At 41.0% G+C, this 288,358-nt stretch overlaps 3 protein-coding genes, 2 long non-coding RNA genes, 2 other non-coding genes and 2 pseudogenes across 8 annotated transcripts; 2 read left to right on the top strand and 7 right to left on the bottom strand.

Annotated features, from left to right (window-relative positions):
* Positions 1 to 68,595: 68,595 nt before the first annotated feature.
* Positions 68,596 to 70,510, bottom strand: LOC122648505 (F-box protein SKIP1). The gene is made up of 2 exons (XM_043841712.1): positions 70,113 to 70,510; positions 68,596 to 69,287 (listed from the first exon to the last, which is right to left on the bottom strand). The coding sequence occupies exons 1-2, from the start codon at positions 70,472 to 70,474 to the stop codon at positions 68,714 to 68,716; spliced, it is 936 nt and encodes a 311-aa protein (XP_043697647.1). The 5' UTR covers positions 70,475 to 70,510; the 3' UTR covers positions 68,596 to 68,713.
* Positions 70,511 to 73,636: 3,126 nt separating this feature from the next.
* Positions 73,637 to 74,054, bottom strand: LOC122650151. Its single transcript, XR_006331390.1, has 2 exons — positions 73,899 to 74,054; positions 73,637 to 73,748 (listed from the first exon to the last, which is right to left on the bottom strand). It is a non-coding gene; the product is annotated as an uncharacterized LOC122650151 (long non-coding RNA).
* An 8,177-nt stretch (positions 74,055 to 82,231) lies between these two features.
* LOC122648970 (protein decapping 5-like) lies at positions 82,232 to 149,229 on the bottom strand. Its single transcript, XM_043842300.1, has 8 exons — positions 149,003 to 149,229; positions 146,958 to 147,058; positions 144,520 to 144,591; positions 143,530 to 144,435; positions 111,036 to 111,101; positions 82,821 to 83,021; positions 82,613 to 82,723; positions 82,232 to 82,528 (listed from the first exon to the last, which is right to left on the bottom strand). The coding sequence occupies exons 1-8, from the start codon at positions 149,145 to 149,147 to the stop codon at positions 82,391 to 82,393; spliced, it is 1,740 nt and encodes a 579-aa protein (XP_043698235.1). The 5' UTR covers positions 149,148 to 149,229; the 3' UTR covers positions 82,232 to 82,390.
* A 1,191-nt stretch (positions 149,230 to 150,420) lies between these two features.
* LOC122651819 lies at positions 150,421 to 152,102 on the bottom strand (annotated as a pseudogene).
* A 2,348-nt stretch (positions 152,103 to 154,450) lies between these two features.
* TRNAS-GCU lies at positions 154,451 to 154,532 on the bottom strand. Its single transcript has one exon. It is a non-coding gene; the product is annotated as a tRNA-Ser (tRNA).
* A 3,077-nt stretch (positions 154,533 to 157,609) lies between these two features.
* On the top strand, positions 157,610 to 157,692 carry LOC122649293. The gene has a single exon (XR_006331257.1). It is a non-coding gene; the product is annotated as a small nucleolar RNA SNOR75 (small nucleolar RNA).
* A 62-nt stretch (positions 157,693 to 157,754) lies between these two features.
* LOC122648971 lies at positions 157,755 to 180,039 on the top strand. The gene is made up of 5 exons (XR_006331152.1): positions 157,755 to 157,766; positions 158,283 to 158,287; positions 159,150 to 159,160; positions 179,245 to 179,249; positions 179,823 to 180,039. It is a non-coding gene; the product is annotated as an uncharacterized LOC122648971 (long non-coding RNA).
* A 10,098-nt stretch (positions 180,040 to 190,137) lies between these two features.
* On the bottom strand, positions 190,138 to 198,386 carry LOC122639396 (annotated as a pseudogene).
* Positions 198,387 to 271,963: 73,577 nt separating this feature from the next.
* LOC122642679 lies at positions 271,964 to 277,938 on the bottom strand. 2 transcript variants are annotated; one of them, XM_043836231.1, is made up of 5 exons: positions 277,553 to 277,938; positions 274,540 to 274,633; positions 273,162 to 273,199; positions 272,930 to 273,065; positions 271,964 to 272,439 (listed from the first exon to the last, which is right to left on the bottom strand). In XM_043836231.1, the coding sequence occupies exons 1-5, from the start codon at positions 277,934 to 277,936 to the stop codon at positions 272,024 to 272,026; spliced, it is 1,068 nt and encodes a 355-aa protein (XP_043692166.1). In that variant the 5' UTR covers positions 277,937 to 277,938; the 3' UTR covers positions 271,964 to 272,023. The 2 variants fall into 2 exon arrangements, with proteins under 2 accessions (XP_043692166.1, XP_043692175.1); XM_043836240.1 differs by lacking the exons at positions 273,162 to 273,199; positions 274,540 to 274,633.
* Positions 277,939 to 288,358: the final 10,420 nt, after the last annotated feature.

Below are 288,358 nucleotides of genomic sequence, written 5' to 3' on the forward strand. Positions count from 1 at the left end.
CCCGAAAGATTCCATTTGGAAGGCTCTGGACAGTCCAACTTCAACTTTAGATATCTTGGGCTCCCCAACTCCGAATTGGACGAAATTTAGGTCTATTTTGGGTGATTTTTCGCAAGGAACACAACAGTGAGGCCTATATAAGCACCCTATGCTCCACATTTTCTGAAAGATAGAATGGGTATTTTATTTATTCTTGAAGGAATCCTGGTCATCACCCTTACTCTCTCTCTCGTCCAACTTCTCAAGGGCACTTCTGGAATTCTACTTGGGATAGATTTATATTTTCTCATCTATGGAAGGTTGAAAAATCAAAGATGCTTTGATTTTATTGCTTGGAGAAGATATCTACAAAGAAAATGAAGCACTTGTTAGAATTGGAAGTTTATTTTTCTAGAAATAGAAGGTCTATGTAAACAATCTTCTCTTCTTCTTCTTTCTATTTTTTTTCTTTTTTTCCTTAGGATTCAAGACATTGTAAAAGAGGAAAGAGAAGAGAATATTCTCTTTTCTTAGGGAATATTTCTCCTACACTTCCATCTTCTCTCTTCTCCTCTCTTCCACCTATAAATACCCCCTACCTCTCTTGTAAAAATTGCTCATTCACTTAGTGAAATTTCTTCTCTTCTTCTCCTTCTAATTTGTGTTTTTTGGCTTTTCTAAGTTCTACTTTGCTTTTATGATTTTTAGTTAATGGTTATAATAGGTTTAGTTTATGCTTTAATTTCAATTTAAGTCTTCAACCCAAGGTTGTAATTTCTTAATTCTAGTTTAGGTTTTAAGCCTTCTAGTCTAAGTTCTTAAGTTGATGACAAGACTTGAAGATTTAGAAGAGGAGGCCATGGTAAGTTTATGCAAGTATTCAAGCTTTTCAATTACATTCATGTAAGCACATCCAGGTTTTACTATCTAAACTCTCAATTTCATTCTCCATCTCCTCTATCTCTCTCTATCTTCTTCTTCTTTTTCCCCCTCTACTTCTTTTATTTTAATTTTATATGGTTGTGGTTTATGGATGCATTTTTATTCCCTTATTTCTTTTTATGTGGTTAGTATGTGTGGCTGCATTTTTATTCCTTTCAATTCACTTTAGTTTGATAGGTTAGATGCTCATGTGTTAGGATGCCGATTTAATCCCTTAATTTTGTTAGATGCTTATGAGTTAGGATGCATTGATTTTTGTTAGTTTAATTAGTTTAATTTAACACATTAATTCGGTTCACTTTGCATTACTTTTAAGTTAGTTAAATAGAGTGGCGTATATCTCCTCGTGTTCGACCCGTAGCTACGATTGACTCGTACGCTTGCGGTTTTATTTTAACTCAAACACTGACGATGTTTTCATTTTCATGAAAGGGTCTTTCAGGTACGTTCGGGCACTGCAACTTTTCCTTGGAGAAATATCAAAAATTTTCAGGGCAAAAAATCTACTTGGAAAAAAGCAAGCTTTTCTGTGGAGCCATTATCCCCTCTCGAAGATGGCAGATCTCTGATCTTTTTAAAGTTCCTCTTTGCAACCTTCCTACATCTTATCTGGGTGTGGAAATTTTCAAAGGAAGAGTGACTAAAGAAAAAGTGAAGCCTTTGGTTGACAAGTTTAAAAGGAGGTTATCTGGATAGAAAGGTAAGCTCCTTTCGATGGCGGGCAGGGTGGAATTGGTGCGCTCAGTTATGTTAAGCATTCCTATGCACAATTTTTCCATTTATTGGTGGCCAGCTTCTTGTGTGTCTCTGATGGAGAAATGGATCAGGAACTTCATATGGTCGGGTGATATTGAAACAAGGAAAGCGATCACTGTGAAGCGGGACCTGGTGTGTAAGCCGAGATCGGAAGGGGGCCTGGGTGTTCGCAGATTGAGAGATGTGAATAAGGCATTGTTATGCAAATTGACTTGGGATATTAAGCATGAGGAGTCGATGTTTAGTAAGTTCTTAAGAGCCAGATTCCTTGGGGGTGATGGGTTGCTGAGATGCCAGTCTATTTCTTCTTCCATTTGGCGGGCCTTAAAAAAGTTTGGCAGGTTATTGAGCAACAGGAAAGATGGGTTGTGGGAGATGGTTCCTTGATTACTTTTTAGAATGATTGCTGGTTGGGGAACGAATCTATTGCCTCTTTGTCTGAGTTGGGGCTGGATTTCTTTGTCGGTAAATCTGCCAAGGTTGTTGATTTTATCTCTAATTCAAAGTGGTCACTCTCTTAGGTTCAATCTAATTGTCTTGAAGGAATTTTCTAGGCTATCAGGAACATCCCTTTGTCTCCTTCTCCTGGTAAGGACCTCTGCTATTGGAGTTTTTTGACCTCTGGTATCTTTGATGTTCGTTCTACTTGGGACATCATTAGGAGTAAGAATCCTAAGGTCCCTTGGTTTGATGTGGTTTGGAATAAGTCTTTGCTTCCTAGGCATTCTCTCTTTGCTTGGCGTTTAATTTTAGAGAAGATCCCTACAGAGGATATGTTGAGATCGAAGGGTATCCATGTGGTGTCTCGGTGTGAGCTATGTAGTGTAGCCCTTGAGTCAGCTTCTCACCTTTTCCTGGATTGTGCCTTCTCTCGCCAAGTATGGAATGGTTTTCTGTCATTCTATGGGGAATTGTGGCCTGATCCAAGGTGTTTTGTTGATTTGGTATTATGGTGGAAAAGGAAAAGTAGACAAGTGCCTATGAAGGATGCGTGGATGGCTAGGGTGGTGTTGCTGCCTTTTGGCTTATGGGAGGAACAAAATCCAAGGAAATTTGACAATAGGTCAAGGTCGGTGCTTGGTTGCTTTCATACGATCTTGAGTTATCTCAAGGAGATTTTGGGCGTGTTTAAATACCCGATTTCTTCAGTCTCTGATTTGGTGCATGCCAGAAGGTTGGTCATCCCTTTGCTTCCTAATCCTCCCCATATTATCAGAGAGGTTCACTGGAGTAGGCCCTTCTTGGGTTGGGTGAAACTGAATGTGGACAGATGCTCCCTAGATAATTCGGGCAGAGCAGGAGTAGATGGGGTGCTTCGAAACGACCAGGCTATTCCCTTTGCAGCATTCAGTAGTTTCATTGGAACGTCCACTAATTATGTTGTTGAATTTTTTGCGATCTTCCAAGGTCTTTTAAGGGTAAAAGAGTTGGGGTTCACTCGTCTATGGATAGAATGCGACTCTACCTCGGTTGATCGGGCGGTCCAACTAAGGTCTTTTCTTTGGTTTGTGAAGCAACAGTGGATTGGCTTGCAACCATTCTTGCAAGATATCAATTGAAAAATTTTGCATTGTTACCGGGAAGCCAACCCGGTGGTTGACTACCTTGCAAAGTGTGCTGCCAAGAGTAACTCTTCTACCCCTGTTTTGTCGGTTTTCCCTTCAATGGTTAATACTCTCTTGCTTGAGGATGCTCTAGGGAGACCTAGATAAAGATTTGAGTAGGGTGGGGTGCTTTCCTCCCCCTTCAAGTGTAAGATTCTTTGCTAGTTCCTTTTGTTCTTGTATCCGTCCGGTTATGCCTGGACATTAAGTTCTGTATTTTTTCTCTTTTCTAATATATTCCTTGCTGATCTTTAGCAAAAAAAAAAATGTGGCTAATGTACATCCATAACAGCCCCCCTCAAGCTTAGTGGGGGTGAGCCAACAGTGAGCTTGCCTTTCAACCAAGTGAAGCGTATGCGGCGAAGACTCTTGGTGAGAACATTAGCAAATTGATCCACCATAGAGACGTAACGAACAACAAGATGTTGAGAAGCAACCATATAACGCACAAAGTGATAATCAATCTCAATGTGTTTCATCTGAGCATGAAACACCGGATTGGCGGAGAGATACGTGGCACCATTATTATCACACCACACCGTCGGCTGATGAGGAAGAAATAGACCAAGTTCCTGAAGCAATGATCGTAACCAAATCAACTCAGTTGCAGCTGAAGCAACTGCACGATACTCAACCTCGGTGGAAGACCGGGAGACTATTTTCTACTTCTTTGAGCTCCATGAGACAAGAGTAGAGCCAAAGAATATAGCATAACAAGAGGTAGACTTCTGATCATCAAGGTAACCCGCCCAATCGGCATCGGCATAAGCTTGTAGATCTTAGATGGAGCTTGGCCAAATAAGGAGACCCTCCGTATAAGTATGTTTTAGCTAATGGAGAACACGTTTGGCAACTGCCTAATGGACATCAATAGGCCGATGCATAAACTAAGCAAGGCGATTAACGATAAAACCGATGTCAGGTGTGTCATAAGAAAATACTAAAAAGCCCCTACCACATGGCAATATTCAGTACCATTTACTAAGGGTACCCCAACGTCTAAGAGCAACGATGATCCAATAGCCATAGGGGTAGTGACAGGCTTGGCATCCATCATCCTAGTAGTCTGTAATAAATCCAAGATATACTTCCGTTGCGAAAAGTGAAGACCAGAAGCAGAGCGTGACACCTCAAGGCCCAAAAAATAGTGCAAGTTTCCCAGGTCTTTAAGTGCAAAAGTCACAGAGAGAGTACTAATAAGGGACTGGACAGCAAGTGTAGTGGAGCCAGTAATGATAAGATCACCCACATATACAAGGCAATACAACGCAAGACCACCGTGGCGATAATAAAAAAGTGATGTGTCAGTTTTCGAAGCCGCAAAACCATAGGAAAGTAAAAAATCACTCAACCGGGTGTACCTGCATAGGGAGCCTATTTCAGGCCATACAAGGACTTGTGTAAATGAGACACGAAGTCTGGATGTATAGGATCCACAAAACCAAGGGGCTGGGCCATAAAAACATCCTCACTAAGCTGCCCATTTAAGAAAACATTATTGATGTCCAGTTGGCGAATAGTCCACTGTTGGGTAATAGCAATGGTCAAGATAAGCCGTATAGTGGCAGGCTTAGTGACCAGACTAAACGTGTTACACCCGCGCCCAAAATACACCCTAATTTCCCGGGTCAAATTGAAATTTTAACTGACAGGTGTCATGACGCTGCCAACGATCAACACCTGTGACCTTGGACCGTAACAATCAAAGGGAGAGCTCGAACACAAGGATGGGAGTCACACCTTGATGGCCAATTGGATGACACAATGGATAAGCTTTTAACCCTAAATGTTAGGTATGCATACCCTCCTTAAAGTCCTTGAAGTGCAAACCAAAGCCCAACAACCTTTGTCACTGTTTTCAGCCAGTTCAGCCGGAACGGATCCACTGCTGGTGAATCCGTTCGATAATCCTTTCATGATGTCTTATGCATTTTGTGTGTTTTCTTACGTGGGACCCACATTCACGTACTACGGACATCGTGGCTATGTCCCCAGACCTGGTGGACCCTTACCCCCAACCTCCTTGTATGATGTGGACCATGTTAATGGACCCATAAAGCTTAACTAGTTAAAATGTGTTTTATGATTTAAAGGCCATAGCCCACAAGGCCTGCTTGATCTTTAAATGAACCAAGGCCCAAACCATGTTTAAAATAAAGTTTAAAGCGCTTTGGACATTTGGGAAACTTATCCAAACAGGCCCTAAGGCCCAACTTGAGTTAAAATGGATTTTGGGGTTTAAGGACTTCGGCAAACGGACCCTAAGGTCCATTTTAATTATAAAAGGAGGAGCTTTTAAGCCCTTTGACATTTCTCCAAAAGCTAAATAGTGAAGAGGGGAAAGAGGAAAAAGAAGAAGGAGAAGAAGAAGAAGAAGAAGTAGAAGAAGAAGAAGACGGAGAAGAAGGAGACAAGGGGAAAGAGAAAACAACTCCCTCACTCACACTCTCTCCCTCCCCTCTTGCTGTCCAGACAAGGAAAGAAGAAAAGGAAGGGAAGAGGGAAGAAGGAGAAGAAAAAAAGGAAGGAAAAGAAGTGAAGGAGGAGAAGGAAAAAGTAAAGAGGGCTCACCTAGCCTTGTTCTTGCTGCCTTCAATGGTGGTAAGTAATCTTCCCAATTTTCCCTCTCTATTTCTCTATTTGGTAGTTTAGGGTTATGGTTTTTGGGATTGGGAATTGCTTGGGTTCCACTTGGGACTCAATGCCCTTGTGTGGGGGCATAGACTTAGTCCCTTTGGGTGCCATTGCATACCCTTACTCCTCCCATTGATGTACCATACAACCCAAGCCATGAAAACCTAGGGTTTTCACCCAAAAACCTAAGTTTGGGTTGAGTAATTGGGTATGGGCCATAGATGCTGTTGCGTCAAGAAATCTCTGGTAGGTCCTTTGGGTGCCGCAACCTGTAAAAGGACGTTAGGGACAAGGGAGAACCGGTGTGGTTCTGGCCTAGGACTCTCAGATGCCTAAGTTAGATCTCTCTTAGCAACAGATGAATTATTGGAACTCAAGATGGTTAATGGGGTAGAATACCTAAGTATTTATAGTTGAATGTAGTGGTGTGGAGAGTCCTGATGGGTGATGAGTGTGCTACATAGGGTAGATCATCACATAGTAGAGTTGTATTTGGAAGGGTTCCTTAGATGTAGAGTTCTAGTAGGGAAGAGGTTCCCTAAGCGTGTTCTTTATGTACTGAGTTTGGTTGGACTTATACCTCTTTGGGTTAATCCTCCCTTTGGTATATATCCATGCTATGACCTTCTAGTGATAGGATAACATACACCTGGGTGATGACTTCATGTTTGAACCCTGTTAGCTTGCATGGAAGACTTGGCCTTTGGATGACTTCATGGGTCTATTGCTCTTGGATTACCGAATGGGTTCTGTCTGTCATGGCCGAGCTTGGGCCAGCCTCTCCTTCGGGTCAGGACATGTGTCATCTCGGGACTAGCCCATGTATTTTTGGTTTATCACTTGCCCCTCACTCTCTTGGAATGGGGTGCTCAAGAGAGTAGTGTCTTTGTTGTCTTCAAGAGGGGCTTATTACAAATAAAGCTTCTAGTGAGGAGTTTTATGTAGATGGCTAGATTTTCCTTGTAGGTAGTTGGTAAGTGGGAGAGGTGAGTGGTTCAAATCTTCCCCACTACCTTTTTGCTTTCTTTTTCTTTTTCTACCTTTTCTTCACTTTTTCTCTTCATTGGAGCTTTGCCACTTTCACTTTTCACCATCCTTCACCAAGTGCATTTCCTCTCCCCACCTTTCATCATTCTTCACCAAGTGTATTTTTTCTTGCCCTCCAAGTGTGTGCTATTTTTCCTCTTTAACCAAATGCCTTTTCCTTGCCTCCCACGTGTTAAGTGCATTTTCCTTGCCTCCTAAGTGTTTGCTATTTTTTCTCTTTGAGAGAGATTTCTTCTCTCCCTGGGGTTGCCCCCGTGGTCTCGCTCTCGCCCGACCGTCGCCCCCGGTCTTCGCTCTCGGTCTCACCCTCGATCGCTCTCAATCTTCTCCCATGGCCTCTCCTGCGGCCTCACCCTCGGCCTTACCCATGGCCTCACCTGGTCTTGCCCTCGATTGCTTTCACCCGCGTCCCCCGCGGCCTCGCCCCCGGTCATGCCCTCGATTGCTCTAGTCCGCATTTCCTGCTACCTCTCCCTCGATTGCTTTTACTCGGCCTCGCCCACAGCCTTGCCAGTAGCCTCACCCGGTCTCGCCCTCGGCCTCACCCTCAATCTCGCCTGTGGGTTGTGTCTCGGCCTTGTGTCTTGGGCCTTCATCTTGCCTTCTCCTTCAGGTTCAGCAATCATCTCCTTCTTTTCTTCTTCTTTTTTCTTTTTTTTTTTGTTTAAAGACCCATGAAGATGCTGAGCTTCATGGTACGTTCCCTTCATTTGGTTTGTCATTAGCATCCTTTACGAATACCCTTATGTTTTAGTCTTTTGAAGTCTTTTCTTGGATGTTTTGTTTGTGCATGTTGCAGCTTGTTCTCAAGGCAACTTGGTGTTAGGGAGCTTTATCTAAGTAAGTCTTCTCTTCTCTTCTCATTGCTATGTCGAGTAGCTCTTCTCATGAGGGACATGACATCGATGGGGCTACATTAAGCCCGTCCTCGTCCGAGTCAGATGTGGACACCCTTTCCCCATTGCCTTCCCCTAGGCCTATACTTAGTGACGACGGGGAGGGAGCCACTAGCCTTGTCCATTCTGACGAGAGCCCAGATTCGGATGGTCATTTTGATGGAGACGATTCCGGGGTATCTGCCCCTGCTACGGATACTACCAGTGGGATTGGGCAGTACAATAGTTCTTTAACCTCTTCCAATTTGGCGACCTTACGTCAACTGTATCACATCCCCCCGGAGATCGTCCTCCACGTCCCTAGGGATGGTGATCTAGCCTTCTCCCACTGAGCCGATGAGATCTATCTATATGAGATTTCTCTCACCAACGGTCTTCACTTCCCTATTCTCAAGTTTGTCGAATTAGTACTAGACCACTAGCATCTCACTCCTGGGTAGTTATTACCCAATTCATGGAGGGTCATCTTGGGTTTCTTCGTGTTCTTTGCTTCGCTGGGTCACGCCGTTACTGTTCCCCTATTTTCATATTTTTATGCATTAAGGAGAGGAGATGGGTGGTGCCATTTTTACCGTCGTATCCATAAGGGCTCCTTTACTAGTTTTGACTTCTTTGAGAAGATGCCTAATTCAGTTAAATATTAGAGGGACCAATTTTTCTTCGCTTCCATCCCTTGATACCCATTACAGACCAATTGGGAGGTGATCGACTTGCAGAGTGTGAACCGCTCCCTTGATCTGAGCGACTTTCAGAGCGAGTCTCTCAGCTTGTGCCTAAAAGGCAATAGGTTTGATGTTTGACAATTGGAGTCGGAAGCCTTTCTATTCCTTTGGAAGTTGAGTCCTGGTAAGTTCCTGGTCTGGTCTTTTATTCACCTTGTCTAAACCTTATTTTTCCTTTTGTTTATCTTGATGCTGACTTATTTTTTTCTATGTCATATTGCTAGTGAATCTTCGACCCAACCTTGATTGCTTTTGCACTAATGCCGCGAAGAAGAAGGTTGTTCTGAAGGCGGCTCCCCAGGCTTCACATCCTTGCAAGGATGCCTCCTCTATTCCTGCTATGACGGGTCGTGGTGACATGGCTACCCTCCCGACCTCCATGCCTAGTGTGGTCCTAGCTATGGGTGCGAAGAGGAAGGGTGGTCCCAGCTCTCAGGGTGGAAAGAAGGGTTCCTTCATCTTCAAGCTTCCTCAGCCTGCTCCCGCTATCACTCCCCCTATTGCTATTTCTAGCGCTGCCTCTCTCTCTTCTTCTAGGGGCAAGGATGTTGTCTTTTCTGCCGGTATCGGTAAGGATCCGCCTCCCCCTCCCCCCCTTGGTCCTTTCATGGGATATTCGTTACGTGGATTCTATCATGGCGAGTCCAGACATTGCTCATGAGTGGGTGGACAAGGGTTAGTTTCCTTTTGATCGCGATCTCTTATAGGGTGTTTCTGACTCGGAGCTGCTGAAGCCTCTCTATGGAGATATGGCCTCTGTAGTCTGCATTTCATTATCTTTCCCTTATGTTCTCGTGTATATGGGGTTTGCTAACTTTATCTTGTGTGCAGGTTTTTTATCGCACCGTAGAAGCGGTGTTACACTGTAAGAGACATGCCTTTCAGAATGTTCTGCATACTCGGCATGTGTGGGGTCTAGAGAGGGTAGTGTTGGAGCGAAAAGCTGCTTGCAAGGTAGGTGCCACCCAGGAGAGGAAGATGGCCGAGGAGATTCGGGTGCTGACTTCTCAGAAGGCTGTCTTGGAGGCCGAGACTTCAGACTTATCTGCTAGGGTCCGAGCACTCGAGGATGAACTTCATGCCGTAAAGCAGAAACATGAGGTTGATATTCTCCATGTCTACGAGCAAGCGGTCGCTGAGTTCTGGGAATCTCAAGCTTGTGAGGATATGTTGTACGAATAAAATGACGAGGTTTACGCTATGGACGTGAATGACACTGTGAGTTTCATCCTTGAGAGAGATCCTGACTACAATTTTTCTGAGTTTCAGAGCTATGTTCCGCCTGCCACCTCGGGCATTGATGAGGTAGCAATAGCTGTTGTTCCTATAAAGGAGGGTGTCGAGGTGGCCCAATCTCCGAGTGCAGTTCCTCCTCAGTCTTCGAGAGCTCCCTCTCCTTCCTCCTCGAGGGTATCGTCTCTGGATTGTGACGTTGCCACTATTACTGTAGACACTAAGGTAGTTGCAACTGTCGAGGTGGCTCTATCTCTGAGCATAGTTCCTCCTTTGTCTTCAAGAGCTCCCCTTGAGCCTAGAGATTGACTTCTCTTCATCCTACCGCACTTACTTTTTTGCTTTGAGCTTTGTTTTAAACTTGATGCATGGACGTGTAGTTACTTTTAAAACTTCAGTGTTATCTTTGCCTTGAATCTTTGTGTTTGAGTCTTGCTTCTTTTCTTGTACATATTGTGATTTACTATTATTTGTTGTCTCGTGGCATGTTAGCCTTGGTGGCATGAACGCCTCGTGGCCAACGGGCCTTGGTGGCATTATGCCTTGTGGCTTACAGGCCTTGTTAGGCATAAGTGCCTCGTGGCCTACAGGTCTTGGTGGCATAAAGCCTCGTGGCCGATTGGCCTTGGTGGCATAGAGCCTCATAGCCTATAGACCTTGGTTGCCATGAACGCCTTGTGACCTACAGGTCTTGGTGGCATAGAGCCTCGTGGCTAATAGGCCTTACTGGCATAGAGCCTCGTGGCTGACAGGCCTTGGTGGCATAAAGCCTCGTGGCCTACAAACCTTGGTGGCATAGAGCCTTGTGCCCTACAGGCCTTGGTTGACACGAACGCCTTATGACCTATAGGTCTTGATGTCATAGAGCCTCGTGGCCGACAGGCCTTAGTGGCATAAAGCCTCGTGGCCTATAGGCCTTGGTGGTATAAAACCTCGTGGCCGACAGGTCTTGGTTGGCATAAAGCCTTGGTGCTTGTACGAACTTGATCGGCAATGGAAAAATGCAGCTAAGAACTTTTATTACTTCAAAATCTTCAATCTTTAAAAAACTTCAAAAATCTTTAAAGCATGGAAATAAACTAAACTAAACTCAAATGACTGTGGTTGATTATTCACTGGTAGAACTTCTTCAGATGCTCAGAGTTCCATGGTCGATCTATTACCCCCCAGAGTTTTCAAGCGATATGTCCCTGGTCGTATTTGCTTGGAAATTATGTAGGGCCCTTCCCAGTTTGCCGATAATTTTCCTTCCTTCCTTGGTTGTGACGCTCGAGCCTTTCTTAGAACTAGGTCTCCCTGGTGGAACCATCTCGAACCATCTCGATCTTTTCAAACTTCTCAAACTCTGCTACTAAATCTCCGCGGGACTTAAATCATCTCGAACTTCTCGAACTCTGCCACTTAACCTCAAGCTCGCGTCATGTATGACTCCATGCGTTCATCCTTTGCCTCATACTCCCCGTTTATTTGGTTTACCATGAGCTAGGAATCACTTTGTATGACTAGGTGGGTGACCCAGATGGCCCTTGCAACTCGTAGTCCGACAAGTAATGCCTCGTACTCTGCCTCATTATTAGATGCTTGGAATGTAAACCGGAGTGCATATTGAGTCTGGAAACCTTCAGGGCTGGTGATCATGAATCCATCCATGCTCCTTGCTGCATTACTCAATCCGTCCACGAACATCTGCCATGATCCCCCATCATGCTCCTCACTTGATCCGTCTATAAACATCTCCCATGATCCCCAATTATGCTCCTTACTCGATCCATCCACGAACATCTCCATATTACGCTTGATATGTGCCTTGAATATCTTGTTAACCATCCTCTGGTAAGTTACTCCTGCGTTCTTTAGTTTGAATGACATGACGCAGTAATAGTAGTTCTCCTGATCTGTCCTGAATGCAGTGTAGGTCTCATCCTCACTGAGCGGGGAAGGGACAAGATCTTCCACCGGTTTTCCCCTTCGTTCTGTCAGCTTACCTCTCTGGTGGCTAATGAGGTTCTCTATACATAGAGCCATCTCTCGAGTGTTGCCATTATTCTTCTTGACGAATAGTGCATAACATTCTCTGGATTTCTTCTAGTCACCCTTGATCTCGCCAATGCCATTCTCTGTTGGAAAATTCAACTTCAGATGTATTGGTGATATTATTCCCTTGAGAGCAGTTAGGGCTGGTCACCCCAAAATACCGTTAAAGGATACCACAGACCTTACCACTGTGAATTCACTTAGAGGGGGGGTGAATAGGTGAAGGTTTGAAGATTAAAAATAAATGCGAAAATTAACACAAAATACTAAACGTAAAGACAAGCAATAAAGATAAATATAAGAAGAGAGACACAAAGATTTATAGTGGTTCGGCCAATTTGTGCCTAAGTCCACTCCTCTCAACTTAGAGAGAATTTCACTATTAAAATCTTGAATATGAGTAAGAGGACTCATACAACTACTCTTGAGAACCGAGCAAGAGAACTCAACAACTCTTGAGATAATGAACAAGAGAACTCCACTACTCTTGATTTCGGGCAAGAGGACTCAATCCACTAATGCAAAGTGAAAATAAAAGCCCTAAGGAGTTTAGTGTTACCTTAAACCCTAGAGAGAGTGAATGCTACCTTTCAAACAATGCAGCTTGAATGCAAATGAAAAAGAAGGGAGCAATGTGAGATTGAACTTCCTTGAATTTATGTTTGTAATCTCACTTGGGAGTATCTTGATTTTGGAGGCTCTTGATTGTGATTCAATGACGTTAATTGATGTGTTTAGAGCCTTGATCAAGAGAGTATTTATAGCCAAAGAAGCTAGAATAAATTAGGAATCCAATTAAGGATCGGATTCCACAGTCTATAAATAATCTAGTATGCTGGATGGGAATCCGGTATGCCGGATTGCCTAACTTCCAAATATGAAAAGAGACCAACGGCTATATTATAACAGTTTAGTAGAGATCCGGTATGCCAGATGGGGATCCGGTATGCCGGATCAGGGCAAATTTGTAGCTTAGAGGGATCTGGTATGCTGGATCCTATCCAGCTTACTTAAATGGGCTGCTGTGGCTTATTTTCCTGAAATTCCCTATTGATCTGGTATGTTAGATTGAGAACCGGTATGCCAGATTGGGCAATTTCAGTGAAAATTTGGTCCAATTACATTAGGGTTTGTTTTGGGAATTTCAAACCCATTTGGTCACATGTTTAAAGGGTCAAATAACCTCCTAAGGTCATTCTAGATGGATGCATGCATGTGTGTGTGCAACACATCACATGTGACTAAAAAATTACATATAAATTACAAAGTCTTCAATCTTTAATCTTCAAGCTTCAAGCTTCAAGTCATCTTGTCTTTCAAGTTTTGACTTCCAAGCTTCAATCTTCTTGAGTAAGGTCTTTGTACACTTGTATACGCTCCCCCTCACTTGGTGCTATGCTTTAACTCTAAAACACATAGAACACAAGCATTAGTCCAAGGATGGTTTATTTGTTATCATCAAAACATGGAGGGTATAGGGCAATTTGTACTTTCCCTAACAATCTCCCCCTTTTTGATGATGACAAATAATCCATAAAAAATAAATAATGGAGAGCAAATAGCAAAAGATGTAATAGCACTTTTATTATTCATGTAAAGCATGTTTATTACAATAAGCATAAAAGGTTCCATCCATATATCTATTACAGTCTATTCCAAGCCCATAATACTTCTCCCCCTTTGACATTATCAAAAAGAGGGGAAAGACACTCTACGTAGGAGGATCAAAGGATGGAATAGGTGGAATATAACTTGAGGCACCGGGAAAAGGTGGTCGAACTCCTTGTGGAGTAGCTCCCGGTGTGTCAAGAGAGAGATGGCCAAGGTTGAAAGCTAGAGAATGAATTGCATTAAGAATCTTGTCTTGGCGCACATTCAAGTTGTCAAATCCAGACTTCACATCATTACGGAGGGATGCCACATCATCTTGAATCCGTTGTTGACCAAATTCAAGTTCCACGATATGAGTATTTGCTTCGTCCATGTACTCGTCGATGCTTGACACCCAATCTTGTAAGGAAGCCGGAATGCCTTCTTGATCTTGACGAGGAGGGGGCACAGTTGAAGCTAGATCTTCTTCTTCTTTAACATACACATCGGATGGAGGAGGAATAGCAATGGTGTGAAAGCTATTTTGGGTGATGTGTTGAAATTTCAAGGTTGATTCTTCTTCACGAGTGAGATCAATGTCAAAGACTAGGAAGAGACGAGTAAGAAGACGTCCATATGGAAGATAAGTGTGCTTTTGGGAGTGAGCATAAGATTCCATATACCGCATGATGAAGTATGGAAGACAAAGGGGTGTAGTGGTATACACACAATATATGACGTAGGCTTGGGGAGTGAGACACTTGTTTCAATCGCCGCCCCTAGGAATGAAATTGTATTGAATAATGTAGGAAATCACATGGGGAATGAGGCGAAGTCTACCAATTACAACGATGGCCGCTTGAGAATCATATTGCTTTAAAATAGATGAATAGACTTCTTCGTGGTTGATGAAATCTCTAAAGATGGTGCTCTTGGGGGTTTAAAAGATGCAAGGGCCATCGCACGAAATTCCAAGAAGATTAGCAAAGTTGGCAATAGATAGCTCTATGTGAACACTCTTCACATAAGAGTGAAGCTTCAAGGATTCATCCGCCCCACCGAAATACAAATTAGTGTAGAAATACTTGACAAGTTGAGGGTAGCAGGGGTCATCCATGTTGAGAAGAGGGTCCCAACCGATGTCTTTGAACATGCCCTCAAGTCAAATACTGTTGAAAGAGAAGATGTCAACTTCACGGCCTTCTTTAATTTTTCGGGCGAGATAAAGAGGCCAATTTGCACGGCATTCGAAAGAGCGAAAGAGACGATCTTCTCCAGGAGCATAAGGTTGTCTCGAGGAGCTTCCGATTCTACTCCTTTTGGATGGTTGTTTCCCTTCGGGCATAACATCCTTGCCTCTTCGACTCATTCTCAAGAGAAGTTTTGAGGAGAGAGAAATAAAAGTTTTGAGAATTTAGATGATTTGAGATAGGGTAGTGAGAGTAGAGTGAACAGTGAATCAGAAAGAGACAAAATGGGGTCTTTATATAGGCTTGAAAGACACTGTAACAGCTATAAAACGGGCAGATTTTAAAAAAAAAATCCGGTATACCGTTTTATGCAAAAATGGTTAAAAACTACTAAAGACAACTGATCCGGTATACCGTTTGAGGATCTGGTATACCGTTTCAGGCAAAACAGCAAGAAAACAGCATTTTTTCTTTTAAAAATATTTTTCAATTATTCAAAAGGGTCACACATGCCAAGGTCTCTTCTAAGAGAGCAGAATCTTTCTTTACTCAGGGGTTTTGTGAAGATGTCTACAAGTTGCTTTTCGGTCTCAATATAGTCGAGTCAGATTTCACCTCTTTAAGTTGTATCACGTAGAAAGTGATGACGAATGTCAATATGCTTAGCTTGAGATTGTAAAATCGGATTCTTACTAAGATTAATTGCACTTGTGTTATCGCATTGGATTGAGAAAGTGTCAAACTTAACTCCATAATCTTGGAGAGTTTGCCTCATCCATAGCACTTGTGCACTACATCGTCCTGCAGCAACGTATTCAGCTTCGGTGGTAGATAGAGCAACTGAATTTTGCTTCTTACTAAACCACGAAACCAAACATGATCCAAGAAAATGACAAGTACCACTTATACTTTTTCGATCAACATGACAACCGAAAAAATCGGCGTCAGAGAAGCTAATAAGGTCAAAGTCATTGTCCAAGGGGTACCATAGGCCAATGCTTGGAGTTCCTTTTAAGTACTTAAAGATTCTCTTCACGGTACTCAAATGGGATTGCATAGGTTTGGCTTGGAACCTAGCACAAGCACAGACACTGAACATTATGTCTGGTCTACTAGCTGTTAGATAGAGTAAACTACCTATCATACCTCTATATTTGGTCGGGTCAACTGGGATTCTATCTTCATCCTTGGACAGAGTGGCAGATGTACTCATTGGAGTGCTAGATGACTTCTGTCCATTGACGTCAAACTTCTTTAATAATTCCTTAAGATATTTAGTATGACTAATGAAAATCCCATTAGGGGTTTGTTTAATTTGTAGTCCTAAAAAGAAATTCAGTTCACCCATAAGACTCATCTCAAATTTGTTACTCATGCATTTACTAAAATCATTACAGAAGGATTCATTTGTAGATCCAAAGATAATATCATCAACATAAATTTGAACTATGATCACATCATTCTTATCATGCTTAACAGATAAAGTGGTATCTATCTTACCCATTGAAAAGCCAATATCAACTAGAAACTTACTCAATCTGTCATACCATACTCTTGGGGCTTATTTTAAACCATACAGGACCTTCTTTAGCTTGTATACATGGTTAGGGAATTTTGAGTCTTCAAAACCAGGCAGTTGAATGACATAGACTTCTTCATTGATGTAACCATTCAAAAATGCGCTTTTGACGTCTATTTGGTGCAACCTGAAATTCTTATGATAGGCAAAAGCAAGCAACATTCTAATTGACTCAAGTCTAGCTACAGGTGCATATGATTCATCAAAGTCAATATCTTCCTATTGGTTATATCCTTGAGCAACTAGCCTAGCTTTATTTCTAGTGATGTTACCATTTTCATCAAGTTTATTCCTAAATACCCATCTAGTTCCAATAATCTTGGAGTTAGAGGGTTTTGGTACTAAGTCCCAAAGTTGATTCCTTTCAAATTGGTTAAGTTCTTCTTGCATAGCGATTATCCAATCACTATCCAAAAGAGCTTCTTTAATGTTCTTGGGTTCAATGGTAGATATGAAAGCCACATTGGAGCAAACATTTTGGATTTTACTCCTAGTTTGTATACCTTTATCTAGGTTTCTAATGACAAGGTCAAGGGGATGGTCTTTGACAGTTCTAATCTCTTTAGGAAGTTGATATACTTGATCATTAGGTTCATCTAGAGTGATTTTTTCAACTCTTTTCCTAATTTCAAGTACTTCATCTTCATCATCTTCTTCAAGGTCTTTATACTTGTTTTTTGCCATAGATTCATCAAATCTAACATTCATAGACTCTTCCACAACTAGTGGTCTTTTATTAAACACTCTATATGCTCTACTATTTATGGAGTAGCCTAGGAATATACCATCATCTGCCTTTTCTTCAAATTTTCCTAAGTTATCTTTAGTATTAAGAATGAAACAGGCACAACCAAAAACTTTGAAATAATCAACTTTAGGTAGTTTGTTATGAAACAATTCATAGGGGGTCTTTAATAGGATAGGTCTTATTAAAACCCGGTTTAACACATAACAAGCCGTGTGAACAGCTTCAGCCCAAAAATACTTAGGCAAGGAATACTTATTGAGCATTGTCCTAGCCATTTCTTGAATGGTTCTATTCTTTCTTTCAACTACACCATTTGATTGTGGTGTTCTAGGGGCTGAGAAATTATGTGTTATACCTTGTTTCTGACAAAACTCACCAAAATCCTCAATATTATCAAATTCACCACCTTGGTCACTTTTTATGGAAGTGATCATGTAACCCTTTTGATTTTGTAATCTCTTACAAAGAGCTACAAACTCCTCGTATGCATCATTCTTGTGCTTGAGGAAAAGGGTCCAAGTGAATCAGGAGTAGTCATCTACAATAACGAAGTATATTTCTTTTCTCCCAAGCTACTGGTTTGTATAGGTCCAAATAAGTCTAAGTGAAGTAATTATAGTAGTCTTGAGGTGGCAACAGAATTAATGGCCTTATGAGAAGCTTTGGTAAGTTTACTTCTTTGACAAGCTCCACAGGTGTGTTGCTTATCAAAATTCAACTTAAGTAAGTTTCTCACAAGGTTCTTAGAAGAGAGGGATTTAATAATCTTAGGATTAATATGTCTCAATTTTCTATGCCACAAGGTTGCATCATCAAATTTAGATATGAGACAAGCATCATGAGAGTTCATATTAAATGTACAAATATAAACATTATTCTTCCTACAACCCTCAAGAATCATGTTATCATTAGAATTTTTAATCTCACACTTGGAGGCATTAAAGTTAACACAATAGTCATTATTGCATAGTTGACTCATACTAAGTAAATTGTACTTAAGATTATCAACTAGACTGACGTTAGAGATTACTGTACCTCCAAACTTTAACGATCCATTTCTAATGATTCTTCCTTTGCAAGTGTCTCCGAAAGACACCCATCCTCCTTTTTATTTCTTGAGTTCCGAAAATATCTTTGGATTGGATGTCATATGCTTTGAGCAGCCGCTATCAATATACCATTCCATGTTGCTTACCTACAAGACAAGAGTACTTAATAAAACTTTGGTCCCCATTGAGTGTTGGGTCCATCATTGTTAGTATTATACATTCCTCTTGGTCTCCACACCATTTGGTGATCATTTTCCTTTTGGTTTCCATACCAACTTGTGTATGGTTGAGGATTCCAAGGTCTTTGGTTTTGAAATTTTCTTTTTAATCCTTGGTTATTTGGTGATCTTTGTACCTTGGTTGGAGTTCTAGTTAGTGTTGGTGCCATTGGATGGCTCCTCCTATTTTGACCATTATAAGGTCTTCTATGATTGTGGAAAGGTTGATTCATATGATGACATTCCCAAACAGTATGCCCCTTTTTGTTACAATTATTGCATACAATAATTTGAGGATTGTTCGGAGCCTTTCTTTTGGGATTTGGTTTACTAGATTGAGAAGTTTTTTTTCTAGCATAACATTCTTCATTTGAATGTCCTTTCTTTTTACAATAATTACAGAATTTCTTCTTAGCTTTCTTACTTGTTATTTTACTTGAACTTGGCTCATTGATTTGATTTGAACTCTTGTTTACATCATAGCCTACTCCTTTCTTGTTGAAGGATGCTTTGGAGGTATTTTCAAGTAAGATATCAAGTGTCTTTTTATCATTTGTAATAGATTCTTAGGCTTTACACAACTTCTCTTTTTCTTCTTCCAAGATATTCACTTGAGAAGTTAGAGTTGTGTTTTGGTCTTTGAGGGTGTTTATCTCCTTTAGGAGATTTTTCTTAGTGGTAGCTAATTCCATGCTTCTTTGGTATAAGTCTTCAAAAGCTTCTTCCAATTCTAAGAAGTCCTCATCTTTATGAGAGGGAAAAGTGGAAGTTACCTCATCTTGGGTTTCTTCATCTTCAGTAGCCATTAAAGCAAGATTTAATTGTTCCTCTTCTTCTTGTGATTCTTCATTATCTTCTTCTTCATCACTTGAGTCGAAGGTGTGTTCAGTTTTGTAGGCCTTCTTATATTTCTTCATTTCAGGACAGTCTATTCTAAAATGTCCAGGTTTCCTACATTCATAACACACAATATCTTTTGAAGAAGAGTCAGTGTTATCCTTAGAGACATTCTTACCTTTTTTATTGTTGGAAAATCTTCTTCTGTTGAATGATGTTTTGTCCTTGTTCTTCAAAAATCTTGAAAATTTCTTAGACAAGTAAGCAATTTCATCATCCGAAAGTTCTTCATCATCGTCGCTGATGTCATAGGTTTTGAATGCAACAACCTTCTTCTTTGGTTCTTTAGGCTCATCCTCCTTGGTGTCTTGCTTTAGCTTCATCTCATGAGTTTGGAGTGATCCCAATAGCTCATCTAGGCTCAACTTATCAATGCCCTTTGATTCCCTTATGGCTGTAGTCTTAGGACTCCATTCTTTAGAGAGGGATCTTAGAATCTTTCGAACATTCTCACTATTGAAGTAAACTTTTCCTAAACCTTTCAACTTGTTCGTAATGTTAGTAAACCGAGTAAATATAGCATATATATCTTCATCATTTTTCATTTTAAAAAGCTCATACTCATTTACCAACATATCAATTTTAGATTGCTTAACTTCAGAGGTACCTTCATAGGTCACTACAAGCTTTTCAAACATCTCCTTAGCGGAGTCACACATGCATGTCCTATTATACTCCTTTTCTCCTAATGCACATTGAAGATAGCTTATAGCTATATAATTAAGTTGCATCTTAGCTTTTTCAACTGGGGTCCATTCTTCTTTGGGTTTGTCTATGGTATTTGGTCCATTTTCAATAACTTCCCATGCGTCAATGTTATTGGAGCACAAGAAGTTCTTGAAGCGATTCTTCCAATAGGAGAATCCTTCACCTTCAAATAAGGAAGGTCAGGTAATGTTATAACCTTCAAACTTACGATTAGCAGAGGTTCCCATAGTCTTAAAACTCTTAGTTGGATTAAAAAATCACGGTCTTGAGCCCCCACTCCGATACCAAAGGTGAATTCACCTAGAGGGGGGTGAATAGGTGAAGGTTTGAAGATTAAAAATAAATGATGAAATTAACACAAAATACTAAACGTAAAGACAAGTAATAAAGATAAATATAAGAAGAAAGACACAAAGATTTATAGTGGTTCGGCCAATTCGTGCCTATGTCCACTCCTCTCAACTTAGAGAAAATTTCACTATTAAAATCTTGAATATGAGCAAGAGGACTCGTACAACTACTCTTGAGAACCGAGCAAGAGAACTCAACTACTTTTGATTTCGAGCAAGAGGACTCAATCCACTAATGCAAAGTGAAAATAAAAGCACTAAGGGGTTTAGTGTTACCTTAAACCTTAGTGAGAGTGAATGCTACCTTTCAAACAATGCAGCTTGAATGCAAATGAAAAAGAAGGGAGCAATGTGAGATTGAACTTCCTTGAATTTATGTTTGTAATCTCACTTGGGAGTATCTTGATCTTGGAGGCTCTTGTTTGTGATTCGATGACGTTAATTGATGTGTTTAGAGCCTTGATCAAGAGAGTATTTATAGCCAAAGAAGCTAGAATAAATTAGGAATCCAATTAAGGATTGGATTCCACGGTCTATAAATAATCCGGTATGCTGGATGGGAATCCGGTATGCCGGATTACCTAACTTCTAAATATGAAAAGAGGCCAATGGCTATATTATAATAGTTTAGTAGAGATCCGGTATGCCGGATCAGGGCAAATTTGTAGCTTAGAGGGATCTAGTATGCTGGATCCTATCCAGCTTACTTAACTGGGCTGCCGTGGCTTATTTTCCTGAGATTCCCTATTGATCCGGTATGATGGATTGAGAACCGGTATGCCGGATTGGGCAATTTCAGTGGAAATTTGGTCCAATTACATTAGTGTTTGTTTTGGGAATTTCAAACCCATTTGGTCACATGTTTAAAGGGTCAAATAACCTCCTAAGGTCATTCTAGATGGATGCATGTGTGTGTGTGTGCAATACATCACATGTGACTCAAAAATTACATATAGATTACAAAGTCTTCAATCTTTAATCTTCAAGCTTCAAGTCTTCTTGTCTTTCAAGTTTTAACTTCCAAGCTTCAATCTTCTTGAGTAAGGTCTTTGTACACTTGTATACGCTCCCCCTCACTTGGTGGTATGCTTTAACTCTAAAACACTTAGAACACAAGTATTAGTCCAAGGATGGTTTATTTGTTATCATCAAAACATGGAGGGTATAGGGCAATTTATACTTTTCCTAACAACCTTTATGAAGGTAACCATAATCGTGGTTTGCTGAGGATGTTCTCCGATGGTGATCGATAATTCGATTGTTCCTCTGATGGAGGAGGAGGCGCCTGAAAATCCATGGAGATAGGTTACCTCGGGCTTGAGCTTGTCATCGCTGAACCCGAACTGTCTGTAGGCCTCTAATGAGATCATGTCTACGAACGCTCCGGTGTCAACCAGCATCCTGTGCATAACTCGATTAGCTATTTCTACCTGTACTATTAAGGCGTCCTCATGTGGTAAGCTTACTCCTTCTAGATCAGCATCCGAGAAGGAGATTACCATCTCTGTCTTGGCTACCTTACTTAGCATCTCTGTTACTCCTACAAACCTAGCATGGGCTTTTGCCTTTCTTGTAGACTCCTGCCCTGGCCCCCCTAAAATAGTACGGATTGGGGCTCCTCTGGAGTTGCCAGGTACCGAACCATCCTTTCTTTCCTCTGGGCGGTCTCTATCTCTATCGTGATCTGTTGTCCTCTCTTCGTGTCGTGGCTCCTCTCTTCCTCGATCATGTTCTCTGCCTCCTTAACCCGGTTGGTTGTCTTAGCCTCCCTTCATGTACCCACTCAGGCTCCCTGACCTTATAAGTTGTTTTATTTCCCTCTTCAGTTGGATGCAATCTTCAATGTCATGACCAATGTCTTTATGGAAGAGATAGAATTTGTTTGGATTTTGCTTCTTAGGTCCCGCGAGCATGGGTCGAGGCCAATTGAGCAAGCCACGATCTTGAATCTGCATGAGAATCTGCGACCTTGTAGTGTTCAAGGGAGTATAGTCAGGGCTTTCACCTCGATCAATCTTCTCTGGGCGACGCTCAATTTTTTCCGGTCGACGATCACCTTTCTCCTGTCGGCGCTCAGTTTTAGGTCATTTGCTTTCTCCATGATCATCCTACGCCAATCTTTTATTCTCCTGGGGCTTTGCTTTGATCACCTTCTTTTGGACTTGTAACACTTCGGCCATGTTGGCAAACTCATTGCACCGCTCCAATAATTCCTTTATTATCCTTGTCTCATGCCGTGCTAGGTCCTTGATAAGGTCTAGGTCCCTAATGCCCCCAGCTAGGGCTGCATACTGAGTTTAGTCATCCAGGTCTCTGACCTCTAAGAATTCCTTCGTAAATCTGATGACATACTCCCTGAGGGACTCCCCTGGATTCAGTATCATGTTCAATAGGTTGACCATGGTTTTCTTCTGTTTGACATTGCATTGGAAGCGGGCGATAAACTGCTCACAGAGTTCTACAAAAGTACTTATTGATCGAGGCTTAAGCCTTGAAAACCACGAAGTGGTTGCACCCTTAAGGGATGTTGGGAATGCTCGGCATGAGACAACGTCTGATCCCCCGTATAGGGTTATCATCCCGTTGAAGTAGTTGATGTGATCATTGGGGTCCGTGGTACTGCCATAAAGTTCAAAGGTAGGTAGCCTAAATCGGAGGGGAGAGATCCACTCATGATTTCTACCGAGAATGGGTGTTAACCTGGTATGGAGTGTGTTTCACCCTTTGTCTTCTTCTTCACGTGACCGTCCATCACGCCTGGTTGCGCGCTCACTATGAACCCGCTTTCAGACCCTTCTTGATGTTTCTTCCCATGGTGAGTTTTGACATGATGGTGACAGGTACGACGTGATGAGCCTTGATGAGAATGTGAGGGATTCTCTTCCCGACGCGTCCGACTTGGCCTTGGTGTACGACTTCCTCCTAATTGCCCCTAGAATATCGATCTTCTGATCGAACCATCCTGATTAGGTTCCATCGATCTATGCATCTGGGATGCCCCATGTTTCGATCGGATCGGCAGATCTGTAGTTCTCACAGGATGATGTGAAGGATTTCCTTGGGGATGGGCCAAACCTGTGCGTCTCGCGGGTCTCTCCGATCTTTCACCTCCAGGGAGTGACCTCCTAAGGTTTTGCTCCTGCCGAGGGATTGGTTCTGTCCTCAGCAGTGGCATCACCCTCCTGTGGGAGGTCGTCTACTGTCTCAGATAATCTCGAAAAAAGTTTTGATCTTAGAGAATCTATCTCTGCAAGTCATTAATCTGACCCACTGTTACTGGTGCGTTTGGATCAGCTATTGCTTCCCTGGGTAGAGGGAGCGGCCTTCTTACATGGTGCCATTGAGTACTTAAGGAAGCGAGCTAGTAGAAACGTTGGCTAGCATCGTTCCCACAGACGGCGCCAATCTGTTGCGTCAAGAAATCTCTAGTAGGTACTTCGGGTGCCACAACCTAGAAAAGGACGTCAGGGACAAGGGAGAACCGGTGTGGTTCCGGCGTAGGACTCTCCGATGCCTAAGTTAGATGTCTCTTAGCAACAGATGAATTACTGGTACTCAAGATGCTTAATGGGGTAGAATACCTGAGTATTTATAGTTGAATGTGGCGGTGTAGAGAGTCCTGATAGATGATGAGTGTGCTACGCAGGGTAGATCATCACGTAGTAGAGTTGTATTTGGAAGGGTTCCTTAGATGTAGAGTCCTAGTAGGGAAGAGGTTCCCTAAGCGTGTTCTTCACGTACTGAGTTTGGTTGGACTTATACCTCTTTGGGATAATCCTCCCATTGGTATATATCCATGCTGCAACCTTCTAGTGATAGGAACGTAGACCTTGGTGATGACATCATGGTTGAACCCCGTTAGCTTGCATGGAAGACTTGGTCTCTGGATGACTTCATGGGTCTATTCCTCTTAGATTACCGAAAGGGTTCTATCGTGGCCAGGCTTGAGCTAGCCTCTCCTTCAGGTCAGGACACGTGTCATCTTGGGACTGGCCCATGTATTTTTGGTTTATCAGATGCCTTGATTCCTTGTGCCATTAGGGTTAATAGGACCCTAATGAACTTTAGGAACCTCCCTTACAAACCCTTGAAGCCATTAATGGCCTTAGGAACCAATGTGGAGGGGATTCAGAGTTGAAAACTCGTTTCTACTGCGGATGGACTCAGGAACAGACTCACCATCGTGATTCCCTCCGTTAATCCATTTGCCTCTATTTCATTACATCTGAGAACGGAACCACAAATGGATGCACATAAGTGCCTCCGTCTGTAAATCAGTCCGTTACTGACTGCTAACTACTGCTCAGTAATTTGGCCATAACTTTGTTTATACATATCGTATTGACACAATTTAAGTTGGGTTGTAAAATAGAATTAGAGTGCTATGTTTCCTATGAAGGGACCTTGGGCCCAATCTGATTAAAAGACCCTAAAATTGGTACCAAACCCTAAGGTTGTGTTTTGACAACAACTTTAGAACATAACCTTAAGCCGGTGACCTCGCCCACGTCATGGGTGCTTGTGTAAGACTTGATAAATTTTTAGGTGGGATAATTACCACCTAAAGTGCCCCCCTAAGTATACTAATTAAATGACCGATTTTGGTGCCAAGGTCTACCTTTGATGCCCTTAAACCCCCCCCCCCCCCTTCCCCTTATTGGTTTTGGGTTGGGAATCTTGGAAATTTGATGTTGGATCTAAGGTTCCACTTGGGACCCAAGGTTGAGCTTAACCATGTAATAAGCTTCATTAATGGGTCCTATCTCCTACCAACAGCCCTTGTATGGTCTCCATTGCAGCCTCCTTGCGGTCCTAAGATACTTATGGCCTTGACCTAGAAATGGTAGAGACTTAAAATGGTTTCAAATCTTTGAATCCTTATGACTAAGGTTTAGGCTTGGCCATGGCAACCTTAATGGACCTTAAGTGATCATTTTGCGGTCCTATGGCCTCAATGTCTTCAATATTGAGGTCTGGAAGTGTGAAACTTAATAAATTCGTGTTCAAGCATTTGCGGATCCACGGACAGAACCAGGCTTCTGCCTCCACCCCTGTGTCCGTTCCTGCTGTGTTTTGTATTACTTAATAGTAACTCTTGGGGACTCCTCTTGGGTTCCCTCCTCGCACCTTCTAACACTTGTTCACACATCTTTAGGCTGCCTAGCTCGTACGAGACAGCATGTACCAAAGCGAACACTAATAGACACACTAAACCGTGCAAGAACTATTAGTGAGTGGGTTTTGGATGATCTCTTTGGGCTTGCTTATGATAATTGTATCTAATTATGTTATTTACATCATGATTTAATATCTATTGTATGCTTGCATATTATTCTTGAAATATGATTTTGATATGAGAACTATTGTGAAATGTATTCTTTCTTGAATCGGGTTACAGTGCTGGAACCCCAGATATATTTATGTTATCTTCTATTGCTTGCCGTATCGGTCTATATGAGCAGTGCCATGCTGGTACCTGGGTGATAGAAGGTATAGGAAGTTGATGCACCCGAAATACCTCTCGGGACGATAGGACTTGCAAGTAGTATATCTGCGGTTAGGATCTTTGTTCCCTTATGCTACGACCCTTACCAACAGGTGTTTAAGTGTTGGATAGCCAGGGCACCTACTGCCTGTGGAGTGTAAGAGAGGTCAGGCTAGGGGTAGTAATGGTTATCGGGGTCTGCCACTGGGTGGTATTGAGCCTTTGACTAGCATAGGCTCCCTTGAGATAACTGAGGTTTCACTGGGACGATAAATAAGTGACCCACAGTGTTTACCCGGATTATCATAGTAGCATATATCATTGACTTAGTTGTGTGCTAGGTGGGAAATGAATCTAACATGAACATGCATCATGGATTGTTTGTGATTGTGTGTTTGTGTGTTTGTACATTCCCCTTTGCTCTCTCACTAGCTTAGTGGAGCTAACCCCCGTGCGCACACTCTTTTAGATTTTGATGCAGGTAGTGGATACTTTGCTGGACTGAAGGTCCAATCTTCAAGTTTTGACGGTTTTGTTACTGTGGAGCCTGAGGCCGTGACAGAGGAACATAGTAATGGTTGTCTCTATGATGGTTGTGCCTACAGGCCCTACTAATACTTAGGATTCGATCCCGCTATGTTATTTTGTGGGCCTTGTGCTTTGTATAAACTTTATGTTATATCTTTTGTAGTTACTTGTTGGTTATGAAAATTCTGTAACTGCAATACTTATTACCATTAACCAAAAGTACACCTTATATCTATTTGATTTACACTTCCGCAAACCTTGATCTATGTTGGAATATAATATTTCCTTGTCTTTCGCTTTTTGATATTATTGTATTTAAGATTGGTTTAAGGCTATGGATTGGGACACTGTGTCTGTGATCCTGGTAGCGTTGTTGGATGGCGTGTGTTGTCCTACTCACCCTCCATTATTACAATATATTCCTTATTGGAATGGGGGCGTTGACAAAATGTATTGGTGTAATCAATCCTAGGGCACTGGTGAAAGCCCTTTGCAATAAGTTGCGCCTTGTAGCGCTCAAGCGTGCCATCAAAATGACGCTTAATGCGAAAAACCTACTTACAACCAACAAAATTTTGAGTGGGTGAAGGGGGAACCAAAGACCATGTTCCATTTTGTAAAAGGGCTGTGAATTCAGCATCCATGGCTCCACGGCAATCCGAAGATTTCAACGACTGGGTATGACAGGTGGGTTCAACCATACTCAGAGAAGACAGGTGTTTGGTAGCCATATGGTTCAGACGTGGCGTACGGTGAAGAGACCCAATCCGAGACCCAATCCAAGACCGAGTAGTCATAGGATGCTGCGAAACAACCACTGGGCCCAATAAGGTCGCTGAGGGCACTGGGCCTGACATGCTCACTAAGGGGACTGGGCCTAGCATAGAACCTAACGTCGCAGGTAAAGAATCTATAATGGGCCCAGCCCCAATAGGGCTTGTAGGTGGCAACGACGATGCAAGAGGCGTTAGTAATGGGCCCGCGGCCATTGATAAGGAATCTGTAACGGGCCCAGCCCCAATAGGGCATTGAAGATGCAGGAGGCGCTGGGAATGGGCCTGGGGCTGGTACTGGTGAGCCTGATGATGACACGGATGAGCCAGGGGCCGTGGGTAATAAACCTGCTGCTAGAGGAACCGATGAAGGGAATAACGGAGCGGAAGGTGAAAAGGAAGGAAGATAGCATGGACTTGGAATAGGGGAAGGAACAGAAATACAACTAGAACAGGGGACAACAACAGGGGGAGATATTGCACCAAGAATCCATAATAGCAGCATCATTAATAGGCCAAGAAGACGGTAAGGTTGCAAAAGGGAAATCAGATTCACAAAAAGAAACATGACGACAAACACAAAACCTATTCATGGAGGTGTCAAGACACTTGTAACCCTTGTGTGTGAAGGAATACCCCAAAAAGTGACAAGGTGTAGAATATGGCTCAAGCTTATTGTGGGAATATGGTAGTAGCCAAGGAAAACAGAGGCACCCAAAAGTCCTAAGAAAGTTGTAATCAGGTGGAGTTCCAAAAAGCTTACAAAAAGGGCTGATAGAGCCTATAACAGGAGAAGGAAGACGATTAATCAAATAAACCTCAGTAAGAAAAGCATAGGACCAGTAAGCAAATGGAAAATTGGAGTGAAATAGCAGACCAAGACCGGCCTCAACAACATGTCTGTGTTTACACTCTACTGTGCCATTCTATGCTTGAGTGTGAGAGCAAGAAATGTGTCGAGAAATACCATGGGTCCCCAAAAAAGAATCATGTTTCTGAAACTCCCCACCCCCATCAGTTTGGATACATTGAATAGTTGTGGAGAAAAAATTTTCCACCAAAGCCTTAAACCGAATGAACACAGGAAAAACATCAGATTTACGAACTATTGGAAACAACCAACTATATCTACTATAGTCATCAACAAACAATACATAATAGCGAAACATATCATGGGAAACCACGGGTGCAAGACCCCAAACATCACAGTGTATTAGAGCAAGAGGTGAAGTAGTAAATGAAGAAGAGGGAGAAAGAGGGAGTCTGACTCTTAGAACAATTACAAGCCTTACAGGAAGTAAAAATCTTTTGAGAAATAGGTAAATCAAAAGAACTGATGATGCTCTTCACAGTCTGAGGAGCTAGTTGCCCCAAGCAAGAATGCCAGTGATCCACAGAAACACGAACTGCCAAGTTGGTAACTTCAGAAGAGGACCTATGGGTGACCGGGAGAGAGAGTCCATATAGACCATTCTTACTCCGGCCTTGGTATAATAGCTGCCCTATCATCCGATCCTTATTAAAAAAATAATGGGAATGAAACTCAAAAACAGAGTTATTGTCAGCACAGAAATGTTGAACAGCCAATAGATTCCTATGAATACCAGGAACAAAAAGAACATTCGATAAAAGGAATTCATGAGTCGAAGCATGCAAAGATAAAAAACCAGAACCAGAGATGGACAAACCTTGACCATTCCCTACAACAATTTGTTCAAGACCACAGAAATTGGAACTAAGAGCAAGATTGCTCATATTTGCAGTTAGGTGATTATTAGAACTAGAATCAAGCAGCCAGGTGGAGTAAACAATAGGAACATTAACAGTAGGCAAGCAAGTATTACCCAATAAAGCATGATTGAAGTGTTGGGGCAATGAGAAGCCACATGCGCATAATGGCCATAGATTTGACACACAGAAGTATTCACACCAGCAGTCTATGTAGAGACCTTACCAGTAGAACTCACAGAAGAGTCACGATAACAAGAGGAGTTGGAAGAGCGACCAATCCCTGAGTCACGAGGCTGATAGTTTTGATCCTAATAGCGGAAGGACTCCTCTGTATTGCACGATGAGGAACGAGAAGATGAACGACCAAACCACAAAATTGAGAGAATTGATTATTGACATAACACTGATTGCTCTGGTAGAGAGCATTTTTTGCAGAATCAATTACAGAGGAAGGCGCAGAAGCCACATTGGCAGTTGCAATAGTAGCAGTGATATTATCAGAGACTAATTGAAGGTAACTCTCATGATAGAGAAATTTTTCCAGCTTAGAACTAAGTCGAATGGATGTCGCAAAATCCCTGAAGTCTGGGCCAAAACCACGAAGATTTGTGAGAACAAGATCTTCGTCACCGATCGGCTGATCGATCGCAACACTAGAGTCAGCAATAGAATGAAGCTTAAGAATGTATGCTGCAGCAGAGTCAGAGCCCTTCTGAAGGTAAGACAAGCCGTCCTTGAGATCAAGAATGTGTGCGCGAGATGAGGGCGCATAAATTTTGGCTAGGGTTTCAGTTACGGTTTGGCATATTTTTTATCCAAAACCTAACCTGGATCCGAATGTTGGTCCGGAACCCGAGGTCATAGCACCGTGTACGTTATGGAGTTTTGATTCGATATTCGAATGGATAGAAGATAAAGAAGGAATCCCGGTGGTAACTCGCTACTTGTCGTCAAAATGACTAATACCTTCCCCGTGCGATTGTGGGATCCACACACAGATGTACAACTCGTGGTAAGAGATCCTAACCCAGTATTAGGTGTTTTAGTATTATAACTATGTCCGTGTGGGTTCGCATACGGGACGCATCGACTTTTTGGGTGTTCTGACATGAAGAAAACAAAGACAGCAATCACAGGTTGATGTGCTAGTCAATTGCTGCATCGACTAGAGATTTTTGTCACCATAGTTTTGGCTCCTAGAGGCGCGAGACCCAGTGTTTTGAATCCGGGATCTCGCCGTCGCATCCCGAATAATGGATTGTAATGTTTTCCCCAATATTTTGGGACCTATGGGGCCCAAAAAATCTAAAACTTGTGCTAGGGTCGGCTTAAAACATAATCAAATAAAGCCCCACTAAATGACAAATTTTACAATTAGTGTTGGAGTCGATTTAGGTAAGATGTTAAGCTATTAAATAATTAAACCCTATCTAAACTAAAAAATCGACTTAAGTTGGAATTAATAAAAAATTAAAAACCTATCTAATCTATTCATCTACACTATTCCAAAATATAATCCAATATTCTACACTATTCCAATCGATTGAAACTAAAGCAATAAACCCACACCGACTCATGTTTAATTTAATAAAGAAATTGAAACCTATCTAATCCAATATCCTACATTATGTCAACCGATTGAAACTAGAGCAAAGGAGAAGAAGCAGGCCGATTGAAGGGCTGGTGTTTTGATCGCTCCCTGCTCTAAGGTAAGTTCATCAAGCTCTATCACCCTAAACCCCCCCCCCCCCTTTTATGTTTAATCCTTCCTTGAATTCATAAGTTCTTTTAATTTCTTTCTTGAGATGGAATTGAGTAAAACCATCTCTTAATTTCCCCACTTCAAGGTAAGTCCTTATTTTGGCTTTAGATGGTCTAATCAATGCCGAACTCCCACACTTACTGTTGAAATTCAAGCTAAGGAGAGGGATCTTGATTCAGCCATAAATGGTTGAATGCTAAATTGAAACAAGAACTGCAACCATCGCTGTACCCACTTTAAATTTCCCAAATTTGTCAGGTAATTGGGTCATAAAATGGGCCCAGCCCATAGGAATGATCGTGTGAATATTATTCTCCGAACAAATTTGGGGAAATCTGATCAAAACCCCATTAAAACCCTGTTTTTCAGTGATTTTGGACTGTTGTGCATCTCAGGTTGATAACCCGGTTGATTGCTGTATCAACCTGAGAATGCTATCTCAGTCTTTTAAACCATTGCCATGTCTGGTTGATGTCCCGGTTGATTACTGCATCAACCAGAGAATGTTGTCTCAGTTTTACACCTACTCCCATCTCAGGTTGATGTCCCGGTTGATTACTGCATCAACTTGAGATGCTGTTTCACTCGTGAACACGTCCTAGACTTTACCTAACCTCACTCCAAGGTAACCTTAGGACTCCATATGACCTTAGGCACTTTCTAACACATGTGTGTTGGTTTAATAATCATAGGACATAGTTTCTCGGTCTTCGAACCTATCGACAACCAACTCGAGAATCAATCTAGCTACGCGAACGCAAGTAATCAAGGTGAGTGGGAATATGCCGTACATGTAGGTGTAATACAGTTGTTGTGCTATAATATGGTAATTGATTACGTTATTTCTCATTCTTATTTCTTATTATTGTTATGAGAGTTAAATGGAAATTGTTGAAGTATGATATTATTGTTGGCATGCTTTGATATTATTGTTGGTATGCTTGCATGTGATTGTTAGAATATATGTCGTAGTCGGCTTGAAAATGAAAGGTATGGTATGCCGTAGTATGGGATGCAGGAGCACTGTACACTTTATACTATGTTCATGTAGAATGGCATGTGGCTAGGGATCAACATCACCCATACTACGAACCCTTGCCAATAGGGGTTAAGGTGTTGGATACCACAATTGTGTGAGGTTAATGTCCTGAAAGGGCATTGGTCGTTCAGTAGACTCATCGGGTCATTAGGACAGGTGGTGTCGATCGTTCCATCAGCCAATAGGGCTGGTGCTAGCACAGTGGTAACTTAGAGGGCTGGTCAGGCTGACCTTGGGAAGGGATGTTGGAGCCGACTGGTTTTCTCTGACAACTCAATGGGTGTATCATAGATGGGGTTAGAAACCCGCACCAGGGATACATGTATTAGGATTGTAGTAGTACCTTCTCACCTAGACTTAGTTTTGTTGTTAGGTGGATTAAATTATAAAAACTGAACCTCATGCATATAGGATCATGTTTGTGTTGCATCTCCATGCATGGTTTATTTTTCATTCACAGGGCTCGGTGGAGCTCACCCTCGTGGAATATTTTCTTTTAGATTATCTTGCAGGTGGATATGATAGTAGTAGGAAGCATTACTTCGAGGCGAAGGTTGGTGACTACAATGATCGTGCTGGTGCAGACCCAGAGGGTTGTGACCCCAATCATGCGAACGATTAGGGTGTCCTAGGAGAACAAGGACTGATGTTGTGGTATTATCTTTATGTTCTATTTTGCTAAATACCATCCTTTTTAGTGGATGAGTTTCCACTATTTATATTTTAGAATAGTTGTGTGTTGGCTCGATGGTTGTGAACTTGGGAATATCGAGCTATTGGAACTTTAATGTAAATAATATATATAGGACTTGTAAATATTTACTTTCCCTACACTCTGATCAATGTAACACTTGTTATCCCGATATTGTGTGGTGCTTGTGACGTGTATTTACTGCATCTGGATCCTGATGGTCTCTAAATACATCGGATATTCGGGTCAACCATCGAATCCTCCCAAGGGGGTTCGGGGTGTGACAGTTTCCTAGGCGTGACGAGAAATGGGAAAGCTTATAATCGAAGAAATCACAATCTCAGAGAGAGACGAGATGATCCAACTAAGGATAAACTGATCCTGACGATCCTAAAGTAAAGCAAGAGTGGAGGATAAGCTGATCGTGACGATCCCTTGTGGCCCCGTGGGTGGCCAGATCCAGATTTTTTCCTCTGTCGTGGCCCCGCCATGTGGCCATGCACATGTTCTGCGACGCCGCCCAACCCTAAATTTTCCTATAAAAAGGGGGGTTCCCCCCCTCATTTGAAAAATCGAAGTTTGTGGGAGAGGGGGTACCCCCAAAGCTCCAATTTTCCAGTTTTTCCTTGTTTCCTTGTTTCAGGGCTCTTCCCCAGCCTGATTCCAAGCCTTCGAGCCTCGTCATTCTGTCTGAAGTCCAGGCTATCTGATTTTGGCTTCCTCGACCCTTTTTGCCCAAATCTAGGAAACTTCCCATGGCATAGCCACTCTGTCTGACCTTTGAGCCCCTAGTTTCCAAAGCCTTGGAATGCCGTTATTCTATCCGAGGTCTTAAGATCCGACACTTGCAAGCCGTTACTCTATCTAACGAAGGGACAAAGCCAATCTTTTGCCTCCACCAGTGCTGGGGGATGCTGTCCATCTTGCATAATGCATTTGTTTAAAGCATACGGGTATACATTTCTTCCTTTAACTTTTAATTCCAGTACAATGTAGTCCTTTCAAATATTCTCATGTAGTGTATAGTAGTTACTATAACATAGTTTAATTTAATTAAACAATTTATGCATCATTATTTAGCCATATATGTGGGTATAGGACATTCATAAAGGGAGAATATTCGAAAACAAGCATCTAGTAGAAAGACAGTTTTATCCGGGCGAGGTGGGTGCCTAACACCTTCCTACTCTTATAACCTAACCACTTACCCCGAATCTCTGACTAGACCAACCGAAGTCTCTTTGCCCTTCTAGGGCTACACCAATGGGTCCTAGGCCCTAACCTTAGGTGGCAACTCCTTTTCATTTCATTGAATGACCCCCATCCCCCGAAAATCATGACCCTTGAGAAGACGCATTCCTTCTCTCCAACAGAGGAGACAATAACCAAACCAACCCCCCATGTCATTGAAAGAGCGTCGGACAGGGACCGGATCCTCACCGTGGCGACTTCGCTGGGGAATGATGGTCAAGCTTACAATACTAGATGCTACCATTGAACACTCTACATTTATTGATTGAAAGATGTTTGGCTAGCCCCTTTTGTTGTACTAACTGCATCATGCATCATGTTTGAAGTGAAATCAAATGATGAGGGTACTCCCTATTGTACCTCTATCCCCGGGGAGGTGGGGCACATCATACTAAATACTCTGAGATCGGATGATAACCGCTTCCTGCACCACTATCATGCACACACAACACTTCATCAGAACACACAGCCCCATGATTAGTCATTGAACCCCATGTGTAGTCATGGGTAATTTGCGGTTAATGCCACAGTCCTTGATATTTAATGTACGGGTCTAAAATCACCGATGAGGGTATTCACTAGTGTGTCGTGGGGTATTCCGCTACTCAAGAAGGGCACTAGTTTGATTACTCTGAGAGCACGTGATCTATTCCCCAGGTATATCAAAAGAACCACGTACCTGTAATTCGCTATCACGAGCGATAGGTATATTGGTCCTATCAAGGATGACCTTATTCTATCCTATCTGCCAACCTATTGCATGCATTATGTAGGAAATTAGACCATATATGACTAGGATATGCCACAAACTAACCTCGTAGCTTTTCGGGGCCGAAAGTGGAACGATCAGTAATATACCTTCTCTTAATGCATAATACCAATCAGGGAAAGAATTCTATTTGTCCCTCGATGCACGTTGCATATCCATTTAGATCAGTGTATCATAAAATGTAGGCTTGATTGTCCCTCAGAGAAAGATACACTGTCTAAATAATGTGACAATGATAGAATTCTAATGAGAGGTACTCTTTATTAGGAAAAGGTGGATCATTAAGAGGTCCTCGATTAGATCTCCTTATGATGATTCAAATTTGATCTCCGAGAACTATTAAACGATTAAGGATCTACGGCAAGCTTGCATCATATCACAAGATCATAAGGGTTATTCCCGAGCAGTCTTGAACGTAGATGCAAACTTTGCCATTGACTATCCGAGTAAAATGGAATCGAGAGACCAACCAACGAATTATCACTTTGTTTGTATACATACATGCGTGTATATATTTGCTTGTAAACACAAATTATAAAATATTAAGACAAAATAAAAAATGAATCTCCCCACTTGAGTCCTAAATTTGTCCCCTTTTACCTTTGCAAGGCACAATTCCGTGACAAAGAAGATCCTCGTTACCTGTGTGGAACCGACATGGCGGTCGATTGAATCGGGCCGACTTCCACCAGACTCCACCTTCTGATCTTGTTGAAAATTCTAGTTCACTTCCCTTGATTTCTAGTCCCCCAACACAAATTCCAACAAGGTCACCCCCTGTTATGAGCACCATGGATCCTCCAGAGGCCAATTCTTCAGAGGAAGCACTTAGTCCAGAAATGGTTCACATGCGAAGGGAAATAACAGAGATGAAATAGCTAGTTAAGCAGTTAGTCCAGTCAGTGTAAGGTCAATCTCAAGCAAACAATGCACAAACCCCGGGAGAGCCAAGGGTGACCCTAATGATGTCTAGGGCACAAGCCAGGATCATAATAGAAGAAGAGGATATAGCCATCAATGCTCCCCAAGACCCATCCGAAACAGAATAGGAGAAACAGATGAGGGAGAAATTTAAGAAGCTCAAAATGGCAACGAAAAGAAAGGTTATTGCAAAACCAGAAGAAGACATGGTCTACTTTGCTGGAGAAAGAATACCCAAAGATTTCAAATGGAAGCTCGACAAGTTCGATGGGATAGGAGATCCCCGAGATCACTTGAAGATTTTCATTATAGTGGCCAAGTCGTGGAATCTCACAGAAAATCAAATGGGACAAGCATTCCTTTACTCGTTAGAAAGATCAACTCTGAGGTGGCTAACCCAATTGGACAAAACTCAGACTCAAACTTGGTCAACAATTGTAAAGGCATTCACCAAACAGTACTCTTACAACACTGAAGGGGACATCACCCAGCGTGAGTTGGAAACCCCGAGGCAAGGAGCCAATGAGGTATTTTCTAACTTCATCATGAGGTTCTGTGAAAAGGCGTCCAAGATATGGGACCGCCCGAATGAATCAGAACAGGTTGAAATCATATTGGAGAACCATGGAGAGTACCATGATCGCCTCTACTATCAACACATCAAGACCTTCGAAGCACTCATAGCCACTGGGAAACGCATTGAGGACAAGCTCTTTAAAGGGAAATAGGCCCAGACTTTAACCAAAGAGGCTCCCAAATCTTATTCTGGCAAGAACAATAGAGGAGAAAGAGGGAAAGGCCCAGAAGTGAATGCAATTACTACCGTTCAGTACACCGAGAAGCAAATTTCACCAACAGTTGCTCCTTCTTGGGTAATCCAGGCTGAGCAATCAACCCCTCCCAGACAGTTTACCTTTGGTAGTATGACACCCACTCACCTTTTCTTCAAACTCAAGAGGGAATGGATGTTAGATGTTGTACCACCGTGACCAGTAAATACGGCCAATCCACCTCAAGGATATAAGCTAGAGTGGCACTATTATTACCACAATCAGAAGGGTCATCAGACAGACAGATGCATACACCTCAAACATGCAATCCAATACTTGATAGATGCGGGGAAAATTGAATTGAAGATAGGTCAACAGCCTAATATCACTACTAACCCTCTGCCAGATCATGGAGTGAACATGTTACAAGAGGATGTTCCCTTTAAGGACCCGACGATCCTGATTTAACCTGTGAAGCAAGAGCAATGGCTGATGGATGCTCAAATCTGTAGGGCTATCCTAGCAGCCCAAAGTAAGGAGAGTAAAAAGAAAAGAAAAGAATTGAAGGCGCTAGGACAAGAGCCGAATGAAGGATTCTCCGACTACGTTAGAAGGTTCTGTAAAGAAGCTGAAAGGATACAACCCCATCTAATGGAGGAAGAACAAGTGGGGATAATCCTAGAGAATCTACATGGAGTGTATCATGAATATCTTTACCCTCAGCGGCGTAAGATACTGAAAACATTCGCCACCCTGAATGGGTCGCTTGATGAAGGTGAACTTGACTCCCCAAGATCCTCCATGGGATCTGTGAATGCTTTGGAAGAAGGGACAACAGGTTTGGATCCGACCACTCTAATCTGCCCCATAAAAGCACCTTTGAGGGAATTGAAAATAGTATGGAGGGACAAAGAGCGCCCTCATGTGGCAAATGGATCTCCTAGCAGAAGCAAGAACCAATATCAGTAACTTCCTGAAGGAAATGTACAAAGAATAGATGATCAAAAGTCAGCCAATGCCATTTCGTTGTCGGAGCATGTACTCTCGAAAAAGGAGAGTGAGAAGACTGATGGTATGTGCTTACTGTGCGAGGACATACTACAATGGAAAGTTCAGAGGAGGCGGACAGCATTGTGACTGAGGAAAAGGCCTAGCCTCTGACCAATGGATGATGAAGCTTAATTTCTAAAGAATGGACTCGATAGCCTTGGACCCAATGCGCAACTGAGAACATTCGAGTTCACTGATTATGAGATCAGTTACATGGCATATGTGGAAAATTCGGAAGGTGAAGAAGACTTCATAGTTCACATTCAACCCATTAAGGAGGGGTCATCTAAAGACAGCATGAGAACCATTAATGTTAAACCCATGCCCAAAAATATGGGCTAGTTTGAATTTTTGGTTATGAGTCCAAAACCCGAGGTCAAAGCTACCAGTACCTTGTGGAGCATTGACCGAGTGGTCGAGATAAAGGACGTAAGCCCATTGGTGAAGACCTACATACCGTTAAGAATGCAAACACCAACTCCTTGCAACTATACAGTTCACCACCAACTGTACAGCCTAATGTAGGTGTCAACCCTTGATTTCAAAGGCCCTACCCGAATAAATGATACATTAGGTCTAAGAAGCATGTAGGTGAGTGGTCGCGCGAAGGCCTTGGCCTATGGTTGATCTGACACAAAACATCAGAGTGGTTTCAGCCTGTTTTGGGTTTGAGATCTGACTAGGTTTATGATTAAGTTCTAGTATAGGTTGATATTGGATCATACAAGCCCTCACATGTCATGATGAGAACTCAATTCCATACATGCATGTTAAATCCCAACTCGAAGGTCAAATTTGCTACTCTAGCAGATTGACCCATGTTTAATTAAAATGGTATAACTTCATCATCCAAACATCATTTGCTTTGATTCTAATTCTGATAGAAGTTAGATTCAGAGATCTTAATTTTATTAGTAGGAACCATTGTCCAATTCTGTCTCCAGGTGATCTGGAATTTCACTTCAAGTTGCTATCATGGATTGAATTCCTCTATTCTGGCAGATTGACCCCTGTTCGATTAAAATGCCATAACTCCACCATCTGAACCTCAATTGCCTTGATTCTTGATTTTGAAAAAACTAGACTCATAGGGATTCATTTTGTTAAAAGAAACCATTTTCCGACTCTCCCTCCAATTGAGCTTAAATTCAACTTCAAACCCAAACTTTCCTATTATTGCTGTCTCTGGTCGATCCACACTGGTCGATCCGAATCAACCAGTCCAATGAACCAGTGCTACTGTCATGTGTAAATTTCATTTCTGGTGTGTGGGGCCCAGTGTCTCGCACCCTAAATCATCTCCCCGTACTTCAATTAATCTGTGGGATTATTGTCCCGACAACGTGACCATGTGGGGCCCACCTATAAGCGTAGGTGTAATTAGAATAGACCTTAGAATGTGTTTTTAATCCAAGCGATCCCTAGCCAAACATGACCTAAGTCAGCTCCTATATAAAGCACATCCATTTCAGAATACACCCTATTCATTTCGTTGAGAGGAGAAGGAGAGAAAGAGAAGAGAAGAAGGGGAGCTTGGATCCATTCTCCAAGCTTAGAAACCTTAAGGTATCGATCTCCAGCTCTGTTTCCTTAACCTCTGTGTTGTTCTTAACTCCTACATATAGCCAACTTCATGGTCTTGATATGCACTCTTGATCCATCATGCCTATATATGAGTTTCTATGGATTTCTTGCTTAGATGCTAGGAGATTCTTACATGCATGTGAAGATCTGCCCCTCTACACCCCTTCTCTATTTTCTCTTGGGTCTAGATTTGTCATATTTATAATTCTAGCCTGGGAATGACAATCTCCATGCCCCATTGTAAGTTTAGATTGAAGTTTTATGATGTATGACATGTTTTCCTTGCATGCATGTTGAATCCATGGCCTAATACTTGTAACAGTGTTGTTATAGTGTAGTTCAAACCCTTCCATGTATGAATTCTACAAATCTTTAAGTAGGAAACCCATGCATGATGGCTATGTTGAGTCATGAACCCCAAGATCACCATGTATGTTCAATCTTCTCATTCAACCATGAAATCCAGCTCAAATATGACCTAGCTGTGTTTGCTGATCATGAATCCCCACTCACTTTGAGTTAAAACGAGCCAAATCCTCAGAACACATCAAATTTCTTGGGTTGTACAGTCACTAGTCGATTGCCACTGGTCGATTGGATGGACTAGTACCAATTGACCACTACCAGAAACCTTGACCAAATGCAACCCTGGTCAGCCCAGGGTCTAGCACATCTTGTGTGGAGTCTTTTTGTGTGAAACATGTTGTGGACCATGCCCTATGGCTGTCCTATGGGAATGAATTGACTCTCAGGAACAGTTTCGAGCAACCCATTTATGATTAGGAAGAAACCTTGACCAAAGCCCTGATGGAACCACTGAAGTATCACCTAGAAACCTTTTTGGGTGAAACCATGCCCTTTCCCCTAAGGCTCTCTTCAGTTTTGCTGCTATGACCCTACTAGTCGATTGCCACTGGTCCATTAGATAGATCAGTACCAATCAACCACTACAGGAATCTTGAACCTGTGATGCCTCTGACCTATCCCAAGGTTTGGAACACCTTACTAGAAGCCATTTTTGTGACCCAAGTTGTGAACCATGTCATTCCAGCCCTGTTATTGTATTTGAGCAATGGGTTGATTGCCACTGGCCCATTGGATAGACCAGTCCAATCAACCAGTATAGACCTTGATTGAAAAACCTGACCTTAGCATATGGGATTACTTAGAATAGTACCTAGGGACCCCCTTGGTGTGAAACCATGAACCCTTCCTAAATTTTTGCTATTGCAGCCCTACTGGTCCATTGCCACTAGTCCATTGGATGGACCAATACCAATCGACCACTACTGCTATTTTTCCAATTTTGGGTGTGGCCTTGGTTTGGAAACTAAACCAAGGATACCCCTAGTCTCTTTAAGTAATTTAATACATATTAATATGTAATCCTAATTTATTTACCTTAGGCTTTAACAACTTGCCCGGCGACATGTATCGAAGTGCTTTTGAGGACCGGCAATCCTTTGAGTAAGTGGAGCATAGCCAAGGTGAGTGGAATTACACCATATGTGTAAGTATAACATAGCTATGGATTTATGGAAAGAAGAATAACCTACTTTACTTTTCTCATTTAAATCCTTATGCCTTATTAGAATTACATGAAGGGTAATTTACATTGCTTTCTTTATAAATTCTTATTTCTTATTAGAATTATATTGAGAACTGTTGATGGATTACTTGTATAAAATTACTAGTCTAGATGTTGTAGCCGGCTTAGAAACAAGGCTGGTGGTGGCCCGTTGAATAGGATGCGGGGCACTACCTGACTCGTACTATATCAGATAGAATGCATATGGTTAGGGTATCATCCCCTATGCTACAAACCCTTGCCAACAGGGTTAACGTGTTGGTCAATATCCTGAAGGGGCATTGGTCGTTTAGGAGACTCATCGGATCATTAAGACAGGTGATGTCGATTGTTCCATCAGTCAATAGGGTTGGTGGTAGCACAGTGGTAACCTAGAGGGCTAGTCGGGCTTACCTTAGGAAGAGATGCTGGAGCCGATTAGTTTTCTCCGATAACTCAATGGGTGTATCGCGGGAAGGGGTTAGAAGCTCGCACCAGGGATACACGTATTGGGGATTGTAGTAGTATTTCACTTTCCTTAGTTTTGTTGTTAGGTGGAGTAATAAATATAAATGATTCTCTTGCATATAGACTCATGGTTGTGCTTACATGTGCATACATGGTATATATTTCATTCACGGGCTCAATGGAGCTCACACTCATACATATTTTCTTTTAGTTAATATCGTAGGTGGACATTTCGATGGCTAGGAAACTCATCACACTGCGGAGGATGATGGTGATTATGACCATTTGTGTCACACCCCAAACCACCCCCTAGGAGGATTGGGTAGGTGACCCGAATTGCATAATGGCAATTCGTCAAATCCCACGGATTTAGAAGCAGTGCTTACGATCATGGACCCACAACCATCTCTTTACCATAGGCAAGATCAGAGTGCAGTAGATAAACTACAGTTCAATAATAAAAGGAAGCATAGCGATACGGGGAAACAGTGATAATATATACATATAAAAGTTTTACATTTCCCATCAACCCACACACAAAGAAAGCAAAGAAACAAAGCTGATAAGTACAGTACTTCATACAAAAACATGTACAGGGCGAGCATACTCAACCCCAAAAAGAAAAAAGAAAGAAAAACTACAACAACCAAGTCAGAATAGGGATAACTCCAAATAACCCAAAAGGAGTCCCCAAGTCAAAAAGCTGTCACGAACACACTTCAATGGTCTTCATCAACAACCACAAAAAATGTGTGCAGGATCGGTATGACCTCCGTCGGGGTCTACACCAATATCATCGTAACAACCAAAAGTCTCCTCCTTGAAATGACCCTCCATGCCACAGCGGCATCCACCTACAAAATCATCTAAGAAAAACATTGCATAACAGAGTGTGAGCCCCACTGAGCTCATGAGCAAATAACGTCAATCATGCATGCACATGCAATCATAATTCACAATTCATATGGTCCTACATGATATGCAAGTCCAGTATAATTATTAGCCACCTAGCAATACAACTAAGTTGGGTCTGTGCTACTACAATCCCCAATACATATATCCCTGGTGCGGGCTTCTAACCCCTTCCCGCGATACACCCATTGAGTTGTCAGAGAGGACCAGTCAGCTCCCGCATTCGTTCACCAAGGTCAGCCCGACCAATCCTCTGTAATTAACCCATGGGACAATCCATTTCTTTTCTCTTTTCTTTTTTTTTCTGGCTTATAGCCCATATGCATTATTCCGGTGTTCTTTCATTCATGCACCATTCCGGTGTTCTATTCATTTCTTTTTCTCTTTTCTAATTTTCTAATGGTCACCCCCACAGGCATCCAACACCTTAACCCTGTTGGCAAGGGTGCGTAGCATGGGTGATGAAACTCTAGCCCCATGTCTATATGGCATCGTATGAGTCAGGTGGTGTCAACCGCATCCCATACTACGGGCTACCACGGGCCTCATTTCCAAGCCGACCACGGCATCTAATCTAACATTCACAATCATCATAGAAGAATTCACAGTGTTGATCAACAGAAAGTCATTATGCAGTGATTTGAGTAATTGAACAAAAGTAAATAACACAATAATTATATTCAATTCTTATTAGCCGGCATCAGATCATGATTACATTTACACATATGATAGAATTATTCACTCACCTGCACTTGGCTCTAGGTATTCAGTCACAATCTCAGTTCCAGCAGTTGTCTGGTCGTTGACCTCGAGCACAGAATCAGGTCCTAGATGTAAATCAAAAGTTGTTATGTTAAGTTATCAGTCTGTCACTAGAAGATTTGGAAAAAGAATTACAGAAAAATACTAACTTTGAGTGTCTCTAACTCCATTAGAATGGGGATGAGAGAGAGAGAGAGAAATACAAGTAAGAGAGAAGAGTTACAATGAATTTTCCATATTCATTATCCCTCAAAGGTTCTCTTTTATCACTTCTCAAATGCTCACCCACCAACTATACAAACAGAACTGTAACTAAATTCGAATTGTCACTTTAGTTCGTTATAAAATCCTTTAGAGTTGATGGTCGTTTCTTGTTTCCCATGCCCTTGTAGGAACCACATAAGTCTCTGATTTGGCCTCTGAACTTACTGTTGTATCTGTAAGATTTCCATAAGGTGGGCTAGCATAGTCCCACTTTATTTTAACAAAATCGATTTAGTTGTGTTGATGGGAGCTGCCTTAATGGTATGAGTCCAATTAATATGTGTGGACCTAAAGTATTGTGTTTCCTTAATGGGAAGGAAACCCTAGTTTCTATGCAGGGTTGGTCCCTACCCTCACCACTATAAATAGTTGTCACTGGCCCATTAAGTGACTAACCTTAGAAAACTTAAAATTATGTGGAAGAGGGTAGACCAGACCAACAGTTCGCATGCGATAGGGATCGTCAAAAATTCGGCTGCCACAACCACGAATCCAGGTACGCCAATCACAGCCTTGGATTTATTGTATGCTCATTAATCTCTATGAGTGTTCCGCATGTATTATTCTATCAATGGTATCAGAGACTGATTATGGTTGATCAATGTGGCTACAGTTATTAATTTTACTATTGTTATGCGTGAATGGAGCAATCGATCAAAAAAAAAACCTTGCGGCCATGGTGGCAACAGTTGACCGCAGAGAAAGTGGACTAACAGTAACCCATATTGGCCAGTTTTTCCCTTTATGAAACCTCTGAAATCTGCAAGTTTTTTTGCCTTTTTTGTGGTAGTGGTTGAGTTTTTCGACATCTGGGCCGAAGTTATGGTCGCCGGGTTGGGGGCCGTGTTCACTGGTAGCATCAAGGCCGTCGGCTGCCTCCTTGAACCGCCACAAGAGGTTGCAGATTTCTTCTAAAAAAAAAACCTTAAAGTTTTCTTTTTCCAAATCTCTGTCGCCGTTGGGTTTTTCATCGGCCATTGAAGGCGGCGTTATGATCGCCGGAGCACGGTGATTCTTTGCCTGGAGTTTCAGAGGCCACCAGCCCCTGGTTCGGCAACCGCCAACGACAGTGGTTCTTGCCCTTAAATCAAGAATCCAACTAGTCAGGAGCAGGGTTTGACGATTTGGGTTTGGACCCCGAGGGAGGTTATCCCTCTTGTGCGGGTGATCAGGGTGGCCCTTGAGGATGATCCTTGAGGGATGGGCAGCATACTAATCTAACCTTTTTGGGATTCTTTTTTTGGGTAGATAAGGTCTACTAAACCCCTCCTTTGTACAACTTATTTGGGATCTTAATGTTCTAGCCCTCTTTTGTATTTTGTAAAGCTATTGGTTAAAAAAGTATCGACTGCGTGATCAAGTGGTGAAATGGAATAGTTAACAATGTACGGTATATATATCTGAATATTTAATGATAAGATTTAGCTTTCGCAACACTCTGTATCTCTTTGATTATCCATTGTTATGGGGGTGTGTGTTTGTGAGTTATATTAACTGCTTCTGGATCCTGGGGATTTGGCAGATGTTGTTATACATTCTGGGTCACTTGGCCAATCCTCCTAGGGGGTGGTTTGGGGGTGTGACAATTGAAGAGGTCACACCAAGTCTAATCCAAGCTGTACCTGCACTAACCATTGGTGAAACTCTATCTGGAGACACTTTCCATATCCAAATAGGAGGAGGGACCGACGACAATGAAGAAGACTTTGAGCCACAATCTGAAGATGAGTTCTCCGTTGGAACCCTACAGTAGGTAAATAGCATTGGAGTTGATGATGATGAAGCAAATCCAACAAACCTCATTCAGCCCATCCCTCAAGAAGACAAAGGAAGAAGCGGCTACGAAGAAGTAGGGTCTCCAATAAATCAAAGAAGGGTGTGGTTCGTCAAAGAGGAAGACTTTGACAAATGGAATATGAGCATCTTCTACCAAGTGCAAGACATCCTTGAGCTAATGTTCATAACTCATGACATCTTATATAAGGCTACTTCCCACTTCCCAAACATGATGTACGAACACTTCACGGCACAATGCGAAAAGATAGAGTTGCCAACAGAAGAAGACTTTCTCCAAAGAACATTACATGAGTTAAGGAACATGACCTGGTTAAATCTCACTTTGGTGAAAGATTTCTTTGGGAATCCTCCTCAAGATCCCATGTTGTACTTAGATAACTGGCCATATTCTGGGCCCCCAAAGATGATGGAAGAATGGGAAACTTGGATCGGTAATATCAATATCGGAGATCCATACTTTGACCTAACTGAAGGAATCCACCCTATTGATAACAATGGAGAAGAAGGGGATGATTCAAGTGATGAGGCCTTCGATGGACATTCAGATGAAGAAGCATCCAGTGAAAGTCTGAACGACGAAGTAATGGAAGAAGACACTAGTGACAAACTACCCAGTGAAGTAGTTGAAATGGAGGTGGAGCCTCCTATCAACCGATATGAGAAAATTTATGGACCAAGAGCTTGGTCCCTTCCATTCAAAGCAAGAGGGATCCTCAGAATGGTCGACAAGATTCATCAAATACTTTTTAAAGTAGTGCCTTCGGACAAAAGGTACCAAGAAGAACTGCGGCGATAACAACCAGTAAATGAAAAGTGGCCACTAAATCAAGTCATGAAAGAGTTGGAAGATGTTGTCATCCTAGTATTTGATTTGGCAAAAGATTTATGTGGAAGTCCTCCAGCATCTGTAGACCGTGGAAGTGAGGAGTATCATGAATGAGCACAAGCACACGATAGGTTCTACCCTTATAACATCAATATAGAAGAGCCAATGAAAGATCCCACAGAAAACATTCACTCGGTCCTATCCAGTGATGAAGAGGGCTCATTAGAAGAGGGAGAACATTTTGGATATATATCTAAAGCTATGAGATTCCAAAAATCAGCCAGCGAGATCTTTGAAATAATCCAACAGATGATGTCAGTAGGACCGCGAAGGCCAAACCATGACCAGCTAATCAAGCACCTCTATGAAAAGCAAGAAGCCTAGTCCAAAATTCTGCAGGAGGCCCAAAAGACGATTGCTGCCTTGAAAGCAGAATGTGAAGTCACTAGCCCAAGAAGGAGGAGTCCAATGGTGGGAACCCTTGTGATAACTGAAAGTGACTTGGAAGATGAAGAGCTTTGCCCAGTCGAACTCATCATAAAAGGGAAGGAGCCTGAGGTTTCAAAGACCCAAAGTGGAAAGAACTTCAAAGATAAAGGATTGATTGTAGAAAAGCTCTATGTGCCTGCTCCTAATCAAGTCAAGTACGAGCCAGAAAATCAGGTGTTGAGCCAGCTGAAAAAAGTACAAGCTAACATCTCTATCTGGGGATTATTGATGGCCTCCCCGTTGCATTAGGAAGCAGTTCTGAAAGCACTCAACAAGGTTCAAGTACCAATAGAATGGGTTTGGAAGAACTCTCACACATTGTAGGGGCTACCTATGCCACCCAGTCTCTCTCCTTCTCAAAAAATGATCTTCCGCCTAGAGGAAAGGACCATAATCGAGCTCTACACATTATAATAGAGTGCAATGGGAACCAAGTCCCTTAAGTTCTGATTGACAACGGATCGGCTCTCAATGTCATACCTCTCAAGGCTACAAGTTGTATAGGGTTGGATCTAACCCAAATGAAGCCCTCTGCTCAAACAATCTGAGTGTATGATAATACAAAAAGGAAGGTTCCAAGTGTTTTAACCATAGACATCCGAGTCGGACCTACTCTGTTCACTATGGAATGTCAAGTGATTGACATCCAAGCATCATTCAACATGTTGTTGGGACGGCCTTGGCTGCATTCTATAGGAGTAATAGCCTTAAGCCTGCATCAGAAAATAAAATCTGTCTATGAAGGAAAAATGATCACTATCTTTGGCAATCCAGAGATTGTCCACACCTTGTCAAGCATCGAAGTAGGTGGGGAAGCCCCGGCAGATATTCAGTTGGGAGGATTTGAGATCGGGGCAATCACTGTAATGGCCTCAGAAATGAAGGAGATGATTCCATCCAGTTACCCATCCGCATGGAGCGAAACAATTATGAAGATGATGAACAACATGGGATATTTTATGGGACTTGGATTAGGAAGGAACCAATAAGGGATTCCACAATTCCCTGACTTTCCTAGCTATGGCAACCACTGCGAGCTAGGATACAAAGCACAAGAGAAGGGAAGTTATCCTGAGCGAATGAGCCTAGAATGCTAGAAGGCAAAGAAACCACTTCCATACTTCAAGACTTTAAATGGATATTTTGTCAAAGAAGGTGACAACTTCCCTTGCTGCGAAAATATTAAGCCTTGGTTCGATCGTGACAGTAGAAGTCTCCATCCAGGATTTGAAATCTTCTTTCAAGAGGACATCAACTAGATCGCCCTCGAAGAAGAACAGCTGAAACTGAAAGCTATTGAAGAAGAACTGAACATTGGAGGACTATTTGAAATAGCCACGCTCTCTGCAAGGGAGGAAGAAGGGCCAAAACCTTATCTATTAATTCACCCTGTCCAAGAGCCAATTGTGAACTGGATTAGTGTCTCTGAAAGGTTTAGTAAGATAGTCTTAAGGAGTGGTCAGCTCCGAGTTAGTCCTGTTTGTCGATGAGTTAGTTGTAATCAAGGAGGGTAGTGCCTTCCAGTTTGTCGAGTCTGCTTATATTCTTGCTCTTATCATGAATGAAATCAACCATTCCGAGTATGTCTCCTCTCCATCTGATTCCCCTTTTGATTCTTCTTCCGATGATGAGGATATCCTCGAACATCATTATTTAATAAAGTAATTAAAACAAAGAAAAACCCAACATGTCTAAGAGGACGTATGCCCCATAAATTTGGCAACTGAACAATGCCCACGAATGGTTAAGATTGGTGCCTCCCTCAGCAAGGAGGAAGTCGGTCAAATGGTAGCCCTGTTGAAGGAACTCCAAGAAGTGTTCGCTTGGTCCTACGAAGATATGCCCGGCATCGATCCAAAGATATTGCAACATCAACTGCCTACTTATCCAAATGCATGGCAGGTCAAGTAAAAACCCAGAAGGATGCAACCAGAATGGAGTGAGAAGATTAGGAAAGAAGTCATAAGGCAGTGGAATGCAGGATATCTACAAGTAACAGAGTACCCTCAGTGGTTGTCCAATATTGTCCTTATACCCAATAAAGACGGGAAGGTGAGAATGTGCATGGATTTCTGAGACCCCAACAAAGTCAGTCCCAAAGATAACTTTCCCTTGCCGCATATTGACATATTGGTCGACAACACAGCAAAACACGCCTTGTTATCATTCATGGACGGATTCTCTGGGTACAATCAAATCAGCATGTGTCCAAAGGACAAAGAAGAGATAGCCTTTACCACACCATGGGGAACTTACTATTACAAGTCGATGCCCTTTGGTTTGAAAAATGGTGGGGCAACATATCAAAGGGCGGCAATGGCTATTCTCTATAACATGATACACAAAGTAGTGAAGGTGTATGTGGATGACATGATTGTCAAGTTGGTCACTTGACAGGGGTATTTTACGACATTGAGGAAGTTCTTCGAACGAATAAGGAGTACAAGCTAAAGTTGAACCCTCAGAAGTGCGTGTTCGGAGCAACAGCAGGGAAACTCCTAGGATTTCTTGTCAGCAAGAGAGGGATAGAAGTGGATCCTGACAAGATAAAAATCATAACAGAAATGGCAACACAAAAAATAGAAAAAGAAATTCAAGGTTTCTTAGGACGAATTCAGTACATAAGTTGGTTTATAGCCCCGCTAACCAACGTATGTGAACCCATCTTCAAGCTCCTAAAGAAAGAAGAACCAAAGAAATGGAATGATAAGTGTCAAGAGGCGTTCGTAAGGATAAAAGAATACCCGATGAATCCACCCATCCTTGTTCCGTCAGTATTGGGCGAACTATTGCTATTATGCTTATCTGTCGGCAAAACATCAATGGGATCTGTGATGGTGCAACAAGATCAGAAGAGTAGGGAAGAACATGCAGTATACTACTTAAGCAAGAAACTATTGGAGTCCGAAACTCGTTATACCCCATTGGAAAAGACGTGCACTACATTGGTTTGGGCGACCAAGAGGCTGAGACATTTCATGATAACACATCAAATTCGGCTCATCTCAAGGATGGATCCGATTAAAATCTCTTCGAGAAACCAGTATTGACAGAAAGGATGGCCAGATGGTTGTTGATGTTGTCAGAATTTGACATAACATGTCAACTAAAAATCCATAAAAGGACAAGCAATCTCGGACTATCTAGCTGCATACCCAACTGGGGTAGATTCACAGCCGCTAGAAGACTCATTCCTAGATAAGGATTTGGCATATGTGGAGGAAGAAGACTGTGAAGATTGGTGGCAATTGTACTTTGAGGGTGCAGCCAATCAGAGAGATATGGGGTAGGAATATTGTTGATAACCCCAAATGATCTCTATCTTCCATCTGCAATCCGGCTAGAGTTCCCTTGCACCAATAACATTGCAAAATATGAAGCATGTGCAATCGAACTTGAAACCATCATGACATTAAAGATCAAGAAGCTGAAAGTCTATGGGGATTCATCGATCGTGATTTGTCAAACTCAAGGGAAGTGGAAGACAAAGCATGAGATGCTAAAATCTTACCAAGAACATTTGGAGAACTTGATCAAGAGCTTCAATGAAATCACCTTCGAATATTTGTCAAGGGACAATAACAAATTCGCCAACGCCCTAGCTACTTTGGCTTCAATGGTTGAATGCACTTTAGATACTCAAGTTCGCCCATTTTTGGTAGATAGAAGGCATGGACCAACATATGAAGAGTCAGTAAATGCTCTGAAAACTAATGGGAGGTCATGGTTTGCACCCATCATTGATTTCATCAGAGAAACAAATATCCTCCGAATTCCACAGCAAGTGAACAGAAGAGGTTGCGGAAGCACGCCATGCAGTTTGTACTTCAAGGCGACTTGCTATACGAGAGGTCCTACGATGGTATACAATTACTGTGCGTAGACGAGGAACAGACCCAAGTCATCATGGAAGAAATCCATCAGGGAATCTACGGGTCACACATGAATGTCAGGATGCTTGCCAAGAAAATCCTCAGAATGGGATATTATTAGGCAACCATGGAAGTTGATTGTGCATCATTCGTGCGGAGATGTCACAAATGCCAGATATTTTCTAATATCATTCACATTCCTCCAACAGAGCTCCATTGGTTAAATGCTCCCTGGCCATTTTCAACATGGGGCATTGATATAATTGGGAAAGTCACGCCAAAGGCATCCAATGGACATGAATTCATCCTTGTGGCCATAAACTATTTCACCAAATGGGTGGAGGCATAGTCTTATGCTGTCTTGATAGCTGCAAAGGTAGCAAAGTTCATAAAGAGAACATTATATGCAGATATGGAGTGCCACATGCCCTCATATCCGATCAAGGAGCACATTTTTGGGGAAAAATGGACAAGTTCTGCACCAAGTTTGGTATCCAAAGGCATCGGTCTACGACTTATAGACCACAGACTAATGGGGCAGTGGAAGCAACCAACAAGAATGTCAAAGTCATATCGTAGAAAATGGCTGATACCCATAAGGATTGGGCAGAAAAGCTCCCATATGCGTTATGGGCCTATCGAACCTCTATTGGGGCAACCCCTTTTTCCTTGGTCTATAGGATGGAGGCAGTATTACCCGTAGAAATCCAAATGTCGTCTCTCAGAGTATTGATGGAAAGCAAATTTTCTGAAGGAGAATGGATGTAAGCAAGACTTGATGAGCTCAACCTAATTGATGAAAAGAGGATGAAAGCTATAGATCACCTCAAGAAATACCAACTTAGGATGGCAAGGGCATTCAATAAAGGAGTTTGCCCATGCAACATCGAAGAAGGAGATTTGGTAATTCGAGAACAAAGAGCACCAGTTCATGACCCAAGGGGCAAGTTCAGGCCTAATTGGAGTGGACCTTACTATTGAAGAAAATCTTGCCTGGACAAGCAGTTCATCTTATTGACTTGGATGGAGAGGATCTAAAGGGCCTTGTCAATATGGACCAACTTAAAAAATATTTCATGTAGCCATTTGGTCTACATGAATTACGTTTGACCTGATTCCTATCCAAAGGATACTTAGGCAACTTGGCATGTTCACATGCAGTCTCAGCAGCCAGTCCCCACCAGGGACATTTCTCTAATTCTGCCACCCGGCATCTTTGTCATTCAAGAACCCCTTCCGCCGGATCAGCCACCTGGCACTTCTGTCTATTATGAAAAAAATCCGCCATTTGGCATTATTCCATGTATTTTTAATAAGAGTTGACTAATCCCTGAGTCTAAAAAAAAAAAAAAAAGGAAAGAGACCTATTCCAGTTTATTAAGGAAGTTCTTCGATTGAGTGCAGGTAACATGCGTCATCCATAAAAGGCAACCTCCCTCGACTAGATCTTACGAAAATGGACCCTTAACATGAATTTCGACTATCCAACCCTTCTGGAAGACGTCCGATTGCCAGTCCTAGGAAGGATCATGTGCCTAGAGATTCATCACGACATGCTCCAACAAGTACACCAATGGGATCCAAAACGGCATGTTTTCAGATTTGGAGAAGGATAACACCCACAATTGAAGAATTCCAAGCTTGCATGCTCTCACCACCACCAGGGAGACTCTTCCCCCCCCCCCCCCCCTTGCACAGCAACTACGAAGAAATTTTACAAGATTTCTTTGGATGGACTAAGAGGGAAGTCAAAGAAATCACGAATTATAGAAAGGTGGATATTGTAAAAGTAGTAGGGATATTCTCCAGGCAAAAAGGAGTCAAGCGAACCCAACAAAAGAACAGAAGGAGAGCATATCTCTTTTGCATGATCGAAAGATACTTGTTACAAACTCCAAAAAGGGGTGTTCCCCCTGTGGTTGTTGACCTCGTTTGGCAGCTCCTAGATGGGTGCGACATCGTCCCCACCATACTAGCAGAGACTTTCAAGAGTCTGGATGAAATGAGTGCTTCCTGGAGATATGGAATGGATAATTGCACAGGATCACCCATAATCTTGCAGATAGGGTTGATGGAGAGATTACGGTTGGTCAAACCTATAACTGATGCCAGATTTCAACCAAAGTATTTCCAAATTTGAAGAGAGATGGAGGAATTTTGTGCAATCAAGGACTAGAAGAAGTATTTGGAAGAGAGGACAGATGAGCAGGTTCAATGAAACTGCCATTGGTGGGACATGGAAACCCCAGTTCTCGAAACTCTAGGCTACAACGTTGTGAGCTTAATGGGTTTGACTCATACTACTTTCTACTTGCCTCATCTAGTACTAACATCGTATCAGTCGCCACCCAAGATGATGGAAGTGAAGATTCAGCCACAAGAAGAATTGACGCTGAAAATTGTAAATCTACTGGATAATCTATGGTGGAAATATGTAATTACAGGGTGACATTGTTGGTCTATGTGTCAATTCCCCTCCTTTTCTTTTCTTTTTTTCCTTACCCCTCTACCATTTCCATGCATGTAATGATCAAGGATTAAATGAAAATATCTGGAAATTTGGAAATTGTACGTTGCAAAGGAAAAAGCAAGTGTCTCAAATAGATTAATATATTGTTCCCATTCCATAAGCATAATAAAATAATAATAAAAAATTCGTCCAACCATCATCCAACATTCCCATATTTAAAACAAAAAATGTATGTAATAAAAAAGGAAGGAGATGAGACTAGTTCTCATCACTAGAGGATAAAATCTCGACATCCGACACCTCCTCATCATCACCACTCATCGTGCGGCATGAACGGGGCAAGGGTGAGTCCTGCAGATGCGAACTGTCTCCTGAGATGTCTTTTCTCCTTAGCTTGATTACGACTATAGTTCTCATGATAGTCCCAAGAATCCCTCATATCGCCAAGTTGGCCACTCTAGATTGGTTTCATTTTGAGAAGGTAATGTCTCAAGAAAAAAGAAGAAAAGAAAAGAGGAGGAAGAAAGTACCTACCAGTTGTTTGACATAACATGTCCACTCGAAAAGTACCGCATCCATGCTCGCCTGCATCCTGTGCATATCAGTGTATTGCTCGGTGATGAGCACATTTATGTGTGAAATCTTAGGACATAAAGCATATATTTTACCACATTGGGCAGAGTTACTCGGTGCTTTCTTGTGCTTTTCAGGTTTTAGGTGAATTCTTGTGAAAATGGAGGAGATGATGCTAAGAAAATGTTTTTAATCTGTTTAGAGGTGTTAATGGCTTGGATACGTAGCCCATCGAGTCAGCTTCGCAATGGTTCAAACGGCACATGATTCCGAATTGAAACGAAGAAGTTACGGTCGTTTCCGTAACGAAGTACGAAAATGGTTTATAGGGGTTTATTTGTAATTATTGACAGTCGGCCGGAGACAAAGTGAAGCAAAAGTTTTTTATTCCAGCGGCCTTAACACAATAACTAGAAGTTATATTTCCTGTACCCGAAAGATTCCATTTGGAGGGCTCTGGACAGTCCAACTTCAACTTGAGATATCTTGGGCTCCCGAACTCCAAATGGGACGAAATTTGGGTCTATTTTAGGTGATTTTTCGAAAAGAACACAATGGTGAGGCCTATATAAGTACCCCATGCTCCACGTTTTTTGAAGGACAGAATGGGTATTTTATTTATTCTTGAAGGAATCCTAGTCATCACCCTTACTCTCTCTCTCCTCCAACTTCTCAAGGGCACTTCTGAAATTCTACTTGGGATAGATTTATTTTGAAAGATATTTTCTCATCTATGGAAGGTTGAAAAATCAAAGCATCTTTGATTTTATTGCTTGGAGAAGATATCTACAAAGAAAAAGAAGCACTTGTTAGAATTGGAAGTTTACTTTTCTAGAAATAGAAGGTCTATGTAAACAATCTTCTCTTCTTCTTCTTTCTATTTTTTTTCCTTTTTTCTTAGGATTCAAGGCATTGTAAAAGAGGAAGGAGAAGAGAATATTCTCTTTTCTTAGGGAATATTTCTCCTACACTTCCCTCTTCTCTCTTCCCCTCTCTTCCCCCTATAAATACCCCTTGCCCTCTGGGTTGTAAGAAGTCAGTTTTTTTAGTTCAGTTTTTAGTTAGTTTCTAGTTCAATTTTAATTCAGTTTTTAGTGTAATTTTTAGTTCATTCACTTAGTAAAATTTCTTTTCTTCTTCTCCTTCTAAGTTGTGATTTTTTGCCATTCTAAGTTCTAGTTTGCTTTTTTATTTTCATTTAATGGTTGTAATAGGTTTAGTTTATGCTTTAATTTCAATTTAAGTCTTCAATTGGGTTGTAATTTCTTAATTCTAGTTTAGGTTTTAAGCCTTCTAGTCTAAGTTCTTAAGTTGATGACAAGACTTGAAGATTTAGAAGAGGAGGCCAAGGTAAGTTTATGAAGTATTCAAGCTTTTCAGTTACATTCATGCAAGCACATCCAGGTTTTACTATCTAAACTCTCAATCTCATTCTCCCTCTCCTCTATCTCTCTTTATCTTCTTCTTCGTCTCCCTCTATTTCTTTTATTTTTTTTATATGATTGTGGTATGTGGATGCACTTTTATTCCCTTATTTATTTTTATGTGATTATGAAGTGTGGCTGCGTTTTTGTTATTCCTTCCAATTTACGTTAGTTTGATAGGTTAGATGCTCATGTGTTAGGACACCAACTTAATCCCTTACTTTTGTTAGATGCTTATGAATTAGGATGCATTAATTTTCATTAGTTTCGTTAGTTTAATTTAACACTTTAATTTGGTTCACTTTGCATTACTTTTAAGTTAGTTAAATAGAGTGGCGTATATCTCCTCGTGTTCGACCCGTAGCTACGATTGACCTGTACGCTTGCTGTATAATTTTTAAACTCAAACACTCGGTGTAAGTACCGTGGTCCTCGAGACGAGGGTTCCTCAACCTTTTTGGCCACAAGGATTGTCTTCAATGAATAACGGCATATCGTTCCGATATATCATCATGGGGATTGGGATCATGCTTTATAAAGAAATGGAGTCGCCACCTAGGATTAGGGCCTAGGACCCACTGGGTGTAGCCCCATCCGGGGTTAGTGGAAAGGGCTACATGATTCCATATGGTATGGTCAGAGATTCAGGGTAAGTAGTCAGGTTACGAGGGTAGGAAGGTGTTAGGCACCCATCTCGCCCGGATAAATCGGTCTTTCTACTAGATGTTGGTTTTCGAATATTCTCCCTTACTAATATATCCTATACTAACATGTAAGGCTAAGTTATGATGCACTAATCATGACAAAGAAGGAAAAATCATTTACTATGTACACTAAAACGAGTTACTTTAATTGTCTACATTATGCCAAAAATCATAAGAAGGAAAGAGACAGATACCTGTCAAGAAACACATGAAATAAATGAAAGCGCACCGAGTGCGAAATATGTGATGTCCCACGGCTCAGGTGGAGATGGATGATTGGCTTATCTCTCTCTTGTCAGACAGAGTAAGGATTATATGAGATGGGTTTCGCTACTCAGACTTCGGGAAGAATAACGACTTTATAAGTGATTCTCGTTATCTGTATGCAGACAGAATAACGACTGTGAAGGGCATTTTCCATTATCCGTACACTGACAAGATAACGAAGTTGCGGGATAAGAACCTCTCTTTACTCGAGTGGGTAATCGAAGGATCTACCCATACCTTTGAAGTCTCGCTCCAACAGACGCTCGAGAGGGAGAGAATCGGGGGGAAAAGGGGTAAAAAAATTAGCTGAAAGGGTCTCTCTATCCGAAAAAACTCTAAAAAATAAGGGAGGGGGACCCTCCTATTTATAGGTGAGGGGGGACCCTCAGCCCTGGCCAGATAACACCTCCACGGTGCCGTGGAGGTTTCCACGGTGTCGTGGGTGACGCCAGTAGACTGATGTCACACCCCTTTGCAGCGCCGTGGAAAAAGTACACTGGTGTCGTGGTGGGCTCCCACGGTGCCGTGGAAGTGTCCACGGCGCCATGGAGAGCGCAGTGCCACTTTTCTTTATTTTGGGCCCTAAATGGGCTCATGGGCTTGGCCTTTTTGGGTTTTCTTCTCCTTTTTGACTCTTTAGAAAATTTTCTGTCGGGGGGCAGAGACCGTGCAGGGGGCTGCCTGCCCCCCTAGACCCCCCACGGCCTGCTAACCAGCTAGCGGGACCACCGTGGTGGGGGAGGGTGAGCAGTACCTCCTTCAACGTTTAGTAAAAGGGTCTAATAAGTCATTTTAGGGATGTTAGGGTGATTTGGTTCAGATGTAGGGACAAGAGTCCTTCTTGAGAGAGATATTGATGTCTGTCTGTGTCCTGTTGTCATCATCGTCGGGGGGTGACAAAATTCAGCGTCTACACTCAGCGTTAATCTGTTATGGCAAAAGACTAGAGTCAGCACCAAGGATGAGGAATTCAATGAAAGAGAAAAAAAGTGATGTACCCCATCAAAGGGAAGAGGAAGTCCCAGGTCATGGTCAGAAACTTTGTAGGTAGGAAGAACAGTTTGAAGACTAGTGTCAGAGAGAGAAAAGGTGGTCCATCCCCGGTACCCTGGGATGAGGTCGCTCATCCCGGCAATGCAAAGACCAGCGCTAGTACTCTGAGAGGGGCAGGAATCCACGCTGCAACTATATGAGGGAAGCATCCCATATGCACCAGAAATCAGGGGATGACTTGGATAAGGAAAAAATAAGAAAGCAAGATTGTCAAAACAAAGGTAAAAGAAGAACATAAAGTAAGGGCAAAATTTAGAAGAATACCACAGGGCCCTCTCGAGTCAGGCGAACGCAGACAGTCTCTCAGAAGAGAAATTCTTGATAGTTTCGATCAACCAAAGTCAACTCCATGGTAGGGATTCCAACCCTCAACTCTCCAATATCAAGAGATAGAAGAACAGAATGCATATGGGAAGGAGGAGGATGAGGTACTAGCTGGGCGGAATACCACTGAAGGGTGACCCTCTCTCCCAGATAAAGCTCAGCCCCAGCCGGTCCTTCAAATGAGCGCAAGGGCACAGTTGTACTCATCCTGATCGCCCTCATCATAAGGATGCCAATGGACCTGGCAGACATGATCAAAAAAGTCAGTCATCATGTTTAAAGCAATAACATGAGGAAAGTTTTGACATTACCCGGTTAACTGTCAAGTTGTTGAGCTGGTGCTTGCAACTCGTCAATGATGGTACACCTCGATGCCTCCCTACGTATCGCTCTAGGGATGTAGGGGACGGTCTCATTAGGAGAAGAGGGGACATGAATCCCCAAGATTTCATAGCACCACACCTGTTAATGATGGATAACATGAGGAAATGGCAGGAAAGAAGGAAAATGGAAAAGATAAGAAAATGAAGCATACCCAAAGGATGTAGGCGCAGCCAGTCAGACTAGGTGACCCCAATGGTAACCTATCCATCATTCCTAAGAAGTGGGCGTAAGCAGATGCGCCCCAGTCAAAAGTCCTGGCATCCTCAAAGTCTGTGAAGAAACAAGCAATGGAAGTGTACGCAACCTCATCCATCGCAGAAAAGGTCATTAGAGATCAAGTACATGAGGAAGCTCCTAGCAGCCTGATCTAGTAACTCATCAGAGGAAGAGTCATCTATCTTTTGGTTATCCCACTTCTTCTTCAAAGAGGGCACGAGCATGATGCACTCAGTCACCTCGAAACCGAGAAGATTACTAATCTCCCTCAGAGACCTCATCCGGTCTGATGGAGTCAATACAACAGGCCTCCTAGTGAAGGGAAGACCAGTAATCATAAAGAAATCCAAAGGAGTGATGGTTACCTCCCCTGCAAGCACATGAAAAGTGTGGGTCGATGGCCACCAGCGATCAGCTAGAGCTCAAACGACTGGAGTGTCGAGCTTTGGGGTGACTACTTGGGCCGTGCGACCAAGCCTAGTGCGATCCACCCTCTCCCTCACAGCAGGGTGAAGCTGTCAATACCACGTCCGAACATCGTCCATACGGCAGTATTTCTTGTAACGATGGGCATAGAGATCCTACAAAATGAATAGCTGAAATGAAAAACTGAATCAAGCATATGCTATGAAAGAGAAAGAAGGCAAGAGTCACTTACATCTATGAGACCTTGACCCCATATGATGCAGCATTTGTGATGGGCTGTGTCCATCACCGTGGAACCAGTGTACCACTCCGCTCACATGTCAGCCACTGACCCTAAGGAAAGGCTCCCAGGCTGAGCTTTCTTTGCAGACATGATGAAGAAGGAAAGCAAAAAACACAAGAAAGAAGAAGAGAGAAATGCAAAAGACAAAAAAAAAAAAAAAAAAAAAAAAAAAAGAGGAGAGTGGGCAGAGCTCCAAAGAGGGAAGCCCAAGAGAAGGAAGAGAAAAAAGTGAGGAATGAGGGAGCCCCCCCCCCCCCTTTTTATAGCCAAAAGGCACTGGGCTTGCCTAGCGGTGCCGCGCAGGTCCACGCAAAAAAAAAATATTTGGCCTTAGCCTTTTTTTATCAATTTCCTTGAGCCACGATGCCATTGCCTCTTCTTTCAAAAATTTTGGGTCGGGGGCCCATCTCATCGTTACAATTTCAAAATTCAGTCGCGATGCCGTCTTATCGTTACTTTTTTAAAATTTGGTCACGATGCTGTCTCATCGTTACACTTTCAAAATTCGGTTGCAATGCCGTCTCATCGTTGCTTTTCCCAAGTTCGGTCCGATGCCATCTCATCGTACGCTTTCAAAAGTTCGATCGCGATGCCATCTCATCATTACACTTTTTCAAAATTCAACTGCGATGCCGTCTCATCGTACGTTTTCAAAAGTTTGGTCGTAATGCTGTCTCATCGTTACACTTCCAAAATTCGGTCGTGATGCCATCTCATCGTTACACTCTTCAAAAATTCGATCGCAATGTCATCTCATTGTACATTATTATCACTCCGTCACGTCATGCTACCACATCATCAGAAATCCGTGCGAGCAACATCACCTCAAATTAGAATCCCAACAAGTAACGTTCGAACGCTAGGAGGAAATCTGGCCAAGCAATGCCCAAAGATCAGGTTCTCGCCAAGCAATGTTCGAATGCCAGGAAGAAATCCAGCCGAGTAGTATTCAAAGATCAGAATCCCAGCAAGCAATGTTCGAAAGCCAAGAGAAATCCAGCCAAGCAATGCTGCCCATCAGGTAAGAGCACACCCAGGTAATGCCATCTAAACCTCAAAGGATTTACTGAATGGTTTACCGAAACGTATTTTTTATCATTTAAAAATTCGTCACCCATGAGTACAGTGTCGGCAGTTTTCACTCACCGAATGGTTTTGCCGAAGCGCAGTTTTATCATTCAACTCTGCCACCATTGAGCAAAGTGGCGGTGATGCATGCTCCTGGTGACAAAATCAAGCAGTCTTTTGCCTCGCCCTTCAGCTGTTGGCACAGGCCTCAGGGGCAAACTGGAGACGCTGAATTTTGTCACCCTCCCCCAGCGATGATGACAATCGGACATGGGTGACTAGCAATGTCCCCAAAAATCAACTTTTCAAACACTATATAGCCTAAAAAAACATCCCCACTCACCCCGTAGGGCGTACATCGTACATACGACAACCCCACCAGATGACCCTGCATAGCCAGCACAACCCCACAAGGCAGCACCACAGCCGCGGCCCCTCAAGGCAGAGTCGCGCTCCAAGTGCGGCCCTGCAAGGTAGTGCCACACACACATGTACGGCCCTGCCGCACGATGTTGCATGCATCTGTGCGGCCCCGCGGGCGCCTAGATCCGGATTTTTTCCTCTGCCACGGCCCCGTGCATTTTTCGCGGCACCGCCGAACCCAAAATTTGCCTATAAAAAGGGGGTCCCCCCCCCCTCATTTGAAAAATCATAGTTTGTGGGAGAGGGGACACCCCAGAGCTCCAATTTTGCAGTTTTTCCTTGTTTCTTTTTTTCGGGGCTCTTCCTCGGCCTAATTTCGAGCCTTCAAGCCTCGTCATTCTGTTCAAAGTCCAGGCTATCTGAATCTGGCTTCCTCGACCCGTTTTGCCCAAATTTGGGAAACCTCCTGTGGCATAGCCACTCTATCTGGCCTTTGAGCCCCTAGTTTCCAAAGCCTTGGAACGCCGTTATTCTGTTTGAGATCTTATGGCCCGACACTCAAAAGGCGTTACTCTATACGACGAAGGGACAAAGCCAGTCATTTGCCTCCACCTGAGCTGGGGGACACTGTCCGTCTTGCATAATTGCATTTGTTTAAAGCATACAGGTATATATTTCTTTCGTTAACTTTTAATTCCAGTACAATGTAGTCCTTTCAAATATTCTCGTGTAGGATAAAGTAGTTAGTGTAACATAGTTTAATTTAATTAGATAGTCTGTGCATCATTATTTAGCCATACATGTGGGTATAGGACATTCATAAAGGGAGAATATTCGAAAACAAGCATCTAGTAGAAAGACTAGTTTATCCGGGCGAAGTGGGTGTCTAACACCTTCCCACTCTCATAACCTGACCACTTACCCCGAATCTCTGACCAAACTGACCGAAGTCTTGTAGCCCTTCTAGGGCTGCACCAATGGGTCCTAGGCCCTAACTCTAGGTGGCAACTCCATTTTATTTCATTATATGACCCCCATCCCCCAAAAATCATGACCCTATTGAGAAGTCGCATTCCTTCTCTCTCAAACAAAAGAGACAATAACCAAACTAACCCCCCGTGCCGCCGAAAGAGCGCCGGTTGGGAATCGGATCCTCACAGATGCGGCGAAGCATTAGGGCAACAACTAAACCAGAGGAGGTAAGAGCATCACAAACAGAACCAGGGGGTGAAGAAGACGAATTCACCATGAAAGCAAAGAAACCAAAAAGCCAAGACGAAGGCGATAAAGAGAAGTGTAACCGCCAAGAAAACCAAGAAACCAAGCAATAATGAGGCACGAAAACCAAGAAACACAGAGGAAACCAAAAAAAGCATGATCAACGCTCGTTAGAGCCAAAGAGAAAAAGTTGATACCATGTTATGAAATGAAGTATATTATTAATAATGAGGTTACATCTCTTTATATACAATTGATATACATAACCATAATGTTCTAGAATTCTTGTGGAATATCCACGTGGCTAATATACATCCGTAACAGGTGGGGGGGAATTTATTCTAGAGTCCATTTGTGAGGGCCAAAAGTTGGTTATAAGAGAACCATCTTGGAATTTCGAGTCTCCTCTTCAGACCATTCTGAAGAAAAAATTTGGAATGAAGAGGTGATCATCAACCGAACTATATATTCTCATCTGTGGATACAATGCAAAGAATGCATTTAACTCGGGGGGGTAAGTTCTTGATATGTGGGAACTGCCCCATAAGCCATGCCTTGGTTAGCCAGTTGGGTTTCTCTTTCAGAATTCAAACACCACTAAGAAAAGATGGTAGAAGGAGAGTAAGATTCACACAGTTTTCGGAAAGTTTAGGGAGCATGCTACTTGGTTTCAGTGGCTACTCTGGTGGTCTGATCAGATAACTTTACAAAGCAGCCAAAGAAACCCAGTCCCATTCAAAGTCCATAACTGAGCCAGATACTGGACCCTGGTCTGCGCGCAGTCCATCTGGCGAGCGCCAATATGCGTGTAACTTGTTTATGCAGTAACCTTTACATAACATCCATCAAATATAGGGGGAATTTATTGCTTATTAACTTGTTCTTGGATTATAAGATATGTGACTTGGTAGAGATCTGAGAATCAACCACCTAAAGAACAAAGAAGAGAAGAGAAAGAGAAGACAAAGAAGATGAGATGATGGAGAGAAGAAGGCTGAACCAGCGATAGATTCAGGGGGGACGAACTATCGCTGGTCAGTATCTTTATTTTATAATAAGATAAACACAGATACAATCAAATAAGGAAAGCCAAAACAGATAAACTAAAAGTATAAGTCCACCTAATCAGAAACTCTAGCTAAAACTATCCAAAATAGGACACTCACGATAGGGACACTACCCCCATCGTGAGCACTATACCACTATGATTACTGTAACACTATAGGGTCCAACAAGGGTCCACAACTCCTATAAGACCACACTTTAATACTCCCCTTCAAGCTGGAGTATACAAATCTCCCATGTCCAGTTTGAAACAACACTTATGGAAAGCTGGTCCAAAGACAAACTTGGTAAACAGATCAGCTAATTGGTTGGCGAAACGAACGAACAGAGTAACAATCAGCTTCTTTAAGACAGCATCCAATAAAAAATGGCAATCAACCTCAATATGTTTGGTCCTTTCATGTAATACCAGGTTATTGGAAATATAAATGGCAACTCGATTATCACACAACATATTCATGGGTTGAGTAATTGGAAAACTTAACTTCTGAAGAAAAGACCTCAACCACATCAACTCTGCAGTAGTATGGGTTATAGCTCTATACTCTGCCTCATCACTGGAATGAGCAACAACACTTTTCTTCTTGCTACGCCACGACACAAGGTTATCACCACTAAATGTACAGTAACCTGTGAGAGACTTATCGCCATCAGCACAGCCCAATTAGCATTAGAAAACCCTACCATATCAAAGTTCTGATTTGATCAATAAATAACTCCCTTCTCTGGAGCTCACCTAAAATACAACAAGTCGCCTCCCAGTGAACTTTCTTCGGCAATTGCATAAATTGGCTTATCATACCCACAACAAAGTAAATGTCAGGACGAGTAACAGTTAAATAAATAAGCTTCCCAACAAGTCTCCTGTACCGGTGCGGATTATCAAATACTGCACCATTATCTATTCCAAGTTTTTGATGAGGATCCATAGGTGTCTACTATTTTACATCCAAATATACCACTTTCAGATAAAATATCCAAGACGTATTGCCTTTGGGACAAACTAATCCCTTCTTGCTTTGTCAAAATTCAATACCAAGAAAATAGCTGAGAGAACCCAAGTCTTTCATCTGAAATTATTAATGTAGAAAGGATTTTATTTTTGCAATACTAGATGTATCATTACCCGATACAATTATGTCATCAACATACACTACTAATACAACCACCTTAGAATCTCGATGATGAACAAAGACTAAGGCAGCGTTTGGTATACATTCATGGAATGCATTCTAAGTCAATTTTGCATTCTCATATGATAAAAATAATAGTTCTATTGCTCAAGAATGCGAAACCGGCCTAGAATGCATTCCAAGAATGCCTACCAAACACAACTTGAGTAATGAGTAATCAGAGTAGCATTGTGAAAACTCACACTTACAAAAAATTAAGTTGAATTTGTCAAACCAGGCCCTAGGTGACTGTTTCAACCCGTAAATAGCCTTATGTAGCTTACATACTCTGTGAATTCTCCTCTAAGCAACATACCCGGGAGGTTGCTCCATCTACACCTCCTCCAGTAAATCACCATATAAGATTGCATCATTGATGTCTAGTTGGTAGAGTGGTCAGTCCAAGTTCACAGTTAAGGAGGTAATAACACGAACTAAATTGAAATGAGAAACCGGTGAGAAAGTCTCAAAGAAGTCCACACCATATGTCTGAGTGAAACCCTTCACAACCAAACGAGCCTTCAGTTGTTCAACTAAACCATCCGAATTATACTTAATGGTGTATATCCAACGACAACGTACAAGATCCTTACTAGGTAGTAGGTCAACCAGGGTCCATGTCTGTCAAGAGATTAAGGCATATCCATTTCTGTTTAAATTGCCACCTTCCACCTAGGATGAGATAAAGTTTTTTGATAAGTTTGATGACTGGAGTTAGTAGAAATGGATAAGGAAAGATTATGTGAAGGAGGAGGAAAGTGAGATATGGAAACATAATGTTCAATAGGATAAGCAATCATGGACTTCTGGGTACAAGAATGGATACCTTTATAAAGAGCCATAGGTAAATCAGATGGAGCTTCAGCTCAAGGAGCAGACGGAGTGGTGGGCAAAGCAGTAATAGATAGCACTGGAGCATCAATAGGTGGCACTAGTCTCTTACACCGCTCAAACACCTAAAATGGAACAAAATCAAATGGCATAAGCACGGTATCAAGGGCATAATTACCCATCAATAGGAAGGATAGAAATAGAAATCTGAGGAACAAAGTAAGGAGTACTTTGAAAGAAGGTAACATCAACGTTGACAAATTTCCTATGAGTAGTGGGATCATAATACCGATACCCTTTCTGGGTTCGAGAATACCAAAGAAAAATCACTTGACAGTTCTAGGAGACGACTTATTTACCTAAGGGTGTAAACTATGAGCAAAACAAACACAACCAAAAACCCGATGTAGAAGAGAAAACAAGGGTGTTTTGAGAGACACAACAGAAAAGGGGGAACAATTATTAAAGACAAAAGAAGGCATTCGATTAATCAAATAGCATGCAGTAAGAACGGTATCACACCAAAAATGCTTGGAAACATTCATGTGGATCATTAGAGACCGAGCGATCAACAAAAAGTGTTTGTTCATTCATTCAACAACCCCATTTTGTTGTGGGGTATATGAACAACTAGTTTGGTGAATCATACTAGAAGTAGAGCAAAAGGCTAAGATTTCACTTTGAATATACTTCAATGCATTATCACAACAAAAAACCTTAATGGAAACACCAAACTGGGTCTTTATTTCATTAGAAAAATCTTTAAACATAGAGAAAAACTGAGAACTCCTTTAACAAGTACACCCAAGTTAATTTAGAGTAATCATCCACAAAAATAATAAAGTATGAAAAGTCTTAACCTATTTTTAACACAACATGGATCTCAAATGTCCGAATGAACTAAGGAAAATAAGGACTGACTTCTTAAAACATTATGAGCAAAAATGACCGATGATGTGTTTCAAGTTCACAAGCTTCACACTCCAGATGAGTGACAAACTTGCAACTAGGAACCATGTGTTGAAATTTGGATAGACATAAATGTCTTGAATGAAGGTACTAATGAAGAGGGGAAACACTAGTAGTTGTAGTAGCAATAGTGGAGGGACCAGTGCCATGTAGATAGTAAAGTCTGGCCTGCTCAAGCCCGCCACCAATCCTTCTCCTTATCTGAAGGTCAAAAACACAATGTGAAAGAAAAAAAAGTGACATACCGATTAAGAGATTTGTTCAGTTGACTAACAAATAGCAAACTTAATAGTAACTAGGGAATATGAAGAATAGAGGACAAAGTCATAAATTCAGTAGGTGAAACTGTACCATGACCAGTTACATTGATAGAAGATCCATCAACAAGTATAATAGGGGAAGAGTTAGAAACCTTTGAGAAGGAAGAAAACAACTCGGCCTTCCGAGTCATATGAGTAGATGCACCAAAATCAATGATCAACGGAGTGGATGAGGTAGATGTGAAGAAAGTAGAAGTACCCACGTGGGCTAGTGTGGCAGTGGACGAAAAGCCATTAGTGGATGTCTAGAGATTTTGTATAGGCTAAAATAAATGATTATAGTTATCTCGAGACACAAACCTCAATGACGAAGTGCCAGATGAGGATGTAGTATTAGTGTCACCAGAAGACACCTTTGTAGTACTACCATAGGAACAACAGAATTAGCTGCAGGTGGAAGCCACTCTGGTCGACCATGTTCAGCCCAACATGTTTCAACAGTGGGCTGGGCTTGCCACAAAAAGTACACAACTGGAGGGGTCGATCATTCTACTGTTCCCATGAGCCACCTGTACCTCAACCACCACGTCCACGAGTACCCGATGAGCCACGCCCCCTCCCAGAGAGGTTAGATCCTCGACCATGGCCAGCAATAAAAGTAGAGCTCTCTATAGGAGAGGGAGTGATATCTGCCCGTGAAGTAGTAGTAATGCGTGGAAGACATGCAAAAGACTCATTAAGAAAGGGCACCTTTTCGCCGCTAAGTAGTTAACTCTTAACTTAGTGATAATATGGGTTCAACCCTGCCATAAACATTGCCACAAAGAACTCCTCCCATTGAAGTTGTAACTGTTCCAAATTGGTGGTAAGACATTGATGGATGTTGAGTTTCTCATGTATACCCACAAAAGAATTAAAATACTCATTCAATGACTTGTTTCTTAGCTCAAGTAAATAATTTATGGGAAAAAGAACTCTGCTCAGGAGTGTGCACCCTACGCTCAGACACAGAGGGGGCGAAATGACCGCCCTGCTCCCATGAGGCGAAAATGTCACCTAGACAAATGCTTTTGCACACGTTCCCGTTGACCCCCGAGCTGGCACAGGGGCCATGCTCCCGGACAGAGAACACCTTCCCATAATTTATCATATAAATCATAGAAACGGGAAATATTCTTCTCCATCATAGAAACAAGAAATAATCTTCTCTTGAGAGAAGGTTCTCTTCAAGTCATCCCACACTGTTTGCAGTGGGATAAAACGTGACATTTGCAACAATTGATTGATCCATGTTCCACAACCTTAAGAGGACATTATTATTCTCCCACATCCATTCTTCATAGGCCTTGATCTCAGATGGTTCCTTAGAATCAACAGAAGGGAGGGGGGGGTCTAACAATAGATACTTCAATTTACCCTTGCCATTAATATATACCTTAACAGCCTGAGCATATTAGATAATTCCCAACACCATTGAGTTTAATAGTGGTGATTTGAACATTCACAGTGTCTGACTGGTGCTTGGGATTAGCCATCATACACACTAACAATTCACAGCAGATGGGTAATATCCAAGAGCAAGGAACAAGCAATTCACTCCACAGAATTGAGTGAAACCAGTAATCAGCAATAACAGGAGAGAGAAAAGCCTCCAAAATCCAATTAATTCACCCCCAACAACAAGAGGACAAAGATCTATAACACCAATTAGGTCTGAAAACAATCCAATGTGGATTTAAACAAAAATAGGACGCAAAACTGGATTACCCCAAGAAGTAACTGGAGAAACTTCAAAAGCAAACATCAGATGGACTGATGGTCTTCAACCTGAGGTTGAGTAACCCTTCATAGGCAAGAACTAAAACGCCAAAACTTCAACACGATCAGCAGGCAACAAAAAGAATAATTGCAGATTTACAGATCTGGAAAAACTGCAGCAAAACAGAGTACTGCCATGGAAGTAATAGGATAGATCAGTCTGCAACCTATTCTGATGGGAAAAAATTATGAAACTGATGTCGAAGAGAGCCTGCAGTAGTGTGAATTAATCCTTCAATCCTTGAAATAATCCAGTTGAATGGTAGGTGGTAAAAACTTCCAAAAAGAAATCCAAGCTGAGCCGCAAGATTGAGGAGGAACAAAACCTTGATTAAAACTGCCTTCAACTGGCAAGGCATTCCATGATAAACAAGAAACAGATAACCAGGGACCCTAGTTATTATTAATTCATCATAAACTAGGGCCCAATCTTCAGACAAGGGAGCATAGGTTGCCGCAAACCTTAAAAACCAAAAAAGCTTTGTAGACTCTCAAAACTAGGATCAATGGATGGCTGATTAATACTCTGATACCATGCAACTTGGTTGAGAACTAAGAATCAACCACCCAAGAGCAAAGAAGAGAAGAGGAGACGACGGAGAGAAGAAGAAGGCTGAACCAGGGATAGATTCAGGGTAAATGAACTATCACTGGTCAGTAGATTTATTTTATAATAAGATAAACACAGTTAGAATCAATTAAGGAAAGCCAAACAGATAAGGAAAAGTATAAGAAGTCAACCTAATCAGAAACTCTAGCTAAAACTATCCAAAACAGGACTCTCTCACGACAGGGGCACCCCCCCTATCGTGAGCACTCTACCACTATGATTACCACAACACTAGAGGGTCCAACAAGGGTACACAAGCCCTATAGGACCACACTTTAACAAGATACAACTGGGAACAAATAAGATACAAATGGGAACAATACCCATGTGAAAGCTAAATATATAATTTTTTATTTAGAGTTTAATCAATAAGAGAATAAACAACCAAAGTTAAACTGTTCAATGAGTTATGATACCGCCCTCTGAGAATGGACAAATACCAATTATGACAAGGCTCTGAGTAACAGAATAAATGGAAGGTTACTAACAGCCATCGTGCAGAAAGAAGCAAAAATGTTGAAATACAATTTTACTGTTCTCAGCAAGAACAATACTTCCACCATGAATAGAGGTAGGGATGATTTTTTTTTTCTTTGGTAAATGAATAGAGGTAGGGAGGATGCACTTACAATTTTGGATCACAAAGAACCCAAGACATTTGTAACATGATTTCCAATGTTTTACTTGTTGCTATTGTACTTGCAAAGAGGTCCATATTGTGCAATGTCACAGTCATTCGCTAAATATTTTTTCAAGCTTTCCTTGAGATTAATGAAAGAAAAAAAAAAATCTACTAATAAGATTGCACTAGCAAAAAACTCCCTCAGATCATAAGATTATTAGTAAGATAGCTTCATAATAGTATGAAGTATAGACAATCTTGAAACCACGGTCTCTAATCAAGGTATTTGACGTCACAGAAGGAAGGAGGATGCTGTTCAACACAGTATTTAGCATTTATGGGAAGGATCACAGCTCACAATTATGGCCAATGGCGTGGAGATGCAAGATGTAGTACAGAGATCTTGGAAAATAACATTAGAAAAGACTAGACAGCTTCCACTTCAAGTGGGAGAAAGGTGACTAAATTTATTAATCTTCTTAGAAAACATGGCTTCTGTTTCATGGGTTCATGCGAGGAGCCCCTCCCTTCCTCAAATAAAAGACCTCCTTGCTACATATATGTGCAAATCGTTTGGTCTCAAACTTGGGTTTCATTGTTCGTTCACTCTAATGATGTGTCTATATTACTGTGATTCTTACAGCACAACTGGTTGCAAGCTGTGACATGATTATCTTTTATAGGACCACATGAGTTCTCTGACTTACTTCCCTTGTAAGGAGTTCATGTGCATGTATATTATTCTTAAAGCATATTCAACAGTTTCTCCTAAATTTGTGTCTCTGACAGACACCATTCAGGGGGAAAACAGTGCATGTCCTAATATAGCAAACTATTCTGAAGGTTCTTGAGGTAATTATACCTAATAGTAACCATGATAATTTGGAAATATGTAAGCAGAAAAATAACTGAAGAAAAGAAACCTTAGTCTCGAAGATATTCAACATTCAAACAGAGAGAAGACATGATACAGAAATAATGTATTTTAGTACCTGACCCCACGTCATGAGGTCAGTTCATCATGGTATGCAAGATGAGTTCCTCTTGGTTAGAGAAAGCATAAACAATTGTGTCTGGAGTCACCAGAGAATTTTCTCTCTCATTGACTAAATCCGAAAAATATCTGTTTGGAACCGCTCGTCATACAACCTCCAATGGCCATACCTCTCAGTGTGGAAGACTGACCTAGGAATGTAAAAATTGGGTTTCACAATCTTCTGCAAGTTCTTCAGGTTTGCCGATGCATTTGCCATATCCCGGCTAGTCAAGTTTGCACACCCGAACAGATCCAAGTATCCCAAGTTCAGGCAACCTTCAGAGATTGCACCAAGGCCACTGGCTGACAACTTTGAGAACCGGAGCTCAAGCTGTTCCAGAAGAGGCATGAACTTTCCAATTGCAGCAGCCTCTACATCCCCATCTTGAGGGCAAGCATTGAGATATTCATCCGGGACAACTCCACGGTGTTGGGAAGGGTCAATCCAATTCATCAGGTTCCGTTTAAAAACTCTGAGGTTTGGGCACTTCCTTCCAATCATCTCTAGCGATTCGTAAGAGACTTCATAGCAGTAGCTGATGTCAAGTTCCTTAAGCATTGGGCACCCAGATGCTATCTTGGAAAGAGACGTATTAGTAACATTTGGGCAGCTCTTGATTGAAAGAACTTCCAGGTTTGGGCACCTGCAAATGCAACAACAGAATTAGATATGAGTCATTCTTTATTGTTTCAGTTTGGATAGACATTGAAAATTCCAGTAAAGAGTCCATATTATTATAAAATTAATAAAAGAAACCGAAACGAGAACATTATGTGAAACCCATGATTAATCCCAGTTTCAGTGAAGATTCGACATATAGCAAATCAAGCTTAAAAGAGCTTGCATTAGTTTACCGAATTAAGAACTTTCATCCAAAATTTGGCACCTACTGGACTAGTTTCGTTTCCAAAATTGACACTATTATTTAGTTCCTCATGCACTGTTTCAGCAAGAATCCATTTGTTGAAAGATTACTGATTTCATGGCCTCACAAGTAGACTGTTGTCCTTTGGGTGACCGTGGTGTTCTGAAGAAATAACTTAGCAATCCAATTGATTGAAAGAATCCCGTCAAGCAACCATATCAAAAGCTTTATCCCCTTTCTGAAAAGAATATTGTCAACCAAGTTCCAATAACACAAAATTTATAAACCAAAATGATATTCAATTATAAACTTCTACTCAATGCTCATATCACAGAGGAATTCAGAAAATCGAACCACCACCCCTGGTCCCAAAGAGGGAATACAAAGAAAAATTACAGCTTTCAACTAAAACCATATAAAAACCAATTCGATAATTTTAACCCTATTCCGAGTCTACAAACAAGAGTAAATTCAAACGCAAACAAATTAATAAGTAAATCCACCATAGAATCATATCGAATCGTATAATTAGCAACTCGTTCGAAAACTAACCTTTCAAGCGAACCTCACAAAGAAAACCCCAGAGGGCCAAACGTCACGTACCTTTCGGCCACAAAAGCGAGAGAATAATCAGAACAGTGCCTGACACGAATCTCCTTGAGAGCTGCAGCGCTCCAATCAACAACAGAAAGGAGCATGGCGTCGATCTTCCTCTCGAATTCGGGAGACCACCAAAGAGGAGACTCGGTGACAGAAGATTCGAATTGGGATTCGAGGTCGAAGGCGGAGAAGAAACAAGGGTCTTTGCAGGCGTGGAGCCACGACTTGCAGACAAGCATGGTTCCTCTCCATCGGTCCTCGAAGCTCAACCTCGACAGTATGTTCGTTAAGCATTCGTGAGTCAACTCGGCCCAGTCCGAGTTGCTCTTTGTTTCGCACACACCGCCTCGTCCTCCTTCCTCCATCTAAGAAGTGAAGATGAAGTATGAAGAGGTTCTTCTGGATTCAGCTGTTAATTGCAGTTGAAAAACGGAATAGCAGGGATATTTTCGTCCAAATGTATTACTTGGTTATATGTTGTGTTTCAAAAAAAAAGGGGAAATTTTCAACGACCCCCCCCCCCCCCCCGGCCCCCTCAGTTGGACCGCGGAATTAATGTCACCCCATTAAGTGCCTATATATCAATTTGGACCCAAAAACAAACGGGATTAACTGTGTGTCATGGAAATGACTAAACTACCCTTTATACTAAAATATTAAAAAACAAATGATAAAATAGAAAAAAGGGTTGGGGTTTTCAAGGGTGTCTTTTGGACCATTGGATCTGAAGAAATAAATCTTAAGTGTTGATTTGGAATAAAATATAAATTTGGGAATCCACTCTTCCTCTCGAAAACCTATTCCCTCCCTGACCTGCATTTCGCTTCGGCAGCTTTCGTCCCCGACTCCATGCCTCTGTTGTATTTACCCTCCAATAAATCAGTAGCCATTTGTTTGTCTGGGTATAAATAAAAAAAAAAAAAATCTACGAAGGCAGTCATGGCTGCCATTAAGGGACAAGGAAACTGGCAATGGTGGCTGCCGGGGTGAGGTCGTCCTCCCTCTTGTGACCTGTGATCGCTTTAATAAAAAAAACCTGCAGAAACGGACAGCAGGGTGATTGGTTAAAGGGCAGCGACAGAGATGGTCGCCGAAGTGAATATCTCTCTCCAGTAACCTGTAACTGCTTGGATTTTAAAAAAAAAAAAAAAAAAAAAAAAAACTGGGCAGCCCCGTGATGCTCTCATGGGCCAGCCCCAGCCGGACTTCCCCTTTACCAGTTTTGTTGCGGTCGCCGGCCTCTCCGATAACCTGCAGATTTTAAAAAAAAAACACAAATTCTGCAAGTCACAAGGTGGGTTAGGTAACCGAATTTGAAAGAATGGGTATTTTTTTGGGTTGTTTTTCCAGCAAATGGACACCGACCGAAGTTTCATTGTTGTTTGCCGTGGTTTTTGAAAACCGGAGCACCGTCGGGTGAAGCCGCAGTTGGCGGCGATTTAACTCCAAAGTATCCAGGCACAAGTGTTGATTCCCATCTTTCCATTTCTTCCATGTTGAATCAAACCCTAAACGATTTTAAGATGAATGTTGGAAAAAAAAATTAGAGAAATCAGCAGAGAGCAGAGGGAAACCCTTCTTCTTGGTTCGATTCAATTTCTTCTTCCTTTCTATCAAAGGCGAGCATGAGTCCTTGGGAAGATCCATTTGAATTTTTTTTACCTAAATCTGAATCCATTTGCAGGTTTGGGAAGATGAGTTGCAGGTTTGGGGGAAACGATTTGAGGAAGATAGAGGGCATTTTGGTCAGATGACTTGATTCACTTGTTTTAAGGAGAAGGGCAAAATAGTCCTTTAAAAAAATCTAACCTGCTCACATCACTAATTAACAGTTCAAAGACCTTTTCCGTTAATTTTTGGGCCAATATTGATATATTGGGACTTAATGGGATGGCATTAATTCCACGGTCCAATGGAGGGGCTGTTGTGGAAAATTTTCCAAAAAAAATAAACAGTTTCAGAGGTAGAATATTTTATTTTTTTTAGTTAAAAGGGAGTTTTATAAGAATTATTCTTTTAATTTTTATTACATTTGAGTACTTCTCTAGGAAAGAACCGTGTTTAGGTTGTGTTTGGTAACATTCCAGAAGTGATTTTGTGCCCGCTTGATAACATTACTGTTATTTTTGTGCTAAAACTGTGCTAAGAAATAGCAGAACAAATTTTTCCATTTCTGTGCTGAGAAACCGCGTTTGACCAGCTTGGTAAACCTGTTCTAGAAACATTTCCAGAACATAATTGGAACATCAATGGTGTTTGATAAAATTTGATAACATATATGCAAGTAATTGGAACATATGGTTAATCAACAGGAAATTAGTGAATATCAATAACAAGAACTAATTCATTTCCTAATTTTCTAGTAGATAACACATGATCTCTAAATTCTAATAATGTATACAGACACATGGGTGATCCTTGGCTGCACCTACTACAAAAATTTGCTATTTGACCTTAAACAAAAAGGCTGAGAGTGGTCATTCTAAAATTGGCTAACTATACTTTGAACGGTTGAATAAAAGGGTCTTAGTGGATTTGAACCACTATCTCTGGGAACATACTTATGTTCCAAGTGCTCTACCAACTTGAGCTAAAGAACCATCAAATAAAGTTTGGAACTTCAAGTAACCCAACTGAAGGGTGCAATTAGAACATGATGGAAATCCCAGGGTAGTATTAGCCATAAAAATATCCCACCTATTTACAATTTCCTAAGGATAGTGTCAGCCACAAAACTATCCTACCACATATAGCCTTTCAATAAACATGTATGAAGTTGAACTCCAAAGAGATTCAGAACCTAAATATAATACCGATTCACCAACTCAAACAAGATGAACCAGTTTATTAGGAAAGGGACGAATACAACCTTATAAGGTCCAAGTATACAATGGCTGAACAGAAAATAGGTCAACTTCGATTAGTTTCAATTGTATGGCCATCTGCAAAACTGTCCTCACTCAAAACCTTAATAAAATCACTCTGCTTCTTCATGCATTGATCATGTAATAGATATACATAGATTGCATCAACTCTTTCATGGTCTTACATATGGAAAAAAAAAATTAACAAGTACCTCATGTAGTCACCATCAAGGCCTGCAAGAATTACTGTCTTCCCATCATCAGCATCTGCCTTACAACATAAATCATAAAGGTTTTCAAAAAATTGAGCTTCATCAATCCCTATCACATCCAGCTGCAACCATATGCATCCAATTAAGAATAAAAACAATGGAAACAATCAAATTAAGTGACCAATGTTTATATTCTCAAAAAAATTCCTTAGCCACCAATGTGGAATGTGGGTTGTGGGTTGGATCAGGATCCAAAACAGAGTAATAGAAGAGGAAATCAAACAAACTAAAGAAGAATAATGGATGGAATAGAATCAATAGATTCAGAGGTAGCAGGATTTCCATTAGGGTAATGGCAGAGTAAATTAATCAACAAAGTACAGTTAATGGAATAAAACCAAAAGGATCAAACTTCAAAATTTTCATAAGCTTGGATTCTAATTTTTTCTGCCAATGATGATAGATCAGCCAAGGTAAAACATGGAAGCTTCACCTCATCATGGGACACAGCAGAGTCCAATCCATATCTTGTATCCTTGTTCGATTTTATCACTGCTACATTTCTATAATTAAAATAAAAAAAAAAAAAAAAAAAAAAAACCAGACCTCATTAATAACCCATAAGACCATGAAGCTCAAAATTAATATCAAACACAGAAGAATCAATAGAACCCTAAATTCTACTAGAACCGGTAAAATTAATAGAAGCAAACCTTCCATTATTGCTTGCAGTCTGGATGTCACAGAGGAGAGCCGTGGTTTTTCCTATAAACATTGGGCCGATGATGACATGGATCTCTCCAGAAGATAATTGAGAAGGCTCCATGAAATTCAAGGATGAACTTGGAATTGAAGAGTCAAAGACAGAGAAGGGCTCTAAAAAATGGATTTTGTGTTTTTTTCTCAATCTACGGTTCAACGAAGAGGAAAACAGGGTTCTATGGTCTTCCATTGAAGAAGATCTTCCCAGAGCGAGAGATAAGAGAGATAGGAGAGAGGGTACCTAGATGAGAGATCAGAGAGGGTTCCATTAAAGAAGATCTTCCCAGATCAGAGCTTGCCGTTTTCCCCTTGCAAAGCTTGCTGGTTTTTCTCACTTGAGAACTTGTGTGAGAGCATCGATGGAGGTTGGAGGACACCAGGTTCCTTGAAGCTTTGTTTGTTTTTCACAGCGATGGAGGTTGGAGGACACTAGAGGTTCCTTGGAGCTTTGTTCGTGAGAGCAGCGATGGAGGTTGGAGGTGAGAGATGTGTATCATCATGAGCATAGTGAACACATATAGGAGTTTTTATCGGGCACACTTTTTTAATTTTCAGCCCAGAAACGACAAAACATGCTCATGATCTTCCCACCAACATAAATTTTGATTTATGCTCCCAAGAACATGTTCTACGAAACACCATTTACCAAGCGCTTTTTATGGTGTTTTTCCATTTCTCAGAACAAAAAAACACCAAAAACTGTTTCTCGTAAGGTCATCAAACGGGCTCTTCATTGCTTTCTTGCTCACCCAGAACAGATTGTGAGCAAAATTGTTTTTTGGCACTTTTTTTCTGCTCACAGAGAGTACTTCTTATTCAAAAAGTGCCTAGTTTAACACATTTGACATAGCAAAAAAATTTATGTTTTTGTCGTTTGTGAGCGCTTTTGTAAAAATGATCATGATCTTTCCCCCAACCTCGACTCTCTCGTCCCTCTCATTTCTCGCACTAACCCTTTCGACCCTGATGCCCCCTTGAGATTACAAAGATTTCTCTTACAAGGAGCTTAATTTAGTTACCAATATATTCAATAATTGTACCATTCGGGGAAGGCTGATGAGCACATTTATGTGTGAAATTATTTCATTTAATTCTGTATTTTTATCTGCTTAGAATGGAGCACCTTGGGAATTTTCTGTTATTTTCAAGTTTAGGTCATTTTATGCGATTTCATGCTATTCTCGACTATTGGGCATCGTATCTTCAGATTTACACATAAAGTGGTCTAGTTTCTTTTCATGGTTGCGAAGAAGGCTGAATTTTGAGCAAGATGGACGTGTTGCATTAAAAGTACGCATCAATTTTGAAGCCCATACATGTGATTATTCTTTTTGGATCAGAAAAAAATAATTGACCAAAAAATGAGTTAAAATGCAAGCTCGAGCCCAGAACCAAGGAAGGATTTGATGCAATCTAGGCATCAGTCTACCCATGGATCGACTCACATGTGATCAAGGGCGAGATGGGAAGATGTTTCACTAAAGACCCAAGGGCATAACTAAATTTTAAAAAATTAAGAAATTTTCAGAAGATATTCGATATTGGGTTCATATCGTCCGGAATATTAATTGAAGCGACTTTAATTCTCAAATTGGGTCCATCCAAGGTCAGGGAAAGATATTTTCAAAATGATAGTTTTGATAAAATTAGAGTTTAGGTTAAATTCTCCTCTCTTCTCTTCTCTCCCTTGCGTTTCTCTCTCCCTCACGTTTCTCTCTCCCTCTCTTTCCTTTATTTTTTTTTCTTCTCTTTCTTTTCTCTCCTCTTTTTTCAAAATTCTTCCTATTTTCTCTCCCTTTTTTCCAAATCTCTCATTCCATTCACATCTCTCTTAATTCCTCTTTAATTTATCTTCACAATCTCTTTTTTTTTGTTATTATTTTAGGGGCAAGACATCTCCCATCCATTTTTCTTTTTTCATTATTATTTTATTTTTCTCAAACCTTCCACGGTTTCTCTCTCCCCAATTCTTAAATCCCATCTCATCTCTAACTCTCTCTTTCACACGTTTGTCTTTCTCCCTCTCCCAATCTAGCTCTTTCTCTTCTTTTATAACCCGTCTCATCTCTCCTCTAACCGGGATGCTCTCTCTCTCTCACGACTCTCTCTCGTTTTTCTTCTTTGTTTCTTTGTTTCTTTGTTTTGGATCTTAGGTTCGGCAAGGGGAGGAGAGAGTGATTACCATTCCAGTAGCTTCATCACCATGGAAGATCGTCGTCACCATTGCTGCCCCCTATCTCTTAGCGCCATGATCGGCTAAGTTCTTTCTATCTTTAGGTGTAGATGAATTGATGGTATTTGTTATTTAAAATTCTGGTTTGCATTCTTAATTTCTTGATGTTGAGACCCCATCCCTATTTGGATGATTTTAATTGATATATTTAGTTGAGGAATTTTATTTCTGTGATTCATTATTTTTCATTCAAGCAATAATATTTTGTTCTTATGTGGTTGTACCGATGATGGATTATAGCTAAACGAACTAAACCTGCCAAGCCCTACAAGTGAAGGACGATAATACTCGTCAAGATAGTCCATACCTAGGAGAAACCCTACATTCTGTGGTATTATAAGGTTTGTGGTTATAATAAACCGAAACATGCAACCGAATTGAATAACAATTCCATTGGGGATTCGAACCCTAAAGATAGCCTCCATCTCATAACTTCACATCGTTGTTAGTTTAAATTTGTTTCTTTTGTTCTTAGTTTAAAAATCAGATTTATTACAATTTAAGTTTCATCACTTTCAACTTATCATTTTAGTAATTTAGCCTTCCAGTTTCCCGTAGATCGACCCCTTACTTGCTACTTGCTAGATTAATTTAAGATTTTATTTTTGACCGGTTAACGGCACGATCAAATTTTGGCGCCATTGCCAGGGAACCGAAGCACGATCACTAAGATTGATTGAGTTGTTTTGTGTTACTTTGTTTTAGTTTTAATTTTATAATTCCAAAATTTTTATTTTTATTTTTTAATCTCTTTATTAGGTTAATTTTAATGTTAGTATACCTAACGTTCTCTTTGTTTGTGCAGGAAGCCGAATAGATCGAGTAAGGACAAGTTGTCCGTTTGGTTTACTTTTAATTCCTAGACTTTATGTAATCAGGGTTATTTTCTGTAATTTTTCTATTTTTTTTAATTCCAACATTAGATTAGGTGTTTAGGTTTAATTTTAATTCCCCCAGCCCCTTAAGATCATATGTGTAACCGCTCATCGGGGGCAGCACGTGGAATTGCGTAATCACCAACACCAGGTAAGTGTTCATTAGTTTTAAATTAGTTAATTTTTTTTTTTTAACATTTTTAGTTCTGATTTTTATTTTTATTAATTGTTTTTTTATTAGTTAGCACGTTTTAATTTACTAGTCTTAATTTTTTTAGTTAGCACGTTCAACCTATGTTGTGTTTTATGCATGGTCGGCGTTCTTTGCACCCCAACCTGACTTCCCTTGACCTAGAAATAAAGCGATCTGTTGCTAGACCTAAAGATAAGGATAATAATAATAAAATGGGATACGAAAACCGGCCAAGAAGGCCGTTGAGTGAGCACTTCACTCCAACTGAAGATACCCCTGCGTCTTGTATTCAATTGTCTGCCATTCAGGCCGCTCAATATGAGATTAAGTCCAGCATCATACAGATGTTACCATCCTATTATGGACTTGCTAATGATGAGCCTTACAAGTATCTTGATGAGTTCTTAGAGGTGTGTTCTACAGTCAAAATCCAAAACCTCTCTGAAGATACCCTAAAGTTGCTTCTGTTCCCATTTTCCTTAATGGACAAAGCCAAACACTGGCTTCATTCCCTAGATTCGGTTAGGATTTCTACATGGGCGGGAATGCAATAGGAATTTCTGAAAAAATTCTTCCTGATTGGCCAGACTAATAGCCTTAGGCAAGCCATTACTAGTTTCTCCCAATTAGAGGGCGAACAATTTCATGAAGCATGGGAAAGACTTAAAGAATTACTTCGGAAGTGCCCCCACCACATTGTCCTGAAATGGTAGTTAGTCTAGTGCTTTTATGATGGCCTCCGTGACCGATATAGGCAGATGGTAGACTCCTCTTGTGATGGAACATTTATGCAAAAGAATGAGACGGAAGCATGGGATCTTTTTGAAACTCTTAGCAAGAATTTCCAACATCATGCTTCGGCCTCTCGGACTGAGATTCCACACACAGGGCAATCAAAGAAGGGTGGTCTCTATGAGATCAATCCAACTGTAGAGATAACTGCTAAGGTTGATATGCTGCCTAAGAAATTGGACTATCTGATGTCTGTAGGACAGCATTCTATGTCCCCTTTCCCAATGAGTTTTCCTCCACCCAGTCAGACTGAAGCTTGTGCCTTATCTGCTAGCCCTAGTCACTATGTGACGAACTGTCCTTCGACTGCACAATACCCTAAATTTGTTTAGGAACAGGTACAAGTGGCTCAAAGTTCCCTAAATCGGGTAATGATCCTTTTTCCAATACCTATAACCCGGGATGGCGAAACCACCCCAATTTTTCATGGAGAAACTCAGTACCTAATAATCCTCCAAACCCACCATATAGGCCACCATTTAATGTTCAATCTAATGCCCATAGGGTGGACAACCACCATATCCTCAACCCCTACAGAATCAATCCTTTGAGGAGAAGGTGCTAAAAGCATTCAGTGGGCTCGAGCAGAACACACAGCTGCTACACTCACATACTTAGTCCATTAATAAGATAGAGAACCAACTAGGTCAACTAGCTAATGATATAAGCAAGAGGGAGGCTGGCCAATTGCCAAGTCAGCCAATAAATAACCCAAACAATCAAATAGGTCCAAGGAAAGAACAGGTCCAATCGGTCAGTCCTAAGGAGCGGTAAAAGGGTGGAAAAACCTGATGCACCCTTAGCCACTAATGAGACGTTGCCTATTAAGTCTCAAAGCCAAGGAGAAGCTGAGTCAACCCTAGAGAATTCTGGTGGTGGTATAGAAACACATGATTCCGTTATTGAAACACCACCTGTGGAAATCACTCATCAGTTCCCAAGGAAGGGGCTGCACATTCTCATTGTGGAGGGACCATCATCTGACTCTTACATTCCAAATGTCTCTTTTCCCTAAGCCCTTCAGACATCAGCCCCAGACTATTTGGATAAAAAAGGTGCAAAGATGCAAGAGATGATAGACTTGTTCCAATAAGTTCGCATCAATCTCCCCCTTTTGGATGCTATCAAGTAAGTTCCTACTTACACTAAATTTTTGAAAGACCTCTGCACCCAAAAGCGTAAGTTGAGAACTCAAATCCCTAAGACCTTCCATTTGATTGAACAGGTGCGCTCTATAATTTCCAGCCACCTACCCCCTAAGCTTAAAGATCCAGGAGCGCCTCTTATTTCCTGCATCATTGGAGATCTCTCCATAGGTAGGGCACTACTTGATTTCGGGGCTAGTGTGAATATCTTGCCTAGTTCAGTCTATGACAAATTTGGATTTGGAGATTTGAAACCCACTAAGGTCATCCTTCAATTAGTTGATCGTTCAGTCAAGACACCTCGTGGTTTGTTAGAGGATGCTTTAGTGAAGGTGGAAACTCAAAATCCATCCCAAATTCAAACTTTTTATCTGGAAAGTTCTTACAGAGGGTATGTCAACACGGAACAAATTCAAGTGGGAACACATCTCATCCACCTCTTGTCCTATTTGTAATGATGGACTTGAAACACCTTGGCATATTTTCCTGTCTTGCCCATTGATCAAAAGAATCTGGGCTGCGGGACCACTGGGAATCCACACGGAGTTCTTACAAGGAAACAATATTTTGGATGTGTTTTCTACAGTAATCTCTGATCCAACGATAACAAAATCTGATGGAGATAGGCTTCTTAGTATTGCCAGCATCACTCTCTATTTCATCTGGCAAAGCAAGACCAGGATTATCTTCCAAGGCAAGAAATTCTGCCCCGATCATATCACGAAGAATATCTATAATTGGATTGTGGACAGCAAACCCCTTTTGGATGGGAACAACAATACTTCTGATTGTTGCAAGGAGGATCAAGTTCTTGTGGATATCAGCCCTGGCCTTGAATACTACCTAAACCAGTGCACAACGGACCATGTACTAATCATTTTTTATGGCAGCTTTGATACATCCACTAAAAAAGGAGGATGGGGATCTTTTATCTTTCACGATAATGAAATCTTTGCCTATTGTATGAACTTTGGATATGCAAGGACAGCTCAGGAAACGAAACTCAGAGGAGAGTCAAAGAAGGCATCGAAAGGGCCTTTACCGACGGAGTGTAAGAACTTAACAATATGGACTGACTCGGTGGAGGTGAAAGACTGTTGACAGATCAAGAAATGCATCCATGGCCTTGGGACTTTTTTTATTTACTTTTTTATATCAATTCTCTTCTTCTGTCTTTTTTGAATGTAACAATCAGTAAACAATCTAGAAATGTAATTTTACCTGCTCATAGAATAGCTACGCAGGCAAGACTCTCTAACCTTCATGTAGGTTGTATGTTGAACTATTTTTAGTAATTCTAAAGTTTTCCTTTCATCAAAAAAAAAAAAGAGATGGCTATCTGTTTCTTTCTCAAATGAACAGAAAATACAAGAGTTATTTAGCGATAAAAAAATGTTCCAAATTCTCATTTGTTGTGATATCAGTTTTCAAAAGTTTCCAAAGAAAAAGTTAAAACTTTGGGTTAAATTTTGTCTTCGATAATAACTGAAACACATCATTATACTCGGAAGCAACGACAAAAGAGTGACAAAAAATTTGCAACAATTTTGATGGACAAGGATCCATTTTGTGCCATTGACAAAACAAAAAACTCATGATGTGGTTCCAATGTTAGTTGGATCTTGAGTAAAAGATCCACTATCTCAGAAGAAGCAGTATGGTATGAGGCATGTGGATTAATAATGAAATCAAAGGTTATATTTTGCCATCTCGGGATCCAATGATCCCTCCATAAATCACTAAAATTTCCATTTCCCACTTTCCAACAAAGCATTCTCCTAAGAATAAGAATAGGGATAACTTTAGAGATACTATTTCAAACCTAAGAGCCTTTCTTGGAATGAAAATCTGAATGGAGGAGAATCTTTCTAGGAAAACACTTGGCTTTCAAAACTCTGGCCCAAAGGGATAGAGGATTAGATGACATGTCTAATATGTTTAGATCGGATAATTTGAATATTGTATCCTCGTTTCTGTTTTATTGTTTTATTTTCTTTTAGCTGCCAAAAAAATAACAATTATAATAATAATAGGGAGAGGGTTCATACACGGTCGCATGGGATAAGGAACCATTCTTTAAATAGGGGGGGGGGGGGGAGTGGTCATTTCGACCCCCTCCCCATTGACCCCATCCTACATTGTGTGGGACCGTGCATGGTGTACGGCTAAGCACACAGAACCTTCGGCCATAACAATAATAATAAAGGGGCAATTTCTGAGATAAAGAAAAAGAATTACAAAACATATAGATTAGAAGACAGTAAGTGTAAAACAAATCAAACCTACTTGTTTTATAATTAATTTTCTTATCTAGAAGATTTATGCAATAAAAAGAGCATACCCAGTGCACGAGGCTGCCACCACTGTGGACTCTGGAGACGATCATAATGTACACAGCCTTACCCCCACTGCTTTCGCAGAGAGGTTGTTTCAAGACTCGAACCCGTGACCACTTGATCATGATGGAGCAACCTTACCATTGCACCAAGGCCCACCCTCTCATAGATTTATGCAATTTTCCCTAATAATAACAACAATAATAACAATTATCTAAGAAGCTGTTTTTTTTTTTGGGGTAGTATGAGTCTACCTACTGTAATTAAAGAGAAACTTATACACAACCGAATCCGAAGTTCAAAGTTGTAGTTCACTTCAACAGTATTCAAGTTCATCATGACCCCCAACATTACACTCCTAAAACCATAGACACCTAGATCCAAACCACATCCGGCATAAGCCAAATTCGAACAACATATGGATCCCTTTTGGATCAGACAATCTGTATATGTATTTGGGATCTAAAATTGGGTCTCTGGGAGTACCTCAGGACCGACATGTTTGTGCCCTTAGGAAATCAGGAAAGTTGAAACAATAAACTTCAAGCTCTTAATCGGAAAGCAAACCATGGATCGTCCAACGACAGTAGTGACCAATTCTCCATTTCTGTAGAGTTAGTAACAATTAGAGAAAAAAATCAGCAATGTTCCACGAAAACCAAACCTGACATTAGCCAATATAAATGATATACACTGACCTTTTTAGATTTTGTAGAAATGCCTTAAGGTTTGTGGCCTTGCTTATTTCCAACACAATCACAAGGAACCACGCAAGTTACAAGAATAGCCCACCATCAGTTTTCATATTTCAGTGAACAGATACCAGGCATTAGATGCCACCCATGTCACTCACAAAATACTAAACCTACCTAGTTTGCACGACTCGAAACAGTCTGTCCACGGCCCCTCCCAACATAGCCATACCCCCTCCCATAATAAGAACCTCGGTAACGTCCACCACGACCTGAACCACGGCCACCGCGATGCCTTGGAAAATCTCCAAAAGTCTGCACAGTCATCAAGAGCAAACATTAATGGACCAAACTGCACAAATTTTGATGGTCAAGGACAAAACCAATTTGGTACATTACCTCGGTATCTATTTTCACTTGTTCAGAAAACCTGGTTCTTCCATTTCGTGATCCACGATCAAGTGCATTGCAAGATAGGGAATCAAAAAAGTTGTCCTTAACATAAACAGGCTGTAGAAAGTACATGAACTGTGTCAGACTGAAGTAAACGAGGAACTAACCAAGGAAGGAGCTCTTCATAACTATATTGCAATCACCAAAAATTCACCTTAGTCTCAAATTTCGACGATCCTGCACAATCTTCCTCTTGTGAATCATCTCCATCAGTCTCTTTCCCGTTTCCTTCATTATCCCTCATCTTCATCATGCTACTTTTACCAAGATGGCCCCATACTTCGTCCTTCTTAAATTTCTCATTCATTGCCATGAAATCAAAGTCCTCTGTGAATTTGGTCACAGGGTGTGAAACCTGGAAGACCAAAAGTCAGTGAACACTTCAAGTGCAATTGCAATATATTGCAGATCCAGTAGGACTCACTACCATACACTGCAACACCACCACATGTATAAAATTTGTTAAGAAAAACACTAATGGGGATACTTTCTACCCATCCAAATGTGTGTGTGTGTGTGTGTGTGTGTGTGTGTGCAAAGGCACGTGCACAAGCAAAACCTGCCCATGGGGATCCATCCAAGGACTGCACAGAACATACACTAACATGGGTTTGCATAAGGACTGCACCATAGTCTCTAATGCAAGAGAGAGAGAGAGAGAGAGAACCCTGCAATACCGCATTCAACAATTCCAGGCCATTTTGTCAACCAACCACTCAAAAGATAGCAGTTAAGAAGTAGAAGGATTTATTGATGATATCAGTGCATGTGTGTAATACTGAAACTTTGAAGAATGCTTAACACATCATGTGCCCTTCAAATATTAGGGAAGAAACGATGTATTCTATCTCAAAAGTGTATTGTTCGAGAACTTTAGCCACATTTTTCCATATTATTCAATTTTTTTTGCAAAAAAAAAAAGCTAGAGTATAAGCCTGAATTTTAATTTTTGTGGATGCTGAATTTAGTTTTTTATATTTTGCATAGGACAATACCAATATTCTGCATACATGTGCAATTTGTTCAAAGTATTTTTCAATCACCATACAAAACTATAACCAAATGAGTCCCAGAACTTGCTATAATTTAAGCAATAAACAGCCAAAAGATCTTTACGTCGCTGAATGTCCCAAGAGCATCTAAAAGTTGGAAACAAACATTTTAAAATCCCCAAAAGAAGAAACTAGCTTGATTTTGAAGGAACAACATTTTTCAATTTTCAAGAGTGCACAATAGTTGAATTTTAGATTAAGGTACTGTTTGACAACATTTTGTTTCTGTTGTTTCTGTGCTATTAATGTTTCAAAAACACAATTAGCACAGAAAACGCCTTTGAGAAATCTGTTTTGTTTCACTTGTTTTTTATAACAAAAATTGAAATTTATACCAATTTATGAACTTAAAAACATTTTTGTAATAACAACAATTTGTTGTTTTTACATTTGTTGGACCAATTACTCAAAACTGTTACCCGATATCTCTTTGCTATCTCCTTCTCTCGCTCACTCCAACCTACCTCTCTCTTTCGCTCATCTCTCTCTTTGGCACACGATCAACAAACCCTGGAAATCCCCAAGCTCCAACTCTCTCTCTCTCTCTCTCTCATCTCTCTCTTTGGCACACGCTGAAGCTCCACTGCTCGAGTTGGCACCTGAAGTCATCATCGTCCTCACCTCACGCTCGAGGAGCTCTGCTGCTGTCTCTCTCTCTCTCTCTCTGTGTCTCTCTCTTTCTCTGTCTCTCTCATTCATGGTGGAACGAATAGGTTTTCTCTACAAGAAAACCTGCTGCCATGAAACCCTAGATGTCAACAACAAGAATTTAAAACCTTGTACCGATTACAACACCCCCAGGGCAGAGACTCGACTGCTTCTATGAACCCTCGTTTGGGAGAACGATGGGTTAAAACATCTCTGTCTCCGCTATGAACCCTCGTTTGGGAGAACGATGGGTTACCTATTTTTTCATCTCTATCTCTGTTTCTCGCCTCTCTCTCTTGCTCTGTTTATCTTGTGCATTTTTGAAACTGTTTGAAAATCCTGCTTTGTTCTAGTTACTTCACGTAGTACAGATGGGTTAAAACATTCAACAAATCCTGCTTTGTTCACCTTTGTTCACCTTTAAACCCAGATGGGTTCAATAGTGAATGGGTATTAAATCTCTTATCTTGTTAATGGATCTCAATTTGCCCTAAAGATGGCAAGGCATGCTGTTCGGATCAAAATCTCTGAACAAATCCTTAAATGAGTGGAGAAAGCTAATGCTGTCTCTTTTTATTAAAGTTAGGAAGATGACCCTGTGCCATAACCTATTCATACAAAAATAGATAGTATCAGTGATCTTGTTGGCCCTGGACTGGATTGGAACATAGCATGCTCAAGTGTCACTCATGCTAAAACCTGAGAAACATTCCATTAGTAGTAATCCCTTGCCTTGCTGGATTACCAAAAGTGCTGGTTTACTACGATTATTTCGTCAAAAGAAATACTTTATTTTTGGTGCAGATTCTGAATTTATTAAGTAATTTGTTGCTATTATGATCTTTCATTATTAGGAGAAGAAGAACCAAGTGAAAGACCATGGTTTTTAGTCTAGAAGTGAGTAAATAGGTGTTGGTGATTGCAGGGTTTCAAGTGTTAGATGGTGAAGGCCAAGTGAGGAAAAGAGAGACAATGTGAGAGACAGAGAGAGAGTGTAGTGGGGTGAGAGGGGTGGCCAGCTGGCCTGGTAAACCCCCTGTGCATTTGTGTATGGTCCTAATGGGCTCCTAATGGGGGCTGCAATTTCAGACATGCTAGGTGAATTGATTTTTAGGGAAGGTGCTCATGGTGAATAGAGAATCCGAGACTGATCTTTCTAAATTACAAAATTCAATGTAAGCTTCTTCATGGCAAAAGTGGTTCATTGCATGTTCATAAACATGTTTGGCGTCTATGTCTGGTGTTCTATTTCTACTTGGAAATAGAGAGATTTTCTCTTTTTCTCTTCAAGATGCTACATAAAGAATGCATTCCTTGATCAATCTCTTGCCTGGTTACATGGGATTTAGCTAGTTAAGTAGTCAAATTTGTTGATTCTCTTCTATGTTGATAAGAATGCTGCTTAATTCTATTTCAGTTCATTAACTGAGGAGGCAGCTGCCCTCCCCTTAAACATTTATGCTCTTATTCTTACTTGATTTCGGATCTTGAAAGGTCATATAAGGGTCTATAGTCTGTAGAGTCAATTGAAAGTACAAGAGAATCTTACTTTACTGCACCTCAATCTTGTAGTCCCATTTGTGCTCTGTTTTCTAATTAAAATCTGCATTATATGTTAAAGGTGGAAAATTTTAAGTTACTGGTTCAGAGAGGGTTCACTGGTGAGGATAAAAGCTTTGACTCTATGGAGTTGGGTTTGATATTATACTTTCCTCGGTGGTTTGTTTCATTTACCCATATATAGCCACAAGCTCTGAACTTTACTCTAGATGGCTGATTTCTAGATTTCAGAAGATGCCAGCAAATAAATGAGCTAGGCACAAAGCACACTGGCCTCTGTCTACCCTTCACATTAAACTTTACTGCATTTTGTCCAATCATCAATACACCTGCCTATTCTCCAATCCTAGTGGCAAAGAAGACTTGAACCACACCATATCTGCAGTAGGGCATGTAACAGGTAGAAGGTGATAGACAGAAACTGCAGTCCATAAAAAATGAAGGATTTTAGGAGTTTCAACGGTGTTTTTGTTTCTGCCATTACAGTAACCAGAGGCAGAGGCAGAGAGAGACATAGAGAGTGGAAAGAAAAAGTAATGGATGGATTAAAAAGGAACGGAATGAGAGAAGGTGTGAGATGAGTGATTGTTCTGTATGGAATATGAAGTGGGAGAAGGAACTGCAGGAATGACGCCGAAAGAAAACAGGTGACAAAGGTTTATATATAGTTGTGAAAGTAGAGATGCTGGTCAAAACCAGAATACATAAATAAGAGAGGGGTGGGGGGAGGGGGAAAGTAAGAAAAAGATTAATAATTAAAAAGGAAAGAACTTGGAGATTTTTTTTAAGTCCAATGGGGATGAGGGTTACTGGGTTAGGAAAGGGAAGCACAGAGAGAGTTAACATGAAAGGCACATAGTGGAGCTGGGAAAACACAAGTAGGGCTATCTGTTTCCAAAGTCCATTTTGAGGTAGTGAGAGAGAGAGAGAAGGGTGGTGGGTGTTGTTTGTCAAGAATCATGAAACAAACCAAAACAATAGAGAGATTTTTTGCAAAAGAAACAAACACAGATCGTCTTTTCAGTTTACACTTCTTAGATAACTGTTCACCCTCTTGCATTGAAAGATTTCTTTCTTATTCTTCTCTGATGAAGATTCTAATAAAGCACCAGCATGTGTGGCTTTCCATGGTTTCCTTACTTGGAATTAGTGGGAATTGGGTTGTACTATGAGTTTTAAGGCAAATGATTTTCTTGTACATTTTGAGTAATTAATGGAAGGATCTCTACCAAATCAACTAATTTTAAACTAGTGAAGTATAAAGATTGCATGCATCAGTACAGATGACCTCACAGCTAGGTCTTAATTACCATAAATAGGAAATAAAGATAGAATTATCATCAGTCTGCTCTTCTGGGTATCTTTCCTGGTAGTGGTATTGGATTGAATATGTTGGAGTTGGAGCATCAAGGTTACTGTCATAAATTTTCTTGGGTTATTGAACTGGATAATGGTTTACATTATGATGAGGAAGTAGCGTGGAAGATATGCTATGGGATTTCAGTGGATGGTAGAGAAGGAGAGTTGGAACATCTTTGGCTCACTTCTGGAAGATATTGGTCATTGAGGACTAAAACCATTGGTTCATCGGGGGTAATTTGGGCTCAGTTGTTGAAGATATTAGTTATTCAGGACTCCAGTAATTGAATCATGGTGATGATGACTAGGTTTGCTTGGATTGGTGAATTCAGGAGCTGTGTGATGTTCAAAGAACCTCATTCAAAAGCACTTGGGATCAAATTGAAAATATGGAAAATGCAGGAAAAGGTGCGGATCACAGGTTATTTTAGGCCTAGACAGGTCAATTAGAATTTTGGAAAAAGTAGGAGTAGCAGCAGCTCATATAACTCCTATGAGTATTACAATACTTCATGTTTATCAAGTAGTGCTTGACCAACTAGATAAGGTGCTGGACAGGGTTAGATTAGCTGAGTTTTGGATGGTGTACTTGTTGCTCATCAGTGACTTGTTATCTAATGACGCAACAATTGATTTTGATCTTCCTCTTCAATAATTTTTTTCTTGTTTTGTCACATGATCTCTTGTTTTGTTCAATACATGTGAGAACATTAGGAAGGGTTGTGGCAACGCCCCCATTGGGTATTATCATTGAAGAATGGTTTGATGGTCTCATGGTTACTTGTAAATTTCAAACTTTACTTGTTGGGTCTTTAGCTCAAATTGGTAGAGCACTTGGAACATGAGGATGTCTCAAGCATGTTCCAAGGGGATGGTGATTCGAATCCACCAAGACCCTTTTGAACACTATTTTTTATTAAAAATAATTTTTAATGTCCTACCATCCATGACTTTATATGTATTTTAGTAAAAATGGCAATTTTGTAATTTATATTAATCAATACAAAATTGTTATAGAAACAGGTTTTATCAAACACCTTTCAGTATTAATAGTGTTCTGGATACATTTCTGGAACAGGTTTATCAAACACCTTTCAGGAAGCCAGTAACGTTATTGTGGTAACAGTAACACCAAAATACGTTTTTGGTCAGAAATAGCACAGAAACACTGGTAACGTTGTCAAACGGTACCTAAGTTGTAAGTTGTAACTGAAAGAACAAATCTGAAAAAGAGCCCACACTGGAAATTTAAAAAGAGGAACCCAATGCAAGAGGCTCCTGCTACTGCAGGGTCTGGGAGGGGCAAATGTACACAGCCTTAACCCCCTACTTCGCAAGAGAGGCTGTTTCCAAGTTTTGAACCCGCAACCAACAGGTTGCAATAGCACAAATGTACGTAGACTGGAAGTCTAAAGCTTATTTCATATAATTTTTTTTGGGTACAAGCTTATTTCATTATAATTAAAGTGACCATTAATGTATTAATTCTAATCCTAGCACAAGTTCCAAAGAGACTAAAAATTCTTAAAAACACAACAGGGAGTTGGGGACTAATTAGAAACTTTTGAATTTCTAAATAAAATAGGAAAAAGCCTAAATCCTACTCGCTTAAGGAAACTATATTGAAGTTTTTAAACTCCACTAAGCCTTTCCCTAACTGTATGGAGTCGGTGACCTGAATTGTGTTCCACTATTCAACTCCATTTAAGGTCATGTTAGTTGTCAAGACTAGGCTATTCATATCTTTTCTCGCTACTTCTTCCGGAGTCAATTAGGGTCTATCCCTTGACCAAAAATCCCATGCTACTCAGTACTTTGAAGTTACTGAAATCACTAAATGAGTAAATAAGACAAAAGTCCCAAACTAATCAACAGATGAGGGCATCTACAGATGGTGGGTATTCACACAAACAAAAGTTACATCCACAATGAAGGAAGGAGCTGAGAAAAGCATCACCACAACAATTATTGACAACAGAAAGAAAGGGCGTACCCAGTGCACAAGGCTCCCGCCACTGCAGGGTCTGGGGATGGTCAATATTGATAACAATTAGAAGTAAATATGAGCACGAACAAAATCACCTGTTTTAGGTGATTAAGCAACCCAAAGTGTTGGAGAGGGTCCAAAATCAAGGCGACACCAACTAAATGTCCAAGGCGCATGCCTAAGCGCCCAAGACTAGGCGACGCCTTGACAACTATGTTCAATGCCCATGTATTGCTATTTCCAATTCGGTTTCAATTACTTTGTTATTTTATCCCAAACACTCCCCCCAACCCCCCAACAAAAAACAAAAAAAGGCAAATGGTTTACTGTGCAAACCCTTAACTGAGCACTTACAGGATAATCAAAGCTGATTTTCTGGCAAAGTGATTACAGTAATATTATACTGCTTTCCTTATGAACAATGATGAATCTAAATGTGTACCAGTTTATGAACTGATAGGTAAATGCATATTCAACTCTGCATAATCTTAATGCAAAGGAAAGAAAATGATGTAGATGATGTAGATCACAGGTCCATGTGTAGCCACAGAAAAAAGCCCCAAAACTAGCCCAGTATCATTGTGGGATTCAACTGCTGTGGGAAACAGCCTGGTCTGCTGATATGGCAATTTTTTCTCGGTTCAATGGAGCATCTCACAAGGCAGCCCAGTCCAGATTGCATGCAGATTAAAAGGAATATTACGTTCCAGGTTTATTATTAGCTATTGACTTGCTATTTGTAGAGGATTTTAACAGATATCGAGGGGGCCTAGGAGGACAGCTATCTGTTAAATTTTAAAGTTTAACTTTTGGAATTATCTTTTTTTTTATTTTTGAGAGAAGTAGTGAGGAATTTATGTATTTTGTGTCTGGGCCTTGTTATTTGAGCTTGCTTGTACATTTTCCACATCATCCTCCACCAATCCACTTCCCAAGTCAAGACAGCTATCTGTTAAATTTTAAAGTTTAACTTTTGGAATTATCTTTTTTTTATTTTTGAGAGATGTAGTAAGGAATTTATGTATTTTGTGTGTGGGCCTCGTTATTTGAGCTTGCTTGTACATTTTCCACATCACCCTCCACCCATCCACTTCCCAAGTCAAGACCTCTTTCTTATGTCCCTATTTCCCAACGTAAACCTTCCTTTCCCATGTGAGCATTCATTCCCTTGAGTGACCCTTTCTCATTCTAACATCATTTCCAAGTTCCACCTTCTCCATTCATATCTCTCGGTTCACATAACTTCAATCTTGAAAGTTGGTCAATTGCCTTGATCTTCTTCTTTCACTTACCTAAAAACTAAACCCCATTTCTCCATCTTCATTCGTATCAATCAACCAACCTTATTACCTTGTGTACAAGCTTGTCTTCATTGCCCAACATTTTTGTATCTGAAAAAGTTTATCCTCTCTCATGTTATTGGAGTAATATTATTGTTCTTCTTCAACTTTTCGGTCGTGAGTCATGGGCTAGTGGAAATCTTATTTCACTATTTTTAGAAGCGGGTTTTGGTAACTGGAATTCGTCTTTCTTCACTTGGTATCAAAGCTACAAGAGTGGTAGCTTGGTGCCTTCAAGATTCTCTTAGTGAAGAAGCTCAATTGCTGCTCCAAAATGGATTCAGGTGGAAGGGTTGTTGGGCTTGGTATTGAATCTCTCAATCAATCCAATTACAAGGTATGGCGGTCATGCATGGAGTCTTACTGTTAGAAGAATCGTGGGTTAGAAAGAGAGAATGGAATAATAATGTTATACTTCATTGATAGGTAAGCAACTCTATTTATAATAGAGGGGAAAGTTACAAAGGACTGAACTAGGCGATGTGGGACTAAACCCACATAGCCAACTGTTGACATAATTACCCCTAACTAGCTAACTCTATAAGAGTAGCCATTTAAACCTAATAACATAGGAATAAAACTACCCCAAAAGGATCAGAATACCCCCACGGTATTCTGGATTACATATTCCAATACTCCCCCTCAAGCTGGATTATACAAATAAGAGAAGAAGGAAAATCCAGTTTGAACTAAATAAAAAAAAGAACTCCATAATAATGCTAACACTCCCCCTCAAGTTGGCGCATACAAGGTACTAATGGCCAACTTGAACAAAATGGAAAGAAACTAAGTTGCAGCAGAATCCAACTTGACATATGAATGCAGTTCCCAAATAAACCTTCAAGAATTTGAAATAATTAATCTCCAAAACTTGGGCAGCCTTTATCAACAAACTTTTACCAATCTTCAACAGTTGTTCAGTGATGAATCTCTAACTGATAATCTTGAAGATAAGCAATTAGGGCAGCAAGCAATGGAAACAAATAAATCAGGTAGCAGAAATGATCAACCCAACTGTAGAACCTCATATAGGCAGGCAATAACCAAACATCTTCAATACTTTAATACTTCAATCTCCCCCTTATGGCAAACTCAACCCAAGAACAAAGGAGATACCCAATGGCAATGGTGGAAACTTTGATCTTCTATGTTTTGCACCAAGTGTTCCTGCAAGTTCTGCTTCTACAATGTCTGCAGGTGTATTGTACATAAACTCCCCCTCACGTGTAGTAGTACACGTGGACAGAACAAAGATGATGAATGAAATAGTGCAAAAGGATAATATTCCAGAATATTCCAAGAGGTGGTAAGGGTAATGGAAAAGGAAGAAATGGCAAATTAGAGAAAGCCATTATCATCCAAAGTGGTTATGGGTATATGCCAAAGGTATGTTTTGGGAGGTAGTGAAGTGAAAACAGCAGTGGGATAATGAATTACGGAGTAAAACAATTCAACATATAAATTTTCAACCATCTTCAAACGATCAAACAAACACTTTTGATGGAAACTCCTGCAGGGGAGAAACTCCTAACTCCAATATTCATATCTGATAAGTATACAGATCTAATTTGAAGGAAAAGCTCCAATCTTCAAGGCTTGATCAATCTTCAAACAAAGAAGAACAAGTGTGCAAAACTCCAATGTATAAACTCCCACATGCGAAATAGGACTGACGAAGATATCTAGACAGCAATTGATGTAAGAAGCTTCAACACAAAAACTTGGATCAGATCTGAATTAGTGAACAATACTAGGATCAAGCTCCAAAGTAAGCCGGATATGGACCAAAAAACTTCACATAACTGAATAGGTTCGTAGTTGCAACCAATAACCATGGAACACACTGTTGTAATCCCAAATAAACTGATCTCCAGGGTAGTAGATTCGAGTCTTCAATAATGAAAGAAATTTGATCTCCAATAGTAGGATACTCAGTCTCAATAATAGGGCAGCAGTAATCCTGATAAAGGTAGCAGTAACATGTCAACCAGTCATGCTTACAAAAGGTAATCAATAGAACCAACAAGGTTTGTAGTAAAGCTCAATAAAACCAGCAAATATAAGATAAATAACCCGACAGATCCATAGGTATTTGAAGCAGCCAGCCACATAGGAACTAGAAAAAAATAGGTTGATAGTTGATGAAATCGAGCCATAAGAGTGAACATGAATTTTTTTCAAAATAAATTCATGAATGATGCTGAAACTTAGGTTGAGAACTTTGGTATGTATAAGACTCCCCTCAAAAAATTAGCTTGATAGGACAGCCCTAACCCTAAAATCGATTTTTGTCAAGGTTTTGGAAAACCCTGAAATTGAGATCGATTAGGGGAAGGGGACTTAAAAAATCTGGTGATGCTTGTCGAAGTGTGATGATTTCTTAGCATAGATGTTGTCCACAGCCATAGTTGTCAAGGCGTCGCCTAGGCGTCCAGGCGCCTTGGTCGACTTGGGCGCCTTGGTCGCCTTGTTCGCCTAGTTGGTGTCGCCTTAAACTTTGGCCCTCTCCACCGCCTTCGGTCTCCTAACCGCCATGACAACTATGTCCACAGCTGCTGGAATGGATCTCCAATACGAACACCCAATCTCTTGTAGGATTTGAGACTTGATCTTCAAGTGAGAGAAACACCAAAAAGTACAGAAAAAATAGGGCAGTAGCTATCTTAGGTAAAATACTTCTTTAAGCCATGAATAATTGAAATAGATCGCCTCTCTTGATGGTAGAAACACCTCTGAAAATTCCAGAAACAGCAAGTAACCCCAACCCAAAAAATCGATTAATGTCAGGGTTTTGGAAAACCCTGAAAAATAGAGATCAATTGGGGAGGGGTCTTCTAGAAAACTTTGATAGGTGCAATATTTAAGTCGAGTGGTCCTAGTAATGGAAGTAATCAGCCCTCTAAAAATCAGCAAAAGTAGAAACCTGTAACCCTAATTTCGATTGGAGTGAGGGTATTGTCAGGGTTTTTAGCAGGTAACCAAATTAGTAGGTTAAGAAAGTTTTTTGTTGTAGAAACAAATCCAGCCATCAGAAAGGGTCCAAACTTAGGTCAAGTAGGGTTTGTAGTAGTAGGGAATCACCCCCAAAAAATCAGTTGCATCTGAAAAGGTAAACCCTAAAATCGATTGGAATTAGGGTTTTGAAAAACCCTGACAAGTTGAGATCGATTAGGGTAGGGGCTAGAAAGGTTAATGAATGATGGAGAAATAGAAAAAAAGGGAAGGAGGTCATTTAAATAGGGTAGGAAGGTGCTAGAAAAGAGAGTAAAGGGAGCTCCAATGGTGGAAGGTCAACCTTCAATAGTGATAGGAAGTTGATCTCCAAAAAACTCTGGAAAGCTCCAATTCGCAAAGATGGTTCCAGCAGAATTTTAATTGAAAAAAGAGATTGAATGGAGGAGGGCAGCAACTAAATCATTGGTTAAGGTTTTTACCTTATTAGTGCTGCCCCCTTAGAAGGATGAGAAGAAGAAAACCAGAAGAAGAAGCCGAGAAAGAGAGAAGAAGGGAGAAGTTGATTGAAGAGAGGAAGGTTGGTTTTTCCTTTCTTTCTAACCTAGATCAAACCTGCTTTGATACCATGTTAGAAGAATTGTGGGTTAGAAAGAGAGAATGAGAGAATGGAATAATAATGTTATATTTCATTGATAGGTAAGATCCTCTATTTATAATAGAGGGGAAAGTTACAAAGGATTGAACTAGGCGATCTGGGACTAAACCCACATAGCCAACTATAGACATAATTACCCCTAACTTGCTGACTCTATAAGAGCAGCCACTTAAACCTAATAACATAGGAATAAAACTACCCCAAAAGGACCAAAATACCCCCACGGTATTCTGGATTACATATTCCAACACTTACCTTCTTGGTGAAGACTTGGGGGAGGTTGTTGGTGGTGATGCTAGAGTGGCACCAGAAGCCACAGAAGCGAATGCCGATGCATTGAAGAAATGGAAGATTTCTAACGCAAAGGCAGAATTCATTTTGAAGAGGTCTATTGCTCATGATTTGTTTGATCATATCATTGGGTGTAGGACGGCATCCAATATATGAAACACCCTCAATGGGTTGTTCAATAAAAAGAATGTTGCTCGGTTGCAATTATTGGAGAATGAGTTGGCCAATAGTACTCGAGGTAATTTTTCCATCTCTCAATTTTTCTTAAAGATTAAGAACCTTTGTTCTGAAATTTCCTCTCTCGATCCGGAAGAACCAATTTCTGAATCACGAATGAAGCGCCATATCGTTCATGGTTTAAAGAAGGAATATATCCCGTTCATTACATCTATTCAAGGGTGGGCTCAAGAGCCATCCGTGGTAGAGTTAGAGAATCTTCTTTCATCTCAAGAGTCTCTAGCTCAACAAATGGCGGGTTGTTCAATTTCTAGTCGAGAAGGTGATGCATTATTCTCGGGAAGTAAGAAAAATTTTAAGAATGTAAAAGAGAAGAAAAAAGATGGAGATGATGGAGAATCCTCAAGTAAAGGGAATTCAAACAAAAAAAATTTCAAGTGTTAACGGTATGGTAAGCTTGGACATATAAAGAAGAATTGCAGAGTGAAATTAAAGGGTGGCCATGTAGCTGAAAAAAATGACAAATTTGAAGAAGATTGGGGTAGTTGCTTTGTAGCAGAAACTACCTCAATTGATGCTTGTGCTACTATCAATTACTAGACTGATTGGATCGTGGACTCCGATTGTGGTCATCATCTAACACGCGACGACTCCAACTTCTCTAGCCTTCAACACTATGAAGGTAATGATGTTGTTGTCAGTTGTCACTGCGGATAACACCGTTCATCCAGTGGAGAAATAAGGCACTATCATCTTCAAAGGTGTTGATCATGATGCAATCACTGAAGAGTGTGTACCATGTACCAAGGATGAAAAAGAATCTGTTCTTGGTGACTAATGCAGTGGATTTCAGCCACTATGTCTTGTTCGGGCCTAAAGACGTAAAGTTTCTTCAGAATATCTCCCAACTTGAGGCAGACGTTGTTCATACCGGTAAGAGAGTAAAAGATTTATTTGTTCTATCGGCCTCTCCTGCTTATGTTGATAAGATGAGCACAAATGATAATACTTCACTTTGGCATGCTAGATTGGGGCATCTAAGTATGGATAAATTAAAAGTCATGGTGAATAAAAATTTAGTTAATGGATTACCTCACCTTACCACATTCGATAATGGAGTAGTTTGTGAGGGATGTCAATTTGGTAAGGCACATCGCCTCCCTTTTGATAGGTCTCTCACTAGATATAAATCACCATTGGATCTAATTCATAGTGACTTGATGGCTCCTTCACGCACACCTACTTTTTCGGGCTTCCACTATATGTTAATTTTTGTTGATGAATTTACCCGGTTCACATGGGTATACTTTGTCAAGGAAAAATCAGATGTTTTCTCCAGGTTCAAGGAGTTCAAAGAAAAAGTTGAAGGTGAGCTTGATGGAAAAATCAAGCGATTGAGGACTGATAATGGGGGAGAGTTTACCTTTGATGAGTTTGATCTCTTATGTAGTAGACATGGTATCCAAAGGCAATTCACATGTGCCAACACATCTCAGCAAAATGGCGTGGCTGAGAGGAAGATTCGGCACATTTTGGGGACATGCAAGAGTTGGCTATATGGCAAAAATTTACCCAAAGCCTTATGGGCGGAAGGTATGGCATGTGCAGCTTATGTTATCAATCAGGTTCCTCTTAGCCCGATTAAGATGAAGTCTCCATCTGAGATGATGTATAAGGAAAAGCCTAATGTGAAAGACTTTAAGGTCTTTGGTTCGATTTGTTATATTCACATTCCGGATCAACAAAGGTATAAATTGGATACGAAGGCGAAAAAATGTATCTTCATCGGCTATGATGAAAGAAGAAAAGGGTGGAAATGCATGGATCCAGAAACTCACAAATCTAAAGTTTCTCGTGATGTAATCTATGATGAAATCTCTTCTTATTATAGCCTAGGTGGTGCTGCCCTTGGTAACTGTGGTGCTTTTGCAACAATGGAGAACAACCAAGAAATGGCAATTAGCTTGCCAGTCACTTCCTCGGGTCCTACAATGTCTAGTCAATCATCATCACCAGTGATGACTAGAAGTTCTTCTTCTTCAGCTCTAGGAGAGCATGAAGATAGGGGGAGTGAAAATAATTTTTATGATGCACAAGAAGAGGAGGATGCTACTATGGAGGTAGCAAATGCTCCAAAATTCACAAGGTCCGGAAGGCAAGATGTGAAGCCGATCAGATATCGGGATGGCAACTTGGTAAGTACTATTGAGTGTTTATTTGCTGGACCCATTTATGAAAATGAACCTTCTTCTTTTGATGAAGCAAAAGGTGTTCAAGAATGGGAGGTTGCAATGAATGAAGAAATGCAAGCTCTCATAAAAAATGAAACTTGGGACCTAGTACCAAAGCCCAAGGATGTGAAACTTGTTACTTGTAAATGGGTGTTCAAAATAAAAAGGAAGTCAGATGGAAGTGTTGATCGTTTTAAAGCAAGACTTGTTGCAAGGGGTTTGTCTCAAAAATATGGAGAAGATTATGAGGAAACCTTTAGTCCGGTAGCAAAGATGACTTTTGCTCGAGTTGTGATCTCCTTGGCGGCATCTCTTGGATGGAAGCTATGGCAACTTGATGTAAAAAATGCCTTCTTATATGGTGAAATTGATAAGGACATTTACATGGACCAGCCACCTAGGTATGTTTCCATTTCTCATCCTGATCATGTCTGCAAACTCAAGAAAGCTCTTTATGGGTTAAAGCAGGCTCCAAGGGTATGGTATGGAAAGATTGCTGAGTACTTACATTTTTGGGATATTTTGCCTCTAACTCAGATTCTAGTCTTTTTGTTAAGAAGCAAGAATCATTACACATGATTGTCTTATTATATGTGGATGATATGATTGTTACCAGCAATAATGAAGGGGGAGGTTGCAAAGCTTAGGGATGAACTCTCTATTCGGTTTGAAATGAAAGATTTGGGTGAGCTAAATCATTTCCTTGGCTTGGAATTTGAGAAGGTGAATGATGGCATTTTTCTATCTCAAAAGGGATATGCAAAAAAAGCTTATTGAAAGATTTGGGATTAAATCAAGCAAGTTGTGCTCTACTCCTCTTGATGCCAACATAAAGATTAGGCGTAAGGAAGGTAAGCTTCTTTTTGATCCCCGTCATTATCGCGCTCTTGTTGGTAGTCTCATCTACTAGACTATTACAAGACCGAATATTGCTTTTTCTGTTGGGTTGGTTAGTCGTTATATGCAAGAACCACGAAAACCATATTTGGATGCGGCAAAGCGAATTTTGAAGTATGTGAACACCACATGTGACATGGGATTCCTTTATAAAAAAGGAGCTGTTTTTTCTCTACTTGGGTTTACAGATGCTGATTTTGGTGGTGACTTAGATGATCGAAGATCTACTTCCGGGTATGTGTTCTCTTGCAGCCCAGGATGTGTTTCATGGTGTAGCAAAAACCAAGATTCAATTTCTCTTTCTAGTAAGGAAGCGGAGTACAAGGCATCCACACTTGCTGCTCAAGAATGTATTTGGCTTCGTCGGCTCATCAGAGATGTTTATGCACCCATTCACAAATCTACTGTTATTCTTGGTGACAATCAAAGCGCCATCAAACTTGCTACTAATCCAGTGTGCCACGCAAGAACCAAACATATTGAGATAGAGCATCATTTTATTCGCGAGAAGGTGCTTGATGGGTCCATTGATGTATTTGAGGTACAAAGCAAAGAAAATGTTGCGGATATCTTCACAAAGTTACTTTCAAAAGGACCGTTTGAAAATCTTTGAGACAAACTAGGACTTGTTTCCAAAAGTTCACTTTAAGGGGGAGTGTTAAATTTTAAAGTTTAACTTTTGGAATTATCTTTTTTTATTTTTGAGAGATGTAGTGAGGAATTTATGTATTTTGTGTGTGGGCCTTGTTATTTGAGCTTGCTTGTACATTTCCGATATCACCCTCCACCCATCCACTTCCCAAGTTAAGACCTCTTTCTTATGTCCCTATTTCCCAACGTAAACCTTCCTTTCCCATGTGAGCAGTCATTCCCTTGAGTGACCCTTTCTCATTCTAACATCATTTCCAAGTTCCACCTTCTCCATTCATATCTCTCGGTTCACAAAACTTCAATCTTGAAAGTTGGTCAATTGCCTTGATCTTCTCCTTTCAGTTACCTATAAACTAAACCCCATTTCTCCATCTTCATTCGTATCAATCAACCAACCTTATTACCTTGTGTACAAGCTTGTCTTCATTGCTCAACATTTTTGTATCTGAAAAAGTTTATCCTCTCATCTTATTGGAGTAATATTATTGTTCTTCTTCAACTTTTCGGTTGTGAGTCTTGGGCTAGTGGAAATCTTATTTCACTATTTTTAGAAGCGGGTTTCGGTAACTAGAATTCGTCTTTCTTCATTTGGTATCAGAGCTACAAGAGTGGTAGCTTGGTGCCTTCAAGATTCTCTTGGTGAAGAAGCTCAATTACTGCTCCAAAATGGATTCAAGTGGAAGGGTTGTTGGGCTTGGACCCCCCACCCTCATCTCAACCCTGACATCATCTCCCAGATTTGGGCAACCCTTCCCCCCCTGCAACCTTCCCCTCCCCACTCTGCCGACAAGGTTATCTGGCTTCCCTCTTCCAATGGTATTTTCACCGCTTCTTCTGCTTGGAATTTCTCCAGAGACCCTAGCCCCTCTGTCCCCTGGCACAAATTAGTCTGGTTCACTGGCCACATCCGGCGCCATAGCCTCACAGTTTGGAGAGCCCTCAGACTTTGCCTGCCTACCCAGGACTTCCTCATCCACCGCACCACCCCGCCCCTCCCTCCTGCATCCTATGCTGGTCAGGCCGAGAAGACACCCAACACCTCTTCTTTGACTATCCCTTCACCTTCTCCATCTGGAACAAGGCCATGTCATCCATCTGGCCGCGTAGTAGAAGGGCCCTGAGTTTTGATCGCGAATGGCTATGGTTGCTTAAAACTTTTCCAGGGAACTCCATTTGCGACACTATTGGGAACGGGAAGCTAGTCTTCAGCGCCGCGATTCACCATATCTGGCTGGAAAGGAACCTCAGGTGATGGACTTCCAACTCTAGATCTTTAGACGTGATTTGGAAAGCCATCTCCTTTGATGTGTCCACCATACTCAACAGCATCCGCCAGAGGCACTCCATGGATAACATTAAGAACAGGCACATTGTGATTTTTTGGGGCCTTGACACTACCCTGTTGAGGCCTTCCTCCTATGCGTAGGCTGGTTGGCCACCTCTTCCCCCTCCCCCCTTTTTTTTTGTTCACTCTTTCTTGCCCTCTTGTACTTTGTTTCTTTTTTTCCCTGCCCCCCCCCCTGGGGTTCGGTAATATATTCATTTACCAAAAAAAGAGTTGGAGAAAAGAATGAGCTTGGTTAAATCAATTAATGTCTGTGAGAGACAGGTACGGTGAGACACCGTGGGTGAGAGACTGGTACGGTGAGAGGCCGTGGGTGAGAGACCCATCCATATCCCCCTTCTACTATATATCCTTCTTCTCTATTTTCTGTTTTATTCTGTACTTTCTATTTTATTTTTCTCTGCAATTGAGTGATTGTGTGAGGCGTCGAACTACTGTGGAGGTGAATCTTAGCTGCTGAATGATTCTTATATATTCTGTGGTGTGCTGACAATTAGAAGACTACATCTACCCTGCCGCAACCCTGGTTCTTAACTTTCTGGACAGCCCCATCCATTGGTCTGCTTGAGTTATTAACTCTCTCATATTCTATCCAAGTATTCTGTTATTTGGTCACTACAATCCTGGACTACTGTAGCCTGTAGGTGTGTTAGTGTTGATCCTTTTCAGTCTAGCACTTCTACATTATTTGGTATCAGAGCCAAATTAGAACCCTGGTTCTTAACTTTCTGGACAGCCCTATCCATTGGTTTGCTTGAGTTATTAACTCTCATATTCTATCCAAGTATTCTGTTATTTGGCCTCTACGATCCTGGAGTACTGTAGGTGTGTTAGTGTTGATCCTTTTCAGTCTAGCACTTCTACATTATTTGGCATCAGATCCAAGTTAGACAATAGGCAGAGTTGTCAGTTGCTGAATTCAACATCCCAATTAAGGCAGATCAAGCAAGTCTGATTCGATAACTCCACTAAACTCGTGGACGAGTTTTGTTTTAAGATGGGGAGAGCTGATGTAGATCACAGGTCCATGTGTAGCCACAGAAACAAACCCCAAAACCAGCCTAGTATCATTGTGGATTCAACTGCTGTGGGATACTGCCTGGTCTCCTGATGTGGCAGGTTTTCGTGGGTTCAATGGAGCATCTCATAAGGCAGCCCAGACCAGATTGCATGGAGATTAAAGGGAATATTACTTTCCAGATATTAGCAATTGACTTGCTGATTTGTAGGGGATTTTAACAGATCTCGTGGGGGCCTAGGAGGCCAGCTATCAACCTTGCTTATTTGTTGAAAGATTTTTCCAAATTTCGAGTGGGCCCCATGGCCAATACATGGAGGAGGCTTGGATATCTTTTTCCAACTTGCAATGTCCTATATTTTAGGGAAGATATAGTCCTTTGCGTGGGGGGTTTATTCACAAAAGATTAGTTTCTATTTATTAGGTTGATTATTGAAAGGTTCTAAATCTCGGTTTTGAGGCCTGTTTTGACCGCTGGCCGAAACCGAGATTTCCCATGTTATTTTCTGGGCAAAACTCGACATTTCATGGGCTGTCAAAACTGATCAAAACTGGTCGAAACTTGTCGAAACTACCGAAACTAGGCAGGTCAAAATTGGTTGAACTTGGTACTTTTCGGTCAAAACTGGTCAAAACTACCAAAATGTGCGAAATATGGTCGAAACTGGTCAAAACTTGGTACGAGTCATTATTGACTCAAGTTTCATTCGGTTTCTTGTAAAACCGAGATATCTTGGTCGAAACTTGCAGTTTCAACCAAGATTTAGAACCACATTTTATTGTAATTAGTAGTTTCTTTTTCTAGACTCTTTAGTTTGTTAATTAAATTGAGATTGGAATACCTTGTAGTAGTCTCTATTTAGGATAAAGTTCAATTTGAGAGGGATTCCTTTCCACACAAGGAAGGCACCTTTTATGTAATCGATTTGAAGTTTATAAATAAAGAAGAAAAAAAAAGGCTGAAAACAGCCAAGTTGAGTTGGAGAAAAGAATGAGCTTCGTTAAAACCATTAATGGCTGTGAGAGGTCATGGGTGAGAGACCCATCCCTATCCCCCTTCTTCCTCTTCTGCTTCTCTATTTTTGGTTTTATTCAGTACTTTCTATTTTAGTTTTCTCTGCAATTGAGTGATTTTGTGAGGTATCGAACTACTGTGGAGGTTAATCTTAGCTGCTGAATGATTCTTATATATTCTGTGGTGTGCTGACGATTAGAAGAGACATCTACCCTGCCGCACCCTGGTTCTTAACTTTCTGGGCAGCCCCATCCATTGGTTTGTTCTTGCGTTATTAACTCTCCCATATTCTGTCCAAGTATTCTCTTATTTGGTCACTATGATCCTGGACAACTGTAGGTGTGTTAGTGTTTGTCCTTTTCAGCCTAGCACTTCTACATTAGAAAAAAGTGTTATTCTCTGCTGCAGATTTTTCTAGGGTGATCTGGAAGCATTTCCCAAAAATCAGAGTACAACAAGTCTATCTGACAAACAATGCCTAATCATATTCAAGGGTAATTGAAGCATCTGGGGCTATGACAATTTCACTGGAAAAGCAATTTCTTTTGCCTCTGGCTGGAACACCTAGAAGGAAATTATAGTGTTTCCTGTAAAAAATCGTCACAAGATGCATTGTCTGCAAATGGAGAGGTCATTCTTCCATGGGAGCAATTGGAGACAGGCCTTCCAATTTTGCATGTGGGCATCCACTTTCATCACCCTATCTTTAGGGAAACATTGTGCACGGTGTGAGGCCTTTCACCAAGATAATATAATTACCCTGATTAAGAAAAATTGGGAGTTGGTTGCAGCTATTGTTTTTAAACCAACACAATTCTCTATTTTACAATAGAGATTATTGATCAAGGAAAAGGAAGATTGAGAGGACCAGAGTGCCCAAAATACTTTATATTTTTCCCTAAGTTCAGGTGCTAGCATGGTTTACAGTATCGACCGATACGTATCAGTATCGGTCGATACCGATACGATACATACCGATACATATCTTTTTTTTAGAAAATAGTATGTCTCGATTGGTATCATATTGTATCTACCAATATGGATCGATATGATACGATACAGACTAATACGTACCGATACTTAAGATACGTACATTCAAGATTATGTGAGAGTATCGGTATGTATCGGCCGATACGGCTTGATACAGACCAATACATACCGACACAGCTTGATACATACCGATATGGTTGACACCAACCGATACACATTGATACAGCCATTAAAGGCCCCTGTTACAATCAAACTATGACTTTGTTTTTGAGATCAGAGATCGCTGGAGATATCATAAAAAAAAAAAAGGAGATTTCACAAAAAGGTAGGTTTCAAAAAAATTTGATATTTGTGTTTAAATCATGGTTTTTTATCTTTTTTTTTTTTTTTTGCTATAAATTGATAGATTTAGATAAAACTAAGTTTGTTGATGCATCAAACTCTATCATTTGCAAGGATTTGTACTCAAATCGATGAAAGTCTCATGTCTCGTTATACGTTGTTCTCCATTTTAGTGTTTATGCATTATACATGTTATATATTGCTTATTTATGTTGTTTTTTGCTCCAAAAGTGTATTTCCATGTGTATCTTGACCATTTCCATGTGTATCTGTAGCGTACGATACGATACGATATGTCTCTTAAAATCACCCTTCCGATACGATACCGATAATTTAAACCTTGGGTGCTAGACATGCTACGACTTCCAGTCCATCAAAATTTTCAGTAATTGAGAACTGTAGCAAGCTTTTAGTGCAACATCATAGTGTATCAGCAACCTATAGCATGGATCATGTCAACATTGTGACTGATTGGGATTTGAATGATCTAGTAACATCCCATCAGCTAGATGGCCCATAAGACTGATCAATGCCAAGTTGCCAACAATATAATCTGTGGATATAGCTTTACAATGAAATTCGGTGTTTTAAGAGAATCATGCAAAGAAGCAAATATCCAGAACTGTGAAGACCCACTAATGTAGTTCTAGATTGGTAGGACACCAACTAGAAGCCAATAAGCAGGATCTGCTATGAATAGAGTAGTTTGGCTAGGTCAAAATAGGTGAAAATTGTAAAATTCGGATTAGAGTTTGACGGTAGGGTTATGCTAAGTTGATGTAGGGAAGTCTTCCAGTGAAAGTTACGTTCAGTATTAATGGAGGGAAGTGTGCTGGACTGAATAGACAGCAAGGTGCAGGTTATGGTTTTGGGTTTTTAAAATAGGAAAAAATGGATTTTTAGGGCTTATGATGGTCAGATGAGGGTACCACTTGGATTGAGTTTAACTTAGTATGAGAGAAGAATTCGATCAAATTTTGTTGTTACAAAACCAGAACCTTATAATGACCAGAGTATTGAGAGAGAGAAGAAGAAGAGATGAGAAAGTGAAGCACGCAAATCCTCAGAAGGGAGAGGACCTGCGGACAGAATAGAATAATCTGACGCAGGTCTGCTCCATATTTATTTATAACCAAGTCTAAAGACTAAAAAAGGACAAATATGCCCTTACATAAACCGACATACCAAAGAACATAAATAAAACCAAGTATAAAGATCTCTCTGCCCCTATAACCACATATTTCAACACTCCCCCTCAAGTTGGAGCATATATATTACCCATGCTCAACTTGTTACAAGAAGACCAAAAACCAGGAGCAAATAAGGACTTTGTGAACACATCAGCAATCTGATCAGATGAAGAGACAAATGGTGTCTCAACCAGTTTCTTCAAGACGGCGCTACGAACAAAGTGACAATCCACCTCTATATGCTTAGTCCTCTCATGAAAGACCGGATTACTAGCAATATAGATGGTTGTCTAGTTATCACAAAACATCTTTATAGGAGTTGGAACTGAAAACCCCATCTTAAGTAGGAGAGACCTAATCCACATCAACTCTGCAGTGGTATGGGCCATGGCTCTATAAACTACTTCAACACTGGATCTGGCAACTGTAGTATGTTTCTTGCTTCGCCACGTAACTAGATTTCCTCCAACAAACGTACAATACCCTGTAGTAGATCGACGTTTACTAGCCGAACCTGCCCAATCCGCATCAGAGTAGACAACAAGTTCCATATGTTTATTTGGACGATAAATCAGCCCTTCCCAAGGGCTCCCTTCAAATCCCAAAGAACCCGAATGGCTGCATCCCAATGAGACTTACAAGGGGATTGCATGAATAGGCTGAAAACCCCAACAGCATAAGAAATATCTGGCCTAGTGACTGTCAAGTATAACAACTTTCCAATTAAGCTTTTGTAGGAGTGAACATCCTTAAAACCCTCACCATCGTCAGAGCCAAACTTATGATTAGGATCCATAGGAATATCTACTAGTTTTGCAACAAGCATACCAGTTTCGGTCAAGAGGTCTAATACATACTTTCTTTAGGACAGGTTGATTCCTTTTTTACTTCTGATAACCTCAATCCCAAGGAAGTAGTGAAGCTAGCCCAAATCTTTAGTCTGAAAATGATGTTGCAAGTAATTTTTCACCTCCTTGATCCCACTCTCATCATTTCCTGACACAATGATGTCATCAACATAAACAACAAGAACAACCAATTTCTCTCTTTGGCGGCGAACAAACCCAGAATGGTCTGAGAAGTACTGAGAAAAACCAAAACCTGTCACAATGGAACTAAACTTCTCGAAGCATGCTAGGGGAGACTGTTTCAGCCCATAAATGGCCTTGTGCAGCCTACACACCTGTCTACTATTCTCCTTCTAAGCAACAAACCCGGGAGGTTGCTCCATATAGACCTCTTCGAGTAAGTCACCATAAAGAAAAGCATTTTTTATGTCCAATTGGTACAAGGGCCAATCAAAATTCACAGCCATAGAAATAATGAGGCAAACAGAATTCAGCCTAACCACAGGAGAGGTGGTCTCAAAATAGTCAACACCATAGGTCTGGGTGTAACCCTTACCAACTAGGCGGACTAGCCGCTCAACAAATCCATCAGAATGATACTTAATAGTGTACACCTACTAACACTTGACCAGGTCTTTACCAGGAAGTAAATCTACCAACTCCCATGTAAGTCGAGTCAATAAGGCATCCATTTCCACATCCATGGCTTTCTTCCAAGCAGGGATAGTAAGAGTCTCAATGTGAGTGCAAGGAACGGTATAAGTAGACAAGGAAGTAGCAAAACTATGAGGTCATGATGGGAGATGTGATAAGGAAACAAATTGCTCAATAGGATAGGCAACTAAAGATTTTTTAGTACAGGAACGTTTACCTTTCAGAGTGGCAATGGGTAAGTTATCAGGATCTGGGTCAGCTGGTAAGTCAGGAAGAGCAGGTAAGCTTGGATCTCCACCAGAGGTTGAGGAAGGTACAAGAAGCGATGTAGAGGGCCCAGTCTGATCTGTATTGAGCTTCCCAATGTGCCTCTTGCACCAGTACACCTGTAGTGGAGCAATAGACATAGGAACAATGGCGAGAATGGGAGGAGGGTCAGATACAACTAACGGATCACTGGACACGGTGGGCTGATCAGAAAAATAGGCGTACCTTCGAAGAAGGTGACATCCGCACTCACAAACTGCCTTCTAGTTAGAGGGTCATAACACCTATATCCCTTCTGGGTCCTAGAGTAACCCAAGAAGATACACTTAGTTGACCGAGAGTCTAATTTATCACCATAGAGATGGAGATTTTGAACAAGACAAACACACCCAAAAACATGAGGAGGCATGTTGAAACTTGAGACACCGGGAAATAAAATAGAAAAAGGAGATTTGTCACCAAGGAGAGACAAGGCATTCAGTTAATCAAAAAACAAGCAGTAAGAACTACATCGCACCAAAAATGTTTGGGCACCTGCATATGCAACATGAGAGCCCGGGCAACTTCAAGTAAGTGCCTATTTTTCCGTTCCACTACCCCATTTTCTTGAGTATAGGAACAACTAGTTTGATGAATCATTCTGTTAGTGACACAAAAAGAAGATATCTCAGTTTGAACAAACTCCAAAGCATTATCAGACCGAAAAATTTTAATAGAAGCATTAAACTGGGTCTTTATTTCATTGCAAAAATTTTGAAATACATTTAAAAATTCTGATCAATCCTTTAAAAGGTACAGCCAAGTAGTCCTGGAATAATCATCCACACAAGTGTCAAAAAAACCGAAAACCATGTCTATTGCTTGCACAACAAGGACCCCACACATTTGAAAGTACTAAAGAAAATAAGGAAGTACTACGAGGCATAGGACGAGAGGAATAAGTAGCACAGTGATGCTTACCCAACTCGCAGCCCTCACACTCTAATTTATTTAAAACCTTAAACTGGGGAAATATAATCTTTAACCTAGACAAAGATAAATGTCCTAGCCTACAATAATACAGCCCATCTTTCTCACACCCTCCACCAATCGTCTTCCTCGTGTGAAGATCCTGAAAAATACAATAAGAAAGGAAGAAGGTCACAAAACAATTCAGATTTTTAGTAAGTTGACTAATGGAAAGAAGACTCAAGGGAAATTGGGGAACATGTAAGATAGGAGAAAGAGAAATATTAGAATTAAGACAAACAGTACCACGTCCAATAACAAGTGTAGAGGAACCATTGGCCACAATAACAAAAGGGGTGTGAGAGTGAGAGTTAGATGAAATAGAACTAAAAATGGATGACTTACCAATCATATGAGCGAAAGCCTCTGAATCAATGATCGAGGATGTGGAAGTGGTGGAAAAGAGAGCAGCAAGTGTACCTGCATGAGCCAATGTGGCAACGGAGGTGGATGCCCCAATAGTGGAAGTGGATGACTCTAGACTCTTTATACAACGCATAAGTTGTTGCATCTCATCACGGAGGTTGGTAGATGAATCTTCCATGGCTGAACTAGGCTCAGTATCAATAGGTGCAACAAAATCATAACCATCTTTAGGAGTTGCATGATTGGCCAAGTTTTGAGCCCATTCAGGTTTCCCATGCTTGGACCAGCATGTGTCAACAGTGTGATTAGTCTTCCCACAATAAGAACACAACCGGGCTGCTTTATCAATATGTTGTCCACCAGAATTACGATCACTAAATCCACGTCCTCCCCCTGATCCACGGCCTCTACCAGGACCTCTAGTAGTGGTAAAAGCTGAATTCTCCTTGGAGTTGGTTTCAGGCTTGGAACTAGGAGAGACAATCCGCTACAGTCTAGAAAAGGTATCATTCAAGGTAGGGACAGATTCACTAGCAAGTAGATGCCCTTTTACAGCTTTGAGACTAGGATTCAATCCAACCAGAAATTTGGAGACAAAAAATTCATTCCTTTGAGCCTTCAACTTCTCAATATCAATAGTAAGGGGCTGGAAAACATTTAATTCTTCAACTATGCCCTTAAAAGCACTGCAATACTCTCGGAGAGATTTGTCTGACTGCTGAAACTGAAACAACTTCTCATAGAGGTCGAAAATACGGGTCATACTCTTCTCTTGAGAGTATGTTTCCTTTAGGTCATCCCACACTCCCTTTGTCATGGTGTGGAACATGACATTGGCAGCAATATCCGGCTCCATGCTGTTCCATAACCAAATTAGGATAATGGCATTCTCCTTCATCTAGGTGTTGCAATCCTTAGAATCAGAATTAGTATATCTACTATGGAGGAGGAGAGGTAATGTAGCTAAGCTTGTCCTTAGCTATGATGTAAACACGGATAGCTTGTGCCCACAGTAATTAGTTGGAATTCCCCTTCAACTTTATGGAGGTAATCTGAACCTTGACATTGTCATGGGGGTCTTCGAGTCAGCCATAGTAGATATACTTCAATAATATAAGAACAAGCACCCAGGGCAGTATTTGATTCTGAAGTAAGGAAGAAGACAGCAGCAAACAAAACCAGCAATAACTGATAATAAAAATATATAATCTGCAGCAAGGAAAAGAAGCACCGAACAGCAGCAAGACCATACCCGAAGGAGCCAGCCAAGGAATACAAAAAAAAAAACGATATCAGGGTTTCTGGGAAGAAGAGGAAGGCCTTCGATTATGCAGCAAAACCAGTCAAACCAGGTTGAAATGACCCCCAAAAGCAGCAAAAATAATATGGAAAAAGACCTGAATCGCAGAACTTAAAAAAAAAACCTTCCCAGAGAAGAGCAATATTTGTTAGGGTTTTATCTTGACATTGATTCTAGTAGTCTTCGAGTGGTTGATGTAGAACTCCAATCAGCCATCAACAGTAGGTAGATAGTAACAAAAATCACTCCATTAATCTTCAAAATGAGTGGATTTAAGCCATAGAAAGGGTAGCTATATAGGTGGCTGAACACCACAAGAAGAAATCGAAGAAGGGAAATCATAAGAGAATCGTGGACAACACTCTAATCTGATTAAAAAAACTCTGATACCATGTTATAAAACCAGAACCTTATAATCAGACCAGAGTATTGAGAGAGCGAAGAAGAAGAGAGGAGAAAGTGAAGCACGCAAATCCTCAGAAGGAAGAGGACCTGCGGACAGAATAGAATAATCTGTCACAGGTCTGCTCCTTATTTATTTATAATCAAGTCTAAAGACTAAAAAAGGACAAATATGCCCTTACATAAACCGACATACCAAAGAACATAAATAAAACCAAGTATAAAGACCTCTCTGTCCCTATAACCACATATTTCAACAGGTGTGATGTAGCTGGCTGGTTTGGTCTGGGCAGGATTTGGACCTTGGAAAAATTGAAAACAAAAGGGGGAATCTTAAGGTTTGGGTGTATGGAAGGTTAAAAGAAGATCGGTAGGGGTTTGGGATGATTCAAACATACTTTAGTTGCAGGTCCTTGGCAGGAGCTTATTTGATAGTAGATTTTGAATAAAAATCAAAGCTTGAATTGAATTTGAAAATAGGGCTTCAAAAGAACAGAGAGAGCTTGAATGACCCACCCGGGCTTCACACCCGCAAGGTGTTGATTGGATCAAACACCAATCCCATCAGCCTTGATCAAACACAAGACAAAAATCTTTAGTGGAGAGGAGTGGCAAAAAGCTTTTCACTAATATCAAAATTCGTGTTCAATACTTGCCACCCCCCCCCCCTTACAACCTTACATAAAAAACTAAAAAATAGACTCCTACACTAAATAGGAAAGGCCTAACCCAATCCTTGACCAATTAAATAACCTAAACTGACTAGGAAACTGAAATATTAAGGAAATAAACTCCAAACATGACTGGACTTATAGAGTCCTAATCCAGCCCAATTAAACACTTAAAGAAAACTACTAAAATCACTTAAATTGAACCATTGGTTGAACCGGTTCAATTTATGAACAAAAACACCAAAAAAAAACTAAGTATGGAACTAAAACAACTAATCCCGTGTGCAACCTTATTACCCATACTTTAGGTCTATAAAAGTGACCTATTACATAGAAAACTCATGGGATCAAAGGCCCAACATGTATAGAACCAAACCCTAGACTTATTCCTAACAAAACAAGCTTATGTTTGGTGATGAATCTGCATCGTCCATACACCAGATGATATTCCAACCGACTAAGCATATAGAACAGCCTAAGATTCTCACCGACAAACCACAAAGGAAATAATAGAAATAAGCATAATATTCCCCAAACAAACCTCCAAGAAAAGCGGTAAAACAATAGTCATATAAATTGTATCTAAAGCATGTGGATTCTCCATATACATAATAAGAAAGAAACTGCAAATCAAGTACATTACAGCTATCCTTAGTAAGAAGTTAGCAATCCTATTATCCAAATTAAAGTTGTTCCCTGTGGAGGAGGCCTTTCAATATCCAGTGGAGTAGTCTTTATGAGATTCCTCCTGTTTGTGGGTAGTGATTACTAAGGCACAGAAAAGTTTTTCCCCTTTTTACCCTCAAATATTTTTTGTTGGATTATATGTCCTCGAAGGATAGTTGCTTTTGATAATTATACGAGATATATACTGTTATGGATTGAAAAAATAATAAATTGCTGCCATACATGATCTTCTTTATTTTGGGGCAGAAAAGGAGGGGAAGAAAGAAACAAAGAAATTAGTTGGAATATGTAGAGACCAAGAGCAAACAATAACTGTTTATCTTCATTGTTTGTGTCCATTACAAGCATAATGATAATGAGCCACCTCAAATTCATCAATTGGCCCACCCGACTTGCAAATTGTTCGGTTGGGTAAAATCTAGATAACCTAAAAAGACAAGGAATTAGGGAAAGCAACTCATACCCCATTTCCTCTTCCTCTTTCACGGCCCCTATGATTGTAACGAGTATGTAAAGGACCTCCATTCAGCTGGAAGGCAGAGAAAAGATAAAAGAACAACAAAAAGACATTGTTAGATTCATCATTGGAAAAACTACCGACCCCCATGTAGCTAAGAAAGATCAAGTATTCAAATTTATTAGGAGTATTCCCAAGATTGTGGAAATATGTAACATTCAAAGAATTTAGTATGCATATATGCCTGCATCTTAATAAATCACAGCCTCATAGCCACGAAGACAAATAGTACAGATCATCAAAATCAGCAAAAGTAGCCAAGCAGATCAGTCCTTTCTAATGAAGCTAATCCATATAAACAGTCATAATACACAACATTTAAATACAACAGATATAAGAGTAACCAAGATTAATTAGTGGAAAAGATGAAACGGTATATGAACTGGATGGACTATCACAAGCAAGGTACTAAAACTCGGGTCTCGGTACCAACTCGACTCTTGGAAAAACCGAGACGAGTCGAGATCTCGCCGTCACCGAGTTGGTGCATTTTTTTTTTTTTTCAACTCGAAACCTCAACTTTGGGTCAACCCGAGATCCGAGATCTCGCCGAGATATGTCAAGTTTTGTCCAGTTAGGTAAGGTATTTAAGTGGTAGGTGGGTTAAAATAATGGGTCGAAACCGAAATCCAAACCGAGATCCGAGATCTCGCAGAGATATTGCACTTTTGAGACTCACAGGCAGTCTCGTCTCAGCTTTTCCAAAAACCGAGAAACTCGGTGAGATCTCGTGAGTTCTCAAACTATGATATTCACAAGGCCAAATCCTAACACAGTAAGTTTCTTATAACTGCTTCACTATATGAACCCAATAGGCTGTTAGCATGCAATAGAAATTTGGAATTGATTGAAATGCCTTATCCATGTAGCAGTTCCACTTCGCCTTAGGAGTGAGGGAGACAGGAGATACATCTCATTAGCATGCAATAGAAATTTGGAATTGATTGAAAAGCCTTATCCATATAGCAGTTCCACTTCGCCATTGAAGGTTGTAAGGGGTGCAAATATTGAACACGAATTTTGATATTAATGAAAAGCTTTTGCTGCTCTTCTTCTCCATTGAAGATTTTAGTCTTGTGTTTGATCAAGGCTGGTGGGATTGGTGTGTGATCCGATTGACACCTTGCGGTGGGAAGCACAGGTGGTTCTCTTCAAGTTCTACTTTCTAGTTTCAGTCACAGATTCAATTATTATTCAAGTTCCTCCATCAACAAGCTGCTGCCAATAATTTTCTGCCATTACAAGTAAGTTGGAAGCATCCCCATCCTTCTTCTAATCCTCTAAACCACCAAACCCTAACATCCCCTCCATCACTGAACAACATTCCCATAACCTAAATTCTCCCCAGACCCAGCCAGCAAAATCCCTCCTTTTTTTAATCAAACTCTTCACCTCTACTCCTATAGCACTCGATCCAAACCCTAGCCCCATCCTCCCACTTTAAACCCTGGATTTCCCTATTTTACTCTTTTCAAAAACCCAAAACCCTAACCCTATATTGTTGTTAATTCAAATCAGCATACTTCCCTCCATTAAAACATCTCAAGACCTTTACTAATAGACTCCCCAACCTCAACTTGACATAACCCACACATCAAACCCTAACCCCAATTTCACCAAAAACCCTATTTTGACCTAGCCGATTCACCTGTTCATAACAAATCCTGGTTGATTGGCTCGTAGTTGGCCCTCTACCATACTTGTCACGACGTCAAGGCGACCCAAGGCGTTGGAGAGGGTCAAAAAGCGAGGTGACACCAATTAGGCGGCCAAGGCACCTAGACGCCTAGGCAACGCCTTGACAACTATGCCCTCTACCAATCTAGGACTACATTAGATAGGATAGGTGAGATGCCCAGGCTGAGATAGCCAACCCTTCCTTTCCCACTTCTTCTTCCCTACTCGCTCCCCATTCTTCTTCTTTTTTCTGTTTTGTTTTAAAACTTGCAACCAAGCCATCGGGTGTGTATTCTGGAGTTCGCATCAAGATTTTGAGATCCAAGAGTCATTCAACACCACTGGTTCAATTGTTGAGGTTTCTCTTTATTCAGGAGATTATTTATTCTTGGTTGCTGCTTCAACAGGTTACAAATTTATGAGTTTTTACTTGTTAATTCAACCAAGGAAATTGTTCCCTCATTTGATTTTTTATTTATTAAAGGGTTTTCTATTTGATCCAGCCTGGGATTAGACCTATTCACGTTCTAGCCTTACATTATTTGGTATCAGAGCTATGGGGACACCAAGTGCTAACCCTATAGGTGACCAAATTACTCTTCAACAACTAGCTGATATAGTCAAAGGTTTAGCTGATGAGATGAAGTCCATGAAGCAACAAATAAATATGATGTCCCAGCAGGGTAATGCAAAAAGATTCACTCTACAGTTAGATGATGGTCATTATGCAAAATTGTGCCCTCAAAGAGGGAAGGCAGACCAAGTGATCACAACCATCAAATCTATTCTGGAGATGTTGGTGTGCGAACCACAGCTTGGAGATGAATGGGCTGTTAATGCTGCCCTTGAAGGAGAAGAGTGTGAAGACACCCTGGATGATAACATTGACATCTATTTCCAATAATTCTATCGTCATGGAAGAGTCCTTGATGTTTCGAATGTCGAGGCGTACATTGAAGAGTTTGAAGCAGAGAAGGTTGAAGACACAACTGTAGAAGACCCCATGGACATGACTGTTGATTTCAAAGTTGAGCACATAGAGTTTGTCATGCCACCATAGTTCTTTGAAGAGAAAGTTCCATGCCATGAAGACTACATTCCTAACATCCATGAGCTGCCTGTGTACTATTAGGGTTTGAAGACAAATATTCACCACACAAAGTTGATTCCTCCATTTTGCAAAATTCGAGGACAAATTTTTTCAAGCATAGGAGAATTGATGTAGATAAGTCACTTGGAGCTTATTTTAGTGGAAATAAGCCTTGGGCAGGGTTATATATGTGTTGGTCTTTTGATCCCATGGGTTTACCTTGTAATTGGCCAATTTAATGACCCTAAAATAAGGGTAGAAAGTAGGAAAACGGGATTTGCTTCATTAGTTTAGTCAGAGTCCTATTTTGAGTCTGTTTTCTTTATTATTTCAATTTTTAGTCAATTTAGGTTACCTTATTAGTTAATGATAGGGTTAAGCCTTTCCCTTTTAGTGTCTAAGTTTATTTTGAGTCTTCTATATAAGTTTGTAAGTGTGAAATCCGCAAAAATTTAAACTTTTGGAACTTGTATGATTTCAGGTTCCAGTTCTGAGTCTATGGTGGCATCAATGCTATGGGTTGCATCGGTCGAGGATACAGACGAATCTCTCGACACTCCTATGGAGGATTCCAGGGATTCTTCCCAACTTGCCCTTTTGGAGTAAAATGACCCCTGTGGAACCCCGCACCGGAGTTACCTGTGTCGGACCTGCTGCCTGGAGGCTATGCAGAACCTCTCCCTTACTTAAACTCGATGTAAGTATAATTTAAATGTATTTTTATAATGCTATGTATGACCAATTAGAGTTATAGGGGTATTTTGGTCAAATTGCCTCTGTGGGACTCACATCCCCAGTGGGGAATCCTGTTCCTAACATTTACCCGTATTCAGATTACCCTTGATGTCATATGACATCATTCTATGGTCAGAATAGAATAATAAATACAAAATTCTGGTTAAAAACAATTTTAGGAATTAGTTTTAAAACTGATTTTTACTTAAATGGACCAAACGGCCCTTAATGATTAAAGCACTATAAATACAATTCCCATTTCACTATTCACTCATTCCTAAGCTAAGAGAACCGATTTCATACTTAGAATTTTGGAGAGAAAATAGAGAAAAGAGAAGGAAAGAAGGGAGAAGAGAACTTACCTTGGGAAATTCGATCCTGGCCTTGATTTGGAAGCTTGGAAACCTCCATTAGAGATCTTGGAGCAGAAATTCAAGGCTGCATCTTCTATCTCTGTTGCTGCACATATAGGTAAGCTTCAATCCTTGTTGCTCCCATCTATCTCTTCCCTAATCTCTTCTCTAAATTCACTCTAATTGCATCCTAAGCTGCTGGCTGCCATTAATGCTTGCAAACCAAGCTTGGATGGTCAATTTGGACCTAATTAATTACTGTTTTGAGCCAAACTATGGTTCAGCCAGGGCTGCAACCCATAGAGACCCCCAATTCCTAGCTGAATTGGTTAATTTAGAACCCAAATTTGATTAATTTGGGGTTAATTGTTCAAATCCCTAATTTAAATTAGACTTTGAATGTAAACCTTGAAATTAACAACCAAATTAGATTGACCCACCTTAGAATAGGTCCAAAAAGTGAAATTGGATGCTTGCATGTCAAGATCCATGAAGTACAAAGAAAAACCCCAATTCTGGAATTTGAATCGAATGCAGAACCAGGCCCTAAATTGGTCGACCGGTTCAGTCTGGGTCTGAATTCGGTTCACCCTTTTTATGCCCATTTTGCCCTCCAATGGTTGGATACTGACCTAGACCTATTCCAGACCTTAATGCTTGCTGTTTGTCTACTGTTTTAGGACTATCTCTGCTGTTTTTCTCTTGTTGTTGTCTGACCTGCTGGAATCTTGTTGCCTAGGCTAGCCTAACACTTCAGGTAAGGGAATTTGAGTTAATTTCTGCGTGTTTGTTATCTTAATTGCTAGTTGTTAAGTGTGTCATGTCATGCATCATCAATACTATATTGATCATGTAGTTTATTAGCTTTATTTTCTTTGCATTAGACTCCATGTGAAGTAGGCTGCATTGACATCTTGCATTGCATGATATTTACTATTATTGTGAATTTATTGATGGTGAAGTGCGTACTTTTTATAATTCAGCTATCCATACATGTGCCATCATGAACAGATTGCACTGGGCTAGGTTGTATATCATCACCCAATACTACATCCCTTACCAACAGGGGAAGAGGTGTTGGACAACCTGTGGTACAGCCGAAGGGTATGCCGGGGTAACATTCACTGCCCCATGTTAACGTGTGTACTCCGCTGTAGGAGTAAACAGTAGGGTTGGTCTTTGGGGGTCTGCTGGTTGGGCTGCCTGGTGACATGCCTGAACTGGTGGGTCCTCACCGTGGTAGAATGGTTTCGCTCGGGTGACCGATGTATGTGTTTCCGGGACCGAGGTTAGCATCTATCACAGTAGTACTATTACCTCATGAGACTTAGTATCCATGTTAGGAGCATGCTAGATTAGGACATTCATCATAAATTATTGTGTTGTGTTTTGCATACATTTCCTTACTGGGCTCAGTTGAGAGCTCACCCCTGTGGTATACCTTATTTTTCAGATGAGGCTACTCTCGGTGTTTCTGGTACTTCTGTGGGGACTCCTTCTGTTGAGGATCTTCCTACTGCTCATGGAGTTGATACTCCTCTACTGGTGGAGCACGAAGCTTCGTGCTCATGTGACCACTGCGCATTCTCCTGATCTTCCTGATTGATCAGGCTATCTCTTCCTCTTTTTGTTATAACACATTTGTAGTAGTTATTGTACATAGTCTTTTTGAGTTTTGAGTTACATCTTTTGTGAACAACCTTTGTAACTCAGTTGTAATCAAATATTCATATATGTATATATATATATATATATATTACTGTTTACTGCCTTATTTAATTGCTTCCGCTGCATTTAATTCTATTATTTATGAATAAGACTTGCGAATAGAGTACTGCACTTGCGATCCTGGTGGGTTGGTTGGGTGTCTGAGACATCCAGTCACACTTGGCCCTTATAAACCGGGCCGGGGTGTGACAGTAAGGGAGGCCAGCATTGTACATGAATTTGATTAATGAAAAAAAAAAAAAAATTTGGTGAATAAATATATTACCAAACCCCAGGAGGGGGCAGGGGGAAAAAAGGGGGGGATATACAAGGAGAAGGGGAGAGGGAAGAGAAGAGAGGGGGCGGGGGAGAAAAGACACAAAATCAAGCCATCCCAGAAAGGGGAGGAGGTTGTAGAAGACAGCTGTCTAAACCCCAGGTAACAACAATGTGCATGTTCCTTGGGGTGTCAATAAAGGATCTATGGGGGATAGTGTTGAGCTTAGAGAAGACATCGAAAGAGATGTCTTTTCAAATCAAGTCTAAGGATCTTGATTTGGAAGTCCATCTCCTAAGATTCCTCTCCATCCAAATCCGATGAACGGCGGAACCAAAAACAAGCTTTCCAACAATGTTACAGAGAGTGCTGCCTTTTAAAGGTCTTGATCATCTAGAGGCATTCTCTATCAAAGGGTAAATTTCTCCTGCAACGGGGCCAAATGGACAAAAGGGCTTTTTTCCAGATGGTAGATGTAAAGGGGCAAGCAAAGAAAAGGTGGGTAGTGTCCTCAAAATCATTCCAACAGTAGATGCAATAGGGGGGAACAGGGAGTCAGGGATGTTACGATGAAGGAGGAAGGCTTAGGTTGGGAGGCATAGGTTAAGCGATCTCCAGGCCGTAAGTCCATGGCAAGAGATGAGACCTTTGAACTAGACTAGGTTGTGCCAAGGGACAGGGGGGCTAGGGTTACGAACAAAATTTCAAGCCGAACTAAAGCAAAAACGGCCATTGGGGGAGGGGAGCCAAATAACCTTATCCACAAGAGCTAGGGGGGAGGGTGGACAAGATCTAAGAGAGGATGTTAATGAGGGGGGAGGGGGGACCAAGAACCAAGAGAGATGATGGAGGAGAGGGGGCAGATTTGGGGATGGCAGAGGAATAGACCGCTCTAGCTCCAAAGACATTGTAAAAAATTCCAAGGGGGTGCCAGCGATCGAGCCAAAGAGAGGTTGATGTTCCATCAACAATAGCCGTGGAGGTGGCTCTAAGGGCTAGAGGGCGAAGGAGGAGAATCTTTCGCCAGACCCAAGAGGAATTAGAGTGGATGGGAACAATCCAAATGGAATAATTTTTTAGGAGATGGGAGTAGACCCAATTGACCCAGATGGAGTCATGCTTGGAGGAGATTTTCTAGATAAACTTGAGAATTCCCATGGTATTTGAATCCCGAATGCGGCGAATGCCCAGACCCCCTTCAGCCTTTGGGAGGCAGATGGATTTCCAACTGATTGGATGCAGAAATTTGGAGGCTTCTTTCCCTTTCCAAAAGAAGGCATAGAAGAGGTTTTCCACAGCTTTAATAGTGGCTTTGGGGATACCAAAAATGCCACACCAGTAAGTGTAAGATGATTGGAAAACCAATCTAATGCATTCAAGCCTACCTGCATAGGAGAGGAGTTTGCCCTTCCAAAGCTGGAGAAGCTTACGGATATTGTCAAGCATGGGAGTGCAATGGTGGCTGGAAAACTTAGCAGGGATGAGTTGGAGGCCCAAGTATTTGACAGGGAGGGTTCCAATAGAGAAGCTAGTAAGACGCAGGAGGGTGTCTTTGTCAGAGTCAGGGATACCTGCAAGGAAAATTTTGGATTTGAGGAGGTTGATACGGAGGCCGAAGAGGTCCTCAAAGAGGTGGAGGGAAGACATGAGAAAATCATCAGATCATCAACAAAGGCCAGGTGGGTAAGGTTGAGGTGCTTACATTTGGGGATAGGGGAGATAAGGTGGAGATCCGTTTTGGATTAGAGACTCCTAGAAAGTACTTCCAATGCCAGGGAGAAGAGAAAGGGGGAGAGAGGGCAACCTTGGCGGATACCAACTTTGGAATGGAAGAACCCGGCGGGGGAGCCATTAACCAGAACAGAGTAGGAGAGGGAGGAGATGCAGGCGAAAATTCAACGGACAAAAGCAGGGGGAAACCCCATTTGGGTGAGCACACGCAGATGAAGTCCCAGTGGAGGGAATCAAAAGCTTTGTGAAGGTCGATCTTCATGAGGGCCGTGGGCGAATGAGATCAATGGGGCGCCCTCCAAATTTTTCGGATTGGAATTTGACAACATTGAAGTTGCCACCCACTCCCCAAGGCAGGGAATTCATCCCAGATTTAAGGAGAGAGAGGTCGTTCCAAAGGGCCATGCGGTCGAGATTGTAGGCATAGACCACAGAGAGGGAGAGGAAGAGGGACGTGGAGTTGGGGAAGGAAAGGTTAAGATGGAGGAGCTAGGATGAGGAATGGGAAATGGAAATGTGGATTTAGAGGGGTCCCAAAGGATCCAAATATGAAGAATTGTTGTAGTTGGAAAGAAAGAACCAAGAAGGAGCAATGGAGGCGACAATGCGACGTTCTCCTAGAGAACGCGAGTGAACACAGGTTTCCAGAAGAGCGCAAAAGGAGGAATGAGTGGAATTGATAAGAGTTCTAATGTCCTGGTGCTTAGCTAGGGAGTTGAGATCCCTAACATTCCAAATGAATCCGGCGGACATGAGGAGCTAAAGGGAAGTAGGCAAGGATGTCCTTGGGGGGGTCACTTCTGTATCTCCAATTAGAGTAGGCAATAGTCGGGTTTCGAAACAAAGGGTAGCCAAGGGGGAGACGGTCTAACAAGTCCCGGGGGAAAGGGAGCCAGCTTGGCGAATAAGGATGAAGACTCGGGTTGACTGGAGGGTGCAGGGAGGAGGTCCACAAGAGGGGAGAGGATGAGGGAGTCTAAGATGGAACGGGTTAGGGGAGGCCGGGAGGGGGGGTTGGGGAGATGGGCTTGGTAAAGACGGGCTAGGGGAGTAAAGATGGGGAGATTATAAGAGAAAAAGGATTTGTTGAGGATGGGGGGGTAGTTGGGTCGGGTTAGAAGATATGTGGGCTTGAAGGTTGGAGTGGGTGGGCTTAAGGGAAAGGTCATTAGATGAAGGTTTGTGGACTTGAGAGGAGGTAGGCCTGTTGGAGGCCAAAGGGGAGGTAAGCTTAAAACGAGGGTGTAGGGAAGTTCTGGAGGATGGTTTAAAAGGACACTTGGACAGTGATAGAAGAGTGGGGCCAAGTAAGATGGGGGAAGATGGATTTGGTAAAAGGGGAGGTAATTGGGAATAAGGAAAAGAGAGAAAAGGTGGACGACTACTAAAGGGGGAAAGGGGTTGGGGAGAGGGGAAGAAGTTACCAGACCGTCGCCCAGGAGAGGTTCGCCTATCAAGAAAATAGCCACAGGAGGTAGTGCACACCAGAGCTTCAACAGCATCAATGACAAAGGAAGCTTGAAGGGGCAAGGCGTGGTTCTTCGAGACTTCGATGGAGGCAAGAGATTTTGGAGATCTTCCACACTCGGCTTTGGGATCCTCTCGGGCCAGGCATTTTAGCCAAAGTAACTTTTTAGTAGATGATTGAGTCACCAAAAGGGAAATCTCATCTTCAGGGGCAATACCATTGGTTGAAGAGAGGACCTCATCCAGACCAAGGGGATTGCAGGTCTTCTGTGAAGACAGAGAAGCAGACTTTGGCAAAGTCGTAAAGTCAGGCTCGGCGAAGGCCAGATGGGCCTCGGGACCAGTAGGCAACGACGCCTCCCTACCAGGGCGAGAACCAAAGGCGGGATGATCGCAACGGAGATGGCTTTGGCTGCGGCGATAAGATGATCGTCCATATCGAGAAGTATAGGAAAAGTGTGACTGTGGCAGAGGAACCGGAGGCCCAGAGGACCTAGGTTGATGATCCGATGCACTAGAGTCGACACCAGGCCCAACGTGGTTCATAAGGTCTGTCGGAGGGGCAACGGTATCGTCGAAGGAGGCGGAGGAGCGAGGGGCTTTGCCAAAACAAACCTTCGAATCATGTCCAAAGACTTTGCAATGAATACAATGAGGCATCCAGTCATAGTTCACCGGCTGCTCAAAGCTAACTCCTTCGTCTTCTACAATGGAAATGGATGAGGGAGGAGGGCAATCAACAAATATATCTATGCAAATACGAGCATACGAGAGCCTGTCCATCTTCAAGGTGCGAGCATCAAAATATAGTGGGAAGCCAATGACTAAGCCTATACGGCTGAGGCACTCTTGGCTTTAGTAGTGTAAGGGGAGACAAGGGAGGGTGATCCACAAGGGAATAGTATTGAGGTCGACCTTGTGGAGCTGAATAAAGGGAGTCCATTGGCGGAGGAAGATCGGTTTAGAACCAACCATCCAAGGGGCTCCAGCAAGGGCGCGAGCTTTAACTTCTTCGGAGAAGAACTTGAAGATAAAAACTCCATTATCAAGAAGGAATTAATCCAGAGCTCCAAGAGCTTTCCATTGCTTGGTAAGGGAAGCTTTGACAGTGTTGAAAGCAGGTCTAGAGCCAAGGAAGTGGCCAACGAGGCAGGCTTGCCATTTGGTGATTTCGGGAGATAATAGGTTGTTGGGGCATTGAGCGAAGAGAGAGCCATTATCAGAGGAGGGCTTAACATAATGGAGGAAAGTATCAGAGGAGAATGGAGATAGGTTGACGAGAGAAGAGGGAGGACCAAGACTTTGGTTCAACGGGAGCAGCAGAGTGGGTGAAGGTGGAGACGGTGATGGAGTCGGGGTTGGTGGTGATGTTGGTGGAGGCGATGATGGAGTTGAGGATGGTGGTGGTGGTGGTGTAGGGGTTGATGGTGGCAGTGGTGATGGTGGTGGCTGAGATGGTGGGGGAGGCTGAGGATATGGGGGGAGGGAGGTGGTCGGAGGGTTGGTAGAACTCATGCTATTCCTCTGTATCCTTCGATTAATGAAATATTGGCTTGAGCCTTTGTGAAAATCCTGAGACAGGATGGGTGAGATGCCCAGGCTAAGACAGCCAACCCTTCCTTTCCCACTTCGTCTTCCCTAGTTGATCCCCATTCTTCTTCTATTTTCTGTTTTGTTTTAACACTTGCAACTAAGCCATCGGCTGTGTATTCTAGAGTTTGCATCAATGCTTCGAGATCCAAGAGTCATTCAACACCACTGGTTCGATTGTTGCGGCTTCTATTTATTCAGGAGATTATTTATTCTTGATTGCTACTTTAACAGGTTACAAATTTGTGGGTTTTTATTTGTTATTTCAACCAAGGAAATTGTTCCCTCATTTGAGTTCCCATTGTTCTCTTGGCTCCCTCATATAAATTTAGTCCTGATTGTTTTCTTGGTTCCCTCATATGATTTCTTATTTATTGGAGGGTTTTCTATTTGATCCTGCCTGGGATTAGACCTATTCAGCTATTCAGGTTCTAGTCTTACATTAGCAGGATCCTGCCATTTTCAGGACAACAGACAGAGAAACTTGAAGTAAATGTAGGCCATATTTGGTTTAGCTGTACTATACCCCATTAACCGCCACAACATCAGGGGGGAAAGCAACTACGCAAGACATACATGCTGGGAGAAGAGATGGAAGAACCGAGGGTTTTCAGAGATAGAAATCAAGAGAGAAAACGGTTTCAAGAAGGGATCGCGCAGTTTTCTTGAGTCTCTGGTTCGTGAATTCTTCAACACCTCCATTGTTGTTATTGATCGATGGTTCTTTGGCTAGTTTTCACTCAGTTTTCTTGAGTCTCAGGATCGGAGGAATATGATTAGTTCAGCCAATTTTGGTTCTGCAAAGAAGTCCGTTGATTAGTGGATCCGGGTGCGTGGCTTTGTGTTCTTCATGGTGAGCTTCAAAGGTCAATATTCCAATTGGGAAAGATTTATCCAAATTTGGGATTTCCTTTATCCCAAAACCCATTTGCTTCCTCCAAGCACCAACCACCCACCTGCCCATTCAAACACATTACATCACATTCCACCATAATTTCCACTTCCATTACCATCATCAAATACCACCACTACAATCCCATTAACAGCATCCTTTAATACCAGCCCTTTGTTTAATCCATTATCCAACCCATCATTGCATACATACTCCCACTGCGTTAAATCCAAATCCAAATCCTAACGATCTCAATCCCTATTATCATCTCCCCCCATCTTACCACATTTATATACCCTTACCCCCATCCGTCATTACCACCATTACCTAAATCCCTTACAGCATCATTCCATCACTATCCCAATTTCCCTCAACCCACAATTGCAAGACAAAAATTCTGTTCAAGCTGTAACTTGGAGAGATCGCTACCACCATTAACATTAACCACCATTGGGATACAGGATTCCATGAAATCTTGAAAGGATAAATCTGAGCTGATAAGGAAAAGTTAGAAGGAGAGGTCTTCATGGCTGAACCTCCCACCGCCAGGGAGGGTCTTCCACCGGATCCCTCACCGCCGGTGGTAGGCAAGGTTTGGGGGAGTGGGGCGCCTTCTTCTTCTTCTTCGGTTTCTCGGTCTTTCGCTTCAGTGGTGTCTCAATCTGGCCCTTTAGCAGCAACCAAGATTTCGGTGAAATCTCCTTCTACCCATATGGATTCGCAAGCCGTGTTCTTCACTGCCGAAGAGATCTCCCTCTCGGAGGAACCTTTTCAACTTGCACTGGTGGCGAAGTGTGGATATGGGAGGCCATCAATTTTTGACAAAAAGAAATTTCTGCAAACCACCTTCCACCTCTCGGCTGATGTCCTAGTCTCTTCCTTGGATGGTAGACATCTTCTTCTTCGTTTTGTGAACCATGCAGATTTTGTTCGAGTTTGGCTAAAGGAAGTAGTGTTTATTCAAGTCTTTTCTTTCAGGTTCTTCAAGTGGACTCAATTTTTCAAGGCTGGAGTGGAGTCACCAATTGTTCCAGTATGGATTTATTTCCCCCATCTTCCCTTGATCCTTTATCAGGGCAATTTTTTTCCTATCGGTGGCAGGTACTGTGGGGAATGTTTTAAAAATCGATGGAGCGACTTCAGGAAGGACCAGAACAATTGCAGCTCGTGCCTGTGTGGAATTGGATCTGCGTTCTTGCCATCCTGATCGAATTTGGATAGCCTGTGGATCGTCGGGCTTTACCAGAAAGTTGTTTATGATCATAAACCCGTCTTCTGCATGGGATGTTCTAAATTAGGTCACGTTGTGGAGAACTGCAGAAAGGGATCTGAAGACCCTACAAAGCAGAATTTTAACTTGGGATCAAAAGTGGTGGGAGTTCTTAAGGAGACTAGAATCGAGCAAAAGGCGGACAAAGGCAAGAAAGCAATTGAAGAGATCTCTCCTGAGATCGAGATTTTGCAAGGAACCACTGTGGCTTCCACGTCAAAGACTATTATAGATTTGGAAAAAGGTCAGATTCCTATGCAACAACTGGCAGAAACATGTCAAGACTTGGTTCAAATAGATGGTGATGCCCTAAGGGATCCTGGGAATACTGTTACACGCCTTTCTTGGCGCCCCACGGGAAGAAGATTTGACGCCTCTTCTTTGGAGAGGCTTGAGGAAGCTCAATCAGTTGAAGACGATGCCGATGATGAGTTGGAGATGGCTACCAGGGAAGACATTGTGAGTTTTTCCCACTCATCTACAGAGAAGTGCTGGTCTGATAGTGAGATTAAAGAATCTCGATACATCCCTTGCAAAGGGCTTTCAACCGCAGATGATCTCTTTATTGGCAGAATGCGTAGAAACTTGGATTGGAAAGTGGCTTTAGAGGATCTTCGTTCCTCGAGTACAACACTTGACCGAGGTTTTAGTGCCCTTTTGAATCGGCTTGTGGAAGAAAGAGAACAGATGAAAGAGAGACCTAAACATAAAAATCGCAAGAAGTCTCGGTGCAACGTATGTTTACCAGGCCCATGGGGCCCATAATTCTCCGTGCTCAATAGTTTTGATGATTGTTCTTTTTTGGAACATTCGCGGATCGGGAAATAAGCCATCTTTGAGGCGCTTGAAATCCATTATTAAAATGTCCCACGTGGATATGGTAGCTATCGCCGAACCTAAAGTCCAATTTGCAGGTGCATTAAAAATTATGAGAAAACTTGGGATGGATGCAGCCTGTTCTAATGGTACAGATAATGGCGAAAGAATCTGGGTTTTCTGGAAAAATGAGATTAAGGTTTCTGTGATCAAAGAGCATGTGTAATATATTTCGTTGGAATGCATTACGCAACCCACAACTAAAATTCTTATTACTTTTGTACATGCTTTATGGTCAATAGGTGATCGCCAGGCACTTTGGGGATGTCTAAGGGAAGATGTATCTGGTTTTCACTACCCTGGGCAATTGGGGGGATTTCAATGCCATCTTAGACCCATCAGAGAAGATTGGGGGAAGGCCAGCGTATTCCACCTCCTTGGAAGACTTTGGCAACTTTTTGACTGATGCGGCAATAGTAGATGGAGGTTTTGAAGGGAACTCATTTACTTGGAGCACCAATTACGAAGGAGGTACGAAAATTTTGGCTCGTCTTGACCCTTTTTTATTTAATAATACTTGGGCAAGTACTTTTGCTTCAAGTAAAGTGCTCCACCTAAATAGACTTTGTTCGGACCGCGCCCCTATTCCGTTCAAATTTCAGCAAATATGATTATTACATCCCGAGTTTTTGGACAGTGTTAAGCAGTGTTGAACTATCCCAGTGTTTGGATCCCCTCTTTATATTCTTTCGTTGAAGTTGAAGATGCTCCAAAACCACCTTCGCACATGGAATAAATCAGTTTTTGGGAATATTCACCAGAATGTTAGAAAAGCAGAAGACCGAGTGAGTAGTGTGGAAATTGGGTTTGATCAAAATCCCTGTGATGTGACTCGTTTAGCGCTTGTGGAGGCGAGATCAGCATTGGGTGAGGTTCTTCTGCAGGAAGAAATATAGAGTGTTGGTGGCTTAAAGAGGGAGAAAGAAATACAAAATTTTTTCATGCCCTGGTTAAAGTTCGGAGAAGGAAAAAAGGTGTGGAAAAAATTAAAGAAGGCAATGGAGTGTAGATTTCGGGCATGGAGGGGGTCTTGGCAGAGGCTGTTAGATTTTTCTCGGATATGTTTGCTTCTCAGGGCACTCAGAGATAGGAGGATTTGTTACAAATTATTCCACGGTTGGTTACCGATGAAGACAACTTTTCTTTTAACCTCTTCGTCACTTGAGGAGGTTAAGAAAGAGGTTTTTTATTTATCCATGGATAGTGCTCTGGGTAACGGCTTTTCCGGTTATTTCTTTACAACTTGCTGGGATGTTGTGGGTATTGATGTTTGGGAGGCGGTCAAGGATTTTTTTGGGGGTGGTTTCTTGCCAAGGAGCTACACTTCAGCGCATCTAGTGCTCATCCCTAAGAAAGAAAGTCCCGAGGTAATGTCTAATTTTCACCCCATTAGCCTTTGCAATTTTTCATATAAAAGTATTGCTAAAATAATTTCTTCTAGACTGGCTTCTATTCTTTCGGCCATAATTTCGGAGGAACAAGGGGGTTTTGTCCAGGGTAGAAGCATTCATGATAATATTGACTTGGTTCAAGAAGTTGTTCAAAACATTAAAACGAAATCTCGAGGTGGGAATGTGGTCCTCAAGCTGGATATGGCTAAAGCGTATGATCGTCTTGAATGGGATTTTCAGTATCAAGTCTTGGCCAGGTTTGGTTTTGTAGAAGGATGGATTAGCCTGATAAAAAAACGGTGGAAAACTATTGGTTCTCAATTGTCTTTAATAGAGGGCCTACTGGGTTCTTCAAATCTTCTAGGGGAGTTCGTCAAGGAGATCCCCTCTCACCCTCTCGTTTTATTTTAGCGGAAGAAGTTCTTAGGAGGTAGAGGGTTGAGAATTCTTTTTGAGGGTAAAGTGGAGTACTACCAGCTGCCATGGGGATGTTCAGGAATAACTCACAGTCTGTTTGCAGATGACACCATAATTTTTTCGAGATGCTTGAAAAAATCTGTAAAGCAAATTATTGGGTTTATTAGCAGGTATGAAGGATTCTCCGGGCAGCTAGTAAACAAGCAAAAGAGTTGCTTTGTCTTGGAGAAAAAAGCTGATGAAAATAAATACCGAATGGTTGAGATGGTTACTAGGTTTACCAGGAAGAATCTGCCGATTACATATCTTGGTACCCCTCTTTATGCAAGCCGGCTCCGTATCAATTTCTTTGATGATTTTTTTGGCGAAAATGCGCAAGAAGGTGGCGGGGTAGAAAGGAAAGTTATTGTCTGCAGGAGGAAGATTTATTGTCCATAGGCATGTCCTCTCCTTTATGCCCATTCATATTATATCTGTTTTGGATCTTCCCCATACGGTGATTAAAAAATTCAACAACATTTGTTCTGATTTTTTATGGGCTCTTTCGGATTGGGGGAAACGCCATCATTGGGTGGGTTGGTATAAAATTACGCAACCTGTGGACGAAGGAGGGCTTGGCATCCGGCGTTTAGAGGACATTAGCAGTGTCCTTAGACTTAAGGGTCTTTGGAGAATCATGATAGAAAAATCCCTGTGGTACAATTTCTTTAAAGTCGAATTCCTTAAGAATGACCACATTGCTTTGGCCAATGTGAGAGAGGTTGGGTCAATTTCTTGGAGAAGAGCTTTAAATCAGAAAGATTTTTTTATTGTCAAAATCAAGATGGCTTATTGTATTGGGGGACATCAATTTTTGGTTTGATAATTGGTTGGGTTGGGGCCCTCTTATGGACCATATTGATGGGGTGCTCTATCTGGATCTCAAATTGCAAGTTAGGGACGTTCTCACTGTTGAGGGAACTGGAATCAAGAATTCCTGCTGCAAATAAACTCCCAGGAAGTGCGTGATAGCATCATGGGAAATAATTATTGTTTGTCTAATAAGGATGACAGGCTAGTGTGGATGACGGCAAGTGATGGGAAAATTTCCACTAAATCGTTATGGAATGAAATCAGAAATGTGGAGGAGAAAAAACCGTTTTCAAAATGGTTTTGGAATCGTACAATTCCTTCAAAAATTGGTTTCTTCTCTTGGCAGGTTATGTGTAGGGGGTATTCCCACTGTTGGAATATGTACTCCAGAATACCATGGGGGTATTCTGGTCCTTTTGAGGTAGTTTTATGTTATTAAGTGTAAGTCGGCTATGTGGGTTTTAGTCCCACATCGCTTATTTTAGTCTTAATAGAGGGGCTTACCTATCAATTAATATAAGCAATTATTCTCTCATTCTCTCTTTTCTAGCCCACGATTCTGCCAACATGGTATAAGAGATAGTCTGATCTAGGTTAGAAAAAGAGAAGAAAACCCTCATCCATCTCTTCAATCAACTTCTCCCATCTTCCTACTTTCTCGGCATCTCCTTCTTCTGTTCTTCTTCCTCTCAACCTTGTAAAGGGGCAGCACTAATGAGGTAAACACAGCATATCAATGATTTAGTTGCTGCCCCCCTTCCTTTCTACCTTTTTTTATTTAAAAAATTCTGTTCGAAATCTGCTGGAGCCATACCTGCAATATTGGAGCTGTCCAGAATTTTTGGAGATCTGATTTCTACCTAATTAAGACTGATCCTCCATTGTTGGAGCCTCCTATGCAGCATTTTCCAGCACTCTTCTACCTTATTCCATAGTCTTCCTTCCCTTTCTTTCTCTCCATCTTTTATTAACTTTTCCAGCCTCCATACCCAAATCGATCTCAACTTGTCAGGGTTTTGGGCCAATCGATTTTGGGGTTTCCCTTTTCAGATGCAGCTGATTTTTTAGGGGTGATTCCCTACCACTACAAGCCTTAATCGACCTAAGTTTGGACACTTTCTGATGGCTGGATTTGTTTTTATAGCAAAACCTTCTCAACCTGCTATTTTTGGGTCCTGTTAAAACCTTGACTCAAATCGACATTAGGGTTACAGGTTTCAGTTTTTGCTGATTTTTTGAGGGATGATTACTCCAACTACAAGGACCATTCGACCTCAGTCTTAGCCTCGTTCCAAGTGTTTGAAGACCCCTAACCCCAATCGATCCTCCTTTTCAGGGTTTTACAAAACCCTGACACATCGATTTTAGGGTTAGGGTTGATTGCTGTTGTTGGAGTTTTTTGGAGGTGTTTTTGCCATCAAGATGGACATTCTACTTCAACTATTCATGGCTTGAAGAAGTTATATTACACAAGATAGTTGCTGCCCTATTGTTCCTGCAATTTTTGGTGTTTCTCCCACTTGAAGATCAAGTCTCAATCACCAAGGAGATTGGTTATTCAAACTGGAGATCCATTCCCGCAGTTGTGGTCAGCATCCATTACCAGAAGACATCACCTTTGACAAGTCATCATCACTTTTGTTGAAACCCCCTTCCCTACAATCGATCTTCACTAAACCCTGACTATAATCGATCCAAGGGTTAGGGCAGTCCACTCTTGCTGATCTTTTTAGGAGAGTTTTATAACCATCAGAGGAGTATTCAACCCATATTTCAGCAACATTCATCAGTTCTTTTTGGCAAAAATTCAGGTTCATTCTTATGGCTCGGTTTCTCCAATTATCAACCTATTTTTTTTACTTGTTCCTATGTGGCCGGCTGCTTCAACTACCTATGGATCTTTCGGGTTCTTTATCTCATATTTGCTGGTTCTATTGAGCTTTACTACATATATTGTTGGTTTTATTGATTGGCTTCTGTAAGCATGACTGGTTGACATGTTAATGCTGCCTTTATGTGGACTACTGCTGCCCTATTATTGGGACTGAGTATCCTACTATTGGAGATCGAATTTCTTTCATTATTGAAGACTCGTATCTACTACCCTGGAGATCAGCTTATTTGGGATTACAACAGTGTGTTCCAAGGTTATTGGTTGCAACTACGAACCCATTCAGTTATGTGAAGCTTTTCTGGTTCATATCTGGCTCCCTTTGAGAGCTTGATCCTAGCATTGTTCACAAATTCAGATCTTATCCAAGTATTTTGTTGAAGCTTCTTACATCCATTGCTGTCCAAATATCTTCGTCAGTTCTATTTAGCATGTGGGAGTTTATAGTTTGGAATTTTGCACACTAGTGCTTCCTTGTGTGAAATCGATCAAGTTTTTGCAGAATGGTACCTTCTCCTTCTACAAATTAGACCTGTTTTTTTATAATTCAGATCTGATCATTGGAGATTGGTGTTTTGGAATTAGTTTGATCGATTGAAAGCAGGTTGCAAATTACTGTGTTGCTTTGTCCATGGTTCATTATCCCACTGCTTCTTTTCACTTCACCACCTCCCAAATCATACTTTTGGCATATATCCATAACCACCTTGGAAGTTTATGGTATTCTCTAAATTGCCATTTCTTCTCTTTCCGTTACCCTTGGCACCTTTTGGAAAATTCTGGAATATTATGTTTTTGTTCTATCACTTGCATCATCTCTATTATGTCCACGTGTACTACAAGTGAGGGGGGGATTATGTACAGTATACTGCAGCCATTGCAGAAAGCAGAACTTGCAAGAACACTTGGTGCAAAACATAGAAGATCAGAGTTTTCACCATTACCAATGGGTATCTACTTTGTTATTGGGGTAAGTTTGCCGTAAGGGGGAGATTGGTATTAAAGTATTGAAGATGTTTGGTGATTGCCTACCTATATGATGTTCTACAGTTGGGTTGTTTTTTTCTGCTGCTTGATTCATCTGTTTGCTACCCTAGTTACTTATCTTCAAGATTCATCATTGGACAGCAATAGAAGATTGGTGAAAGCTGCCTTTTTTGGAAGACATTCCAGTCCCGGTTTGCTGATCAAGTCTGCCCAAGTTTTGAAGATCTATTTTTTCAAGTTCTTGAAGATTTCTTTGGGAGCTGCATTCGTCTTGAAGCTGGATTCTGCTACAATTTATTGTTTCCCATTTTGTTCAAGTTGGGCATTAGTACCTTGTATGCGCCAAATTGAGGGGGAGTGTTAACATTATTATGGAGTTCTTTTTTTCTTTAGTTCAAGCTGGATTTTTTTTTTTTAATTCTGTGTATAATCCAGCTTGAGGGGGAGTGTTGGAATATGTACTCCAGAATACCGTGGGGGTATTCTGGTCCTTTTGGGGTAGTTTTTATGTTATTAAGTGTAAGTCGACTATGTGGGTTTTAGTCTCACATCGCCTATTTTAGTCTCTTGTAACTTTCCCCTATAATAGAGGGGCTTACCTATCAATTAATACAAGCAATTATTCTCTCATTCTCTCTTTTCTAGCCCACGATTCTGCCAACACCCACAAATGAGGCTTTGAAGAAATTGGGAGTGCCACTTGTTTTAAAATGCCTATGCTGTGTCAGGCCTAAAGGTGATTCAGCTTCCCATTGTTTGGTCGAGGGCAACATTGCCTCTAAGGTGTGGGCTTTCTTCTCTAGGCTTTTTGAAGTGGAAGTGGTTCCCTTGCACGGCGTTAAAAACAGGGTGTTTTTCTGGCATAACCATGCTTTTGGTAAGAGTTTCTGTGGGCTGGTAATGAGTTTTATCCATTCATTTATCATATGGGAACTCTAAAAAAACGAGAAACAATAAGAGACATGGGAAAAAGCAAGATCGGCTTGCTAAATTATTGAGACGGTTAAAAATTGGATTAAAGAGATTCCCTATTTTGGCTCTTTCTCAAAATCCCCAACATTAAAGAAATCCCTTATTCTTGAAATTTTTAATCTCCCCCATCCCCCCCCCCCCCAGTTAATCCAGTTATCCACAAAATGCATATCCCCATGTACTAGTGCCCACTCTTCAATGCTGCCAAGCTCAATATGGATGGTGCATGCAAGGGGAATCCTGGGCCGGGGAGTGGACGGGGCATTATTAGAGGCTATGATGGTCGTTTTTTGGCTGCTTTTGCTAAGTTTTATGGGGAGTGTACCAATTCCATTGCCAAAATTAGAGCTCTGAGAATTGGAATTTTTGGACTTTCATGTTAACACAAACTCTGCCATGGTTGTGCACTGTACTTCCTCGAAAAAATGCAATCTTTGGGGAGGCTGGTACTGGTTCAACGAGATTCAGGTCTTAATTGACTCGCTCTGCCCAAGGATCTCTTTCATCTTTAGAAAAGGCAACAGGGCAGCGGATTGGCTGGCAAATTGGGCATCTGACTCGGCAAATAATTCTTTCTTCTCTTCTGTTTCGGTGCTCCCCCTAGAACTCAGGCGTATTGTGCATGAGGATGTGGTAGGTATTCCAGTTTTGAGAACTCGTTAATTGTTTATTTGGGTTTTGTATGGGAGTGAGGTCTCACCTGTTTGAGTGTGTGATGGAGTATGTTATCTTCTCGGGTTGGGGTAAGGCAGGTATGTCCCCCCTTGTATTTTGTTTTCTTGATTGATTGATTTTAAATATAAGGTTAGGGGCCAGCCCGGATCCCAGAGAATATTCGGGTTTTTATAATTTTTAAAAAAAAAACCTTAAAATGTAGTTCGACTAGGAGGGTAAAGTGGGCAATGCCGTGTCAAAGTGGGTTTTTCACTGTAATATCCCAGCACATGCCATTAAGGGAACCTACTATCAGAGTAGGCTAGACACTGTAGGGAAGGTTAGGTAAGCAGTGAAGGGGCTCACTACATACGAGCTTATGACTACCAATTTCCCCTACCTTAAACAAGAGCTCGAGGAGTATATAGAGGCCCTTAAGGTGCGAGTCTTATGTGTGATAGTAGGACCAGACCCACAAAACAGTCCAACAACTTCATTGTATACTGTTATGGTACCACTATGTTCCTTAGGTCAGTGGATGCATCCAAGGAGAGGAAGGATGCCAAGTACATATACAAGTTGAAGGAGGTGGGGGTAGAAAACACTGTCCAAGTAGTGATGGACAACGGCAACAACTTTAAGAAGGCTGAGGAGAGATTGATGAAGACTAGCAAGTACCGCTTGTTTTGGACTCCATCCATTGCATTGACCTAATGCTGTAGAAATGAGGAAGAAGACAATGATATAAAGTTTGATCGAGACGGCAAGACAAATGGCCATATTTGTATACAACTATGGACATGCACTACAGATGTTGAGGAGCAAGTGTGATAGGGATTTGGTTAGGCCCAACATTTACTCGATTTGCCACGAACTAAATTACCCTAAAGAGCTTTGAGGCAAAAAAGGTTGGACTTAGGTATATATTTGCTTCAGAGGATTGGTATATTTGGAAGGAGTCAAGTTTGCCACAGGGTAGTGTAGCACATGGAATCATATCTAGTGACCTTTTCTAACAGGACCTGAAGAAGGTCGTTGCTAAAACCAATGGTAAAGGTGTTGAGGATCTGATGCAGATTCATCACCGAAATAAGCTTGTTTTATCAGGAGTCAGTCTAGGTTGGGTTCTATACATGTTGGGCCTTTGATCCCATGGGTTTTCAATGTAATAAGTCACTTTAATGGACCTAAAGTATGGGTAATAGGGTTGCAATATGGATTATGAGATTAAGATGTTTTAGTTCCGTACTTAATTTTATTTTGGTGTTTTTGTTCTTTAATTGATCCAGTTCAACCAGTGTTTCAATTTAAGTGACTTCAGCAGTTTTTCTTTTAACTGTTTAGTTGGGCTGGATTAGAACACTGTTTTGAGTCTATTTCAGTTTCCTAGTCAGTTTAGGTTACCTAATAGGTTAAAGATTGGGCTAGGCCTTTCCTTTTTAATGTAAGAATCTATTTTTGAATCTTTTATATAAGGTTTTAAGGGGGGAAAGTATTGGACTCGAATTTTTACATTAATAATAAGCTTTTTGCTGCTCTTCTTATCCATTAAAGATTTTTGTCTTCTGTTTGATCAAGGCTGGTGGGATCGGTGTTTGATCCGATCAACACCTTGCGGCGAGAAGCTCGGGTGGTTTGTTTGAAAGAATCGGTGTTCGATCCGATTGACACCTTGCGGTAGGAAGCCAGGGTGGTTTGTTTTGGTTCTCTTTACATCTCCATTACTGTTCTACAATCAAGCAATCTGATCTCAAGGTTCTCTTCATCAACTATCAGAACACATATTTCAAAGGTTTTGTTTGTGACATTAGATGAGTGGACTCATGATGAAATTGACTCTATGGTTGTGGTTGGTGGTAATTCTTCTGCTAACAAAATCTATGATTTATTTCTCCCATCTCTAACCTAATATATTTAGGTTCCCATTGTTCTCTTAGTTTCCTCATGATTTATTTCACATTGTTCTCTTGGTTTTCTCATATGATTTCTCGCCCCATTGTTCGCCTGGTTTTATGTAGAAACAGATTTGAATTAGGTTAATACTTGGATGATTAGTTCATCCCAAGCACATTGTATTTATAACTATAATGAAATAATAAAAATAATTACATAAGCAATGTGGGATTAAACCACATAAGAAACTAACAAATAATAAAGGAAAAAAGTCCAGAATACCCCCATGGTATTCTAGCCCAATATAACTAACACTCCCCCTCAAGTTGGAGCATATCTATCATGCATGCCCAACTTGACTAAGATAGGATGAAACAGCTTGCTACTCAATTTCTTAGTGAACACATCAGCTAGCTGATCAAAAGACTTCACAAAGGGAACACAAACGAGGCCAGCTTCAAGCTTCTCCTTGATGAAATGTCGGTCAACCTCCACATGTTTCGTGCGATCATGCTGGACAGGGTTATGAGCAATACTAATGGCCGCTTTATTGTCACAATAAAGCATCATTGGAAGATAGACAGCAACACCAATATCCTACAATAACCCTCTAAGCCACAGAAGTTCACAAATTCCTTGTGCCATTGCGCGGAATTCGGCTTCAGCACTAGACCTTGCCACAACATTCTGTTTTTTGCTCCGCCATGTGACAAGGTTTCCACCCACAAAGGAACAGTAGCCAGAGATAGATTTCTTGTCAGGAGAACCAGCCCAATCGGCATCAGTATAGGCTTCAACCTTCAAGTGACCATTGGCAGATAGAAGAATTCCCTTTTCTAGAGCAGACTTCAAGTACCTCAAAATACGACGGACCGCATCTATATGAGAGGAATATGGATCATGCATGAACTGACTCACCAAACTCACAGCAACTGCAATGTCAGGGCGTGTGTGGGAAAGGTAGATTAGTTTGTCTACTAACCGCTGATAGGCACTCTTGTCAACCGGCTCACCCTCTTTCTCCCTAAGTTTTGTAGTAGCTTTCATAGGAGTATCTGAAGGATGACAACCAAGTAGCCCTGTCTCAGTCAATAGATCAAGGACATATTTTCTTTGAGAAAGAAAGATGCCCTTTGAAGATCGAGCAACTTCTATCCCTAGAAAATATTTTAGGGGACCAAGATCTTTGACCTCAAACTCACCGCCAGGAAGAATTTTCAAATCCTTGATTACAACATCATCATTACCAGTGATCACAATATCATCCACATAGACTACGAGAAGAGTAACCTTGTCACCAAGTCGTCTGATAAACAAAGTGTGATCAGCATTGCTCTGCTTGTAACCTGCTGAAATCATAGCCTTATGAAATCTGCCAAACCAGGCCCTGGGTGACTGCTTCAAGCCATAAAAGGCACGCTTCAATTTACAAACCTTGCCCTTAGTCCTGTCATCAAAGAAACCAGGTGGAATGTCCATATATACCTCCTCCTCAAGCTCCCCATGGAGAAAGGCATTTTTGACATCTAACTGCTGAAGATCCCACCCAAGATTTGTAGCACAAGATAATAACACCCTGACAGTGTTGAGCTTTGCCACTGGTGCAAAGGTCTCCTGATAGTCAACTCCATAAGTCTGAGTAAACCCCTTTGCAACCAAACGTGCCTTGTACCTGTCCACCGAACCATCAGCCTTCTGTTTAACTACGAAGACCCATCTACAACCCACTGGTTTTTTCCCTGGAGGAAGAGCCACAAGATCCCACGTATTATTTTTGTGTAGTGCTCTCATTTCTTCCAACATTGTTGTCTTCCACTTTCCATCTGTAAATGCTTCCTACCGATTTCTAGGAACCGAAACAGAGGAAAAAAAAGATACAAATGCACGAAAAGAGGGAGAAAGAGAGTTATACGAAACAAAATGAGATATGGGATGTAAAGTGCAAGTCCTAGTACCTTTGCGAAGTGCAATAGGTAGGTCGGAAGGAGATGGATTACCAGGAGATGTAGGATCTGTGTCTGGAGCCGGCAATTGGATGGGTACTAGTGCTATAGTTGGATGCAACCGCCCTCTTGTGGACCTTCCCCTTGTATAGGTGATCATGTTGGAGTTGTCAATTCTCTTTTGAAATTCACCAATAGTTCTCTAGACCGGAGTATGCTCCCCCTGAGTAGGAATATTAACAACACTATTTTCTATGGTCTCCCCCTGTAAAGGATTCCCATTAGGTGAGGGAGGAACAGCCAGAGGTTGTTGGGAGGTCTCCAAAGTAAAATGGGCAGCATCCAAAAGGGGCTGGAGAGCAGCCGTGGGTGGTAAAGAGGGCTGGGCAGCCAGAGGCTCCTCAGGTAGAGGAATCTCGAAAGCCACATCTTCACCAGCACTCTCCCCCTGAAGACGTGGCAAAGAATAATAAGAAAGGGACTCATGGAAAACAACATCCATGCTAACCATGGTACGGCGGGAAGGGGGATGGTAACATTTATAGCCTTTCTGGGTTGGAGAATAACCCAAGAAAATACAACGGAGTCCTCAAGGTTCAAGTTTGTTGGGAGATTTAGTATCTCGAGCATAACACACACAACCAAACACCTTGGGAGGCACAGTAAAGGAGGAATTACCAATTAAAACATCAGAGGGGCTACGGGAGTGAAGTACCCGAGATGGCAGCCTATTGATGAGATTGGCTGCCGTGATAACCGCATCCCCCCAATATTAAGACGAGACATTCCTCGCAAACATTAATGCTCTGGCCATTTCTAACAAGTGGTAGTTTTTCCTTTCTGCCACACCATTCTGGGCAGGGGTATCAACACAACTACTCTGATGAATGATTCCATGGTCAGCCAAATATTTTTGAAATTGTGATTCTTTATACTCTGTTCCATTATCACTTCGCAATATTTTGAGAGTTGCCTGGAACTGAGTTTGGACCATTTTATGAAAGTGTTGAAAGCATGAAAAAACTTGATTTTTGGTGCGCAAGAGATAGACCCATGTGTTCCTAGAATGACAATCAATGAAAGATACAAACCACCGATGGCCAGAAATAGAGGGTTTACGATTAGGGCCCCAAACATCAGAATGCACTAACTCAAAACAAGAAGAATTTTTTTTATTTGAAAGAGGATAATTTGAACGTGTCTGTTTGGCCAGAACACACGCCTCACAAAAAAAGTCATCCTTAGTATGTAGGGTGACCAAACTAGGAAATAAATGTGCTAAAATTCCTAAAGGGGGGTGACCTAACCTAGAGTGCCACTAGTAGAGTTCAGAAGAGACCATGGAGTTATGGTGTAGTGGAGAAGGTAATGATGGTGGAGAGAAGCGACCATCATCAAGCAGATACAGCCCACCATGCACTTTACCCAATCCAATCGTCTTCCCAGAGGCCAGATCCTGAAACACACAATGAGAAGGAAAGAAAGTAACTTTGCAGTTAAGATCACAAGTAATACTACTAATGGAAAGAAGGTTAATAGTAAAATTAGGAATGTGCAAAACAGAAGTTAATGGAAGGGAGGAAGTGCAGTTGATGATTCCTTTTCCAGAGATAGATGAAAGAGAACCATCAGCTACCTTGACCTTGTCCTTCCCAGAAGTAGGAGAGTATCGATGAAACAAACTAGAGGAACCGGTCATATGAATGTAGCCCCAGAATCTATGATCCAAGGATGGGAGGCTACAAAAGCACAATGACCGCCAAAAGGAATACCTGACCGGGAAAAGTGTGAACCTGAATGAGCGGAAGAATTGGCAGTAGCTGATGTAGTAGAGGCAGCAGCAGCAGAAGACCTCAGCATACGTCGAAATGCGTAGCTCGTCTGGGATAGACCAGGAGTCGATAGTAGTGCGTAATGTGATCTCGATCGATGGGCCTTGGGCTTTGTCTTGGTCTTGGTCTTGGCAGCCCATTTTGCTTCAAAGTCAGCTGGTTTCCCTTGAAGTTTCCAACACCTCTCCTTGGTGTGATATGGTTTGTGACAGTGCTCACAAACAACAGTCCCTGTAGTAGAATCACTAAGAGGGGGGCAGCAGCCTTGAGAGCAGATTTGTCAGTAATAGGAGGATGTAACATGGCAGCCCTACGGTTCTCCTCAGAAGAAACCAATGCATAAGATTGTTCAAGTGTGGGAAAAGGTGTATGGCCCAACACTTGAACACGAATGGGATCATATTCTATATTCAAACTAGCTAGAAAATCATAGACTCTGATCTTGTCCACATGTTTCTTATAAGAGGCAATATCAGCAATTGTAGAGAGGTGAAAATCAAAGTAATGATCCAACTGTTGCCACAGGCTGCGGAGAGAAGCATAGTAGTCCGAAACAGAAAGGTCTGCCTGAGTAGTGTGAAGGACCTTCTTTCGAATTTCATAAACCTGGGCATCATTGCCAAGCTGTCCGTAGGTCTCCTTGCAAGCAGCCCAAATCTGGTCGGCAGTATCTAGAAGAAGAAAATTATGCTGTAAAGCTGAAGTCATAGAGCCTATGAGGTAGGACATGAGAACACCATTATTGGCCGGCCACTTAGTCTGATCAGGGCCTTTATCACTAGGCTTAACAATAGTGCCATCAATATGGTCAGTGAGGCCACGGCCAGCAATGGCAAAGGAGGCTGATCTGGACCACAGAAGGGAATTTGAGCCATCCGAGTTTGATGGGGTTAGGTGGAAAGCGTGATAACTTTGTCTTATGATTGCCATCATGAGCAGTAGCGATAGAGTTGGTAGAGTCACCCATACCGGCAGCAGAGAAGGCCAAACAACTTCAAGTAAAGGCCCAAACAAATAGAACCAGCAGCCAAAAAGGAACCTTGATCGATTATGGTTTTTAGGGTTTTGAACAAAACCCTAAAGTGATGGAATCGATGGATGAGCCTAGGCTGCAATAAATAATATCAAAATGGCTGAAAAACTGAGGTAGAGAAGTCCTTCATAAGAGTAACACATCTGCAGAAAAATCAGATCCAAAAAAAAACAGGTGCAGCAGCCCAATATCGATAGAATTAGGGTTTAAAAAACCCTGTAATGATGAGATCGATCTCAAGGTCTTCACACACCAAAAAACAGATCTGTAGAAGCTGATATAGCTGTCGAAGGAGCCCTTATAAGTGAAGAAAACACCTGCAAAAAATCAGCAACAGTGGGCAGCAATAACCCTAAGATCGATAGATGTCATGGTTTTGAAAAAAACCCTGATAATGGAGGAATCGATCTCAAGGAAGTCTTCAATCTTGGGGAATAATTTCTGAACCAATAAAACAACAATTCTGCAGCAGCTTCTGGTCTTTAAAGAGAGGAGAGGAGCCCTTGTATCTGATGTCGAAGCAATCTCCAAGAAGGAACTGAAGAACCAATATCGCAGCAGTGTTGATTGGAGTCTATCGAACAGAATTATAAGTCATAAATGAAGTAATGGGGGCAGCAACTGGATCGCATGATTACCTCATCAGTGCTGCCCTCTATGGGAATGAAGAACAAGGGAGAAGAATGAGAGAACTAGAAGAGAAGAAGATCGAGAGAGAGAAGAACAAAAAACGAGAAAAATTGGTGTCCCTAGTTTGAAATATGCTCTGATACCATGTAGAAACAGATTTGAATTATGTTAATGCTTGGATGATTAGTTCATCCCAAGCACATTGTATTTATAACTATAATGAAATAGTAAAAATAATTACATAAGCAATGTGGTATTAAACCACATAAGAAACTAACAAATAATAAAGGAAAAAAGTCCAGAATACCCCCACGGTATTCTGGCCCAATATAACTAACATTTTACCCTAAAACTGATTCACCTTTTGATAAAAGATGCTGGTTTGGTTCCTAGTTTGACTATTCAAACCTAGGACTAAATAGGATCGTCGACTCTAAGAAGAAGCCTACCTTGCCACACGTGTATGCAGTAGTAGAGATGATGGACTACGTGTAGGTAGCGATACCACGTGGTGGCAAAGCGTATCTGAGGATAGTTGAGGATCGCTAGTAGAAGCACCTTATGTATCCACTGCATATGGCTGTTGAGTTTTTATCTTAATCTACCCAAGTCAAATTACTTTCCATATAGATCATCATAAGCATTGACAAGTTCTTTATATCATTTCCAGCCTATTATCTCAATCCCAAGCACCAATACAAGCACAAAATTGGGATGAATTAATCACTCATCTATGCAATGCAAGATGTGGTGACCAAGCAGGAAACAAATCCATCTATACAGTCCATATGCAATAATGAGGTGAAACTTGTAGTTTCTTAAGTATTTCCAAGGAATGTAATTACTCTTGGAATTGATGCTAACATTACAAATGGTTGAAATAAGTATAGATAAAGAACTTCAGGGATGCATATGAACTTTGGGTTTTGCAACCGCAAAGTCTGGTTGGGACACTATTGCTCCTGGTAGGGCCATTACCTTAGTTTCTTAATTCAATTCTTATAACTATATAATTATGTACCAACTACAATCACTAACCAAGAATAATCATAATGCTCTACAGCTCTACTGCAAGTGGATGATGGGTACTATATAGAAGTGATGCACCTAACTTGAGGAAGATAGCAATTAAGGTGATCTCCCAGACATGTTCCGCTTTCAGATGTGAGTACAACTGGAATACACTTTCCCTTATCCATTCCAAGAGGCGGAACCGATTGAAGTTGCAATACATTTTCCTTTATCCACTCCAAGAGTCGGAACCAATTGGGTCACAAATGGATGGAGAACTTTGTGTATGTGCACTACAACATGAGACTAAAGATGCAGTACATATGCATGGGCATGAAGAATGATAAATACCCAACCGAGTTCAGCAACATCTTCTAGGACTCAAATGAGGATCCACTCTACGAGTAGGTGAAGGATCGAGGTGACCCTGTATTGGATCAGCCAGGGGTAGGCACCCCGAAATTGCTAGTAAGATGGGTGCCGATATCAAAGAATTGATGGCTTCTTGAGGGGTCGAGTTCACTCACAAAAACCCTAACCTTTTCAGTCTAGCGGGGATGATGAGGACATCGACTGGTCGTATTCCAATGGCCACACTCGCACGCTGTCCTCATCTAATGGTGATGCTGATGGTGGTGGTGGTCCCTCCAAGAGGAGTACGACTAGGCGAAGCCAAAGCCAAAGTAGAAGTCATCCAATTCTCAGGAGAGAGTCAGTTCGATCATGCTACACAGGATGCCAACCACAGTGCACGTGACACCACAAGTACAAACACTCTAGAGGCCCATGCCGCAAGTTCAGACCAGATGAGGATGATAGCATTGATATGTTACGAGCTTTTCTAGCAATCTCGGAAGCATGTATCTAGAGGAGGGTAGTGGATATGGGTACTGGCATGCACCATCCTTTGCCGAAGAGAGCACCGGTTCCGAGTACAATGCGTATAGAAGTATGGTTTCTAGCAACAATATAACTCTTCTTCATTGCCCTCTGAGTATGAGGGTCAGCCACGTAGTGGGTCATCCTTTGTGGACAGTGTCTTCTCATACGCAGCACACCCCCCCCAACCATACATGCCAGCTCCATCATCCAGTTATGGTGATTTTGATAGGACGATGATCTATACCCTAGGTTAGGTTACCTCTACTATGTTGACGATGCCACTTATAGGAATGTTGTGGAGGACTTCGAGTGCTTCTTGCAGCACAGTATGACATGGCAATTATTTGTGATACAGTGGAAGGAAAACTTGTGGCGGCACCACCAATATGCTAGTGGTCTTGATCCTCCCTAGGGCTCTATATGTACTAGGATGGCAAAGGGGTCCAATATGTAACAAGTAAACGTAGTCATGTACCAATGTAACTTGTACCATGTAATGTTATTGATAATTATGAAATGATTTCCAACATTATGGTTTTTTTTTTATTTCTAAGGCATGTTTTAATAGTTTCAATTTGCATGTTCATTACTAAATTATGTGTAGCATAGGCTATATTAGAGAAAGAGGCGAAAAAGAATGAGTCAATTTATAAATATCATAACAATAAAAATACTTTTTAGGATCCAGCAGGGTACAGTGTGCAATAGCAACCTAGGGTTTGAGCCAAACTACCATTTTGGGTGTGTTTTTTTTACAATCTAAAGATTCAAATATGTTTAGAAATACTTAATTAGGTTTTCCACGAAGTTATGGGCCAAAATATGGCCATTTGACCACCAAAATGGCCAGCCAAAATAAACCAGATTTTGGCCAAATTTTGACCGAATCCAAAATATTTCGGCTCATCCTCGGTTGAAATCCAGGTCGAAACCAAAATTTGGAACTATGATAACCTGAAGAAGTAAGAAACAATCTATTGTGGCCATATTGAGTGCAAAGCAAAGTTTAGAGTTATGGTTCATGGGATTTGTGAATCAGCACGGGCATATGTTGAGGATACGTTTAGGGTTTTTCTCAGATTTCAGGGGGTCCTAGAGCAGCTAGATTTGTTTGTTTACCGGTGAGAGGAGCAAAGTCTGGGCTATGGATCAATGAGAAATAACAATGGTGGAGAAAAAAGTTGAGGTGTAAACGGAATGTGGAAGCCATGAGTTTCAGATCCAGTGATTGTGATCTCGGCGTTTACAGAAAGAAGCTTGGGTTTTGAATGATGTTCATAATAACCATCAAATGCAATCTCTGTAAAAATGAATTATAAAAAAATGGCAGTTTTAGAGTGCCAGTGAGAAAAACTCCCGAGTTGCAGAAATGAATTTTGACCGAAATGCAATATAGAAATTTAAAATTATGGTAACCTGGAGAACCAAGAAACAATTTATTGTGGCCAGATTGAGTGCAGAGCGAAAGTTTAAAGCTGTCACATGGGGTTTGTGAACTTCTGTGGCTGAAAAGTTGAACCTATGAGAATACACTGTGACAATAAAGCAGCTATCAATATAGCAGATAATCCAGTTCAACATTACCGTACCAAACATATTGAAGTTTATCGTCACTTTATCGAAGAGACTTTAATTTGGATGCCTCTTTACACCATTTGTGAGAACCGGGAAACAAGTGGCATATTTCTTTACCAAAGGACTTGTCTCCACACGTTTAAATGTTTTGTTAGACAAGCTAGGCATGTGTAATATCTTCTCACAGCTTGAAGGGGAGTGTTAGAATAACATGTAAGGGTATTCTGGGAATGCTAATGTAAGATGTACATAATGGGAATTAGTATTATGTACAGGGGTATCTCTGTACTTCGTCTTCTTCCTTCTTCCACACTGCTGCTACTGCTCACCTTCCCAAAAGCTTGGTTCTCTACACAACAGAACTGAACAGTTCCAACCAGTTTCACTGAGATGATAAGTGTCTGGTGGCAGAAATGCTAGGAATTAGGAATAAAACTGTGGAGCTTCTCCCCACGAGAGAGAGCTTTAAGACAATAAACCCCCAGAGAAATGTCAGAAATAGATAAAGTCTTGTTGATGCTTCAGTCTTTTGTTCTAAGGAGTTCACTGATATAAGTTCACACTGTTTCAGATAATAATGATTGCCTATATGGTATTTCCCTATAATATTTAATGGCAGAATGTTCCCTTTTCTTCTTGCATCAATAAATTGTTCCCTAGTGAATCAAAAAGTATCTCATTCAAGTGTCAAACAACAGCCCTCATAACCAATAAAAGGAAGGTCAATCTGGTCTCACAGGACACATCTATAAAATAATATAGATAAGGCAACCACAAAATATTTCCACAACAAAAAAATTTGAAAGCATTACCTTTTGTTCAGATGGGGAAGGCAATGGCAATATTGGTGCCTTAAATTGTGTTGGAGTCAGTGGCGGTGGTTCTGCAGAAGATGCTTGTACCACCTCTACATCTTTATGAGCTGGCTGTGAAGGCTGAGATGAAGCTATTGGTGCTGGAGCAGGCTGCAACAGTTGACCTGGAGTTATTAGAGAAGTGGGTGTTTCAGTGTGACTTGAACAGGATGTCCCAACAATGGAGGATACAGGAGGCAAGGTTGGCCTAGGAACTGTCTTAGGCTTATTAGAGATTGGTGGTACAATTGGGTCTACATCCAGAGTTCTAGTAGTCAAAGGAGACACCAATGGCAGGCTAGTACTCGATGCTGCCATAGGCAGAGCATGGGTAGAAGACTTATTTGGCATCAGACTTGGTGATGTTTCAGAAGCTACCGCAGCAGACTGGACAGGAGGCATCGTTGATGGTAAAGTAGATGGTGGTGGAGCAGTGGAGGATAAATTTGTGAGACCACTACCAACAGGTGGAATCAAAGGTGGACGAAATTCTGTCAGATTAGAGGCTCCAGTTGGTAAAGAAGCATTCGTGCCAGGATATAGCATTGGTTGCTGCATAGGAGGCATTGACAAGCTTGGTGGGGGTCGAAGCAAAGATTGTTGTTGATGAGAAAGCCCACTTGAGGGTCCGTAGTATCCTTGCCAATACATTGGCACAGCTAGTCCACCACCATTGGCACTTGGAGGAGGAGGTGAAGATCCCCATGATCCTAAACTCCCCCCAGGTTGATATAATGGAATACCACCTTGGAATGTTGACCTGGGAAGTCCTAGTTGTGCTGAATGCGAATTACTATCTATTACAGAGCCACTACCAGCAGAAGGCAGGCTTGTAGATACAGATGCAGGATGGGGATAGTGAGACTGAAAAAAAATTAAAGCATGTTAATAAACAGATTTAATTGATATAATGCATTACATGTATTAGGGCCCCTTAATTGCATTAACCTGTATAATAGCAGGATCATTGTGTATAGGAGGTGTACTTTGAACAACTGGAGAAGATTTAACCTGTAAATCCTGCAATCACATGCCAGAAGAAGAGTTTCAGGGTACATCTGATTACAATAGCTTCTTAAAATGTAAATAACACACAATGGTTCTTGGGAGATAATAACAGAGAAGGTAATCCCATCAGTTGCTAAAAAGAAATTATTAAAAAAAAAAAGAGAGAGAGAAGATGTGATGTGATGCCACGTTAAACTTGTAATTGCACTGCATTCACTAGACCTGAAAATAATGGTTTTCCTTTGTCACATATCTCTTCATGGATTAACATTATTACATGAATCCAAGAGGTATCAACAAGGTCCTACAATGCAACTAGCCGTACAGGCAAGGGAAGGCAATGTACGATAGCCTACCAGCCTAGGGTCCGAAGTGAAACTGCTATTTGGACTTTGTTTTTGTAAAATCTGATAATGTCATTGCGTTTAAATGACCTAAAATAGGCTAAATACCAAGTTTCAGCCCAAAATAGATCCCAAAATAGGGCCTACTAGTACATCGTCACCTACCAACCTAGGGTCCGAAGTGAAACTGCTATTTGGACTTTGTTTTTTGCTAAATCTGATAGTGTCATTGTGTTTAAATGGCCTAAAATAGACTAAGTACCAAGTTTCAGCCCCAAAATAGACCCCAAAATAGGGCCCCTATTAGTACATCATCGCCTATCAACCTAGGGTCCGAAGTGAAACTGCTATTTGGACTTTGTTTTTGCAAAATCTAACAGTGTCATTGTGTTTAAATGGCCTAAAATAGGCTGAGTGCCAAGTTTCAGCCCAAAATAGGTCTAAACCCCAGGAAAACCAGCCATCGAGTTGAAAAAAAATAAATACCCCGACTCCAGAGATCTCGACCCAACTCGCTATTTGGTCAGCTCGAAACCTGTACTCGAGACAAGTTCTTGAACTATGATCAAATCACTGGTATGCTAAAATAGGGTGTAAAACAGGGTATGTGCAGTTTTAATAAATCAGATATTAAGCTGTTGATTGGACTTAATTGATGATAGGAATATGATATTGGATGCAAGATCAAATAACTCCAATAGAGCGGATTGGAGGGCAAGGATCCATGTAGCTGACCCCATTTAGTTGGGAATTGGGATAAGGCTGAGTTGTTGTTGTGCCAAATAACTCAAATGAAATCAGGTCAAACATAACCAGTAGCAGCAACTATTGATCAGAAATCAAGAGTAGTGTGTTGCTGGCAGTAAAACAGGGGATGGGAAGAAGAATGAAAAAGAAAACAACCTGTCTCAGGTCTGTTCTCTCACCCACTGTATCTCACAGCTTTATGCGGCCAAAGCAACTCGGTAGTTCATTAATCAAAGTCGTATGGAGGCTTTGAGCCTTTGAGCCTTTGAGCCTTACATTGTATTTATAGAACTAAAAAAAAGTCCTAATCAAATTATGAAAACTGGAAACAAACTCCTAAGCTGATTAGGAGTACTAATTAACTACTACAATGTTGATGAAATCAAAAACAACTAACAAATAGGTATTCCTAATTGAACTAGGAATGGAAATAAAAGAATAAAGCCTAAACTAAGCTCATGCGAGCTAACTAATCAGCCCAGTCCAGTCAGCTGGTTATTAGCCCCATCTGTGGCCCATCTAGGTTCAACTGCTCCCTTCTTCTTGCGGTTGTATTTCAGCCCAACATGTTTATCTACATCACTCAGTCAGTATCTCACTAACCGACAGGGCATCTCACCACACAACTATAATTCACAGCAAACAAAGGCACAAAGCCAATATTCATTCATAATCAAAATCATGGGGAAGGCTCTAGAGCTCCTAACAATATACAGAGGAGTGTACTACCTCTAGAAAGGAAAGCAATAACATAGAAAGTACTAAAATATGCCCACACATGTAGTAGTGATGCCTTGTACATCAAGAAAATAGAAATACTACAAAATTAGAAACTAAAGAGACTACTGAGTAACCAAGGTAGAAACTAGGCTAACTATTAATTGTACTAGAAAATAACCCCATGATCAACCAGCAAACACCCAGGTCCATAGGCTTGGTCTGGCCTCAACCAAAATCCAGTTGAAGAACCGTGGGCCTAAGCAACCTACGGTCTGAAACCAAACTACCATTTTGTGTGTATTTTTTACAATATAAAGGTTCCAATATGTTTAGAGATGCTTAATTAGGGTTTCCCTGAAATTTCGGGTCAAAATCTGGTCATTTGACAATGAAAGGGTCAAACTAATTGTGCTATTAGTTTGACCAAAATGGTCCATCAGATTTCGGTCGAAATCTGACCGAAACCCAAAATCTTGAACTATGGCATTGCATATATCAGTATGTGGGATTAGGATACCTGCTTATCCTTATACAGCACATATGTCAATATGCGGGAATATAGAATACCTTGATGTCACTTCCACGGAATAAAATGTACTCATAAACTTTGTCATTTGGGGGGACTTGTGGGCCATCCTTTTTTCTTCCTTCGGTTCCAAATGACCTCACTGCAAACAGAAAAAAGATTAATAAAAAACAATGATGAATAAGTCAGTAATGCCTCTGAGCACCATGAGAAGAAAATAAAGGTGCATGAAAGAGAGAATGATTAGAAGTACATAGGAGATGCAACAAAAAAGAAGTCTTTAAACTAGTTTCCTTCACAATATGCACAGAAAGAAAGCAACAGAAATATGAAAGCTTAACTATCCTGCCAAAAACGCAAAGCTTCTAAGTGTACTTCACCTCACAACAAACTGCCTACATTTTTAACTTCCAAATTTGAGTAGCATATCTGATAAAGTAAAATTCAGTCACTCTGCAAAAACCTTGCAGTAGGCACTATCAAATCCGAAGATTCTTAATTTTTCATTCCATTATGCCCAACAAAACAAATATACTCAAAGATGTTTGGCCTAGATATATCCATAAACAATGGACCAACAGTTCAAGAATTTCTTCAAACTCTAGCTCTGAAGCAAACAGAAACACCATGTCTAACAAAAGATGAGGTTAATACTTTTCAACCTATGTCCTACCGGGTTATAAAAGTAAATAAATATAAAATTTAGTAACTCCTAAAACAGAAAACTTCTCAATCCTGACCTCCTTCCTAATGTGCATGGCACAGGTAAAGTAAATTAATCACCTTGCAGCTGCCAAATTGTGAGGGTAACTTGGTTTCATTTCTTAAAAGTCTTAAATATAGGCTAGGTGATCCTAAAGGGTATTGTCAAATTAAATTGCAGATGGCACATGGATCCTTCAAAAGATGGGGAAGTTATAGAAGAATTGCATCATAGCAAGCTTTTGGAGGAGATTAAAAGTAAAATAGATCCCAGACCTCACTATGACTTTTTCTCTTTTTCTAGTTGGCAACAATAATAAATTAAAAATTAAGACAATATGAATGTATGAGTACATGGTCTTGCTTTGCATCACAATCGCAATTCATCAATGCCTTTCTGTACTATCATCCTCTCTACATGGACATACATAAACCCCAGCAGTTTAAACCCATGGCCCTTAAACTTCATCCATTATCAATAACACAACAATATATAATGTTCAACCATATGAGCAATTATACATCAAGTAGTGTGCACCATAAGGCAAAACCGATAGTTAGTGACAGAATTGCAGAGGCAAACATACTATTCCCGCCAATTTAAAGCTTTAAACCTTTGTCTTCAACTCTTCATAAGCATGATTGATGAGCAATATGCAATAGAGAAATTGTTCCAGTAGCAGAATAACTTCTCTCCCTTAAGAACAGTGTTTTAATTAAACCTTTTTCGTCGTAAGTAAGCATGATTTATGAGCCATCTGCAATAGAGAAATCATTCCAGTAGTGGAATAACTTACCTCTCTAAAGAACAGTGTTTTAAGTCATACACCTATCCATTCCAATACCTCGTCACCATCACAGACACAATTATCATAGTCCTTACACATTTGTATTTTCCATTTGTGGATTCCTCCAACAATGCGAACATGCAGCATTGACATTGTTGAAGTCAAATGTGCAGTGAAGGACTGTTAAATTCCTGATCAGTTGACTGCTTGTCACTAGTGCCCCCACACCCAAAAATAAAACGGATGTACAAGAGTTGTCAAAGCATTATTTGAAAGAAAAAAGTGATAAATTTTTCAACCCAAGGGGATAGCTCAATTGGAAAGGACCATCATCTCCCAATTAAGAGATTATGAGTTCAACTTCTAAGCATCCCAAGGAAGTGGAACAATAATAGGTAATAGAAAACGAACAAAATTCTCCTGCTTCAAACTGACTGGCATAAACCAAATCATAAAAATCCGGAGAAGGAGGTGCGTTATAGTTCAAAAATTCAGATTCCAAAACCCCCCACAAATAAAAATCCCAGAAACCAAAAACTCACGAAAACTGCAGATATCAAAAAAAAAAGTGAAAGCTCTATGAGTTAGAAGGCTACCGTTTCTCAATCCGATACTGGATTCCTCAGTGTTAATGTTGTAGAGAATGCCTTCGTAGCGGATTTCGCACTTGGATGTCAAGCTAATCAAGCTGCCGATGTAGGAATCAGCAGACCCGCCAGATCTCGAAGCTTCTGCTGCCATGTCGTCTGCAGGGTACTAGAGAGCGTACGAACTCCTCTTCCTGCTGACGAATAAATATGGAGGACGGCCAGAGAGAAAGGAGGAGGGAAAAAACGCTTACGTTTCTTCGTTTTGCTTTACTATCACAGGTAGAAAATGGACACGTTTTGTGCTACGCAGCTACGGTTACTTGCCGAATTTGACCTTTCTCCCGGACATGGTTTGGGAGTCGGGGTGTAAATGAATAGCCGAAATTCGTTTCTCAAGCCGTGTCCATATCCGTTTAGCAGTTTTCGAAGTTTTCGAATTCATCCAAAAACTAAATGGATGTGGATACAAATAGGCTATAGCTATTCAAAAAGCTATATTTACATGTAAATAGACAAAATATCTGATCTATATTTGTGTCCGTATTCGTTTGGCACTATCCGAATCCGTCCGAAAGCTTATCGGATGCGGATGCGGATATAGCACTATCCGAGCCGAATTCGATCCGTTTACATCCCTATTTGGGAGTGATCTTGTAGAATCATGAGAGGGATTTATACACTATCCACTTGTATTGCATGTTGGGCCAATAGCAGATAGCAATATAAGAGACCGGATCATGTCCTTCTACAAGTACCGTCCTACGCCCTAGGGTCAGTCACATGGAATCCACTCATCCTGTGGTTCCCATAGTGGGTTCCATGTAACTGACTCTGAAGGGCCTTGGATAGTTGGATGGTACTTGTACAAGGACATAATCTACGCTCGTAAAATAATGGGCAAGAATTTTAAGAGGGGGGGAGGGGAGTAGCTGGCCCTTGTGTGTGCACTAGGGCGCAACGAGAACACACGTGGAAGCATAATGGGGCTGCCTTTCATGGGGGCGGAATGTCATTTTGTCCCCATTGTGTCTGGGTGTGGGCCGTACACTCTCCTATAGGAAACTTTTCTCCTAAAATAGGGCTTTACTTGGTATGATTTCAATTTCATGAAGTGATTTCTATTTGGGAAATTGTTTGGTTTGATTTCACTCTTGCTCTTTAATGAGCACATGGTTAATGTGATAGGCAAAGTAGTAATTTCAAGTTAAAAATAAAACACCACCTTTCTTCTTCTCTGAATGGTTTGCCGCCACAAACCCCCCATTGCTTTTACCCAAAAAAAAAAAAAACCCCCCCACTGCCACTACTATCTAATATGTACTGAGAGCGTAAACAGGGTCTAAAGATTTCAACAACCAAAAAATAAAAAAATTAACAAAAAACAGGTTCTAAAGAGAGAAAAATAAAATAACTTCTTTGTAAGGCTAGAACAAAATTTATCGCTTATAAAGCTCCTCACCACCTTTGTCCGGGAGTAATTAAACTTCGATGCAGGATCAGCATCTACTGAGGCCATTACCGCCTTGGCATTCCAGTACCAAGGAAGAAGGTAAGGTGAATGAAGCGAAGGAGAAGAAGAGTCACACCAAGGGTGAAGCATAAGAGAACCCCAGTCTCTGGTTCCAATCTTAGCTTCTTTCAAATTCCTCCTCACCAAAAGTCTCCCTAAGTCCTCCTTCGTCTCCTCCGATACACTCCAGAGTATTGCTATGCACAAAAGTAACACCATCACTGCATCCTCGTCGGGCAGCAACTCCACCACCAGTAACTTCCAATTCAACAAAGCCGTTGCTCTCCCATTCGGGTAATCCGGCTTGAATCAAACCACTGTCACAAAACCTTCTTCTTCTGCTGCTTCCTCTACGCAGTCCTCCTCCTGGTCTTCTTCCTAGACTTGATTTCTCTCTTAATCAAATCTCTCTGATTCTCGATACTGCATCTTCCTACCTCTTATCAACCTCATCTGAATTTCGTTCATTCCAAGTTTTCAACATAGAAATAGAATGATAAATTGGACGAAATTAATTTCTTCTTTTTTCAATTTTCCTCCTCGAAGAATTAATGAAAGAATTCGTATTCTACTTTCCGGATGGGTCAACGGAATTATTGTTTTCAAGGTGGAAGGAAAGACCCAAAAGGGGCGATGTGGATTCCCAATGTATCGTTAACTCTTCTCCCGTGGAGAGATGCCAGGAAGCTTTCCTTGTTCTTGATTCTTCTTCTTCTTCTACTGGGCGTTGCAGTTCCGACCACATTCTCGGTTTATGCGAACGCCAAAGCTGAGTTAGTGCCTACAAAGATGTACAAGGCCATTAGAGTCGTTATGGTATTGAAAAAATCCAAACCTGGAGCGATGCCGATGGAACCGACGACGTACTTCCAAGAACCTTCACGTATCTCTATGATCCTGTCCTGCCATCTCACCACCGCCAGCGTTTCTCCTCCTCTCCTCCAAAATCCTCGGGCCACTCTATAAAAAGAATAAATATTTTCATTTCGTGGAATTCAAGAAATGATTGGAGACTAGTTATTACTAGTAGTAGCTAGAGAGAAGATGCTGTGGGTTTTATAGTACATGATCCTGATAACGAAAAACTCCCTACCAGCATGGTCGAGCACGGTGCGAAACAACCACCGTCCTTCCTGCGGACGATAATTGTTCATCCTGAGTATCATCACGTCAGAAATCATGGCACCGGAGTCGTCGGTGACCCTGTCAGGCACGCACTTCAACAGGTAAGGTGCTTGCACGGGTGGAGTAATGGAGGCCACTACCATCAGGCTCAACTGTTCTGTTTGCTGCTCCAGTTTGTTCGGCAGAGTAAGAGAGGGAGCTCGGAGTAAGTCGTTCCACAGGAATACTACTTTGTCAATGAGGGTACTTTTTCCTCTGATATAAACTCCGCCATGTCGGCGGCGGCGTTCGATGACTACACCTCTAGTCCTAAACTCGCAATACATATGCCATGTCTTCCTCCACGAAGCAGTCGACGATGGGCTTGTCGATCTTTAGCTCCTTATGGCATTTAATGGTGCAGAGATGCAGGAACTCGTGCTTCGCCCATTTGACCACTTCTTTGCGGGATCCCACATCCTCTACTTTCATCCTACTACCATGAGTTCTCAACGCGCTACCTATCTTTATGATTATCCAACGGCTGTACTTGAATGTATTCAAACTTTTTTGAATTAATGATGAGACCTGTCTAAACCACCATAAACCCCAAAACAACCCAACCCAACCGATTCAATCTCACTCAAACCTAATCTACTTCTAACCGAACCATTTTCACTCAAACTAAACCCATCTCCATTTCACTCATGCCCATTTCCTTCTCCACCGCTCCATATCCGGGAGAACCTCTCCATCGCCCCATTTTATTTCAATCAAACTCACACTTAGCTAGGTTTCAAATCGATTTGGGGCCATCATCGTCTTCTTCCATCTCTACCCTCACCCCTAGGACAATGGAGGTGGTAAGGAGGAAGGGTTTGATACAGTCAGTGAACCAGGGTACCTTCACCCCCACTCCTGAAACGTTATGGAGAAGTTGCAAGAAGAGGAGAAAGGAGAAAAAGGGTAATCGGAGTAGTTGGAGAGAAAGAGTATTTTAATCCTCTCTACGAACGGATCCCTTGAGATTGTACAAATGTTACAGAAATTCTCTTAAATCGAAATTGGAGACTCGGACTTGCATTAGTTTTTAGTCCTCTGAAATGTTTTGGCTTTCAAACTCTCTTGACATTCATCCACGTGAACCTAAATTTAAATCTTGATTCTCTTATAATTTTGTTTAAAGTTACATGACGTCATTGCTCAAAATCAAAATCAACTTCTATAAAATACGTAGTCATCATCTTCAATTACAGATTGAATTAGCTATCACAGTGTACATATTTTTTTTCTGCATCTCTCGTGCATTTCAACCAAACAACCCATCACAGACATGACCAATTCTTGCAACTGAAATTTACAAATCCTTCTACAGGAGAAGCCCACCCCTTCAATGTTCAGATCGAATCATCTATAGCACAAGATGCAAAAAGAACCTCCCTCACTCCATTTGTTAAATCCTCTTTATGAATAATCACCCAACACCATCGTCATTTGCAGGAGGAAGAGGAAAAATAATAGAATTCCACATTTATCAAGTCCCACAAAACCCCAGTCCTTAAAAGTTAAAAAGTCTCTAATATTACTTCTCACAGCAGCTCCTCTGTTTTTAGTGAGTGAAAAAAGAACAAAAACCCACCCTTACTCAGTTTGTTTCAATTTTCATCGATAGAAAGATAAATCAAGAACCCATCTCTGCCATAGTTCACAGCCACTCCTGAAACGTTATGGAGTAGTTGGAGGAAGAGGAGGAAGGAGAAGAAGAGTAATCAGAGTAGCTTGAGAGAGGGTTTTTATCCTCTCAATGACGAACAGAGCTTCCTTGGTTAGAGTTCCCAGATCAACAACAAATAGAGCTTCACGATACAAGCGAAGAAGAGGGCATCAATGATAGTTAGGGTTCAATGTTTAGGGAGGAAGATAACTTAGAGTTCAGAAGTAGGAGAGAATCCAGTCTTCAGTGGAGAAGACCTGCGTTAAGCCAGATCAAGAGAGCTTCCGTCTTTAGCATCCAACGGAGGGAGGAAGAATACGATTATGGCCACAAATCAATTTGAAACCCTAGCTGAGTGTGAGTTTGAGTGAAATGGGTTTGGGTTGATGAGCCGAACTAGTCGGGTGGGTTTGATTTGGGGTCTAAGGTGGTTCAAACATGATGTCATGAGGTTTTTAAAAAATTTTGAATTTTTTTAATCTCAGCCGTTAGATGCATGTCAGGCCAGGTGGCGCATTAGGAGCTCATGGAAGTAGGATAGAAGTACAAGCTTTGGAAGTAGAGGATGTGGATCCCTTCTTTGCGTGGCTTGTGATCTCGGTATCAGTTGGATCGGATCGGATCGGTCGATACAAATCGGGATCGCCCAAACTTGGGCAAATATGACACTTTTGTCCCTGTTTTCTTATTAAAAAAAACTAACTTTTTTACATTTTGACCCTTATCCGTACAACTGGATTGGATCGGTATCGGGGTCTCAGCCAATATCGATCCGATCTAATACCTCAAACCATGCTTCGTTGACTTTGTGGTTCGACCCCAAGAACGCATACCTGTGAACATGGTTTAAGGTATCGGATTGGATCGGCCTATTTTGGTCCGATCGAATCAATATCGACTGAGATCGATCTCGATACCGATCCGATCCAGTTGTACGAACAGGGGTAAAAATGTAAAAAAGGTTGGATATTTTCTAAGAAAACAGAAACAAAAATGTCATATTTGCCCGAGTTTGGGAGATCCCAATCCGATCCAACCGATACCGCGATCGTGAACCATGCCTGGGAGAGAGAGAGAGAGATTTCCCAGTTTGATCGGAAAGGGGACCAAAAATACGAGAATAATTCGTCGCCTGAGAGATTCGAACTCTCGCGGGGAAACCCCATGTACTTAGCAGGCACACGCCTTAACCACTCGGCCAAAGCGACACTTGATGATCGTCAATGGTTAAATATTAGCATCACTTTTGATCAATTCCAATCCGAGTTAGCCCATTTTTATATCATATAAATGGGGTGTCGATTTCAAAAACCAACAAATGACCTGACCACCTCTACTTCCAGGTCTCCTATTTTCATGAAAAGGATTTTAAACTCGAAGTTGAGGATCGAATTGGTCAATTTCAATCAAGAATCAATCAGATCTCAAAAACCCAGCAATCCGGTTCTAAAAACACTAGAATTGGCTGTTCTAAATCAACTGAAATTAGGAATGGCCACGATCGGTTTGATCCGGGTTGGATCGAAATGAATAAAATTGGCCTAAAAAACCCTAGAATCAGTACCACCCCTAATCGAAAACCAAACAATCCAATCACAAAAAACCTTAAAATTGGCCACTCTAAGACAGCCAAAAGCAGGGCCAGGTATCATTGATTTCGATCTGAATTGGTCAATCGAAATACCCAGTCAAATCAAAATTGACTGAGGTTTAGCTTAGCAGGCAATAAATTCCGATCAGATACCAGCGATTTCGTAGACTTCTTCTCTTATTTCTTGTTATCTTCCGATTAGGTTTAGCTTGCAGATGTGAGAATGGATGGATTGGAAGAGCAGAGATTGAATAGATATAATACAGAAAGGCGAAGGAGAGAGAGAAACAAAGTGGGATTCAGTTTCTAACGGTTCGATCGATCTTGGTCTATTGGTACCGGTTGACTTTACTTTGAGCTAAATAACCTAGATAAGTGTAATTTGAATTATTCTAAGAGTGATCGTTGGATCAGTATAAATCCATGTGTCACTCTCAGATTTGAGGGCAGGACGACGATGGCAGATAATTTAATGGCAATAGAGGATCTGAATCCAGGGGCTTTGGGCTTTAATCAATTTGGAAAAGCTGCTATATCTCACTGAGGCTTCTGATCGAGGTGTCGTCGGACACCTTGATACCTTTACTCAGCTTCGACATTCTTAATTACACTTCAGTGTTGGACTCAGATTGGAAAACTCCAATGGCGAAGCATGGGGGAGGTGGGTCTGGATTATTTATACTATACACATATTATGTGAGAGAGGTTAGGTGGATGGTTTGATTCTCTGTATGATGTATGAATGGAGTGGTGTCAAATTCCTGGTGAGGGAAGAGGCTTTGGGCTTTAATCAATTTGGAAAAGCTAATAAGAACAAAAAAGAAAGGAAACATTATTATACAGCCGTGTATGAAAACTTTCCTCAAAATTTAATATAACCTCACTCTTGTGACAAGATTTTCAAGTCCATTAAATCAAAACTCCCCAAAAGATCGGTTAACCTTTTGGGATTGGTGTGTGGTTTGTGTGATTACACTTTCATCCAAAAAAACCAAAAAAAAACTCCCCAAAAGATCACAGGTTGTGGTCGGGCCTTTCTTTCGTCCTCACTTAACTATTGGCCTAGGGGTGTCAAACCCTAGTCCGAACTGGTGAAACTGGACCGAAACATCCCGACCCGACATCGAAATAAAACTTATTGGATCGACTCCGTATTGAGGGTTTTGTGAAATTGAACTCAAACAAGACCAAACCGAAATTGATAAGACACCGTAACTAGGGGTGTGAATTCTAAGCCCGGAACGGTAGAATTGATCTGTCCCGATCGGTGAAAGCCTGAAACTGGTCAGACGTGTTATCTAAATGTGTCATTCATGGTGCAAGGAGATGGACTGATGGATACCTGACCGAGTCTGACATGTTTAAGGACTGATAAATTTAAGCTCGTTTATGGACTATTTATTTTTATCCTAATTACCCCATAGATTCTCTATTTTATCTCAAATATAGTCTTTCTTGATCTCTTTGATTAATTTATCATCTCACATTATGTAAGTTATTTATAAAAAATTATAGCCCAAGTAAAAACAAAGAATTGATAATTGAATATTATCGAACTATAAAGTTGTTTTTTTTTTGTAGAAATCGAACTATGAAGTTGATGGACTAAAAAATAAACAGATAACACAATCAATGCAATTTATATTGTTCAAAATATCATCATATGCATTATGCATGTTCAATGAGATTGAAGTTCGTAAAGTTCCAAATAATTTGAGATTTACTTATTTAGCCATTAGTTAGAGAAGAACATTCTCTCAAGTAAGTTCTTGTTTCATCCTAAAAAATTGAATTTCATTAGAAGCTATATAGATCAAATTTGCACAGCCAGGTCGTAGCCTATTTAGTATGAGCCCGTTTTATAGGTCCGTTTAATTAGTACAAGCTCGATTATAGACCAGCACTCAAACTACCATTTATAAATAAAAATATGCCTAGCCTATGAAGACAAATTACTTAATCGGGCCAGTCACAGTGCGAGATCCCAAAATAGGGGAGGATTGATTAGGCCTGGCCGAACCCATCCGGACCGGCCAATTGACACTCCTATGATTTTATTAAAATTGGATCGAAACAAACCCAAACCGATATAACCCGATGAGAAACTAGTACCATCTAAAAATTCATAAAAAATAAGATTTTCCCATGCTTATGAATACATGTACATGTCAAACCAAACTCTAACCAGACCGGAACCAAAACAATGCAACCTTATTGGATTGGTCTTGTATTCACCCATTCTCACACCGAATCGAATGAAAACCGAACCACTGACCCAAACCAACCGATTATCACCCTTATATTGGCGCATTGCCCAAGTGCCGCTGCTTTTCCGGTCCAGCCATCGCCGTCACAGAGAAACGGCAGTAGTTTAAAGGGTCATGAGATTTTTGTAATTTTAATGTTTGAGAAGCCCTAAATTTCGATCTCCAACTCTATAAATTAGCCAGGGACGACTCCTTTGTAGGTTAACGCGTTTTCTCTTTGGGGATTTTATAGTAGGCTTATCGCTTTCTCAGTTAGGAGCTGCTGCTAGTGTTTCCGTGATTTCTATTTTTTCATTTGTTTCTTTGTGTGTTTAATTCAATTCCGATCGATCAATTTCGAATTTTTTTGTTACTGTCTGATTTTTGTTAATGTAGGGTTTTGATTAGTTTCTAATCTTTTTTATCTTCTCTAAAACGAAATGGGAGTTCTCAGTGATGTCAATAACTGATGACGAGTCTGATAATATCCATTCTAAACCGTGATGTGAATGAGGCATTTGTCTGAGAGGATCCCCTTTTCCTTCTCCTTTTTCTTCCCTCCTCCCCCCTTTTGATGGATTTGATGAATCTCGAATTTCTTCAGTGTTTGGGGTTTTTTGGGATGGTCAGGTTGGGGCTTTGTTTGGTTTTATCAGGTGACTCTGTTTTCTAGTATCGCTTCCTAAACAATCTCATGGAAGCAGCGTTTAAAGAATCGGCTGATCGGATCAGGAATCCGGAGTCACAGATCCTGATGATACGGTAAGGCCTTTTTTTTTTTTTTTTTTTTTCCCTGATAGAACATAAAAATCGTAGGAATATTCTTTGGATCGATTCTATGTTTAATTTTTTTCCAAATCGATTCACTGACTTCGTTAAGCATTTGAAACCCTGATGGGATTCCTTACGTTCCGATTCTGTATTTTAAAACCCTGATGGAAAGTTTTGAGAAACCTTATTTATCGTGGTTTTTACCTAAGAACGAGAACATTGTTTGGATACGTAGACCATTAAAATACATTCTTGATTTAGATTCTTTGCGTTCTTTTTTAGCATTTCAACGAGCATTTCATGAGTGGTAATGTTCTTTTTCAAAAACACCAAAACTTTGTAAACAGAAGTCATTGTTCATGAAATGCTTTAAATGTGGAAAAGTAATGTAAGGATTTTAAAATTAAGAATTCATTTTAATTGGACATGTTTATAATTTTGTTCAACACCTGCTTGCTCCCTTTGAAAGACACCCTTGATGTTTAATACCGATTTTTTAAGTACATTAGAATCCATCCTATATCTATATGAGAGTTTACACTCGTTTTGGAATAGGGGATGAATTCTTGTGGATTCTAAAAATTACATATAAAGTTGAAAGATTTTGAGGAGTCGAATTCTTAAGAATTTGGATTTCGTAATTTTTCGTGTGTTTGGTTTCTCGGAACACGGTTCCGTGTTGGATTATAAGAATCCACAAGAATCCACAAGAATCAAACTCTCTGTGGTGTAATTTTTAGAATTTATAAGCTAAAACGAGTCTAGGTTTTTGCGCCTTCATATATATAGGATGGATTCTAGTGAATTCAAAAAATCGGGATTAAACATCAAGTCGATTGCTAAGGTTTTTCAACCATCTCGTTTTCTTCTCCAGCCTGGTTGCAAATCAATTCGACTCCATTGGAGTCCATGAACCCATCTTCTCTTCGTGTATTTTCCACTCCTTTTTCATGCTTTCGTCGACCTACTCTTATCGTTCTCTCAGTCCCAAGGTTGGTTCCAACAAGAACTTTTCCTTGCTTGTTTAGTTCGAATACCGTTTCCTCGACGACCTTAAACCCCAACCCTTTCAATAGAAAGGTGTACTCGTCTGTCAAGGTGGAAATGGTGATCGCCAAAGGTAAATCGGAGGTGCATGTCTTTGATACAAAGGTTGATCCCTCGGTCTCTCTCGCTAAGTATGCCTAAGATTTATCAGAGAAATTCGTGAGAGAGAGGGGCTTTCACTGTGGTTGTATCCGGAGGTTCTCTCATCAAAAGTATTGAGGAAATTAAAAAGTTGACTCTGCATTTTGTTGTGTTCTGTATATTTATTTTTAAATACTTTTTGAAAATCGGATTCCAGGAAATTAAGTGAACCACCTTATGTTGATTCGATTGAGTGATGATTCTGACAGTAATTACAAACTCGCCTATGATGAATTTCTGTCCAAGGAATGGGTGTTTCATTACTTAATCAAAGTTTCCATGTTTGTAGCTGACACTTTTGCTTTCTGAAACAATGGTAAGGATAAATGAATTTCTAGACCTTGGTTGGAACTAATACAGAGAGAATTAGGTTCATGTCCTTTATTGTAATTTTAACTTTGAATAATGAAATTTTGTGGTTTTGACATAGAGAATCTAAAAAGGGGCCTAACTATTTAACATGGTATTGTGATTCTGCATGAGTTCATTTTGTATCCTGGATTCTCTGTTGATCTTTCATGTACGTTTGTGAAAGACGCATAGAGATATCAAATGCAACAACAGTTTAGGTTCATGTCTTTTAAGCACTTTGATTCCTTTCCCAATTACCTCAAACTAAGCACTGTGGCTCTTCCCCCTAATTGCCACCCAAGTTTTTTTTGGTCTTTGGCTCGTCCTTTGAATGCCAGAAATTCGTACCATATCCATTATTCAAACTGGGGATACATTTACTTTAAATTTTTATAATGAATGTAATGTTTTTCTTTTTCTTTTAAAATATGCTCAAGTTTTAATGTGTTGTTTTCTTGACAAGTTCTATTTGTTTTTGCTTAAAGACTCCAGATGTGATTTCTTTTGTTTATCTACTTCTTTTCCCCACCCCATTTGTTAGAATTGTCCTTATTTATTTAGCTTTTCTTTGCAAATCTGATATTTGACCGAATATTTGTTACCATCCTATATCAAAGTTTTTGTTCTAATCTTCTATTCTTGCCACTCATTTATCTCAACATCCCATCTCAGTGACAGATTTTGCATATCAAATTTTTTGCTTTCTTTTTCTATTCGTTGCTTAACATTCTATTCCATAAAGAATTGCTGGTGTTGTAGCCATGCTATGTCCAGTCGATCACACAGGGTGTCAGCACTCTGAAGTACCTGACCTCTCTTCTTTATCTATGTTGTTGCACTTCTATGAGTTCTATCGGCAACACCGTATCCATGTTTTCACTTTATGGGTAATTAAACTAAGATATATAAAATGTTTTCTTTGGGCTTCTCATGTTCTTCACTTTTGCCTACAATCAACTTTCATGTATATATTTAAAAGGAGGAAGGAGGAAGGAGGAAGGAGGAGAAAAAGAGAAGGCTACCTTTTGAAACCCCCCAGTGCCAAACTAGGTCTTTTATGGTCTCATTAGTCATAACCATATTATAGCAAAATACACCAAGTATCCCCTCCCATCTTAACTAACTCATCAATTATTAATGCATGAAGTTAATTCATGTAAGTTGATATATCTACTTGGGACTCCTATTTCTTTCATTACTGTGAGAATACAAGAACCTTAGAAAACCAGTAGAGAACAAGAGTGACAGAGAAGAGAGGAAGAAGAAGATAGGAGTCGATGGAGAAGAAAGGGCTAGACTATAGATAATAAATACTATCGTACCATCACTACTGTTTATATTTATATAAACCCAAAAACAGAATTATAATATAAATTGGACTCTTAGCTATCTAAGCCTAAGACCAAACCATAATAGGAAACTAAAATCAAGCCTAATTACCATAAGAAAAGGAAACTAACAAACTTAGCTAGAAACATAATCCTATGGTGCTGAGGTCCAAACCAATCACCCTCCCTGTAGGGTTACACTTAATGCCCTCCCAATCTCCTCCAAAGCAAACTTTACCAATCCATGAAGAGAGAATCTCTGTTGTGTCCTTCAAAATCTTGCCTTTGAATTGAAGTAGTACAGTTTTGTCTGTCTCTGAACAAACTGGGGTTTGTGCAACTGTTTGAGTCAGGTTTCTGGGAATAAAACAGAGAATTGAAAAAAGAAGGCAAACTTGAAAACCCATTTCAGATTCAGCATTTTGGGAAGTGGGTTTTGATCTGCTTTGACAATTTTTTTGAAAAATATATGAGATTTCTAACCTGCTAATGGGTTCTGGCTAGTGAGAACTCTACTGGAAGATGAAAAGCTGAAAAAGGGAATTTCTGTGTTTGTTTTTTTGCTTAGGGTGGAAGGTATGATGATGGAAACCTAGTGGGGAAGAGATTAAGAATTATATTATGGTCTGAAACAGAGGTTCACTCTTGACATCAGCTCAAATTAGTTTTATGTTTCTGTTTTATATTGATTTGGTCACTGGTTTACTACTTTATAGTATACATAGTAACAAGTTGCAGTGTGATGGTGAAACTAAGAATTGCTTGCTTAATTTATATCAGCTTGCTCACTGATTTACTACTTTATAGTGTAATTTGTTTGGCACTTGTGTGGCTTCCTTGAATATGCTTAGAGCCCATGTTCCTAGTCTTTGTTTCTTTGTATGGGATTTTTTATGTTCAATTACCAATTTGAAGCCATTTTGATCTCCCAATAAGGTTTAGTTTTTACTATTTTCAAGTCATTTTGTATGGAAATTTATTGAACTTATTTTAGGCTTAGCTTTAGTTTCTGTATTGTCTGCTAAGATGAAGATTTTGGTGGTATTCCATAGCAGGGTTGTTGTTGCTCTATCTTTTTTATCAAAAAATAAAATAAAATCTTTGGACTGATCTGCTACACAACCTCCATTAAGCCTAAAACTTGAAATATGACCAGATGACCTGGGTAAATTTGTAGCAAAATCAGTCCCAAGTTTTTTAAAAAAACTAGCAGCAACCATCTTTCTCTAGCCCTACCTGCCCCTAAATTTTGGATTGATCTGCCACACAACAGGCATTAGGACCATAAGGAAGGCCTCCCTATGTAAACTTGCAGCAAAACTAGTCCCAAGTTATTTTTTTTTATAAAAATGACAGCATAAATTTTGCAACAAGGAAGCATGCTCTCAGCCAGCTTCAATATGCTCTCCCTCCCTTCTTGACTTGTTATTACTGTCCAGCAAGAAGAACACAACAACTTTAGTTATCAAATATGATTAAGTAATATACTATCAGTCTTAGAATGTCATGTCCTCTTAGTTAGTGGTTCTATTTATTGTTGATTAAAGTCCAAGCTCCACTTGATGGGTCTTTAGTTCAAATTGGTAGAGCACTTGGAACATGAGCATGTTTCAAGGATGGTGGTTCAAATCCACTAAGACCCTTTTTATTCAACTGTTCATAGTATAGTCAGTTATGACACCAATCTATACAAGAACCCAAATTTAATGGCATCTTTGAAATTGGACAAAAATTTTATATGTATGTACTTAAATTAAATGGATATGGATTTTTTTACTATATGTAGAGATCTCTGTTGTTTAAAAATGCCCGTGCTTTCTTTTTTAAATGTATGGATATGTTGTATAACAAAACAAGGTTAAAATATTTTTTCAAACAAAATTCAAATAGAATCTAACTGATAGACTCAGGGTAACCAAACAGAAGGATTCCACCTGACAGTTTGGATTCCACCTGACAGACCCAGGGTAACCAAACAGGTTTTTTATTCGAATCCAAAGCCACATGAGCCAGATTCTTAAGAAGCTGATCCAATTTAAGAATCTGACTCATCTGACACTTTTAACCAAACACAACCTTGGAGTGCCCCCATAGAAGGCTCTTTCCTAACTCTTTCTTGTTAACCAAAAAAATATTTGATGTTTACAACATTGCCCCACTTAAACAAACTAGCATCCTTTCCTTTGGAAATGTCCTAAATATATTTGATGGGTTTTCCCTAAATACCCCTTCCTTTGCCCAAGGATTTTTTTATCAGCTCCATTTAGATGGTTGACATGTGTATGTGATTGATCCAATGGTCAGTTTTGAGATTAATTTTTTTTTTTTCCACTTTTGGATTTCAATTTTTCAGTTTTTTTACTTTTTCCTCTCATTTTCTCTTTTCTTTCACGATCTGAGATCTTCCAACAAAGGTTTTGTTAGAGATGCAACAACTGTGATTTGAGTGCTGACAAACCACATCGCTCACAGTCCTCCCGTGGCAGGAGCTGGAGCGTCTAGCACCCACCTACTATCATGCCACCTGGATAGGAGAACATCCAACGGCCAAAATCAGTAGCACCCACTTTAACCCATTTGGCTCCCCTTTGTCCTCTCTCACCGACCCGTTCCCGATTTGGATTTTGAAACCAAATAATGAAATCCAAATCCATTACGTTCCTCTTTCATTTCCCCCCCTCCCCCTTTCTTTTCTCTCTCCATTATCTTCTTGACCTCGCGACGAACCCTAGCAGTGGCGAACGTCGAACCAAGTCAAGAGCTGCCATTTTTAATGGCGTACGGCAACGAACATCGAACCCTAGCAGCGGCAAATCGAAACAGAGCTCTCACCTCATCTCGTTGAGTGACAAACCCTATTACAGAGCGACAAATCCTATTCCAGAGCGACAAACCTCATCTCCATTGGTTGAGTAAACGGCAACGAGCGGCGAGCGGTTGCGAGTGGCGGCGAAAGGTTCTTCACAAAGGTATTCCATTTTCTTCTCTGGACCTGACTTCTTCTGATCAAGCTTGAGATCTCTTTCTTCCGTCTATTCTTCTTTCTATTTAATCTTCGTCTTATTTCATCTCTTTTGGTTCCACTCTAGTTGGATACCCTGTTTTTCTGTGAAGTTTCAACTTGCTTCTTTGATAAATTAGTCAGAAATTTGATGGTTATACTTCTTGGTAACATTTTCTCTGTGTAAAACCGCTGTACCTAAATCACTCATGGTTCATGCTTCATGCTTCATGCCTCCAATCTGGTAATTCCATCGCCATGTAATTTTGTAATATAGTAGTGTTGTTGTGAATTACTATTGGCTGTTGTACTATTGATCTCGATTGTAATTAGAACTGTTGTACTTGGCATATAATTGGGTATCTTACATGCATTTCTGATACTGCCTTGTAGAAGATTAATTGTTTGTAGGGCCTATTTGGTTGTACATCAGTAGTAGCCTTGTAGAAGATTTTTCCGGTAGCAGCAGCTTAGTAGTCCAGTTTCTAGTTTTTGGTTTTGTAACTTGATTTTTATTTCTGTTCATGTTCTAGAAGCTTGTTAATAGTTCTATAGAGCTTTCTTCAATTGCCATCGATGAGGTCAGTCTTATTTCCATCCCCAGCTGATGCACTATTTTTTGGCCAGTTTTCGGCAACCTGCAACTCTTTATTTATCTTCCAATCATGTTTTATTTAGCTTGAAATGTTACCCATAATCTTTGTTCACCTCTCCTCATAGTCCCTACCAGTGAACTTTTTGTTTCAACTCTGATTTCATACCCATCTCATTTTCTTGCTCTGTTTTTGGCTGCAAGGTATCTTTAGTCATTTTAAACCCATTATTCTTTGTTCTCTGAATGATTAGTTCGTGAACTGTTGTATTCCTTCTAGATGTAATGATCAAAAAGCATGATCAATTTGAATGTATTTTGCAATTTTCTTAAATTAGATGGGTGGAGATAGTGATTAGGATCCTATGGCTGTATGCGAGGATTGTACAAGTCATTGCTTCATAGCAATGGCAAGTACACCCAAGAATAATGGATGAAATTATTACAAGTGCTTCATCCATGGATTTGTCATGTGGGTGGAACATCTGCTCATGTGTACATGTGGTAAAGGACAATGCAAGGTAAGGTACTCAAAGAAGCGATCGTTTTGGTGCTGCCCAACATCGATGTGGGTAAGATCATGAAACCAATTGTGAATATTATTTGTGGTTCATTTGTAATGATTAGTCTATATATATATATATATATATTGTTTTTGGAATAAGTTTGTTTAACTTGCATACAGGATGACAACCATGGATGTGGAATATTCAAGTGGATTGAACACAACTCGTTGGCAGAGGATGGGGGCCCTACCTTTTCAACAGAAGATACGGGAAGTTCATCTCACATTGGGAGGACTGTAGACTTGGCTACAGAATCAAAGCAAAGAAAATCCACTGAATTTGTTGAAGGATACGTGCGTGGACAACTTAAAGCATTGACGGATGTCCTTGATCTTCTAAAAGGAGTGGACATAAACAAATAGTTAACCAATACTGACAGATGTCCTTGGTTTGGTGGGAAGATTAACAATGTGGCAAAATCTTATATCTATATTTCATTTTCTCTTATAGCATGTATAAAGACAATGTAGTCATTATGTTGCAATTCTCACCCTAGCATGTATAAGGACAATGTAGTTTTGTAATTGTAATCAACTAATCATCTGAATGATAAGTGACTTTGTATTTGGACATTGGTGTGTAAGTGTGTGTAAACTTGACATTCCTAGACCAGGTTTTGTTCTCTAGACTTGTTTAAGCAAGAAAAACAGCAGGTTGGGGGCAGAGGTGATGTCAATATTGCTATTGCAGCATGATAAGGTCCTTTTTGTCATTGGATATTGTATGCTCATCTCCTATGTTTCGGTGCCATCATTGCTACCTCCTTTCCCTCCTTCCACATTGGACATCAGCAAGGTAGCATCAGAAATGCATGTAAGATTAATGTCATCATATAAAGAAATCCCATCAGCAACCCATGCATGTAAGTACAAAGTCAAAGAAAAGATAAAACAAAAAATGAACCAGGAACAAAAGGCTCTACAGCTGTTAAGCCTTGGTATTACACCTGAAGTTGAAAACACCCCTGAGGATGTAATCCTAAATTTCACGTATGGGAAAAGTCAGCCATAGAAGCAAAGGCCTATTAACCTTTTAGTCATTGTTTTGAAACTTTATTCTAACTTTCAGATCAGACCTCAAGCATTTCTTAGCAGGTGAGAAGCTCTAACCATGCTATAGATTCAAGCTATAAGCCTATAACAACCTAGACAAACCATTACTATTTCCACCCTTAACCCTTATCTCATTGTCCGTTACTATCTTCTTGAAAACTGCCACTTATCAAACCTTTTCAATTAAAGCTAAATTATCATATACATCAACTCCAACCCCAAACCATAACCGCTTCCACCAAGAAAATTTGTGCCAAAGAGTGCTCAAAATCCACAGATCAAAATCCTTTAAAAGTTGAGCTGGATTTTATCCTTTTAATGGTAGATAAAAAGATAATATGACCGAAATCTGACAACCTTCATAAGCCATTTGCCCCTATTCTTATGTTGAATAATATTGGCCAATCCTCCTACCACAAGCCTTCGGTACTAAAAACATCCAGCCAATAAAATAAACAATAAGACCTCTGCTCCTGTGGAATCTCCTCTTCCAATGGACTTAAGTTTACTCCTACTGATTCTCAAGTCTGATAGACCAACATACACCAAAAGGGCATTCCCTAATGAAAATCTAATCTCTGCTCTTGTGGAATCTCCAATCCAATGATAGTTTCTAGACAGCTTTGTCACTGAACAAGATTCTAATGGGTCTAACATATTAATTAAAAAAATAATATCAACATGGCTTAAACAGAATAATCAAGCTCACATTCGGAACTAGGAATCAAAATCAAAAAACTAGATGGGATATTGAATGATAAATCAAAATACAGTTACTGTTTCAGAGACCTTAAGTTGTTACATCTGAAAAGAGAACAATTTTGTAACAATGCTAAACTGATAAAGAGAACAATTTTGTAACCATCCAGAAATCTGAAAACCATGTTTAACCATCCATGAAACAGCTGGATGTCCTTGCACCTAATCTCTTGGAACCAAGTTTCTCTTTAATTTTTTCATCCCTTTTGACATTCCATTTCTTTGACATGTTTTTAACTTGGAATTAAATGCTAGAGTTAGTTCAATTATAAAAGCAACTATCATAAAACTCAAAGTTATGATTAATGAATGCATTGAAGACATGATTTATAAATTCCTATCTTTCTATTTACTATCTAATGCATTCTAGATTCAACAAAAAATAAAAGGAGGGGGGGGGGGGGGGAGGAAAGTAAACCTGTTAAGCAATATACCCAATTTAGATAATATATAAACTTTAGATTCCCCTTGCCAACTTCACATTCCACTAATTCCCTTCCTGCATTTCATTAGACATTACACTCAATTTAGATAATATATAAACTCATATTGTTAAGATATGAATTCAAATTCTAAGGAAAACTTGCAACATATCTACAAAACTTTATGTTCCATTTTCTTCTTCGCTTGGAGCATGATGGAGCACTGATGTTGAGCCTTGAGAGGAGTACATCGAAGGTTGTGAATAACCAATATGTCCCTGCACAAAAAAATGTAATAATGTAATTAAGATGGGAAAGATAGAAACATGTATAAAGAAATGTTATTTTATTTCATATATTATACTATGAATGGTGTCGCAAAACAAGATGTGGTCTCCAAACCATTCCAAGATGGAGCCAGTCCCACTGGATAGGAAGTTGCATTTGCTTGACTTTGATGAGCACCTTGGGAATGGGAATTAGGAGTGTTCACTTTTTTCTTTGTAGTCTTCTGCATTTCAACCCTAGACTTCATTCTTTTTTCACAGTGGCTTTTCTCTTTCTTTTTCAGTCCTTTGTTCTCTAATTGTCCAATGTGACTCTCACCACTTTCATCTAGATCCCCCTCATTGCACTGAAGATTTTGAAGTTGTTTACTCAACTCATGGGTATTTTTGTGAGCCAAAGTGTATCCCTCAGCTGAAGTCAATGCTTACGAAACTAATTTAACATACAAAGGGCCAAGAATACTATAGCACTATGTATAATCCAGATGAATATCTTCCTCAACTATTTTCACTTCATTATCTTTCACCTCAATATTCATTACTGTCCTAGTCCATCTCCTCAAAACATATGATTCAGGAATCATCTTGATATCTATTCTATCTAAAATTTTGATAGCATGGCAACATAGAATGTCATATGTCTCAGATTTCCTACAATTGTAAACAATCATAGGCTCAAATGGGTTACATACGACATGACGACATGAAATTCTTCAACTACACCAGCCACTACAATTACATACTCACGACGGACACTACTCTCATTGCTCAGTTTAATGTAGCAATCTCCAATCACATTGAACTCCTTTTGGAATACATAAAAAATTTTAGGAGTGTAAACTTCTGCTGCTTGTCTAAGTAGTGGATGACTATACTGCCTTGGCCTTGTAATTTTATTTCTTGCCTCATATTCTGCTTTGATCTCATTGTGATGTTTGTCATTTACCACCCTTTCAAAATGTTTAAAAAATTACGGAATGTCCAAACTGGATCTTAGATAGTTCTTTAAACTCCCATTTAAACTTTCACTGAGTTGCATACTCCTAGGGGTGTCAATGGGTCGGGTTGGGCCGGGCCTGCCTAAACCCTGACCCTGACCCTAGAGCCCTTAACCTAAACCCTGACCCTGACCCGACCCTGTCAGGGTTTTCCCTAACCCGGCCCGGCCCGACCAGACCCTAATAGGGTCGGGCAGGGTCGGGTTGGCCCTGATTGACCCTGTCTTGACCCTGTTTTGACCTTGATTGATATATATCAAAGAATATATCTAAAAAAAACCTGAGAAATTCTTTAAAGAAGAAGAATAAGAGGGGAAGAAGAGAAAGGGAGAGAGGGACTTGTAAATTTAAATAAAATAATTCACATACATCTATAAAAATTCATAATAAAAATATTAGGGATAGGATTCTTTAAAATAGAATTCTAGAATTGACTACTAATAGCAGATCTTAATGGGTTCAAACAGTAATCAAAAGTGCATCAAAAACACCAACAGTTTTCAGCAAATAATATGAAGATAGTAATTTGAAACAGAAAATCAAATCTGATTTTAAAATAGAGTAGAACTGGAAATCAGACTTGGAATCACAGATGCAATCAATGAAGAAATTGAAATTGCAACAAGTAGGGTATTCACAAGAAGAGAATAGAAAACAAAACACTGACCAGATTTGATGGTGAACAGAATGAAGAAGAATGGAAGAGAAGTAAAAGAATATAGACCAAGCATCTCTCCTGGAACTAGATTGGAATCCCACTGATCCTCAGCATCTCACAACAATATTCTGAATCACACAGAATTAGAAGAAGGCAAAGCCAATCTTATTCAATAATCAAAACTGTGTAGGTTATGAGCTTCATGAACATTACCAGGACTCTATATTTATATGTATGCATTCAGTTGGTGAGCCACTTCAGAAAATATCTTGATCACTTGATCTAGAGCTAAATTTTGAGGTTTCAAAGACTACAGAACCAGAATGATTTTCCTTATCAGGTAACCAGAATAATTTTCACTATCCCTTTCATACAATATATTTAGCTATCTAAAAACTGTTAAGAATCAGCATAAACTATAACACAAGTGGTAGGCAACAAATGATGCCAAAGGGTTGGAAAAGGCATTCAAAATTCTCGATCTCAAGCAGATCATTCACCTCTTACAGATACGTTTTGGATATTTTGGAAAATTTTTCCATTGATTCCTCAAACAAATAGCTATTCATCTGTTAATACAACCCACCCATTTGACTTAAAAAAAAATAACCACTGTCGATTCCCAGCGAAAACGCCCACCACCCCTGTTTTTGCAGTACCAGCCAGAGATGGAAAGGAGGCAAATCGATCTCCAGGAACTGCAAACGCAGCTGACTTGAATCAGATCGGCAAGACCTAACCTCTCCAGAATTAAATCGAAAAGATCTTTGTGAAGCAATGACCAGTCACACTTCCTTTTCTTATGAAGATTTACTCTTTCTACTTCCATGGTTAAATGGGGAAGAACACAGAACTGAAACAGGTGCAAAAGAAGGGAAAGAGCGAAATGTGAATCGCTTTTAGGTTTCGAAGGGTTTTGAGTTTTTTTTTTATTATTTTTTGTTAGTATAAAGAAGAATATAATATTTATAAATATCTATATATCTATATATTGTATATATGAAAGTATATATATAAACTTATAAACAATTCAGGGTCGGGTCGGGACGGGCCGGACTCAACCCGAGGCCTAAACCCGAGCCCGACCCTACCCGACCTTGCCAGGGTCAAGCTATTTCTAAACCCTAACCCGCCCTTCGGGTTGAAAAATCAGGGTCGGGTCCGGGCCGAGCTCAGGGCGGGTTCGGGCGGGTTCGGGCCGAGCGGGCTTTATTGACACCCCTACATACTCCTTATACTTATGATGAAGGTCTTATTCATATAGCAATTAGCCCATTGATGTCTTAGCCCATAGATCCGACTTAACCATGATCCATCATTCATTTCATAATCAATACGCAACTTCTCCCATGGCTTTTCAAATTCTACTTCATCATTGTACTGAAACATACATACCTTAAAATCACTTAAAACCTTGAACCATCCCTCATCAAATGACCTAGGTGCTTGATTCCATTCCGCATAATGTGCCACGTACGCAATCCATGCCATGTCTTAGACAACACTTCTTGGATTGCCTTGGCTATTGCAACATCCTGATCGGTAAAAATTGTTATGGGTTTTTTTATTCCCATGTGTTTCAAGGAATGTCTTGAACAACCAATTGAATGAATCAGCAGCCTCATCATACAATAATGCAGCACCAAAAATTACAACTCCCCTGTGATGATTGAATCCAGCAAACACACCAAATGGCCTATATTCTTTGTTAGTGCCAAATGTAGTGTCAAACGTAACCACATCACCAAACAATGCATAGTCTATAATCATCCTTGGATCAGTCCAAAATATATTTGCAATCTTTTCATCGCTATCCAACTGCAATGAGTATACGAAAGAAGAATTTGCCCTGGTTTGTTTCTCAAAGTACCTTAACAAACTCGCAGCTTCACCGTAAACTAAGTCTCGTTGCCGTTTGGTCCGGAGATAATTCTTTTGGTCTTGTTTGGTGTGCCCAAGGTTTTCTATGTCACCTGCCTATCTACCCATGTAATCAAATATCGCTTTGGGTCTAAGACCTGAATCATCAGCCAAATCAATCCCAGAAGCATGTGTCTCTGAAATTTTCCTTTGTGACCTCATCATGTACGAGGTAGCCGGAGTGTGAAGATCATGATTATGTTCTTCAATAAAATCATGACACCAATATTGTCAATTATCCATTATTTTAATTTCCATCTGTGCATGACAATTGGTTCTTTTTTTTGCTCGAGGATTTTTTGTTTTTGACACTTGTAAGTCAATTTTCTTCAATCCTTGTTTACTACAAGCAAACCTCTTCGAAGTTATTATTGACTTGTTTGACTTGCTCTGTTGTCCATATTCTTTCCTGATATTGAAACCCATCCTTCCCCCATAAAAGAGATACGCCTCTTCGTCTATTTTAAAAATCATGCCCACCTTAGGGACATTCTAAAGATCTTCAGCATTCACATTGCTCATCTTTAACTAATGTACACAATAAAAAAACTGCAATATTGTAACTAACAAAATCTGATAAAAATGCAAGCATCATATAAAGAAGAAAGTTCTCCATTACTATAGGAGTGCAATACAATAAAAAAGACAGGTTACAATTAATATGTTATGCCCACGTGTCAAGATAAACCCTAAAATGTACAGATGAGAAGAACTTGTTATGTACCCATTCTTCTTAGTAAACATCCTCTACTCTACAATTGACCATTGAAATTCAACTGTATTTTTTATTTGGCAGGTGCTACCTCTAATGCGACATTAAATTGGGACACTGTTCTAATAAAATGTTATAGGTTGCTACCCTATTTTGAATTAGGGGCTACCAACTTCATTGGAACCTTCTGTTGACAACAGAGAGGTTAGTGTCACACTTCTTTTCTTTTTAACCTTTATTGTCTTTTATACTTTAAATGAAATTACCTTGTACAACTTTTTGTCATACAAGGACCAGTTGGGGAAATGCTTCTTTGCCTTTCTATGCTTCCTGTCTAGTTGTGAACAATCTTCTTCAAAGGCTAATTTAGACTTTTAGGATGAAGCATATAACTCTCTTCTTAAGCTGTTGTGATTACACCAAACACACCCTCTAATCAGGTGAGCTGTAAGGATGTGCATGTAGTGCAAACAGGTCTCAGAAGGTTTTCCATGGCCCAATACTCAAAATCACGAGCATACAATATGTATTTGTTTATCCAAGACCATTGCAATGCTAAAAACAGAATGGAAGATGGCACCAGACACCTGACACTCCTTGCTGAGACAAATAATGGTGCATTATTCACATAAAATGGATAATCTGCAATGGTGTGCTTACACAGGTACAGGAAAATCAGTATAAATTAGGTACAATGGTTTTATAGAGACAAAATGTTAACAAAGAAGTGTAACCACTGTTTGAGTTAAAATAAAACTGCAAGCGTACGGGTCAATCGTAGCTACGGGTCGAACACGAGGAGATATACCCCACTTTATTTAACTAACTTAAAAGTAATGCAAAGTGAACCAAATTAAAGTGTTAGGACTCATAAGCATCTAACAAAATTAAGGGATTAAATTGACGTCCTAACACATGAGCATCTAACCTATCAGACTAATGCAAATTGAAAGGAATAAAAATATAGCCACACATAATAACCACATAAAAAGGAATAAGGGAATAAAAGTGCATCCACAAACCACAACCCTATTAAAAAAAAATAAAAGAAATAGAGGGAGAAGAAGAAGAAGATAGAGAGAGATAGAGGAGAGCGAGAATGAGATTAAGGGTTTAGAGAATGAGATACCTTGATGTGCTTGAATACTTAAATAAACTCACCATGGCTTCCTCTTCTAAATCTCCATGTCTTGTCATCAACATAGGAACTTAGACTAGGAAGCTTTAAACTAAAACTATTACAACCATTAAACTAGACTTATGAAATCAAAATTAAGAACTTGAAATCAAAACTAAGAACTTAAGCCAAAAATAGGAAAAGAAGAAAAAATTTCACTAAGTGAATGAAGTAAAAATTACACTAAAAAACTGAATTAAAATTGAACTAAAAATTAATTAAAAACTGAACTAAAAAACTAACTTCTTACAACCTAAAGGGCAAGGGGTATTTATACGGGAAGAGAGGAGAAGAGAGAAGGGGGAAGTGTATGAGAAATATTCCCTAAGAAAAGAGAATATTCTCTTCTCCTTCCTCTTTTACAATGCTTGAATCCTAAGAAAAAAGAAAAAAATAGAAAGAAGAAGAAGAAGATTATTTACATAGACCTTCTATTTTTAGAAAAGTAAATTTCTAATTTAACTTGTGCTTCTTTTTCTTTGTAGATATCTTCTCAAGCAATAAAATCAAAGCATCTTTGATTTTTCAACCTTCCATAGATGAGAAAATATTTTTCAAAATAAATCTATCCCAAGTAGAGTTCCAGAAGTGCCCTTGAGAAGTTGAAGGAGAGAGAGAGTAAGGGTGATGACTAGGATTCCTTCAAGAATAAATAAAATATCCATTCTGTCCTTCAGAAAATGTGGAGCATGGGGTGCTTATATAGGTCTCATCATTGTGTTCCTTGCAAAAATCACACAAAATAGACCCAAATTTCATCCAATTCGAGTTGGAGAGCCCAAGATATCTCAAGTTGAAGTTGGACTGTCCAAAGCCTTCCAAATGGAATCTTTCGGGTACAGTAAAGTAACTTCTGATAATTGCATTAAGGCCCTTAAAATCCGACCTTCCGTTTCACTTTGTCCCCATTCGACTGTCAATAATTATAAATAAACCCCTACGGACCATTTTCACGCGTCGTTACAAACGGCCAATAACTTCTTCGTTTCAACTCGGAATTAAGTGCCGTTTGAACCATTGCGAAGCTGACTCGATGGGCTATGCATCCATTTACACTTTTAAAAAGCTTAAAAACATCTCCTTAGCATCATCTCCTTCATTTTCACAAGAATTCACCTAAACCCTGAAAAGCACAAGAAAGCACCGAGTAACTCTGTCCAATGTGGTAAAATGTATAATTTATGCCCTAAAATTTCATACATAAATGTGCTCATCAGATTCCCCCACACTTGAACGTTACTTGTCCTCAAGTAAAGCAAAAACAAAAACTAACCTAGAATGCAGAAAATCCTAACTCACTTTCGTAGGAATCACGGTTGCACTTAGCATGTGCAACAAGCCTTTAAACCCCTAGGTTACCCCTAGTGGACGAGTTGTGTCTCGTGGGTGTTTACAGTGAATATACACCCAAAATTCAATTATAAATAAATGCTACAAATTTTAATCATGGCATAAGTAGGACAGTGCACATAATCCCAAAAAGTGTTCAACTAAAGATCAAGGAGCCAAAGGTTCCCCCACACTTGAATTTTATCACCCCACATCAATTCAAGTAATAAGCATGCATCAAGATTAAGGGATTTCCTTATATTTTCTGCACACTACTCACCTTCAAGTAAACCACTCATAATATCAATGGAACCATAGACTTAGGCTTTGAGTATTTTTTACCATACTTTCTTTTTCAGGCATTAAGGCAAAAGCTTTTTTTTCTTTCTTAACAACATACTCTTTTTCTACTCCACTACTGTTCCCTGAATGACATGGTGGAGCATACACCAGACACCCAAATACTTGGTAGCTTCGCTTTTTGCATATATCCATAAGACATTGAGACATTGATGCAAGAGTTTTTTTTTTTTTTTTTTGAGTTTCCTTTCAAGGAATTTCGATCAAGTCACCCTGCTTCATGAGGCATAGTGCCCTGTCTAGTCCCAAGGAATTCCACTTTCTTTTCTGTTCCTTTTTTTTTTTTTTTTTTTTTTTTTTTTTTTTTTTTTTTTTTTTTTTTTCATTCACTTCCACTTTCATGCCTTGCCTTGCCACAAACAAATTGGTCTCAACTACTAGCCAAAAGATCAAAGGGTCCATAAAACACATAGAGTAATCTAGCCATCAAATGAAATAGTACTCATATTTTCCAATTCAATCCCCATCACCGGATACAAACTAATTACAGTCTTTGAAAAGGGATTTCTTTATTATTTCGTATGTTAGGACACCTAATTCCCTCTTTCTCTCGTTTTGCAATCAAAGAAATGTATGCACATAACCAAACTACTGCCACAATCAAAATTTACCAATTAAACCCAATATCCCCCCCACACTTAATTCATGCAGTGTCCTCAATGCATGCATAAAAGAAAGAATAAGGATAAGGGAGGAGATGAAGGGACTTACCAGATATAATCAACAAAGAGGATCATGAAGAGTCATGAGCTCTACAAAAAGTGCTAGGAGCAGCAATAGAAATCTCAATCCATGGCCAGTAAATGGAGAAATAGCTTCAGAATCAGAAAACACTCGACTATGAATTTTAGTAAAGCGAGAAATAGTACGGAAGTTAAGCACAACTGAGAAATATCCAATAGAAAAATCTGTCCTCATGGGATAGTGAAAAATGAAGGCAATAAAACTCAGGCCATAAATCCTCCCATTCTCTCCCGTTTGCAATGTAGAACACATGTCATTATTGTAAAAATCAATCAAGAATGGATCACAATAAGCATAAAAAGGATTATGAATAACCTCATCAACATAATCATAAAAAATGGGAGGTTTACTCAAATCAATCCTAGCAATAAAACTATCCGCTCTTTGCAGAACTTGGTTTGCTAAATAAGGATCATGGAAATATGCTTGAAACGCATCTTGACTAACATTGTCCTCCTCAATAAAATCATCAAACCTAGGAAGTTTGGACAAATCAACAAACGGGACAATGAAATCCTCAAAATGACAATTATCTAAATTTTCCAAAGAGAGAGGGGGAGATCGAATTTCCTGGCTTTCTATGTTATCATGAAAATCTAATTCTAAATCAATAAATTCACTAGGCTCACTAAAATCAGAAATTTCAGGCAAAAGGTGGACTTCCCCAGGTAGCTCATCAAACCTCGCTTCACTAATATCCTGAGGAGACTCAATCTCAACAAATAAATCATTATGAAAAGCAGCTTGTTGGGAATGACTCTCATTAACCTCAAACTGGTGTGGTAGAGTTTCAATATCATTAAACTGGGGATGGGGCGGTTCAAGCTAACTAGGTAATGTACCTGTTTCCTCCTCTTGCACCATGGTTATCAGTTGAGAGAGTTGTTTCTCCATGGTATTTTGGCTTGTTGTGAGAAGGTCTATATATTTTTCAAGCTCACTCAGTCTGGCCTCCTCACCCATGTTCTGAAATTCAGGGGGTTGGTGGTATGGTTCAAGGAGAGGTGGCTCATTGAGATTCAATGGAGGGTTGGGCATTGGAGGACCATACTGACCATGATATTGAAAATTGGGTGGTCCATCTTGGTTATTCCATTGATCCCACGAGAAATAGGGATGATCACTCCACCCGTGATTGTAAGTGCCAAAAGAATTGTATTGAAATTGAGGACTCACATTCTCATCACCATTGCTACCCACATAAATATTAGGGCATCCTTCCATAACATGGATAGTCTGGGGATGTGACCAATCAAAATTTTTCGAAAGCCCATAGTTGGGTTGGGGAGAAAAATTATACTGGGGTGGTGCAAAATTGTTCTCTATCTCACTACTTTTGGCTTCCCTAACCTGTTTAAACATTTCCTCCAAAATCATGGTTGCCTTAGCATAGGTCCATCTTTCCCCCAAAGTCTTATAAGGAAGTGTATCTCCCATTATTTTAAATTAACCACCTATCCCAAATTGAGGTCTCCCATAAAAAAAAATTTAAAGAAAAATAAAATACTAGAAAAAAAAATACTAAAAACAAGAGGGAGCTCAAGGTAGGTAGTGCATCTATCCCTCAGAAATCGAAACAATGGTTCCAAAGCTGTAAGGTTGCCATATAGGTTGACAGCAAGGGAACCCGTATAGTCTTCACAAGCCACCTACGGGCGACTCCAAATGGATTCTGATGTAGGGTGGAGGACTACTATACGTTTATGTTTTCAACGCTCTCACTATGTCGCTTTCCTGTTATCAACAGTGATCACCTCCAAAGATAAGTCACATGCCAATCCAAACCACCCAACGAATCAAGGGGCACCAAGATTGGCTGGGTTTCGGCATATGAAGGACTTTAGATTGGGCGCACACTATTGAAACAGAAAAGAAACAAGAGGAGGTTTTCAAATTTTTTTTTTAAAAAAAAAAAGAAAGAGGAGAAAGAGAAGAAACTAAAGCATTTCGAATTACTTAAAAATCCGTCAATAATCTCCCCGGCAACGACGCCAAAAACTTGTTTGAGTTAAAATAAAACCGCAAGTGTACGGGTCAATCGTAGCTACGGGTCGAACACGAGGAGATATACGCCACTTTATTTAACTAACTTAAAATTAATGCAAAGTGAACCAAATTAAAGTGTTAAATTAAACTAATTAAATTAATAAAAATTAATGCATCCTAACTCATAAGCATCTAACAAAATTAAGGGATTAAATTGACGTCCTAACACATGAGCATCTAACCTATCAGACTAACGCAAATTGAAAGGAATAAAAATACAGCCACACATAATAACCACATAAAAAGGAATAAGGGAATAAAAGTGCATCCACAAACCACAACCCTATAAAAAAAAAAAAAAGAAATAGAGGGAGAAGAAGAAGAAGATAGAGAGAGATAGAGGAGAGCGAGAATGAGATTAAGGGTTTAGAGAATGAGATACCTTGATGTGCTTGAATACTTAAATAAACTCACCATGGCTTCCTCTTTTAAATCTCCATGTCTTGTCATCAACATAGGAACTTAGACTAGGAAGCTTTAAACTAAAACTATTACAACCATTAAACTAGACTTATGAAATCAAAATTAAGAACTTGAAATCAAAACTAAGAACTTAAGCCAAAAATAGGAAAAGAAGAGACAATTTCACTAAGTGAATGAAGTAAAAATTACACTAAAAAACTGAATTAAAATTGAACTAAAAATTAATTAAAAACTGAACTAAAAAACTAACTTCTTACAACCCAAAGGGCAAGGGGTATTTATAGGGGAAGAGAGGAGAAGAGAGAAGGGGGAAGTGTATGAGAAATATTCCCTAAGAAAAGAGAATATTCTCTTCTCCTTCCTCTTTTACAATGCCTTGAATCCTAAGAAAAAAAGAAAAAAATAGAAAGAAGAAGAAGAGAAGATTATTTACATAGACCTTCTATTTTTAGAAAAGTAAATTTCTAATTCTAACTTGTGCTTCTTTTTCTTTGTAGATATCTTCTCCAAGCAATAAAATCAAAGCATCTTTGATTTTTCAACCTTCCATAGATGAGAAAATATATTTCAAAATAAATCTATCCCAAGTAGAGTTCCAGAAGTGCCCTTGAGAAGTTGAAGGAGAGAGAGAGTAAGGGTGATGACTAGGATTCCTTCAAGAATAAATAAAATACCCATTCTGTCCTTCAGAAAACGTGGAGCATGGGGTGCTTATATAGGTCTCATCATTGTGTTCCTTGCGAAAAATCACACAAAATAGACCCAAATTTCATCCAATTCGAAGTTGGAGAGCCCAAGATATCTCAAGTTGAAGTTGGACTGTCCAGAGCCTTCCAAATGGAATCTTTCGGATACAGTAAAGTAACTTCTGATAATTGCATTAAGGCCCCTAAAATCCGACCTTCCGCTTCACTTTGTCCCCATTCGACTGTCAATAATTATAAATAAACCCCTACAGACCATTTTCACGCGTCGTTACGAAAACGGCCATAACTTCTTCGTTTCAACTCGGAATTAAGTGCCGTTTGAACCATTGCGAAGCTGACTCGATGGGCTATGCATCCATTTACACTTTTAAAAAGCTTAAAAACATCTCCTTAGCATCATCTCCTTCATTTTCACAAGAATTCACCTAAACCCTGAAAAGCACAAGAAAGCACCGAGTAACTCTGTCCAATGTGGTAAAATGTATAATTTATGCCCTAAAATTTCACACATAAATGTGCTCATCAACCACCAAATTTCGGACTAATTTATCAAAGGATATATTAAAGAAGCAAGTTGAAACTTCATAGAAAAATAGGATATCCACCTAGAGTGGAACCAAAAGAGATGAAATAAGAAGAAGATTAAATAGAAAGAAGAATAGACGGAAGAAGGAGATCTCAAGCATGATCAGAAGAAGTCAGGTCCAGAGAAGAAAATGAATACCTCTGTGAAGAACCTTTCGCCGCCACTCGCCGCCGCTCGTCGCTCACCGCCGTTTGCTCAACCAGTGGAGATGAGGTTTGTTGCTCAACCAGATGAGGTGAGAGCTCTGTTTCGATTTGCCGTTGCTAGGGTTCAATGTTCATCGTCGTACGCCGTTAAAAATTGCAGCTCTTGACCTGGTTCAACGTTCGCCACTGCTAGGGTTGGTCGCGAGGTCAAGAAGATAATGGAGAGAGAAAAGAAAGAGGGGAAGATGAAAGGGGGAAAATGAAAGAGGCACGTAATGGATCTGGGTATCATTATTTGGTTTCAAAATTCAAATCTGGAATGGGTCGGGTGAGAGAGGACGAAGGGGAGCCAAATGGGTTAAAGTGGGTTCTACAGATTTTGGCCATTGGATGTTCTCCTATCCAGGTGGCATGATCGTAGGTGTGTGCTGGACGCTCCAACTCCCGCCACGACAGGACAGGAGCCAAATCCCGCATATGTTTTATAGCTTTCTTGGTTTCTCCCGCTCTTTGCAATTTCTTTTCCTTTTATTGTGAGATCGAAATGGCGAGAACGAAACAAACAACAAGAAAATCCATCAGAGTAAAAGCTCCCCGTAAGCAGCTCGCAACCAAGGCAGCTCGTAAGTCTGCCCTAGCAACCGAAGGAGTGAAGAAGCCCCACCGATTCAGGCCGGGAACAGTGGCGCTTCGTGAGATAAGAAAGTATCAGAAGAGTACTGAGATTTTGATCCGAAAACTGCCTTTTCAGCGTCTGATTCATGAAATGGTTGATGTTTTGGGTTCCTTAGCTTGTAGGTTTAGGGTTGGAACTAGTTGGTGTATCTACGAAGCAAATTATGAGCAATGAAAATGTCTTGTTTTCTACCTAAATTTTCTCTTGGTGCCTATTTTATTTCTCCTCTGTTCTTTATAAATGGGTTGTCTGGATATTTGAGAAATAGGGATTTGGAGATGATTTTGGGTACTTTGTTCTTCTTCTTTTGATGCATTTTTCGATTGGTTTTGAAATGAAGTATTTCAGCATTTAATGAAGCAAATTCGCTAGTGGGTTTCTGCAGATGCCCATTTGTGGCTGTAATGTTGAAATGACTAGGGTTTCGGGTCTCTCATCTTCTGAGTTTAGAGTTTGGGATTGTGGGTGCATTTGTTAGTAAATCATTAGCAATCAATGTGTAGTTTAAACAGATTTCTATCTTATTTCCTTCTGGTTCCATTTTAAAATCCTCTTCTGCTTCCTGCCTTCTGGTTCCAATTTTTTTTTTCTCTTGATTTTTAAAATGGTTCTCATTGATTGGTTGCTACATGAATTGCTTCAATGTTTTACTGGATTTGAATCTGGTACTAGTAGTTCGCTGATTGGTACTACGCTAGTTTATGAGTTGCAGGTTTTTTTTTTCTTGCAAGGGCAATTTTTGTTACATGAAAACCAAGAAATTAACAACCCCACCAACCCAAAATACCCAGCAACTGATCTTCCCCTTTTTCAAACCCTAAACGATTTGGGGAAGATGAGTTGCAGGTATTTTTTTTTTCTTGAAAGGGCATTTTTGTAGCTTTACCTCTTGATTTTAACAGTGTTAGTCATGAACTGATGGAATGGATGTATTTGTTAGTGTTTGTAAACCTCAGGGGGGTGTGCAGAATTATCCAAAACTGGGGGGTAAAATTATATTTTCGAAAAACCTCAGGGGTGGTATATGTAAATTATCCTTTTTTAAAAAAAAAAATCAGCAAACCATACTAAAATATGCATGAATGTGCTAAAAGCAGCAGTTGTCTACTCAAAGAAGCATAATAATCCAGATAAATACTCGCTCAGTTTTTTTTGGTAGAAATACTTGCTCAGTTGGGTACTGAAAAGAACTATTAACCAAAAAGGCAAGCAATTCAAATCAAAATAAAATGGTTAGAATAGGTAATAACATGAACCTATGTCCCCACACAAAACAGACTTTTTTACTGTTGAGAAAAAGAATTCCAAATTGATTCTAAGTACAAGCTAGCAACTCTTATTAATGCAACGGTAATGGGGGATCTAAGCACTGGTTTTGTTAAAATTGGAAGAAGATAATACTGAATTGCTTGCTTGATTTACAATGATAGTGCTACTTAAATAGCACAAATACAAGAGAATATCACATGTGATAATGGAGGGATTACACCAATATGGTTTCCATAAACACATGCAATAATAAAAGGAAATAAGGATTGGGAAAAACATTCCATAGGAGGCAGATATGATCTCTCCCAGTAGATCACGTTAATAGGTTTAGGGTTTAGAAAACCTGGTCTAAAACAATAATTGCAGGGATGGAACCAAAGTAGATTTAGGGGAATCCAAAAACTAAGCAAGGCAGATCTGATAGGCTAATATTGTGATCAAATGGCCTACTAGCATGAAGAATAAATAATACAGCAAAGTTTGAAGATCCAAAGGTCAGATATCAAGATATTGAAGAATCCTGCATTTATCAGATTTTACCAAAACCCCAACAAAAAATAGAAATCAGAAACTATAATTCGTAATTCAAATTAAAAAATTCAGAAATTTTGGAAACTGAAACTGAAAGTAGAAGCAGAAAACAGAAATCGAAGGTAGGTTCAGGAACCAGATTTTAGAAAGTAGAGTTGAACTAGGATCCGGATATTGATTAAGAAAACTGAACTTTAAACAGGGACCGAACCTAGGATTCATCAGATGAATCAATACCAAGAATAACTAGATCTGAATGGGAATTAATGCAGCTATTAATCTTGTGAACAAAATAGATATTGAAACCAAATAGACAAACCATAAAATCGCAGGTTAAGAAATTTTGACCTGTTTGCAGGAGAAAAGATAGATAAACAAGAGCGAGAACAATCGGAAATCCACCTGAATAAACCTGCTGAACCACAGCAAAAGACAACTGCTGAATCCATAGTAGTCCACTCTAGTAACACTCGAGTCTTGAATTAGCAGCCAAAGGCTTTCTACATTGCGAAATTCTTGAGTAGGGCTGTAGCCCCTTACATACTTATACAGAATACAGCTGGACAGACTCGGACTCAGAAAAGGAAAGGCTCAACAAATTTTGCACTGAAAAGGAAACATGAACTGTAATATGTACAAGAGTGGGAAGCGGAGAGAAAATAGAGAAAAAAAGGTAGGGAAGAGATAAGGGAAGGAGAGGAATTGAGATAGATAGAAAATAGGGAGATACATTGGCTTTACAGACGAAGCGATGACGTCTTGGCTTATTAGGAGGTCACTGACCTCTTCTCAAGATAAGATCTAGAGAAATAAATTATGAGTTTCCAAGTCCACCTTCATATTTCATAATATACAAGCTATTTGAAGAGTACAAATCAGTTTCTATTAAGATAACTACTATTCAACCACATTTCTCATGATGAGAGAGTCCCAACTGAACCCATTACTTCTAGTTATAAACTTATAATAACTTTTCACATAACTACTATCATGCCACATAGAATTCCCAACATTTAACTACTATTGCCTACCACAGCTGAACCCATTACTTCCAGTTATAATAACTATTCACATAACTACTATTATACCACATAGAATTCCCAACATTTAACAACTATTGCCTACTACAGCTGCCACGTGTACAATTCCCATGCAATATGGATGATGGGAGAGAGAGACAATAATCCTTGCAACGACAAAAGAGAGACATGCATGCACGTAACAACTCCTCCCTTAAAAAAGGATCTTGTCCTCAAGATCAAGTTCAGGGAATTGTTGCTTCATCCTCCCAGGTTCCCTTCTCTGGAGATAATCCTTGCCAGTTAATTAGCAATGCGTCTCCATCTCCTTGGACACTTGAAAGAGTTACACGTTGTAGATGCCGCCCGCCCATTGATCTTTTAACTAATGACACATGGAAGGTAAGATGAACTCGGGAATCTGTCGGTTGGCCGGGCTCCGACTAGGAAACTGACATAATAAGGAAAACAACTTGGAAACAGGACTGCAGTTTTAATAACCTATCCCGGCCTGACTAATAGAAGCACAATAATAATAAATTGAAGAAAATAGAGTCCTAAATAGAGCCCATTATTTCTGTTACTTGGGTGAACCAGAACTGAACTGTAGGGTCTGAAAAGAACTAGAAAACAGGTTCAAAGTTGGACCAGACCAAACCACAGGCTATGCTATGCCGGCCAGATTTCTCCTCTTTCTTCTCCTGACATGGCTGGAAATCTGCATCAAGTGCTAACCACTTACCAAGACATTAAGAATAGTAATTAAAGACGGAAACTATAAGTAGAACTCCTAATCAAATTAAAATTTCTAAAGCAAAACTCCCATAACAGATTAGTACTCTATTAGACAATTTGTTATAACTTTCCAAATATAGAATTGCAAGATCTTGCACTCACTACATAGGTAACTAAAATACCTTCCAAATGGCACAAATATCATGCAAAATAGAAAATCTGTTACCATTAAAATTTAAGCCCTAAGAAGAGAGACACAAATAACCAATCGTCAATAGTAAAATGCTCCAAAAAACCGAACTGATTAAGTTGTTTGTAACAAACAATCAAATCATACGAATTCTTCTCTATGAAGCTGCAGGCATCATACCCTACAATTGATTAGATTGCACACTCAAAGTTTTCACATCAAGATCATCATCAGTCACCACCAAACCACTCCATCCCCATGGTATTCACTATTGACACAGTAGCAAACCACAACTGACTCCATTTCGCCGAGCCAGTTGGTTTCTGTTACCAAGAAACCATATTTTGTCCATAAACACAGCCCCAATAGTGCAGGCTCCCATGAGGTCACAGGTTCAAAAAAAAAAAAAAAACACTCCTTGGATTAGCCATTTGTCAAGTTTTACATCCCAACTCAACCATATGGGTGACCATGTACTCAACTTGAACACCTTTGTGTTTTCAGCGGTTGGACCAAAGTTGTCCAAGTTAAATTTACAAATTTTTTTGGAAGCTTTTATGAAGCAGGGAACATGCATCAGAGCTAGAACTTGACTGATGGAAAATTGGCACTAGAGCAAATGTTTGAAATTTTTTACTTGCACCCCCAAAAAAGGGATAAAATTTGAACCAATTATTAGTAAGCTAATCAATGAGCACTGTCATAGCATCATTTAAACCAGCTGAACCTTCATTTTCTAGCCCTGGCATGGGCACATGCACGGTAGCAAAGCTTTCACCTATTTAATACATGTACAAGTCTATGGTGAAGTTGAGCCTAGCATCTGCATCAAGCATACCATTTTTTCATAATTTTGGCCAGTTTCCAATTGTTTGGGGCAAGTTTTTAAAATTTGTGAAAATCAATACACTGGAACGGAAAACTCCAAATGACACTGCAGAAAAATAGCTTCAGAATACAAAATCAGAAAATACACTAGAAGTAGTGTTATGTCATTATGTACTTACAGAATACAAAATCAGAAAAAAAAAAAAGCTCAATTCTTCTAAGTTAACTTTGGTCACTGTCACACATTATGCAACATTAAAATTTTTCTCTTCCCATAATAGAATGAAGTCAACCCTGTTCAGTTTTAGAGAAGAAGGAAAACAGAAAAGAAGAGAGGAGAATCGATTTGTGTTAATCTGTTATGTCTCAACAAGAGACAAACATGCTTATATTGAAAAGAATGATAAATTACAGAGGGGCCCCTGGCCTTATACAACTAACAGAAAACACATAAAATTAAATGGGGTTATGTACAAGAATACCCCTTAAACTAAACTCCTATTCTTAACACTCCTCCTCAAGCTGGGTGGTATATGTCATACATACCCAGCTTGTCCAATAAACAGTCAAAGTGATGAGTACTACGTCCTTTGGTGAAGATATCAGCCACTTGTTCATTTGTCTTCACAAATGGGGTGCAGATGGTCTTTGACTCGATCTTTTCATTAATAAAATGTCTATCAACCTCAACATGCTTAGTCCTGTCATGCTGCACTGGGTTGTGGGCAATACTTATGGCTGCCTTGTTGTCACAATATAAACTCATAGGTTCAACAGTCTCAAATCCCAATTCTTGAACAAGTCTCTTTAGCCACAAGATTTTACACACTCCGTGAGCCATGACTCTAAATTCTGCCTCAACGCTTGACCTAGCCACCACAGGTTGCTTCTTACTTCGCCAAGTAACCAGATTTTCACCAATAAAAGTATAGTACCCTGAAGTGGATCGTCGATCAGAAATAGATCCAGCCCAGTCAGCATCAGTGTATGCTTCAATCCTCAAGTGACCATTCCTAGAGAAGAGAAGGCCTTTTCCAGGACATGATTTTAAATATCTGAGGATTCTATAAACTGCATCAAGATGACCCATTTTTTGTGCATGCATAAACTGACTTATCACATCGACAGCATAGGCTATGTCAGGTTGGGTAAGGGAAAGATAGATTAGCTTGCCTACTAATCTTTGATATTTTTCAACATCTACAAGAGGTTCACCACAATCTTCTCCTAGTTTGTGGTTCTGATCAATTGGGGAGGAGACTGGCTTACACCCTAAGTACCCTGTCTCTGTAAGTAGATCAAGGACAAACTTTCTCTGACAAACATTGATCCCTTGCTTGGATCTTGAAACTTCAATCCCCAGAAAATATTTCAATGGACCAAGATCCTTGATCTCAAACTGCCGAGCCAAGTAAAGTTTAAGCTTTGAGATTTCAGCCTCGCTGTTTCCCTTGACTACAATGTCATCAACATATACAATTAGGGCTGTAATATTGCTGCCCTTCCTTTGTATAAACAAGGTGTGATCGGCTTGACTTTGGGTATATCCATTCTGTAGGATAGCTTGTCTAAACCTCTTAAACCAAGCCTTAGGAGATTGTTTAAGTCCATAAAGAGCCTTCCTAAGACGACACACTTTTCCATTGCCACTAGGATGCTTGAACCAAGGAGGGGAATGCATGTAGACTTCTTCTTCTAAGTCACCATGTAAGAAAGCATTCTTTACATCAAGCTGGTATAATGGCCAATCAAGATTTGCAGCCATTGAGAGGAGTACCCGAATGGAGTTATGCTTGGCCACTGGAGCAAAGGTTTCCTGATAATCAATGCCATACACTTCGGTATAGCCTTTAGCAACCAGCCTTGCCTTATATCTCTCCACAGTACCATTAGACTTGAACTTGACTATGAATACCCATCTGCATCCAACAGGAACTCTCCCCTTTGGGAGTTCAACAAGATCCCAAGTGTGGTTCTTCTCAAGGGCCACCATCTCCGTATTCATTGCCTCTCTCCATTTCGGATCAGCCATAACCTCTACTACATTCTTAGGTATAGAGATGGAGGAGATAGCTACTGTAAAGGCAACACCTGTAGGAGAGATAGAATCATAGGAGACAAACTTGGCAATGGGATAAGTACAAGCTCGAGTTCCTTTGCGGTGAGCAATAGGAAGATCTAAGTCTGAGGATGGAGTAGAGGAAGGTATACCTGTCTCAATGGATGGAGGCTCAGGATGAGGAGACGAAGAAGGATTTTGGCAAGTCTTCTTTATAGGAAGCCATGAAGGAGGATTTCTCTTGTCCTTTGTATAAACAAGTAGTTCCCCTTGTTCTCTGTTCACCTGTGCACTTGGAGACTCCCCCTCAACAACAGTATCCTCTGGACTTTTCTTTCCCTTGTCAAGCTGAAATGGGGAAATAGGAATGAAAGAGGAGGGTGGAAAGGATACAAACTCAGGAGTCTCTTCAACCTCACCACCACGACACTCCCCCTGAAGAGGTGACTGAAAAAAAGGAATGGTTTCAAAGAAAGAAACATCTCTGGAGATAAGCCACCGACGGGTAGGAGGGTAGTAACAGGAGTATCCCTTGGAGGTAGAGGAATACCCAAGAAAGAGGCCCTTCAAGGACTTAGGATCCAATTTAGTGCGGGTAGATTTGCTAATATGGACATAGCATATGCAACCAAAGACCCTTGGGGGAAGAGAGAAAGAAGAAGAAAGTGAGGGTAAGACCTCAAGAGGTACTTTGAAGTTCAAGACACTGGAGGGCATATGATTGATAAGAAAGACCGTAGTAAGGCATAAGACCAAAAAGTTTTTGGAACATGCATTGTAAACCAAAGGGACCGGGCTACTTCCAGCAGCTGGCGGTTTTTTCTTTCAGCAACCCCATTTTGTTGAGGGGTATCAACACAAGCCACCTGATGGATAATGGCATGGTAAAAAAAAAAGGTCTTCATACCCCCATACATATACTCTCCACCTTTATCAGAACGGACAATCTGAATACGAGTTTGGAACTGAGTATACACCAACCTATAAAAGTTTTGAAAAGCAGCATAAACATCACCCTTTTGTTTCATAAGATAAACCCAAGTAACGCGAGAGAAGTCATCAATAAAGGAGACAAAGTAGCGGAAGCCACGTAAAGAAGTAACAGGGGAAGGACCCCAAACATCAGTATGAAAAAGGTGAAAAGGGGAAACAAATCTATTACTAGAAGATGGATAAACTGTCTTACAACTTTTTGCAAAAAGACAAGGTTCACAATGAAAAACATGATTGACAAGAAAAGATGTAAATAAATGTGGCAACATTTTTTGCATAACAGAAAAAGAAGGATGTCCCAAATGCTGATGCCAAAGCAAAATATTTGCCTGTGTACGTCCGCCATGTTGCCCACACACATAAGATTGAGCTGTTGTCACAGGGGAAGCACAAGTGTCCAGAACATATAATCCATCAGTCTCACACCCACTGCCAATCACCCTCTTCGTCACCAAATCCTGAAACAGACAATGAGTTGAAAAAAAGGTGACAAAGCAATTCAAGGACTTAGTCAATTGGCTAACAGAAAGAAGATTAGTAGCAAAGTTAGGAACATGAAAGACAGACTGCAAAGGGATAAGTGGAGTAACTTGGACATCTCCCTTCCCCGAGATGGAAGAAAGAGAACCATCAGCAATTTTCACCTTATCTTTTCTCGAACAAACAGTGTAGGAATTAAAGAGCTGAGACCTACCATTCATGTGATCGGTGGCCCTCGAGTCAATGACCCAAGGAGTGGGGGCAGAAGAGGTAGAGACCTGTAGAGCAGTGGATGTAGTGGGAGCAGCAGAGGGGGATCCATCCAAGTGTGCTACAATCCAACGAAAAGCTGCTATGTCTTCTTTAGAGAGGGATGATGACTCAGACTCATGAACCCCAACATGGGCTTTAGGCCCATTCTTCTTTGGCCCTTTCTGTCCTCTAGATGCAGCAGAGGGTGGTTTCCCATGAAGATCCCAACAAAACTCCTTCTTATGCCCAGACTTGCCACAATAGTCACAGGAAAAACGGCCTTTACCAGCCCCCTTGGTGAAGGGAGGACGATCTTGTGGAGTGGATGAAACAAGAGCAGAATGCTCAACAGTGGGAGTGGTCTCCATAGCACTTCTGCGGGTCTCCTCACTCTGTAAATAACCACACACCTCCTCCAGGGAGGGAAGACTTGGTCGGCCAAGTATCTGTACCCTTATGGGTTCAAATTCAGAGTTAAGACCTCTAAGAAGGAATAGGACCCTCTCCTTCTCAAACAACTGATGCACTTTAGGCTCATCAACAGGACACAGCTAGAGATCTCTGTAGTGATCATACTCCTCCCAAAGTCCCACAACAAGGCTGTAGTACTCAGAGATACTTTTGTCACCCTGGCGCAGGCTAACAATTTGTTGGAGAAGTTGATAAACCTTTGTAGAGTCCCCCACTCTATCATAAATACGAGCCATACTATCCCAAATATCTTTGGCTGTCTCCTTACTCGTAAACCTTCTTCCAATTTCTGGCTTCATTGAAAAAATGAGCCAAGTCATCACAAGGGAGTTCTCAGTTTCCCATTTGGAGTAACCTGGATCAACAGAGGAAGGGGCTTTAAAGCTCCCAGATATATATCCCAACTTCCCCCTACTCCGAAGAATGAGCTTCATTGACCGTGACCAGTCCAAGTAATTAGTATTGTCAAGCTTGACAATGGGAAGAACATTTGGATTGTCATATGAAGGGGTAATAGGCAAGGCTACCGCAACAGTGGGGAGTTCAGATGCTTCAACAGACTTTTCACCCATTGTGGCTTCAACGCAAACAGAAAAAACACTTGGGAAAAATAACCAACAGCACCTCAAGCAAGAATAGTAGGTCCCCAAGAAGCAGCAGAAAAAAACTAGGGAAAAAACAGTCCAAAAACACTTGAAATGACTTGTAGAACTTCACACAAGCATCAAACAGCAGCGGAGTACAAAGAAACAATCTTCCTTACCAAAAAACGATAGCAGGTGGCCTAAAAAACCTCCCAAACAAAGCTCTATTGGAGAGCAAAGGCCAATCTGAACTCTGGCTGGCGGAAAAACAAGGCAGAATAGCCCAGGCCGAGATTCACTCCTGTCCCTTGGATACTTCCAAATGACTTGAGAAGACACAATGGGAAGAAATGAGACCTCCAAAAGAAACTAAAGCCCCTAGTTGCTCTCCATTTGGGTTAGAAACAAGGGAGAACTAGGTCTGAGAAGAAGCTTAGGTTTGAGTTCGAACTCCAGCAGCAGCCAAGAGGAGAACCCAACTCTTAGCCGACTAAACTCTCTTCCAACACCTTCAAACTCCAGGAACATTAAGCTCTGATACCATGTTCAGTTTTAGAGAAGAAGGAAAAAGGAGAAGAAGAGAGGAGAATCGATTTGTGTTAATCTGTTATGTCTCAACAAGAGACAAACATGCTTATATTGAAAAGAATGATAAATTACAGAGGGGCCCCTGGCCTTATACAAATAACAGAAAACACATAAAACTAAATGGGGTTATGTACAAGAATACCCCTTAAACTAAACTCCTATTCTTAACAAACCCAGCTAGCCGCAGCATTCAGTTTGCAATAAAAATACAACCTTTGTTATGCATATGAAAGGATAAAATCCTTATCTACCTGACAACATCCATGATTACTTCCCTCAGCCAACTCTATTCACTATATAAATACAAAGGTGCAGTGCTGTAAATAAGTTTCCATATTCTCGACAGATGTTAGATAAGTAAGGGGTAAGAGGCTTGAAAGCACGATTCAATCCCAGGCCTGAGGAATGCAATTAGCACGCTAGACAAAAATGTCTCCTCCGTAATGTAAGCCACATGGTTCAGACCAAGACAAAACTAGCTTCATTGCAAAAGCAAAACTGGATTAAAAAAAAGTTCAAAACAGAAATTACTAGAAGAAGCAAAGGTAGTCATTTGAACTTTGTCAGTATTACCTCAACTTGAGTTGCTGCCTTTGTACTGCACCAGGCTGTGAATGGTCCCAATCGGCTCACGTGGTCGAGGTTCAATTTGGTTCACTGAGCTCATTTTTCTTCAGTTTCTGCATTTCAACGGGTAAACATAACAACCAAGGCATATCAAACAGGAAATGTGAAGTCCTCTTAATCTCTACTTTTTCCTCTTTTCTTTCTTCACACTCATGGGAAAAAGTTCTTGAGACTCCAAAAGAACCTCATGATGCATTTGTGCCCAAAGCTTTTCAAATTGATCATGAAATTTCTCCTGAAACCAGTCCCGAATCTCTGAATGCAATTTTTGGGGATTCTCATTCCAGATCTTTCTCAACATGGCACGACTATCAATTGACCTTGAACCAGTCATTAGTTTGTTTATAAGGTTCCCCACCCGTCTTTGACCTGCTGCCTCAGGCCTCAAAATGGTAACAGCAGGGGCTGCCATGAACTTCTGTGCAGATCTTAAGCAAGGCAGTACTTGGCCTTCAAGTAAAGCATAAGCAAATACGGACACTCTATGCACACCATTACTGATCGGCAAACTATGCAATGGTAGCTGCCATAAATGGGGACCAAAGGTTGGACTCACCCAGCAAAACACTTGGTCACTTGAGGGTTCATAAAATGGTTTTGGGTCTGAAAGTGGAGTAGAGAAAATACAAAGAGACGCAGCATATTTAACAAGCCAATCTGGTTTCACACTTGTCACTCCATGCATGTATGGTCATTTTGTGTTTAGAAGTTCACTATAGACCAGAAACTCAGGAGCTGTTCGAGAAACAGATGACCAACGATGGAGGAACTCAGTTTCTTTAACCATGCAAGCTTGATATTGTGGCGCATTAGCTTTTCTATCTCCATCTGATGACACTGAAACTACTCTGATGCGCTTGGCAATCCTATCTGCCCAGCCAGCACAGATAGCTTGTCCTAAGAGCTCCTCCTCATTTAGTAATAGAGCATGCCTGTTGGAGGAAATCCTCCAAGCCTGTTCTCCATCATCAAGAGTCCCATAAGTTCACAAGAAATCCTCATGTACAACATCAACAGAGCTTTGATTAAATACCAATTGGAGTAGCTGCTTTCTTAGCTTGGACATCTCCTCCATGGTTTTCAGGTGTAATGAATTATCTTTACAGAACTCTGTTGGGTTCCCTGCATGTTCAAATGATTGCAAAGCATAAGCAATTGTCAGAGCATCACTACTAGGGTTGCAGAATTTTGCAAGGGCCAATTTCGTAATTTCTTTCAGTTTCTTCTGCCTGTGTTTCTCTTCTTTGTCCAGAATCTTTGGGGTATCAACAGTATCAGTTTTGTCATCTCTATCCAAATCAGCTGAATTATTGTGGCTTCCCTCAAACTGCATAATAAAAGGATTTGACAAGCTCAAAGCTGCGGCTGCAGCAACTGTGTAAGCAAAAACAAGATTTGCCCTTGGATAACTCTGGACTTTCTTCATAATTTGAATAACTGTAAGAAGCATCCGAGAGTGACGAGGACTCATGGGATACTTTGCCATGGCCCTTCCAAAGGGTGTAAGTCTTCCTTGACTATCAAGCGCTTCAAGAGCCGTTAAGTGACGCTCAGCTTCCACCAAGGCAGTGGCCTCAGGAGGAGTCGGAAATTGGAAATTTGCAACCTGGAGAATAGAACATGAAAGCAAGGGGGAAGAATAAGCCAATCAGAAAAATTAATAAAGATGAAATTATTGTTGCTAGGCATTGTGATAAAAACTACATGGCAAATAATTCTTCAAGATTAATAGAAGAATGCTTCAGTGGAAAATGATGCAGATTGCAAACTGCATATATTCCAGCCATACGGACCAGACAAGAACTATGGTGCAACCAAAATACAAGATGTGACAGGTGCTAACTAGATCTCCCACCCCAAATTAGAATAATTGAACCAGCTTAAACAACCCATCAATGATTAATTATTTTGACCGTCTGACTAGGTTGATCTTGACTTAGGTGATCTGCACCCAAAATCCCATGGGTGTTCACATGGATGTTTAAAATCTTCAGCATATTCCCACCCAAGATGCATAATATATGAAGCTTTTGCAAGACAACCACTGTAAAGAAACATCAAGCCTTAGAAAATGAATTAAACCCACCTTATCAATACCCATTGATTTCATGAGAAGGACAACACCATCAACAGGTATTTTGGATATTTCAGGGATAGAAAAATCAGAAAATATGTTAGTAAAAACTGCAGAAGAATAGAGATGGTAACAGTGGCCAGGCCCAGTTCTGCTTGCTCTTCCTGCACGTTGGGCAGCAGATGCCTTGCTTATCCAGTGTATCTCATATGTTTCCATACCATTGAAGGAATTGTAGTTCTTGACCTTCTCCCTTCCAGTGTCAACCACATACTTTAGGCCCGGAATAGTTAAGGAGGTTTCAGCCACATTGGTAGCTACCACTACAAGCCGCTCTCCTTCAGGAACCTTTTCAAATACCCGAAGCTGTACTGCCGCAGGTAGCATGGCATAAAGAGGCAGGACACACATTGCACTAGCACAAGGACCATCTGCCATATCACATTTTTTCGTAGAAATGGAAGTAGATTGGTTCAAACAACCTTCTGAGCCAGGATTGATGGAAGAATCCAGTTTCCCCTCAGAAGTTGGGTCAGGCACATTATTGCTAGCCAAAGCCACAAAAGCAGCCTTCAATGAGGCAAGGCTTCCAGGTTCTCCAAGAACATCAAAATGCTTACCATCTTTCTCATGATTTTCGTATTTCAGTGAACCCTCAACATCACCATCAACTTCCAACACACTATCTGTTCCCGAATCATCAGAGGAATCAAACTCTTCCTCATCAAGAACATCATGATCCTCATCACATGAACTAAATCTCTCAGTTTTCTGGTGGTCTGATGACCCATGCACCTCAAATGCTTCATTGATGTCCTTCATGTCAATTCCCTGATCAATGGTAACCACATCCAAGACAGCAGTGGCCTCACTCTCCTTCTGCTTGGAAAATTTCTCAGTCAGCTCCCTTGAAGTTTTACGTAGTTTGCGGCACAAATATTCCACTTCCCTCTGCCCAGTGGCAAAAACAAGTATTCCACCAGGTGGAAACCGCTTGTGAATGGACAAGACCTTTTTATAAGCCTGGCCCATGTAGTCCACGATCTCGGTTCATTTTGAGAAGTGAACAGTAACAGGAAATTGTCCGGTTGGAACTTCTATAACAGGTGGGTTTTCAGTAAATAGCCTCCTTTCTGAACAAAGTCCTCAACTCGCAAGGTTGCACTCATAAGTACAAGTTTTAACTGAGATACTAAATTCTCAGGACTGATTTTCACTCCCGAAAGAACCTTCTCTTGCTGCTCTCCATATAACCTCTGTCATGGAAGCATAAAATCATAAGAAACATAATTAATAAGCCAGACTGCACATAAACTTTAACTCTGCACTGTGACAACTAATAGTAGTGGTTTTAATATCTTACCTGGCGGATTTGTATGATACGGGAAAGCATTCCAATAAGTATATCAGTATTCAAGCTTCTCTCATGAGCCTCGTCCAGAACAATAACAGAATACTTCCTAAGTAAGAAATCACTCTGCAGCAGAAGAATATATTGATGTGATGATGTAAGGGGGCAGTATAATCACTTTAGTACATTTAATCTATGCCAGTTCATCAATCAGCAAAAGGAAGGAATAATCTTACACAGAATAGATAGTCATCACATAAACAAAAATGGGAGTTTAAAACAAGAAAACACCTACATAATCACAAGAGAATCCCCAATGATGTAAAAGATCAATGGACCAATAAATAGACATAATAGGGCAACGTTAAAGCATGTTTAACTGAAGATACATATAGGACCATAGGTCAATTTGAAGAACATTACAGAGGTTTCGATAGGTTCAGACACTCTAGGCTATGTACATACAGGTGAAAATTAACAAGATTTCAGTACCTAACCACATACGCCCATTTGCATTTCCACCAGAAAAAAGAAGCAGAAGCAACTCAATCAAGCAGATCATTTGAGAGGGAGAAGAATAAGAAGATAATAACTATTTCATTGCCCAGCCGTTCTGATGAGAATAATAATATCCAAGGAACTTAACACATGAAAAATATTCTCAGCAGACCTCCAAGAGAGAGAGTCCTTAACAGATCTCTGATTTTATTTTTCAGCGATCACCAATATCAATCTCTATGCAACTGACATCCTAAAACTAGTGTTTTTGGAAAACCATTGTCTCGAAAGCCACTTATTTTTAGGGTTTACAGAGTGTATTGCCACAAAAACCTGCCTACAGAAAGAAAGCCCAGAAAACAATCATAGGAGTTACCAATGAAGCTCTCAGGGAAGTTATGAACCTCAAATTTCATGACATAAACATATCCCTTGAGATGTTAATGCACAACAGTAAAAAGCCAGGGAACAACAGTTTTTCCGCTAACTCCATTCCATAATTCTTTGTTGCTTCAACGAGAAAAACAGCATCCAAAAACAAACCTTTTTGCCCAGGTGGAATCTCAATTTCATTCTCACCAAGCACCTTTGTTTCTACATACAAGGCACTTGTTCTCCATCTTAATACCCAAAACATAAGGATCAAAATCAAGGATGACAAACTCAACAATCGATTCTGCTTTTCTGACTCAAGCAAGCTCAAAAAATTGCTCTATCAAGCCCAAAAATGAATGTGATGGCATAGGAAATCAGATTCCTGAAAAACAGAAACTTCCCAACTAAGATCTCCACTTGAAATTGTTGCTCCTGAATTTTTGTAAAACCCCACAACCAGAGCTTCAATCAATTGTCAAGAGCATTAGCATCACTTGAACCGGTCCTATGACTCCCACATAAGTTCAAGATGCAAAATAATATATCTGAGCAGAAAAAAATACATGGAAGGTGAACAATATTATCTCTTCCTCGTCCATAAGCAAGCTTAAGTTCCCTTAATTTATATACATACATATATACAAGTTTCCTCAATAAAAAAAGGAAAAACGAAATGATATAAAACAAGTTCTCAAAATGACAGTCAAATGAACATGTGTTGCTGAAGAACCTGCACTTCTCGAAGCAAAATTCCATCTGTCATGAACTTGATGGAGCAATGGTCCCCGATCTTCTTGTCATGTCTAACTTGAAACCCAACCTCCTTCCCTAGACGGAGACCTAGCTCAAATGCCACTCGCTTGGCCGTGGCAAGGACTGCAACATGACGTGGTTGGGTGACACCGATTATGCTACTTTTTGAGCCAGACTTATTCAAACCAAAGCCAGCTTCATAAAGGAACTGCACAGTATCAATGAGAAAGCTGAACTTAGGGCACAATTAAGGCTAAGTTTTTCTTTTTTAAAAGAAAAGAAAAATTTAGCCAAGAATTCCAGTTAGTAAAATATGAAAAGCATTCAATCCAAGCGCACCTGAGGAACTTGAGTAGTTTTACCACACCCAGTCTCTCCACATATAATAAGAGCGAAATTTTCATTTATAGCCTCCATTATCTCCTGCTCCATCATCACTATTGGAAGATCCTTTCTTTTGCTTTCAACTTCATTTGGTCTTGATACATGGACTACAGTTGGGGTGCTAATAGGTCTCTGGGTAGCAGAATCTACAAGGATACTAGAACCATGTGAATCTGGTTTTGGGCCATTCCTCTCTCCATCCTGGTTCACATCAAACAACACAGTTCACATCTTTCAATAAGAGCTAAGCATCACAAGCATCAAGTCCCATTTATGAAAGCAACATTCATTCACTAAAAGTTTGATCAACATTATAGGTACCAGCAGTTTGGTGCTTTTTATCTCATCACGATTGCATGGTGGTAGCAAAGAATTCTTCCCATTGTGCTGAATGTCTCTGCCATCATCCTCATCAGTGAATCCCTTAGCAGGTATGGCAGTATCAGAAAAAAACTCTGTACCTAGTGAGCTGCAACAAGTTGGATCTTGACAAGCATCCAGAGACCTATAAATATTATTAAGACCTCTGTTCGGCATCACTGGACACTGCAAATCATCCTTACTGAGCTCCTGATTTTAGTGGCCTTCATCAAAATCAGATTTGCTTTGACAGCAAGCTTTGACATCACTCCTTTTCTTTGAGGGTCGCTCATCCTGGGCAACTTCTAACCCCGCCTTAGAAAACTCTACAGCCCTTCTACGTTTCTCCTTCATAGTTTCAACCTATGCATGTTCATTGAGTAAAATAAGATTCAAATCCCCTCATAATTTGAAAAAAATAAAATGTTAGGGAAAAAGTTGCCAACATGCCATTGACCCAATGACCTTATAAAAACACAACCTTGTTCTACCACGTGGAAGAGTAATGTGGCAATTCTGATAGTTAGATATCTAGGTAATGCCGTGGATTGGATCTGTGTCAAATGTCAGACACAAATTCAATCAAATGCCCCATATATAGGCAGACTCTTCCCATCTATGTTCATGCACCCTCTTGGCAGTCCTAAAGCTCTCAAATCTCGATAATGACACGTAGATATATCGTAATGGTCTAAAACTTCAGACATGGTTAGACGTTGAGGTCAACAGTATGTCTCCCAAATTTTAGCCATAAGCAAACTGACACGTGGAAGACAGTTATTGAAGGCATGGTGGAGAACAAACCAGAACTAGGCATGGCAAGTCCTGGTTCTCTAAATGTTATTTGATGGTACAAACCTAACCAATATTCCCCGAAGATTGCAGAAGTGAATATGCATCCTCTTGGATCTTGTACTTCCTGAAAATGTAAATTGCTCACAATTATTAATCATGCATTCTGTGCATCTCTCTTTGGAAAAGCATGCAAATCCAACTAATGATTTTTTAGAAGGAAATAGAACAAAATTTTCATACTTCAAGATTCTCATGCTGGAAGACAACAAGGCCGCTTTCTCTTTCTCCTCCTGCACATAAAGAAAATAATTCATTCCAAAATCTAATGGGCATGGTTGCCTAATAGAACAGGCAGAGAGATGCATACCTCCAATTTCTTCAGCTTTCTTTTCTGGGATTTGCTCATTGTTGTTTTTTTCTTCACATCTGAGTTTAGCATTTTGCAACCAATACAAGGAAATCCAATAATCGTGAAGCATATAAAGTAATAGAGAGCCTATTACAGCATTACAAATTTACAATAACATTTTAGTTTAGCTAGTGTTTTTACCTGACTTGTCCCATTTGTTTTCTTCTTTTTCTTTTCCAGCAAGATGATCGCATTGCTATCATCACCTTTGGAACTACAAAACATAACCCAGAGAGAGAGATAAGTTTAATTTTTTTATTTTTTTAAAAGAATGTCTGCTTGGCTAAAAATATGTTTGGAACCCCCTAAAATAGCATAGGTAATTTCTTCAGGAATTCATGTGCCTATGCATCTAAAACCTTCCAAACATGGAGTGACCCACAAAGCTAAGGTATATGCAACCCAATCTTACAAGGATTGCTTCAAAGGGAAAACGATCATGTAAGGTGATGATGCAATGTAAATATAAAAGATTCATTATATCTGCAGGTGATCTTTTTCATTTCATCAATAAAATAAGTTAATTGATTTGTAATCAAATGACACATTTGCAGGTGATATTTCATTCCATAAAGAAATTAAGTTGTTGAAACCAAAACACACAAATTTTGCTTAAGATCAAACTGTGAACAACAAGTGTTTTACCTCCATGAATCTTGAAACGCTTCTTTATGTTGGAAAAATATCTGATCCGCAACCAAAGACTGTTCCAAATTGTTATGACACGATCTCATCCTCTCCTCTCTAACTCAACTCTGCATTGGCACTCAAGTAATAGTGAGCAGGATCATAATGCATAGTGGAGCAGGCCAACAAAAAATCTGCTAGGGGCAAACTGGCAGCAATTTTGGATAAACAACTTATACAAATAATGTATCAAAACCAGGTAGTGCATTATCATTACATCTCACGATAACATGTTCATTATCATGCAAGAGCATAGTCACCAACATAAGAAGGACAATCAACAACAACAACAACAACTCAGCCTTATCCCAACTAAATGGGTCAGCTACATGGATCCTTGCCCTCGAATCAGCTCTATTCAAGGTCATCCTTGATATAAGGCCTGTCTTTCCTCACCACTTCTCCTAAGGTCATTTTAGGTCTGCCCTGGCTCTTTTAGTTCCTTCAGTCTGAATCAAATCAACCCTCCATACTGGGGAATCCGTTGAACATGGCCATGCCACCTCAAACGTCTTTCTCATAGCTCATCATGTATCAGAGCTACTCCTACATCATCTCTAATATGATCATTCCTTACTTTATCCTTCCTAGTTTTGCCACTCATCCATCTCAACATCCTTATCTCCACTACACTGAGTTTATCTATATGATGCCTCTTAACTGCCTAACATTTTGCACCATACATCATAGCCGTTTGTATAACTGTCCTATAAAATTTTCCTTTCAGTTTTAAAGGAATACGCCGATCACACAACATTTCAGCCCATCTCTCCACTCATCCATCCTATTTTAATTCTCTGTGAAACATCATCCTCTATATCACCTTCTTTATTTATGATTAAGCCCATATACCTAAAATAATCACTTTGCAGAATCTCCCTCCCATCAATTTTCACCACCTCATTATCCGTCCTAGTGTAACCAAAGTCACACACCATGTACTCCCTCTTCATTCTACGTATCTTAAAACCTTTTGATTCCAAGGTTGATCTTCGTAACTTCAACTTGGCGTTAATCCCTACTTTTGTCTCATCTACCAAAACAATACCATCAACAAATAGCATACACTAAGGAACCTCATCTTGAATGTCCCTAATTAAATCATCTATAATAAGCGCAAAAGGTTTTAAAGCTGATTCTAGATGTAATCTAATTGTAATTAGGAATTCACTACCTTGATACCTTACGGTTCTTACACTCTTCACCGCACCATCATACATATCTTCAATTATGTCCAATCCATTTTCTCAAATCTTTGTGATGCTAGACACCTGTTATAATCATGCTCCATGTGCATTTACACCAATCAGTTTAAAAACCTTCTGACATAAACATCTTGTTTCCAACCATGAACTTGTAACTTACAATTAATTTCATCTACATCAGCTTATTCTAAAGTTCACTTATTATATCACATTATGACATGAATTAACCATTTTAGGAAAATATTTCATATTTCATAATATAAAAAGCAAAATCAGCAGAATTCTCTGCATACTATGTTTTCAAAGTTGTTGGAAACCTAGTCTTCTTGTTACAAAAATGGGATCTGTGTTAGACAGGTTTAGACATGTGCCAGTGTCTTTATTACATAGAGTATATTTGTCTTAATCTTGTGCTTTCCCAATAGGTTTATGTGGGTCTTTAAGTGGGGTATAAAGCTTCTGGAGAACATATTGATGGCATTGCCTTTTATGCTCAGAAAACTTCTCACTTTGTCCTTGAACTCTAGTTCAGCCATTCACAATGATCAGATTTTATATGCTCCAACAAATAAAAGGTGAAACTCGACCCCAAAAAAATAAAATAAAACAAAGGGAGAAAGCAGGTTGGAAAAGCAGATATTACAATTGGGAGAGCTGGATGTGCCTGAAAACACCATTGTTGCAACGCGAGACAAATATATAGGTTCCCACGATTCTTTTACTTCATATGCTTAGTATGATTATTTCTAAGCCAGAACCCAACTAAATAAGCTAATCTTTTTGTTGTCCTAGATGGGTGTGAACTACACTTTTATACTGGGAACCCCAAAGACAACACGCACTGAAGACATGCCAGCATATGCGGTTCCATAGAGTTGGTGTATAAGATACATACCAATAGTGTAGCACTTATAAACATAATCTCCGCACTAAAGACATACCAGCATAGGGTTGTTATCCCATGTTTATTGGCATTACATTAACCCAACTGGGACTGGGAAGAGTTAAGCGACAGCCGGACAGTACGCGTGCCAGTTATACCATTCATAATTCCTCTGTTCCTTTGTGCCAAAATTTATAGGATTTGATTCCGTTTTGTTTCCACAAATTTAATTCCCTCTGATTAATTCCAGTTGGAAGTAACAACATTTAAAAATTAGAATCGCAAAGTGTATATTTTGCTACGTTGATTATTGCGGACAGAAAAAGCAAGGCGCTACTGAACCTTCACTGGATTCACTCAGGTTCATCCAAGACAAAAAAAAAATTAACAGACAAATGGACCATCCAGAAAAGAAACCAAAGGAGATGAAAATTAAACTAGAGATAGAGAAATAGAAGAGCTTTAATTGACCTTCGGATTTCAGCAGTAGAGATAACACAAATCCCTCACTTATACGGAAAGAGAGAGAGAGAGAGAGAGAGGGAATGAAAAAGAGGTTTCTTCCTCGGTTCTCAGCACATTCGTTGCAGCGAAAGGAGGGAGGAGAACTGAAAGCTTGTATGTGTTTAATAGTCTTTAAACCCTCTTTGATAGAAACTAGTAAATCCCACATCGAGAAGTTGAACTGCAAAGGGGCTCTTGGAGGTCCTATAAGTACGAAAGGAGGATTCATAATAATAGACAACATGTACTGTTGGGGGTGTCTGGCGACTCGTCAGTGATCGTTAAGTGACGGTTGGTCGTGGGATTTGGCTCCTGTCCTGCAGTGGCGGATCTAAAGCGTCCACCTAGCTGCACGATAGCAAAAATAGGGGTGGGATGGTCATTTCATAAGTGGGTACCACCTTGCCCCACATGTAAAATGATTTTCTTACCCATGTTTTTGGGTGGTTTCCCTGAGTTGGATGCTCCAGCCTAGCTAAATGATAGTAAAAATGCCCCACAAGTAAAATGACTTTTTTACCCCTATTTTTGGGTGGTTTTCATGAGCTAGATGCTCCAGCCCAGCTAAACGATAGCAAAAATAGGGGTGGGATGGTCATTTCACAAGTGGGTCCCACCTGGGTCCCACATGTAAAATGACTCCCTACCCCTTGTTTTTGGGTGGTTTCTATGGGCTGGACGTTCCAGCTCCCGCCACTGCAGGATAAGAGCCAAATCATCGACACAAACCAAAGCAAACACACCTTTGGAGGCGAGCGAGTTCCACCATTACTTAGAGCTGATTTGGTATGATTTCAATTTTAATTTCGGATTGATTTCACGAAATAGTCAACAAATAGATTTTTGATCAAGAAATTGAAATTGTTTTGGTTGCATCGTTATGAAATATTTCAAGAATAAGAAATCCATTTGATAGTTCAATTTCTGAGAATACTCTCTCTCTCTCTCTCTCTCTCTCCATATTGGAAGGATTGGAACCTCAAATCAGAATCACAAAAAATAGAACTACAATGCACTGTTAGCACTTACTTGCTTTCTAGCCCTTACACAGGTGACCTTACCATGTGAGACCGAAGCACGACCCCATGAGCTGCCAATGATTTGTCAAGTTTTTCTTGATCTGCTATAAGGGTTATTTTCTCCTGTTCGCTCTTTTTTTCAACTTTTTTTTTTTTCGGGAGGGATAAAATACATTTTATTGAAAGAGAAAAAAAATAGAAATGCAGTGTTCTCCTAATCTAAGCTTCCATGTGATGCAAAATCGATCTCAACCCAGTAAAACCAATGATAGATCAATTGTATATAGGGACAAACCAGTATTAAGAATAGAATTCTCTAACACTTTTTTTAAAGTATGAAAGAAGAAATTTAAAATATATATATATATATATATATGACCCAGGCTTCACCACCTAGCCTGTAGAAATGGAATCACCACCATACCCAACCTATGAGAGATCAATTGCATATAGGTACAATCCAGTATTAAGAACAGAATTCTCCAACACTTTTTTTAACATATGAAAGAAAAAATTTAAAAAAAATAAATATGACCCAGGCTTCACCACTTGGCCTGTAGAAATGGAATCACCACCACACCCAACCTAGACTTCACACCTCCTAGGTTTCCTGCTGATTCACTACAGTAGAATGCATCTCACATACTTCAATAGCCAAAATTGTTGGAAGGCTGCTCCTTACTTGTATTTATAAAAGATAGCACAAAGCTAGTAAAAAGGAGAGAACTCTCCATACTTGGGAGAGCTAGACAGAATAGCATCTTTCTAATAACAAAAAAAGAAGGGGTAGTGATTAAAAAGGGAAACTCAAAGTAGAAACTGCATTCAATAGCTAAACATATTAACTTTTTGTTGTAATTACAATTTGTATCAGTAAAAGGCAATAACGGTCTCTTATACTTTCTCCTCATAATTCACTTGAAAGGGGTGGGGGGAAATATGTCATAAATGTCCCTCTTCTGTTGAACACACAGTGTAGATGGTAGTGTCTGTGTGTTGGTTGTCATTGTTGTCAACACAGTGCATGTGAGTTGTTGTCAACATAGTGCCTCTTGGTGCATTCCAAGATAGAGGCAGTGTACAATGGCACTCCAAGTCAGGCAAAGAAGTCAGTATAACCTATCTACCAAAAAAGAATATACTCAGACATCAAAAGAAAAGTCCCATAAATCAAGTCTCATCCTGAAGAGACACCGTGAACACACGCATAAGAGGGATCACCTCCCTTGGGGTCCATATCCAGATGGTCATGATCACCATCAGCGTCCGCCTCGAAATAACTTTCCCATTCAGGGACACATCCAACTGCAAGATCATCTAAAAGAAAGATTCCATGGGGGTGAGCTCAATGAGTGAATAATAAGACATGCATGTAGATAAAACACAATGATCCTATATGCATGAGATTCAGTTTTATTCTCTAGTCCACCTAACATCACAATCTAGGTCACTAAGTTGATGCTACTGCAACAACTCGGGTAACAACCTCCGCTTCTTTACTTTATAACTTTGGTTTCGACCTCAATTTTTGTGATGGGACCTATGAAGGTCATGGCATCGCACACCACCCATTGGCGGACCCCTGATAACTATGGTCTACCCTATCTTGGGCAGATGACAACTCCTCAGCCAATAGAAAGCTATGGTCATCCAACACCTACATCCCTGTTGGTAAGGGCCGTAGCATATGATATCGTATGAGTTGAGTTGTGTCATCAGCATCCCATAACTATGGACCACCACACTCGTCATTTCCAAGCCGACTACAACATCTAATCTATCAATTTTATTAGCATGCATTCCAACATAATACAGTACCTCAAACAAATTCCATTATAAGCTCCATATCAACAAAATAAGAATTTAAAATGATGTAATATATTTAACTATAACAACATAATAAAACAGTAGTATTATACCTATATGAATGGCATATTCCCACTCACCTTGGCTAGGACTTGGTTGTTCAATTGATTGTTGGTTTTCGGTTGTACTTCGATATTCTTCGTCGCATAAGGAGTTATGACCTATGTTAATTAAATCAATAATATGTATTAAATAGGGTTTGAGTGAGGTTAGAGTCCTAAGATACCCTTAGGTTTAGGTTTGAACAAGGTTCAGACCTAGACAGGGATGACAACAACTCCAGTTGATGAAACTGGTCAATCCAGATTGACCAGAATGGATCGACTGTCTTCAAACATTAAGAATTTCTAATGGCTTTTAAGGAGTTCCTACATGGTTCCACTCTAATTGTCCTCAGGAACAATACTAAAGGTTTCAAAATGGTCAAATCATCTTCTAGCTTGAAGGACCAACTCAGGTTGTTGGAATTGGTTGATCCGATTGACCAAAGTGGATCAACCTGTCTTCGAACAACAAGAAATTCAAATTGGTTTTTAGGGGGTTTTTGCAAGGTTCTTCCAAATTGGTTCTACGGATGGAATAAGGGGTTCATTCCAATTGTGGGTACATTTAATTAAAGTCTACATGGTGGAATTTCACAATTCAAAATGGGAATTGTGCATGTATATTGGGTTCAATTTAGATTCTATTAAAATAGCCATGCATGGTAGTAACTTGGTTTCCAACATTCATCAAATACCAATCCAGATGAGGAATGGTTTGATTTAGGTCACAACAGTTTTAGATTTAGATTATTGGACTTGGATTGAACATGCATGATTTTGGCTCTCAAATTGAATACACTAACATGCATGGCAATTTAATTGTGTAAAAACTCAAGTTTAGGTCAGAATTATACATAGTTTTAATTCCAGGAAAAGAATTTGAAGATAGGAGTTTGGTTAGGTTGGAGATTACCTTGAACTAAGATGTAATTGATGAGTTCCACAAATTGGATTCACTTCAACAGGCTCATCAAGAGAAAGAAGTTTCTGATTTAGAAGGGTGTAAAACTCAAATTAGATGGAAGTGAGAGTGAGGATGAGGGATTCCCTTACAATATTCCAGAATTGGTACTCAAACCACCACCTTTCACCTTCAATTCCTTCTTCTTCTCTTCTCTCTTCTACGTTTTGAACAGTAGTGTTTTCTAAAAATAAATGGGTTTAAATATGTAGTGGTCCTAGGGTCTGTTTGGCTAGGAGTGTTTAGTTATAAACCTCATTATTTCCTCGATTCTTGTATACACGGGGCGATACGCAGGCCCCGCTTAGTCACATTGCCAGGGGAACACCTCTACTAAGTATTTGGGACATGGTGATATGATCCCTGATGCGTGAAACTGGGCCCCACACTCCTAGAATGCGAATTACATAGTACAACAACTCTGATCGATTGGACTGGTCAATCGGGTATCGACCAGAGTGGATCGACTAGAGGGTTTTCCTTGTTGTTTTTGTGTTAGATCATTCCAGAGGTCAGTGCCTTTTCGTGACCACTAACCCTACATGTTTCTAAGGTCAAATGTATTATGTATTTGGGTACGACCTTAGGAGTGTTAGGAGGGTTCTTACCTTAGGCTGTACATCTGGTGATATACTGTACAGGTGCATGGGAATGGTGTTTGTCACACCCCAAACCACCCCCTAAGAGGATTGAGCGGGTAACCCAAATGTCAAACCACATCCGTCAAATCTCAAGGATCTAGAAGTAAACACCACTCACAAACACACACAATGGAACCCATTTACACACTCTAACACATATGTTCACGCACTCTTAGGCTATCCAACTACTATGGGGAAACGTGTACCAAGGTGATTGATAACAAACACAATGAGCGATTCGCAAGTTAATGGTGAGTGGGTTTGGGTGATTGTTTGGGTTTGTATATATTACACATATATCTATTATACTATTTACATCATTATAAGCATGATTGCATAATTGCATTTATTTCTTATTTGATGGTGATGATGATTATGCTGATGTGAATTATTTTGGGTTACAGTGCCGGGAGATACTGGCATCAGGATCCCAAGAATATATATATATATATATATATATATTTCTATTGTTTGTCATATTGGCATGTATGTGTCGTGTCGTGCTGTTATCCGGGTGTTAGATGGAATGGGACGATGATACACCTGGAATACCTCTCAGGACGATAGGTTTTCATGTAGTATAACTACGGTTAGAGTTTCGTTCTCTATGATACGACTCTTACCAACAGGGTTTAGGTGTTGGGTGGTCAGAGCTCTTTGTGGCCTGTGGAGAGTGAGAGAGGCTAGGTCAGGGATGACTTTGACCATCGGGGTCTACCTCTGGGTAGTGATGACTACGGTCGGCACAGGTCCCGTGGCAACAATTAAGGTTTTCCTGTGATGATAGGTTAAGTGACCCACAGTGTCTCCCGAGTTGTTACAGTAGCATATATCTTTGACTTAGAATTGTGTACTAGGTGAAAAAATGGATAATAATTGCATGCATCATGGACTATATGTGAATTGCTTATATGTGTATTCCCCATCCTCTCATTGGCTCAGTGGAGCTTACCCCATTGCCCAACCCTTTTTAGTTGTATGCAGGTAGTGTCTTGATGGTGCTTTTCTCCTTTTGACGTTAATCGATTAGAGCTGGTGACCTAGGGCTTCGATTGCTGACGTGCATTTAAGGACTGTGCCGTTGGGGCGCAACTTTATCTTTTATTATTTGCCTATTATGTACATTGTATAACTTTGGTAATACTAATGTTGTTTTAGCTTTCAGTTAATCCTTGGGTTGAAATGTAATATATAATAAGTTAATTATCACATAAGACTCTGACCCTTTTGATATTGTAGACGCTTTCGCATATTTTTGATCTTTTGGAATGTAATATTCCTTTACTTTTCGCACTCGGATATTACTGTAACATTGGTTTAAGACTGTGAGTTGACCACTGCATTGAGATCCTGGTAGTAGTTGGGATGTTGGTAAGCATCCTAGTCATACCCTTTTATTTTCTTTATCCCTTATCAGGATAGGGGTGTGACACCTATGGTCATTTTAGGTCTGCCCCTAGCTCTTTCAGCTCCTTCAATCGAAATCAGATCACTCCTCCTTATTGGGGCGTCCCCAGGCCTTCGTTGCACATAGCCAAACCACCTCAATCGACATTCTCAGAGCTTGCCGTTGATCAGGGCAACTCCCGCATCAGCTCTAATATATTCGTTCCTCACTTTATCTATTACACCCGCACTCGAAATATATCCTAATACCCCAGGTCAAATTAGACTTTTACCAACGGATAATGCCACGATTGCAATGGTCAACACTTGTGACCTTGAACTTTAAATTTCCATTATATGTATCCCCTCGAAGCCCTGAAAGTAAGGGTCAAAGCCCTGCAACTTTCCTTGAGGTTTGGGCCCCAATAGCAGCAACGGAGTCACGAACGGACTCACTAGACTAGTTCCGTTCATGGATCCATCCATACTGTTTCTTGCCCTTTTAAAGTATTTTCGTATAGGACCCACGTCCCCGTGTCCCGGACACCATATCTAAACCTTTGGACAAGATGGACTCCCACCCTTACCTTCAATTGGTTAGTTGGGCCATGAAGGTGGGCCCATAAGGTTGGAATTAAAGAAATAATGGTTCCTTTAATTAGCTTGAGCCAAACAAGACCTTAAACTAATATGCCCTTGTAGGAATTTAGGCAAAGCCAAAGGTGACCTAATCAATTAGACTTAATAGGTTGTGACCTTGGCCAAACAAGCCCTAAGGTTTATTTAGACCTAAAAGACCATCCTTAGTCTTAGAGACACTTCAGCAAACAAGCCCTAAGGCCTTTTTTGGTCCTTAAAAGATAGGGCTTAGCCCCATATTCTCTCATCTCTCCCCCCTCCAAGCCAAAACCGTGGAGGAGAAGAGGAAAGAAAGAAGAAGAAGAAGAAGAAGGGAAGAGGAATGGCAAGGGAAAGCAAGAAGATGTAAGGCATACCAAAGGGGTTTGGCTGCCCTACCTTCCCTCCTCTTGCTGTCCGGACAAAGATTGAAGAAAAGAAGAAAAAGGGAAGAAGGAGAAAGGAGGAGGTGGATCTTCAAGCTGGCTAGGGCTGGGATTGGAGCTCCACTCACCAAGGTATGCTCTAACTCTTGGTACCTCCCTCTTCTCCATTTACATTCCTGGTTTGAGTAGGTTTCTTGATTTTGAGCTAACCTAGGGTTCGATTTGGGACTCAAGGTGAGGCTTAGCCCTTAAATGAGGCTCTATTAATGAAGACCAGGCTCTAATGTAGGCTCCTATCTGTTATACCCGCACCCAAGAAATATAATTAAATATTATTTCTTCCTCGTGACATGTAGATACCGTTGCCATGTATACTGGTGACCTATTCTCCATGATGGTCAAATCCAGCTACAAAATCATTGACCACAGTACGGGCTTGCCTGTGGAGGAAAGATTCCTCAACTGATGGTGGGGGTAATTCATTGACGACGATTTCATTGATTTTCCTCCAAGTACTAGTCCGAAAAGTGAAGAGTACCGGAGCGTGTATGTCAGAGTGTCGCTTCACTTGGACACCTCGTTCAGTGATGAGCTTGATACTATCATGGCGAGACTGTTCGGGTCATGGGTGACAAACCATGACAAGGGAGATGTAAGTTCTAACCTTGAATTTAATTACTTACCCCTCCCTTCGGTGTCCTCGAAGTATGGGTCGGGGTTTGAACTACCCGAGCTATTATGGTTGAATAGGAAATATTTCAATTATGGGACCCACTTATTTAAGGAAGCATGTGATGGGCTTATAATCCCATGGTGGATGGATCCATCCCCAAGTGGGTTCTTTTCTGTTTGAAACCTGTGGGTAGACCCATTTAGCTTGAGAGGTCCATTGGGCTTAAGTGACCATTTAACTTAAGAACCCATTTAGCTCTCATGAACCAGTTAGCCCATTAGGCCCATTTGGCTTAATGAGCTAAGAACGGGTTTCTATTCTAGTGTTACCCAACCAAACAGGTCCTAAGGTCACTTTTGCCTATTAAGAACTAAAGGCATTTATTTCTCTTTACTTTTCTCACCAAACCTAAACCGTAGAGCAAGAAGAGAAAGGAGAAGAGGTGTGGAGGAGTTTGTTAGGGAGGCTTGAGGATCTTGCTTCTTGGAGTCTCAATGTGGGTGCTACTTCATTGAGGTAGGAAGGCCTTTAAGGCCCTCCCTTCCTTCTTTATTTGGTTTTTTGGGGTAGGGAGATGGTGGAGAATCGGTCTAGGGTTTGTCTTGAGACCCAAGAATTGATGGGAACTCATGACCTTGATTTTGTGGAGCTATTTGACTCCATTGGCTAATCTTAAAGCTCCCAATCCCATATCCATCAATAGACATAGGGTTTCTACTTTATTATGCCCTAAATGAGGTTCTCTTTGCTTTCCTTTATTGAATCAATGGGTTGCATAGGCCTAATGGGGTCTTAGGACCCTAATGTGCCAAGGAGAAAGCATTCTTAGTGTTTCCTTTCCTCCAATCTACTTGAAAATGGAAGCCTTGGTGAAGAATCCTTTGATTTTGGAGTTTGGAAGCAGGTGGTTTTACCTGCGGTTTTAAGACCTACGAGAAACCACCCCTGCAACCACCCTGAGACCATCTCTTAAGAAGCTCTCTGTTGAAGTCAGTTTTACCTGCGGTTTCACATCTGGGGTAAAATCACACGTAAAACCGCACCTAGAAGAACCCTTCCTGAGCCCCTGTTAAAGTCAAATTTACGTGCGGTTTCATGTTTTGAGAAAAACCACCCGTTCCCAGAACTGCTGACATTTGACCTTGACCCACTGTTTTGACCATAACTTGGTCTACACGTATTGGATTGATATGATTCAACTTGCGTTATAAACTAGACTCAAAGGGATACAATTATTGTAAGAAACCTTGGACCCAATATGAGTGTGTGATCCTTGAAGATTCAAACCTGACTGATGTATTTAGACAACAACTTTAGAATTTAAGTTTTATGTTGGTGACCTTGCCTACTTCGTGGCTATTGAAGTAGAACTTATTAGGGTTTAATGGGGGGGGGTTTAACTACAACCTAAGGTGCCCCTAATTATACTAATTAAGTAATCTATTTTGGTGCCAAGGCTTACCATTGATATCTTTAAAATCCCTTTCCCTCATTAGTTTTGGGTTGGGAAATTTTGGAGTTTGAAGTTGGACCTTGGTTTAGTGTTGGACCTCATTAATGAGGCCTTGCCTCTAAGTATAATCCTAGAACCTCTCCTTGCAACCTTGTTGCTGAGTTTGGGTTTCATTACTCAAAACCCTATAATGTGACCTTTGGGAGTTCAATCCCTTGAGTTCTCTAGACCCAATGAATTTAATGATGTAACCAGGCCTTAGTGGACCCTAGGACACCCTTCTCTTGTCCTTGGGACTTAAAGATCCAAGTGGGATAAATTGGGTTAAAGAACACCTTCAAAACTGTATCATGTCTTGATCGAATGCAAGGGCGGATGCAAGGCCCTGCCTACAACTGTGCTTGCATCTGTGCTAACCTAAGGGCCTGTAGGCTATGTAATTTATGGGGTTTCTCCTAAGGGAGTTTTCCCCACCCTTTTCTAACACTCTTCTACACTATCCTAGGCTTTATTAATTGTGTGAGGAGAAGCACTTAGCGATCATCGAACGACGAATCAAATCAACGGGACATGAACTATATTGTGAGTGGGGATTGGATCTTGTTTTATTTTGAGTGTTTCTATGTTTAAATGTTGTGCTTGATGCATTCATGTTATGTGATGCACTTCATGCATAAATACATGTTTGTACTATTTATCTATGAATGTATTCATATGTATGATAATTGATGACTATGTGTTACAAATGTGGTTGAAGTTATATGCAATGATATTATGGTTTGTTTAATGTCTTTCTTCATATATTATATTTGGCCTGCCATATGCCGTGTCGTGCTGGTACCCGGGTATTAGATGGTATGGGACGTCGATGCACTCGGAATACCTCTCGATACGATAGTTTTATATGACATGTTGTATATTTGATTTGATATTTGTGTTAAAGGGATATGGAAGGTAGATGTGTAAGTTCCTACGCCATATCACCTTACTGATAATCCAGCCCGAGGATCAAGGGTAAGTTCTGGTACCGTGGTTGAGATTATCGGAGGCTTGCTGGGAGACCAATGGTGTGTTTTGGGATCGGTAGGCTTCCACTGATGTAGTTAGGGGTATATCGTTGGGGATTGAGGGTGTGTTCCGGTACCAGGGATATGGCCTTACTATGTCGTAGATTAATAATGTTGTATCATTGGGGATCGAGGGTGTGTTCCGGTACCAGGGATACAATTCCATTACTCTACACAGCATAGTATTTATGTATACATTACATCTCGTTATAATCATCATCATTATTCATATTACATATCATATTATTGTATTTGTTGTATGACTGTAAATCGGATTTGATGTGTGAATCACCATTGGTGGTATGGGACGTCAAGGATGCTTGTTCATCAGGTTTGGCTTGCAATCCTATATTTGTTGTGTGTGTGTGAATTCAATTTTCTGCTCATTGGGCTAGTGGAAGCTCACCCCCCGGGGAACCCTTCTTTTTAGATTATGATGCAGGTTGTATGGTACGGGTGGATGATGAAGGACTCGGTAAGAGATGTTGATGCGAAAATTGGTCTACGACCATTGATGCTTATCTTTACTTCTTGTTGCTTTCAATATTATATTTTTGGATGTATGTTTCATTCCTTTCTCTGTATTTATCAAACAATTTCAATTGTATTAACTTTTAAATTCAAGGATAATCCACCTTATGTATTTATTACCATTGTAGTTATTCCCTAAATGAGGATCAACAGTATTTATTATAAGTCTTCCGCTATTCTGATAATTGATCTGATTCTCATTTATATGACTGTGAGGTAAGCCACTGCATCCATGATCCTGGAGGCGGTTTAGGATGTTGGTAAGCATCCTAGTCATACCCTTTTTATTATATTTTATCCCTTATCGAGATGGGGGTGTGACAGCGTGGTATCAGAGCAATGATGCTCTCACTTAACTCATAGTCCACCTGAACCTTAGGTGCACTGGGTTGTAATAAAAGTTTTAACAACAAACATGAACAATAGTAAAGGCATTAGGAATAATGTGCATAAAACTAAACTTTGCTTGCATTGATAATCGTGATTACATTATTGCAATTAATATAGGTTATACTACATTGAGTGCAAACTTTCAATAAGGACAGTAAGAACAGTATAACTAAAACTCGGTAGAAATAAAGAATTACATAAGAAAAAGAGCATAAGACATTAGTATAAACTGGAGACTGAGTGACACCACCACTCCGTTGCATAGGTATTTCTTCTATGCATGTTATAACCTATGATATCTGTTATACTTATTTGTTGCCTTTTATTTGGTACAAGTCCTTTGATAGGATTTTGTTATGGCTCACACTAGTTCAAGTAGGAGTCCGTCTCCTCTGAGCGAGCAAGATGCTGACCCTTCAGGCACAGCTCAACCTACTGTCCCTACTACCTAAGCCAATCTAGATATGGCAACGATATTGGGAGATTTGCTGCAAAATATACGATAAGAGAATCGAGCATTAATGCAAACCTGGGGTACTCAATTATTAACTATTGTGCAAGAGAGAGAAAGGCAACTGGTACCTCCAGCACCCGAGTGGGTTGATGCCTCCAAGTTGACTGAAAGGTTCCAAAAACTTAACCCCTCCACTTTTACAAAAGCGACCACTGATCTCGTCTATCTGGCACAATGGATAAGGGATATGGAGAGGATCTTCGAGGTGCTTCGATGTACGGACGAAGATAAAATCAGTTGTGCTGCCTTCCAATTTAGTGGCGAGACTGATTCTTGGTGGCAATCCACTAAAGATAACTTCAGGCAACTGCATCCCAACCCTACATGGGATCAGTTCAGGGAGACTTTCCTGGGAAACTATTTTCCTCAGAGCTTTCACGATCAGAAGGAGGCTGAGTTTATGAGTCTGACCCAGGGGCCCAAGACAGTCCTTGAGTACCAGCATATTTTTGAAGAGCTCTTCTATTTGCTCCTGTGCATATGAAGCCTGATGCTGTCAAGGCCAGAAAATTTGAGAAGGGGTTGAGACCTAGTATTATCACATCCGTGGTATTGCACAATCTTCCCTCTTATGCAGAAGTGGTCCAGGCAGCCAAAGTGATTGAGGACAAACAGTGAGAGAACTATCGTGCTCTCAGGACGGCACATTAGAGGCTAGTGGCATTCCCAGACTCTCGGGGACCAAGCGAGGCACAGGAGAGGCAATACCTTGGCTCAACTTCAATACAGAGCAGCACAGCAGAAGTGGACCCGACATTTCAGTCACCCCCACCCATGGTGACACCGTCGCCGTATGGACCGAGCATTCGTTGCTACACTTGCCACGAGTTGGGGCACATGTCTAGGAGTTATCCATAAGGCGAGTCTGTGAATACACCTTATGTGCGATCGCGATCGACCATTCGCTGCCACAACTTTAATCAGCTGGGTCATAAGTCTAGGAGTTGCCCACAAGGATAAACCCAGTCATGATAGCAGGTATATCACTTGACTCACTAAGCCTGTTCATGCTTGAATGGTACTCCCTTACCTGCCTAGCGTGAGGTTTAATCTATCTATGTGTAAGTTAGCTTATCTACTTGTATGTTATTTTTACTGTGCGTATTTTGCTGATGTTGCGAGTAAGTAGTGTAGTCAGTGTTTTTGTTGTGGAGAATGTTTTGTTTAGTGTAGTTAGCATAGTTAGTTCTGTCGAGGTTGAAAATGGAAACGAGAACGGAAGGATTTGACAAAACTTTACTCAACAATAGGTATGAGTGGAGTAATGGGTCACCAAATGTCCCCTCCGTTATTGGGAGCGAACAACAGGGATCCATCAATATTCCAATTCATCCTAAAGTTGAGTTAGGTATTGAAGAACCAGAAGTAAAAGTTTTCATAGGGAAGCCTTATAAGCAAGAGTAGTATAGACTCATGCCTTACAACCCAAAATCACAGATTATAGATATTGGGCATGAAACGCTGAGATAGATAGAATTGTTGACTCCTGAGGTTTATGTTGAAGTTTGAATCTCCTAGAATCCTTAGATACGCTGAACTTTAGTTCAATCGATCTCGAAATGGTTGCAAGCCACTTGATTACGGATGGATTTTATTAAAAGAGTGGATTTTGGACTATTGACAGAAGGTACCACTTGGTCACCTACAACTTTAGTGGTACAACCGTCACTGATGAAGATCCTTAGACCCTATGAATTTAAGGACCCAAACCTTATGGGTAGGAAACCTAAACCTATGCGGGTAGAGACCCTTAATGGGGTGCATAGAATCTAAACTTGTAGATAGATATTAAAAAAGGAAAGTAACAGGCTGGTTGGGCTGATTTAGTTGAGTGAGCCATAAAGGTCTTGTGCATTTGGAAGTCATTTATAACACCTTAAGCTAGTGACGACCCTATTTGAACTTTACTTGGTACATCTAAACCTTGTTTAGACTCATAGAGGGAGTCCTACATCGTGATTTGACCTTCCAAAAAGGACTTAGCAAATCATACATGAGAACTTCTTGTTCTTGTGGATTGATCTAGATGACAGATATGTCCACAGGAATATGATTATAATTATTGAAATTATGCCTATATATTGGTGTGAAACTATATATATATCCCTTAGAACCTCAGACTTGTGTGACTAGAGTGATTCTCTGGTACTACAAATGTGACCTTGCCTTGACCTTACTATGATTAATTAGTTGAGCCTGACCTTGATCATGTTGGTCACGGATTAATAGTTAATGAATTTAATTGTGACCGGGTAAGTTAATTATTTAAAACCTACTAAAATGAATTGACTTGGACCAAAACTATTAGAAGGTTGTTGGTTCTCGAAAGAGGACTGATGTGGATTTTTTCTGTGGTAATGTGACCCTGCCTCATCTTGACTCGACCTTTGACTTAGTTTAATATGTGGGTGATTTGGGATATTGTTATTCAATAACCCTTATACCTTGAGACCCTAGCTGCCTCAAATTTTAGGGACAAAATTTCTTGTAAGGTGGGGAGGATGTTATACCCGCACTCGGAGAATATAATTAAATATTATTTCTTCCTCGTGACATGTAGATACCGTTGCCATGTAAGCTGGTGACCTGTTCTCTATGATGGTCAAATCCAGCTACAAAATCATTGACCACAGTACGGGCTTGCCTGTGGAGGAAAGATTCCTCAACTGACGGTGGGGGAAATTCGTTGACGGTGACTTTGTTGATTTTCCTCCAAGTACTAGTCCGGACAGTGAAGAGTATCGGAGCGTGTACCTCGGAGCGTCGCCTCACTTGGACACCTCGTTCAGTGATGAGCTTGACACTACCGTGGCGAGACTGTTCGGGTCATGGGTGACAAACCATGACAAGGGAGATGTAAGTTCTAACCTTGAATTTAATTACTTCTCCCTCCCTTCGGTGTCCTCGAAGTGCGGGTCAGAGTTTGAACTACTAGAGCTATTATGATTGAATAGGGAATATTACAATTGTGGGACCCACTTATTTAAGGAAATGTGTGATGGGCTTATAATCCCATGGTGGATGGACCCATCCCCAAGTGGGTTCTTTTCTGTTTGAAACCTGTGGGCAGACCCATTTAGCTTGAGAGGCCCATTGGGCTTAAGTGACCATTTAACTTAAGAACCCATTTAGCTCTCATGAACCAGTTAGCTCATTAGGCCCATTTGGCTTAATGAGCTAAGAATGGGTTTCTATTCTAGTGTTATCCAACCAAACAGGTCCTAAGGTCACTTTTGGCTATTAAGAACTAAAGGCATTTATTTTTCTTTACTTTTCTCACTAAACCTAAATCGTAGAGGAAGAAGAGAAAGGAGAAGAGGTGTGGAGGAGCTTGTTAGGGAGGCTTGAGGATCTTGCTTCTTGGAACCTCAATGTGGGTGCTGTTTCCTTGATGTAGATAAGCCTTTAAGGCCCTCCCTTCCTCCTTTATTTGGTTTTTTGGGGTTGGGAGATGGTGGAGAATCGGTCTAGGGTTTGTCTTGAGACCCAAGAATCGATGGAAACTCATGACCTTGATTTTGTGGAGCTATTTGACTCCATTGCCTAACCTCAAAGATCTCAATCCCATCCCCATCAATAAACATAGGGTTTCTACCTTATTATGCCCTAAATGAGGTTCTCCTTGCTTTCCTTTATTGAATCAATGGGTTGCATAGGCCTAATGGGGTTTTAGGACCCTAATGTGCCAAGGAGAAAGCCTTCTTGATGTTTCATTTCCTCCAATCTACTTGGAAATGGAAACCTTGGTGAAGAATCCTTTGATTTTGGAGTTTGGAAGCAGGTGGTTTTACCTGCGGTTTTAAGACCTACGAGAAACCACCCTTGCAACCACCCTGAGACCATCTCTTAAGAAGCTCTCTATTGAAGTCGATTTTACCTGCGGTTTCACATCTGTGGTAAAACCACATGTAAAACCGCACCTAGAAGAACCCTTCCTAATCCCCTGTTAAAGTCAGATTTACGTGCGATTTCATGTTCTGAGAAAAATCACCCATAAAACCGCCCGTTCCCAGAACTGCTGACATTTGACCTTGACCCACTGTTTTGATCATAACTTGGTCTACGCATATTGCATTGATATAATTCAACTTGCGTTATAAACTAAACTCAAAGGGCTACAATTATTATAAAGAAACCTTGGACCCAATATGAGTGTGTGATCCTTGAAAGTGGATTCAAACCTGACTGATGTATTTAGACAGCAACTTTAAAATTTAAGTTTTATGTCGGTGACCTTGCCTACTTCGTGGCTATTGAAGTAGAACTTATTAGGGTTTAATGGGGGGGGGGGTTTAACTACAACCTAAGGTGCCCCTAATTATACTAATTAAGTAATCTATTATGGTGCCAAGGCTTACCATTGATATCCTTAAAATCCCTTTCCCTCATTAGTTTTGGGTTGGGAAACTTTGAAGTTTGAAGTTGGACCTTGAGGTTCCACTTGGAACCTAAGGGGTGACCTTGGTTCAGTGTTGGACCTCATTAATGAGGCCTTGCCTCTAAGTACAATCCTAGAACCTCTCCTTGCAACCTTGTTGCTGAGTTTGGATTTCATTACTCAAAACCCTATAATGTGACCTTTGGGAGTGTAATCCCTTGAGTTCTCTAGACCCAATGAATTTAATGATGTAACCAGGCCCTCGGTAAGAGACGTTGATGTGAAAGTTGGTCTACGACCATTGATGCTTATCTTTACTCCTTGTTACTTTCGATATTATATTTTTGGATGTATGTTTCATTCCTTTCTCTGTATTTATCAAATAATTTCAGTTGTATTAACTTTTAAATTCAAGGATAATCCACCTTATGTATTTATTACCATTGTAGTTTTTCCCTAAATGAGGATCAACAGTATTTATTATAAGTCTTTCGCTATTCTGATAATTGATCTGATTCTCATTTATATGACTGTGAGGTAAGTCACTGCGTCCATGATCTTGGAGGTAGTTTAGGATGTTGGTAAACATCCTAGTCATACCCTTTTTATTATATTTTATCCCTTGTCGGGATGGGGGTGTGATACTATTAGCCACCTTACAGCCTTGTTGCTGATTGCCTGGTTTTAAACCGCCAAACCCTATATTAGACCAAAATTGGGCTAGATCCTTTTGTGATCTTGGATCCATGAGGTAGGCCTAGGTTGTAGTGACTCTAGGAAGGCCCAAGATACCCCTCCATGACCCTGAGTGCCATGTGAACTCTAGGTTCCAAGATGGTGGGGGAAACCTTAAGAAATCTCAGAAAGAACTCCGACGGATGCACAAATGGAGTCACCGTCATGGTTCCGTCTGTAAGTCCGTCCAGTGTATCCTAATAACTATTTTGAATTGATGCAGGAACGAATTTACTCTATTTCCTCCGTCCGCGGTTTCGTTCCCTCTCGGGAATGTCTCAGGGACCGAATGGATGCAGGGACGGATTCATGAAGAGGTTCCGTTCGTGGTTCCATTTGCTCTCGGGTAGGTGTTTGAGTTAAAATAAAACCGCAAGCGTACGGGTCAATCGTAGCTACGGGTCGAACACGAGGAGATATACGCCACTCTATTTAACTAACTTAAAAGTAATGCAAAATGAACCAAATTAAAGTGTTAAATTAAACTAATTAAACTAACGAAAATCAATGCATCCTAACTCATAAGCATCTAACAAAATTAAGGGATTAAATCGGCGTCCTAACACATGAGCATCTAACCTATCAAACTAAAGCGAATTGAAAGGAATAAAAATGCAGCCACACATACTAACCACATAAAAAGAAATAAGGGAATAAAAATGCATCCATAAACCACAACCATATTAAAATAAAAGAAATAGAGGGGGAAGAAGAAGAAGATAGAGAGAGATAGAGGAGATGGAGAATGAGATTGAGAGTTTAGATAGTAAGACCTGGATGTGCTTGCATGAATGTAAATGAAAAGCTTGAATACTTGCATAAACTTACCATGGCCTCCTCTTCTAAATCTTCAAGTCTTGTCATCAACTTAAGAACTTAGACTAGAAGGCTTAAAACCTAAACTAGAATTAAGAAATTACAACCCAATTGAAGACTTAAATTGAAATTAAAGCATAAACTAAACCTATTATAACCATTAACTAAAAATTATAAAAGCAAACTAGAACTTAGAAAAGCCAAAAATCACAAATTAGAAGGAGAAGAAGAGAAGAAATTTCACTAAGTGAATGAGCAAATTTTTACAAGAGAGGTAGGGGGTATTTATAGGTAGAAGAGAGGAGAAGAGAGAAGATGGAAGTGTAGGAGAAATATTCTCTAAGAAAAGAGAATATTCTCTTCTCTTTCCTCTTTTACAATGCCTTGAATCCTAAGAAAAAAGAAAAAAATAGAAAGAAGAAGAAGAGAAGATTGTTTATATAGACCTTCTATTTCTAGAAAAATAAACTTCCAATTCTAACAAGTGCTTCCTTTTCTTTGTAGATATCTTCTCCAAGCAATAAAATCAAAGCATCTTTGATTTTTCAACCTTCCATAGATGAGAAAATATAAATCTATCCCAAGTAGAATTCCAGAAGTGCCCTTGAGAAGTTGGAGGAGAGAGAGAGTAAGGGTGATGACTAGGATTCCTTCAAGAATAAATAAAATACCCATTCTGTCCTTTAGAAAACGTGGAGCATGGGGTGCTTATATAGGTCTCACCATTGTGTTCCTTGCGAAAAATCACACAAAATAGACCCAAATTTCATCCAATTCGGAGTTGGGGAGCCCAAGATATCTCAAGTTGAAGTTGGACTGTCCAGAGCCTTCCAAATGGAATCTTTCGGGTACAGTAAAGTAACTTCTGATAATTGCATTAAGGCCCCTAAAATCCGAACTTCCGCTTCACTTTGTCCCCATCCGATTATAAATAAACCCATGCAGACCATTTTCATGCATCGTTACGAAAACGACCATAACTTCTTCGTTTCAACTCGGAATTAAGTGCCGTTTGAACCATTGCGAAGCTGACTCGATGGGCTATGCATCCATTTACACTTCTAAAAAGCTTAAAAATATCTCCTTAGCATCATCTCCTTCATTTTCACAAGAATTCACCTAAACCCTAAAAAGCACAAGAAAGCACCGAGTAATTCTGTCCAATGTGGTAAAATGTATAATTTATGCCCTAAAATTTCACACATAAATGTGCTCATCAGATTCCCCCACACTTGAACGTTACTTATCCTCAAATAAAGCAAAAATAAAAACTAACCTAGAATGCAGAAAATCCTAACTCACTTTCGTAGGAATCACGGTTGCACTTAGCATGTGCAACAAGTCTTTTAACCCCTAGGTTACCCCTAGTGGACGAGTTGTGTCTCGTGGGTGTTTGCAGTGAATATACGCCCAAAATTCAATTGTAAATAAATGCTGCAAATTTTAATCATGGCATAAGTAGGACAGTGCACATAATCCCAAAAAGTGTTCAACTAATGATCAAGGAACCAAAGGTTCCCCCACACTTGAATTTTATCACTCCACATCAATTCAAGTAACAAGCATGCATCAAGTTCAAGGGATCTCCTCATATTTTCTGAACACTACTCACCTTCAAGTAAACCCCCCATAGCATCGATGGAACCAAAGACTTAGGCATTGAGTAATGTTGACCATAACTTTTTTGTTGACATTAAGGCAAAGTTTTTCTTTCTCAACCACAAACTCTATTTCTACTCCTCTGTTTCTAAATGATATGGTGGAGCATACACACCAAATACTTGAGCTTCGCTTTTGCATATATCCATAAGACATTGAGACATTGATGCAGAGTTTTTTTTTTTTCCTTCCAAGGAATTTCGATCAAGTCATTCATGAGGCAGTCTGCTAAAGAATTCCACTTTCTTTCTTTTCTTTTTTTTTTTTTTTTTTTCATTCACCACTTTCATGCCTTGCCTTGCCACAAACAAATTGGTCTCAACTACTAGCCAAAAGATCAAAGGGTCCATAAAACACATAGAGGAATCTAGCCATCAAATGAAATAACGCTCATATTTTTCAATTCAATCCCTCTCACCGGATACAAATCAATTACCGTCCTTGAAAAGGGATTTTTTATTATTTCGCATGCTAGGATACCTAATTCCCTCTTTCTCTCGCTTTGCAATCAAAGAGACTTATGCACATACCCAAAAACTATCGCCACAATCAAAATTCACAAAATTCAAAATTCACAAAATTCACAATTAAAGTCCAACACACCCCCCCACACTTAATTCATGCAGTGTCCTCAATGCATGCAAAAAAGAAAGAATAAGGACAAGGGAGGAGATACATACCAGGATATCAGGGGTCAAGATAAAGAGGCTCATGGAGATTCATGACCTCTTCGTCAACTGGAGTAGGCATCTCTTTGTACGGCTTCAATCTCTGGCCATTGACCTTGAAAGTAGCTCCTGTACTTGGATTGAGGACTTCAATAGCCCCATGAGGATAAACTTTTTGAACAATATAGGGCCCATCCCATCTAGAACGCAGCTTACCTGGAAAGATATGCAAACGAGAATTGTACAACAAAACATTCTGGCCTACCTCAAAAGATTTTCTCAAAATGTGCCTATCATGGAAAGCCTTGGTTTTTTCCTTGTAAATTCGGGCATTCTCATATGCCTCATTCCTAAGCTCTTCCAACTCAGATAGTTGGAGTTTCCTATGGGCACCTGTAGTGCGTAAGTCAAAGTTAAGCTTCTTGATAGCCCAAAAGGCCTTGTGCTCAATCTCTACAGGTAAGTGACATGCCTTTCCATACACCAGACGGTACGGAGATTGACCAAGATCGGTCTTGAAGGCTGTCCTATGGGCCCACAACGCATCTACCAATCGGTTAGACCAATCCTTGCGGTTCGGGTTGATGGTTTTCTCAAGAATTTGCTTGATCTACCTATTTGAAACCTCAACCTGGCCACTGGTCTGGGGATGGTAGGGTGTGGCCAACTTATAGACGACACCATACTTTTTCATGAGGGCCTCAAAAGGCCGATTACAAAAATGCTTGCCCCGATCACTAATGAGAGCCCGGGGAGTACCAAAACGGCAGAAGATGTTCTCCTTCAAAAATTTCACAACCACCTTGTGGTCATTGGTCTTACAAGCAACTGCCTCAATCCATTTGGACACATAGTCCACAACAAGTAATATGTACAGGTTACCAAAAGAGTTAGGGAAAGGCCCCATGAAATCAATACCCCATACATCAAGCACCTCAACCACCAGAATTGGGTTGAGGGGCATCATATTTCTCTTAGTAAGACGCCCTAAGGATTGGCATGAAGAACATGCCCTGGAATAAGTAAAAGCATCTTTAAACAGACTAGGCCAATAAAATCCACACTGTAAAACTTTGGCCGCAGTCTTATTAGGCCCAAAATGGCCTCCACAAGCCTGATCATGGCAAAAAGATAAGACAGATTGTTGCTCATGATCAGGGACACATCTCCGGATTACTTGATCCGGGTAGGTCTTAAAAAGATAAGGATCATCCCAAAAGAAATACTTAACTTGTGAAAAGAAACGATTCTTATCTTGGGTGGACCAATGTGCAGGTGTCACACCGTAACGTGATAATTAACAATGTCAAGAAACCAAGGTTCACTAGACACGCCATCGATACTCATCGAAAATTCTCGTTGACTGGAGAATCAACAATCAAGGAATTAGGCAGCGGGATAGATGGTCCGCAACCAAATTTTCACACCCTTTCTTATCCCTAATTTCAAGATCAAATTCTTGTAACAAAAGGACCCACCTAATGAGGCGAGCCTTGGCATCTTTCTTCCGCACAAGATATTTGATAGCCGCATGGTCGTATAAACAATCACATGTGATCCAACCAAGTAGAGCCTAAACTTCTCTAAAGCAAACACAACAACTAAAAATTCTTTCTCGGTGGTGGTATAATTAAGTCGTGCATCATTAAGAGTCCTACTTGCATAGTAAATCACATGGGGCAATTTATTGATTCTTTGCCCAAGAACAGCCCCTATAGCAAAATCAGAGGCATCACACATAAGTTCAAATGAAACTATCCAAATTGGAGCTTGAATAATGGGGGCTGAAGTCAACGCTCTTTTCAATTGCTCAAAACTATCATGACACTCAGAAGAGAAATCAAATGGGCAGTCCTTTGCCAAAAGAGAGGTGAGAGGTCTAGCTATATGGCTAAAATCCTTGATGAATCTCCTGTAAAAACTTGCATGGCCAAGAAAAGATCTAATGTCCTTCACACTCTTGGGTGGTTGTAAATTGGCAATAAGGTCCACCTTAGATCTATCAACCTTGATTCCTTCTTTGGACACAATGTGACCAAGAACTATACCTTACTTTACCATGAAGTGGCACTTCTCTCAATTCAGGACCAAGTTCTTTTCTATGCATCTTTTAAGAACCAAAGAGAGATGATGCAAGCAATTAGAAAAGTAGAGCCATGAATAGAAAAATCATCCATAAACACCTCTAGGAAGTGCTCTACCATATCAGAAAAAATACTCATCATGCACCTTTGGAATGTGGCAGGGGCATTGCAAAGCCCAAAAGGCATACGCCGGTAAGCAAAGGTTCCATAAGGGCATGTGAAAGTGGTCTTGTGTTGGTCCTCTAGAGCAATAGGAATTTGGTTATAGCCTGCATAACCATCAAGAAAATAATAATATTCATGACCAGCTAGTCTCTCTAACATCTGATCAATAAAAGGTAAGGGGAAGTGGTCCTTCCAAGTTGCCACATTCAATTTCTTATAGTTAATGCACACTCTCCATCCTGTTTGGATACGGGTTGGAATCAACTCATTATTAGCATTCTCAGCTACAGTGACTCCTCCTTTCTTAGGCACAACCTGCACAGGACTCACCCATTGGCTATCAAAAATAGGATAAATGATGCCATGATCCAAGCATTTTAGGATCTCTTTCTTGATTGCCTCTTTCATCACAGGATTAGCCCTCCTTTGGGGTTCCCTAGAAGGTGTGGAACTCTCCATCAGATGTATATGATGTTGAACAATGGAGGGGCTAATACCTTTAATGTCAGACATGGTCCAACCTATGGCTTCCTTATTGTCCTTTAGAAGCTTAATCAACTCTTCTTCCTGAATAGAAGTCAAATCAGAAGCAATAATAACAGGAAGAGTATGATCATGTCCTAAGAAGACATACTTGAGGTTGGAGGGCAATGCCTTCAACTCTAATGTGGGGGGCTCAATAATAGAGGATTTGGGAATGGAAGTGGATAGGGGTCCAAGGGGCTCCAAAGGTGGTTGGATGCTCCAGACCTCAGATAAGGGAGTATCATCAACACCCTCCAATTCTTGCATACATTCTTGAAATCCCGAATCAAAATCAATCTCAAAGAACGTATCAATATCATCGGAAAATCCTTGAAGCATATGCACCTCTTCATCCATGTCAGGCTGCTTGCCCAACCTAAACACATTGAAGTCAACAGAAGTATTGCCAAAAGATAATTTCATGAGACCATTCCTGCAATTGATTAAAGCATTATGGTAGCTAGGAATGGTCTACCCAATATGATTGGGATTTGGTCCTTGAAGTTGGCAAGTGGGTTGGGTATCTAAAACAATAAAATCTACAGGAAAAATAAATTCCCTAACCTTCAACGGACATCCTCAATCATTCCCTTAGGAACTTTAACCCACCGATCCGCAAGTTGAAGAGTAATTTTGGTCGGTTTCAGTTCTCCCAATCCCGATTGTTGGTAGACATGAAAGGGTAAGAGGTTCACACTTGCACCAAGGTCCAATAAGGCATGATCAATAGTAGTATGGCCTATAGTGCAAGAGATGGTGGGGCTTCCCGGATCCTTATGCTTGGGCATCGGCCGTGAGATTAGAGAACTAATGTTAGCAGCCAAGAATGCCTTTTTAGGCACATTGGTGGTCCGCTTTTGGGTGCATAAGTCTTTGAGGACTTTAGCATAAGCGGGGATCTGGGCAATAGCATCCAACAAGGGGATATTCACCTGAACCTGTTTGAACACATCCCATATCTTCTCCATAGAAGGAGACTTCTTGCTAACCAACCTATTTGGGAAAGGGGCAGGTGGTGTATAAATTCTTTCAGGGTTGGTCTTTTTAACTTCCTCAACGTAATCCTCTTTGGTTTCCTCAACCAAATCATCTCGGTATATCTTTAGGTTCATCGACGAACCTGAAATCGTAGGCACTTCAATGGCCTCTTCAGAAGGGGGAGAGTCAACAGGAGTATAAGATGATAAAGACTGAGGTGCACTAGCCTGTTGATACTCACGGCCACTCCTTAAAGCATAAATAACATTTACCTGTCTAGAGGGCCGTTGGTGCTATTGGCCTTGTGCAACATTGGTTGGAGGAGCTTGGGTACCTTGCTGAATATGAACCTGATGCCTAGGATTTGGCTCAGGCTGGCTAGGTAACTTCCCTGTTTCCCTCTCATGCAGGATTGTGACAAGCTGGGTGAGTTGTTTTTCCATGTTATTGTGGCTTGTCATGAGAAGAGCTATCTTGTTGTCCATCTCATTCAGTCTTGTTGCCTCTCCTATATTGGTAAACCCGGGGTTGGCTGATAAGGTACAAGGAGAGGAGGCCTAGCGAAGATTAATAGAAGGTCCTGGATGAGGACGAGGGGGAAAGGGGTTAGGAGACATTCCTTGGCTTTGTGGTACATAGTTGGTCCTTTGGGCACCAACCTGGCCTTGATGGTTAAAGTTGGATGGGCCTGCTTGGTTCCCTTGATTCCATGAGAAATTGGGGTGATTTCTCCATCCTGGATTGTAAGTATTGCTATATGGGTTATTTTGGTAGAGAGCACTTACATTCTCGTCTTGGAATTGCCCACCAAGGGTGTTGGGGCATTCCTAAGAAAGGTGTCCAGGGGTTTGGCACCAACTGCATACCGACACATGGTTGACCTGGTTGACCGGATTAATTGGTATAGACTCTTTAAGAACTATGGACTCCAACCATTTTATGAGGCTATCAAGTTTGGCCTCCTTGGCTGACATACCCTCAATGAGATACCCCTTAGTGGTCCTTTCAGCCTCTTGGGAAGATTCCCATTCCCTAGTCTTATCAGCCAAGTTGGTTAAGAATGTCCATGCATCATTCTCCTCAAAAAAAGAAGTAAAGCCTGCTGGACACATAGACTCTACAAGTTGCTTGGTCTGATAATCAATACCCTCATAAATAATTTGGCATAGCCGCCACAAGTCAAAACCATGGTGAGGGCATTCTAAGAGGAGGTCCTTGAATCTTTCCATGAATTTAGAAAAGGACTCATGTGGTTTTCGCTGAACGGAGGATGTCACTTTTAAGCTTATTGGTCTTGTGAAGAGGGAAGAATTTTCTCAAAAGACGTATTAATGGAGTTTGTTGGCAGTCCATAGAGCCACTTCTTGGCCTAGTCTTTCAGGGCAAAGGGTATAAACCTAAGCCTAACTGCATCATCAGTCAAATTCTGGACCTTAATTAGAACACAGACCTCCTCAAATTCCCTAAGGAAGAGATATGCATCCTCATTAGCCATCCCATGGAAATGGGGTAGCATTTGATGAAGTTGGTCTTGAGTTCATAGTTATTCCCTGTAACAACAAGACTAATGCATGAGGGCCGTGCAGCCCTGGTGGGGTAAAACCTATCCTTAAGAGTCTTGGGTTGTTGGTCACCCATGGTCAAAGGTGGTAGAGAAGGTGGTCTTCTAATAAGATGATTATTTGAATCACGAGTCCACACCTTAGCCACCTAAATAGATATGAGGTCTCCTTTAGAAAAATTAAAGAAAAATAAAACACTTAAAAAAAAAAAAAACTAGAAACAAGAGGGACCCCAAGGTAGATAGTGCATCTCTATCCCTCAAAAATCGAAACAATGGTTCAAAAGCTGTAAGGATGCCATATAGGTTGACAGCAAGGAAACCCGTATAGTCTTCTATAGCCACCTACGTGCAACTCCAATATGGATTCTGATGTAGAATGGAGGTCTACTATACGTTTATGTTTCCAACACTCTCACTATGTCGCTTTCCTGTTATCAAGAGTGGTCACCTCCAAAGATAAGTCACATGTCAATCCACCCAACCAAGTCAAGATGTAGCGTCATAGGTAACTTAATCCTATGAGGGACACCAAAAGATGGAGGGTTGAAGCATATGAAGGACTTTAGATTGGGCGCACACTATTTGAAACAGAAGAGAAACAAGAAGAGGTTTTCAAAAACTGATTTTTTTTTTTTTTTCAAAAAAAAAGAAGAGAAAATAATAAACTAAAACACTTCGAACTACTTAAAAATCAGATAAATAAAATGGACAATAATCTCCCCGGCAACGACGCCAAAAACTTGTTTGAGTTAAAATAAAACCGCAAGCGTACGGGTCCATCGTAGCTACGGGTCGAACACGAGGAGATATACGCCACTCTATTTAACTAACTTAAAAGTAATGCAAAATGAACCAAATTAAAGTGTTAAATTAAACTAATTAAACTAACGAAAATCAATGCATCCTAACTCATAAGCATCTAACAAAATTAAGGGATTAAATCGGCGTCCTAACACATGAGCATCTAACCTATCAAACTAAAGCGAATTGAAAGGAATAAAAATGCAGCCACACATACTAACCACATAAAAAGAAATAAGGGAATAAAAATGCATCCATAAACCACAACCATATTAAAATAAAAGAAATAGAGGGGGAAGAAGAAGAAGATAGAGAGAGATAGAGGAGATGGAGAATGAGATTGAGAGTTTAGATAGTAAGACCTGGATGTGCTTGCATGAATGTAAATGAAAAGCTTGAATACTTGCATAAACTTACCATGGCCTCCTCTTCTAAATCTTCAAATCTTGTCATCAACTTAAGAACTTAGACTAGAAGGCTTAAAACCTAAACTAGAATTAAGAAATTACAACCCAATTGAAGACTTAAATTGAAATTAAAGCATAAACTAAACCTATTATAACCATTAACTAAAAATTATAAAAGCAAACTAGAACTTAGAAAAGCCAAAAATCACAAATTAGAAGGAGAAGAAGAGAAGAAATTTCACTAAGTGAATGAGCAAATTTTTACAAGAGAGGTAGGGGGTATTTATAGGTAGAAGAGAGGAGAAGAGAGAAGATGGAAGTGTAGGAGAAATATTCCCTAAGAAAAGAGAATATTCTCTTCTCTTTCCTCTTTTACAATGCCTTGAATCCTAAGAAAAAGAAAAAAATAGAAAGAAGAAGAAGAGAAGATTGTTTACATGTAGACCTTCTATTTCTAGAAAAATAAACTTCCATTCTAACAAGTGCTTCCTTTTCTTTGTAGATATCTTTTCCAAGCAATAAAATCAAAGCATCTTTGATTTTTCAACCTTCCATAGATGAGAAAATATAAATCTATCCCAAGTAGAATTCCAGAAGTGCCCTTGAGAAGTTGGAGGAGAGAGAGAGTAAGGGTGATGACTAGGATTCCTTCAAGAATAAATAAAATACCCATTCTGTCCTTCAGAAAACGTGGAGCATGGGGTGCTTATATAGGTCTCACCATTGTGTTCCTTGCGAAAAATCACACAAAATAGACCCAAATTTCATCCAATTCGGAGTTAGGGAGCCCAAGATATCTCAAGTTGAAGTTGGACTGTCCAGAGCCTTCCAAATGGAATCTTTCGGGTACAGTAAAGTAACTTCTGATAATTGCATTAAGGCCCCTAAAATCCGAACTTCCGCTTCACTTTGTCCCCATCCGATTATAAATAAACCCATGCAGACCATTTTCATGCATCGTTACGGAAACGACCATAACTTCTTCGTTTCAACTCGGAATTAAGTGCCGTTTGAACCATTGCGAAGCTGACTCGATGGGCTATGCATCCATTTACACTTCTAAAAAGCTTAAAAATATCTCCTTAGCATCATCTCCTTCATTTTCACAAGAATTCACCTAAACCCTGAAAAGCACAAGAAAGCACCGAGTAACTCTGTCCAATGTGGTAAAATGTATAATTTATGCCCTAAAATTTCACACATAAATGTGCTCATCAGTAGGTTTCAGGTCTCGAACGAATGCAGGAACGGATCCAGGTGGAAGCTTCTTCCGTGGATCTGTCCTCCTGTTTTGACCTTTTGGCTTGACCGTAGTTAGGGACAGATTCACCCCGTTGCTTCCGTCTGTGAGTCCATTCGTGTTGTCTTGGTTAAAACTCACATTTAGTTTTGGGGGCATGATATAGGACCCGTCTACATATCTTTTAACATTTGATCTTGCATTCTTAGGCTACCCAACTCGATGGATAGCAGGTGTACCAATGAGATTCATGTCACCACGCCGAGTGATACCCGAGTTAGGTGAGTGGGTTTTGGGTGATTTGTTTGGGCTTGAATACCTATTAAACAATCATTATCATGCTATTATATGAATTATAAGCATCTTGTGCATTGCATTATTTTTCTTGATTGTGAACTGCTACGAGTGCGATGTGATAATGTTTTCATTATTGTATCGGGTCATGGTGCCAGGTGTACCGGTATCGAAACCCCAGAATTTAATTATAGAACTTATTGATTATCATCCTGACCTGTATGCGTCGTGCCGTGCTGGTATCCGGGTACTAGATGGACTGAGAAGTTGATGTACCCGGAATACCTGTTGGGACGATAGGACTTGCATGTAGTATATCTGTGGCTAGGATTCTTGTTCCCTTATGCTACGATCCTTACCAACCGGGGTTTCTGTGTTGGATAGTCTAAGCACCTGTTGCCTGTGGGGGAGAGAGGTCAGGTCAGGGGTAGTGATGGCTATTGGGGTCTGCCATTGGATGGTCTGATGGCTTCTACTAGCGTAGGCTCCCTCGTGATAGCTGAGGTTTCATTGTGGCGATAAGTTAAGTGACCCATAGTGTCTCCCGAGTTATCACAGTAGCATACACTTGACTTAGAATTTGTGTGCTAGGTGGAAAATGAATGTAACATTAGCATGCATCATGAACTGTTTGAAATTGGGTGTTTGCGTGTGTGTGCATTCCCCTTTGCTCTTTCACTAGCTTGTAGAGCTAACCCCGTTGCGCAACCTCTTTTTAGTTGATATGCAGGTAGTCTCTTGATGAGCACCTATGGATGCGAATCAAGTGGAGCCGGTGGCTAGGGCTTGGATGTCAATGTACACCCAAGAATGTTGCCCATGTGGCATGATTTTATTATTTTTTTCTGTATTCATCATAATTCATGTATAAACTTTATGTATGATGACAAAATGTACTAGATTGACACGGGATATTGTAAGCATAACATATGTTATCATTAGAGAACCAATGCTCGGTATTTGTATGATTTAAAATGATTTACGCTTCCGGTAACTCTGTAATTGGAATGATTTATACCATTTGGATACGTCCTTTGACATTATGATGCATTGATAATTGGGTAGACTGTGGCTCAGGTCACTGTATCTGTGATCCTGGTAGTTTTGGGATGACACCTGTTGTCCTAGTCACCCATTTTCTTATAAAATATCTTTTATTGGGATGGGGGCCTGACAGAGTGGTATCAGAGCGTGATGCTCTGCACCGACCATAGTCTGACGTAACCTCTTAATTTACTCTCAACAATTAAGACTCTAATTTAAAAGCCTCAAGAGCATAAATAAGTATATGCAGACATAGGAGAAGACTGATTGGGTGCAATAGGAAACCTAGAAGATAATAGGTATATATGAAATCTAGGACTTGGAGTACATGTTGTTGAGCGATAACAGTTATGTTGCATTGTAGGCCTTAAGAGAGTAATACATGGGCAATTGCAATAACAACCCACAATAATCAATAATGATCCAAGTGAAAACCCAGAACTTAAAGGAAATAGGTAAATATATAAACATACATATATAAAACCAAATCCAATTGTCAAATTGTTCAAATTTCTCCCTTGGAGGTAATTGTATCCTTCCTAACTCAGACTATCCACAACCACCATTGCCAAATCTTCCAAACCAGTTGATAAAAAAAAAAAGAGAGAGAGAAAGCAAGAAAATAAAGGAAAACTAAAAAAAAAAAAAGAGAGGTCTAACAACATCCGATCTAAGGAAAGTAAAGAAAAGAACAAATCAAAGACAACTTTAATTCTGAAAGAGAAGCGGGCTAGTCTTCTATGCCGTCATAGTCATCAGTCCTCTTGCTACCACCATAACAGAGGAAGTGTTGATGTCATTCAATTCCTTCTCCATTCTCTCGAGACGCTGATCCTGAGAAGAGAACTGTTTCTTAACTTCTTCAAAACCCTCCATCATCCTCAGGTTCATCTGCCTGATGGCCAAAAGAAAATCACCTCTACCTCCCTCTCTAGCACTAGAAGCCCTTGTAGAATGTGGCCTGGATCCCATGAACTCTATATCCTCATCCTCATCATCAATCTCTTGGAGTTCCCCTCCCTCCCCATATCTGACCGGCTCCCTGGAGCTGTAATAATCACAATACAACCCCATCCTCTGTATGGCATTAAACCCAAAAGGCCCTTCGGAGCTTGTTTCTTTGGGTTCATGATCGAGGTTTATTCCAAAGTACAAAAAAATCCAGGTGAGCAGTCTACCATATGGTAAGGTGTTCTTGTGGTGAGGATTGGCCACCGCATGAGCCATGTGCTGGATAATCACCTAAGGAAGGCATGTCTATTGGCCAGTATAGAGAGAGTACGCTAGTGCTGCTACCATTAAGGGAGGTTGGGTGTTGTGTCCTTTAGAGGGCGCCAGGTTGGTCTTGGTAATAAAAGTGAGAACCTCCTGAGAGGGGGGAAACCTTGAAAGATCCTCATTTTCATCGGATTTATTATTGGTGAGTGCCCTGTACAACTTCTGACTGTCTGTAGGGGAAAGACATCTGCTAAGATCGCTGTCTGGGGCATAAAAGACCCTATCCCCTTCTATAGAAATATCCAAGAGTATCCCTAACTCCATTTCATTAAAGGTAATAGTGATCCCCTTCACAAATGAGGTCAACCTAACACCTTCTCCATCTTCTTTGACTAGCACCAAGTTGGAATAAAACTCCCTAACCAATGTGGGATAGTAGAAGTCTGGATGAGTCAACATGCTGCTCCACTTCAGCTTGCCAAATTTGATGCCCACCTTGAAGGCAATCAATTCCTCCTCTACCATATCCCTATCCACCAAAATCTTTCTGTTATGAAGAAGCTCTTGGTAAATTCCCCTGGTCTCCACTAATATAAACCTCCCCACATTGAAGGCAAGAGGGGGAGCTGGCATGACGGCTAAATCATTTCGCCTACGGGGAGCCATAAATACTTCCTACACAAAAGAGACTACCAAAAAGACAACAATAATTGAGCCCAACTGGAATAAATAAAATAGGATTGACAATTACGATTATAGATACAAATGCCTATGGTGTATGGGAAATTATTGCATGAGAAGGTTACACAATGATAAGATAAGACATGATTACCATTTGAAAGTATGATTAACTTAGGGAAAAGAGATAAGATATACATCTATGTATCCTATAAAAGTACGTATTCCATATTTTTTTGTCAAAATTTTCAATTGACAAAAATGCCCTTCATTCATGTCAAAAGTTTCAAAAATACCCGTGACCCATCTCAAAAGTTTCTCTCTCTGTATGAAACGATGTAGCTCTACACAATTATTACCCCCAGTTTGGAAATATTGACTATTTTCAACAATCGCACCCCTTAACTAAACACAATCCCTGTTGTCCTAAATCAAATGTTACGACCTTTTCCCCCTCACTCTTTCTCTCAATCAGAAGTTTAGAACGTTGACAAACACTCCGTTGCAATCCTTCAACAGCAACATGCAACAGATTCGCCAACGATGAAGGGGAACCGAAGCAATGCCTTGGATTCACTTTCAGGAAATCCATTCTGATTGGGAGAACAGATTTAGGTTCCAAAGAAGTTCGAGCATTGAAGGAGAAGCTCGCCGAGGAGTATTCTAGAAATACTTATAATCTCATCACCAAGAACTGTAATCACTTCTGCAACGATGCTTGCCTCAGATTGACTGGGAAACCCATCCCTCGCTGGGTTAATCGACTTGCCAGAATTGGTAAAAATTCAAAACTTCATTTCTCAAACCCTCTTTTATGCAATTGTGTGTGATGAGCCCAAATTCTCACCAACCAATCAGGGGCCACCACGTGTCCAAATCCAATAAGGAAGACCGGTTCAAGACAAGAACCCAAAAATGAAGAACCAAGTAAGGATTTGACCCAACCCAACATGGGCACCTCGGGCGCAGATCGTGGGTGCAGACCTGAACTTGGGCATGTTGTCCTCGGCACACGTCGTGCCCACACACTTCAACTCCAAGCATAAGCTCCCTCGGATCGCCATCAATAAGACAACGTTGCCAAGGACTCTAGGCCACCGCCTATCGAGTCACGTGGAGTGAACGGACTCATACACCATGAACTCCATCTACCACGTAGATGAGTCTATCCATCAAGATTACTAAGGCCACTCGGACACTACGTCCCACAGGAAGGCAACTTCCAAAGACACCACATCTCTAAGGAAGGCAACTACCTAGTCTACCAAGGACACTATATCTCCCGGGAACACAACTACCTAGTCTATCAAGAACACTACATCTTTCGGGAAGATAACCAATCAGGATAAGCCCTGCTACTCAGGGACTCTATCACCTACGACAAACACTCTACATCAATTGGGACTCTCCACACCACCAGACACTACTATAAAATGCAAGGTACACAGCCCCATTAGGGGACATCTGGACTCATCTTGAATACTACTATTCATCTATTTGCTCAGAGAGATCTAACTTAAGCAACGGAGAGTCCTAGGCTGGAACCACACTGGTTCTCCTTTGTCACCCCAGGGTCTTTTGCAGGTTACGGCACTTGAAGGACCGCTGAGTGATTTCTTGACGCAACAGATCGGCGTTGTCTATGGGAACGACGCTAGCCATAGTATCTACTAGCTTATTTCCATACTTGTTCAACCATGGCACGCAGGAAGACTGCTCCCTCTACCAATAATGCCCCGAGGGACGGGAATGGATCACCTCCTTCGGAGAGTTCACGTCGCAGGGTCAATGATCGTGTCTCTCATGAGGAGGAGATCCCAGAGAACCAACAAGTGGGGGTGGACAACCTCAACCCGGAAGCAGCCATTGAAGCCCCCATGGAGCTAGTACCTGATCCTAATGCACCACCCATTATAGGTCAGATTAATGACCTGTAGCATCAGATCCTTGACAACCAATGACTCTTTCACGAATACCTCAGGCAGAAGGTGATCACCCATCATCGTAGGTAGGAGCAGAGGCAAGAGCAAAGCCCTAGGAGATCACCTCCCAGGGGTGATAGGTCCGAGAGGCACACTAGGCAACCGGGAGAACTCTCCCAACATCCAAGGAGAATGGCAGACCTCCTAGCACAGTCGAACTGGGGGAGAACACCATCACATCGATCCGTGGTACCTAACCCTGAAGGGTCCATTTGGAGGTCGATGTTTGATGGTCAACTAGAAGGAAGTCATGTACCAGAGCGAAGCCAAACTTATCGTGAAGGAAGCCCCTCGCGGACAAGACAAGATTCGTCATGACGTGACCCTTCACCATCTCGCCAATAGTCGAGATGGGAGGGGACTTCCAGGAGAGGACATGAACTAGCTCGTAGCGAACGACTAGTCAAACATGAAAGATAAACACGGGATGAAGAGCCAGATAAGAGACTCTGAGAGTTGGACGAAAAGCTGGAAGGGTTGAAGAAGTAAACCAAGGGTGAGACACACTCGATCCCTGGACAACACCCCTTCTCAGAAGAGATCATGTCAGCTTCACTGCCATCCAGGTTCAGGTTACCTACCTTTGAACTCTACAGTGGTACCACCGACCCTAATGACCACATCAACTACTTTAATGGCATGATGACACTATATGGTGGATCGGATGTGGTCTCCTGCTGAGCATTCCCTGCATCCCCCAAGGGTGCGGCGACCTCATAGTTTTCCAAACTACGACCATGGTCGATTGGATCATTTGCAGAGCTATGTGAACAGTTCATGACCCGCTTCCAGAGCAGCGTCAAATAGAAGAAGACCACGGTTAATTTACTGAACGTGATCCAAAACCCTGGGGAGTCCCTCAGGGAGTATGTTAGCAGGTTCACCAAGGAATCCTTGGAAGTCAGAGACTTGGATGACCAGACCCAGCATGCAGCCCTAGTAGGGGGCATCAGAGACATGGAACTAATCAAGGACTTGACACATCATGAGACTGAGACCATGAAAGTGTTCCTGGAATGATGTAGTGAGTTCGCCAACATGGCCGAGATAGTACAGTCATGGGTAAAGGAAATTGAAGGCAAGACCCAAGACAACAAGAGGTCAGCACCAGATGACCGCAAAGAGAATAAAAGATTAAGGACTGAGCGATGACAGGAGAAGGGCGATCGCCCATCAAGAAGAAGTGATCGTCAATCAGAGAGAGGTGAGAGGGCAAGCAGCCCAGAGTTCACCCCCCTCAACACCACCAGGTCACAGATCCTCATGCAGATACAAGACCGTGGCCTAATCAAATGGCCAAGACCCATACTGGTAGGACTTGAGAAGCGCAACCCTAACAAGTACTGCCTCTTCCACAAGGACTATAGGCATGACACAGAGGAATGTTACTAGCCGAAGAGGGAGATAGAAAGCCTTGTGAGAGCAAGGAGCCTGGACAGATACGTAAAGGGAAGACGCAATGGCCGTTCGGGCCAAGGAGATCGAGGTTAAGACCGAGAAAGAGAAGAACCAAGAAGGGAAGAAAGAAGAGCGGATCGAGATAGAGAAAGAGACCGCGCTGATAAGAGAAGAGATGCAGCAGAGCCAAGTGGCACTAAGGGAGCCCCCATCCTCACCATACTTGGAGGACCGAGGCAAGAGTCTACTAGAAAGGCCAAAGCCTATGCCAGGTTCGTGGGAGTAGCAAAGAAGCCAAGCAAGATGGTGAAGATCGAGACGGTGATCTCCTTCTCGGATGACGACTTGGAAGGTGTGAGCTTTCCACATGAGGATGCCCTGGTAGTACAGGTGGAGATAGCCAACCGACCCGTGCATAGGGTACTGATAGACACAGGGACATCTGTGGATGTACTCTCATTGGACGCCTACAGTTAGTTCGGATTTGGAGACGATCAACTCAAGCCAGAGCCCACCTACCTCCATGGATTCTCGGGCGCCACCGCCTCCATCGGAGGCACTATAGAGCAACCCGTCACCTTCAGAGAACACCCTTTCTAGGTGACCATTATGGTGAACTTCATGGTGGTCAGGTCTGTGGTGTCATTCAATGGCCTCCTAGGGCGACCATCACTGACGGCCCTCAGAGGCATCGTATCTCCAATCCACCTGAAGATGAAGTTCCCCACTGATAATGGTATGGGAGAAGTTTGAGGTGATTAGAAGAAGGCCAAAGAATGCTATGCCACCTTTGTGAAGAAGAACAATAGCAACACACGAGGGATGACACTATGCATAGAGAACCTGGTCAGTGACCAGAGAGACAAGCTGATAGAGAAGAGAGGAAGACCGGTGGAGGACCTCATCCCCTGGCTACTCAGCAAAGACGACCCGTCCAAGGTCGTACAAATGGGCTCACTACTGAGCAACAAGCAGAAAGAAGAACTGGGGTACCTCCTCCAGACTAATATGGATGTCTTCACATGGTCGACTGCAGACATGCCTGGCATTCCAAGATCCATAGCAGAGCACAAACTACATGTAGACCTAACCAGGAAGCCCGTCCAGCAGAAGAGAAGAAATTTCACCCTCGACCGACAGGCAGCCATTAAAGAAGAGATCGAGAAGTTGAGCCGAGCAAGGTTCATCAGAGAAGAAAAGTTCCCTACTTGGCTTGCAAAAGTGGTCATGGTACCCAAGCCGAACGGGAAGTGGAGAATGTGCGTCGACTACACTGACTTGAACAAGGCATGCCCCAAAGTTGAGTACCCACTACCCAGGATCGATCTACTGATCGACGCTACTGCAGGACATGAGATGTTAAGTTTCATGGATGCCTACTCCGGCTACAACCAAATCCTCATGTATGAGGTTGATGAGTCTTACACTGCCTTCCAAACGGACAAGGAGAATTATTGCTACCGTGCCATGCCGTTCAGACTAAAGAATGCAGGGGCCACCTACCAGAGGATGGTCAACAAGATGTTCGAGGAACAGATTGGGTGCAACATGGAGGTGTACATTGATGACATGCTCGTGAAAAGTGGCCAAGCTCATCAACACCTCGCCGAACTGGAAGAGGTATTCGCCGTACTGAGAAGGAACCAGATGAAATTCAACCCTGCGAAGTGTGCTTTTGGGGTGACGTCCAAAAAATTCCTAGGGTTTATGGTCTCAGTACGGGGAATAGAAGCTAACCCATCCAAGATCAAGGCCATCCAAGAGATGGCACCACCTCAGACAGTCAGAGAAGTACAGAGGTTGAATGGAAGGATCGCCGCCCTATCAAGGTTCATGTCACTATCCAGAGACAAGTGTCTGTCATTCTTCAAGACGCTGAAGAACCTCCGAAGTCCTAAAGACTTTGCATGGACGGATGAGTGCCAGAAAGCATTTGAAGAATTGAAGGTATACCTCCAGAACCCACCATTGCTTGGGCGCCCAGAGCCTAATGAAGAATTGTAGATTTACCTGGTAGCGACCCCCGTTGTAGTGAGTGCAGTGCTGCTAAAAGAAGAGGACAACATACAGAGACCCATCTACTATGTGAGTCATGTCTTAATTGATGCAGAAACTAGGTACACAAGAATAGAGAAGGTAGCATACGCACTGGTAATTGCGGCAAGGAAGCTCAAACCATACTTCCAAACCCATACCATCACAGTCCTCACCAACCTACCACTGAAGAAGGTGTTGCACAAGCCTGACATCTCTGGACGGTTGATCGCCTGGGCAGTTGAGTTGAGTGAGCGCGACATTAGGTTCCAACCCAAGATGGCCATCAAAGGCCAAGCCCTGGCAGACTTTGTAGCTGAGTGCACTTTGCCTGAGAACGGGACACAAACATAAGAACCAGAGGAGCAAGATTGAGGATCGTCGGAGATGTTCATGGATGGTTTGAGTAATGCCATAGGGAGCAGAGTTGGTTTCATGCTTACCAGCCTCGAAGGATTCCGAATATAATATGCTCTCCGATTCGCCTTCCCAACATCTAACAACGAAGCAGAGTACGAAGCACTGTTGGCTGGACTCCAAGTGGCCAAAGCCATCCAAGTCACACATCTATCCATCTGGAGTGACTCCCAGCTTGCAGTAAACCAAGTGATCAGAGAGTATGAGGCGAAGGATGAGTGCATGGCATCATACCTAGCGCATGCTCGGGAATTGATTGGGCAGTTCGAGAAGTTCGAGTTGGTTCGAGCACCCAGGATCGAGAATGCCACTGCAGATGCACTGTCTAGGCTAGCCAACGATGAACTCAAGAACTTAGCCAGTGCAGTGTACGTGGAAATATTGTATGAACCAACATATCAGGAGAAGCTAGTCAATGAGATCGAGGAAGGGCCTAGATGGATGGACCCTATACTCGACTACCTACAGAACGACGTCTTACCAGAAGACAAGATCGAGGCAAGGAAGATAAGGATGAGAGCTGCAAAGTACATAATCCTAGACGGAGTACTGTACAAGAGGGGGGCTTCGATGCCTAGGACCCAAGGGAGCCCAATATGCCCTGGCAGAAGTACATGAGGGAATCTATGGAAGCCACATGGGAGGACGACATCTAGCCTATAAAATCCTTCGACAAGGACTCTACTGGCCAAGAATGCAAGAAGAAGCCATCCAGTATGTCAAACCCTGCGAGCAATGTCAGTTGTTCATCCCCAGTACCCCATCTACCCGCCACTAAACTAACATCGATCCTCAACCCTATTCCCTTTGCCATGTGGGGGTAGACATCTTGGGAGACTTCACAGCAGCATCAGGCAACCGCAAGTACTTGGTGGTTGCCATTGACTACTTCACCAAATGGGTAGAGGCCCAACCATTGGCCAAGATCACAGAGAATATAATGGAGAAGTTCGTCTGTGATGACATCATCTACAGGTTCGGCGTGCCAAAGATCATAGTCTTCGACAATGGGAACCAATTCAACAACCCCAAGTTCAGCAGCTTCTGTTAGAGTTACAACATTGACTATCGGCCTGTTTTAGTAGCTTACCCACAAGCCAATGGTCAGGTGGAGGTGACAAACCGAACCTTATTGGATGGAATAAAGAAAAGATTGGAAGGAGCCAAAGGGAAGTGGGTCGAAGAATTGCTCAGCGTTCTGTGGGCATACCGTACCACAGTAAGGGCACCCATAAGAGAAAGCCCATTCCGCCTGGCATATGGAATGGAAGCCCTGGCACCAGTGGAGGTCCTCGCCATATCCCATAAAGTACTGCACTTCAATGAAAGAACTTGCACAGATGGACTGCGAGCGAATCTAGACTTCCTGGATGAGGTGCATGAGAAAGCACAGCTAAGGAACGTAGCCTACCAACAACGAACAACCAAATACTACAATGCCATGGTACGTGAACGGTTATTCCATCAGTGGGACCTAGTCCTAAGGAGGGCAAGTGCATCACATCCAAGGAAAGAAGGGAAGCTATTAGCAAATTGGGAAGGACCCTATATAGTTTTCAAGCAGATACGCCCAGGGACATACCGCTTGAAAACTCCGGGGGGCAAGAAGGTAGACCGCACCTGGAACTCGAACACCTGAAGAAGTATTACCAGAGAAGCAACAGCACCATCGCAGAGAGTCAAGTAGCAAGAGAGTGGTAGTGGTAGCGAGAGTAGTAGCAGCAGAGAGCGTAGATGAAATCACTGTTTCAAGGACAATTTGAAAATTTTCATTCAAAATAAAGAGGTGTTTTGGGAATACTTGTCTTCTTCTACCACTCAATCGAATCACTGCCACTACACTAAGGCATTATGCCACCACTGAGGCTTTATGCCTAAGGCGTTATGCCACCATCGAGGCTTTATGCCTAAGGCGTTATGCCACCATTGAGGTTTTATGCCACCACTGAGGCTTTATGCCTAAGGCGTTATTCCACTACTGAGGCTTTATGCCTAAAGCGTTATGCCACCACCGAGGTTTTATGCCTAAGGAGTTATGCCATCACTGAGGCTTTATGCCTAAGGCATTATGCCACCACCGATGCTTTATGCCTAAGGCGTTATGCCACCACCAAGGCTTTATGCCTAAGGCGTTATGCCACCACCAAGGCTTTATGCCTAAGGAGTTATGCCATCACTGAGGCTTTATGGCTAAGGCATTATGCCATCACTGAGGTTTTATGCCTAAGGCGTTATGCCACCATAGAGGCTTTATGCCTAAGGCGTTATGCCACCACTGAGGCTTTATGCCTAAGGTGTTATACCACCATGGAGGCTTTATGCCTAAGGCGTTATACCACCACTGAGGCTTTATGCCTAAGGCGTTATGCCACCATTGAGGCTTTATGCCTAAGGCATTATGCCACCGAGGTGTCATGCCTAAGGAATTATGCCACCAAGGCAGTATGCTACCCAGATCCGTGGACCACCGAGACAAGACACCCCTATGGACCGCCAACTACATGGGGGGCACAGATACGAGAACCATCAAAGCAACAAGGATTAAATGCATGTCATATCAACATCACCAAAAGAAAAAGTCAAATACATATAATCCAAGGAAGACAAAAAAGCAAGCATCACAAAAAGTTGTCATCCAAAAAGTTTCCATTCAAAAGTTCAACGTCCAAAAAGAATATCTGTAAAGTCATGGGGCATCTGATGGAGGAGCAGCCTCTGATCCAGTAGGAGACATCATGTCAACCTCAACTGGAGGAATAGTACTCGCCTCTGGTGTGGCCGTACCCTCCACTGTCATCGCAACACCATCCTCAAGGGGTACATGAGCCACTGCATCGGTCTGGGGTAGTAGCGTGGTGACCTCTGGGAACCCCAAGAAATCATAATCAGGGGTCCTCTCTAGAATGCGAACCGCCAACTCTCTGATGCCTCCCTCATATATCTCCTGGTTGTACTGATGAAAGTATGTAGTAATCTCGGGAGACTGTCGATACACCGTTGCTGCTTGCTCCCCAGCCTCAGACAACTCCACCTCATGCCTTTGCTTCAAAGCATGAAGCTCCTCCTCTAAGGCCTGGACTCTAAAAGAACTCTGAGCCATTGCAGCGGTAGCCACCTCGAGCTCCTCCTCCAAGGCCTGGACTCTAGAAGAACTCTGAGCCATTGCAACGATAGCCACCTCGAGCTCCTCCGATACCTTTTGCTCACGTGCTACAGCTTCCTCGCGGGCAGCCCTAAGCCCCTGGACCTCTCTCTCCACATTCTACAGCGTACGCCTTATCTGAAGCTCACAAAAAGCAAGACCCTCGAGTCGAAGCACAGCCTCAGTAGCACGGTGCTGGACCTACAATCAACAGGGCAGACAATAAACATCCCAAGCATAACAGAAGCAATGGCATAAAGAGAGTGAGAAGAATAACTCACAGAAGCCATGTCCTGATAGAGACGCTGCGAGAGCGTGGCGTCATTGATCCCCCGGAGGGCTGAACGCTCCGCTGGAAGCCTACCCAGGTCCAACCACTCTCGACTCACACCACGAGTGGCCAAGGTTGCTCCCTCCAGAAGATCCCATGCCAACACCAAAGGAGAAGAGGTCGGCGGATCGATGACAGTGCCAGCAGGAGTAGAGGCCGCCCCTTTCCCCTTAGAAGGGGGTGGAGTAGCGGAGTCAGGAGTGGAAGCAGGAGGAGACATCCGTGGAAGAATAACACGTGGCCCAGTCCTCACCAAGCTGGGGGGATTAGAAATCCCCTTCCTCTTGGTCCCAGTGACCACAAGAGGAGAAGAAGAAGTTGGGGGTACCACACCAGAAGAAACACCCCCAGCAGCAGTAGCCTGAGCGACCTTCTTCTGCAGGTTGGAGCGGAAGAGGCTAAGATCTGATATGATGTCCACTACACCACAACATCCCATCAGAGGCACAAGGCAGGTCAAAACAGGAATACATAGAAGGAAAATACATAAGCAAATATCAAAGTTAAGTATCTTACCAGGACTCAACTTCCAAAGACACAAGAAAGCCTCAGAATCCAACTGATGGACATCAAACAGGTCGCATCCTTGACATCGCTGGAGGGAGTCGCGCTCGAAGTCGCTCAACTCAAGAGGGCGGTTGACCCCCTTGACATCAATAACCTCCCAGTAGACCGTAAGGCATAGTGGGGGACCATGGCAAAAAAGAAGCGATCCCTCCAGTACTTCACCGCACTGGTGATCCCCACAAGAGGATCTAGCGCGGCAAGAGATCCCCTAGGGAGGCGACGAGCGAAGTGGTAACACCCCCTTCCCCCTTCTTCGATACGTAGAAGTAAGAGAACAATGGAACAGTGGCACCATGCCCCATCCGAGCAAAGAACACATAGAAGCCCAGTATGACCCACCAAGAATTGGGCAATACCTGCCCAGGGGTAAGACACCAATGCTCCAACACCAGCTCCACAAAGCAGGAGATAGGAAAATGAAGACCATGGATGAAGAAAACGTGGTAAAAGAAGACCTCATCAGCTCGATGGGAGTAGGCACTGTCGTCAGGACCGGGGACACGGAGCACAACCTCAGAGGGTATATGGAACTCTCGACTAATAGACGCCAGGTCAAAAGAAGTCAAGATGCTAGCCATATGCGCTAGTTTACTCCTAGGGTCGCCAACAAAAGTAGAAGCTTGGGGGGGCCCTACAACCCCTATTAGGAGCAGAGCCGCTAGAAACCTCCTCCTCCCCATCGCTACCTACAGGGAAGGGCAGAGGGGAAGTATCCGCGAGGGGAGACGACCTTGAAGAAGACTCCTCAATAGATCCAACCATGACCGTAGTCGGACCAGAGTCGTCAGATGAAGACATGAGCAAACAAGGATGCCAACAGGTTACTTACTCAGAATGGAGACCTCCCAAAGCCAAGCAACCGAGGAAAGAGAAAGGAGATAACCTGCAACCACCAATGCGGAACCGATCAATAAAAAATAAAATAAAATAAAAAGGAAGAAGAAGATGGTGAAGTAAAAATAGCACGCACCAGACACAATCCAAACCAAAAGGGGGCGCGAACCTCGGGGCGTCGACCAAAGGGGCGCAGACCAAGTGGGCTTCGATCGAAAGGGTGCGGACCGAGCAGGCGTCGACCAAAGGGGGCGTGGACCAAAGCGGCGTTGATCAAAAGGGGCGAGGACCAAGTTTGGCACAGATTGAAAGGGCACGAATCTCGGGGCATCGACCAGAGGGGGCGTGGACCAAGTTTGGCGTCAACCACAGGGGGGCACGGACCGAAGCAGGCGTTAATCGAAAGGGAGCGGATTGAGCAGGCATCGGCCAAAGGGGGCGCGGACCTAGGGGAGTCGACCAAAGGGGCACGGACCGAGCAGACACCGATCGATAGGGCGCGGACCTCAGGGCGTCAACCAAAGGGGGGGCGGACCGAGTTAGGCATCGACCAAAGGGGCACAGACCAAGCAGGCGTCAACCGAAAGGGCACAGATCGGTCTGGGTGTAGATCGCCAAGAAGCAAACCTCGGACACGGAACCCCTAAAAACGTCACGTGTGAACAAGAATGACTAGAGCGCACAAGCGGCAGAGCACACACCTAGGAAGATGCAAGGCACAAGCAAGGCCATGGGCACCACACCAAGCAAGCCACGGTAGGCAAGGATGATGTCTAAGAGTAGTCAATCAAAGCCAAGTGCACCCCATTAGGGCATAAGATCAAACACATGGGGGGCACAATGAAGAGACACAAAATCCAAAACTCAAGTAAATAGTGGAAGATGAAAAAGCAAAAAGGAGAAAAAGTTAGAAAGAGAGAGAGAGAAGGTGAAAAGCAAAAAGTGAAAAGTGAAATGAAGGCAAGAGTACATGTATCTACAAGAAGGAGAAAAAGACAAAACAGATGGAAGAGGAGAGGTTTGAACCCACAACCTCTCCCTCACCACACAATTCACAAGCAGATCCTCAGACAATAAATTAATCGTCGTGAACCCCTCAATTGATACAAGAATATAGAGGTTACTCTCTTAAGCACTCCGTTCTAAGAGAGTGAGGGGCAAATGATGAGCCCATATTCTCACCAACCAATCAGGGGCCGCCATGTGTCCAAATCCAATAAGGAAGACCGGTTCAGGACAAGAACCCAAAAATGAAGAACCAAGTAAGGATTTGACCCAACCCAGCATGGGCACCTCGGGCACGGATCGTGGGCTCGGACCCGGACTTGGGCATGACGTCCCCGGCACACGTCGTGCCCACACACGTCAACTCCAAGCACAAGCTCCCTCGGATCACCATCAACAAGACAACGTCGCCAAGGACTCTAGGGCACCGCCTATCGAGTCACGTGGAGTGAACGGACTCATACACCATGAACTCCATCTACCATGTAGATGAGTCTATCCATCAAGATTACTAAGGCCACTCGAACACTACGTCTCACAGGAAGGCAACTTTCAAAGACACCATGTCTCTAAGGAAGACAACTACCTAGTCTACCAAGGACACTGCATCTCTCGGGAAGACAACCAATCAGGATAAGCCCTGCTACTCAGGGATTCTATCACCTACGACAAACACTCTACATCAATTGAGACTCTCCACACCGCCAGACACTACTATAAAATGGAAGGTACATAGCCCCATCAGGGGACATCTGAACTCAACTTGAATACTACTATTCATCTGTTGGCTCAGAGAGATCTAACTTAGGCATCGGAGAGTCCTAGGCCGGAACCACACCGGTTCTCCTTTGTCATCCCAGGGTCTTTTGCAGGTTACAGCACTCGAAGGACCGCTGAGCTATTTCTTGACACAACAGTGTGCTTCCGGCAGGTTTGAATGCGGTGAAGGTTCGGCATCACAGAGCGGAAGATGGACCTTGTGAAGGAGAAAAGAAGCAGCTGAGAAGCCGTTCAAGTAGGTTCTCTTCTTCTTCCTCTTGTAATTCTGATACATCGTCTCCAGGTTCTGTAAGCAAAAGTGGTAGACTCAGACGCCATTTTCTTCCACCTTCGCGTTTGATTCTTACTTCTTCCCCGTCCTTAAAGCTGTAATGGTTGTTCTGTAATCTGTTTGATAATTTAGATTTCCTTTTTCCTTTTTTTCCCCCTTCGTCAGCAATCGGCCTTAAAAAAAGAAAAGAGAAGAGAAAGTGAAGAGAGAGAGAGAGAGAGAGAACACAATCTGTTTTTTTTTCCTCCTTTTTTAGGGTTCTTCACTTTCTCTGCTTCGTTTACTGGGGTAACGTTTCAGTGTAAAAATTTCCTCTTTCTGAGAAACAGCTTTCAATCTTCTTCCATGGTTCATTCATTATTGCATTAAACACTAAAACATTGGAGCAATTGGGAATTTTGGATTTGGGCTTGCACAGAGTCTTCTTTTTTCTCTAATTACTTGGTTGTTTGGTTAAATGTTTAATTACTTTAGTTGATTAATTATTGCTGGTTGGTGCTTACTAAGTTGGACCAGGTGAGATTGAGAGTCCAGTTGAGTTTTGCTGATGATCTCAGCGTTAGCGGTCAAACTGTCAAAGCGTTATAGGTCCGCGTAAAATTCTTTCTTTTCATTCTTTACATTCTTTACATTCTTTACATTCTTTACATTCTTTACATTCAAAACCATCGGATTGGAATCTTTTTTGTTTGGAGTTGAATTATTAGGGTTGATATAGATTCATGTGTTACAATGAAGGTCTGAGGGCCTATCGAGATTATAGGTTTCGACATACACGTAACAGAAACATCTAAATTAGACTTAATTACATAAATCTTTTGCAAAATATCAAACAAATCCAACCCTCAGCTTGGAACAAACATTGCATTATACTTTTGGTCTCATCTTTAGGGTTCTTGTTATCGCCGCTGCAACTCCCAAACCGAACGATCTCTCAAGAAATCTTGCAAGCCAAAGATAGACTTGATTTGTTTCAGGCTTTCACCATCAGCGCAACATGATCCGTGCATGTGTGGGTTTTAATTTTCGTCGCCACTGCTTCAGGGCTGCAATCTCCCATTGTTATCTCTCCTTCCCCATCCCTCTCTCTAACGTACTCCCCTACAGTTCTACTTCAGAAGTCAGGTACGATTCCAGAGGTTATGAAAGTTTGCTTTGATATGGTTTGGGACTCAATCAATTACTGAAGCCATTTGCGGGAATTTCATAATTGTGATGAATGTTTCTCTCTGATCTAGAATTATGACCAATCCGACCAGTCCGTCCATGGATTCCCTTTTCTTGTCGCGCTCATGTTTGGAAGTTTCTGATTTACGGGTTGAGCATTTAGATGGGTTTGTCTTTTTCTTGTATTTTTTTTAAAAAAATTGCTTCTCATATATTTTGTGTCTTTTCTCTCTCCTAAACCGGAATTCACGTAGATTTCTGATGTAAATTATAATTTGTTTGTCCCTTTCTCTTAATTATGTTTCTTGTTGGGATATGGGAACAGGCTCTATAAGAACGAGCTATTGTGGTCGTCAAGCCAGGTCAGGGCCTCGAGCTCGTCGAATCGTGAACACGCACCCTGCCTTGCGCTGGGGGCACGTAACTCGTCATCTTGGAATAACACTAAGAAAGAAGAGAATAACCCCTGCGGCTTACGTAAGGCACCATGAGTCTATCATGGGCCAACAGGGTCCTTGTCTTTCGCCCACGTCAAGCCTAATCAGGCATGTGGGAAGCAACGGGTAAACGTTATCTCCAAATTACACTCTCCAACGGTCTCACTCCACTCCAGAATTCTAGCTTTCCAATTCAAGCATAACACAAACTCTCAACCAGCTTAAATATGGGAGGTAACACACGTCTAACCTATGAAAGTACTCATGGAATTGACTATTGCTCAGAGATCTAACTTAAGCATCGGAGTGAGATCACCGGCGACGCACGGTACCCTCTGCTAATCTCTGTCTTACAGGAAGAACTCGCTCCAGTAGGATTTCTGACGCAATAGTTTGGCGCCGTCTGTGGGAACGATACAATTCTCAAAGCCTTACACTCTCTATCTGACTGAACTTGAGATCATGGTCGGAGAACCCAATGTCGTTCCATCCAATAATCAAGCCCCACCAGCCATGGAAAACCTGGTGACTCGTCAGACAACGAAGAACACTCGCGGCGGTGGGAATGCAGGGAAGAAAACCCAACAGTGGCGGAAGCCAACTGCATCCGTCGACCCCTAACTACCAGTGACAGGGGAAGTGGCAAGAACCCAACCCTCTGCCACATTGGAGGTTGGCCAAACGGTGACTTAGAATCAGGGCCAGTCTAGCCGCGACATTCAGGCTTTACCACCTCCGCCACCGATGCCCCAGGGATTTGTCCCCGAGACAGATCCTGGAGCGCCTGCCAATGTCGGCCAAATCCAAGACCTACAACTGCAAGTTCTCAACCAGAGTGGGGTCCTAAGGGTTATAGTTCGTGAGGTGCAAGCATTGAGGGCAGCCACTGCCACGGCTGCAGGCCTCCCACCGGCACCAATACCACCCCCTGCACAGTTGCTGCCTCTGGTACTCCCAAGAACTGCTCGGGAGAATCCGAGGATAGCGAGAGACAACGTACGAGCATCAGGAAGTAGAGCGGGGTCATCACACCCATCCAGGCGAGAGCTACCTCCTCTAGGAATAGTGCGTACGGGGAACTTGCCTACCTGGAGCAGGCCCCCTTGTGTGGAAGATCAATCAATTTCTACCGGCCGGAGAACTCACAGCTTGTCTGAAAGGACTCATTCCAGGGCCTCAGACATACGCACTGATCGAGTAGACCCACCAAGGCTACCCTGTCCAGATCTCAGGGACGAGTTGAATGCACGTCGTACACGCACGAACGTCATCAACAACCAGGCCGAAGAAAGCGAGCTTGACTGTAAGCTCAGAGAGATGAACACAAAAATTACAGCCCTGGAGAGGGGAACAGCCCCAGAAGAAAGCTTCAAGCCGAGCCAACATCCCTTTACAAGGGAGCTCATGAGAGCAGAGCTTCCCAAGGGTTTTAAACCCCCTACATTCGAGGCTTATGATGGGAAGGACGATCCCAATGACCACATCAGTTACTTCAATGCCATGATGACAGTCTATGGTGGGTCCAATGTAGTATCCTGCCGATCTTTCCCCACCTCTCTCAAGGGGCCCGCGGTGTTGTGGTTCACAAATTGAAGCCTAACTCGATCCGAAGCTTCACAGAGTTGGCCAAGGCCTTTGTTAGCCGCTTCCAGAGCAGTGTAAAGCAGAAGAAGACCGCAACCAACTTGTTGGCTGTCAAGCAACGCTCTGATGAGTCCATCAGAGATTATATCGCCTGCTTCAATGCGGAAAGCCTAGAGATCAAGGACTTGGATGATGCAATGGCCTTCAATGCCTTGCACAATGGGGTCACCAACCACGACCTGGTGAAATTGCTCGCGTTGGACCCAATGATGACCATGCTGCAGCTACTGGACCGCTGCTACCAATATGCCAACATGTTCGATATCATGAAGGCAAGAAAAGCAATGGATGGCAAGGTCCCTGAGAAAAAGAGGGCGAGCGAGAAGGATGAGAAGAGTAAGGACACCAAGAGAGCAAGGTCAGACAGAGACCAAAGCCCTGACTACACCCCGCTCACACCACCAGGACCAAAATCCTGATGGAAGTCTATGATTGGGGACTGCTGCAGTGGCCCCGGCCAATGTTCTCCAGACCGGAGGACAGAAACAAGAATAAGTTTTGCGAGTTCCACAAAGACGTAGGCCATGACACTAAGAACTGCAGGCAACTGAAGAGAGAGATTGAAGATGTGATCCAAAAGGGCCACTTAAGACGGTATGTCAAAGGCGATGCAAAGGATAACACCCAAGGTCGGGAAGCCACGAGAAACAATCGTGGAAGGGATGATAGAGTCCGTAGGGGAGATGGTAGGGATTGCCAAGATAATCGACGAGACGATCAGCGGGAGGTACGTAGAGATCGGGACGAGGCCAATACGTCCACTGCACCAGCCATTCTCACCATCCTGGGAGGTCCAGGACAGGAGTCAGCCCGCAGAGCCAAGGCGAAGGCGAGGTTTGTGGCTGTGGCTGTGGCTGAAGTCCCTGAGAAGAAAGCGTGCACTGAGTCCGTCATCACATTCTTAGACAAGGACATGGAGGGGCTGAGCTGGCCACACGACGATGCTGTCGTGGTTCAGGCAGTTATAGCCAATAGACCAGTCCATAGGATACTAGTGGATACCGGGGCATCTGTAGACATGCTATCCTACGATGTGTACCTGCAGTTCGGGTTCAAACCGGGCACTTTGAAGCCCGAGTCAGCACCCTTATACCGATTTTCAGGCGCACCTGCCCCGATCGAGGGGTCGGTAGAGCTCTTACTGACGGTGGGAATGACACCATGCCAGAAGACCATAAAAGTCAATTTCATGGTCGTTCGAGTAGCCACCGCCTACGACACCATCCTGGGTAGACCAAGCTTGAACGAGCTGGGTGCAGTAGTTTCCACCAAACACCTGAAAATCAAGTTTTTTACCCCTGACGGCGTGGGAGAATGCCATACGGAGCAGAAGAAAGCCCGGGAGTGCCACGCTGCATTCTTGAAAGGCATCAAGGGCAATTGCAGAGGAGCGGCCTATCAGGTGGAAGTCGTGGATAACTGCGAAGATGATAAGCGCCATCAGTGGGGTAAGCCAGTAGAGGAGCTGGTGGAGGTCCTGTTGGATGAACAAAACCCTACAAGGACTGTGAAAATCGGGTCCTCACTAAGTAAAGAAGAAGCGAGGGAGCTCGCCACGTTCCTACAGAAGAACAAGGACGTGTTTTCTGGTCAGCAGCTGACTTGCCAGGCATACCCCATCATATTGCCAAGCACGCTCTATACGTGGATCCCAACAGGAAGCCAGTACAACAAAAAAGGAGGACGTTCGCGTCAAAATGACAGGCCGCGATGAAAGGAAAAATTAAGAAACTAAAGGCATCCAACTTTATTAGAGAAGAACAATTTCCCACCTGGCTCGCAAACGTGGTAATGGTTTCCAAGCCAAATGGGAAATGGAGGATGTGCGTGGACTACACTGACCTCAATAAGGCATGCCCCAAAGATGAATATCCGCTACCAAGGATCGATCTATTGATAGATGCAACGGCGGGACACGAGAGGCTGAGCTTTATGGATGCATATTCCGGGTACAACCAGATCCTGATGAAGGAAGGAGACGAGCTGTACACAACATTTTGGACCGACCAGGAGAACTTCTATTGCCTGGTGATGCCGTTCGGGCTAAAGAACACGGGAGCAAGTTACCAAAGAATGGTGACCAAGATCTTCAAGGCTCAGATAGGTAGAAACATGGAGGTATACGTGGACGATATGCTAGGAAAAAGCATCAAGGCCCAAGATCACTTAGCCGATCTAGACGAGGCATTCCAAGTGTTGTGGGCCCACCAAATAAAGCTGAATCAAGCCAAGTGCGCCTTCAGGGTTAGTTCGGGTAAGTTCCTGGGTTACATGGTGTCCCAGAGAGGAATCGAGGCTAATCCAGCAAAGATCAAAGCTATACAGGAGATGAGCTCGCCTAGGACGGTTTATGAAATACAAAAGCTAGATGGAAGAATCGCAACATTGGCACGCTTTGTGTCTCGTTCGGGAGATAAGTGCCTGCCTTTCTTCAAAACCTTGAAGAATCTGAAGGATGTGAAGGGTTTCGAGTGAATAGAAGAATGTCAGAAAGCTTTCGAAGACCTCAAAGCTTATCTCGCCAACTCGTCGCTCCTGACACATCCAGTACCAGAAAAAGAACTGCTCCTGTACCTGGCGACGTCACCAGTAGCCGTAAGCGCTACCCTAGTGAGAGAGGAAGACAGAGTTCGAAAGCCCTTGTACTATGTCAGCCACGTCCTGCTAGATGCAAAAACTCGCTACCCCAAGATTGAGAAACTAGCATTCACACTGGTGAAAGCAGCCCGAAAGCTAAGACCGTACTTCTAAGCCTATCCAATAGTGGTCATGACTGACCAAACCTTAAAAAAGGTACTCCATAAGCCCGACATATCTGGGAGATTAACAGCCTGGGCAGTGGAGCTGAGCGAATATCAGATCGGGTATAAGCCCAGAACAGCTATCAAGGGACAAGCCCTAGCGAACTTCGTGGTTGAATGCATGAAGAATGAGAACGAGCAAGAATGGGAGGACACGACAGAAGCAGAGCCCAGCCCAGAGTCATCCTGGGCCATGTTCGTAGATGGGTCAAGCAACACAGAGGTCAGGGGAGCTGGCTTCATCCTAACAAGCCTAGAAGGCTTCAAGATACAGTTCGCACTATGGCTGAGCTTCCCTGTCTCAAACAACGAGGCTGAGTATGAAGCATTGATTGCAGGACTGAGGATTGCCAGGGCCATATAGGTCAAAAGGCTGACCGTACGGGCTGACTAGCAATTGATCGTGAATCAGGTCAACGAAGACTATGAGGCCAAGGAAGATCAAATGGCAGCATATTTGAAAGAAGCCAAGAAGTTAGTAAGCTCATTCAAGACGTTCGAGATATGTAGGGAGCCACACAGAGAGAACGAGAAAGCAGACGCGCTCTCACGACTATCCAAAGAAGAGTTAGCCCAGCTTGATGGCTCAGTATATATCAAGCAGCTCGATGCACCCACCCACTTAGTTCGAGAGGTCGCGCAGGCCAAGATTGAGCCCAGCTGGATGGACCCAATTGTCACGTATTTACGAGATGACCTCTTACCCAAAGACAAGGTCGAAGACCGTAAGGTTCGAGGTCGAGCAGCACGGTACACGCTGATAGAGAACGAGCTATACAAAAGGTGAATTTCGGGTCCATTGCTGAAATGTCTGGCACCCACACATGCTCTGAACGTCCTGGCTGAAGTGCATCAAGGGATATGTGGCAGTCATATGGGGGGAAGGCATCTGGCTTACAAAATACTGAGAGCAGGGCTCTCCTGGCCCAACATGCAAAAGGATGCGATTCAGTATGTAAGAAGATGCAAGCTGTGCCAAAAGTTCGAGGATGTACCACGACAACCCGCTACAGAACTAACTTCCATACTTAGTCCAATCCCCTTCGCCATGTGGGGGATGGATATATTGGGCAACATCACCCCGGCATCAGGGGGAAGAAAATATCTCGTGGTCGCCATAGATTACTTCACCAAATGGGTGGAGACAAAGCCGTTAGCAAAGATTACGCGGCAATAGATGGAGAAATTCTTCAGAGACAAGATCATCTACAGGTTTGGCCTGCCTAAGATATTGGTAACCGATAATGGGAAACAATTTGACAACCAGCAGTTTGGAGCATTCTGTGCCCAGTACGGAGTGAAACACCGAATGACTTCGGTCGCATATCCATAGGCAAACGGTCAAGCAGAAATCACCAACCGTACCCTGCTCGCAGGAATAAAAAGAAGGCTAACACAAGCAAAAGGAAGGTGGGTAGACGAGCTCCCCAACGTATTATGGTCATATCAAACCACCGTTCGAACAACCATGCTGGTCCCGATTGAAGTTGTAGCGGGATCATTGAGAAGTCTAAACTTTAACGAAAGAACATACCAGGACGGGCTGAGAGCCAACCTGGAATTGCTAGATGAAGTCAGGGAGGACGCGTTGATGAGGAATGTGGCTTACAAGTAGAGGACGGCCCGCTACTACAATTCTAAGGTCAAAGCAAGGACATTCCGAGTTGGAGACTTAGTATTGTGAAAAGTAAGTGCTTCCAAACCACAACAGCAGGGGAAGTGGGACGCGAAATGGGAAGGACCATATGTGGTCTCCAAGCAAATAAGGCTAGGGACCTATCGCTTGAAGACCTCTGGGGGCAACAAGATACCACGACCATGGAATTCAGAGAATCTGAAAAAAATTTACCAGTAAGGGGTCGTTGTAAACAACAATTGTCTTTGATTAATGAAATAGTGGTTTGTGCTCTAGATTCTGTGCAAATTCTTTACAAAAGTCTAACTCTCTGAGTTAGCATGGAAGACTGCCCTCATAGGACAGCACGAAAGTCTAGCTCGCTGAGTTAGCAAGAAAGACTGCCCTCATTGGACAGCACAAAAGTCTAGCTCGCTAAATTAGCAAGAAAGACTACCCTCATAGGACAGCACGAAAGTCTAGCTCGCTGAGTTAGCAAGAAAGACTGCCCTCATTGGACAGCACAGAAGTCTAGCTCGTTGAGTTAGCAAGAAAGACTGCCCTCATAGGACAGTACGAAAGTCTAGCTCGTTGAGTTAGCAAGAAAGACTACCCACATAGGACAGCACAAAAATCTAACTCGTTCAAACAGCAAGAAAGACTGCCCTCATAAGACAGCACGAAAGTCTAGCTCGCTGGGTTAACAAGAAAGACTGCCCTCAGAGGTCAGCAGGAAAGTCTAAAGGTTTGACTAAGCCATTACGTAAACACCAAGGAATGGCAGTACAAAAGTCTCAAAAAAGATAGAGGAAATGCCAATAAAAAAAAATAATAAAAGAATCCTTTATTGATATTTACAGAAGATATAAGTACATGAGAAGATCGTGATATACAGAGATCGCTATCGGCACAAATACAACAACCTGTAAGGAGAAAACGCGGCAAACTAATGCCCACCAGACATAGAGGTTCGAAGTAACCCGTTTAGGCGCACTCGAACAAAAGAAGGCTGATGAAGCACAAGCATCAGGGGCCGCCAAGTGTGAGACAGGAGTAGCATAACAACAGCATCAGATAGATCGATACTGAGCTCATCAAAAGCTTCTGTCGCTGGGCGACCCTGAGAATCAGGAGAAGAACCTCGGGTCAAATGGGATTCACCATGTAAATGCTCTGGGACCTAAGAAGCTCAGTCATCACCCCTCTATCTCCACCAAGGGTGAAGACCTTGAACTGTAGGAGTGGGCTGCGGCCTTAGGTCCTCCGGCGCACTTGATGGTTCCACACCACAACCTACCAGATATGTCAACAGTGAAACGGAGCAGGGAGCGGTCTCCTCAAGATTCTCCACCTCTTTGATGTTACCCCACCACTCCAATGAGATTGGTATGGAAGGAAACACAAAGAGGATGCCCCACGGCCAATCGATCGAAAGACGGGACATGTCGATCGAGGATTGAAGCTGTAAGGGCCAATGTCGATGGAAGATTGAAGCCGAAAACAAACACCAACGAAGGGATCAAGCTCCCAGAATTTGAAGCCTCTATATTCGAAAAGATGGCGAAGCCACACAGGGGAAAAGAGAAGTAAACCCCAAAGGTGGAAAAGAAGCCGCAAGATAGCAGAAGAAGCCATGATTCTTTGAACGACGCCAAGGTTAAAGGGCTCAGCCTCTATTTAAAGAAGAAGGACGATGGTTCAGGGACCCAAATCACTTAAGAGATGAATTAAGCTTTGAGCCACGTGGTTTAGTCCTATTGGCTCACGCTTCCCGTAGACATTGGAAAAGATACAAGCATAGAGGAATGACGGTTCAAATCCAGAGCCACGTATATGATGAATCACGTTGTGGACCACATGTCTAGATCCTATTGGCCTCACGTCTCTCCAAAAAGGTAAGAGCGGCGCAGATACAGGGGTAACGATTCGGTTCCCAAATCCACTAAGACAAGCGTCCGACCCTCACTGGCTTGAAGTCTCTGCAAGGAACCCGAAGAGCGTCATTATCAAGAAAGCAGTTCAAAAGTTGGCTCTCATAAATGGCAAGAGAAATCAAAGGTCAATTGGAAAGGAAAGGCAATAAAGGCTTACTTAGGAAATTCACAGAGAATATTTAGGAAAGATTCAATGTCATAAAAACACTTACGTCATGAAAAAAGGTGAAGCGTCGTAAGGGAATCAATATCAAAGGGTTAGACAAGAGAACCTGGCCCAAAAAGGAGATAAAGGAGGTGCGACCTAAGGAAACAGCTAGCTCGAGTAAGAAGGGCGAAGAAAAGAGAAAAATACGCGCTCCAACACTTAGAGAAGATATGTTTCATTGATGACAAGCTAAATATTTACATGATGGCAAGCTAAATATTTACATGTTTCAAAAAAAAAAAAAAACATTGGGGTTCTCAATTGCTGGTCGGAGGATCAGAAGTTGGAGGATCAGAAGTAGCAGCTGCACTCATTGGAGATAGGTCGGTTGGAGAAGGGTCTGGAATAGGGTCCACGTGGGCTAAAGTTGTGTCCGCTGGACCAGAAGCGGGGTGAATGAGTTCGTCCACGAAGGGCGAAATGACAGTAGGAGGAGACATCGCAGCAGGGAGGTCATCCATGACCGCAGGATCCTCAATCACCTCCGGCACGTCCGGGGTTGCCTGAATGGGAGGAATGTAATAGTCGAAGCTAGAGAAGTCATAGCCAGGGGTCGTCTCAAGAACGTGTTTCACGGTGTCATCCACTCCAATCCTGTAGCCCTTCTGACTCACCTCCTTCATGCGATCTTTCAACTCATCCGAACACTTAAAGGCTTCCAGGGCCACTCTAACGGCATCTTCGATAACCCAGGGTTGTCAATCTTGAAATGCAATGAAATCTCCCTGAATGGTGGCGGTTTTCTGCCTCTCCAGCTTGATCTCATTATTCGCCAGTCTCAGCTGTACCTCCAGCTCCTCGATACGCTTGGTAAACGACTTGACCGCATCCTCATGGCCCTTGGCCGCCTCAGTCATGGTAGAAATGGTGGTCCCAGTGACTACTGTCTACTCTTCTGCGGCTACTCTCATCTTTTTCTCCTCCTCGTAAGAGGCAGACAGGCTTATTACACTCCGCCGTAACTCGCTTGCTCCCCGAGTAACCTACAGAGAACGGGATGATATCAGAAGTGCCTTGAGCAAACTAAGGAAGGAATCATCTTGGCATGAGGCTTACCCTGGAGAAATCCAGTACAAATGAATTGAGGAGTTCGTCATCCAGCCGAGCACGAAAATCATCGACGTCCCTGGGAGGCCCGTGATCCATCAACTCCCCAGCAACACGAGGAGAATGGAGGGAGGAATCGCCCTCATAAACCTCCCACTAAAATTGGAGGCGCTTCTTCCCCTTGGGAGGAGGCCAAACTCCCGTTTCACCCTTGCCATATTTCCCCTTGGCGAGGTCCTGGGGAGCTATCCTTGAAGCTCTCGAGACCTGGACAATCTCCTTCGGAGATCCAACACTTCGCGCAACTCTTTTCGAGGAAGGGTCAGAGCTCGCCACATCTTCGCGCGTCCTCTTCTCAGGGACCTTGGGCGGAAGAGCCTTACTGGACTTCTTTGCCCGCTCCTTCCCCTTGGAGGATGCTTTCTGCTTCTTCTAAACACTGCCAAAGGACGGCGAACCCCCTATTGAAATGCCAGGGAGCAAAGGGCGAGACGAACGCCTGGATTGCCTCTTCAAGGATTTCTGTCTGGCCGATGCGGCGTCTCCGTGAATCTCGTTGGCGTCAAGCTCGTAGTCCACTAAAAGAAAGATAAATTCAGGCCAGGAATAGCTTGTGGCCTTTAAGGAAACAAGTTCTTTATGGTAGGGACTCACCCCACGCTGAGCTCAGTCCATATTTAATCACCAGACCCTCATTTGCCAGACCACGCATGTCGAAGGCCGTGCCCTTTACCGCAAGCTCGAGAGACCGCTGATCATATGAGCTCAGTATGGGGACTTGGTTCACTAATCGTAATCGTATAGGTCTCCACCCTGCCCGAAAGGGATTGCCCTCAATACGTGTGAAGAAAAAGCGATCCTTCCACTTCTTCACAGAATCGTGCATATGGGAAATAAACGCCTTAGGTCTATAGGACCCCGTTGTACTACATAAGGCCAGATAGAACCACTCACCACCGGTCAGCTTCAGGTGGTAGTAGTAAAGAAAAAGCGTCCAGGAAGCCTCACGGCCAAGCTGGGTAAAGTATAGGTAGAAGCCAAGGAGGTGCTTCCAGGCATTCGCCACTAACCGGCCTGGAGAAATCTGAAAAAGGTCTAACACTTCCAGAACGAAACAGTAGATAGGGAAGCATAAGCCGTATTGAAAAGCGACCTCATACAGACATACAGTGTTCGGCCGTGGGGTGTTCGCCCTCTCGGCTCTGATAGGAACCCATGTCTCCACCCATGGGGGAAAGCTGTACTGGGTGCGAAGAGCAGCCAGAGAATCCGCGGTCATGGTACTCTCAAAGGCTGCCACATTGGTAGGTCTCGCAAGGGCCTCCTCCTCTTCATCAACACCAGAGGCACCGCCACCATCGGTAGTACGCTCTGCTAGAATTTTGACTGACACTGGCCAGCTGTTGGGCCGAGCGGCGAAGCCTCGGGTCAGACGCTGGGCCCGGGCAGCAAACCACTTTGACCCAAAGAGGGCAGGTCGCTCCTCTTGGGTCCCCTTGGAACTCACTTCGGGGTCAGAACCCCCACTTGATTCGGCAGCATTGCCAAAACTCCTGTCAGACTCCGACGAAGGAGAAGACATGGCTAAAGAATAACTTACTGATAAAGAGTGGTAGAGATCGAGAGCAGAGGATGTAATGAGATCGAAGCAAGTCACGAATGTTCATAAAGGAGGAATTCCACCAGAAGAGCGCGAAGATCCTGGGGCGTGATGATCATCGGAATTAATGCAGCGGTGACAATAGGAAGCACCGAGAGTAAAAATCCCCAAAATGAACGAAAGACAGTAAAAGATTACTATAAAAAAGTGAAGTTCCAGTTTATAAAGAAGAAAAAACGCTTCCCAATCCAATGGCCCTGGGACGCGACCCCTCGAATGGTTGAAGGTAGCTCGAGGTAATTAAAGCTCAATCCACGTGGCTGAAACGCAATGGGGGGCTTAGCATGACGAGGATCAACTGATGGTTGGTCTAGCTCAGAGATCATAATGCCTACAGCCACATGTCAGTACAAAGAAGGAACGTCTAGCGACACCTCGAATCGAGACACCTCTAGGGTTTCAGACACGTGTCAAAAAGCCGCTGGAGCGACAAATCACACTTAGCCGCCTAATTGTCGAGACACGTACACCAGGGTAATTGTCATAAAGCAAGATGAACCTGACCCCCCTGAATGTCCACGTTCTGAGGAGTGGGGGGCTCGTGTTGGGATATGGAAACGGGCTCTATAAGAACGAGCTATTGTGGTCGTCAAGCCAGGTCAGGGCCTCGAGTTCATCGAATCATGAACACGCACCCCGCCTTGCGTTGGGGCCGGGTAACTCGTCATCTTGGAATAACACTAAGAAAGAAGAGAATAACCCCTGCGGCTTACGTAAGGCACCATGAGTCTATCATGGACCAACAGGGTCCGAGACTTTCGCCCACGTCACGCCTAATTAGGCGTGTGGGAAGCAACGGGTAAACGTTATCTCCAAATTACACTCTCCAACAGTCTCACTCCACTCCGAAATTCCAGCTTTCCAATTCAAGCATAACACAAACTCTCAACCACCTTAAATACGGGAGGTAACACACGTCTAACCTATCTAAACACTCATTGAATTGACTATTGCTCAGAGATCTAACTTAAGCATCAGAGTGAGATCATCGACGACACCCGGTACCTTCTGCTAATCTCTATCTTGCAGGAAGAACTCGCTCCAGCAGGATTTCTGATGCAACATTTGTAATGGGTTTAATATGAGGTTCTGATTGGCTTTTAGGGGCATCCTGTAATTTTATTTCATTCGTTATAATGATGTATTAACACCTATGAAACATGAAAGTTTGTCCATTAGTATTGGAATCTAAAATGCCACCTATAACTAAACTATATCCTAATCTACTAAGAAAATACCCTTGAATCATGGGAATATTGGAATCTGAAATGCCACCTATAACTAAACTATATCTTAGTCTACTAAGAAAATACCCTTGAATCATGGGAATTGAATCACATTCGATCCAAAGTTGCACTAATGCAAAATGCCAAGTGGTTCAAGTCCTAGGTAGGCCCTTCCTATTCTGGAACCAAAGTCTTGACAGATGGAACTTTCTGATTGTTACATTCACAACCACCCTTGAAAAAAAGTTATAGTCACTATATCACTTAAACTATGGTCAATCTCATATTTCTTTTTTATTTTCCAAATGAATGTTTGATGTATACTCATTTGTGTCATGTCTGGTAAATCTGTATATATTCCAAGTATGGAAGGTTCCAACTCAACAATGGATGAGCTTCATATCCTCAGATGGGGTAAAACTTTTCTACTTGAAGGAATTCTTATAGATTCTTTTATTTCCATTCTCTGGGTTTAAAGTACTAATTTTTACAGACGACACTTGAAAGATTACCTTTGTTTGGTTGCAAATTTAGTGAGTTTTAAGTTTTTGAAGGGGAGTAATCAGCAAAAGATGAACTGCAAGTTTATTTCCTTCTTTTAAAAATAATATTTGTGTTGAACTACTGAAATCTTGAATTGGAGAAATAAAATAAAAAAGGAAATTTTCACGTCCCATCCAGAGGTATCATTTAATTACAAAAACACCCCCCAATTTTAGAAAATTTCATTTGCCCCCTGAGGTTCTTAAAAGTTAACACATGCTCCCATTCAGTTAGTTTAGGACTAACAGTGTTAAAATCAAGAGGCAAAGTGACAAAAATACCCTTGCAAGATTAAAAAAAAAAAAAAGAGGAATACTCCAATAAATACCACACATGCATTTTTTTGAATGCCCTACGTGAAATTCTTGAATGACTTTTTTTTAATGTTCTCTCTCTCTCTCTCTCATTAGCATTTATACATTTAGTTTGTTCCATATTACATACATACTCTCTCTGCCATCCAATAAATAGCCACACATGCATTTTCTGTTTCCTAGGAAGTAGACTTCTTCCACTTGACATCATAAGCGATGCAATAGTTTTAACATCTCTCTCTCTCTCTCTCTCTCTCTCTCTCTCTCTCCTCTTATTGATTTTTATCTTCACTTACTAACATATTGGAGCACTTGCATATTAGTACGTACTCAATGTTTTTTGTCAAATTTTTTCAACTCCCAAATACCCTTGAATCCCCTTTCCAATGCCCATAATGACCCTGAGACCCCTTTCCCGAACAGATGCTTCTTGCACTTCGCTTCTGCCCACTACCCCAGTCATACTCAACCTCTCTTGAGATAAAATAGGATTGAATCAACACAAACTCTGATAGAAAATAGGATTCCAATGATAAACCCCTGATTCCTGTTTCCATCTTCATCCCTGCACTGCGACTCTTCCAACTATGCACCTCAAATGACGCAACCTCTGAGAAAATAGTAACGGTCACCTCCCATTGGCTCTGTCAATGGTTGTATAATATACCTTTCCCACCCTCTCACCCAACGTATATTGTTTTCTTCATCCTCTCATACGTTGCAAAAGTGATTCAGAGACTACTGATCTTTAAGGATTCACAGGTATGATCGAGTTGGATTTTTATTTCTCCCCTTTTTCTTGTTTGTTATGTTCGTACAAAGAGAGATTTATATACTAGAAACATATGAACTAGTAATCTTCCTAAGATTCATATTCTTTTTCCTGTTTGTTATGTTTGTCCAGTATTATTCTACCTCTTCGTTTCTTATCCCTATTTCTTGCTATGTTCTTGACTTTCTAATCTCTCAAGTGCCACAGAAGACATTAGGAAATTATGTAGGCACTTGTGCAGTGATGACCTATGATTCATGCATGCTAACACATAAAATAATAAAATTTAAATCCCATTGTATTCATTGATCACTATTGAATATATATACATGAGAGACCTAGCCAATTACAATTGTATAGAAGTAGGATTCTCAATAGGTTGAGATTGAGTGGATCTCACATATGATAATATGGGAAGATTTATTTTTTTTGGTAGAAGATAATAAGGGAAGATTGAGTGGATATCACATGCGATGAGAATAGAAACCGTATATAGAGTCTCCATTTAGAATGGGACTCTATATACGTCATTGCATAAGGCCACTTAGATAAGGTTGACCATGGGATTCCAGCCATTAAAACAAAATGGAACATAGAAAAATCACACACGCACACTCTTAAACACTCTACCATACTTTTGGATTTCCAGAACTCTAGCAGTTTACTCTTTCACAAGGGAACTCCACAAGTAGTAGTTAAAATAGAAACAAGAGATAACCAGACAGAGGCTTGCAGTCATTGTAGTTTCTAGGGACCAGAGATTTGCCACTACAACCACAGCATTACAAAACATTGTTGACTCGGAATTCAAAGCATGACACAACCTAATATCTGAAATAATCTGTCAATCTGCATCAACTTAGAGGTATACTTGGAAACATCCCCAAAACAGAAGTCTACAGGAACATTGAACAATATCCAGAGACCACCAAGGTTCCTGCCAATTGGGAACTGATGTAGTTTGGAATGGCAGTGACCATTTGAAGTTTTAAGGCTTTAGGCCTTCTTTTATTTGCTTAGGTATTCCAGATGTTAGTCAACCCCATTAAGTTCTAAGAAATGGAAGTATAGCATTCTTGGATTCTTGGCCAGAATCTGAAAGTTTCTGCTTTACAATGGATAGAAGGAATGATGAAAATAGATTATCAAAGCGCATTGTGGTTGAGAATTTGAAAGAAATGGATTTGGAAAGGAACTCCAACAGTGATGTCGATCAATATCTCTCTCTAAGATCCAAAAAGTTGAAGAAAGAGAAAGATTAAAGAAGATCTTCCTCACTCTCTCTCATTCTATATCCCCCCTTTATCAGTCAGTTTGTGTTTGTATTCATCATCATCCGATGCCTCAGATCTTAAGTGCACCGAGTCCATATCCAACCCATTGTCCACTAGGTTACTCACCTTCATCAAATGGTTAGATTCCAAACCGTGTATTGGAAGCATAATCTCAATTCTGCCCTCTTTACCACGATTTTCTCCCATTGCTTGAGTGATAATCCTATCGTTGGAAACTACTTCCTGATTTGTCTCCACTTGAAAAAGTAAGGATTTATCTCCAAGGGACTTTCCCAATACCACTTGTCGCCCGTCCCTAATATGTCATTGCTCTATCACTCTCCCTAATAATCCAGAAGTTTCATTTAAAGACATTACCAGGTTTACAGCCCAATAGGAATGTACCATATTTGCTGAAAAGGGCTAAGCATAACTGTAATCAAGAAAATTAGAATTGGCTACTTATAGAAAACAACATAACTAAAATTAAATGTGACCGTAAAGAAAGATGTCCATTAAATGGCAAGTATGATGATTGATTAATATTATAAACAGTAACCCAAAAAATCACCTAAAATCACCTGATATTCTACTTATGCAACCATGTCATCAAATTTGAAATCTGATCATTATTCTCACGATTTCCTTTGGTGATAGGATATTTTGAAAAATCATCAATGACATGGTTGAAATTTTTTAGTGACTTCAGAGTACTATATTTTGATTTTTGGGAGTATCTGTGATGATAGATGTTTTTACCTTAATTTATATGATATATAATATATACTATATATTTGATTTAGATTGGGTTATCACATTTTACAATTAAAGTTCTAATTCAATGTTTATTTTTCAATATCCTAAGCCCTCCTAACAAATCTTATTTTTTACAGGAAAAATGACAAACATTGTCAACATAAATCAATTAAAGACAAATGAAAGAGACTAAAAATTAAAGGTGATAGTACTGCACAAAAATATCATCAAAGAATATAATAATAAAAAATGATCAAAAAAAATTTCAAAGATAACTGTAAGTGATGATGAGGTATGTAAAACTAATTTATAAATATTTTAATATAGTGATTTATATAATAGTCAAAACCAAAGTTTAAGTCCTATTAGTAGAATATCTAATTAAAGAGTCAAAATTTGATTTTGCAGGGAACCAAAATACATGCAATGATATTTACTGAAATTGTAGATAAATTTCATGATAAACTAAATATTGAAAAAATAGATTTTATTACAGATGGGTTGGTAAAAAGGATAAATTCAAATTACCCAAATGTTCACCAGGAACATGAATTAACTTTGACCAACACGTCAATATATTAATTTTAATTGTTATTCAAAGATGGTATGTCTCAAAATCCAGAAAATGAAGAATTAAGAAAATTGTACATCTCATAAATTATGTATAAATACATATATCTCACTTTTTTAAAATTATGTTACAAGTATAAAGAAATAGTGAAATTAGAAAAATAAATCAAGCCAAATCAGAATAACACAAATACTTACAATTAATGATTTAATAGAGAAGTCATTTTCTGCCAATTCGATAAATTAATATATTATAATTTAAGTTAGTAAAATATAAAATATAATTATTGTTTTCATTTTACTTTAAGGATTCTAACATATACAAATTTGCAGAATTTTTTTTTATTATATTAGAGAAATAATCTAAAAAATTGAAACTGAAGAACCAGGGTACAACGCATGCACAAAATGTAGCAAAAAGGTACACCTCCAAGGAGCAAATGATGATGCAGAGTATACACAAAAGTAAGATTCTATTTTACCAATAAATTAATACAAGACCTATTTATTTTAAGAGTATTTTAAATTAACATTTATTTTATATTGACAGGTATTTGGTAAAATTCAGGGTCTCAGATGATACAGAAACAATAATTGTAATAATATTTAATGATATTGAAATAATTATCGGAGTTTCAGCAGTTGAATATGCAAAATAAACAGAAAAGATAAAAAAATTATATAAATTTTTTAAACAAATTTACTAAAATAAATAAATAAATTACTACACTTAAATATATATTTAATGTTTATTTTTTATTTTGCAGCACAAAGATTCTTTAAAGTCTTGCGTATCTAAAATATACTGTTTCTATTTTAAAATTGATGACAAGAACTATTCAAGTAGAACATAAAAAAGAATCAGTGCAGATACACTCAAGGAAAAAAACTTCAATTTCTTCTTTTTTTTGGAATGATTTTAACTTCAATTTCAACCTAACAATAGCATCACTGTTTACATCTGTTAGTTCCACTCTCTAATATTTCTACTTAGTTCCTTGGTACAATGTATGTAAAACATGCAACAAAAAGGTACACTTGACATCAACAACTACAAGTTGTGAGAAATGTGGAATGAAACTACTTATTACACTCAGAAGTAAGTTTTACACATCTTACAAAATCTATATAAAAAAAACATTATACATATATATGATCTGATATATAAGTGAATCTAACCATATACGGATATACCTGTCAATTTATAAATATTAATTGACACAATTACAGTAACCTTATTCGATGAAGTCGAGACCTTGATAGGCTGTTCTACCATGCATTTTGCCAAAGAATCTAAAAAAGTATGAAAATAATTTATTATTTAAAATAAATTAATATACGTAAATATATTTATTATTATAAAAACTAATAAATTCTACCTTGTTCTTCTTGCTTACTTAAGAAATTGAGAAACTACAATCTTGTATGTCAAAGATGTATCGTTTCTACTTTAGAATGGATAGAAGGAATGATGAAACTAGATTATCAAAGTGCATTGTGATTGAGAATTTGAAAGAAATAGATTTGGAAAGGAACTCCAATAGTGATGTCGATCAATATCTCTCCTTGAGATTCAAAAAGTTGAAGTAAGAGAAAGGTTAAAGAAGATCTTCCTCACTCTCTCTCGTTCTATATCCCCCCTCTATCAGTCTGTCTGTGTTTGTATTAATTAAATTTTTGTGTACGATCAATTTGTAATGTCAAATTATAAGATATATTAATTAAAGTACTCTTTGTTATGTCACTTTTAAAATTTTTTTAAGTAAATCCCCATCATTTCCTACTGGTTTAGTATTTAGTCTTTACTAATAATGATCTCCTACTATATAGAAATGCACCAATTGAACAATAGTATCTAAAAATAAGATATTATTGAATGTATCTAAATGATTTAATGTAAACTTCTCATTTGAGGTTTTGCCACTTTCTTAATATTTTTATGAAAATTGTATTAGATCACAAATGTCTTTCTCTTAAGCTAACATATGGCTACACATGCAATTGCACGTGTGAAAGAAAAAAACATAAAAACAAGCACTGTAAGGGTAACAACATAATGCAAAACAAGTTAGCAGATCTCAAACTTATGGACTTCCTTGTTGAACTTGAAATGAATTCCTTAGGAAAATTCACATATTCTCAAACTCCTTGTCAGTGGTTTTGGAGCTTCAAATAGTGCCAATATATCCTCAATATTGTCATATAAACAGTACTAATTTGGCTAAGCACTGAATCATCCCATTTAATAAATCATTATGTGTATGATAATATTAAGTCTCTCTCTCACCAACATATTGGCATGCACGTGTGAGTTTACTAGTATTTATATATATATATATATATATATATATATATATATATAATCCATATGAAATCCCTAGGGCATAGGCATGAAGGGATGAAATCGATAGGGACAATTTATACTCTTGACTACCCTATACCTCCAATCAAATATCAAACAAGTAATTTGATTAAATGGAAAACCCCAACAAGAGACGAAGATTGATTATGACAAAGTAAAAGGGGATGGGGATAGATTTCAAAACTCATACTAACAAACCACACGAACATTAGATTTAGTCAAGCCTTTGACGTTTTTCCAAAAAAATAATGAGAAGTTGAGAACTCTAACCCAACCATTACCTAGAAACAACTAAAATAGTTCAATTAGGCATGGTAAACTTGACAAATAATTTCTAGAGTTCCTTGAAAAGAATTTTAATACCAATCAAACATTATGCACACAGTACTTAGCAAAAAAAAAAAAGATATATATATAGTAGCATCAAACGGTTAAGGCTTGATTCGACTAGAAACCCTAGTCTCAATCAATTTTGGCATGATTCCGGTGTTTACATGGTTATGAGGATGCAATTTAAGGCAACATATACACAAAAACTTACAATGGATATCCCAAATTGGTGTAAGAGGGGAAGAAAATGGAGAGGCTTAACCAAAACCCTAGAAATGGAGAGACGAGAGGGTAGCGAAAGGAGAAATAGGGAAAGATCCCTTACCTCGAGACTATAGAGGTGAGTCTTGATGCCTTGAGCCTTGTATCCACAGAGAGAGGGGCGAGAGATGCACGAATGGAGGTTTCTTGGAGACCTTTCATGATGCAGTTCTGTTCTTCTCTCTTGGAGCCAAAATGAGTTTGACAAACTCGTGGCTCTGTTTTTATACAATTTTGCGAACAGACGCACGAACGGATCTACCATCGTGATTCTGTTCGTGAATCCGTCCAGCACAAAATTGAAAATTTTCGTTCCTAGAACTGCATGAAACATCGAACGGATCCAACATCTTGAGTCCATCCGTAGTTCCATTCATTTCGATATTTTTACCAAGCCCAGCTTTCTACGAACAGACAGACGAACGGATTCATGTTACATAATCCGTCCTGACTGTTCGCGATGGAGCCACGAACGGACTCACAACATTGATTCCTTCTGTGAGTCTGCCCGTTTTCTTTTGATAATTTGAGCCCAATTTATTTTAAGACCTTGTGGCCACACCTATATGAGATGATTATGTGCCTATACCCTAGTTTTACACCCATGTTGTTTGGCCCATTCGTGGTTATTGTTTAATCTAACTGTATGTTGAGGTCGAAGTGTTAGGGCCTACACTAGCTGGGCCAGCCAACAGAAATTGGTGATGGACATTAGTATACGCTGTGGCCCCTCTCATGTGAGGGAAAATGAGTACCCTTAAAGGTGAAAATCCTTCACCTTCGTGATCAAATAAACCAAAATTAGTCAAGAAGACTGAACCTATATGATGTAGGGTACTTAATGAGAGTATCAAATGCAAATTTGTGTCCAGACAAAACAAAAAGGGTAACAACCTAGTGTCAAGCTTGTTATTTTAGATAACTCAGCCTAAACAACTAATGGAGATCTTGTACAAGTAAGAGCCATCCTTGAAACCTCACAAGCTAGTGACAACCCTAATCGGAACTTTGCTTGGTCCATCTAAACTTCTAAATTAGACCCATAGATGGAGTTCCAAGTCGTATTTAGAACTCCTAAATAGCCTAGTATGTCATACCTAAGAATTTCTTACTCTTATGAATTTACCTGGGTGACAGATACATTCTTAGGGATGTGAATATAATTATTGAGCTCATACTTATGTATAGGTATGAATTTAAAATAAGATAAGTATCTCCCTTAAATTTTAAAATGTGTGGCTAGAATAATTCTCCTGCACTACAAATGTGACATTGCCTCGACCTTACTATGATAACTAGTTTGAGCCCCAACCTTGGTCAAGTTGATTGTGGGTTAGTGGGCAATGAATTTGAAAATGACCGGGTAGGTTAATTATTAGGACCTGCTTAAAAGAAATGGCTTAGACTGAAAGTGGTAAAAGATTGTTTGGTTCTCGAAAGAGGACCATTGTAGACTTTCTCTGATGGGTTAACCGAATTGTAAATTATGAGGTGGTGAAGGCTGAAACTAAAGGATGTAACAAGACCTTCTCCAACAATAGCTATGAATGGGGTAATGGGTCACCAAATGAGTTTCTTCCGTACTGGGAGTAAACAATAGGAGATTCCATCAATATTCCAAATCATTCTAAAGTTGGTGGTTAGGTAATGAAATAACCCGAAGTGAAAGCTTGCAGAATATGAACCCTGTGTTAAGGACTAGATGAAGTTAGACCCTGTAACTCAAGGATGACCAAAGTGTAATATCGACTTGATCTGGAAGATTAAAGGTACCTATTGTTCTTTATAACTTAACCTAGTGTTTGAGGCCCTATGTTTCCTGGGATATTGTAATCATCGACTCTTAACCCAATTGAGCCCAAGGTTACTGTGAACCGCACCCCCTGTGGTAATGCGACTCCATAAGGAAGAGGAATTGTAAGTCTTAACTTACTGTGCCATGTAGGCAATGCCCCACCTTAACCGGACCCCTGACTTAGCCCGTGTAGTGGGTGACTAGAGGTATTGTTATTTAATAGTCCTCACCGGTTGAGACCTTTAGACACGTCAAATTTTGTGGACAAAATTTTTATAAGGTTGGGGGAATGTTACACCCGCACCCGAAATATATCCTAATACCCCGAGTCTAATTAGACTTTTACCAACGGGTAATGCCATGATGGCAATGGTCAACACCTGTGACCTTGAAATTTATATTTTCATTATACGTATCCCCTCAAAGCCCTGAAAGTATGGGTTAAAGCCCCGCAACTTTCCTTGAGGTTTGGGCCTCGACAGCAGCAACGGAGTCACGAACGGACTCACTAGATTGGTTCTGTTCGTGGATCCGTCTATACTGTTTCTTGCCCTTTTGAAGTATTTTCATGTGGGACCCACATCCCCGTATCCCGAACACCATATCTAGACCTTCGGACAAGATGGACTCCCACCCTTACCTTCAATTGGTTAGTTGGGCCATGAAGGTGGGCCCACAAGGCTGGATTTAAATATATAATGGGTTCCTTTAATTAGCTTGAGCCAAACAAGCCCTTAAACTAATATGCCCTTGTAGGATTTTAGGCTAAGCCAAAGGTGACCTAATAAATTAGACTTAATAGGTTGTGACCTTAGCCAAACAGGCCCTAAGGTTCATTTAGACCTAAAAGACCATCCTTAGTCTTAGAGACATTTAGGCAAACAAGCCCTAAAGCCTCTTTTGGTCCTTAAAAGATAGGGCTTAGCCCCTTATTCTCTCATCTCTCCCCCTCCAAGCCAAAACCATGGAGGGGAAGAGGAAAGAAAGAAGAAGAAGAAGAAAGGAAGAGGAATGGGAGGAGAAAGGAAGAAGATGGAAGGCATGCTGGGGTTTGGCTGCCCTACATTCCCTCCTCTTGCTGTCCGGACAAGGATTGAAGAAAAGAAGAAAAAGGGAAGAGGTGGATCTTCAAGGCTGGCTAGGGCTGAGATTGGAGCTCCACTCACTCAGGTATGCTCTAACTCTTGGTATCTCCCTCTTCTCCATTTACATTTCTGGTTTGAGTAGGTTTCTTGATTTTAAGCTAACCTAGGGTTCCATTTGGGACTCAAGGTGAGGCTTAGCCCTTAAATGAAGCTCTATTAATGAAGACCAGGCTCTAATGTAGGCTCCTATCAGCCACCTTACAGCATTATTGTTGATTGCCTGGTTTTAAACCACAAACCCTATATTAGACCAAAATAGGGCTAGATCCTTATGTGATCTTGGATCCATGAGGTAGGCCTAGGTTCTAGTAACTCTAGGAAGGCCCAAGACACCCCTCCATGACCCTGAGTGCCATGTGAACTCTAGGTTCCAAGATGGAGGGGAAAACCTTAAGAAGTCTCAAAAAGAACTCCGACGAACGCTTGAACAAAGTCACCGTTGTGATTTCGTCCGTAAGTTCGTCCAATGTATCCTAGTAACTGGTTTGAGTAGATGCAGGAACAGATTTACTCTGTTGCCTCCGTCCGTGGTTCCGTTCCCTCTCGAAAATGTCTCATGGACCAAATGGATGCAGGGACGGATTCATGAAGAGGTTTTGTCCGTGGTTCCGTTTGCTCTAGGGTAGGTCCCAGGGCTCGCACGGATGCAGGAACGGATCCAGGTGAAAGTTCTGTCCGTGGATCCGTCCCTTGTGTTTTAACCTTTTGGCTTGAACGGAGTCAGGGACGGATTCACCCTGTTGCTTTCGTCCATGAGTCCATCCGTGTTGTCTTGGTTGAAACTCAATTTTAGTTTTGGGGGCATGACATAGGATCCCTCTACACATCTTTTAACGTTTGATCTTGCATTCTTAGGCTACCCAACTCAATGGATAGAAGGTGCACCGGTGAGATTCATGTCAACCACGTAGGGTGATACCCGAGTTAGGTGAGTGGGTTTTGGGTGATTTGTTTGGGCTTGAATACCTATTAAACAATCATTATCATGCTATTATATGAATTATAAACATCTTGTGCATTGCATTATTTATCTTGATTGTGAACTGTTACAAGTGTTATGTGATAATGTTTTCATTATTGTATCGAGTCATGGTGCTGAGTGTTCCGGTACCGGAACCCCAGAATTTAATTATAGAACTTGTTGATTGTCATCCTGACCTGTGTGCGCCATGCCATGCTGGTACTCGGGTACTAGATGGAACGGGACGTTGATGCACCCGGAATACCTCTCGGAATGATAGGATTTGCATGTAGTATATCTGTGGCTAGGATTCTTGTTCCCTTATGCTATGACCCTTACCAACAGGGGTTTATGTATTGGATAGTCTGAGCACCTGTTGCTTGTGGGGGAGAGAGGCCAGGTCAGGGGTAGTGATGGCTATCAGGGTTTGCCACTGGGTGGTCTAATGGCTTCTATCGGCGTAGGTTCCCTCGTGATAACTGAGGTTTCATTGTGGCGATAAGTGAAGTGATCACAGTGTCTCCCGAGTTATTATAGTAGCATACACATGACTTAAAATTTGTGTGCTAGGTGAAAAATGAATGTAACATTAGCATGCATCATGAACTGTCTGAGATTACGTGTTTGCGTGTATGTGCATTCCCCTATGCTCTCTCACTAGCTTGTGGAGCTAACCCCGTTGCGCAACCTCTTTTTAGTTGATATGCAAGTAATCTTTTGATGAGCACCTATGGATGCACAAGCGGAGCTGGTGGCTGGTACTTGGATGTTGATGTACACCCAAGAATGATGCCCTTGTGGCGTGATTTAATTATTTATTTTTGTATTCATCTTCATTCATGTATAAACTTTATGTATGATATACGAAATGTATCGGATTGACATGGGATATTGTAACCATAACATATGTTATCATTAGAGAACCAATGCTCAGTATTTATATGATTTAAAATGATTTACGCTTCCTTTAACTCTGTAATTGGAACGATTTATTCTATTTGGATATATCCTCTGACATTATCATGCATTGATAATTGGGCAGACTGTGGCTCGGGACACTGTATCTGTGATCCTGGTAGTTTTGGGATGACACCTGTCGTCCTAGTCACCCCTTATCTTGTAAAATATCCTTTATTGGGATGGGGGCATGACATTATCCTTCCTAGTTTTTCTGCACATCCATCTTAACATTGTCATTTCTGCAACACAGAGCTTCGTTGATACTTCTTAACTACCCAACATTCTGCCCCATACATCATAGCAAATGGGACAATAGTCCTGTAGAACTTTCGTTTAAGCTTTAAAGGGATGTGTCGATCATACAGTGCTCTAGTCGCACCTCTCCACTTCATCCATCTTACTTTAATTCTTTGTGAAATAACACCATCTATGTCACCTTCTTTGTGTATGATAGACCCCAGATATCTGAAGTAGTCACTTGGCGATATCTCTCTCCTCAATTTTTACCACGTCACCATACATCATAGTATGACTAAAGTTACGCATCATATACTCCATCTTTGAACTAATCTTAAATTCTCTTGTTTCCAAGGTTGATCTCCACATCTCTAACTTAGCGTTAATCCTTGCTTTTGTTTTATCCATCAAAATGATATCTGATCAAAACTTATACTAGCTTACGAGTTTTTGTAAGGATTTTCCTTTATTAGCAAAGTTTTGTGTGGTTCCTAGGAACTTTGGTTAATCAAATGCCTATCTCTTATTAACAAGAATCTCGTATAGAGGATGGTAAGAAGGTTTAGTGTTGTTACCACGTGAAAACATAATAAAAATATAGCAAAAAACGTATCACTTAATTTGTTGTTCTTCATTGAAAACTTTAGTAGAAATTTCTTGAAGCTTTTGTTATATATGTCACGAATTCATTATTCATCTTGGTTTTTTTTTTTTTTTTTTTTTTTTTTTTTTATTTATAAGTGTATAGTGGTTCATCAACGGGAAAACATAAACGGGATCCTCTCCCTCACCCCAAAAAAGGGGGTGACCGGGTGAGATTCAATCTATGAGGACCAATGTGATTGATTAAATAGATACGTATTCTTCATGCAGTACCATACAAGTCATTTTGTATACCATTCAGTTTAGGAATTATTTGAATCAAATATAAAAACTCACAGCTGTTAGCCATCAACAAGTTGCAGAGGGACTTAGGGTTTCACTTTTCCTCACCAAACAATTGAATAGGAGGATTCAAGGGTTTTTACCATTTTACTCAAATGTAATGGACTTTTTTTTTAAAATGTCTGGACTCATCAAATTTATTGCGACTCGGATGAAAAGACCGAGTCTCATTTGACTTGAATTAGTTACAGCCGATTCTTATCACTTTTTTACCTCAGTCCAATCTGCATAACTCTTGACCAGGTTTTCTAAAATTTGACTCAACTCGGATGACTCGTCCCAGTCAAAACCCAGTTTTCCAACTACTCTTTAGTAACACCTACTCACCGACATGCGAGTGTGGCTTAGGTTCTCGTACGAGAACAGTGTCACGAACTGCATATGGATATGCTTCCATGGCAGAATAATGTCAGCCCATTGAATCATTACTTTCTCGGCCCCATTTCAATTGGAGACAAGTTAGCAACTGTTCAAGTAAGGACAGAGATGTGTAAGCCTAGCTGCCACAACGAGACACCAGTACAGTATCAAAAGAGAATAATTCACTTTCCACATATGAACACACTGAATCTGGTTACAATGCCAACTTAATCATCATATAGTGCAAGATCCAATCATAGTTTACATCTAACTAAACCTCTATATCAGTTTCCAAACTAAAAAGGTAGGCCACCAACCCTACCACTGGGATAAATCTGAGTTTACTCACTTTGTGAGCCTTACTTGGTTGGACAATTTGTAGGTTGTCACCTATCAACCAAGGCTGAAATATGATGTAGAGACAGATATCCCATATGAAGGCATAAGCAAGCCTCTCTGATCCCAGATAGCTTATTAAGAAGTCCAACCTTTCTGTCACATTCCCAAAGTCAGCATCCATTCTGCCAAAGAGGCTCCATAATATAGACACCAAACAAACAGCACCACCAACAAGTCCAACAACAGTTGCGCAATTTGTCATCATGGAACCCAGTTGGGAAGGTTTCCCAGGAGCATATTCAGCATCAGCCTCGTTGAGCCGGATCGCCATGTAAGGTATTAAGAACGCTGAGCACAACAGGAATTTTAAACCTTCAGTTTATAGGTAAAATGGAATTATTTAAGCCTTAATACAGTTAATGTGATGAAAAAGAAAAGAAGAAAAAGCTTAAAATTAGGAGTATATAAGCTCTGAGGATATCTGGGTGTTAATTTTCTCCAACAGCAATGGTGGAGGGAGTCACACTGAGAGATCTCCTATGGTAAAATCTCATGCAATCTCACCTATAGATTTATATAAGCTAACTCTAGCAGTCAAAATTGATCAAATCGAATCTTGATCTTTAGCCCAAAAGATGCCAAGGCAAGACACACCAAATGTTGGTCCCAGTTCCTCTGCCAATTTACAGCATATAGAACAAAGGTAGAGAATCCGTAGGGTCTACTCCTATACCAAGCTTTTTCTATCTTTGTTTTTTGATATAGTTTTATTTTTTAGTATTTTCAAAAGATTTTTTGACTACCATTCAATGATGAGAGTTTTGGGGATCAAGCATACTATTTGTAAGGAACATCTGAAAGCCCCATAATACGTCCAGAGATCCCTTGTATCTGTCCCGCTTGCAATCCGTAAAAAGCAAAGGTGCAAACATGAAGGTCCACCCAATCACAAAATTAAATAATCCTTCGGACATCTGGCAGAAGAAAGGAGGTAAGAAGTCAGCAGTAAGAATCAATAAACCAGGCAAAAGAAAAGGAATATTCAAGGGACCATGAGGAGAAGTCCTTACTGGGTGAAGCACTGGTGCTTCAATCAGATGAATGCCAACTACTCTGCCAGAAATTGATCACATATGTTATGATCAAGGAGCAAGACAAAAAAACACTTAGATTCAAGGATTCTCAAGGGACCATGAAAAGATATTTTAAACCACACACTATACAGATGAATGATGCACTACTCTGCAGAAGGAGACAAATTAATGCTTCTTCAGATCATATTATCCATCAACTACCTGTCATATCATTTCAATCAGTGAAGTTACACACACAATCAGTAAAATTTGCATCTTATTGAAGTCAACTTTCTTTGAATAAGGTGTAAAATTAGAAAAAGGTAATATTCATACGAAATGAACCTTTTGGTAAAATTTCCTCCTTTTGGTTAAACACTCAAACTAAATCAGAAGGAAAAGAGGTTTGAGTGATGAAATACATGTTGATCTACTGCCCTTGTTCACATGGCAACTAATCGTTTGAAATGAAGTTGCTAACCAAAATAAATTATTAATTATCAATCGATGGCCTACTTTGGAAAAAAAAAAATACTACAACCATGGAACAAATGAAATTATAAATAAACTAGGTGGTCACTATAGCTCGTATTGGATTGAAATATTCACATCCAACCTCATAAGGGATGAAAAAAAGTGAAATAACTGACTATGAATAAAAATGATCATTGAATAGAACTTTTCAACAGGAGGGGGAATAGTACATAATTGCAGTCTAGGTACAGACTGTATAGTACAACTGCATCTTTCATTCAGAGTAATCAAGTGATGGTAAACGAAAAATGCAAGTTAAATAGGAATAGATTACTTATTTGTAATCCGGCAACACTAAAACTGTAAAACTATTCTTCAGCGAGTAGACAAGTGATGGAAGAGATGAAATATGTGAAATAAGGAGAAAGGGGCGGATCTGCATATGGATGGATGAACTATAGCGGTATGTATCAGGTTGATGAGTCCAATTGGTTGACTATGTAAAACTCACTAAGACTTAGCCTGGGTGACCCAATCATCCAGGTTGCTGATTCACTTCTTACAGTAATATAAAACCCTTTTTGTGTCCCTTAAAATATTTTCATACTTTTCTCAATGTTAGCTGTCACATAAAAAGCTTTAACATTAAATTGTTGATTCGTGAGTCAACCCTCAAGTAACTGTGTACTCGACAAATGGCCAGTCAAGCTAAAGTTTTTTATTTTAATTAAAAAATGGCATAGGTTCTAGAGTATACAAAAACACATACTTCACAAGAAGTTCATTTATCAAATATAAGGTGGATTCGACCATGGAAATGCTATCTTGTAAAGCAAAGAGTATATTTGAGTATTAACTTTGAATGGCAACAGTATGGAAAGTAAAAATTAGGTCAACATACCATAGTTCATTAAAGGCAAAATGAAAAAGAAGTTGAGAGAAAGGCCCACAAGAGAATTGAGAGTATCTGAACTGATTGCCCATACTGGATCCCCCTGTCACATATTGGAATAAGCAGAATAAAGTCAAATTTTCAGAACCTTTCCTACATAATCTTAGATTATGAAACTATTTCTAATGAATACTGGGAGTTATGCATAGTTGTCAAGGCACCTAGGCGAACCAACGCGATTGAGGGGGTTAAAAACCAAAGCGACACCAACAAGGCGTCGCCTAGGCGACCAAGGCGACACCAGAAATCAAGACGAGAGAAAGGTGCCTGGACGCCTTGACAACTATGGAGTTATGTCCAATAATAGTTGAGCTTCAGCCTAGAAGAATGGCCTGGACCAGTCCTAAATCTTTATGGACAGGAGACATTGCTAATCTATATGGACAACTATTCGAATGAATATTTGTACCCTTAACAATGTCAAATCTTCAATACAAGTTCAGTATCTAATGGGGAAAACCAAACCAACAAAACTCAAGAAAGCCTTTTCACACCAAAAGAGGGAACCTGAAGTCAAATAATAGTTACTACAAAGAATGTTGAGGCCCTACAGAGTTCAGTATGAACCTTAGAATGCATCCCTGATAGGAGATATTCTATAGCATGAGCCAGCAAGTTACCGATTGAATGGTCACAATGGTCCAGGGCTGCCCACTGCCCTGGTGGGTGGGGCCACCCAGTGGCCTATCATCAACTTGATACTGACAAGACAATCTCTTACATAGAACCCATCAAACAGATGGTCCCTCTGCCCAAATACTTGCATCCCAGTTGCATGTGTAATGTTCCTAGCTATGATTCTAATATACAACATTCAGCAGTCTGGGTGAAAAAACAATTAAATAAAATGAAAGGTAATCAACCTTCTAGATCATCCATAAAGATGGGGAGGATGATGCAGGCAAGCAAGTCAGAATAGGCACAATAGGTGTTTTGGAAGGTATATTCCACCCACCAAATTGCCGGGCTTTAAAAGCAGTGGGTTTAGGTCTCAAATTACAAGGCCTAGGCTTAAATAAGCCTTCTTTTAAGTCTTTTATGGGATATTGGGTGTTGAGCATTGTGTCCAGAGGTAATTAGATGTAATGGGCCTAAACCATAAGCCAAATCTGGGAGGTCTTTAGTCCTATCCGGGATTCGTAGTTAGTCCTAGTCTAATTTAGTTTTCCTAGTTGTATCAGGATTTCTAAATAAGTCTACACTAGGGATTTCTTTTAATATTTTGATTTTGGTTTATGGAGTTACATTTCGACCAAGATTTAGGAGGGCACGATACAGACACATGGTTGTAACTGGCTCAGTAGTTGCCCATAGTTTGATATTTTGAATAAATGAATCTGGCTCAGTACCATTGCTGCTCTTGTCAATCTCCATAAATTTTCATTTCAATTTCTCATTCAATAGTAGAATCCAGCAAGCTTTAATATTCTGATTTCATAAATAGGTTAGGGTTCACTTGGCTCTACATTTTGGTTGGAGGGGGGGGGGGGGAGGGGGGAGGATCAGCCTCCTAAACCATTGAACTACTCCCACGTAAAATATTATGCACAAATATCTCATGTATAGAAGAGGAAATGCTTGTTTTCCTTAGAGTATATAATTTTTCCTACCACCTACATCCCTCTAGGCCAATGATCAACACTCAGATGCCTAGTCCGGAATGGCCTGCAAAGATCTAGTGGCTTTTATGCATCAAGAGATACTTCTGGATTAACAGACGAACAGGATGGAAGTTATAAATCCATCACATAGGAAAGAAAAATCTCAACTTTGAATTGTATTATGAAGATTGAGAGTTCTCATGTGACAATCTTCCGTTTCTGGTCAAAGTAAAAGTTCAAACAGCATTACCTGCATCAATTTCAATGGACATGTAACAATGAAGTACCAGTACATCATTTAATATCCTGACTTGCCTAAGATATCACTACCCAAGTAACTAATATACAAAACCAAAATAAAAGTGCCTACTTAAGGTTGCAAGTCTGGATTTGATGGGAGGACTATTATCAGCAATCTTGTGTGAACTGGCTCATAGACTTTGGATAACATGTCACAATCATTATAAACTAATAATGTAGAAATCGAGTAGTTGACAACTGTCCAAGGCCTGGAGTTAAAACTAGCAGGAATAAATTGCAATTCACTTCCCAGATGTAGATAGAAAGTTGTGACCTATCTTATGCAATGTCCAGACATTGTAGGAAGAAAGAAGTGAAATTTTGAACCTCACCACAGTAATGAAGGTATACATCAAGGAAAAGTGAGCAAGCCCCATACACAAACCGATCATATAAAAAAAAGCTAACAAGAGAGGCATTCAAAGACAAAAAAATTCTCATTAGTCTCATGATCTACAGCATCCCAACAAGAGCAATAAATAGCACGATTTATCGCCCCAAAAATATTTCCAGACTTGGGTCAATGGAAACAGCCACGACATAAACTTCTCATAATCAATTCAGAAGACTCAAACTTGTTACTCTTCAACAATATCTAAAATCATTGTGAAGTGTTTCAATTTCCAAATGGTGTCCACTTATGATTAGTCTGAAGCCCATCCCTTCAAGCTGATAAGCCAATTTTCCCATGCGGTTCAGTTCATTAAATATACATAATTCAGTGTTTAGAGAAATCCTTCTCTCTCCTCACCTAAAATTTGAGGGTCCAACACTTATTTTCTTTGCTTCCATAGATTTGAAGTACAACACCACAGTTATCGCACTAAGAATTCTCCAAACCCATCTTGAGAACCAGAGTTTAACAGCATTTAAACACATTCAATAATAAATTATTTTTGCAAGCACTGTCACAGAGGATTAGCAATTGAGTCCATGATTGCTCTCCTGAACTAAATTAGATTAAAAAAATAAAAATAAAATGACCATTCGTGTATGTGTGCGTGAGAGAATGAGAGAGAGAGAGAGAGAGAGAGAGAGAGAGAGAGAGAAGAGGAATATACCGGGGCATAAGGAAGGAGAAAGAGCCACAAGATATAGACACCCTCAGCAGCCCAAAGGAGGAATTGCAGGGATCTTCTTCGAATGCCATTACTATCCCCATCTTCATCAGAGGGCTGTTTAGAGGTTGTGACCTTCTGGGCCTTACACAACACCGTAGACGAAGGTACCGTCGTTGCTATGTTTGTAAATTTCCCATCCTTGTTTTTTCTTACTGTTATCAAGTTTTCCGAGCATCTGCTTCTGCTGCTGTTAATCCTGTTGAATTTGAAGGCATCTCCTCGACTGCCATGAAAAAGCTGACGTGAAGAAAGCGAATAAGTTGATGGAGAAGGCTTGTTTGCCAGATTAAGAAGCGAGCTACAGAACAACACTCCGGCTGTCATCCTTCCCTGAGTGGCTGTGCTGTGGCACGGGTAGGAGGTGTGAATGACTTACAGCTCGGTGGTTTCTCTTTTTTTCGCTTCTAAGGCTCAGGTGAAAATATAAATTTTAATTTTATGGGAGAGTGTTTTCTGTGAGGGAGCGCAGGAGCCACGTGCGGTGTTGCGGCATCTGTGGGGCTGGGATTTCCACTTGGGGTAGGAAGATCATGTCATCCCCCACTTTGTCAGGGCATGGCCTGCCACTCTCACACCACAGATAATATTTTCCTAATTTTATAGGGCTAAATTGTCATGGTGCTGGCATAATAAAAGCATTGCAGGACGTTGTTGATTTTAACCATCCATTTGGCATACTTGAAAAATCAAGTTATGATTCGAACGAGTTAGTCAAGTCAATGAGAAATTTGTAACACCCGATCAAGAGTTATGTAGATTTCGTAAGGTTGTGTTTGGTTAAATAGAAATGGATAGAAAAAAAGAGAATAGAATAGAATCAAAAGAAAATGAACTTTTCTTGCTGTTTGGTTTTAAAAGAAAAGAAAAGAAAAAATAATATAAAACATAGAAAAGGACAGAGAGAGATAAAAATAAATTCCATGATAATAATATGCCAATCCAATGTATGTTGAAAGATTAAAATAAATTCAATGACAATAATATGCCAATCCACAATCCAATGGAGTACACGGATTCATCTCCTCTACGTCTGTCTGCCTGGTACTGTCGTGTACCTTCACACACAAGGGTGGTAAAAGGTAAAAGGTACTGCCTTACCTCGCTAGGACAAGGCGTTTGGTACATACTATACACTATGAAACATAGAAACAAAAATTCATACACTATTCATCGTCATCTCCTTCGTTAGAACAACCTACAAATCATCCCCTTTCTCTTTACGCTTCTCACTCGCACTGCCCCCACCTTTCCCGTAATAACACCCAATTTCCGTCGTCCACAGCTCGTCCACCCCTCCCGCACAGCTCGCCCGCTCATTTCCTCTGTTCTTTCTCTCAGTTCAGTCTCACCCCTTCCACGCAGCTGTCCCCTATTTCTTTCTCCCGTTCAATCCTAACCCTTCCCTGCAGCACCCCTTGTCCTTTCTCCCGTTCAATCACAACCCCCCATCTTATGTTTTTTCAATCACACATTCCCACCCCAACCCGCTCTATCTCTCACTGCGTCACCAGCTCTGCATCTTTTTTTTTTCCTTCCTCGCTAACCCCTAGCAGGGGCAGTGTGCTGAGTTGCTTGTCATGGGCTATTGTAGTTGTGCTTACCAGCGGAACGGCAGAAGATTCATGAGAGAGAGAGAGGACATGACACAAAAGTAAAAACTCACAGTATTCTCGTCTATTACCTAGTTTTCTCAGCCTGGGGATGAGAAGGACGAAATTTCGCTGCTATACTAATCCTACTACACTACAAGGCTGGCAGACAAGGAAATGGGATCTTAAAGGGTATTTTAAAAAATACTAAACCCTATGAGGATATTTATGAACCTAAAGGGGAAGTGAATTATTGCATTTCCTTGGCTGCTAGCCTTGTAGCAGGAACATTCCTGCTCTAAGTGTAGCAGCAAAAAAAATTTCGAATGAGAATGTATAGATTCCACGGTAGAAAATTACACAATTCTCAAAGCATTTTTAAAATTTAGGGTTTTTTTCACATACCTCTCCTGAGCTTTGCCTTAATTATAAAAGCATCTCTTAATTTTGGAAAATTCTACGTACCCCTTGAGGTTCTTAAAAGTTAACACACTCATTTTGTTAGTTTAGGTCTAACAGTGTTAAAAACAAGGGGTGAAATAAGAATGCCCTTCTAAGAGAGAAAAAAAAACCTTCAACTCATCTTCCTCAAACGATTTAGGGAAGATGAGTTGCAGGTTTTGTTGGGAACGTTGGAATTCTAGAGGACTCTAGAAACCCAAAGATTCAAAATCCAACCCCTTCACTTGTATAACCCATTTGTGTTGTTCATACCTTTTAATCGATGTTGTTTCTTCTGTGGTTCTGATTTTTCGTTCGTCAAAAATCAAAATTCCAAAGGATGATGACGACCAAGATGGAGAAGAGTTTGGCAACAGAGAAGGTGATCATGGTTTCTGGCATGAACAGGATGCAAGTTCAACAAGAGGGTGAAATAGAGATAATCAAAGGGATTGGGTGTGTGTCCTGCGTCTGTTTCTCTTCCTTCTATTCTTTTTCTTCCCCTCTGATTTTTTCTTCTTTATTTTCCTCTCTATTTGAAATCACCGACCGAACCCCTTTTCTCCTTTTGAAACCAAAACCCATTTCTACAAATATTCAAATGAATGAAATCTGTAGCTGGGATTTCGTGATTATGAGTCTCATTTTTGGGATTTCAGAAACGGACAGAGAAGAGGGTTGGGTGGCTTCGGTTGCTTGTGGATTCAGTTGCCAGCGATTTGGCTGGAATGGAAGGTAGAGGTGGGTTGGCAGCCATGATTGGAGGTTAAAAGGGTATGAAATCTTTGATGGGATTGAAGCTTCAATCAGTAGAGCTGAAGAGGAAGTAAATGGGAAATGAAAATATGAAAACAATAGGGTTCGATGGAAGCCAAAAAACACACTATTCAGCCATAAAGGTTCTTCAAATTGGAGTTCCATGAGCAGGAATTATGGGGCGGTGTGGGACACAAGCCAGGTTCCGACAGGAGAGTTGGATGGCTTTGCTGACCAAATCTCCTCTCTACTCAACAGCCGTGACGTTCCTCACAGGGAGACCCCACTCCCCTTGCCGTCCGCTTGAACGACCTCTTCTCTGCCCGATCTGTTATACCCGTACCCCGGGATATAATTAAATATTATTTCTTCTAGTGACGTGTAGATACCGTTGTCATGTATGCTGGTGACCTGTTCTCCATGATGGTCAAACCTAGTTACAAAATCATTGACCACAGTACGGGTTTGCCTGTGGAGGAAAGATTCCTCAACCGTTAGTGGCGAAAGTTCGTTGACGGCGACTTCGTTGACTATCCTCCAAGTACCAGCCCGGGAAGCGAGGAATTTAGGAGAGAGCATCCTGGACTGTCGCCTCAGTTGGATACTTCATTCAGTGATGAGCTTGGCACTACCGTGGCGAAGCTATTCGGGGTCATGGGTGATAAACCATGACAATGGGAAAAGTAAGTTCTAGCCCTAAAGTTTTATTATTTATTCTTTCCTTGGGGACCTCGAAGTGCGGGTCAAGGCCTGAACCGCTCGAGCTATTTCATGTGAGAAGGGAATATTTAATTTCGGGTCCCACTTACCTTTGGGAAGTACATTGAGGACGTATACCCATCTCATGTGAACCCATCTTAAAGTGGGCTTCTCCCTAATTAAAGCTTGTGAGCAGGCCCATTTAACTTAAGAAGCCATTTAACTTGTATGGCCTATTTCACTAAAGGCCCATTTAACCCTATTAACCCAAGGATGGGTTATTCCATTCACTTACCCACATAGAACTAATGGGTCAATCCATTTAGCTCTTGACCCATTTGGCTTAAGAAACCTAAGATCCACTTTCTATAAATAAGCCAAAGGGAGAGAAAGCATTCAATTCTCAATTACTTCTCCCATCTAACCTAAATCGTGGAGGAGAGAAAGAGGAATGAAAGAGGAGGAGGAAGGTGGAGAAGCTTGGTGGAAGGTTGAGACCCCACCTCTTGGAGCCATAAATCGTGGAGCTCTCTCATCTTGGGGGTAGGTAAGCCATTGAAGCTTTCTTCCTTCTTCTATTTTGGGTTTTAAAAGGGGTTGGGAAATGGGAGAGATTGGACCTAGAGCTCTCTTGGAACCTAAGAAATCGATGGAACCTTAAAGCCTAAGCTATGGTGGAGTTATTTCACTCTATTATGAACTCTAATGTTAGTAGTCTCATTCCATTTGAGAGATTTAGGGTTTGGACCCTATTATGCTTTAGGTTAGGTCCTTCTCGGTTCCTTCTCTTGAATCTATTGGGATTGAATGGACCTAGAGAGGTCTTAGGACCCTAATGAGCTTAGGATGGAGCTTCCTTGATGTTCCTATGCTTTAAACCACTTGAAAATGGAACCCTTGGAGGGGGATCCTTTGGATTTTGGACCTGCAGGTGTGAGGTTTCACATGTGGTTTCAGACCTGCAAGAAACCACCCCGAAATTACCTCCCTGAGAAGGCCCCTGGAAAGCTAGGATTTATGTGCGGTTTCATTTTCTGAGAAACCACTCCTGCAACCGGACTTGACTGAGACTGTCCTGAGCCCCTGGTTTCCTAGGATTTACCTGTGGTTGCAGAAATTGGGCATGAAACCACTCCTGCAACTACTCTGTTTCTGAAACCTTGTACTTAAGTGGTTATGGGAGACCTTTTGGGGATCCTTTTCCTTTGGTCGTTTAACCTTATTTTTGCTCTTTGTTTAGGTTAATATATCCATCTTGTGGCTTATTGCTTAATTGAGGCGACAACTTATAATCTTGGTGCTTGGCATATACATTGTGAGTGGATTTGGTCTTGTTTGGGTTTGCTATCATTAAATATACATGTATCATGCTAGTAGTATACCTTATAGAGCATGCTTGTGCATTTTGCATACTTATTATTGGATTTGATACATTGATGTTGTGGTTGTTTTTTCTTTTCTTATTGGGTTACGGTGTCGGTGAATGCCGGTGCTGGAACCCCATACTATATGCATAATATGTTGATTGAATTCATATTGAACTATATGCGCCGTGCCGTGCTGGTAACCGGGCACTAAACCAGATGAAAAGTTGATGCGTCCGGATTACCTCTCGGGACGATAGGAATTGAATGTAGAATATTCATGGCTAGGATTGCACCCTATTGCTATGACCCTTGCCAACAGGGGTTTAGGTGTTGGATAACCAGAGCCCGGATTCTGTGGTGTGAGAGAGAGCCAGTCATGGTAGTGATGGTTATATTGGGGTCTGCCACTGGAATGTTTTGGTGGCAGTCCGGCGTAGGCTCCCGGGTGGCAGTTGAGGTCTCATTGTGGTGATGAATGGAAGTGACCCAAAGTGTTTCCCGAATTGTCACAGTAGCATATACCTTTGACTTAGTTGTTTGTTAGGTGGAAAAATGAAATTAACATGTGCATGCATCATTGGACTATATGAATTGCATGTTTGTGCATCCCCATCCCCTCACTGGCTCAGTGGAGCTAACCCCCTCGTGCGCACACTTTTTAGATTGTGATGCAGGTGGCGGATATCTCGCGGGACTTGGAGTTCAGCCCTCGGGATACGATGAGATTGGTGAGGAGGAGCCGAAAGTCGTGTTCGAGGAACATGGCGATGGGTGTCCTTGCGATGATTGTGCCTACGGGCCGTGAGGATATTTGGGACTTGGTCCCTTGTGATTTACTTTTGGGGCTTAGGCCCGTGTATAAATATTTACTGTTATACCCTTTTGATAGTTATTAGATGGTCATTGAAAATATAACTAACTACTGTATTTATCATCTAGCCTTTGAACATCTTGTAACTATTCGATTTATACGCTTCTGCAATACTACTGATCTTTGGAATGTAATATTCTTTTTTTCGCATTCTGATATTATATTGTCTTAATATTGGTTATGACTGTGCATTAGGACACTGTGTCAGTGATCCGGGCGATTTAGTAGGATGACACGCGTCGTCCTAGTTACCATTTATATTATATTATATTCCTTGTCTGGAATAGGGGCGTGATACGATCACTCACCGCCGCTGGTGCTGATGTCTCCCTCCAAAATGCCTCTAGATGGAATTCCAAGGATGAAAGCCCCATTCTGTTAGTTTCAGATCTAACTCAGTTTTTCAACCCCATACCGTTAGTTTTAGATCTAACCCAGTTTTTCAACCCCATTTCGTTAGTTTCATATCTAACCCAGTTGTTCTGAATGTGGTTCATAATTGTTCTGATTATGGTTTATACAAGTGAAGGTGTTACACCCCCATTCCTGAATCACGGGGAATGCAATCGGAGCGTACCAATACGCTTCCAAACTGCCAAGATCACAGATACAATAAACAGGATTAACTCATACACACGGCCACAGAAAATCAAACAGGTTAAAATAGTAATATCAAAGCTTACAGAACCTACGTGATAATTTATATAATGCTTGTTTAAGTTTACACTTCCATTATAGATCATTCCAATTAGGACCTATGTATTACCTACTGTATAAATAATACATTTATCATTAAAGGAATCAAAAAAATACACCTGTAAATTAAAATGGAATAAATCAAGTGTATCAAAAGATGGTCACTGGCCATAAATCACTATCCCCCCGAGGAACACACATCACAGCAGCACTCTGGTCCATGCTCCACGATCTCCGGAGTCCACCAATCAACATAACCAGTGTCAGGAGTCTCGTACTCCATTCCACCCTGCTCGAATGTACCTGCATCATCTAAAAATATGTTTCCTCGAGGAGTAAACTCCACTGAGCCCAATGAGTGGCTAAGCCACACAAGCATGCACAATAATAATGAATGGGGTTGACTACAAACTGTACATGATGGACGGATACCAAAGTGTCCCATATCACCAAGGTAGACCATACATCACATACAATTTACAACCATGCTATATGAACGAATGATGATATATAATTTTATTTTTATCCACCTAACAACACATCTAAGTCAGGTATAGTATTATAGCAACACCTTAGGTAGCATCCCCGACATCGGTACCATAAATAGATGGTATACCGACAATGACAAACCCGAGTTGCACTGGAAGCCTGCCATACCGGTCTCCATTAAGAGATATACATAAACCCCCAAGTCAAATCCCGTCCTAGCGTTCGGCCCAAAATACGGTCGGTGCCTGAACTTCCCGGGTGGGTATACCCGAATAACGGTCGGAGCCCATGAATTTGACTGATATCTAACGCCCTGTTGGTAAGGGTTATAGTACTAGGTAAACATTTATCCTAGCCAGCATTCACTTATTGTATAAGTTAGGTACGCATAAGCATAGGCTAGAGGCCGAGTCCATAGATACCGAAATACGATCGGTCGGCTATCCTCTCGTCCCTCTAACCTATACGTACACATTCAAGTACGAGATGTGAATACCAAAGGCGGTCGGCCGGTCACCATCCCGTTTCCACCTAATACAGTGGACAACTCTAATGCAATTATAAGTACGGCAATCCCGAGCCCAACACCCACCGGCACTTGGATCCCGCTTCCGAAGCCCTAAATCAACTTACCATGAGTAAATCCAAATTATGGAAACCCTAGGTCCAGCATCAACCGGCACCCGAGTCCCATAACAAAATCCGATACCATTTGCACCATAGTGCAATAGAATAAATAATATCACAAGACAAGAATGTAAAGTTCTATCAACATCTAAACATGTATATCATCCTACATCTTAACGATAACTATATAATAAAACACACATGCATGAATGACATTTGCAAGGCACGACACACAAATATTCCATAAATTAAAACGTTTGTTTAACTCACACACCTTGATTCTCGGTCAGTCGTCAATACCAGGTTCTTCAAATCGACGATCGATGCCAAGCACACTGTCCCACGTACTAATACACCCATGAACTGGGTGAGTCAACCTAAAGAGGGTGTACAATGTGGGGTGAGGTTAGTGTCTTAGGGCCAGAAGAGTTGGGCCCCACAAGTTATCAAACAAGGCTGAAAACAGGGGACCGGCACAGATGGCAAGGCTAGGACCGACAAATGTCATCTGCGTGTCCATGTGCCTGTCCCTCTCGGGACTTTCCACCGGCATGAATAGGTTCTCAAGGACAGGCACTTGCATGTGCCTGTTCCTGCCGGTCCCATCTTTTAAATTAAAACCCATACGGGTCTTTATTCTTCCCACTTCAAAACTCAAACATCTTCTAGAGGGCAACTCTCCAAGCACCAAGAGGTGATTTCCTGCCACTCCCAAGTTCTCTAGGGTCTTGGCACTACAAATCCACCTCCCACATACATCTTGAGGTAAGTTCCCTTCAAACTTTTTGAACCTCTTGGGTGTTCTTGCTTAGGTTGAACAAAATTCTGGGTTTTCTTTCTTTCTTTTGAGTGAGATATTTTGAATCTACCTGATCCTTCTCCTTTGGTGTTTTCATACTGTTTAATGGGCTCTAATCAAGATTCACACACCAACACAACCAATGCAAACACCAAAACTTGAAAACCCCATTTTCAATTTAGTGTCCTTGAGTTCTACGATCTCTATTCTTCATCCCCTCCTTCTATGGTTTGATCATACCTAAAGTGCATACCCCTTCATTCCCATCTAGCCTCTATGCATACTAATTACATCTTTACATCGCACATACTCGCATCAGACTTTTGGATATTCTCAATACCCACTTTGATTTTATCTTGATAGGGTTTGGGATTTTTTTTGTATTGTGTGATGAGCATGCTCCACCAATGCTTGTTGTTTTGTTTGTTTCCATCATAAACTTACATTAGATAGACAATGTATTTATCTTATCTCTCTATAGTTCTAGGTCTTAGAAAATTGAGGTTTTTCTTTTTTTTTGGAATTTGAAGAATGGGCTTAGTGGTTACTTGATGTCTTGTGAAATTTTCTCATAGATTTATGTTCATCACTTCCAACGATTCCTAAGTATAATGGGTACACTCAACACCACACCCATGAATTACATTTGAAATCCTCCCTATGCCCCCATCGATTTGTTCATTATGGGGTTTGAAATTTCAGGGTTTTTGTGCGAAGTGATACACATGCTCCATCCATTATTGCTATTTTGTATGATTCTTTATAGGTTTAAATTAGGTATGACCATATACTTGATTTGTGATGGTTCTTTTACAAGAACCCATTTATTTTAAATCATAAATTGTATAGCCACAAAGCAAGTCTGTAATATGTTTGTAGAAATGCCCCATTTGGGTTATCATACCCATTTAATATAATGCATCAGTTCTTGTATGGGTGCCTCTTCTAACCTACTTCTACATGCTGTAGCTATTACACCCATCACTTCACACAATAGCCTATTTCAACCTTTTGCTCATTCTTTCCTATTTTCCTTCAAGCTCAAGGTTCTTTTAATGGAAGCCTTTATAATGTACATTGAATATGCCCTCTAAATGGTTGTTTGTGTATAAATTTATATGGGTTTACATTGTTTAATCCTTGTGCATTGTATTCTCATGTTTATTTTTTCAAAGCACTAATCATGGATTATGTATGTGGGGTGTTTATGTCATTGCCTTCTTCCCTTGCATAGGCTAACTTAGCAAGCTTAGGTACTATACTCAATTTTATTTTGTTTGTGCATTTCATGTTCCCATTTCCATGTCGTTGTATTGCTTAAGCGTCTTTATATTTGGTATAATTAGTTACTTGTGCTTCTCTTTTACAATGTGCATGTCACCACCATGCTACCAAGAGCAACAAGGGGTAAGGCTCAAGTCCAACAAGACCAAGGGGAAGACCAAGGTGGGGCAGCAGAGGTAGAGGCAGAGGTAGGGGTAGAAGTAGAGGTAGAGGTGCGCAGCCCCGTGAATTCAACCAAGTCATGTTCCGTACAGTAGAGCATGCCGACCGCTGGAACTCCCTCGCAGAAAAGCCGATCCTTCGTGAGCGAAAAGTTGATGAGAAAGAGCTTTGTTCCTTCAAGATAGCACAACGATTCGCAGCCCAGGGTTGGACCAGCATGCTTCATCCTCCTAACACGGTGTACCCCCACTTTGTTAGGCAGTTCTACAGCAATCTCACTGTCAAGGATCATGTTCAAAGGGGATTTCGAATATCCAGCCCGGTCAAGGGTCAAGACTTTTCCTTCAGTGCGGCTGAGTTGGCGGCCATCATTGTTGTTCCCAATGAAGGGGAGACCCGGTACTTCCCTGTTAAGACCAATCCGCTAAAACACTTGACTAAGGATGAGAACTTCGATCTTAGGAAGCATTTGAGGAGTGATGGTACAGACAAGGCTTTATTGATTTCAAAGTTCCACCCCACCTTCAAGGTATTGGCTCAACTAGCGCAGTAAAATCTCATCTATATAGCTGGTCACCTCCATCAGGCTTCCTTGATGCATTCCTACATCGTTCTATGCTCATATGAGGAGAGACCACTCAACCTGCCCAACATCATCATGCGCAACATGGCCCACAAGGGATATAGACCCACGAAGAGCGGCCTACCCTACGAAAGGCTATTGATAAAAGTCTTCCATCATTTGGCATTGAGTTTGACGAGGAAGATTGGGTTGAGACGGGAGAGTCGTAGTTCGACCTTGTCACCATGCGAAAGATGCGTATGAAGGATGATGAGGGTAGTGGGGATGACTTGAAGCGTATAGAGAGACAAGCCGACAGAAATTTTGATGATGACGAGAGTGAGGAGGAAATAAATGAGGAGGTAGGTGAGGAGAAGGGAGGTGATGTGCAACTTCAAGAAAGT

Source organism: Telopea speciosissima, chromosome 1 (assembly GCF_018873765.1).
Source record: "Telopea speciosissima isolate NSW1024214 ecotype Mountain lineage chromosome 1, Tspe_v1, whole genome shotgun sequence".
Classification (NCBI taxonomy): Eukaryota; Viridiplantae; Streptophyta; class Magnoliopsida; order Proteales; family Proteaceae; genus Telopea; species Telopea speciosissima.

Bases quoted from the DNA above. Each gene is read 5' to 3' on its own strand.
- LOC122648505 (XM_043841712.1), bottom strand. From the start codon at position 70,474: ATGGAGGAAGGAGGACGAGGCGGTGTGTGCGAAACAAAGAGCAACTCG. The intron at 69,288-70,112 runs GTACGTGACGTT...TTGCATTTGCAG, and splicing joins CTCGCTTTTGTGGCCGAAAG to GTGCCCAAACCTGGAAGTTC.
- LOC122648970 (XM_043842300.1), bottom strand. From the start codon at position 149,147: ATGGCAGCAGAAGCTTCGAGATCTGGCGGGTCTGCTGATTCCTACATC. The intron at 83,022-111,035 runs GTATGAGTTGCT...TTGGTCTTCCAG, and splicing joins AAAGAGGAAGAGGAAATGGG to GTTTCACACCCTGTGACCAA. The intron at 82,529-82,612 runs GTAATGTACCAA...ATGACTGTGCAG, and splicing joins AAGTGAAAATAGATACCGAG to ACTTTTGGAGATTTTCCAAG.
- LOC122642679 (XM_043836231.1), bottom strand. From the start codon at position 277,936: ATGACAGCCGGAGTGTTGTTCTGTAGCTCGCTTCTTAATCTGGCAAAC. The intron at 274,634-277,552 runs GTATATTCCTCT...AATATGTGACAG, and splicing joins TTCTCCTTCCTTATGCCCCG to GGGGATCCAGTATGGGCAAT. The intron at 272,440-272,929 runs GTATGCTTGATC...TGTTGTGCTCAG, and splicing joins TCAGATGTTCCTTACAAATA to CGTTCTTAATACCTTACATG.